Source organism: Oryx dammah, unplaced genomic scaffold (genome assembly GCF_014754425.2).
Source record: "Oryx dammah isolate SB20612 unplaced genomic scaffold, SCBI_Odam_1.1 HiC_scaffold_2, whole genome shotgun sequence".
NCBI classification, from domain to species: Eukaryota; Metazoa; Chordata; class Mammalia; order Artiodactyla; family Bovidae; genus Oryx; species Oryx dammah.
Window position 1 is genome coordinate 115,242,613 of NW_024070186.1, and position 288,358 is coordinate 115,530,970.

The window sequence follows — 288,358 nt, forward strand, 5'->3', positions numbered from 1 at the left end:
CTATCCTCCTATTCTTTGATGAAGCTCGGATATGATCTTTCCTTGGGTGGGATGCGTATGAATAGGGTTCCTTGGCTTAAGCTGAACTGCTAATTTTAGGCAGGAATTTAGTCATGAGTAATGAGAGGTGGCCCCACTAGCTGAATGTCTAATAGCCACCTAATACTGCGAAACTACTTACCAACCCCATCCCAAACATGCTCCCATCATGCTCCTATCAGTACTCCAAAATGGTCAGGGACCAGAAAAATCCTGCACTGACTGACGAGGGATTGTCCCTGCTCTGGCACATGAGCACACCTTCTGCTATCACATATTTAGATAATCTTTGGTGGGCACTGGATTCAATTAAAATTCATAAATATTCTATGAATATATGCATCTAATTGTAACTGACTGAATTATGGGAAGGTCACCCACGGTAGAGCCTCTTGTTACATAACTCCCAGCTGTCAAAGAATACTATCAATGACCTCCATGATTATGCAAACAACCTTGCCTTAAAAACTCTACACCCCAGCCATCCAGGGCCATTAGTTTCCTTGGCTGGGCCCACCTCTCTCTTGAGGTGTTCTCTGTTCTCTTTCTTTATTTTCATTAAACTCTCTTGCAACAGGTTAAGACATAAGATTTTTCTTTGCATCCTTACCAAGAACTGAGGCCAATGGGAGAGAAGTAGGTTTTTGTTGTTGTTGTTGTTTTCTTGGTTTTTAATAAAGAGATGGCAGAAGAGAAGGTGAATCTTGATCTCTATTTCCATTGATCCATCAAATGGGTCAAACTGAGCCTCAGAAAGCATCACTACGAACAAAGCCAGTGGAGGTGACTGAATTCCAGTTGAGCTACTTCGAATCCTAATAGATGATAGTGTTAAAGTGCTGCACTCAATATGCCAGCAAATATGGAAAACTCAGCAGTGGTCACAGGACTAGAAAAGGTCTGCTTTCATTCCAATCCCAAAGAAGGGCAATGCCAAAGAATGTTCAAACTGCTGCTAAATTGCATACATTTCACATGCTAGCAAGATCATGCTCAAAATCCTCCAAGGTAGCCTTCAACAGTATGTGAACTGAGAACTTCCAGATGTTCAAACTGGATTTAGAAAAAGCAGAGGAATCAGACATCAAATTTCCAACATCCATTGGATCATAGAAAAAGCAAGAGAATTCAAAAAATAATCTAATTCTGCTTCACTGATTTGCTATAACTTTTGACTGTGTGGATCACAACAAACTATGGAATATTCTTAAAGAGATGGGAATACCAGACCACCTTACATGCCTCCTGAGAAACCAGTATGTAGGACAAGAAGCAACCTTACATGGAACAACAGATTGGTTCCAATTTGGGAAAGGAGTACATCAAGGCTATATATTGTCACCTTGCTATTTTAACATATATGAAGAGTACATCAGGCAAAATGCTAGGCTGGATGAAGTACAAGTTGGAATCAAGATGGCTGGGAGAAATATCAATGACCTCAAATAGGCAGATGAGACCACATTAATGGCAGAAAGCAAAGAGGAACTAAAGAGTCAGTTGATGAAAGTGTAAGAGGAGAGTGAAAAAGCTGGCTTAGAACTCAACATTCAAAAAACTAAGATCATGACATGAAGTCCCATTACTTTATGGCAAATAGAAGGGGAAAAAGTGGAAACAGTGACAGATTTTCTTTACTTAGCCTCCAAAATCACTGCAAACGGTGACTACAGCCATGAAATGTAAAGACACTTGCATCTTGGAAGAAAAGCTATGATGAACCTAGACAGCGTATTAAAAAGCAGAGACATTACTTTGCCAACAAAGGTCCATATAGTCAAACTATGGTTTTTCCAGTAGTCGTGTATGGATGTGAGAATTGGAGCATAATGACGGCTGAGTGCTGAAGAATGGATACTTTCAAACTGTGCTGTTGGAGAAGACTCTTGAGAGTCTCGTGGGCAGCAAAGAGATCAAACCAGTCAATCCTAAAGGTGGTCAACCCTGAATATTCATTGGAAGGATTAGTGCTAAAGCAGAAGCTCCAATACTTTGGCCACCTGATGCAAGAGCTGACTCACTGCAAAAGACCCTAATACTGAGAAACATTGAAGGCAGGAGAAGGGGATGACAGAGAATGAGATGGTTGGATGGCATTGCCAATTCAAAGGACATTAATCTGAGAAAACTCTGGGAGCTGGTGAAGGACAGGGAAGCCTGATATGCTGCAATCCATAGGGTCAGAAAGAGTCGGGCACAACTGAGTGATTGAACAACAGCAATAGAGGAAACTACATAGACACCAAACAGGAGAAACTCGGGTACTGAGAGGCCAGGCACAGAGGGGACATCTAGAGTGAGTATCAGCTTTTAGAAGCAGCAATGACCAACAAACAGAAGGCTATGATCTTACTGACTCCTATGAGGAGAAATCTGTCCACTCTCGCCACCTTATAGAATAAGCTGACATCTAGAAGTAGGAAAGTAAAGAGGTATTTGGATGCCCACCCACACCCTAGTACTCTTGAAGCATAATATCTGTTAGCACAGATGGCAATGTGTAGAAAAGATTTGAGTGGAATTAGAGATTGACATTTTAAAATGATTAAGTAATAGAATAATAACACAAGTGTCTGAAAAGTTATGGCATCTGTCTAAGAAACAGTCAGAGAAGAATAGGCCCCCAAAAGGAAAAAAAAAAAAAAAAAAACCCTGCTGAAGTTCCATAAGAGCTGGGGGTAATTATTTAAAACAAGAAAAAAACAATATCTTATTTAATTAACAATTGATTGTAACTCTCCTATAAACCAATTACTTCATTCAGTGGTTTATTCAGAGTAATATTATTGTGCTTTATCTTTCTGGATATCAGCAGGGATCATGAATCTTAGTCGTGTAACACTAAGAAATGGCACCAAAAATGCATTGTTAAAGTGTGAGGCACATACAGAAATAACTATGCTTCACAAGCAAGAGCACTGGATGAATGCAGTAAAAAAAAATATTTTTGTTTCAATGCCTCAAAAGTGCCAAGCACAATTCTGGGTGTAACAATCTTGGAGGTGAATGAACAGAGTCAGAATATCCCTGGTTTTGTTAAGTTTCATTAAATACAGTTCAGTCGCTCAGTTGTGTCCAAATCTTTGCAACCCCATGGACTGCAGCACACCAGGCTTCCCTGTCTATCACCAACTCCCGAGGCTTGTTCAAACTCATGTCCATCAAGTCAGTGATGTGATCCAACCATCTCAGTCTCTATCATCCCCTTCTCTATTTGCCTTCAATCTTTCCCAGCATCAGGGTCTTTACCAATGAGTCAGTTCTTTGCATTAGGTGCCCAAAGTATTGGAGGTTCAGCTTCAGCATCAATTCTTTGAAAGAATATACAGGACTGATTTCCTTTAGGATGTACTGGTTTGATCTCCTTGTATTCCAAGGGACTCTTGAGTCTCCAACACCATAGTTCAAAAGCAGCAATTTTTTGGCGCTCAGCTTTCTTTATAGTCCAACTCTCACATGCATACATGTTCAGTTCAGTTCAGTCACTCAGTCATGTCCGACTCTTTGCAACCCCATGAATCGCAGCACCCCAGGCCTTCCTGTCCATCACCAGCTCCCGGAGTTCACTCAGACTCACGTCCATCGAATCAGTGATGCCATCCAGCCATCTCATCCTCGGTTGTCCCCTTCTCCTCCTGAACCCAATCCCTCCCAGCATCAGAGTCTTTTCCAATGAGTCAACTCTTTGCAAGAGGTGGCCAAAGTATTGGAGTTTCAGCTTTAGCATCATTCCTTCCAAAGAAATCCCAGGGCTGATCTCCTTCAGAATGGACTGGTTGGATCTCCTTGCAGTCCAAGGGACTCTCAAGAGTCTTCTCCAACACCACAGTTCAAAAGCATCAATTCTTCAGTGCTCAACTTTCTTTATAGTCCAACTCTCACATCCATACATGACCTCTGGAAAAACCATAGCCTTGACTAGATGGACCTTTGTTGGCAAAGTAATGTCTCTGCTTTTCAATATGCTATCTAGGTTGGTCATAACTTTTCTTCCAAGCAGTAAGCATCTTTTAATTTCATGGCTGCAGTCACCACCTGCAGTGATTTTGGAGCCCAATAAAATAAAGACTGACACTGTTTCCACTGTTACCCCATCTATTTTCCATGAAGTGATGGGACCAGATGCCATGATCTTCGTTTTCTGAATGTTGAGCTTTAAGCCAACTTTTTCACTCTCCTCTTTCACTTTCATCAAGAGGCTTTTTAGCTCCTCTTCACTTTCTGCCATAAGGGTGGTGTCATCTGCATATCTGAGGTTATTGATATTTCTCCCGGCAATCTTGATTCCAGCTTGTGCTTCTTCCAGTCCAGCATTTCTCATGATGTACTCTGCATATAAGTTAAATAAGCAGGGTGACAATAGACAGCCTTGACATACTCCTCTTCCTATTTGGAACCAGCCTGTTGTTCCATGTCCAGTTCTAACTGTTGCTTCCTGAACTGCATACAGATTTCTCAAGAGGCAGGTCAGGTGGTCTGGTATTCCCATCTCTTGAAGAATTTTCCACAGTTTATTGTGATCCACACAGTCAAAGGCTTTGGCATAGTCAATAAAACAAAAATAGATGTTTTTCTGGAACTCTCTTGCTTTTTTGATGATCCAGTGGATGTTGGCAATTTGATCTCTGGTTTCTCTGCCTTTTCTAAAACCAGCTTGAACATCTGGAAGTTCACGGTTCACACATTGCTGAAGCCTGCTTTGGAGAATTTTGAGCTTTACTTTACTAGAGTGTGAGATGAGTGCAATTATGCGATAGTTTGAGCATTCTTTGTCATTGCCTTTCTTTGGGATTGGGATGAAAACTGCCCTTTTCCAGTCCTGTGGCCACTGCTGAGTTTTCCAAATTTGCTGGCATATTGAGTGTAGCACTTTCACAGTATCAGCTTTCAGATTTGAAATAGCTCAACTGGAATTCTGTCACCTCCACTACCTTTGTTCGTAGTGATGCTTTCTAAGGCCTACTTGACTTCACATTCCAGAAGTCTGGCTCTAGGTGAGTGATCACACCATCGTGATTATCTGGGTCATGAAGATCTTTTTGTACAGTTCTTCTGTGTATTCTTGCCACCTCTTCTTAATATCTTTTGCTTCTATTAGGTCCATATAATTTATGTCCTTTATCGAGCCCATCTTTGCATGAAATGTTCCCTTTGTATCTCTAATTTTCTTGAAGAGATCTCTAGTCTTTCCCATTCTGTTCTTTTCCTCTATTTCTTTGCATTGATTGCTGAGGAAGGGTTTCTTATCTCTTCTTGCTGTTCTTTGGAATTCTGCATTCAGATGCCTATATCTTTTCTTTTCTCCTTTGCTTTTCACTTTCTTCTTTACACAGCTATTTGTAATGCCTCCTCAGATAGCCATTTGACTTTTTTGCATTTCTTTTCCATGGGGATGCTCTTGATCCCTGTCTCTTGTACAAGGTCATGAACCTCCATCCATAGTTCATCAGGCACTCTTATCTATCAGATCTAGTCCCTTAAACCTATTTCTCACTTCCACTGTATAATCATAAGGATTTGATTTAGGTCATACCTGAATGGTCTAGTGGCTTTCCCTACTTTCTTCAATTTAAGTCTGAATTTGGCAATAAGGAGTTCATGATCTGAGCAACAGTCAGCTCCTGGTCTTGTTTTTTTTTAATTGTATAGAGCTTCTCCATCCTTGGCTGCAAAGAATATAATCAATCTGATTTCGGTGTTGACCATCTGGTGATGTCCATGTGTAGAGTCTTCTCTTGTGTTGTTGGAGGAGGGTGTTTGCTAGGACCAGTGCATTTTCTTCGCAGAACTCTATTAGTCTTTGCCCTGCTTCATTCCGTTTTCCAAGGCCAAATTTGTCTGTTACTCCAGGTGTTTCTTGACTTCCTACTTTTGCATTCCAGTCCCCTATAATGAAAAGGACATCTTTTTTGGGTGTTAGTTCTAAAAGGTCTTGTAGGTCTTCATAGAACAGTTCAACTTCAGCTTTTTCAGCATTACTGGTTGGGGCATAGACTTGGATTACAGTGATATTGAATGGTTTGCCTTGGAAACCGACAGAGATCATTCTGTCATTTTGAGATTACATCCAAGTACTGCATTTTGGACTCTTTTGTTGACCATGATGGCTACTCCATTTCTTCTGAGGGATTCCTGCCTGCAGTAGTAGATATAATGGTCATCTGAGTTAAATTCACCCATTCCAGTCCATTTTAGTTTGCTGATTCCTAGAATGTTGATGTTCACTCTTGCCATCTCCTGTTTGACCACTTCTAATTTGCCTTGATTCATGGACCTGACGTTCCAGGTTCCTATGCAATATTGCTCTTTACAGCATTGGACCTTGCTTCTATCACCAGTCACATCCACAACTGGTTATTGTTTTTGCTTTGGCTCCATCCCTTCATTCTTTCTGGAGTTATTTCTCCACTGATCTCCAGTAGCATATGGGGCACCTACTGAACTGAGGAGTTCCTCTTTCAGTATCCTATCATTTTGCCTTTTCATACTGTTCATGTGGTTCTCAAGGCAAGAATACTGAAGTGGTTTGCCATTCCCTTCTCCAGTAGACCACATTCTGTCAGACCTCTCCACCAAGACCTGCCTGTCCTGGGTGGCCCCACGGGCATGGGTTAGTTTCATTGAGTTAGACAAGGCTGTGGTCCTAGTGTGATTAGACTGACTAGTTTTCTGTGAGTATGGTTTCAGTGTGTCTGCCCTCTGATGCTCTCTTGCAATACCTACCATCTTACTTGGGTTTCTCTTACCTTGGACATGGGGTATCACTTCACGGCTGCACCAGCAAAGTGCAGCCGCTGTTCCTTACCTTGGATTAGGGGTATCTCCTCACTGCTGCCCCTCCTGACCTTGAACGTGGAATAGCTCCATACATGACTACTGGAACAACCATAGCTTTGACTAGACAGACCTTTGTTAGCAAAGTTACATTACACTGGATATAAACTACAGTCTATGGGGAACTCTCTAGAGAAGCAATATTGCAAATAAGACCTGAATAATGAAAAGCCATCAGTCATGTGACATTCTAAGTGGTAGGGAAGGGAGAGAAAGTATTACTGAACAAATTATAGCCCTTCTCAATTCACAGGACAAACCCCTACCCCTCAGTGTGACTAAATTTGGAGACAGACTTTAAAGATTACAGAGTTTAAATGAGATCATAAGGGCATGGTGTCCTTATGAAAGAGAAGAGACACTAATAGTGTACATGTACAGAGGATGAGCCATCTGAGGACACAACAAGAATGTGGCCATCTGCAAGCCAGAAAATGTGTTCTCATGAGAAACCAACACTGCTGGCACCTTGATTTTGGACTTACAGCCTCAAGAACTGTGAGAAAATAATTTCTTATGGTTTAATTCACGAAGTATATCCTATTTTGTTATGACAACCTTAGCAGAATCATACATAAAGGGAGGTATTTATGTCAGTAAACAACTAATGCAAAGGTCCTATAGAAGGAAGATATTTATAGAGCTCTAAAAACTTAGGGATATAAGTAGGAATGCAGTCACATGAAGTTCTATAATGTAGGTGATAAAGTTGTAGAGACAGCAAGAGCTAGACCAAGAGGGAATTGGGGTGGTGGTGGTTACTGGGCCATGATTATGAACTGGGATTTTTATTTTAAAGCTAACATGAAACCAATGGAAGATAAAAACAAGACCAATCATTCCCAGAAGAATGGACTGCTGGAGATTAAACATGTCTATTTCAGTCTAGATTTGAACTATGAAATTAATAGTGATAAAGAGGAAGGAACAGATTTGGGTTGAATTTTGAAGCCTGGCCTATAGAATTTACTTATGAATTATGAGAAAACAGTGTCAGTTATGTAGCTATGCCCACTCTGGCTGCAAGCCTCTTTATTCTAATAGATAGAAAGGAATCACAAGATTAGAAATCTAGGCTGAAGGTTTTCTTTTTTTAAACATAAAATTTATGATTCATTAAAATGCAGTAAAAGCTTTGTCGCTTTGTTGACACATTTAAGCACAGACTTGAAAGGAGTTTATTCAAATTACATAAATAAAACTGAAAAAAAAAAAACCCAAACCCTAAAAGTAGATTTTAATACTTTCATCAGATCCCATTTTGCAGGTAACTTCTTAACTACATGCCTAGATGTTATGGTATTGGACCAGTGTTAAACTCTTCTTGTAAAACCTCTTCAGTGTACTGCTCAGAGCATTTACTCCATGAACCTATACTACAGAATATGCATTTCTTACTCTTTTCTTTAAAGGCTTTTCTGACGTGGACCATTTTTAAAGTCTTTACTGAATTTGTTATGATATTACTTCTATTTTATGTTTTAGTTGTTTGGCTACAAGCATGTGGGCTTCCTGACCAAGGACTGAATCCATACCCACTGCATTGGAAGGCAAAGTCTTAAACTCTGACTCAGCAGGGAAGTCCCTGCATTTCATAATGACACCTATAAGAGGATCATAATAATAGAATCCCTAGCTCTCTGTTCTTGTTGGTACTAACGGTTATAGCTTGGTCTCTCCATGCCACATATTCTTGACCCATCATCTATGGACTTAGGTATTGTCCATTTTAGTTTTTTATAAACTGAACTTACCTAGAAAAAATATATTTTTATAGCTTAGCCAGGGTTACAGGATGTGTCATCTTTTCATTTTGAGATAAAGACCAGGTTTATTAACTTTTTGTATGCATTATTTTGTTATTCTAAGTGGGTTCAGCTCTGCCTATATTTTTAATCTCCTGGTATTTATTCTGGTAACCCATGGACAGAGGAGCCTGACAGCCTAGAGCCCACGTGGTCGCAAAGGTTGGGACATGACTTAGCGACTAAACAACCACAACAAAATTTACTCTGGGAGTTTACCGAGGTCACCTGACCTAGAATAGATCTGGCTGGGCAACTCTGCTTCAGTTTATAGGTCTGGTTGGACTCAGTTCTTCATTACAGTCTGGGCTCAGTCTTCTCCATTGAATAATAATAAAGCTCTTCCCATCATGCTGGCAGAGATACAACAGAATAAACAAAAACAAAGCTAGGTCTCTTGAGAGGTAGGATCCAAATTTGCATTTAACTTAGGCTTTTATCCTACTGCCCAAATTAAGTCATAAAGTTGAGGCCAAAATTAGCAAGTCAGGAAAAACACTTGCCATTTACTGAAAAGAACTGAAAAGCTACAAGGGAAAGAGAATGAATACAAAAAGTGAAGAACTAGGGCAAATAATTCAATTTGCCAAACCTATATTCAAATGCCAAATCTATACTCACTCTTCTATAGTTATGCAGATTAAAACAAGTGTATAACTAATTATGATAGACATACACTTATTAGGAAAAATAAAAATAATAATAAGTAATAAGTGTGTGGGCTTCCCTGGTGGCTCAAGTGGTAAAAAATCTGCCTGCATTTCAGGAGACATAGGTTTGATCCCTGGGTTGGGAAGATTCCTTGGAGAAGTAAATGGCAACCTGCTCTGGTATTCTTGCCTGGAGATTCCATGCATAGAGGAGCCTGGTGGGCAACAGTCCTTGGGGTTGTACAGAGTCAGACACAACTGAGCATGCATGCCTGTAATAAGTATGTAATGTTTATGTATAATGTAATATACATATACACACATTTTACTGAGGAGGAGACTGAATAAAAAACTAGGATATTCTGAGATCTGTAACAGGCTGAGTACTTAGTTGAGTGACGATCAGCACATACGTGTTAGGGAAAGTCAGTGTCCAGGCAAAAATGACTTTACTAATGAATTCTATCAAACACAAAAAATAAATAACACCAATCCTGAACAAAAATTTTCAAAATATTGAAAAGTAGGAATTACTACTTATGAGGTCAGGATCACTTTGATACTGAAACCAGAAAGAAATACTAAAAGTAAATAAAATTGCAGGTCAACAGCTCTCACGTACAAAATGGGAAAACTATATTAAATTCTTCAGATTTATGAAACACAATCATATTAATAAAGAACACTGAGTCATTAAAAATGGATGGTTTATCCCAGGAATGTAACTAGCTTCATATTTAATGGTGAAAATTTGATTGCTATCATTTCAATATCAGGAACAAGGCAAAATGTTTGTTCTCATCATTTCTATTCACCATTATACTGGAGGATATATACAGTGAAACAAGGAAATAAAAAATCTAGTTTGGAAAGGAAGAAAACTTTCTTCATTGATAGATGAAATGAAAATATGAACTAAAAATGTTTATGGAATATATGAAAACATTCTAGAATGAGGATTGAATTTAGGAAGGCTACAAGATACAAGATCAATATACAGATATTATTTGTAATTCTACAACAAACAATTGGAAATCAAAATTAAAAGACAATATTTAAAATGGTACAAAAATATGAAGTACTTAGGGATAATAACAGGAAAAAGTCAAAATGCCCATCAATAAATGAATGGATAAACAACTTATATCTAAATAAAATTCTAGTACTTGACCAAAAAAGTAATAAAATATTGATACATGCAAGTGCATGAATGAATGTCAAAATAATTATGCTGCAATTAAAGAGGTCAGGTAGAAAAATATATAGTATATATTCCCTGAGATATAAAATTCTAAGTATATGAACTAAAACATAGAGACAAATGCGAAGAGCATTAGTGGTTGGTCACAGGAAGAACAAAATGAAAGAAATGATAAAGGTACATGAGGAAATATTGGGGGATGATGGATAGGCTCATTATCTTGATTATGATGATGGTTTCAAAGCCACATATATATCAATATTTAACAAACTGTACACTCTAAAGTACAACTTTTGTATGTTATTATACTTTATACTTCCCTGGTGGCTCAGAGGTTAAAGCGTCTGCCTCCAATGCGGGAGACCCAGGTTCGATCCCTGGGTCGGGAAGATCCCCTGGAGAATGAAATGGTAACCCACTCCAGTATTCTTGCCTGGAGAATCCCATGGACAGAGAAGCCTGGTAGGCTATAGTCCATGGGGTCACAAAGAGTCGGACACGACTGAGTGACTTCACTCACTCACTTATATTTTATAAAGTTGTAATATTTTATATTTGTCTCCTTATTTTTAACTAAATTTTATACATTTTATTCTAAAACAAACAAATATTTTTAAAATATAACTTTTCTGTTAGAACTTTTTCCTTTTCTGAAATGAGAATATTTACATTAGCTATAGGAGATAATATCTATAAAACAAAGTGTTTATCTCTGAAAACTCAGGTCATTCTTGATGGCAATACATTTTTAATGCATAAAAAAAAAAAAAATGGGAAGCCCAAAAAAGAGAAAAAAACCACTTCAAATGATCAAAACAAGAGACCTGAAGGGGAAGGCAATTTAAAAAATAGGTTCCTTTCAAAAACATTGATATTCAGAGAGATGGCTTTGCATAAAAATTGCTGGGTTTGGTTCCTGTTTGGAGAGAGCTGGAAAAAATAATTTTACATTTCTACCTTTGCACTAATATTTCCAGTTTAACATACTTTGTTTTTTTTCCCCCTTTTTTGCAATGTATATTTGTTCAACTAATAATCCTGTCTTTTACATCACATCTGATGTATAATGTTACTTTATTTTTAACTCCTAAACTTAACTCATAATTTTTTATGAAAAGGAGTGAAAATGTTTACCAACAGAAGTCAATGATTTATTACTTTTTCCATCAATAATAAAACTCATATCAATAATCTTCAGTTTAATTTACTTATCCTTGGAGGTTTCATTAGACCTACTAATAAACTGGGCATCATTTTAATTAGAATTAACACTTTCATCCTTCTCATGAATATATATATGAAGAACTTTGAAATGCTGGCCATCTGGGAAAAGTCAAGCTGTCACAGCAAAATTAAGACATTTCTCATGAAACAGTACTATTTTATGGCCACAAGACAGTAAATGAATAGACATTTATTGTTACTGCATCCAGGGAAATTCTCTCAAAAAAACATTGCTATCTCCTCTAGGAATTCTTAGATACTTTGATCGTCCCTTTGAAATAACATTTATTTAAAGACATTTCACATGCAATGCTAGACCCTCTCCAATGTTTCATTAGTAGGCATACGAGTTATATGATTTTTTTTTCCATTTAGCAGGCAGACCATTAAGTTGTGTAAGCAACACTACCATCTATGCTTCAAAGATCATAGCCTCTTCTTAAGGATACCTGGTATATACAAAAAAAGATTCTTTGTGAAAGTTTTCTTTTATATTGTATCATAGCTGATTGGCTCAGCAGTAACAAATCCACCTGCCAATGCAGGAGATGTGGGGTCAAACTCTGGGTCAGGAAGATCCCCTGGAGAAAGAAATGGCAATGTATTCCACTATTCTTGCCTGGGAAATCCCATGGACAGAGGAATCTGGCAGGCTACAGTCCATGGGCTCACAGAGTCAGACACAGCCCAGGGACTAAGCACACACACACAAAGTTAAGACTTGTGACTAAACAACAATAGTTGATTTACAACATTCTGTTAGTTTCAGGTATACAGCAAAGTGATTCAGTATAGATATAATGCATTATTCTTTTTCAAATTCTAAAAGAATATTAAAACAGAGGGAGGGAAGTAAGAAAGAAAGGTTGGAGGGAGAAAGGGAGGAAGGAAGGGAATGGGAGAACTCTTCTATTTAAAGAGCAAGATTATTTAAACAGTGACTACCATGAGCTAGACACTCTCCTTAGGAAGGAGATGATAATGCTCACATAAAATGCAGAAAATATATTTTAAATTAAATATCAAATGATTTTTTCTGAAGTGCTTCCCAGGGGGCACTAGTGTTAAAGAACCCATTCTTTCTTAGTTGTGATTAAGTGTAATGGCATCACTGACTATGGACATGAGTTTGAGCAAGTTCTGGGGGTTGGTGATGGAAAGGGAAGCCTGGCATGCTGCAGTCTATGAGGTCACAAAGAGTTGGGCATGACTGAGTGTCTGAATTGACTGAACTAAAGTGTAATGAATGACTTAAATATCTAGATGCATGAAAAGGCAATAATAAAAATGGCATCATATAATCACAATTCTATAGGAAAGTTTGATCAGTTAGTAAACAGTCTGCTGCTGCTGCTGCTAAGTCGCTTCAGTCCTGTCCGACTCTGTGTGACCCCATAGACAGCAGCCCACAAGACTCCCCGCCGTCCCTGGGATTCTCCAGGCAAGAACACAGGAGTGGGTTGCCATTTCCTTCTTCAGTGCATGAAGGTGAAAAGTGAAAGTGAAGTCACTCAGTCATGTTCAACTCTTAGTGATCGCATGGACCGCAGCCTACCAGGCTCTTCTGTCCAAGGGATTTTCCAGGCAAGAGTACTGGAGTGGGTTGCCATTGCCTTCTCCAAGTAAACAATCTAAGATACCTCAAATATAGATGAAAATAATAGGGGCTGGTGCACTGGGATGACCCAGAGGGATGGTACGGGGAGGGAGTTGAGAGGGGGGTTCAGGATGGGGAACACATGTACACCCGTGGAGGATTCAGGTTGAGGTATGGAAAAACCAATACGACAAAAGAAAAACATCCATACAGTATACTAACACATATATATGGAATTTAGAGAGATGGTAACGATAACCCTGTATGCGAGACAGCAAAAGAGACACAGATGTATAGAACAGTCTTTTGGACTCTGTGGGAGAGGGAGAGGGTGGGATGATTTGGGAGAATGGCATTGAAACATGTCTAATATCATATAAGAAACGAATTGCCAGTTTAGGTTGGATGCAGGATAAAGGATGCTTGGGGCTGGTGCACTGGGATGACCCAGAGGGATGGTATGGGGAGGGAGGTGGGACGGGGGTTCAGGATGGGGAACACATGTACACCCGTGGTGGATTCATGTTGATGTATGGCAAAACCAATACAATATTGTAAAGTAAAAAATTTAAAAATAAAATAAAATAAAACTACAATGTGATACCAAAAAAATGTAATTAGCCTCCAATTAAATAAATAAATTTAAATTAAAAAAAAAGATAAAATATTCACCATGCAGGTTAAGTTGATTTTTTTCAAAGGGTATAAAGAATAGAGATGGTAGAGGGAGCAACAAGAAAAAGAAATAGAAAAATAAATGAACAACAAATACAGCAATAATAAATTTGAAAGGGGGCTGTGAGACATAAAATACCTCCCCAAACTCCTATGCATGTATAGATCATTACACAATATATCTTCTATAATATGAAACCATTATTTTAACTGAAAATAAAGGTTTTTCAGTTCAGTTCAGTTCAGTCTCTCAGTCGTGTCTGACTATTTTCGACCCCATGAATCGCAGCACACGGGCCTCCCTGTCCATCACCAACTCCCGGAGTTCACTCAAACTCATGTCCATCGAGTTGGTGATGCAATCCAGCCATCTCATTCTCTGTCGTTCCCTTCTCCTCCTGCCCCCAATCCCTCCCAACATCAAGGTCTTTTCCAATGAGTCAACTCTTCACATGAGGTGGCCAAAGTACTGGAGTTTCAGCTTTAGCATCAGTCCTTCCAAGGAAATCCCAGGGTTGATCTCCTTCAGAATGGACTGGTTGGATCTCCTTGCAGTCCAAGGGACCCTCAAGAGTTTTCTCCAACACCACAGTTCAAAAGCATCAATTCTTCAGTGCTCAGCTTTCTTCACAGTCCAACTCTCACATCCATACATGACCACTGGAAAAACCATAGCCTTGACTAGACAGACCTTTGTTGGCAAAGTAATGTCTCTGCTTTTCAATATGCTATCTAGGTTGGTCATAACTTTTCTTCCAAGGAGTAAGCGTCTTTTAATTTCATGGCTGCAATCACCATCTGCAGTGATTTTGGAGCCCCCAAAAATAAAGTCTGACACTGTTTCCACTGTTTCCCCATCTATTTCCCATGAAGTGATGGGACCAGATACCGTGATCTTCATTTTCTGAATCTTGAGCTTTAAGCCAATTTTCACTCTGCTCTTTCACTTTAATCAAGAGGCTTTTTAGTTCCTCTTCACTTTCTGCCATAAGGGTGGTATCATCTGCATATCTGAGGTTATTGATATTTCTCTCAGCAATCTTGATTCCAGCTTGTGCTTCCTCCAGCCCAGCATTTCTCATGATGTACTCTGCATATAAGTTACATAAGCAAGGTGATAATATACAGCCTTGACGTACTCCATTTCCTATTTGGAACCAGTCTGTTTTTCCATGTCCAATTCTAAAATTTTTATTTATACCTTAAAAAGGTATAAAATAAGACAGTATAATATATGTCTTTTTTCGAAATACCTTTGTAAAAAGATTTTTGTCAAGATTATCAACAACTTGGAGAATCTTTTCAAAATGCCCATTCTAAGTATGCTTTATAACATACTGATTAAATTATATAAAAATTTAGGCTCTATGTGAATGTACATCCCTTCATAAAATCAAGAGCACAATTACTTAAATAATATTGTGTGGTAAGTCTTGTGTGTATTGCGTAGCAGGGGCCATGGTTGTTCATAGCAATTCAGCTATAGTTCCAGATTCAATAGGTATGCAATAAAATGTTTGTTAAGCCTATGACACACATTAATAAAAGCATATCTCACATTGCTGAAAGCGCAATATAACCTGAAAGTGGGCAGGGGAAAACATTGGGACCTATTGGAAACTGAGTATTTTGGTTCACATAAATATCTGTTTCCTTGTAATGTCTAAGTGACAATCTGAATTTTACTTATCATTTGCTCCTATATACAGCTTTCTACAAAGCCTATAAAGTATTAACTCAACAATTTTTAACAAATACATTTTCAGTGTCCAGCATGGCAACTAGTCAAGATGCTTCACAGTGAGAGAGTTAATAAAGACTATCCTTGAAAAGGCCTCATCAGCAAACAGCTAACACTTAAAAAAATTGCTCTAATAAAATACACACAAACACCCTACATTTATTACTAATGTTTGTTTCTCTCACATATTTTTATATTTGAATAAAAATAATTTCTTCCCAAAACAGATCAATATGAAATCCTCTATTGAACATTTCTGAAATCATATTTCTTAGCACAGATGCTTTAATAAATGAATTTAAAAAATAGGTAACTTGGGAGGAAAACAGCCACACTAGAATTTTTGTTCTGTTTCATTGTAGAAATGTTACACACTAATAACAGGCTTAAAATAACAAGCCTGATGATTTTATTTCTACTTTCCAGGTATATAGATACATTAATTTGCCTATAGGGAAGAAGTCTACCAAGAACATTATACCATACATAAAGGACTAGACAGTAAATATTGTACGTTTATGGGCCATAGAGTTTCTGAAGCAACTACTCAACTTTGCAACTGCACCTTGAAAGCAGTGATAGCCAGTACTTAAATGAATGGATTTTGCTGTGCTCTAAAAGATTTTATATATAAAAAGGGGCTAGAATGGCAACCAGGTTGTAGAATACCGATTCCAGGTACAGAGTGTTACACGATACTGACAAAAGTTCTCTCCTTGACCAAACTTTTAGTCAGGCTCTTCAGAACCCTCTGTTCAATCAGGCCTGACCTTGAACTCTTATCTCTGTTCCTGCAGCGTCCAGTTTTAGCAAGCTGCTGCTGCTGCTAAGTCACTTCAGTCGTGTCCAACTCTGTGCAACCCCATAGACGGAAGCCCACCAGGTTCCCCCATCCCTGGGATTCTCCAGGCAAGAACACTGGAGTGGGTTGCCATTTCCTTCTCCAATGCATAAAGTGAAAAGTGAAAGTGAAGTCGCCCAGTCATGTCCAACTCTTCGAGACCCCGTGGACTGCAGCCTTCCAGGCTCCTCCATCCATGGGATTTTCCAGGCAAGCGTACTGGAGTGGGGTGCCATTGCCTTCTCTGGTTTTAGCAAGAATCTTGCTCAATTAGAGAGAATCTGCCACACTGAATATCTGATCAATCTCTCATCTCCCGTCATGTGCCAGGTAGTATCTGGTCATCCTGGTCCGTCATTAAAAATAATCCTGTCAGGTTGGTTTAGCCAGAACCCCACCTTGTACAGCTGATGTTCTGACGTTCTACTCTTAGTAATTTTCCATCCATTGACCCACCCCATGTTCCATGGCTGCAAATCCCCAGGTTTAATAGCTAGCTGTATTCAAAATTAAGCTCAATTTCTCTCTGCTATTGTGAAATTCCATTGCAGTAGTACCTCTGAATAAAGTCTGCCTTAGATGAACAGACTAATTGTCTGCAACAGGAAGTGAAAGAGGAGAAAATAACCACAGCTCCTAGGGTGACTCCACAGACTCAGCTGCCCTCAAACAACTCAGTTCTTTAACAAGTTATCACAAGGATTTTTTTCTTTAATAATGTAAAAAATAACCTAGGATTTTCCTTTGATTTATCAAAATACATATTTAATACCTAAATGACACCTTATGTTCATCTTTCTCTTTTACTTTTCCTCTTTCAAAAATTATTGTTTCATCACATTTGTAACTTTTCATGAAAATCCTAATTTGCATTCTGCAAAACATTTTTTGTGTTAAAAGTTTGCCTTAGGCTTCATTTTCTGCAACAAAAAATTCTATGGGACTTTGGCCCCAAAATAGATCTCGAAAGTGAAGGTGAAACTAAGGTACAATTAGAGGCTAAATGCTCACATTCTAAAGAAAGATGGCCTCAGTGGTGAAGGTAACTCCTCTGGGACTTCTAAAATTATTGCTGCTCTCCCTCCCCAATCTTAATCCCTATAAAGCAAACACCATTGCATTAAATAATCCATTTATTCTTCCTATTAACAAGTGATCTCCACTTTACCATAGACTAAACTGTTTCATGTAATGTAGTCTTTATTTTCCCCTGTGTACTCGGTGCCCTTGATAAATATTTCTCTTTGGGAATTACTACACATTTTTAATATCTTTTCCTGAATATATTTTAATGCCTGCCAGGGCTCTTCCTCTCCTTTATTATCCTTTTTAAATAATCTCTATACAATTCCACTTACTGTTTTGAAACAGGAAACTGAGTGCTGTTCGTGGAGCTGAAGAATAAACTTTGCAAACAAGCAAACATTCACACGGGCAGAGTTTATTTTAATGGTGAAAGATAAAAAGCTCCCACCGTAGACACTCAGAGAGGGTCAAGTGACCCCAAAAGGCAGGGATTACATAGTTTTATATCTTTACTAGTATTTATCTGTATAGTCTTGGTTGGCTTGTAACTTTAATATATGTCATTTTTGATCAATCAATTTGAAGATTACACTACCTAATTTGACATTTTAATGGTTTTTATCCCCAGTTTCTAAGCTTTTTTAGACCTTGAGTCATCAGCCCATGATCCTTTTCCCTGAACCCAAGCAACTGTTTAAGGACCAGATGAATGTTTAAGAGTTAATGGTCCCTCTGGCATACTTGATAAGCTGGACAGCAGTTAATGCTTATCCCTTCTGGGTCTGAATGTTTTATGACTTACCAGACCAAGGAGGTATTCCTCTGAATGCCTGGAAATTGTAGCAAAGAGTTTAGCTTTAGGTTAAAGAAGTGAGATGCTTACCTGAGAAGAAAAAAATTGAAATTAAAAAAAGTAACTGAGGTCTCAGAGTCCTATACTGCCTAGAAATTTATGCCTCAATTTCATATAACATTTATAATCATTTTTGCTGAGTTCACAGTGGCAAAAGAATAAGAATTTTGAGAGTGACTTATTTATAATTCTAAATTAACATTTATATCTTACAAATATTTAAACATCTCAAGCAAGACTACAGTATATATATAGAATTATTCTACTCTTCCTTATATCACTCAAAACAAATTTGTAATTCACTGCATTACACAGAATATCCTCTTGTCAACTTTTAACAAATTAAAGTAAAAATACATAATTCAGTACTAGATAACTTTTTACTAGATAAGACCAGATAACTTTACTGAGTCAAAGATGGGTTATCTAAGGAAATACATTATCATAACATTTCACCTTTATCTATACAAAGAAATTTGGTGATCACCTCAATAGATGCCAGAGGACTTTTGAAAAAAAAAATAGTAATCATTGTGAATAAAAATACTTACCTAATTAATGCATTCCATTTATTGAATAGGATAATTTTTTAAATTACATAAGTATCATATTTTATATGCATGGAAAACTAATTCACATTTAGCAATCTATAACACACACATAGAATTAGTCTTTAAGTAGTATATGCTCTTAGTCATAATGCAATTTAGAAAAGCTCTCACATAAGCCATACTTATTGCCATTTCAAAATTTTACCAATTAAAGATTTTCTGGTTAATTTTATTTTTAATATCTAATTGATTACTATAGAGAAGAAGAATATAATTTTTCACCACGGTAGGCTGAAAAGTAAACCATCTTGAATAGTATTACTTAAGTTTAAAACAAGAATAGAAATAAGGATATAAGGCATTTTACGATAAAACAAAAACAAAAAAATATTGATACCATTTAAAGAATTCTATCCAAGTCAACAGTTGTTTATCTCTGTCCAAAAGAACAGGGCATGCATCTTTCAAGAGGTTTTCATGACTTTTTATAGCAGTCACTTTGATACTCTCAAATAATGGGAATAAATCATGCCTTTTCCTTGTCCACAGCTGAAGATAAAGCAGAGCTTGTTTTTATGCTCCCAAAGTTCCCATCAATTTTGGTACTGCATTCTACTTTATATGTTGATGGTCCTTGTATAGAGCAACTGGCAGCTGGAAAACTATCCCTTTAAATTTATCACCATTCTATAGTTCCCTGCAAAACAGAGACTACCATCTTCAGTAATAACTATATGCTTTCTTATTATAACTTATTATAAAAACAAATAGTTTAGCCTAAGCTCAGAATGAAAATATTAGTAACTAGTTATACAGAAAAATGATGGAGAAATAATTGTGCATTAAAATTTTTCATTGTACAATATTATATGCCAAAAGGGAAAAATTCAAGTACAAAAAGGAGAACTATTTACTTAAAAGGCCACATGCATGATCGAGGACCCCAGTAATTTATTTAATTCTCATTATAGGTTTTATTATGTCTCAGTCTCTGTGGGGTCTATCTCAGTGTCTGTTGGGGTCTCTGTGTCCTGGTGCACACACGGTTTCTCTGAGCCCTCTGAGCATTTCTGGCAGGTATGGGGTTTGATTTTAAATGTACCAAGGGAACATTTCATGCAAAAATGGGCACAATAAAGGACAGAAATGGTATGAACCTAACAGAAGCAGAAGATATTAAGAAGAGGTGACAAGAATATACAGAAGGACTATACAAAAATATCTTCATGACCCAGGTGATCACGATGGTGTGATCACTCACCTAGAGTCAGATCCTGGACTATGTAGTCAACTGGGCCTTAGGAAGCACCACTAAGAACAAAGCTAGTGGACGTGATAGAATTCTAGTTGAGCTATTTCAAATCCTAAAAGATGATGCTGTGAAAGTGCTGCACTTAATGTGCCAGCATATTTGGAAAACTCAGTAGTGGCCACAGGACTGGAAAATGTCAGTTTTCATTCCAATCCCAAAGAAAGACGATGCCAAACTACTGCAAAGAATGCTCAAACTACTGCACAATTGCACTCATCTCACATGCTAGTAAAGTAATGCTCAAAATTCTCCCAGCCAGGCTTCAAAAGTATGTGAACCAAGAACTTCCAGATGTTCAAGCTGGATTTAGAAAAGGCAGAGGAACCAGAGATCAAATTGCCAACATCCGTTGGATGACCAAAAAAGCAAGAGATTTTCAGAAAAACATCTACTTCTGCTTTATTGAATATGCCAAAGTCTTTGACTGTGTGGATCACAACAAACTCTGGAAAATTCTGTAAGAGATGAGATGGAAATACCAGACCACCTGACCTTCCCCCTGAGAAATCTGTTTGCAGATCAAGAATGAACACTATAACTGGACATGGAACAACAGACTGGTCCCAAATCAGGAAGGGAGTACATCAAGGCTATATATTATCACCCTATTTATTTAATTTATATGCAGAGTACATCACGCAAAATGCTGGGCTGGCTGAAGCACAAGCTGGAATCAAGACTGCTGGGAGAAATATCAATAACCTAAATATGCAGAGGATACTGCCCTTATAGCAGAAAGTGAAGAAGAACTAAAGAGCTTCTTGAAAGTGAAAGAGGAGAGTGAAAAAGCTGGCATAAAACTCAACATTCAAAAAAACTAAGATCATGGCATCCAATCCCATCATTTCATGGCAAATAGATGGGGAAACACTGGAAACAGTGGCAGACTTTATTTTTTGGAGTTCCAAAATCAATGCAGATGGTGACTGCAGCCGGTGACTGCAGCCATGAAATGAAAAGACACTTGTTCCTTGGAAGAAAAGCTATGACCAACCTAGACAGCATATTAAAAATCAGAGATATTACTTTGCCAACAAAGGTCCGTCTAGTCAAAGTTATGGATTTTCCAGTAATCATGTATGGATGTGAGAGCTGGTGTATAAAGAAAACAAAGCACCAAGAATTGATGGTTTTGAACTGTGCTGTTGGAGAAGACTCTTAAGAGCTCCCAGGACTGCAAGTAGATCCAACCAGGCAATTTTAAAGAAAATCAGTCCCGATATTCATTGGAAAGACTGATGCTGAAGCTGAAACTCCAATACTTTGGCCACCTGATGCAAAGAACTGTCTCACTGGAAAAGACCCTGATGCTGGCAAAGATTGAAGGCAGGAGGAGAAGGGGACAACAGAGGATGATTGGTTGCATGGCATCATAGACCTTATGGATATGAGTTTGAGTAAGCTCCAGGAGTTGGTGATGGATAAGGAAGCCTGGCATGCTGCAGTCCATGGAGTTGCAAAAATGGGACATGACTGACCAACTGAACTGATTGATAGGTCTTATTTCAAAGGACTCAAAAATATTAAGAATGACCCCCATAATAACATAATGCTTATCTGAGTTTATTACTTTCTAGGTAATTATAATAAGTGTTACTATAAGTAAAATTAAAAAATGTTTTTCTCACAAAAGATAAAACTCTATTTCAAACCAAATAAGCATTTTAGTATACTTATATCAGAGACACTATTCTTCAAACCTCTCATCCACTCCTTTTTTCTGTGTGAAGTTTTTCCTTTGATGCTTATTTTCCTTAGAACTATGTGGTCCTTTGAAATACACTTCCCTAGAGCTTAGATATGTAAATAATCTAAAAACACAAATTAGTACATTTTTGTTCATGTGGAGTATACAGTCAACTGTACCTTGTAGATTCAATGCTAGTTCTGAATATATAATGAAAAGAGTGTATAACATAAAATTATCCTCAGATTTTAATATGCATGATATAATTTACTATTTATAGCTGTTATGATACTTAGAATATGATCTAATCTGTATTCTATACAGATGTATTACAGTATTTTATTATTATGTTCTATTTATATAATGAAAAGTGTGAAATTTTTCTTCTCTAGTAAAATTCTGCCATTATACCTTCAATGTACTACATAATATCCCATTGGAAAGTTTATTCTGAAAGTCCCCTGTTGCTATTATGGTTACTTCATGGAAATGATCACCCCTTTCTCAAACAGTTTAATTCTATCTATTTCTGTGGAGAGAAAAAGAGGCCTAAATTTATAGAAATAACTTTTCTTATAATGTTTCATTTAGAATAGTTAGTTCAGTTAATATCTGGCTCGATGGAACATTAATACATAGCCTACTGCCTGTCTCTTGATCAAAAGAATCTTGATTATACTGGATTTAGCTTAATATTAAAGTTTACATAAAGAAGATTTTACTCTATTGATTATGTAATTTTTACAATTGGGCCACTTTGAGTAAAATGTATAAATCAGTTCTATGCCAAGGCTTTTAAGAAAACAATGTTCTAGAATTTGGAATTTTGTCTTCTCAACTTTTAAATACTACCCTAATTGAAGGGCATGTGTGTATGTGTATGTGTGTATGTGTACACAAAGAAAAAATGCCAGGTGTGGATTTTGTGTGTTGCTTCTGACACATAACAATTGACACACAGATTAAAAGGCGACTGTGACTTTTAGAGAATCCTACTGACAGCAAATCATGAGTCTGTTCTAAAGAAGCCTACAACTACGAAATAACTCTGGAGTACCCAACACAGATGATCATGAAACAGGTATGAAAGTCATTCAGCCACCCATAACTAATTCAAAATTGTAAGGATAAAAAGAAGTTCACAGGTTGTGTACTGAGGTCCATTGAAAGCATCTGTTCAACTACTGAGGTTCTTCACAATGCTGCCCATCACTGCTATGGAGCACTCACAGCTATCTTCTTCCCATTGTTCTCCTTTTTTAATGACAGTTTTATATTTATTTCAACCATTGTGTATCTTGTTATTTAATGTGTAGGTCACCAGCTGACAAGAGTTCATATTTGAACCTGATGGAAAAAACTTTGTATTGACAAATGTATTTGTATATATGAGGATGATTAAGTATACTCTGGGTGAAGTAGCAGACTACTGCAGAGATAAGAAAGTATCTACAAAAACTGCGCTTCTTCTTCTGTGATACAGAATTGTTGACAGAAAGTGACTACTGAGTGAGTTAGCATTAGAAAACATCCCATCCCTATTTGCAGCTAGGTCTGGCCACATAATTAGTTCCCACTGATAGTACACAAGAGTAATTAATGTGGTTCTTCAGATCTGAATAGATTTCCCTGGTGGCTGAGATGGTAAAGCGTCTGCCTACAACGCGGGAGACCTGGGTTCAATCCCTGGGTTGGGAAGAGCCTCTGGAGAAGGAAATGGCAACCCACTCCAGTACTCTTGCCTGGAAAATCCCATGGATGGAAGAGCCTGGTAGGCTACAGTCCGTGGGGTTGCAAAGAGTCAGACACGACTGAGTGACTTCACCTCACCTCAGATCTGAGTGGGTTAAGAAGCACATATACCTTCTCCAATCTCTTTTTACAACTTCTAAGCTGGACATGGATAACTATGAAGCTCCAGGAGATGGCTGGCCCACTAAATGCAAGAAGTCCTATATCCCTGAATCACTGCATGGAGTAGAATTTCTCTGAACCAGAATACTAACATGAAATCTAAGGTAAACTTTTTAGGGCTCTCAAATTTTTTAAGTCCTTTGGAAAGATTAGTGCAACTATAAACACTCTAAGTTAAAAAAAAAGACATAGAAAACAAGTTAGCATACAAGTTACAATTCAAAAGTACATGTTGACACTAATGCTTAGAAATAATATCTAGACCCAATTTCTTTCAAAATTTATTTGAATATAACTTTAAAATCTAAAAAGAAAAAAATAACATCCATAAAAATTATGAAACTAAACAGTCAAAAATAAAATAGTAATGAGTGAGAATGAAAATAAAAAACTAAATAGATGAAGTAATCTCTTAAGTAGATGTAGCCTAAGTGAAAATTCACAACCTGGGAATCAGCTAACAATGAAAAATTTTTAAAAAAGCATATCAGAGATAAATAAGATAATATTAAAAGTCTTCAACAAATATTTCACAGATATTCTAGAAATACAGAACAGAATAGAGTAACACACACATACCCGTGTTTTCATGTTAAAACAAAATGTGAAGTGAAGCAGGAAAAAAAAACAATTTATAACAATTATATAAATAATTGAGCTATTTCAAATCCTAAAAGATGATGTTGTGAAAGTGCTGCACGCAATATGCCAGCAAATTTAAAGAACTCAGCAGTGGCCACAGGACTGCAAAAGGTCAGTTTTCATTCCAATTCCAAAGAAAGGCAATGCCAAAGAATGCTCAAACTACCACACAATTGTCCTCATCTCACACAATAGTAAAGTAATGCTCAAAATTCTCCAAACCAGGCTTCTGCAATGTGTGAACTGTAAATTTTCAGATGTTCAAGCTGGTTTTAGAAAAAGCAGAGGAACCAGAGATTAAATTGCTAACATCTGCTGGATCATTGAAAAATCAAGAGAGTTCCAGAAACACATCTATTCCTGCTTTATTGACTATGCCAAAGCCTTTGACTGTGTGGATCACAATAAACTGTGGAAAATTCTTCAAGAGATGGGAATACCAGATCACCTGACCTGCCTCTTGAGAAACCTGTATACAGGTCAGGAAGCAATAGTTAGAACTGGACATGGAATAAAAGACTGGGGCCAAATAGGAAGAGGAGTACGTCAAGGCTGTATATTGTCAACATGCTAATTTAACTCATATGCAGAGTACATCATGAGAAATGCTGGGCTGGAGGAAGTAGAAGCCGGAATCAAGATTGGCGGGAGAAATATCAATAACCTCAGATATGCAGATGACACCACCCTAATGGCAGAAAGTGAAGAAGAACTAAAGACCCTCTTGATGAAAGTGAAATAGGAGACTGAAAAAGTTGGCTTAAAGCTCAACATTCAGAAAACTAACATCATGGCATCTGGTCCCATCACTTCATGGGAAATAGATGGGAAAACGTGGCTGACTTTATTTTTCTGGGCTCCAAAATCACTGCAGATGGTGACTGCAGCCATGAAATTAAAAGATGTTTACTCCTTGGAACGAAAGTTATGACCAACCTAGACAGCGCATTAAAAAGCAGAGACATTATTTTGCCAACAAAGGTCCGTCTAGTCAAGGTTATAGTTTTTCCAGAAGTCATGTATGGATGTGAGAGTTGGACTATAAAGAAAGCTGAGCACAGAAGAATTAGTGCTTTTGAACTGTGGTGTTGGGGAAGACTCTTGAGAGTCCCTTGGACTGCAAGGAGAGAGCCAACCAGTCCATCTTAAAGGAGATCAGTCCTGGGTGTTCATTGGAAGGACTGATGTTGAAGCTGAAACTCCAATAGTTTGGCCACCTGATGCGGAGAGCTGACTCATTTGAAAAGACCCTGATGCTGGGAAAGATTGAGGGCAGGAGGAGAAGGGGACGACAGAGGGTGAGATGGTTGGATGTCATCACTGACTCAATGGACATGGGTTTGGATGTACTCTGGGAGTTGGTGATGGACAGGGAGGCCTGGTGTGCTGCAGTTCATGGGGTTGCAGAGTCAGACAAGACTGAGCGACTGAACTGAACTGGGCTGAACATATATAATGTAGCTGAAGACCAAAAATATGGAAACTATAGATAACCTCCCAAAGAATGATGGTTAAGATTGTCAGAAGTTCACTGGCAACAATAGATTATTATGAATAAGGAAATAATACTCTGAGTATTGAGGTAAAGTAATAATGTGAAGTTGCTCAGTTGTGTCTGACTCTTTGCAACCCTATGGACTGCAGCCTACCAGGCTCCTCTGTTCATGGGATTTTTCAGGCAAGAATACTGGAGTGGGTTGCCATTTCCTTCTCCAGGGGATCTTCCTGACCCAGGGATTGAACCCAGGTCTCCCACATTGTAGGCAGACACTTTACTGTCTGATCCACAAGGGAAGTCCCAAAGGAAAGTAATAGTCACTTACTATTCTATACCTAAATAAACAAACAATGAAAGGGGAGGACAAAACAGATATCCATTAAATAAAGAGCTTCATATTATAGAACCTTGCCAAAAGATCTACGAAAGGATATACTTCACTAATAAAATAATGAACCCAGAAGAAAGGAGATGATAAATGAAAAAAATGAAAAAAAAATCTGTTAATATAGCTTGGTATATTTAAGTACTGACTTTATGAATCTATACATTTTGCTTCTTTAAAAGGCAAAACTGAACTCTAGACAATGTCCACAAGAAAGGTAGTAATTTCAGAGGGTGACATGAGTGTCATGTTTGGAAAGAAAACAGGGATATTGAATAATTTTATCACATCTTAAAGATATATGTGTTCAGAAAATTTTTTTAATTAAGCATAGCTTCTATAGAAATAGGATTTAAAGGTTGCAGATTGACAGAATAAATTAGAGACTAAAATTGAAGTTAAAATTTGGTCAAAATAGTTTATAAAGAATGATCAATTTCAAGACAGTCTATGTTTTAACCTATTTAAAAAACTGTGACAAAGAAGAAACTACAATATAGTTATTTAACTTTATTCTGTTTTGGTTGGAAATACATTCTATTTGTAGATGCCTTCAAGCCTCTTGATTTCATATTCTTCTCAAGCCATATGATAATCTGGAATTGCTTCATGCAATAAAGCAGCTTTATTTGGAATTGAAGGTTATATTGTAAGCGTTTATATTCAGGTTGTGATAACCTTTAGAAAGCGAAAATACTGTTTGGACCAATATGTTGTCCCCATTTTCAGATCCCAATCTCACCTTTCAGCTTTTCATCACATTCTCAAACCACCTTATTTAATGCCAGAAAATCCTTGTGTTTCAGAATTTCTTTATGCTCTCTGCTTCCACAATCATCTCTGATGACATAATTAGACAGAAAACACAGAGCATAAATGCTTCTGAACTGCAAGAGAGGACAGAGTCATGAAGCCTTAATAACATCACTCTTCAGATCAAATCAATAGCTATGTCACCAGAGGCCCTGCATATCCCATTCACCTCTGTAAACAATAATGCAATGGCCCAAGAACTGCCACCATCCTTGTCTCTAGAATTTTAAAGCAGCACTAGAGGGGAAATAAATAAAAGCATGTTTCTAGGAAAAGTTATAAGACACAATTTTTCAGAACTTTAATTTTTATAGTCAGATGCTAGTTTGTTAAATTAGCTCATGTGGTATTTAAAAGCTTAAAGAAGGTATCTTTGCAATAAATATACATATATATTCAAAACAGGTCTAAAGTACCAAACCCTAAACAATATCTGCAAGTACAAGTGCCATTACCTAAATGAGATTTATTCTAAATTAATATCGAAGAGGAGTTTATTAGGAATTCATGTCATTTTAGAACTCAACAAAAATTGTTCAATTTTGTACCCTAATTGTTTCCAATTTTCTTTCATAGTGTTAAGATATTCTTAGTTATATGAAATGAAAGACTATTTGATGTGAATCAATGCTGTATGAATCAATGCTACTTTTTATTCAAGCCCTTAGTGGAATAAATTAAGACAATTAAAAATTAAATCTGTAACATCAATATTTCCAAATATGACAATTTCAATTATGAACCTATGAAACAAAATAAAAAGTTATGAAAAATAGAGATATTGGAGTCAACTACAAAATACTACCTATAATGCAGAGTAATCCAAATTATTGTGCTTGGTTTTAAATTTTAGCCTATCTGCTTAATATAATGTTTATGTCTATTCAAACCTTATTGGAACACTGACAATCCTACATGCAGGGCAGCAAATGAGACACAGATGTAAAGAACAGACTTTTTGACTCAGTGGGAGAAGGCAAGGGTGGGATGATTTGAGAAAATAGCACTGAAACATGTGCATTACTATATGTAAAACAGATAATGAGCACAAGTTCTATGCAAGAAGCAGGGCACCCAAAGCTGGTGCTCTGGGACAACCTGGACGGATAGGGTGGAGAGGGAGGTGAGAGAGGTGCTCAGGATGGGAGGACACATGTATTCCTGTGGCCAACTCATGTAGACGTATGACAAAAAACACCACAATATTGTAAGGTAATTATCCTCCAAGTAAAATTAAGTAATTAATTTTTTAAAAAGTGCTTCTTTCTTTAGTGCTTCTAGAATTTGGATTTAGATAGATCTTAACAACTTTACAGGGAAAGGAATCATAGTTTGAAACACTTAGTAGTATAACTTTTAGGATAAAATGTATGCTTGTGGGCTAAGTTGCTTCAGTTGTGTGCCACTCGTTGTGACCCTATGGACTGTAGCCTGCCAGGTTCCTCTGTACCTTTGTTACATAGTAGGCCAAGATTTCTCAAATGTATTTAAGTAAGTAATGATTATTCCTAAAACCTCACTGTAATTTTTCCTGTTTATTATCTCTAACAACAAAGTTCCAGATAAATCTATATTTTCCCATCATTCTCAGCAGCGTGTAGACACTGTTCTAAATAGAGTCGACTATTAGACACTATCAGACTCCGTATCATACTCCACAAAACAACCAGAGCAAAAAGGGCCTAATTAATGATGAGTAACTAGGGCCTCCTCTGCACTGTGTGGCAGGCAGGAAAAGTTAAAGCATCATTGTAAGAGCCGAGTGCTTTGAATGAGGAAATGAAAGGAAGGGGAAGAGGGGAGGGAGGAGCTGAGGGGGAGAAAACACATGAAGACCAGACTGAGAATTGTCAAGTCTTTAGTCCCCCCAGGGAATAAAATTCTGTTCTCTATACTTTAGAATCATGATTCATAAAATGAGGGATACCTGTACTTTCAATGGCTTTCCATATCTAAAATACCACAGCCCTTCCTGAAGAAAAGTCTCCTGTCTCACAGAAATAAGAAGAAACAGCATGTTGTCAGTATACCAGTGACTTCTACCTTTAACTGTTCAGTACAACCTGGTTCTACTGATCATTGACATCAATAAATTTCTTACTCTTTATTACAGAAATGATTTTAAATATATCTCTTTTATTTGACAGGCCTGGTAAAACAGGCACATAAATAATTAGTACAAATTATAGCACAGATGACAGAGACATTAACTTTGTGAAGATCCAGATATATGAGATCTGTGCTAGACCTTGAAAGACAAATAAAAATCCACCACAGAAAAGGAAGAAGAAAGGGATGCAAGCAGCTAGGTAAAATATGAAAAACAGTGAGAGACAGGAAAAATACATAGATTATTCAAAAGTAACAAAAACAGAACAGGAGACAGAACTTGCCAAAGTCAGAAAATAATAGGATATGGCCAAATTGTGAAGCCCCTTGAAAGGCATGATGACCAACTACTTTCAATGAAAGTAAAAGTGAAATTGAAAGTGAAGTCGCTCAGTCATGTCCAACTCTTTGTGACCCCATGGACTGTAGCCTACCAGGCTCCTCTGTCCATGGAATTTTCTAGGCAATAGTACTGGAGTGGATTGCCATTTCATTCTCCAACTTTCAATGAAAGAGAAAGAAAAAACATAGAATATTTTCCTAAAATGAAATATATAAAACTGCTATCAGGATTTACACAATAAGTGACTTTATGGCATCCTAGATGAAGCATCAGACATGTGAATTAAGCCATTTTAACTGTGTGGCCTTCTTAAACCACAGTGAACCAGTGACTCCTACATCCCCTGCTTTTAGGAACATGAGAATCTTTTACAGTTTTTCTATTCCTGCCCCATGTATGTTGTATACATGAGGAACAATGGCGTCTTGTTTAATTTTTAGTTCTCCAGATCAAGGAGAACTTTAGCTGGGAAGCTTCATTCATATCCATAAGTGATTTCAATGAAGCTCTTCTGGACTTCAACACAATGTCTTAATGGAATAGATCTTTGGGAGGATGTGGGCCTTTGAGCATGAAAGAGGGGCATTAGTCATGAGAATTAAGAGAGAAGACTGTGGTATACTCTTACACTTGCAGCTTCCTATAAACATACTTCCAGGTATTCAGCCCTTTTGCAGTCCCCTTGTAAACTCACTTTATACCTAGTCATGTGAAAAACTCCCTCTTCAGTCAACCACTATACTCTAAAAATTTTTGAGTCAAATTCTTTAATGACATAAGGCCATATAGAGAGAGGCCCTGGAATATAAGGGATCATCTTAGACATTCCAATCCCTGTCACACTCCCAGCTGAATTCAGCTACATGAGTGACCTCTGTTTACAAGAAGTAAAAGAATTACCCACATATGAGACCTGAGAAATCATAAATCACTGTGGCTTTAAGTTATAAATTTTGGGTTATTTTACCTCAATAGCAATAGATCATTGAAACATACAACTCTACATTTATCTCTACTACAAATCAAAATTATTAACAGATCATCATATATTTAAAAATGTTAATAGCTAAGATAATGTTCTAACACAATAAGCCAGGACAAAAGAAAATGATAAAGAAATATTGTTCTTTCTTTTCCCATTATATATACATAAGCATATGGTCACATTATTATCTGATCTGTACTTTATTTATGTATATTCCAATATTCATGTATATTCCAAAAAACCTTAAATAATTTACCATCGAGAGTTATACTTTATTCATTTAGGTTATAGATAATTCTGAGATTTGGCTATGAGATAAGTTGTTTGCAGAGAGCAATGGAATAAATAAAAAATTATTATCAGAGGCTAGAAAGGGGCAATATGAAGCATCAAGAACACAAATAAATACTTTAAAATGGAAACTGGTGGTAGTATAATATACCTTCTCTAAAAATGAGGTCCCAACATCAACTTTGTACTTGTAAATAGCAATTCATTATATTCAATTGAAACCAGGGACATGTATTTTCATGTAATAGTTTTTCATATACTTTATCATTGATTATAACCACTAATTTATTTATGAACAAGGAAGTTAGTAAGCAACAGATTTAGAATCCAATCATAATATTCCAATTTCTTCCATTGCTACAAGAAGATGATGAGCATTTGTATTGCACCCAGCATTTGTACTGTACTCATTTCTGCAATCAAATAAAGTAGAATAAAGATTGTAAGCCATAAAAATGAATGAGTTAAGCAGTAGCTCTAGATAAGCCGATAATTATCACTCATCCAAAATCATCTTTGCTCAAAAGTGAAGGAATTTTAAAGCATGCAAGTAAGATTGAAATTTCATAGAGCAAACATATTAAGCAAAAAACATCTAGTCATCAATAACTGTCAATACTTTTAATTATGTGATCAACACCATAAAGTATACTTAATAATAATCATTTAAATCCATAGATAACTATTCTTTAAATAATTTAAAACTTTACTATTTTTACCAATACTCAGCTTCTACCTAAGACAAAGTATGATAACCTTATATGGTTAGTATATGCAATATGTTTTACCCTTGGCTATTATTGCCTTCTTAATCTCATTAAAAAATGATCCATACATGTGAATTTTTCTTTAGTGCATTTTCCAATGTAAAATTTTTTACGGTGCCTCTTAAAAGATTCATTTCCAACTAATTTTTGTTTCATTCTAAATCCTTGCTATATATGAAAAAAACTGAATTAATTATACATAAAGCTTCAATGAAATATATTTTAATGTTTAGATAGTGAAGAAAAGTAGGCTTATACTTTATAAAAATACACTACAGGCTTCGCATAAAAACATATTTTCAAATGACTTAACATAGTCATATATTGATGGCTTTAGTGAACTTTTCAGCATTTAAGAACTCAAGTGTTTTATAAATAGATAAAACATTAAAAAATTCACATATGTCCCTATATAGAAACAAATGTTTTTCTTATTTATTTTCATCCTTTTTAATGGGTAGGAACATAACATCACCAAAAAAGTCAGAAAATTGAATATGATTGAAGCTACAGAAAACAAAACAAAAATCCTTAAATAATTTACCATCGAAAGGAAAAATATCTTCTATGCTATTATTTACCAAACATTACTTTCATTTCTTTATTTGTATTTTGATTATGAGTCCTATATCCAAATGTAATGGATATGATTTATCTTTATCAGGCATTATGCACAAAATTTTAAGTGTGTATATATATATATTTATTAGATTAATAAGCCTTCATAAAGTGATTCACACAAAAAACTTTTCATGTTTAAAATTACAAATATGTCATTATCATAAAACATGAAAGGTATGGTTTTAAACTTAATAGCATTTCAGTGTGTTAGTACTTCCTAACAATTAGATTTTGCACAAATAGTGCTATCTAAACAAACAAACAAAAAATAATGTGTTATATGGTAGGAAATTATATTTAATAGTAGCAAAGGATAAATTAAGCTCTGATACACTCTGTACTCAATCACAAACATATAACATTCCTATAAACTATCTTGTATGTTGTAAAATGTATAATTATTCATATGCATACATATGAATTCCTCATTTATTTAAATATAATTTCAGCTTATCTGGGTACTACAATTATTACAGCTCAACAGGAAAGAATTTTTTTCAAACTGTCATATACTCTATGAACCACCAAAACATGAAAGTTAAGCAAATGCCTGCTTTGAATTCCTTTTGCTTTTTGTTGCTGCTATTGATGTTGTTTTCCTTTACAAAAATCAAGTGAATACAGCAATTCATACAGCAACTACTCTACTGAAGGCAGAATGGAAGAACATTTGTCATGGTATACAACTTATTTAACATTTCATACACTATTCCTAGGTGGGACAAAAATCAGAAATTATCTTACAGTTAATATGAGTTCATTTCCTGCACAATTAACTCTTTCAGGAATAATAATCCAAAATGTATTAACTGAAAATAAATATATTTATGCTGAAAAAAGCCATCATTTGAATGCATGAATAATTATTTAAATGTGTTTTTCTTACCATGGCAAGAACCTTCAATTTCTTCATATCCTGTACTGCAGATACATCTTCCAAGAGGAACCAGCCAATCTCCATCAGCTCCACAATAGAGCTTAGGAGTGTCACGCTCTTCTGCACTCTTCACACAGGAGCCCCTTACTTCAACCAAGGAGGAAGAATCAACCCTTGGGATAGTGTCTGGAAACACGGCCAGGTTACGAACAGTAAAGGGGCATTTTTTGTAGAAAACACGGACGGAAACTAGGGCAATGCATGCCCCGATGTCTTGAAAAGCCAGATAAAATCCTTTCCTTTCTATAGGCCCCAGCTCACGAATCTCAGTGTTGAGTTTGAGGATGCGATCACCCAAATCCATCTGGGTAAAACTTTCATCAGCAGCAATTGTGTCAATCTTTGTATACTGGCTTGGCTTGAATTTAATTCCATGGGACTCATCTGATTCCACATAATATAGATTAAACGTTTCTTTGCAAGTCCCCAAGACCCACGGGATGCTGTTACAATCCCTCAGTGTAAACTTCATCTCCACGTAAATTTTCTGAGCTGCATCACGAGAGATCCAGTTTGTACGAAGCCAGTTGTTTTGGTTTGGCTCCATCACGTTGCATACCTGGTATGTGTGAATGGGCCTGTTGTGTTCATCCATTTCAGTGATGGCATCCCACTGCAAAAAAGAAAAAAAGAAATGATTATAAAACCATAGTGGTTAAACATCTATGATTACCTCCAAAATTTTCTGTTTTACTGAAAGAAAAAAGAATAAAAAGGACACAAGTGAAGTAAAGCAACAGTGGTACAGGATTTTAACAAGGAGCCTTTCATTTCAGAGGGGGTTCTGAGCATACCAGCTGTCCTGGTATGAACCTTACCTTCTTACATGTTAGTTACAACATCAAGGGATACTTATTTATCCTCTAACTTATCTGGTGGCTCAGATGGTAAAGAATCTGCCTGTAATGCAGGAGATCCTAGTTTGAATCCTAGGTTGGAAAGATCCCCTGAAGAAGGGAATGGCCACCCACTCTAGTATTCTTGACTGGAGAGTTTCCATGGACAGAGGAGCATGGTAGGCTATAGTTCGTGGGGTCGCAAAGAGTCAGACATGACTGAGTTAGTGACTAACATTTTCATTTTCACTTTTCTCAACTACAAAATGAAGCTTATCATATAGTACCTGTTTCATAGGTTTGTTGTGAAGTACAAATTAATTAATATATGTAAAGAACTTTAAATGGTTTCTAGTACTCTATGCTCAGATGCTCACTCATATCCTATTCTTTGTGACCCCCGGACTGTAGCCCACCAGGCTCCTCTGTATGTGGGATACTTCAGACAAGAATACTGAAGTGGGTAACCATTTCCGTCTCTACTAGTACTCTATAACCAGCCTAAAATAGCATCTACTATGTGATCAAATAACTAGATCAATGATAAATGCACTCCAGTTAACCATTTGTCTTCATATCCAATTTGCCACAAATTGAAGTATATTTTTCACTGTTCAATTAAATATATACATGTCTATTTTGATAGAAAATGTGTACATAGACTTCTCAGGTAGTGCTGGTGATAAAGAACTGACTGTCAAATGAAGGAGACAAGAGACATGGGCTCAATCCTTGGGTGGGGAAGATCCCCTGGAGAAGGAAGTGGCAACCTACTCCAGTATCATTGCCTGGAGAATCCCATGGACAGAGGAGCCTTGTGGGCTATAGTCCATAGAGTCGCAAAGAGTCAGACATGACTGAAGTGACTTAGTAGCAGCAGCAGCATATATAGATAAGACTTATATTTATTCAAGAAATACTTAAGTATTATTCTGAATACTAGGATTGCAGTAGTGAACAAGCTGAATAAAAGCTCCCTGCCTTCAAGGATCTTATTTAGAGTGGGGAGAGGCGATAAAAATTGTAAATAACTCAACTGAACAATATGGTAGAAAGTACAATGGAAAAAAAATAAGACAGAGAGATGGGGGGAAGAGGCTTGCAATTTCAGTGTGGCCAGAGAAGGCCTTCCTGAGGTTCTGACATTTAAGTAACATCTTAGAGGTGAGATAGTGAAGAGGATATAGTAAGTACCAATCCCTGAGGTAGGAGTGTATAGATATGTTTTAGGAACAGGTTGAACGGCACTTAACAGAGAGGCAAACATGGTGCAAAAAAGCGTTTGTAAGAATTGGAAACACCTTGGTTTTTGCTCTGAGCTAGATGACTGAATTATCTTCACTTCTGTGTTTATATACAAGAATTCTGCCACTTATATGAATAAAAAAAATCTTGTTTATCCTTTTTTTAAGTTTCAGTAAAAATATTTGAGCACATTGAAATTAATTGGCATTGTCATTATTTATAAATCTAATATCACATATTTTTATATTACAATTTAGATTGTAAGTATATTTTGTTTGTTTAATGAAACAAAACAAATTTCAATAAAACAAAAACACATTTTGGTAACCTTACATTCTTTTTGGGAAAACATAATTTCTCATTTTTATTAAGGTACAATGGAAATGATAAGCTGTTTTCTATAGTGAATAAGTATTCTATTCTAGATATCATACATCAATGCTTTATAATAAGATTGTTTAACTCATCTAGTTTGCAGCTTCTTATTTTAGTTGGATGTAGATAGTTGTCTAACCAAGACTGGTGGAATTTCAATTAGTATAGTTTCTAAGAGAATAGACACTTTTCTCAGTCTACTGGATTGTTACATTATATAATTTCCACTTTAAAATTCCACAAATAAACAACTCATTTTATCAACTCCACAAACTTAAAAACAATTCTGTATCTAAAATTTCATTTGTAATTTTGCTTGCTTTAAATTCAGAAGGTATTTTCCAGAAACAATGAGTTCCTTTAGAAGCATGGATATAATTTTTGCAAAATACACCCATGGCTTATCAATGGTGATCCAGTATCTCAAAGAGGCACATGAAATTATTTATCTAAGTGTCTTTCATTCTAGCATATTACAGGTGTTATATGACTCTTACACTTAAATTTAAAGACAAACCAGTACTATTAAACCTCATTCAATATGGTAAGCTAACCATTAAGAATATAAATAGACAAGATACAAATAATAAAACCTGAGGAAAAACTATCAAAATAAGTGTTTGAAATTCTATACATTCTAACCATTGAGGAGCTTCTAAAGTACTTATTCAGATCATTCTTGTTTTAGATAAATCTCTAATCAAAATTGATTTTGTTTCACAGGGAATGTATGTAATTTGGCACAGTGGTAAAGAATCCTCCTGCCAATGCAGGAGGCACAAGAGACACAGGTTCAATCCCTAGGTGGGGAAGATCCTCTGGAGTAGGAAATGGCAACCCACACCAGTATTTCTGCATGGAGAATTCCAGTCCATGTGGTTGCAAAGAGTCAGAAATGACTGAGCACAAAGCATACACACTGCATCCTCCACTCTAAAAGTATAGAGATGGACAGTCAATAATTTCTGTTTGAATAACTATATTTTAACAACTTCAGACTATACCCCTTCCTATTAATAAAAAGTATTGACCATGCTCTTAATCAACTCTCCTAAAATAGGAGACTAACTAAAATGTGAAAAACTATATCTGTAACAAAAAATTCTGAAATCATCGGGCTTCCCAGGAGGGGCCAGTGGTAAAGAACCTGCCTACCAATGCAGGAGATGTAAGAGATGAGGACGCGATCTCTGGGTCAGGAAGATCCCCTGGAAGAGGGCATGGCAATCCACCCCAGTATTCATGCCTGGACAATCCCACAGACAGAGGAGCCTGGCGGGCTACAGTCCAAAGGATCATAAAGAGAAAACATTCTGAAATTATCACATATATTTATTTTAAAATACTTTGGGTTTGGAAAAAACGTTTAGATGGAAAGAAAGCTCAGGAATTAGAAGCAAAAGACATTCATACACTGAGTCAGAACTAATCTGAACCAGGAGATAAGGAAATAGCAAAATACATGTGAACACTGAGAAATGTGGTTCTTTTCAAAGCACTGCATGACAATGCTTAACACAATGGGACATAATTTTCTATGATAAATTTATGATGTCTGAGAAACAACAGTGAATTTTCTCTTTAATTAAAGAAAAAGAAATCAATTAAAAAGAAAGAAAAAGAGATTAGAATGAGATTCAGTTATCAAAACAGCCAAAACGGATCAACTGCTAAATTTCTTCTTACACAAGAATATTGAAAGTGATTTAAATTATATTTTTGAATTTCAATATGATCAAAATAAGAACATGAATAAACTCAAGATTGGTATAAGATCTAAAGTGCTAAAAAATTCATGAAAATATATTATCATTGGTGTATATATTTAAATGGTATCATATTCAAATCACAATGTATCTTTGGAAATACTGTATTACAAAAAGTGATGTTTCTATTTAGTTATATAACTGTCAGTTATAATTTCCAAGTATTAAAATAAATAGGGCCTCTAAAAGTGTAAGAACCAAGGAAAGAATGGTGGTATGAGGGCTCATATACCAAATAGCTAACAATTTTTAAATGATAATTCACTCTTTAAATAAGATCAAACTGTAAGCATGCTTGATTTGCCTACTTTAGAAAGATACTGGAAGGTTAGGTTTTTTTTTTTTCTTTTTTTAAAAATTTAATTTAATTTTATTTTTACTTTATTTTACTTTACAATACTGTATTGGTTTTGCCATACATTGACATGAATCCACCACGGGTGTGTACAAGCTCCCAATCCTGAATCCCCCTCCCACCTCCCACCCCATATCATCTCTCTGGATCATCCCCAAGGTTAGGTTTAAATTTAAAATATTTAGACTTCTCAGAATTTCAGGCTACATATGGAAGTCCATCCAGAGCCAACTCCTAGGTTTAGTCAACCCCATTTCTATTACCTTATCTAACTCCAGGTAAATCTCATATCATGAAGGGTTCACAGAAGTACATATATGAGTTATAATACTACTGTAAATTAATTCTACTTCAATTAATAAAAAGGTTAAAAAATCCCAATTTGGAGTAAAATGCACTGTAATTACTCTTTAACATAAAAGAGTTAAGTATAAAAACTTTTATGTTCTGTTCATTACTGGGTAGTTAATGTAAACATGTACCTCAACACTCTTCTGCCACATAAAGTTCTCCACGGAACCTACAGATCCTATGTTAATAAATTCAGTTCAGTTCAGTCACTCAGTCGTATCCAACTGTTTGTAACCCCATGGACTGCAGCATGCCAGGCCTCCCTGTTCACTCCCAGAGCTTACCCAAACTCATGTCCATTGAGTCGGTGATGCCATCCAACCATCTCATCTTCTGTCATCCCCTTCTCCTCATGCCTTCAATCTTTCCCAGCATCAAGGTCTTTCCAAAAGAGTCAGTTCTTTGCATCAGGTGGCCAAAGTACTGGAGTTTCAGTTTCAGCATCAGTCCTTCCAATGAATATTCAGGACTGATTTCTTTTAGGATGGACTGAATCTCTTTGCAGTCCAAGGGACTCTCCAGAGTCTTATCCAACACCACAGTTCAAAGGCATCAGTTATTCAATGTTCAGCTTTCGTTATAGTCCAACTCTTACATCCATACATGACTACTGGAAAAACCATAGCTTTGACTAGATGGACCTTTGTCAGCAAAGTAATGACTCTGCTTTTTAATATGCTGTCTAAGTTTGTTATAGTTTTTCTTCCAAGGAGCAAGCGTCTTTTAATTTCATGGCTGCAGTCACCATCTGCAGTGATTTTGGAGCACTCCCCCCCCCCCCCCCCGCCAAATAAAGTCTGTCACTGTTTCCATTGTTTCCCCATCTATTTGCAAAGAAGTGATGGGACAGGATGCCATGATCTTAGTTTTCTGAATGTTGAGTTTTAAGCCAACTTTTTCACTCTATTTCATTTTCATCAAGTGGCTCTTTAGTTCTTCTTCTCCTTATGCCATAAGGGTGGTGTATATTTGCATATCAGAGGTTATTGATATTTCTCCCGGCAATCTTGATTCCAGCTTGTGCTTCAGCCAGCCTGGCATGTTGCATGATGTACTCTGCATATAAGTTAAATAAGCGGGGTGACAATAGACAGCCTTGATATACTCCTCTTCCAATTTGGAACCAGCCTAGTGTTCCATGTCTGGCTCTAACTGTTGCTTCTTGACCTCCATACAGATTTCTAAGGAGGCAAGTAAGGTGGTCTGGTATTCCAGTCCCTTGAAGAATTTTCCAGTTTTTTGTGATCCACACAGTCAAAGGCTTTGGCATAGTCAATAAAGCAGAAATAGATGTTTTTCTGGAACTCTCTTGCTTTTTCGATGATCCAGCAGACATTGACAATTTGATGTCTGGTTCCTCTGCCTTTTCTAATTCCAGCTTGAATTTCTGGAAGTTCATGGTTCATGTACTGTTGTGGCCTGGATTGGAGAATTCTGAGCATTACTTTGCTAGTGTATGAGATGAGTGCAATTATGTGATAGTTTGACCATTCTTTGGCATTGCCTTTGACCTGCTTCATTTTGTACTCTAAGCCAAATTTGCCTGTTACTCCAGATACCTCTTGACCTCCTACTTTTGCATTCCAGTCCCCTATAATTAAAAGGAAATCTTTTTTGGGTTTTAGTTCTAGAAGGTCTTGTACATCTTCATAGAACCATTCAACTTTAGCTTCTTCAGCATTACTGGTTGTGGCATAGACTTGGATTACTGTGATACTGAATGGTTTGCCTTGGAAACAAACAGAGATCATTCTATCATTTTTGAGATTGCATCCAAGTATTGCATTTCAGACTCTTTTGTTGACTATGATGGCTACTCCATTTCTTCTAAGGGATTGTTGCTCACAGTAATAGATACAATTTTCATCTGAGTTAAATTCACCCATTCCACTCAATTTTAGTTTGCTGATTCCTAAAATGTTGATGTTTACTCTTGCCATCTCCTGTTTGACCACTTCCAACCTGCCTTGATTCACGGACCTAACATTCTAGGTTCCTATGCAATATTGCTCTTTACAGCATTGGACTTAAATTCCATCACTAGTCACATGCACAATTGGGTGTTGTTTTTGCTTTGGCTCTGTGTCTTCATTCTTTCTGGAGTTATGTCTCCACTGATCTCTAGTAGCAGACAAACCTGGGTAGTTCATCTTTCAGTGTGCTATCTTTCTGCCTTTTCATGCTGTTCATGGGGTTCTCAAGGCAAGAATACCGAAATGGTTTGCCATTCCCTTCTCCAGTGGACCTCGTTTTGTCAGAACTTTCCACCATGACCCATCCATCTTGGGTGGCCCTAGATGGCATGGCTCATAGTTTCATTGAGTTTGTCAAGGCTGTGATCAAATTGGTTAGTTTTCTGTGATTGTGGTTTTCAGTCTACCTGCCCTCTGCTGGAGAAGGATAAGAGGCTAATTAAAGCTTCCTGATGGGACAGACTGACTGAGGGGGAAACTGGGTCTTGTTCTGATGGGTAGGACCACGCTCAGTAAATCTTTAATCAAATTTTCTGTTGATGGGCAGGGCTGTGTTCCGTCCCTGTTATTTGACCTGAGGCCAAACTATGGTGGAGGTAATGAAGATAATGGTGACCTCCTTCAAAAGGTGCCATGCAAGCACTGCTACACTCAGTGAACCCAACCTTGCAGCAGGCCACCACCAATCCATGCCTCTGCAGGAGACTCCTAGACACTCACGGGGTCACTGGTCCTTTCTTCTGAGTCCTGGTGCATACAAGGTTTTGTCTGTACCCTCCTAGAGTCTGTTTCCCAATCCTGTGTAAGTTCTGGCGGCTCTATGGTAGGGTTGATGGCGACATCCTCCAAGAGGGCTTATGCCATACCTGGGTCTACTGCACCCAGAGCCCCTGCCCCTGAAGAACACAGTTTAGGCTCAGTCTCTGTGGGGTCTCTTGGTCCTGATGCACTAGGTTTGTTTGAGTCATCTAAGCATCTCTATTGGGTATAGGGTTTGATTCTCAATGTGATTTCACCCCTCCTACCATCTTGCTGGAGCTTCTCCTTTGCCATTGGATGTGGGGTATCTTTTTTTTGGGATCCAACATTCTCCTGTTGATGGCTGTTCAGCAGTGAGTTATAATTTTGGAGTTCTCATAGGAGAAGATGAGCGCACTTCCTTCTACTCTGCATTCTTGGAGTCAGTTTATAGTATATATTAAATTCCATAACATGAATGAAGAAATTAGATACAAGAACTGCTTGCTCTTACTGGACTTATAATATTTTAAGGTAACAAATTATGAAAATGTAATTGATAGCACAGAACTGAATATAAGAAATAAACCATATATATAGTAAATAGAATAAGTGTAGAAAGGACAGCAACACTTGTGAACAGGGGTGGCTTGGCAGATTTGGTCAAGACAGAGACTGGACTTTAAAGAATTACAGGATTCAGTAAAGCAGAGGGAGAAGAGTATATAAAAAATAATGTTTAACACTAATCTATAGCATATAATTTTTGGCAGCACAGTCCTATACTACTTATATTTAGTGAGTAAAAGTTTTTGCCCCTATTTAAAACAAAAACAAACATACATGTACTTATTCTCCAGCTGTGAAACATTTTGGAGTACAGGTTTCGGTTAAACAAGAATCAGTTGTAGACCAAAGTGTTCATTCTTTCATAAACTTCAAGGGCACATTGGATTCCTGAGGGCAACTATTTGTATCCTAAATTTATAATGTTAAAGCTTGCCCACAAATGTTAACATATTTCGTCCTCATCAATCTGATAAACTGACTGATACTTTCATGTTCATGTTACTGATACAGGATTCAATACCTAGGAATTGCATGGGCCATTGACTGGAACCAGGCCCTCTAACTTTATTTTCTGTTTTTCATGATGTTTTGCTGGTGTCTTATTGGCCTCTCCCAGGGCTAGCCAGTTTTTAGAGACAGCAAAAAGCTCTGGGCCTAGAGCATATCTTTCATAAGCAAATCAACCAAACCTGAGTCTATAGGTCCAACTAGCTTCTTATTTAACCCTCACACACCAAACCAGTATTTCTTCTATCTTAAATCATCCCAGGATCAGGTACCAGGCCACTAGAGACCAATCTCTAGCCCAAAGCCTGTAGGAAACTAGTCAATCCTTAATTGCTTACTCTGTTCTACCTTGCATTTCCCACAGAAACTCTAATAAAGGCTCTGGCTCAGGTTTTCCTATCATGCCTGTCTTCTGTCACTTGACCGAGACCCATTCCTTCACCTGTGGCCCTTTATGGCATTGACAACCTCCTTCCAAGAACCTGTGAGTATAATCAACTTCTTTCCAAGTGTAATTCTTGTTTCCTCCTATGACCACACTGACTTTACCATACCATTATCCAGCATGTACATTCCTAGAACAAACAGCTATATGGTTTATGACATATTTTTCCTGGTAACCCTTTGGAAGACAACTTGCTTAATTAAAAGCTTTTTTTGAGTAAGACATTCCAAGTTACAAAGTTTTTCTATTCATCACATGTAATCCTCTGCTCGATCCAAAGAAAGATTCATACGATGACTATTAGACAGAAGTTCTCTGTATCCAGCCACAAAAGCAGATACTGTTCGTAAGATATTCTACCCCTGGAAGCATGTATTAAAGTAATTAAACAAGGAAGCTATTAGACTGAAGTAGCTCATGCTTTGACAGTCTATCTGAGCAAATCCAAACCTAAGCTATAGTGAAAGAAAGTGAAAGTGTTAGTTGCTCAGTTGTATCCAATTCTTTTCGACCCCATGGACTATAGCCCACCAGGCTCCTCTGTCCATGGGATTCTCCAGGCAAAAATACTGGAGAGGGTTACCATTTCCTTCTCCAGGAATCTTCCAAACCCAGGGATCAAACCCAGGTCTCCCGCATTGTAGGCAGGTTCTTTATAATCCGAGCCACCAGGGAAGCCAAAGCTGTAGTAATTTCATATAAATGCACCAAGAAAATAAAATCAAAACCTAAGACCAACCAATCGCAAACAGCCAACCAGCCTCTCCCAAATAAGGTATTCACTTAAGTTATAGCCAATCAAATGATTCCCTTGCTTTGCTTCTATGTCTGCTATACATAGCTGCTGTTGGCAGAGTAAGCCTAAAAATTTTTCATTTGATGTTGTCTGATTCAAACTGAAATTAGTGATAGGGATAGAGTAGAATAATTTAGCATTAAGGGACTTTGGGAAACCACTGTAAGCTAAAGACAATGCAAGAAAAGAATCCAGTAACCTACTCAATGCAAGACCAGGTGCACACTCAAGTCACAAGTCTTGATAGTTAAAATACGAGACAATAGATATGGGGTCTGAATCTTGTTATATGAGGTCAAGGAGTTAATTGTCCTTGAAGAGGAGCTCTTCTACATGTATCCAAGACGGGAATATAGGTGAAAGTGGAAAGAAACTAGGTAAAAGGAAACACTACACCAAAATCTGAGATGAATTACTATTTTTTAGTATATGTTCTCACCTTACTGTTAATATACATATGATTTAAATAGGGCCATGGCAATCTCAGCTAAACCATATAGGGTCAAAGGTAGAACTACAATGTAAGCCTTGACATCTACCTAAGAATGATGAAGAAGGTAGTCTTCTTACCTCCTTACTTTTCTTTTGGTTATGAAAATGTAACCCTCTTTTCTCTTGGGGCTATGCTCCCTTGCTGCCCATCTGTATCTCTCACAAGCTTCCTATGCTAATAAACTCACTCTCTGTCTGTTATTTTGCTTCACTCAGAATTCTTTCTGGGAAGAGACAAAAGTACTGAAGCTTCACTAATTCCTGATACCAGGTGAGTGGCTGCAGTTAAAAGACAGTGCTTTCAAGTCACCTCCTAAGCTAGGGATCACGGGGATCAATCCGAGGTGTGGCGAGGTTCAAGTCGCATCCAAGAAGAAGTGCGGCTTCATTATTTCAAATAAATTCTTAGAAATTTTATTATGCCTCAGTGTATTTTTTTAATACATGTATATGTTGAGTTTTGTTTTACTGAGGTTTTTGCTATATTATATAATACTGAATTGTTTTATATATTGGTATTTTAAGTCATATGAAAATATGAAAAATTAAAATAAACAATATGAAATGGAGGAGTTAAAATATTTTGAATTTACTTCCTTTTTTTGTAAAAGCAAACTGCTGACAGAATTGACCAACTTAACAGAAGACCTAATGATAAGTTTAATTATGTCATCAACTTCTGTAATTACTAGATATATTTACACATTTCAAACTGGAGAGTAAGTTATATATGTGCTTGTCTTAAATAGAGGTAGGACTTTAACCCACTGGAAAACACTTGGTATATAGCTAAAGTTGCCAGAAATCTGTACAGGTAGCTTAGTCCCATACATCACCTAAGACTATTTCTCCACTGATAGATCTCTTGGGCAGTCTCATTTAAAATGAATCTTTGCCTGTTCAGGGGAAAATGGATACATGTATGCGTATGGCTGAGTCCCTTCACTGTTCATCTGAAACAATCACAGTATTGTTAATCAACTATATCCCAAAAGAAAATAAAATGTTTAAAACAAAATAAAATGAATCTTTGTTAGAAGTGATGCAAAATGCTTTGAATAGTCCTTTATTGATGCTTGAGGGTTTTCTAAAAATCCATTCCTATCTTCACAGGGTGAATTTTTGTTTCTATAGCAAGCTAAATAAATTAGACCAAAAGCTGGATTCCTTTTGGGTATAGAAAATCAAAACAAGGAAATTAATTCCTAAAGTGACCGGCAGTCACTGTGGAATCAGAATGCTTTTTTTTCCCCCTCAGAGAACAAAATAAGGCAATCAAATAGCCTTTCTAGGCAAGAATATTCAGATAATCAGACTGTGTTGGTAAACTGACTTAAACATCCAAAATTCTAACTTGAATCTCTCAAGTTTACACCTTCTTCCCTCTAAAATCTAGAATTCAAAGGGAATATAAATATATATTAAAAAAAAACTTCAAAAAATTGAAAATAAAAGCAGATAGTCTTTCTCAGCATATTACTCAGCACAGAACTGTTGGAAAAATAATACTATTCTTAAAAACCAGTGATAACTGTTTTTTTTAACAGTGATAATAAAAGTGATAACTTTCTCAAAGGGCATAGATCAAGAAAATTTTAACAAAGGAAAAGAGCAATAAACTTCACACTAAAATTCTTAACCTCTTTATCTATAGACAGGAAAGGGAGGGGAAAAAAATCACAGATTTTTTCCAGTGATTTCTAGATTCCTTAATGCCTTAATAATAAACAGTGCCAGGCCTGATCAATTTAAAAGAAAAATCAGTTAAAAAAAAATATATATGTATATATATCAGTGAAAACAAACAACATATAAATATGCTGATAGGAGGGCTTCCCTGGTAGCACAGATGGTAAAGAATCCACCTGCAATGTGGGAGACCTGGGTTCAATCCCTGGGCTGGGAGAGCCCCTGGAGAAGGGAATGGCAACTCACTCCAGTATTCTTACCTGGAGAATCTGCATGGACAAACGAGCCTGGCTAGTTACAGTCCATGGTGTAGCAAACAGTTGGACATGACTAAGCATCTAAGCACACAGGGACTAGGGAAGGAAGCATTCTAATAAAAGAAGAGATAGCTAAATATATATAGGCTTTTGCCTTTACCTGTGCTTCCTAAGGATTAAGTACTTCTTTATATGCATGTAGAACCAGTTTCCTCTCTTCCCTTTTCTCTGTCTGCTTTTTTAAAAACCACATGTACTCTAATATTAAAATTCAGTTCAGGTCAGTCACTCAGTCGTGTCCGACTCTTTGCGACCCCATGAATTGCAGCATGCTAGGACTCCCTGTCCATCACCAACTTCCACAGTTCACTCAAACTCACATCCATCGAGTCAGTGATGCCATCCAGCCACCTCATCCTCTGTCGTCCCCTTCTCCTCCTGCCCCCAATCCCTCCCAGCATCAGTCTTTTCCAGTGAGTCAACTCTTCGCATGAGATGGCCAAAGTACTGGAGTTTCAGCTTTAGCATCACTCCTTCTAAAGAAATCCCAGGACAGATCTCCTTTAGAATGGACTGGTTGGATGTCCTTGCAGTCCAAGGGACTCTCAAGAGTCTTCTCCAACACAGCAGTCCAAAAGCATCAATTCTTCAGCGCTCAGCTTTCTTCACAGTCCAACTCTCACATCCATACGTGACTACTGGAAAAACCATAGCCTTGACTAGACAAACCTTTGTTGGCAAAGTAATGTCTCTGCTTTTGAATATGCTATCTAGGTTGGTCATAACTTTTCTTCCAAGGAGTAAGCGTCTTTTAATTTCATGGCTGCAATCACCATCTGCAGTGAGTTTGGAGCCCCCAAAAATAAAGTCTGACACTGTTTCCACTGTTTCCCCACCTATTCACCATGAAGTGAGGGACCGGATGCCATGATCTTTGTTTTCTGAATGTTGAGCTTTAAGCCAACTTTTTCACTCTCCTCTTTCACTTTCATCAAGAGGCTTTTTAGTTCCTCTTCACTTTCTGCGATAAGGGTGGTGTCATCTGCACATCTGAGGTTATTGATACTTCTCCTGGCAATCTTGATTTCAGCTTGTGCTTCTTCGAGCCCAGCGTTTCTCATGATGTACTCTGCATATAAGTTAAATAAGCAGGGTGACAATATACAGCCTTGATGTACTCCTTTTCTTATTTGGAACCAATCTGTTGTTCCATGTCCAGTTCTAAGTATTGCTTCCTGACCTGCACATAGGTTTCTCAAGAGGCAGGTCAGGTGGTCTGGTATTCCCATCTCTTTCAGAATTTTCTACAGTTTGTTGTGATCCACACTGCAGATGTTGGCAATTTGATCTCTGGTTCCTCTGCCTTTTCTAAAACTAGCCTGAACATCTGGAAGTTCACCATTCACGTATTGCTGAAGCCTGGCTTGGAGAATTTTGAGCATTACTTTACTAGCGTGTGAGATGAGTGCAATTGTGTGGTAGTTTGAGCGTTCTTTGGCATTGCCTTTCTTTGGAATTGGATGAAAACTGACCTTTTGCAGTCCTGTGGCCACTGCTGAATTTTCCAAATTTGCTGGTACATTCAGTGCAGCACTTTGACAGCATCATCTTTCAGGATTTGAAATAGCTCAACTAGAATCCATCACCTCCACTACCTTTGTTCATAGTGATGCTTTCTAAGGCCCACTTGACTTCACATTCCAGGATGTCTGGCTCTAGGTGAGTGATCATACCATCGTGATTATCTGGGTCATGAAGATCTTTTTTGTGCAGTTCTTCTGTGTATTCTTGTCACCTATTAATATCTTCTGCTTCTGTTAGGTCCATACCATTTCTGTCCTTTATTAAGCCTGTCTTTGCATGAAATGTCCCCTTGGTATCTCTAATTTTCTTGAAGAGATCTCTAGTCTTTCCCATTCTGTTGTTTTCCTCTATTTTTCGCATTGATTGCTAAGGAAGGCTTTCTTATCTCTTCTTGCTATTCTTTGGAACTCTGCCTTCAGATGCTTATATCTTTCCTTTTCTCCTTTGCTTTTTGCTTCTCTTTTCACAGCTATTTGTAAGGCCTCCTCAGACAGCCACTTTGCTTTTTTGCATTTCTTTTCCATGGGGATGCTCTTGATCCCTGTCTCCTGTACAATGTCATGAACCTCCGTCCATAGTTCATCAGGCACTCTATCTATCAGATCTAGACCCTTAAATCTATTTCTCACTTCCACTGTATAATCATAAGGGATTTGATTTAGGTCATACCTGAATGGTCTAGTGGTTTTCCCTACTTTCTTCAATTTCAGTCTGAATTTGGCAATAAGGAGTTCATGATCTAAGCCACAGTCAGCTCCCAGTTTGTTTTTGCTGACTGTATAGAGCTTCTCCATCTTTGGCTGCAAAGAATATAATCAATCTGATTTCAGTGTTGACCATCTGGTGATGTCCATGTGTAGAGTCTTCTCTTGTGTTGTTTAAAGAGGGTGTTTGCTATGACCAGTTTGTTCTCTTGGCAAAACTCTATTAGTCTTTGCCCTGCTTCATTCTGTATTCCAAGGCGAAATTTGCCTGTTACTCCAGGTGTTTCTTACTTTCTACTTTTGCATTCCAGTCTCCTATAATGAAAAGGACATCTTTTTTGGGTGTTAGTTCTAAAAGGTCTTCTAGGTATTCATAGAACCATTCAACTTCAGCTTCTTCAGCGTTACTAGTTGGGGCATAGACTTGGATTACTGTGATATTGAATGGTTTGCCTTGGAAACGATCAGAGATCATTTTGTCGTTTTTGAGATTGCATCCAAGTACTGCATTTTGGACTCTTTTAATTTTTTAATTAGTAACTTTTAAATTTGTCTGTCTCCATTTGTAATAGATCCCAGCTATCATCTATATAGGAAATTAATATGTGGTAAAAAGATATTTTTAATTTATTTCTTCAAAATGTAGTTATAATAAATACATAAAGGGGAAATACAAAAAGGATTACAAAAGTTCATTTTCAAAGATATACAATCCAAAGACCAAATGACTTAAAATTAGCTAGCATTACATTGGTAGATGATTGATTAATAAAAAAAATGAAATAGTCCATCATTATCCGATATTTTTCCAAAAGTAAAATATAATCTAAAGGCAGATTTAAATGAAACAAAGAAACAACAAAATCATGATGAATCCATAATTCTTAACTTGAGTCCCTGTATAACTTGTTACCAAGGGTATAGTAGTATATGACTAGAACTAATTATTCCTCAAGATTAAATTTAATTTAAATGAGAAAGGGAGCAAAGGAGGGGGAAAAAGGTCTCTAACTTCATTTTAAGCATGATAAAAAATAGAAACGGTGAGAATGAAAAGAAGTCTTCACTTTTAATATGACATATGCCTGATTTGTTCCAAATATTCTAGCTCTTACCTTGCATAATCCAAATAAACTAAAGTGGTTAAATGTACATAGGCATCTCATTTTGCAACCTGTAGTGGCTTAATTTTTAAATCATAAGTATCTAATATTCTCTACCAAAGGAAAGTTTGTTAAACGGCCCTTCTTACTCTAATGTGATATTTTCCTGTGAAGCACTTAAATATTCACTTTGAGTCAATATTCTGACATAAACTTAGAAAATTAGTGCCCTAAATTCTGCTGTGAGGCATGTAGTTAATAACATAAATCTGTTTTGCAGGAGAAAAGTGAAGGCTCTGCATTTAAATGATAACTAGTTTCGGAGAATAAAACAAGAGGCAAAATGCATCATGTGCCGATACATTTCTATTTCACTTTGGGCAAACATAAAACTTTGTTATTAGCACTACAAAGATATTTAATAAAAAAACTAAGAACTCATTGCATATCTGGAAGACAACTACTAAGACTAAGTTTTACAAATAAATTTATTACTTTGGATGCATCCATCCTATTAATAAGACCAAAATGTTACAGCAAGGATAATTTCTATTAACTGGGAATGATGCTCCCCATAAAAAGTCACATATTCACAAAGGTTATTGTTTAGTTGCTAAGTCATGTTGAATTCTTTGCGACCCAATGGACTGTAGCCCACCAAAGTTATTAAAGAGGGTGCATCTTCTGAAAGTCTGCAACCCTTAAATGGTACACAAAGTTAAGATTTTCACTTAACCAATAAATAAAATGCCCCCCAAATCAACCATTAAAAAGCATTTCTACAATAAAGAAATGCTTTTTATAGATGATTTTGGGGGCGGATTCATGTTGATGTGTGGCAAAACAAAGTAAAATAAAAAAAAATAATAATAAAATAAAAATAAAACACCTATGTTAAAAAAAATTTCTACAATAAAGCTACATAAAATATTTACCTTGATTATTCTATGTTCAACATACATGAATTACTTGCTACTTTCTATAGGACTTCACAAATACAGAAAAGAAAGAAAGTGAAAGTGAAGTTGCTCAGTCGTGTCTGACTCTGCGACCCCATGGACTGTAGCCTACCAGGCTCCTCTATCCATGGGATTTTCCAGGCAATAGTCCTAGAGTGGATTGCCATTTCCTTCTCCAGGGGATCTTCCCAACCCAGGGATTGAACCCAAGTCTCCCACATTGTAGACACTTTACCATCAGAGCCACCAGGGAAATACAGAAAGCATGTGAATATAATCTCAAAATCATATTTAATTTCATTTTAATATGGTAGAGATAATAAAACATATTATCCTGGTTTCATGATGAGGAAATTGACTTAAAGGAGGGAGCTGACCTATCTGAGTTTTCAAAGCAATCAGAAGAAACATTATCACAAGTACCTAGGGGATCCTATTGGTCCATACGGAGATTTTAACCAAATACATTTAAGTAGAATATAATCTCTGTGAGAGCAGGGACTTTGTTTTGTTCATTATTATATTCCTAGCACCAGGGGAATACCATACCCTGATCACAGTAGTTTCTTAATATTTACCAACTAGAGAAATGAGTAACAGAGGTTGGAAATCTCATTAAACTCTGAATGTTTCCACTGATGGGAAACTACTGTTTCTCATAACAGGATTCTAAACCTCACACATTATTGAGAGATATACAAAAGTTGAGCTCTCTTCTTTCAAATAACTGTGGCACTGATTTCCAATTATTAGAAAAATATCTTAGAATACTAAATTAGTAGCATTTAGAGGGAAGTTTCATGCTGATAAGTTGGGAATTTTCCTCTACACCTCACTTTTAATATCACAAATTATTGATTACCAGGAGTATGGTTTGGATGTATTCTTTCTGTAAGACTGTTTAAAAGAACTGCATGGTTTTAAATAGGATCTGACACAATCATCAATGTGCAATAAGCCAGACAGTCTAATAAACTTACCCTGTTATTTCAAGCAAGCTTTAGAAAAAGTTTCATTAATTTTTTTTATTAGGGAAAAAAGCAAAATAATATTTGAACCTAATTAAATAAAAATACTTACCATTCATCTTGCAAAATTCAAGGAAAAAACTATCCCTGGATATTACATATTATATTCTACAGAATAATAAACTAAAATTGCTGTCAGCATAGTAATAAAAAAAACCTTTTGATATACCACATAGAATATTAATGTCATGTTGGGAACATAAATCTTTCAGTTCTAAAATATATGGGACCAATGACCTAGGGTACTTTTGTAATCAATATGTAGGTGTTTTGTAATAGGTAAAAATAATTAGATGCATGGTAAATATTATGCATACTTCTCATTAACTCAGTATTCTTGAAGTAGAAGAACAGAAAAAATATGATCAATAAATAGTATGAAATACTTTTCATATGAATATACTATCAAAATACATTGAAAAAATATTTCTGTGTTAATTATATTACATTTTTCTATGAAAGTTTACAATTCATGAATCCAATAAGCAAAACATTTTACACTTCTTAAGTATTTAAAATTAAAAGGACGAGGAATTAAGTGATACACATACTTACAGAAATATGGCTCCCAAAGTTTTAAAGATTACATTCAAAGTCAGGATCATCTCTTACATATACTTAAAAAGTCTAACATGTACTGCTTGTGGTGTTTAGTCACTAAATCATGTCCATCTCTTGAGACCCCATGGACTGTAGTCCGCCAAGCTCCTCTGTCCATGGGATTTCCCAGGCAAGAATACTGGAAGGGTTGCCACTAACTTCTCCATAACATATACTAAAAATAGTTAATATTTTAGATCAATGATTTAAGTAAAATGCAAGTTTATAAGTTAATATAAAATCAGTGAACACACACATCTGAGAAATTAGATATACAGTAAAATAGAATGTGGAAAACAATAAAAAAAATCTTAAGAGGAGTAAGATGAAAAATTGTATCAGTTCAGTTCAGTCGCTCAGTCGTGTACAACTCTTTGCGACCCCATGAAGCACGCCAGACCTCCCTGTCCATCACCAACTCCCGGAGTTCACTCAAACTCACGTCCATCAAGTGTGATGCCATCCAGCCATCTCATCCTCTGTCGTCCCCTTCTCCTCCTGCCCCCAATCCCTCCCAGCATCAGAGTCTTTTCCAATGAGTCAACTCTTCTCATGAGGTGGCCAAAGTACTGAAGTTTCAGCTTTAGCATCATTCCTTCCAAAGAAATCCCAGGGCTGATCTCCTTCAGAATGGACTGGTTGGATCTCCTTGCAGTCCGAGGGACTCTCAAGAGTCTTCTCCAACACCACAGTTCAAAAGCATCAATTCTTTGGCGTTCAGCCTTCTTCACAGTTCAACTCTCACATCCATACATGACTACTGGAAAAACCATAGCCTTGACTAGACGGACCTTAGTTGGCAAAGTAATGTCTCTGCTTTTGAATATACTATCCAGGTTGGTCATAACTTTTCTTCCAAGGAGTAAGCGTCTTTTAATTTCATGGCTGCCGTCACCATCTGCAGTGATTTTGGAGCCCCAAAAATAAAGTCTGACACTGTTTCCACTGTTTCCCCATCTGTTTCCTTGAAGTGATGGGACCGGATGCCATGATCTTTGTTTTCTGAATGTTGAGCTTCAAGCCAACTTTTTCACTCTCCTCTTTCACTTTATTTTTTTTATTTTTATTTTTTTCAACCTTTCAAATCCACTTTTATTTTTCTTTTTCCTCCTCACATACAGAACTTTTCCACACACTGAATTTCTTGTAGCTATAGTCACTTGATGTTGGTCAGGTACCATTTTATCCCTTAAAACTTTGCTGGCATCAAAATATGACAGTTAACCAGTGTTAAATCTATAAAATATTTACATAGCACAGCACATTAAGCTTTAGACACTTGGCAATTAAACCACATAAAAAACTGGACAAGACCCCCAACCTACATGTTCAGAATCAGGTGTCACAGTCCCTATCTGGTGACTGTACATGGTTCAAAAGGCAGCAGAAGCAACAGGCAGTTACTCCGAAGGACATGGACCACTATTGTCTGGAAGCACATTATGTTATCCCAGTGTCATGTACCACTCCACCTTTCTCCAAGGCGGTCTCATAATTCTGGAATGGCAGGTCCCGCTGATACAAAATGAAGACAGACGACACAATGTTTACTCTGTAGAGACATCCTAACTCCTACTATGCATGCATGGTGATCCTGAATGCAGCTCGTCCTAAAAACTTGTCACGGTCATTCTGGGTTTTTAGGTTGGGTGATCCATCGATCTTGCACTCAACCATTACTTCTTTTACGTCACCATCACTACCAAAGCTGACCTGGACGGCAACTAGTGGCTGCAGGTAGCTCCCATGCAGTTTTTTCCCATAATATGGAAAATGTTTTAAATCTATCGTTCCATTGGAAGGATAAGTTGATAGAAATGCTGTGCTTTCACTCTTTGCAATACAGTCTATCCTTGGTTCTCCTTGAGGCTTTAATCCAATTATTCTGTTCATTTTCACAAGAATACAAGGCTTTCCTCCTTGGTAGCCAAACGTGGGATCATCCACACCACTGCATGCTTCAAGTAAAGAAAGAGGAAACTGACACGCTGTGTATTCTGGACCCTTCTGCTCAAAAAAGGTTCCACTGGTACAATCTGTGAGATTCTTCTGTTCTTTTAAGCCATATGGCTTTAGAAATTTCTTAAGGTCATCAATGTACCCTTGATAGGACTCTGGATCAGACAGGTTGAATGAAAAATCCAATGCCGACACTGGTTTTGAAAAAACCATAAGTCCTGGACTAGGAATCTGGTCACCATATTTTGGAACCTCATCATTCAGAGTCTGAAGCATGGCCCACATTGTGAATGAAAAGAGTGCCGCCAAGAACCCATAAAAGACTAGGTAAGAGCAAGATCAAACCCCAGCTCTTGGCTGTGCGCCCCAGGAATTCTCCGGTTGTCCGGTTGTAGATGAAGAGCTTCCACTCGGCCAGGCTTTGGTTGAAGGACTTCGTGTCTGTCTCCGTCATGGTGTGTGTGCCAATGGCGAGAGGAGCGGCGGCTGCAGGGGTGGAAGCGGCGAGGAGCGCGGAGGCGGCGGGGGAAAGCGGGAGGCAGAGGCAACCTTCTCGCTGCGGTGAGCGCTCCTCCTCTTTCACTTTCATCAAGAGGCTTTTTAGTTCCTCTTCACTTTCTGCCATAAAGGTGGTGTCATCTGCATATCTGAGGTTATTGGTATTTCTCCTGGCAATCGTGATTCCAGCTTGTGTTTCTTCCAGTCCAGCATTTCTCATGATGTAATCTGTATATGAGTTAAATAAGCAGGGTGACAATATACAGCCTTGACGTACTCCTTTTCCTATTTGGAACCAGTCTGTTGTTCCATGTCCATTTCTAACTGTTGCTTCCTGACCTGCATACATATTTCTCAAGAGGCAGGTCAGGTGGTCTGGTAATCCCATCTCTCTCAGAATTTTCCACAGTTTACAAGCACATAAATAGGAAGCATAAAATATATCATGACAGAAGGCAAAATATAGATGTCAAATATATATTTCAAAACAGTAACTATTAAATATCAACAATAACTATTAAATATCCACTTTTAAAAGATAAAAATGCCAAGAGTTTCTAGTAAAATCCAACTGTTACCCACAAACTACTGAGCCCATGAGCCACAACTAGAGAGTTCATGCACAGCAACAAAAGACCTTGCATTAGGCAACTAAGATTTGAGGCAGTATATAAATAAAGAAAAAATTAAAAAAAAAAGATCTATGAAGGAAAAATATCTATACTACATAAGCAAATCTTATAAAGCAATAATAAAAAAACCCCACCAACCTGAATGCAAAAATAGTTAAGGATATAGGACAACACAAACAAGTATATGAAAATACTCAGAAACTCATTTAAACTTAAAGAAACTGAAATAGTACTGAATAAAATTTTAGACTCATTAAGACTGACAAAAATGAAAAAGCTCCATCTTTTTAAGTACTTTCCAGATAGAGGTAAGTAAGAAGTTTTATAAATTGTTGATGAGAGAATAGACTTAGAGCTATTAAGGAGGGCAATCTTATGGCACTTAAATTAAGTCTGCATATAGATTATGGCATGTACGTTTATACACACACTCACAAATATATAAACCCTAGGGAAATATTCTGCAGGCCTATAACTTGAAATGTCTGAGTACATTCAGATAGCACAATTTATTTTAACTAGAAGTTGGAGGTAATCGCTACAGATAAGTAAACTGTAGTAGAATCAAATAGCAAAAAACTACATTCACAGCCGTTAGTACTGGAAGAGTAAATGAATATCCAGCAACAAATACAGATTTTGAAACATACGGCTTATAAAAAAATATTGAGAATATAAATGAGATCTATAGCTTATGAAAACCAAAATAATATATTTACAAGATAAATTACATTGCCTAAAATCATATATAAAATAAAAGTGTTCTCTTCAAACACAATAGAATCACTGTCTACGGTAAAAGAAGAGGAATATGTGTAGGAAGTAGGATTTAAAAACATAAAGCAAGAGAGGACTTCACAGATTAATAGTGATAATGTGACAATGAACTAATAAGTAGCCAGAATTAAGAGGCAGACATGATTGGTTATTCCAGGCACTACAGGTACCTCTCTCCCAGAGAACGGAAAGACTCAATAGGTCTCACTGCTCACACATGAAATCACCCTAGAAACTCGGAGGTTTGGAGAGGACCATATCAATAACCTCAGATATGCAGATGACACCACCCTTATGGCAGAAAGTGAAGAGGAACTACAAAGCCTCTTGATGAAAGTGAAAGATGAGAGTGAAAAAGTTGGCTTAAAGCTCAACATTCAGAAAACAAAGATCATGGCATCCGTTCCCATCACTTCAAGGAAAGAGATGGGGAAACAGGGAAACACTGTCAGACTTTATTTTGGGGGGCTCCAAAATCACTGCAGATGGTGATTGCAGCCATGAAACTAAAAGATGCTTACTCCTTGGAAGGAAAGTTATGATCAACCTAGATAGCATATTCAAAAGCAGAGACATTACTTTGCCAACTAAGGTCCATCTAGTCAAGGCTATATTTCCAGTGGTCATGTATAGATGTGAAAGTTGGACTGTGAAGAAAGCTGAGCACAGAAGAATTGATGCTTTTGAACTGTGGTGTTGGAGAAGACTCCTGAGAATCCCTTGGACTGCAAGGAGATCCAACCAGTCCATTGTAAAGGAGATCACTCCTGGATGTTCTTTGGAAGGAATGATACTAAAGCTGAAACTCCAATACTTTGGCCACCTCATGTGAAGAGTTGACTCATTGGAAAAGACTCTGATGCTGGGAGGGATTGGGGTCAGGAGGAGAAGGGGATGACCGAGGATGAGATGGCTGGATGGCATCACGGACTCGATGGATGTGAGTTTGAGTGAACTCCGGGAGTTAGTGATGGACAGGTAAGCCTGGCATGCTGCAATTCATGGGGCCACAAAGAGTTGGACACGACTGAGTGACTGAACTGAACTGAACTGATAGAAGAGAGCCACATGAAAAGTGTGATTCCTTGTAATCTTGACAAATTTGGAAATGGGGTTGTGATATTTTGGAGATATGATGTTATTACTTTGCCCAAGCTAGACTTTTGTATAATATCTGATTATACAAAAGTTTTTTTTTTTAACTTTATATAGATAGATAACATATCTAGGGATTAAAAAAAAAAAAAAACAAGGGAAACTATAGAAAGAACAATACTACATGGCACATGATGAGTTCTCTGGGAATAAATTGTATCCATTGTGGATAAAGAAATACTCAAGCATGTCTAGGAAGCTACTGCACAATACAGAGGTCTTTCCACTGGATTTGGAAAGTTGTAACACTTGTAGAGAATACCTCCAAGAGAAAGAAGAAAGCCAAACTAAAGTTGCCCCAGTAACAAGGTCCTCCTCAACATGGGAAAGTTGGACAGTTTTGAGTATAAATCCCAGAAACAGTCAAAGTGGACAAGGTTTTGTAAGGGAAGAAAGTTTGTATGAGTGGGTGAGTTAGCCTAATTTGCCTGTTGGTGTTCTTTATGGAGATGACATATCAATGCACATACTACTAGTACAGTGATTAAGGTGTACAAACATCTCATTAGTTTTTACTCTTTTGTTTCTAAATGGGTTTCAAAATAGTCCAAAATGCACTCCCAATATGTTCTCCTTTATCACTTGTGTTTTTCATACACATATAGTTTCTGCTTCTTGTCTTTGGCATATCACTATTAGAAATGAAGAATTACAAAATGGATTCAAAGGGCACATGTAGGTGACTGAACAAGTCCAAGGGTCTAGGAAATGCAGGCATGGACTTTGCTGCTTCTCTCTACACATAGCTGTTTCTGTCAGAATAAAGGTAAAGTGCTTTAGGTAAAACAAGATACTTAAAATTCAAGGTGAAGAGGAAATTTTCTGTGAATCTTCACAATGGAATACAGAAAATTAATCTTAGGAACACTTGCCTACATTCATGCTAAATCCCCAGTTGTTTTAAGAACTGGATCTCTTTCGATCTGAAATCCTACTGTAGTACACTCAGAATGCTCTCCTATCTAGTGAATACTTCTAAAACTCGATTTAATACTAAGACTGGGAGCAGGTCCTAATCAGAGCGGGAAACAGAAGAAAGATCATGCGATAATCCACTTCCACTATACTACTCAATTCAGTCTCTGCTCCCCAGTTTATACAATAAGCCACTTCAGTGTAACTTTCTTAACAGAGAGATAATCAAATTTGAGTTCTTGCCTGAATGATATTCAACAAGCTCCGTGACCTGATATTCAGTCAGTTCAGTTGCTAAGTCAAGTCTGACTGTTTGAGACCCCATGGACTGCAGCACACCAGGCTTCCCTGTTCATCACCAACTCCCAGAGCTTGCTCAAACTCAAGTCCATTGAGTCTGTGATGCCATCCAACCATCTCATCCTCCATCATCCCCTTCACCTCCTGCCTTCAATCTTTTCCAGCATATGGATCTTTTCCAAGGAGTTAGTTTTTTGCATCAGGTGGTCAAAGTACTGGAGTCTCAGCTTCAGCATCAGTCCTTCCAATGAATATTCAGGGTTGATTTCCTTTAGGATGGACTGGTTGGATCTCCTTTCAGTCCAAGGGACTCTCAAGAGTCTTCTCCAACACCACAGTTCAAAGGCATCAGTTCTTCAGTGCTCAGTGATCAGCCTGTTTTTTTTTTTTTTTATAGTCCAACTCTCACATCCATATATGATTACTGGAAAAATGATAGCTTTGACTAAACGGAAGTTTGTTGGCAAAGTAATGTCTCTGATTTTCAATATGTTGTCTAGTTTGTTCATAGCTTTATTTCCAAGGAGCAGGCGTCTTTCAATTTCATGGCTGCAGTCAGCAACTGCACTGATTTTGGAGCCCAAGAAACTAAAGTCTCTCACTGTTTCTTTCCATTGTTTCCCCATTTATTTGCCATGAACTGATGGGACCGGATGACATGATCTTGGTTTTTTGAACGTTGCGTTTTAAGCCAGCTTTTTCACTCTCTTCTTTCACTTTCATCAAGAGGCTTTTTAGTTACTCTTCACTTTCTGCCATAAGGGTAGTGTCATCTGCATATCTCAGGCTATTGATATTTCTACCAGAAACCTTGGTTCTAGCTTGTGCTTCATTCAGCATCTTGCATGATGTACTCTGCCTATAAGTAAAATAAGCAGAGTGACAATATACAGCCTTGACGTACCCTTTCCCAATTTGGAACCACTCTGTTGTCCCATGTCCCATTCTAACTGCTGCTTCTTGACCTGCATACATATTTCTCAAGAGGCAGGTCAAGTGGTCTTGTATTCCCATCTCTTGAAGAATTTTCCATAGTTTTTTGTGATTTACACAAAGATATTGGCGTAGTCAATAAAGAAGTAGGTGTTTTTTTCTGGAATTCTCTTGCTCTTTCTATGATCCAATGGATATTGCTAATTTTATCTCTGATTCCTCTGCCTTTTCTAAATATAGCTTGAACATCTGGAAGTTCATGGTTTACAAACCGCAGAATCCTCCCTTGGAGAATTTTGAGCATCACTTCACTAGGGTGTGAGATGAGTGCAACTGTGAGATAGTTTGAATATTACTTAGCATTGCCCTTCCTTAGAAATGGAATAAAAACTGACCTTTTCCAGTTCTGTGGCCACTGATGAGTTTTCCAAATTTGCTGGAATATTGAGTGCAGCACTGTCATAGCATCATCTTTTACGATTTGAAATAGCTCAACTGGAATTCTATCACCTCCACTAGCTTTGTTTGTAGTGATGCTTCCTAAGGCCCACTTGACCTCACATACCAGGATGTCTCATTCTAGGTGAGTAATCACACCATTGTGGTTATCTGGTCATGAAGATCTTTTTTGTAGCACTCTTCTGTGTATTCTTGCCAGATCTTCTTAATATCTCCTGCTTCTGTTAGGTTCATACTATTTTTGCCCTTCATTGTGTTCATCTTTGCATGAAATGATCCCTTGGTACCTCTAATTTTCTTGAAGTGATCTCTAGTCTTTCCCATTCTATTGTTTTCCTCTATTTCCTTGCATTAATCACTGAGAAAGGCTTTCTTATATCTCCTTGCTATTCTTTGGAATTCTGCATTCAAATGGGTATATGTCTCCTTTTCTCCTCTGCCTTTAGCTTCTCTTCTTTTCTCAGCTATTTGTAGGGCCTCCGCAGGCAACCATTTTGCTTTTTTGCCTTTCTTTTTCTTGAAGATGGTCTGGATCACCGCCTCCTGTACAATGTCATGAAGTTCCAACCATAGTTCTTTAGGCACTCTGTATATCAGATCTAATCTCTTGAATATATTTCTCACTTCCACTGTATAATCATAAGGAATTTGATTTAGATTATACCTGAATGGTCTAGTGGTTTTCCCTAACCACTTCAATTTAAGTCTGAATTTGGCAATAAGGAATTCATGATCTGAGCCACAGTCAACTCCCAGTCTTGTTTTTGTTGACTATACCAAGCTTATCCCTCTTTGCCTGCAAGGAATATAATCAATCTGATTTCAGTATTGACCATCTGGTGATGTCCATGTGTAGAGTCTTCTCTTGTATTCTTGGAAGAGAGTGTTTGCTACAACCAGCGTGTTCTCTTGGCAAAACTCTGTTAGCCTTTGCCCTGCTTCATTTTGTACTTTAAGGCCAAATTTGCCTGTTACTTCAGGTACTTCTTGACTTCCTACTTTTGCATTCCAGTCCCCTATGCTGAAAAGGACATCTTTTTCTGTGGTATTAGTTCTGGAAGTTCTTGTAAGTCTTCATAGAACTGTTCAGTTTCTTTAGCATTAGTGATCAGGGCATATAGACTTAGATTACTGTGGTATTGAATGGTTTGTGTTGGAAACAAACAGAGATCATTCTGTCATTTTTGAGATTGCACCAAATTAACATTAATTTCACATCTTCCCTGCAGCAGATGCTGTCAGCAAGCTGCCCACTTCCTTGACCTTTCAGGTTTCTCTAAAAATTTTGCGCATGAGGGCTGTCATTTTATTCCTCAAAATTGCATAAGTGTCTGTGTGTACACAGGTCAGAACTGCTAAAGGATAAACATCCCTTGGGGAAAAGCCCTCTACAGATGAATCATGGAATTTAGTGTATGAGATGTAGTTTTATACCATTTCCCTGAACATCCCAATGGGATTAACCTCCAGTTATCCATGGTATTAACTAGCTTATTAAAGTACTTGTTATTCCTATCATCATTTTTTTCTGTATCAGTTTTCCCCTCTGACCAAGAAAAAAAAAATGCTGCCTGCATCAACCATTAAACTACCTGCATTCAAAGTCTTATCTCAGCATCTCAGCATCAGATCACAAGGGAACTGCCACTAAGTCAATTGGTGTCAAACAAAACAAAACAAAAAGAATTCTAGGAATCAAGTAGCCCTATAACTGGATTACTAACTAGCCAAATGGTAACAAGAATTCAGTGCTGTTGTGAGTGAGTAGTGATAATCCCCTGGCATTCTAAAGTATCTCAGTTACTAACATTCTTACCTGTGGTGAACAAGAATTTTATAAGTGTTGCATTCCTATAGGTAATTATAAGGACAACAGTTACTGTTAAATGCATCATAGCACTGAGGAAAGAAAAATGACATACTCAACTCAGCCAAGACAAATCGCCCACATAGTATGAAATCAAATATCATTTTAAAAATAATATCATTTAATAATATTATTTTTAAAATAATATCATTTACAGATACACAGGCTTCCCAGCTGGTGCTAGTGGTAAAGAACCCACCTGCCAATACAGGAGACATAAGAGATGTGGGTTCAATCCCTAGGTCGAGAAGATCCCCTGGAGGAGGGCATGGTAAGTCAATCCAATATTCTTGCCTGTGAAATTCTATGGACAGAGGAGTCTGGCAGACTACAGTCCATAGAGTTACAAAGAATTGGACACAGCTAAAGTGACTTAACATGCACAGAGACACTAGTCTCTTACAGCCAAAAGGTGTTAGAGATGCTAACCAGCTCAGGATCCGACTGTGCTAGGAACCAAACTTCAGAGAAGGATGAATTCACAGCCTTGTTGAATCTCTCACATAAAGTCAAGCATGGATAGGGAAAGATCTAAGACCTAGAACAGAGACAGATAAATATATTCGAGAACTTGAGTCCCCAGATTTCCCTAAAATCTGTGGGTCAATAGAAATGGCCTCACCTCAGGTAGATATCTAGCAAGACAAAGCCTTGTTGATGTTGTTGCTGTTCAGTCAGAAGAAAGTTGTGTCTGACTCTATAACCCTATGGACCACAGCATGCCAGGCTCCTCTGTCTTCCACTATCACCAGGAGTTTGCTAAAATTCATGTCCTACCCTCTTCAAAATCTCCCTCTCCACCTCTTTTAAGCTTATATGCTACAAATTAAGTAATTTCTTGATAAAATCCAACAATGAAAATATTCTCCTTTCATTTAGATAAAAGGGATTATTAATCAATAAAGGATAGAGTTAGGAGTCTGCTTATGAAATTGTTTACCTAGTTTCAATAAGAATGATGGGATTTTTGAATAGCAGAGGCCAGACAGTGACACTTAAATATAAGAGGAAGGCAGAAGTAATTGTTTTAAATGCAAAAATGGGTAACCAAACTTAAATGGCAGCTAAGAGGCACTGATACATCAGGATCTGTGGCACTAACAGAGCACATTGTCTCAGAAATGAGTGAGCGAGTGAAAGGCGCTCAGTCCTGTCGACTCTTTGTGACCCCAGAGACTATATAGTCCATGGAATTCTCCAGACTGGAATACTGGAGTAGGTAGCCTTTCCCTTCTCCAAGGTTCTTCCCAAACCAGGAATCGAACCTAGGTCTCCCGCATTGCGGGCGGGTTCTTTACTGCCGAGTCACAAGGGAAGCCCTCAGAAATGAGGCCGATTAGAAACCAATGGACCATAAATGCAGCCACGAAATGAAAAGATGCTTGCTCCTTGGAGGGAAAGCTATGACAAACCTAGACAGCGTATTAAAAAGCAGAGACATCATTTGCCAACAAAGGTCCATATAGTCAAAGCTATGGTTTTTCTAGTAGTCCTGTGCAGATGTGAAATTAAGCCCATAAAGAAGGCTGAGTGCTGAAAAATTTACACTTTCAAATTGTGGTGCTGGAGAAGACTCTTGAGATTTCCCTGGACAGCAAGGAAATCAAACCAGTTAGTTCTAAAGGAAATCAACCCTGAATATTCACTGGAAGGACTGATGCTGAAGTGGAAACTCCAATACTTTGGTCACCTGATGTGAAGACTCTAATGTTGGGAATGATTAACGGCAGGAGAAGGGAGTGACAGAGGATGAGATGGTTGGATGGCATCACTGACTCGATGCATATGAGTTTGAGCAAACTCTGGGAGATACTGAAGGAGAGGGAAGCCTGGCATGCTGCAGTTCATGGGGTCGCAAAGAGTTTGACACGACTTAGCAACTGAACAACAACAACAACAGATACCAGTGAGAAAACTGCTGAACAAAAAATGCTCAAACCAGAAGCCATTAAGGCTTATGTCAGCCCTGACAATGAAGCCATTATCCCAAACCTGTACTCCCCTATCCTATACTACACTTTCCTCCACTATAACAGTTCTCATACCCCAAATCCATCAACTTAAAAGCAAGCCAAATCACTTCGAGGATGATTCCAAAAATGATAGGCCAGAATACTGGAGTGGGTAGCCTTTCCCATCTCCAAAAATGATAGAGAAGGTCACAAACTCTGGTGAATCAACACAAAGGACTCTAGAGAACTGGTTTATAGACACAACAGCTCGTTTGCCTCCAGTGGCAAAGAATTCCAAGGAACCTACTCAAGACATCTGCACTTAAGCCTTTTTCTCTGGATTTATCTTTAGGTTTTGGGTTTCAGCAAACCATGATACAGCCAAAAAGAAATCATTATTTTAACTTTTTTGCTCCTTTCTCTCTTTCACCTATGTATAACATTCTCTTCCCTAGTACTCCTCTACCCATGAAATTCTATCCACACCTCAGGAAACTCTCAAATGCTACATATTAAAGAAAACTTCCCTAATTTCCCCAAGTTTTCTTTCCCATTTGCATTTATTACAGAAAAAAAACAGAATATTCAAGACAACTAGATACATGCAAAAGAACAAAGCTAGATCACTTTCTTCCACTGTACACAAATGTTAATACAAAATGATTCATAGAATTAAATATAAGAGCTAATGCCATGCAAATCTTAAAAGAAAACATAAGAGTAAATCTTTGTGACTTTGGACTAGTCAGTGGTTTCTTAAATATGAAATTGAAGGAACAAGCTACAAAAGAAAATAAGTAGATTACTTGGACTTCAAAATTAAAAACTTCTATGGTGTAACAAATACCATAAAGAAAGTAACAATCCACAGAATGTGAGGAACTATTTGTAAATTGTATACCTAACAAAGAATTTGTATCCAGTGTAAAGAACTCTTTCAACTAGACAACAAAAGAGACAATAAAATTAAAAATTGGGCACAGGATTTGAATAGAAAATTTCCCAAAGAAAATAGGAAAATTGCTAATAAGCATATGAAAGCCTCTCAAATCATTAACTATTAGGGAAACATAAATAAAAACCAAACTGTGAAACAGCTTAACACCCACTAGATATATTATATGGCTTTAAACAAAATGACAGACAATAATAAAAATTAAACATACTGCTATACAAAAACTTATAAATGAATGTTCACAGCAGCATTATTATACTAACCAAAAGTGAAAATAACCTAAATATCCACCAACATTTGAATGGATAAGCAAAATTCAGTGTGTGTATATATATATATCTCAAAAGGAATAAATAAATGCTAAATGAAAAAAAAAAACCCATGCTAAAACATAGATGAATCTTTACAACATTATGCTATTAATAAGTGAAATAAGCTAGTCAAAAAAACACTATATATAAGTATTATTCAACTTAGATGCAATGTCCAGAATAGGCAAATCTACTGGGCTTCCCTGGTGGCTTAGAGGTTAAAGCATCCGCCTGGAATGCGGGAGACCCGGGTTCGATCTCTGGGTCGGGAAGATCCTCCGGAGAAGGAAATGGCAACCCACTCCAGTACTCTTGCCTGGAGAATCCCATGGACGGAGGAGCCTGGTAGGCTACAGTCCATGGGGTCACAAAGAGTCGGACATGACTGAGCGACTTCACTCACTCACTCACTCACTCATAGAGGTAAAACGTACCTATGCTTACCTAGTGCTAGGGGCTGGGGTACGTTGAGGTGGGGAGCGTCTGAGAAGGACTGTTAATGAATACAGGGGTCTCTTTGAGAGGATGTTTGTACAATGCTGAACATACTGAAGTCTTGAATTGTATACTTCAAGTATGTGATTTTTATAGTATGTGAATTACATCTTTATTAATTATGCAACACATTAATAAGTATATTAAATAGTAATTTTCATGACTTTCTCCATTGTACATCATAGCTATATTAAGACAGTCCATCTGTAAGTTGAATAGTCTTAATTAAAAAACAGAATTTACTGATTTCTATAGTACCTCAGAAAAAGAAGGGATGGAGCTAGTCACAGGGAATAATGGTTTTCGTCTGCCTTACAGTACATGGAGTTTGTTCATGTAAACATGGTGACAAGCAATTTAGGCTTAAACTCTTATAACTTTTTCTTCTTAAATTTAGATTTTGAAGTTACGTAGGCTTGTCTGCAAATCCCAAATTCATACTTACAAACTACATGATCCAGGAGATTTATTTTTATTTTTAATTTACAATCAATGAAATAAAATTTAAACTGCCTTCATCATTGGTTATTTCAATCATTTATGAGATAAAACAAGTACAATGTATAGCATAATATCTAATATGGAGTATATACTGAAAATATTGGTTTCTAATCCATAGAAAAGTTACCTAGGTTAGTGAAGGGAGGTAAACCCTTATCTTAATGATTAGGAAATACAGGTCAATCAGATGTTCCATTTCAGAAATGCAAACTAACAGAAACATGGTGTGCAGGTAGGATGTAGATGGGAGGGCCAGTTAGCACTTGGAACTAAATCTGAAAGTTTATTATATAGTTACCAGAAAGACCATGAGAGCAATGCTGAAGCAAATCTTATAAAGGACTATTTTTTTTAAGTCTAGATTTTTCACTAGGTGATCTCAATCAGTCTGATGATTTAAAATATCATCTTCATATCAATAATTCCCAAATTTGTATTTAGTGCTCTGACTTCTTTAATGAACTCTGAACTCATATATACAACATTCTTTTTGACATATTTGCTCAGCTCTCTACTAGGCATCACAAAACATAGTTGCAATAAAAGTCTTGATTCTTGTTCTCTACACCTCTACTCTTCAGCCAGTCTTACCCATCTTAGTAACTGCAACCACAATCAACAATCTACCAGGCAGTCAAGGCAATACTCTTAACAGTGATCCTTTACTTATTTCCCCATCATATCTGAAAAATAATTCAATTGGTAATAATTGCAAAGCTTTACTTTGCAAACACATACAACACACATCATTTGTCTCCATCTGTGTTACCAACAACCTTGTTCAAATAGTAATTTACTATTACTAGTACTGTTGCAACTGCTTTACAACTAGTCTCCCTGATGCTTTTAATCCCGCCCCTTCATGATCCATTTAGCAATTATAATGGAGCAAAGGTGAGCCTTTGAAGATAAAAGTAAGATAATTATTGTTGGAGACTCACCAATATGACTATGAAGGCTGAATTTTAGCAACAGAAATAACAAATGAGCACTTCGTGTTAATGTCACATTATCAACCATCTCACCCTCCAACAAATATATACAGTAAAAGCGCCAGGCAAAAGCTCAGTACATGAACATCTAAATCAAAGAAATATCATTCAGTTCAGTTCAGTTCAGTCACTCAGTCGTGTCCGACTCTTTGCGACCCCATGAATCGCAGCATGCCAGGCCTCCCTGTCCATCACCATCTCCCGGAGTTCACTCAGACTCACGTCCATTGAGTCGGTGATGCCATCCAGCCATCTCATCCTCGGTCGTCCCCTTCTCCTCCTGCCCCCAATCCCTCCCAGCATCAGAGTCTTTCCAATGATTCAACTCTTTGCATGAGGTGGCCAAAGTACTGGAGCTTCAGCTTTAGCATCATTCCTTTCAAAGAAATCCCAGGGCTGATCTCCTTCAGAATGGACTGGTTGGATCTCCTTGCAGTCCAAGGGCTCTCAAGAGTCTTCTCCAACACCACAGTTCAAAAGCATCAATTCTTCGGTGCTCAGCCTTCTTCACAGTCCAACTCTCACATCCATATATGACCACAGGAAAAACCATAGCCTTGACCAGATGGACCTTAGTCGGCAAAATAATGTCTCTGCTTTTGAATATACTATCTAGGATGGTCATAACTTTTCTTCCAAGGAGTAAGCGTCTTTTAATTTCACGGCTGCAGTCACCATCTACAGTGATTTTGGAGCCCCCAAAAATAAAGTCTGACACCGTTTCCACTGTTTCTCCATCTATTTCCCATGAGGGACCGGATGCCATGATCTTCGTTTTCTGAATGTTGAGCTTTAAGCCAACTTTTTTGCTCTCCTCTTTCACTTTAATCAAGAGGCTTTTTAGCTCCTCTTCACTTTCTGCCATAAGGGTGGTGTCATCTGCATATCTGAGGTTATTGATATTTCTCCCGGCAATCTTGATTCCAGCTTGTGTTTCTTCCAGTCCAGCATTTCTCACCAATATTAAAGTATTGATCAATATTATTAATAGTACTTATTGAATGAGTATAACCACTGTGTTAACTGTGTTAAGACTTCACATGCAAACCACCTTCAGTCCTCACAAAAATCTATAAGGTATATAATATTTTCCACATTTTACATATAAGGATGACTAAATCTTACGGAAGTTGGGTCACCTTAAAAGTTATCCACTTCCCAAGTCAGAGAATCAGCAAACAGCAGAACTGAAAATTTCTTAGAGGAAACATGATAGTAGATAATGAAGAAAGAGCCCAATATTCAATGAGCACTTGAGTCACATTATTGGAAAACAACAGAATACAGACCCATAAATTCCCACTGCTGAGATTTCACACTCTCTTGAACCTGCTGCTATGAGGCATAGCTTTACTATTATCTCTACTTGTGATCTACTAGTTCAGTTTTGGGGGGAGATTCCAGTTAGATCATTATAGTTCTCCCTAAGTTAAATAAAAATTAAGAGAAATAAATTATTACTTTTTTCAGTCACCTTATTTTACTCAACCAATGAGAATTCTAATGTAACTTGGTTACTTACTCCCAAGAATTGCACTATTTTCACAATTCCATTCAGTGCTCTATTGACAGTAATTGTAAGTGATTGAAATTTAATAACTTCTATTATTGTTTGCAATTATAAGGTTCTCAAATATCTACTATATTCCCAATTACAAATTATTTACATTGTGAAATAGAAAAGTTTCATTAAAGGTAAGTAAAACATATTTCTGTATATATGAAATTTCCAGATATTTAGAGGCCCCATTTCAGATCTTAATTTGATTTATGTTTTCAAAATTAAATTGAGAACCTCTATAAAATACAATAATGTCCTTAGTCATCCAACATTGTCAAAAACTACTTTTTCTCCTTTATTCCAAATACTCTTCAACTTCATAAATTTCCCTTCAATTTGGGTTCTAAATTTTGACCCACCAATGCCATCATACTGCTCTTACACAGATTCCTTTCAAAGACTTCTTGTTATTTATCAAATCACTCTGAACATTATCCTTGCTCTGTTCAATATATAGAAGCTAAGTCCATAAATATTCTACTTCATTCAATTTTTATTTTTCTCATCACCATGAATCAAATTTTCTATACCTTCTAGTCTCTCTAAGTACTAGGTTTGTGGTAGTATCTGGACAACTCTCTTCCCCCTTTATTTTAATGCTTAATTTTCCTGACAAGTTGATTCATTCAGGTCTTTGTAAAATACATCTTCTAGCTTCCAGGAACCTTTCTCTTTTTTTTTTTAATATTTTTTTTAAATTTATTTATGGCCACATGGCTTGTGGAATCTTAGTTCCCCGACGCAGGATTGAACCCGTGCCCCGCTGCATTGGAAACACAGAGTCTTAACCACTGGACCACCAGGGAAGTCCCCAGGAACCTTTCTTTATGGAATTTAACCTCTGTAACCTGTTGTTTACTTCATATATCTTCACTTCATTCCATAGGCATGACATTCAACAGAAGAATGAAAATACCAACAGAGTCCATTAGATTTCCTCCCAGAACCTTAAAAGTGTTTTCCAGCTTTGGGTAAGCTTTTGCATCCATTTGAATTATGCTGGGTTAGGAACAGTCCAGTTAGTTCAGTGGGTCATAGCTATCTAGATATCCTTAAACTTTCTGATTCACTCATCAGGATTAGTTACTATCACCTATGTAACTCATTAGTTTCTCATTAACCTTTCTGGAAGGGGAGAATGCAAAGGAATAATATTTTTCTAATTACCAATCTGTAAACCACTTCTCTGTGTGAATAGCTTACAAAGACTCCTCTAAAGAGATTCATATGTACTGAATAATGTTCTAAATTTTTTTCATGTTATTTTTACAGCATGAAATGTTTTTCCATTTAGCAAACTTTTGACACTGACCTGTTGAAACATTTGTCCAGGAACACAGAGGGCATACTTATTACTGAATTTTCTGCTGAATCTTGATTGAAAGTGAAAGTGAAAGAAAGTGAAGTCACTCAGTCGTGTCCGACTCTTTGTGACCCCATGGACCATAGCCTACCAGGCTCCTCCCTCCATGGGATTCTCCAGGCAAGAGTACTGGAGTAGGTTGCCATTTCCTTCTCCAGGGGATCTTCCCAACCCAGGGATCGAACCCAGGTCTCCCAAATTCCAGGAAGATGCTTTAACCTCTGAGCCACCAGGGAAGCCCTGAATACTGATTAATGTAATATAAAAAGGCAATTGTTTTAAATATTTTTTATCCCTTACAGCTATCAGCAAAAGATTCTTCAGCTGACTTCTGCAAAGCATTCTTCATATCACACAAACCAGTTTATATTTGCTCTTACCTGTAATAATTTAAATCCGTCCTATTTTTTTTAATTAAAATACATTCATCTAAAAAGTAATTAGGGTAATGGGTGATAAGGTGGGAAATAACAGATCCACTGACATGGATAATAAAATGAGTGGTTTTCATTATATATCTTTTTCAATGATTGAATTCTGTCTTTGAAGGTTAAAATAAAGATCATTCAATAAAAAGCACAAACCTTGACCCTAATTTAAAAGTTTCTGTCTGCTTCTGTAGGTGCATCATCATAATAAATTTCAATTCATATACTCCTTTCTGACATTAATCTTGAAATTTACCAAAAATGAGCTCAAAAAAGACTGGAAATACTGTGACCTACTCTAACTTTCACAGCAATAGCGGAAATTCTTCATATACCTAAAGTGTTTTACTGCTGCTTCCTTGGAAAGTATGCATTACTGAATATCTTAAATGCTTTTTATATAGATATACAAATAAATATCAAGTCTATTCACATGTATGATTAAATTCATTATAATACATGAAGACCTGAATAAATGTAAGAGAGATAGCACTCCCATGTATAAAAACACGCAGTATTGGAAACATACAGATGATACAACTTTTTTAGGGTATCTTGCTGCTGCTGTTAAGTTGCTTCAGTCATGTCTGACTTTCTGTGACCCCATAGATGGCAGTCCACCAGGCTCCACCAACCCTGGGATTCTCTAGGCAAGAACACTGGAGTGGGTTGCCATTTCCTTCTCCAATGCATGAAGGTGAAAAGTGAAAGTGATGTCGCTCACTCGTGTCTGACTCTTCGATAACATATCAAATCGAAAATGTATTCTGGTTGATACAGTATTTGTTCTTTTAGAAACATGTCTACAGAGATATAGCACAAGAATGTTTACTAAGCAATTTTTCTAGTAGTGAAAAATTAGAGATACATGAAATATACTAAAGGAAATCAGTCCTGAATATCCACTAAAAGAACCGATGCTAAAGCTGAAACTCCAATATATTGGCCACCTGACACGAAGAACTGACTCGTTGAAAAAGACCCTGAGGCTGGGAAAGATTGAAGGCGGGAGGAGAAAGGGACAACAGATGATGAGATGGTTGAATGGCATCACCAACTCAATGGACATGGGTTTGGGTAGACTCTGGGAGGTGGTGATGGACAGGCAGGCCTGGTCTGCTTCAGTCCATGGGGTCACAAAGAGTCGGACATGAATGAGTGACTGAAATGAACTGAAATATCTACAATAGGTCAGTGGATAAATTAGAGCTGATCTATACTTTAGAATGTATTATACCTGTTAATGTAGGTCATTAATCATTCAAATTATTCAATAATTCATTCAACAAACATTTATTAAGAACCTGTTATGTGCCAGACTGTGTTCTGTTTAGGTACAAATGAGTGAAAATGTAAGACAAATTTTCTGTTTTCATGGAATGTTTATTAGCTGACAGCTTGTTTTAAAGAAAATGTTTTAAGAGAAATAAAATATCAGTGGTAAAAAGTGCTATAGAGAAAAATAAGATGAGATAAGGTAAGGGAGTTGTGAATGATTGAGGGACTTCTTTTATAGGAAATAATCAAGTGATATTTGAAACTTAACTGAGGGGGCAAGACAAGGATATGTCTGGGAGAAAAGCATTAAAAGAAGTATAAATATATCAAAGGGCATGAAGTGGGAGCAAGCACAGCTTATCTGAGAAACAGCAAGGGGCCAGTGTGTCTGGAGTTCAATGTGCAAGGGTGGGAGTGGTAAGAAATGAGTTCAAAAAGATAGCTAAGAAGCAAAGATCACTACGACTCAAGTAGCCGATACTGAGGAGTCTGGCTTTTACTCTTAGGACTTCAAATGACTGGAAGGTTTTGTGAGGAGTGACAATATCTGGCTTATATTTTAAGTGGGTCATTCTTGCCACTCTCTGGATAACAAGCTGCAAAAGGCAAGTGAGGAAAAATCATCAGTTAAGATGCTACTGAAACAGTCAAGTAAGAGGAGATAAATCCTGGAATAGGATAGCTGCAGTAAGTGTAATGATTCTAGATACATTTTCAGGTTGATCTGATAGGACTTGCTAAATTGGATATGGCATATAAAAGAGGAAATGGAAAGCATGAGATTGATCAACATGCTGATATACAAGGTTGTCCATGATATACTGTCAAATGTGATAAAAGAAATCTGCATAAAAATGTGTAGAATTGGATATTTCTATTAAAAAAAGGAATGCAAAGACAGATACAAAGTTTCAGTAGCAATTAACTCTAGAAAGGAAGCAGAGCTAGAAACTCACTTTTTACTGCATGGACTCTGGAATAATTCAAGTATTTTATTGCTAGTCTATATTATTTCTGTAATTTTATAGCAAGTTTAAAATGTCTTCCTCACTAAAAGAAAGAAGAGATGATAACATATGAGCATTTAAAAATAAATGTAGAATATAGTTCTGATAATTGACTTGTAATTTCAAATAACATAAATCACAAATGAACTTCCAAATATAATTTCTCAATAAATAATGATTTAATACTTAGAAATGTAAATCTTTCTTTTTCAATAATATAAATAATAAATTTAATTTCCAAACACTTTTTTTCATATAAAAATAGAATATTTGATTGGCATATAAGAAAGTATAGTAAACCTAAGTTACATGGTATGGTGGAATAATATAGGCTACAGAAAAATCCAGAAAATCCTGAATTCAAATACTGACCCTGAGCCTGAGCAATAGTAAGCTTAGAAAACATCTATTATGTGACAGTCACCATGATCACTGGCACTTATCATACCATTAAACAGACAGCTCAGAGGACAGCTAGCTCATCCTCTTGCCTGGATAGGTGTTTTGGGGGATGCCAAATAATGATCATTTAGTCCCAGTGCAGAGTGAAGCAATAAGACAAGTACCCAGCTTCAGTGATAAGAAAGAATCATGCTGCCCAAGAGCCCTGGCTGTCAGAATTAGGCCTACCCACCTTCCCTGCACTGAAATCAAACCAAGTAAACCACAGCTTCTAGGTTGCTGAGAAACAAAAGTAAGTAACTCTTCTCTCTAATTCCTATCTTTCTTCCTGCTAGAAACCATGCTACATTTACAACTATCCAAGGTCATAGACATCCCTTCTCTCTCTGAATTGTTCTAAATTGATGGACTATAATGCCAAGTTTGCATTTATAATGCACTGAGTGCATTATTTTCTGTCCAGTAAATAACATGTGAGATATAACCTGGAAAATTCAATCAAAAGATGTGATTTTTACCCCACTGCTTCAAAATGTTGATTTGAGTAAGTTAAAATTAGTTACTTAAACCTATCTCATCCTCAAGTCCTATATCTATAAAATAAAGAACATAAAACAAAGAACATCAGAGGCTAGATATGAGGATGTTATATCTCCATAAATGAAGTTTTTCATAAACTATAAAATATAATGTAAACAACTATGATAATTATGATGAGGTATAAAATATATACTCCCTTATATCATAATACTCAATTGTCATTATCCTATTAATTATGTCAACAAAGAATTATGTGCCTCTTTACTAAGAGAAATTAGAAATCAATACTTGAGTAGTTAGCTTCCAAGGTGGTGCAGCAGTAAAGAATCTGTCTGCTAATGTAGGAGTCAGTCACAGGTTCAAACACTGGGTCAGGGAGCTCACCTGGAGTAGGAAATGGCAGCCCCCTCCACTATTTTGCCTGGAAAATTCCATGGACAGAGGAGCCTGGTGGGCTACAGTCCATGGATTCACAAAGTCAGACACAACTGAGCATGCGTGCAGTTTATTAAAAAGTATTTTATAAATCTTCAGTAAAACAAAATCAAGCTAAAGTGTTTATTTTGATTTTTTTTATATTACTAATATGAGATAAGGCATAGAAGATCAAAGAATTAAATGAAGTGAGAGGTTAAAAGACAGATCATTTTCATGGGCTGAGAGCACTAACACAGACCACACTAACCAAGGCAATCTATAGATTCAATGCAATCTCTATCAAAATACCAAAGGCACTTTTCATAAAACTAGAAGAAATAATTTTAAAATGTGTATATATACCCAAAAGACCCTGAATAGCTAAAGCCATCTTGAGAAAGAAGAACTAACCTGGAGGAATCACACTCTCCGACTTCAGACTGTACTATAAAGCTACAGTAATCAAAAGACTATGGTAATTGTACAGAAACAAACACATAAATAGCCCAGAAATAAACCCACATACTTATGATAAGTTAATCAACAACAAAGCTGGCAAGAACATAAAATGGAGAAAAGACATTCTCCTCAATAACCTGTTCAGGAAAAACTGGATGGCTACATGTAAAAGAATGAAATTTGAACATTCTCTAGTATCATATACAAAAATAAACTCAAGATGAACTGAAACCAAACCCCCTACAGAAAAACATTGACATAAAAAATAGCAAAATGTTTTTGGATCTGTCTCCTAAAGCAAAAAGTAAAACCAAAAATAAATAAAGGGGACCAATTAAGTTGCAATGGTGTGGGAAGTAGGAGGGTGGCTCACAAGGTAGGGGGTATATGTACACCTATGGATGATGATAAATGGCAGAAATCAACACAATATTGTTAAGCAATTATCCTCCAACTGAAAATATATAAATTTAAATAAAAACAAAAGTTTAAAAAGGTTTTGCATAGCAAAGGAAACCATCAGCAAACAAACAAAAAAACAATCTACAAAATGGGAGAAAATGTTTGTAAATGATATAACTGATAAGAGGTTCAGATCAGTTCAGTTCAGTCAATCAGTCATGTCTGACTCTTTGCGACTCCATGGACTGCAGCATGCCAGGCTTCTCTGTCCATCACCAACTCTTGGAGCATACTCAATTCATGTCCATTGAGTTGGTGATGTCATCCAACCATCTGCTCCTCTGTTGTCCACTTTTTCTCCTGCCTTCAATCTTTTCAGCATCAGGGTCTTTTCAAATGAGTCAGCTCTTTGCATCATGTGGCCAAAGTATTAGAGTTTCAGCTTTAGCATCAGTCCTTCCAATTAATATTCAGGACTGATTTCATTTAGAATGGACTGGGTGGATCTCTTTGATGTCCAAGGGATTCTCAAGAGCCTCTTCGAACACCACAGTTCAAAAGCATCAATTCTTTGGCACTCAGCTTTCTTTATAGTCCAACTCTCATATCCATACATGACTACTGGAAAAACCATAGCTTTGACTAGATGGGCCTTTGTGGGCAAAGGAATGTCTCAGCTTTTCAATATGCTGTCTAGGTTGGCCATAACTTTTCTCTTTTTTTGTCATTTGATTTTTCTTTTTCTTTTTTTTTCAGATTTTATTTTATTTTATTTTACTTTACTTTACAATACTGTATTGGTTTTGCTATACATCAACATCAATCCACCATGGGTGTACATATGTTCCCCATCCTGAACCCCCCTCCCACCTCCCTCCCTATACCATCTCTCTGGGTCATCCCAGTGCACCAGCCCCAAGTATCCTGTATCCTGCATTGAACCTAGGCTGGTGATATGTTTCTTATATGATATTATACATGTTTCAATGCCATTCTCCCAAATCATAACACCCTCTCCCTCTCCCACAGAGTCCAAAAGACTGTTATATACATCTGTGTCTCTTTTGCTGTCTCGCATACAGGGTTATCATTATCATCTTTCTAAATTCCATATATATGTGTTAGTATACTGTATTGGTGTTTTTCTTTCTGGCTTACTTCACTCTGTGTAATCGGCTCCAGTTTCATCCACCTCATTAGAACTGATTCAAATGTATTCTTTTTAATTGTTGAGTAATACTCCAGTGTGTATATGTACCATGGCTTTCTTATCCATTCATCTGCTGATGGACATCTAGGTTGCTTCCATGTCCTGGCTATTATAAACAGCACTGTGATGAACACTGGGGTACATGTGTCTCTTTCAATTCTGGTTTCCTTGGTGTGTATGCCCAGCAGTGGGATTGCTGGGTCATAAGGCAGTTCTGTTTCCAGTTTTTTAAGGAATCTCCACACTGTTCTCCATAGTGGCTGTACTAGTTTGCATTCCCACCAACAGTGTAAGAGGGTTCCCTTTTCTCCACACCCTCTCCAGCATTTATTGCTTGTAGACTTTTGGATCGCAGCTATTCTGACTGGTGTGAAATGGTACCTCATTGTGGTTTTGATTTGCATTTCAAATGAGTGGTATTGAGCATCTTTTCATCTGTTTGTTAGCTATCTGTATGTCTTCTTTGGAGAAATGTCTATTTAGTTCTTTGGCCCATTTTTTGATTGAGTCATTTATTTTTCTGGAATTGAGCTGCAGGAGTTGCTTGTATATTTTTGAGATTAGTTGTTTGTCAGTTGCTTCATTTGCTATTATTCTCTCCCATTCGGAAGGCTGTCTTTTCACCTTGCTTATAGTTTCCTCTGTTGTGCAGAAGCTTTTAATTTTAATTAGATCCCATTTGTTTATTTTTGCTTTTATTTCCAGTATTCTTGGAGGTGGGTCATAGAGGATCCTGCTGTGGTTTATGTCGGAGAGTGTTTTGCCAATGTTCTCCTCTACGAGTTTTATAGTTTCTGGTCTTATGTTCAGATCTTTAATCCATTTTGAGTTTATTTTAGTGCATGGTGTTAGAAAGTGTTCTAGTTTCATTCTTTTACAAGTGGTTGACCAGTTTTCCCAGCATCACTCGTTAAAAAGATTGTCTTTAATCCATTGTATATGCTTGTCTCCTTTGTCAAAGATAAGGTGTCCATAGATGTGTGGATTTATCTCTGGGCTTTCTATTTTGTTCCATTGATTTATATTTCTGTCTTTGTGCCAGTACTATACTCTCTTGATGACTGTGGCTTTTATTTTTTTAATATAAATTTATTTATTTTAATTGGAGGTTAATTATTTTACAATATTCTATTGGTTTTACCATACATCAATATGAATCCGCCACAGGTATACACGTGTTCCCCATCCTGAACTTTTCTTCCAAGGAGCAAGTGTCTTTTAATTTCATGGCTGCAATCACCATCTGCAGTGATTTTGGAGCCCAAAAATATAAAGTCTGTCACTGTTTCCATGGTTTCCCCATCTATTTTCCATGAAGTGATGGGACCGGATGCTATGATCTTAGTTTCTGAATGTTGAGTTATGAATATTGATAAGAGGTTATTATTCAAAATATATGAACAGTTCATACAACTCAACATCACAAAAACAAAAAATCCAATTTACAAAAATGAGCAGAAGACCAGAAAAACATTTCTGCAAAGAGGACATGCAGATGTCCAACAAGCACATGAAAAGGTGCTCAACAGCATCAATCCTCAGAGAAATGCAAATTAATACTACAGTGAGATATGACCTCACACATGTCAGAATATCTATCATTAAAAATAAGGCAAATAACAATTGTTGGCAAGGATATGAGAAAAGGGAACCACTGTACACTGTTGGTGAGAATATAAATTAGTACAGCCGGTGTGGAAAACAGTACAGAGATTTCTCAAAAAACTAAACATAAAACTACCTTATAACTCAACAATTCTACTTCTGGGTAAGCTTCTAAAGAAGACAAAAACACTAATTCAAAAAGATACATGCATCCCAATGTTCCAAAAACATTATTTACAATTGCCAACCTGTGTTCATCTATAGTTGAATTGATAAAGAAAGGTGGCATATACACACAACGGAGGAGAAATTCAGGATAGGGGATTAAAGTATACAAAGTACTGTGTTTAAGATAAGCTATAAGGATGTATTTTACAACAAAAGGAATATAGCCAATATTTTGTACTAACCATAAATGAAGTTTAAACTTTAAAAATTGTTAATCAGTAAGTTGTACAACTGAGACAATGAGATTTGAAATACTAAAGCAATTAAAGAAAAAATAATTTTTTCAATGTCATAATGTCACTAACAAATCAGTGACTATCATTCTTAACAAAAAGAATGCCCAGGAAGTCAACATAAAATATATTTCATAACTAAGGAATAGTAAAAGAAGAAAAAATAAATGTGGGCTAAATCATAAGAAAATTATAATTAGGCATCACTACTTCTTTCAAAATACTAACTCCAATTCCAAATGTTTTAATGTTTAATAATGAAAGACTAGCTAGACATCATAGATACTGGTAGGAAATTAATATATAACCATGGAAAATGGAAATTATGATGTATATAGCAATATAGATATGTAAACTAATGAAAAGTGAATAAAGGTAAACTTGGACATATATATATACTAAAGCATTAATATTCAAAATTATTTCATAGAATCAGGAGACTTAAAAGTTGACGAATAATTAGTTATTAAGCAGTAAGAGTGTCTTTTGAAGATTATCTCTCTTGAAAAATGATGACTAGCTGTTTCCATTCAACTTCCATTGTACAGTTGTTTCAATTTTAAGAATCCAATTGGGGTTTCCCAGGTGGCACTAGTGGGAAAGAATCTGCTGGCCAATGACAAAGACATAGGAGGCTCAGGTTCGATACCTGGGTCCACAAGATCCTATGAAGGAGGGCATGGCAACCTCCTCCAGTATTCTTGCCTGGAGAATCCCATAGACAGAGGAGCTTGGCAGGCGAGAGTCCATAGATTCACAAAGAGTTGGACATGACTGATAACAATGATTAGCTGTTTCTGTTCAACTTCCATTGTTCAGTTGTTTCAGTTTTAGGAACCCAATTATACAGACCTTTTTCCATTAACTAATATATTCCAACTGAGAAAAAGCCTCAGACACCCTGTCTGAGGGCAAGGGCAGTAAAATTGTGCACAGGGTACCATGGGGTTCCAGGTTCAATAGCAACTACCTCTTTTCTAACATGTCCTAGGCTTCACATACTAGCCATAGTATCAGCATTTGGATTAGGGATTGAGCAGTTTGAGACAAACTAAGAAATAGAAAATAAAAGAATCTCTAGTAGGTAGGTAGGTCCTGCACTAATTGATTTATATAATTTTTTACTTAGCACTCAAAAAATCTATAAAGTAGATAGCATTATTATTTTACAGATGAGGAAACTATATCTATATCTCTCTATATAAGTGCTAACTGATCTGACTAAAGTCATACAGTGTACACTTTTACTTTGGGAGGCAAGGAATGAAAGTGAAAGTGAAAGTCACTCAGTTGCATCCGACTCTTTTCAACCCCATGGACTATATAGCATTCTCTAGGCCAGAATACTATAGTGGGTAGCCTTTCCCTTCTCCAAGGGATCTTCCCAACCCAGTGATGGAATCCAGGTCTCTGGCATTATAGGTGGATTTTTTAACAACTGAGCTTGAGTGTGTGTGTGTATGCATGTGTGTGTATACACACTCATATAGCATATATGTATTCATACATGAATATATACGTATTCATTCATACATCTTAAAAATATATTCAACTTTTTTTTGAATTCATTCATAAAGGTGTATGGAGAAGGAAGTGGCAACCTACTTCAGTACTCTTGCCTGGAGAATCCCATGAACAGAGGAGTCTGGTAGGCTACAGTTCACGGAGTTGCAAAGAGTTGGACACAACTGAGCGACTTCACTTAGTCACTTATAAAGGTGTATACTTTTATTTGGGGAGGCTAGGAATATGTGCTGGAGAAGGCAATGGCAACACACTCCAGTACTCCTGCCTGGAAAATCCCATGGACGGAGGACCTGGTAGGCTGCAGTCCATGGGGCCGCTAAGAGTTGGACACGACTGAGCGACTTCACTTTCACTTTTCACTTTTATGCATTGGAGAAGGCAATGGCAACCCACTCCAGTACTCTTGCCTGGAGAATCCCAGGGACGGGGGAGTCTGGTGGGCTGCCATCTATGGGGTCGCACAGAGTCGGACATGACTGAAGCGACTTAGCAGCAGCAGCAGCAGTAATATGTGCCACTTGGCTTCCCTGTGGCTCAGCTTGTAAAGAATCTACCTGCAATGCAGGACACCTGGATTCCATCCCTGGGTTGGGAAGATTCCCTGGAGGAGAAAACGGCTACCCACTCCTACCTTCTGGCCTGGAGAATTCCATGGACTGTATAGTCCATGGGGTCGCAAAGAGTCAGACATGACTGAGTGACTTTAATTCACTTCACCTCATAAGAATAATTTAGGAACCTGTCATAACTCCAATATCTGGCTTGTTGTTGTTCAGTCAGCCAGTTGTGTCCGACTCTTTGCGACCCCATGGATTGCAACACACCAGGTCTCCCTGTCCCTGTCCCTCATCATCTCCCAAAGTTTGCCCAGGTTCATCTTACACAAACTTTGTTAGCCTTGGTGATATATAAGTGAGTTAGCTGCTTGTTCAATTTGCCCATAGGTGTAATTCTGACATTGCAGCATGAGTGAAGATAACTTCATTTCAAGAAACCCATCAATTCTGCTGTAATATTACACATTACAGATCTAAAATGTTAAATAAGATACTGGGATGGATGGTAAGTATGGAATCAGAAAATCTAAGGAGGCTAGTATATTAATTGGGTAAAGATGGTGGTGTTACAGACCAGAGTGGTTACAAAAATAGTGTTAAAGATGATCAAATTTTGAATATATTTTTAAGGTAAAGCTACAGAAATTTGCTGTTTAAAGTTTGAGAAAAAGTGAAGTCAAATATAAATTCAATTTTTTGTCTAGAAATACTGGGATATTAGAGTTTCCCTTTTATTAGATGATGATGACTATCAAAGAAGTAAGCAGATAAGGATTTTAGATTTGGATGTATTATGTAAGATTTCTGACAGAACTCTAAGTTGAACAGGTATAATTCTGGATATATACAAGTCTGAGTTCAGAGAAGACCAGGCTGAAATACAAATTCAGGATTCATTAACATATTTAAAGTCCTGAGATTTTTAAAGTCCTGAGACTGAATAAGACTATATGGAGAATAAATGACAATATAAGCCAAATTTTTGATCCCTGGATGAGAACCAGAAAAAAAAAAATGGAAAAGAAAAAAATGTGATGTTATGGAAGCCAAATGATACAGTTATTTCCACAAAAAGTAGTTATATTCAGTAAGGGCATAAGTGTTGTTCATAAATCAAATAAGCTGAAGGTTTAAAACTGACTTCTAAATTTCATAATGTGTTACAGGTAATCTTGAGTTGCTCTAATGGAGCAGCTGGACCAAAGTCTAACTAGAGTGGTTTTGTGGGAAAAGATAGGGAGTAAAGACACTTCTTTCATGGAGAGTAAAGGGAGAAAATATACAGATAATATTTCAAAGAATTATATAGAAAAACATATAACAGTTGCATAGAGATTAACATACTGCAGCATATTTGATGATGTGTTGGAATAACATTCTTAATATCAGAAAATACAAACCAGGAGCAGGAAAACTCATCTTTCTTATATTTCAATCATAATTTCTAAAATCTTAAATAAATTTTCCTTATGTCTTTCAATTTTTAATAGTTTAATTTTTACAGTTTCTTCTCTAGGGAAATGAAGGAAGCTAGTTCATCTTTCAATTTTTAATATTATTATGTTTATGTACAGATATATGTATATATACACAGATATATATACACACAAATATCTGTTTAAGTGTATATACATATACATTCATAGAGATGTAAAAAAAGGATAGAATGGGAAAGGCTAGAGATAGCCTCAAGAAAATTGGAGATATCAAGGGAACATTTCATGCAAAGATGGGCACAATAAAGGACAGAAATTGTATGGACCTAACGGAAGAAGAAGATATTAAGAAGAGGTGGCAAGAATATACAGAACTATATAATATAAAAAAGATCTTCATGAGCCAGAAAATCATGATGGTGTGATTACTCACCTAAAGCCAGACATCCTGGAGTGTGAAGTCAAGTGAGCCTTCAGAACATCACTAAGAACAAAGATAGTGGAGGTGATGGAATTCCAGTTATTTCAAATTCTAAAGATGATGCTGTGAAAATATTGCACTCGATGCCAGCAAATGTGGAAAACTAAGCAGTGGCCACAGGAAAAGGTTAATCTTCACTCCAATCCCAAAAAAAGGCAATGCCAAAGAAGGTTCATGCTTCTCCACAAATGCACTCATCTCACACATTAGCAAAGTAATGCTCAAAATTCTCCAAGCCTGGCTTCAACAGTATGCGAACCGTGAACTTCCAGATGTTCAAGATGGATTTAGAAAAGCCAGAGGAATCAGAGATCAAATTGCCAACATCCATTGGATGATAGAAAAACCAAGATAGTTCCAGAAAAACATCTACTTCTGCTTCATTGACAATACCAAAGCCTTTGACTGTTGTGGATCACAATAAACTGTGGAAAATTCTTCAAGAGATGGGAATATCAGACCACCTGACCTGCCTCCTGAGAGATCTGTATGGAGGTCAAGAAGCAATAGTTAGAACTGGATATGGAACAACAGACTGGTTCTAAATTGGGAAAGGAGTACATCAAGGCTGTATATTGTCACCTGCTTATTTAACTTATATACAGAGCACATCATGCGAAATGCCAGGCTGGATGAAGCACAAGCTGGAATCAAGATTGCTGGGAGAAATACCAATAACCTCAGCTATGCAGATGACAACACCCTTAAAGCAGAAACTGAAGAGGAACTAAAGTGTCTCTTGATGGAAGTGAAAGAGAAGAGGGACAAAGCTGGCTTAAAACTCAACATTCAAAAAATGATCATGGCATCCAGTTCCATCACTTCATGGCAAGTAGATGGGGAAACAATGGAACAGTGAGAGACTTTATTTTCTTGGGCTCCAAAATCACCACAGTTGGTGACTGCAGCCATGAAATTGAAAGATGCTTACTCCTTGGAAGAAAAGCTATAACAAATCTAGACAGCATAGTGAAAAGCAGAGACATTACTTTGCTAACAAAGGTCCGTCTATTCAAAGCTATGGTTTTTCCATTAGTGATGTATGGATGTGAGATTTGGACCATAAAGAAAGCTGAGCACCAAATAATTGATGCTTTTGAATTGTGGTGTTGGAAAAGACTCTGGAGAGTCCCTTGGACTGCAAAGGGATCCAACCAATCCATCCTAAAGGAAATCAACACTGAATATTCTCTGGAAGGACTGATGCTGAAGCTGAAGCTCCAATACTTTTGGCTACCTGATGCAAAGAACTGACTCATTTGAAAAGACCCTGATGTTGGGAAAGACTGAAGATGGAAAGAGAAGGGGAGACAGAAGATGAGATGGTTGGATGGCATCACTGACTCAATGAACATGAGTTTGAGCAAGCTCTGGTAGTTGGTGATGGACAGGGAGGTATGGTGTGCTGCAGACCATGGGGTCACAAAGAGTCAGACACAAGTGAAGGATTGAACTGACTGACTGACTGACAGATGTAAATAATCTTCTTAGGGGACACATGAGAGGGTTGAACTAAATTAGCTCTTAATTGCCAGACTTTCTAAGGGACGGCAATTCTTTCTTACAACTTCTTTGGAGATCTACTTCATTCACTGGGAGCAGATATTTGTAGAATTATTGCTTGTCTTCATTTGTCACTATGAACTCCTAAAGCTGACCTATTTAAGACCCTTTCTTTTTCATTAAAATAATGTTTAGTACATTAATCAAGTTATATACTCATTAACCGGTTAATGCATTGGTTCTTCTATATCTCAACCTGTTTGAATTCTGTTCATTGGCCCATTTTCCCCTTAAATATTGCTGCCTTGTCTCTTTTCATTTTTGCTGCTTCATACTATATTCTACAGAACTTCAAACAGCCATATTCATCTCATAAATAACAAAGAATCCTAAATCATTGTTTATTTTTAAATAAGTATGATTACTGGAACTTCAGTTTCATTGAGTATATAGCCAATGAAGTATGGAAAGCTTAGAATTTTATAGTATGCTTTGGATCACCATCATAATTCTGTCCAAATCAGCATTGTCTTTGGCCAGTAAGAAGAGAGAGTAGACACATACATTTGCCAAAGTTACTTTACATTCTCTAGGCAGATGGACTCATAAATGGTTTTGAATTGGCAAAAAATGTTAGGAGCTGATGGCTTATTTTCACACAAGTCAATAAAGCACAATTTTTGGCCAAGTACTGTTATTAATGCCTGACTTTGTACACTTAGTTCTATCAACAAATTTTCTAAGAATTAAAATGTGAAAACATATTAGATCTCATAACAGACAGAAATCTAAATGGTATATTGAGACATAATCACTTCTCTCTAGGAGTTTTCACTAAAATGCTAGTGAAAGAAAAATAATAGCAAGAAAAATAAACTCTCTTGAAACAATAATTATAATACAAGGCAAGTGTCATAAAGGCTATAAATCATATATAGATCACTGATTTTTCTCTTAAAAGGTTAACAGTGATAAGCAATTAGAGCCAAAACTTCAGAAATTTCACAATATAATAGACATGTAGATAATATTTTTTTTAACACTAGCTCTTGTATACATGCAAAGATAATTCTTCCTTTTTGTGCACTTAATATTTCAGATTTAAAATGTCAGACTGTTGGTGGGAGGTAAATTGGGAAATCCATTGTACAGAACAGTATGGAGGTTCCATAAAACACAAAATATTGAGACAACATATGATCCAGCAATCTCATTCCTAAGCATACATCTGGAGAAAACCATAATTTGAAAAGATAAATGCACCAAAATAGTGTGTTGGTACTATTTACAATAACTAAGACATAGAAGTGACCTAAATGCCCATCGACAGAGGAACAGATCTAGAAGATGTGGTAAACACACACATGCAAACACCCAGACATACAGGAATAATACTCAGCCATAAAAAAGAATGAAATATGCTGTATGACTCAGGGAGCTCAAAGCGGGGCTCTATAACAACCTAGAGGGGTGGGATCGAAGGGAGGTGGGAGGGAGTTCCAAGAGGGAGGGGACATATATATACTCATGGCTGATTCATGCTGATATTTGGTAGAAACCAACACAATTCTGTAAAGAAATAATCCTTCAATTAAAAATAAATTTAAAATTAAAAATGAAAGAATGAAGTAAATCCATTTGCAGCAACATGGATGGACATAGAGGTTATTAAATTAAGTGATTCAAAGACAAAATTCCTACGATCTCACAAATGGAATCCTAAAAAATGATATAAATGGACTTATTTAGAAAACCGAAACACACTCACATATACAGAAAACAAATTTATCATTACCAAAGAGGAAAGGTAGGGTGGAGGGATATATTAGGATTGGGGATTAACATATATGCACCACTATATATAAAATAGATAATCAATAGGCCCTGCTGTATAATACAGGGAACTCTACTCACTATTCTGTGGCAACATATTTAGGAAAGAATTTGAAAAAGAATAGACATATGCATATGTATAACTGAAACACTTTGTTGTATACCTGAAACTAACAACATCATAATAAACTATATCCCAATATAAAATAAAAAATTTAAAAAAGACTTTAAAATGTCAGGAATATTAGCTATTGCTTTTCTTTGATATTTTTGTTTAAAATTAATTTATCAGTTCTTTAATTATAGCCATAATTTTTTTCATTCTTCATATTTATATATTTTGATCATATGCATGTCTGACTCCTTGCAACCCCATGAACTGTAGCCTTCCAGACTCTGTCCATGTAATTTTCGAGGCAAGTATACCGGAATGGGTTGCAATTTCTTTCTCCAGAGGATCTTTCTGACCCGGGGATCAACTAGACAAATATATCTTTTAAAATATTGACTATATTAAAAAATGCATTATTTAACTCATATTTATTTTGTGCAACCTCTAATCACAGAATTATTGTCACTTCTTTTTACTGCAAATCCTTGTGGCTCAGCTGGTAAAGAATCCGCCTACAGTGTGGGAGATCTGGGTTTGATCCCTGAGTTGGGAAGATCCAGGGAAAGGCTAACCACTCCACTGTTCTGGCCTGGAGAATTCCACGGGCTGTACAGTTCATGGAGTCACAAAGAGTTGAGCATGACCGAGCAACTTTCACTTCCACTGCAATATTCTGAGTGGAGATTCACTGCAATTTCAAAGTCTATAAAATCCAAAATATAGGTTTTGAGATTAGTCTTAGAAAGAAAAAAATGTCCTTTTAAAGTCACTTTGCTAACTCACTGACCTATCTCTGGAGTCTTTTCAGTAATAGATAATTAACAACATTATATAAATACTGCATATGTTTAAACTTTAATTTAAAAGCAAGAGCAATAATATGCTTTTCCTTGAGCCTGAGGTATAGGAAAAATCAGCATTATAGAAACTACCTACTACCTTTCATGTAGTATATGTAAAAATCTTGAAAAATTTGATACATAATTTTATAATAATTCAACTTCACACTCTATCGTTATAATGGATTGTTAACAGCTTGATTTTTAAAAATTTGCATAAAACGGAACCATGACATTTTCTAAATAGATTATTTTGCATGCTTTAGAACCATTATATTTTAAAAATACTTTTGAGAAGCCAGATGTTTTTCACTGATATTAAAAAAAAAACTAAACATACAGACTTTTTAATATATTAAATTCTGGTGTCTAAAAGACACGGTCTCATAGAAAAATAATGTTTCTACTTAAAAAAAGTTACTAATGAACATTTTGTTTTCCTAGAAACTTTTCCAACCTGGCACCTATGGAGCTGCAGCATGTACATCCAGAGGAGAAGTAACATCAGGGTCTGGTGAGGCGGCCTCTTCAGTGCTTTCTTGAATTTCCCCCCTTTTAGCAGTGTTGAAAATAGGTCTGGAAAAGCACAGGAAAGCTATATCAAATTTTCCTTAGGAGGTTTGTTCTGTACTGCTTTAGCAATTTTGCCTAGTGAAAGTGTTCTACGGTATGACATTACATATTCATCTTCACTAATGAGTCTTCCTATGCAAAATTAACAATATCCTCAGATAAAAATAATTATATTGCAGTAACTGAAATCAAGTTATATTTGAAAATATAAAACTATTTCTAGGGAAAGCTGAAATATTTAGTATCAAATCTTTAAACAAAATGAAACATGATGCTTCAAGACAATCTAACTTTGATATACTATCTTTATAAGCTATATTTCAAAGATATTTAAATATTGTATGGTCTTATACAGTCTTCAGTTCAGTTCAGTCACTCAGTAGTGTCCGACTCTTTGCGACCCCATAGACTGCAGTATGCCAGGCCTCCCTGTCCATCACCAACTCCCGGAGTCTACCCAAACTCATGTCCGTTGGGTCGGTGATGCCATCAACCATCTCATCCTCTGTCATCCCCTTCTCCTCCTGCCTTCAATCTTTCCCAACATCAGGGACTTTTCAAATGAGTCAGCTCTCCGAATCAGGTGGCCAAAATATTGGAGTTTCAGCTTCAATATCAGTCCTTCCAATGAAAACCCAGGACTCATTTCCTTTAGGATGGACTGGTTGGATCTTCTTGCAGTCCAAGGGACTCTCAAGAGTCTTCTCCAACACCACAGTTTAAAAGCATCAATTCCTCAGTGCTCAGCTTTTTTTATAGTCCAACTCTCACATCCATACATGACTACTGGAAAAACCATAGCCTTGACTATACAGACCTTTGTTGACAAAATAATGTCTCTATTTTTAATATGCTGGCTAGGTTGGTCATAACTTCCCTTTCAAGGAGTAAGCTTCTTTTAATTTCATGGCTGCAATCACCATCTGCAGTGATACTGGAGCCCAAAAACATAAAGTCTGCCACTGTTTCCACTATTTCCCCATCTATTTGCCATGAAGTGATGGGACCAGATGCCATGATCTCTCTTTAGTTCTTCTTCACTTTCTGCCATAAGGGTGGTGTCATCTACATATCTGAGGTTATTGTTATTTCTCCTGGCAATCTTGATTCCAGCTTGTGCTTCATCCAGTACAGCAATTTTCATGATGTACTCTGCAAATAAGTTAAATAAGCAGGGTGACAATATATAGCCTTGATGTACTCTTTCTGTTTGGAACCAGTCTGTTGTTCCATGTCCAGTTCTAACTATTGCTTCCTGATCTTCATACAGGTTTCTCAAGAAACAGGTCAGGTGGTCTGGTTTTCCCATCTCTTTCTGAATGTCCCACAGTTTATTGTGATCCACACAGTCAAAGGCTTTGGCATAGTCAAGAAAGCAGAAATAGATGTTTTTCTGGAACTCTCTTGCTTTTTTGATAATCCAGCGACTGTTGGCAATTTGATCTCTGGTTCCTCTGCCTTTTCTAAAACCAGCTTGAACATCTGGAAGGTCACACTTCACGTATTGCTGAAGCCTAGCTTGGAAAATTTTGAGCATTACTTTTACTAGCGTTTGAGATGAGTGCAATTGTGCAGTAGTTTGAGCATTCTTTGGCATTGCCTTTCTTTGGGATTGGAATGAAAACTGACCTTTTCCAGTCCTGTGGCCACTGATGAGTTTTCCACATTTGCTGGCATATTGAGTGCAGCACTTTCACAGCATCATCTTTCAGGATTTGAAATAGCTCTACTGGAATTCCATCACCTCCCCTAGCTTTGCTCATAGTGATGCTTTCTAAGGCCCACTTGACTTCACATTCCAGGATATCTGGCTCTAGGTGAGTGATCATACCATCGTGATTATCTGGGTCTTGAAGATCTTTTTTGTACAGTTCTTCTGTGTATTCTTGCCACCTCTTATTAATATCTTCTATTTCTGTTAGGTCCATACCATTTCTGTCCTTTATTGAGCCCATCTTTGTATGAAATGTTCCCTTGATATCTCAAATCTTCTTGAAGAGATCTCTAGTCTTTCCTATTCTATTGTTTTCCTCTATTTCTTTGATTTGATTGCTGAGGAAGGCTTTCTTATCTCTCCTTGCTATTCTTTGGAACTCTGCATTCAAATGGGTATATGTCTCCTTTTCTCCACTGCCTTTCACTTCTCTTTTCACACCTATTTGTAAGGCCTCCTCAGACACCTGTTTTGCTTATACAGTCTAGGAAATATTAAATGATCATTTAATAAGGATAAGTTACTTCCACATGTAATACATCGATTGTGTGTGTGTTAGTTGCTCAGTCATGACCGACTCTTTGTGACCCCATGGACTGTAGCCCTTCCAGGCTCTTTTGTTCATGGGATTTTCCAGGCAAGACTGCTGGAGTGGGTTGCCATTTTCTTCTCCATATACATGGATTAGTTTTATAAACATATGTTATATATAAAATATTAGGTATGTATTCGCCAAAATGATAATATCATTATTAACTTGAATTAAAATGATAGCAGGAATACATCACCCTAACTTTGTTCAAATGATCAGTGTAATTAGTTAAAATGTAAAAAGTATTTTTTATTTGATTTTTCCCCAATATTGACTGTCTGACACGTAGTAAAACTACTGACTATTTAGTTACAGCTATTTTCTAAAATCCGTAACAATGTTAACAAGAGTATTGCCTTCAGGTTTAGTGAAAATGAATAGAGTAAAAATACGTAAAAGGAGAGGGGTTGCTAAATCAGTATCCACTGATCTAAATGCTCTTATAGTTTTACTGCCTCTTTTAGACTTGTATAAGGCTTGGGTAGACATTAGAGAATCAGTATTATTCAAATTCCAGTATAATAACTGAAAGTGATAAACTATAAATGGTTTCATCATTCTTCACAGTGATAGCATATTAAAAACAAATAATTAAAAAGACATATTGCTAGGAGAAAAAATAATATTTAAGGCTATTATATTTGATGGACTTTTTTTCTAAGTCATGTTTTAATATTTAGGATTGACAATCGATTAGAAAAAGATATTTGAACCATGTGATTCTGTTATGGTACCTTAATACTTATTTCAGTCACATTTGCCTTCCTAATTGCCTCTTCTTAAATGAATAACTTTAAACTTCACTAATATTTGAAAAGATTGTAAAGTAATATAAATATTAGTTATAAATTAATTTTCATAAAAACTTTCTATACCCTCTTATGATATGCCATGACATGGTTAGGCTACAATTATAGTTACTCAATATGTAGCTCACTTAACAAAACATGAAATCACTAGAAATATCTATCTGCTTGACATATTTTTTCTTTTGATTATTTTAGAAATCTGTATTTGGTTATATCAAAGCCACAGTTAGAAATTAATAAGGTATGCTGAAAAAATTATTTTTAAAAATCAAATGATCAGTTTTGAAAATGAGAATTTACAACTAAGATTAGAAAACACAAATGTTTTAATATAATTCCTTTAATAATAATGGCAGAATAAGATAAAACCAAAATTAATCTTTAAACTTTAAAAACAATATTTGTTCATATGAAGACTCAAGTTGAACCAAAGGAAAATATGATAGAAATTAATACTGACCCCATGACATTTAAATTAAAAATCAAAATAGCCTAGTCAGTCAGAGTGAAGTATGCTATTTACAATCAGTGTTCTTTGTGGTGTAAATGTGTGGAAATTTACTTCCCCCAATGAGAAAAAAGCTCATTAAAACAGGAAAATACATTTTATAATTTGAAGGGGAAACTCTATTAGTAACACTGTAATGTGAACAATACAATATTGTAATGTGAACAATACAATATTGTGGGCAAGAAACCTATGGTTTAATGACAGAATATTATAAGGAAAGATGTTCATGATACTGTAGATCTTTAAATAAAATAATTTAATAATTAACAATCACAAAACCTGTTGGATTACAAGTTGCACAGAGACAAATGAAGTCCTTCCAACTTATTTAAAAAAAATAAAGTGTTCATAAGAGTTCATAAAAGATTGTGTTAAACATATCAATATATTTCTAATCTGAAGAGGTCAAAGTCGAAACACTAGCAACCAGAAAATCAATGTGATTCTCATAAATTTTGGGCCAATGGGTTGCTAACTTTATAGCAAGCCAAATTCAAAAGATTGAAAAGAATGCTTTGTGAAAGAAAAAAAACAAACAAACAGTAGAAGCAGGGAAAAGTTTGTTGCTGGGCACAAGGACAGACCAAGAGAAACCTTCCCAAAGTTATGACAAAAAAACTAGGTATAGTATATTGGTGAAATTAGTGAAAATTGAATTTTCCATGATTTAGTAATTAAATATGGGGTTCACAAATCACAGATGCTGTGACAGGAGAAAAATTGCAAATTCTTTTTCTCACTGGAAGTTTACAAAAATAGCTAGACATGACACACACGTGTACTAGCTGATGTTAGAAACATTTTAAGTGTTAAGTACCAAACTGTTTTAGGCAATTTAAGGCAGTATCTTATAAGAGATGGAGTACAAATTGTGAAAATTTCAAAGGCCACTGGATCCTCAAATACAAAGAGGAGTAGAGAAATGAAACAAGAGAATGAACATTATTAATTATAAAAATTATTATAGAATAAAATAAAGATTAATACAACTAGTTGGTTACTGAAGAGTTTTAACATTGCCAGATGTGTGTCTAGTCAGTCTAGTGGGCAAAAGAGAATCAATATAAGACAACTGTTAGGGTTCCATGGAGGGACTGAGGCCAATCTGAATTTAGGAGTGCCACACTGAACAATTCTCCACAGTAGCAGGTAGAAATGAGAAAACTACAATCACAATCACCAAAAAGGACTCCTTGGTAAAATAAATTTTGGAAAATCAAATTTAAATATTTTGTATATTTGTATTGCTTACTTCTCTAATTAAAATAAAAAATTTCAGTCTTTAAAAACCTTTTAATTTAGGACTACCTACTAACAGTGGTATGCTCTATGTCCCATTTCCAGTGAAACCATTATGGGGCATCTCTTTCCAGTATACACGCTAAATAACAATGGCCTATGAGTTAAATGGGCAATGGGAGAGACTTAGATTAAAAAATGGTAAAGGTTTCTGCTGAGTTGCTACTACAAACACTTAAAATCTCTCAATAGTTTCAGAATCTGACTGAACACAGTTAATTTTTCACTTATTTTTAAAAATTTAATTAGATAATTGCTTTACAGTGTTCTACTTGTTTCTGCTGTACAATGTAAATAAGCCATAAGTATACATACATCACTTTCCTCTTGAGCCTCCCTCCCACCCTAGTTTAAGTTTAATAATGGGTAAGAGCAAGAGATGATCAAAGTGCTTGCTAGTTCTGAAATACCTTCAGGGGTACAGAGAACTAGTCCTTAAGTCTTGGGCATAAAAGGGCACTAATCCATCTTCTCTGTTTTCACTTTTCACTTTCGTGCATTGGAGAAGGAAATGGCAACCCACTCCAGTGTTCTTGCTTGGAGGATCCCAGGGACAGGGGAGCCTGGAGGGCTGCCGTCTCTGGGGTCACACAGGGTCGGACACAACTGAAGTGACTTAGCAGGAGCAGCAGCAGCAGCAGCAGCAATACTCCTGGAACCCTGGGACTTTTCTACTCTGAACATTCCATCCTAGAGTGATGACTCCAGTGCACTCTTAGTGAACTAACTGCTTTTCTGACCTAAAAGTGAAAAAATTGTTTTAAGAATTAAACTTCATTTGATTATACAGCATAGTATTAAATATATTCAGAATTTTTTTTTCAAAAAGAAATTAAAGTATACTCCGCATACAATATTGGCAGAAGGTGAAAGACATAAAACCATGATAGGATGGCAACTAAGAGAAGGGAGAATACCTTGAAAGCATAGCCTCATAGAGTCACAAAATAAATCTTTAAAGATAAATAAAGTTTCATAGCCCTATGGTTTAAATATCTCCATGAAGTATTAGTTCTTTTAAAAGACTGTTGAAAAACTATTCTGGGATATTTTCAGGTTCTGATAAGGGTAAAAGTGCTTATGTTGGACTGTCTTTAGTTAAAAGAATAAACTCTAAAAATGATGGAGAATAAGTGAACTGGAAGAGACTTGAGGGAAGTAGAAACTAAAGGAGTTAAACTAAGATCCTTGAAAGAAAAGTATCACACTGGTGAAGGTCACACTCTAGATACTTCATACACCTTGAAGGCACAACTCAGTCTATAACTCAGGGAATGGGGTTTCTGGAAGGGGGTAGAAATAGCTCAAGCTGAAATGTGCAGTTTTACTGATCCCTTCCCCTATCTCTACACAACACCCAGCCACTCCACAGCCTCCTATACACACACACACACCTCCACTGAGGAATCAGAGGTTGGACTTTTTGGATTTTGGATGAGCTGGAAATTGGGGGTGAGGTATAGCTGTACAGAGACAGAGAAGGAGGACTCCAAAAACTGCATAGATTCACCCCTCAGATCTTAGCTAACTCAAACTGCTCTTGTTCTGGGCAAGACTAAAAGCAACTCTGAGGAAAAGAGCTGAAAGCCTGAAAGAGCTCAGTAGAGATTTTAGCAGCGGCCCACCACAAAGGAGGTAAGTTTGTAGCTCAAGTCCCAACAAATTCAGAGACTTTGTAAGCACCCTGCTGCTGCTGCTAAGTCACTTCAGTCACATCTGACTCTGTGCAACCCCATAGATGGCAGTGCACCAGGCTCCCCCGTCCCTGGGACTCTCCAGGCAAGAACACTGGAGTGGGTTGCCATGTCCTTCTCCAGTGCATGAAAGTGAAAAGTGAAAGTGAAGTCTCTTAGTCGTGTCCGACTTTGCGACCTCATGGACTGCAGCCTACCAGGCTCCTCCATCCATGGGATTTTCCAGGCAAGAGTACTGGAGTGGGTTGCCATTGCCTTCTCTATGTAAGCACCCTAGCTTTCCAGTAAATTACCAGAAAAGACATGCATTTGGAAAAAAGACCTTGTTTCCAGACTAAGGGACTGTCTCCATAATGAAGCACAAAATCATGACAGGGTGAAATATCCCTGACACAGCCTAAAACTAAACCTCCAAAAAATCATGGTGTCTGTGAGTCATTAAATTAAATAGAAGGAAATTTAAAAATTTTTAGAGGAAAATTACATTATGCAGAGTCTCTAAAATACAGTTGACTCTTGAACAACATGGGTTTGAACTGCATAGGTCCACTCATACACAAGGTATTTTTCAATAAATATACAAATGCATTGTACTATGCCATTTTACATTATAAGAAACTTCAGCATCTGTGGATGTTGGTGTACTTGAGGACTCCTGGAACCAATCCCCCAAGATATGAGGGATAAATAGGTATTATCCATAATGTCCAGTACACAATAAGAATTTACTAAATATGTAAAGAAATGGGAAAATATGATTCTGTATTAGGAGAAAACTCTGTCAGTTGAAATTAAATAGACAAATCAGATATCAAAATTAGTAAAGAAGATTTTAAATAATTTAAATAAATCTATTAAGGAAACTATAGAAAAGATGACTATAATGAATCAAGAGATATAAAAATTGCAAAAGAAAACAAGGCAAAGCAAAGCAACCAAGAAAACAAATCCTGGAATTGAACAATTCAACATTTCAAAAAAAAATCTATTGGATGAGATTAAATGAATATTGGACAAAACAGAAAAAAGGATCATTGAACCTGAAACACAGGTTAATAGAAATTATCCACACCGAAGTATACAGAGAATTAAAAAAAAAAAACATTTTTAAAAAGAAAAGAGAATAAAAGCTCAATGACCTGAGCAGCAGTATGAAATGGTTTGCATACATGTTTTTGAAGTCCCAGATACAAAGGGAAGAGAGATTGGGGCATAAATATTATTTTGAAAAAGGAAGATAACAAAAAAATTCTAAATTTCATCAGAGAGACTCATAGATTCAGGAAGCTTAGTAAATTCCAAGTAGGATAAATAAAAAAAGAAAATTGTAGCTTCTTTTTAAAATTATGAACTTGGGAGATTTTAATTATAGACATGATTTGTTTGGTCTGAAAACTAACACATGAATTATTTTATAAATGGTTAAAAAATAGTAAACTTGAAAGAGTAGTTTTTGCTCAATTAACAATAGCATTAAACTCTGAAATTTAAGAGATTTGAAGTACCTGAAAGTCTAGATCTCCAAGTTGAAAAAAATAATATATATAATAATGACCTTAAAGTACTTTTTGAAAAGTTTAATTTACCAAGTGATGAGGTGACCTCTGCTTCTTTGTGTATATTCTATATATACACTTTTAAAACATCACTGTTGACATTATACTATTTCTCTTCTAGGATTGGTTGTAGCCACTGCATTTTTTCCTTGGTATGGTAGAGTAGGATGAATATATGAAATCTGTCTCGTAGGATGGAATATTTAGGTAATGATAATGAAAACTGGATGAAGTATTGAAGTTCAAAGACATACATGGGAAATAGCTAAAAAGCAAGGGCTGTGAAGAAGTTCTGAGGACTAGTAAAATGCATGATCAAATAATTTACCAAAAAAAAAAAAAATTAGATCAATGGTCAATTCCAATAAGCGACCAGCAAGCAAAGTACTACAAATTGAAATATTTTTGGTGTATTGAACTGGCTAACAGTTAAAACCCAATATTAATGATAAACATTAACTTCCAAAAAAAAAAAACTGAATAAAATGTGGGTTTGCTTGGTGAAAAGGGTGAACTAGCTGCATAAATGGGGACTATTTGCCAATGTATAATATTCATATTTGTATTATTTTAAGCAATCTTGTCATTGGTTTCACAATATTAAAAAAAAAAAAAAAACTTACTAGCTTTGGTGAAGCAGATTCTTATATGTTGCTGATGGAAGTGCAATTACTAAATTTCTGTTCACTGTTTCCCAAGTCTAATTTTTGGGATAGTTGTGACCAAGCACATAAAAATCTCTGCCTTTGTAAAAATTACTTCTCATAAGCTTTATGATTGGTATCAAATTTCTAACATCATATGGATGTACATAAACTTTATTTTTCAGGCTTACTGAAGAAAATATTTTTAATTATTATCAAGCCTTATGTTGGAGTTTATGCTGTTGGCTGTAGAATCTTATTTTGCAAAAATTCTTTTCTTGAAAGTATCATTTGTATAAATTCTGCTAACTGCCTCAAGGAAGCAAAACTAGCAGACAAGAATGTGTTTGTGTTGAGTGTGTATATGGCTGTACAAGTGCATGTATGTTCAAATTGTGAAAGGAAAATGCCATAATATTCTGGCATTTGTACAAACAGTAGTAAGTAAATGGCAACCCACTCCACTATTCTTGCCTGGAGAATCCCATGGACAGAGGAGCTTGGCGCACTACAGTCCATGGGGTTTCAAAGAGCTGGACACAACTAAGTGACTAACACACTGTAAGCAAAGTTATTTTTAATGTAAGAAATCTTAACCTTGTTTTCTACATTAAAAATAATGCATCACCTCAACTCCAGAGCTTTTTTCATCATTTGTTTTTCATAATTTTTTGCCATAAAATAACAGAAATAAAGGTATTTCTTACAAATAATGACAACTGTTGTCTGGTCATTTCCTGTTCTGCATAAGATGATCATCACAGTACTTTTTTTATGGTAGTCCAAAACAGAAGCAACTATCTACACTGTCTCCCTTGTCCAACTCTTCAATCCACAGCTAGATGGTTGTTTCACATATTTAACTTTCCTCCAATTTCAATCTGAAATTTATAGTCACACACATACTCTGTATCCCTATAATTTCATACTAAATTCATTAAAAAAAATGTCATATATCCTAAGCTGCCTCTACTTTCAATGATCTGCGACCTGATCCTGATTCATTCCTGTTCAGAAGTGGGACCTTCTTGCCAGGTGCTAATAAAACTATGGCATTACAAGAGAATTCTGTTATACCATGACTAATTTCATCTGGAGAAATCTGAAAACAGAAGTAGATGTAGAAGAATCCTAAGAAGCTAGATGTCTGTCTGTGGCAAGGTGAACATTCTAAAAGTATAAAAAATACACTTTTTTTTTTTTGAATAAACATCTTTAATAGATGAGAAAATAAAGGTCTGCAACTTTGGAGACTTGGAGTTAAAACAATTAAATGTGTCCTTAATAAAAGGTATTCCCTAGTTACTCAGATGCTAAAGAAACTACCTGCAATGCGGGAGACCCACGTTCAGTTCCTGGGTGGGGAATATTCCCTGCAGAAGGGAATGGCTAACCACTCCAGTATTCTTACTTGGAGAATTCCATAGACAGAGGAGCTTGGTGGGCTACAGTGGGGTAACACTGTGGTTGGACAGGACTGAGCAACTAACGTATTTTAGTAGAAGGGAGATATATGCAGATTAATCGTATTGAACATTTATCATTTTTTGTCTTTATTTATAATTAATGTGATTTAAGTAATGTGGAAAATGTTAAATAGTAGAAGAAAAGTTCACTCTTTATAAGCTTTTGATAATAATAAAAAGCAAAAGATATACTGTGTAACTAAACTGTATTCACTAACAGTTTCTAAGCTATTTTGTTTCAAAAACTTTCTCCCCAAATAGAAAAAAACAAAAAACAGGAGGATATAAAGTTGGATGAACTGCATCACTTAAATTTAATAACAAGTACTATATTTTTTAACATTTTAACTTTTCAAAATAATATAACACTTTAATTATAACTACTTTTTGAAAAAATACAGTTTCCTATATAACCACGATATCACTATCATATCTATTAAAACTGACAGTAATTCTTTAATATTTAATATTCTTTAATTCTTTAGTATTTAATATAGTCATTTTTCAGATTTACTTTTATATCCAATCAAGGTCTATGTCTTGCATTTGCCTCTCCGTTTTTAACCTGAATAATTTTTTCGCCTAAATATTTCATCTAGTGACTTTAATAGTCTTTGACAGTCTTTTCTGAATTAATTATTCCATTAAGTTTTGAAAAATGGTGATTTTCTAATTCTATCATTTCTTCTTCATTTAGTAGGAGTAATTTTTTCTATAATGAAAAACTGTCCCTCATGAACTAACGCCATCTGGTTACCCAGCAACAGATCTACTGGAAAATGAATATAAATGCTTAATTTTTTCTTTAATTACAAATAATCTAAGTAAGGATTTGGTATAACAGGTATCATCAAATATAAGGCTCTTTTTTATGCTTTCTCTATCCCTCTCCCTCTTTCTCATAACAAGGTAGCCTGAAGGATATTAATATATTTAAATATGTCCATCAAGATATTTATGATACTCAAATTTTCATAATCTTGGCCAACAGAAGCTTCATCACACTGGCTTATATGTTATCACAAATATGCACAGAGTGCATTAAAATCTATGACTTTTAATGAATTTCAAAATCACTTCTGAAATTTATTTAGCACTCTTTAGTTATTCTATTTAAGAGCTAAATAAACACATTGAGAGATTAACCATTATGAATTTATGACAATCATGAATATTTTAACAATCTATACTAGGATAAAAACATCATAAAAGCGTATGATTTAAAAAATGGTATGCTTTATTTTCTGAATATTTCTAACATTTTTAATAAATTTAGCCAAACATAAATGTATTTGAAAAAGTAATATAAGAAATGCAAAAAGTAAATGATTTACATAGTTAATATGTTCCTGTATTTATGTATTACATGAAAAAGAACTACTTGCTAATTTTCAATTATCACATGATTTTAGCACCTTTAGAAAGTAACATGCTCTCACTGTAGTGCTAATCATAAAGAAAATTTAAATCACATATAAAAATATCTCAGTAAGAGTTTTTACTATGTATATTTTCTTAACTATTCTCCTGGATAACGTTCTATGCATATCCTTAGTCTTAAAGTAAAACACAATTAGTCTAAACAAAGACAGTACTATTCAGTATTCACTACTCTAATACTATCTGCATTAGAGTTAAGTCCTTTTCTATATACAGGTAATTAATGGCCTTAAAGAATTCTGGGCAGAAGTTGGCTTGAAGTTAACGTCTTTTTGCAAACCATAAAATTTTTATTACATAAAATTTCCTCTTACAGTCTACATAAAACTGTAACTCAAAAATACTATGCAAAAATGGAACAAATGTATATAAATTTTAATTATTTCAATTTTCATTGGAGAGAACAAAAATTTTATTAAGCTGAGCTATTTCATGAACTTATTTTTATAAATGGGGTGAGGTACATGCCCAAAACACAAAACAACACAAGCATTTTAATTTTATATAGAATGCATTATAGACACACATGCACACAGTCAAGTAGGTCTTAGGAAGCACTGCTATCAATAAAGCTAGTGGATGTGATGGAATTCCAGTAGAGCTATTTAAAACCCTAAACAATGATGCTATCAAAGTGCTGCACTCAATATTTTAGCAAATCTGGAAGACCCAGCAGAGGCCACAGGAGTGGAAAATTCCCAATTATTCAGTTATCCCAATTCCCAAGAAGTATAGTACTCAAGAAGTTCAAACCACCAGACAATTGGACTTATCTTCCACACTAGTAAGGTCATTTACAAAATCTTGCATGCTAGGCTTCAGCATTACGTGAACCAAGAACTTCCAGGCATCCAAGCTGGTTTCAGAAAAGGCAAAGGAACAAGAAATTAAATTACCAACATTTGCTGGATCATAGAGAAAGCAAGGGAATCCCAGAAAAATGTCTACCTCTGTTTCAACTACACTAAAGCCTTTGATTGTGTGGATCATAACAAACTGTGGAAAACTCTTAAAGAGATGGGAATATCAGATCATCTTACTTGTCTCCTGAGAAACCTGTATGCTGTCAAGAATCAACAGTTAGGACCTGTACGGAACAACTGATTGGTTCAGGATTGAGAAATGAGTACAACAAGACTGTTTGTTGTTATTCTGTTTGTTTAACTTACAGGCTGAGCACATCATGAGAAATGCTGGGCTGGATGAGTTACAAGCTAGAATAAAGATTGGCGGGAGAAACAGCAACAACCTCAGTTATGTAGAGAATATCACACTGATGGCAGAAAGTGAAGAGGAACTAAGGAACCTCTTGATGGGGGAAAATGAGGAGAATGAAAAAGCCGGCTTAAAATTAGTATTTAAAAAAATAAGACCATGGCATCCGGCCTCATCACTTCATGGCAAATGGATGGGGAAAAGGTGGAAGTGTGACAGATTTCCTGTTCTTGGGCTCTAAAATCAAGGCAGATGGTGACTGCAGCCATGAAATCAGAAGACAACTGCTTCTTGGCAGGAAAGCTATAACAAACCTAGACAGTGGGTTGAAAGGCAAAGACATCACTTTGCCAACTAAGGTCCATACAGGCAAGGCTATGGTCTTTCCAGTGGTCATGTACAGTTGTGAGAGCTGGACCGTAAAGAAGGCAGAGAGCTAAAGAATTGATGCCTTTGAACTGTGGTGCTAGAGTAAACTCTTGAGTGTCCCTTGGACAGAAAGGAAATCAAACTAGTCAATATTAAAGGAAATTAACCCTGAATAATCACTGGAAGGACTGATGCTGAAGCTGAAGCTCCAGTATTTTGGTCACCTGATAACAGCCAACTCATTGGAAAACTCTCTGATGCTCGCAAAGACTGAGGCCAGAAGGGGAAGAGAGCATCAGAGGATGAGATGGCTCGATGCATCACCAGTCCAATGGACATGAATTTGGGCAAACTCAGGGAGATGGTGAGGGACAGGGGAGCCTGATATGCTGCAGTCCATGGGGTCATGAAGAGTTGGACACAACTGGGCAACTGAACAACAACAATAAATATATACAACTATAAAGAAAACTATATGGGAAGTCCTCTCTAAAGGTTTCTGGGATAATGAAACTGAAAAAAAGATTCTGTTTGCTAACACAAGGATAGCTTATTTAAATGGAAACATGTTTACAGGTTTGTGTATTTTTGTAAATGGTACATAATTAATCAAGAGAAGTTTGACACTAGGTTTTAAAAACTCCTACAAAGCAGGTCTTAACACTACATAGACATTCAGTAAAAATACTGTGAATCAAATAAATAAAGGCATATTTTCATTGTGTTTAATGTTCTCTGCTACATTCTCTATACTCTAATATAATGACAGGAGATTTTCCTAATTCATCTAATAGGTAAATGAGAATTTTTAATTTAATTATTTGCGTTTTTCCCATCAGTTTAAAATCAACCTCTGTTGCCTTTTCCCTTATTTCTTAATTTGTAATGCAAGTATTTTGATAGAGCTTAGGATATTTTTGCCTTTTTGAGAAAATGTGTTCTCCTGTTGATTTTACTTCCTTATGATTTTAGCTTTTATACATGCTACAATTTAAATAAAAATAGTTACTTAATGACTACTTGAATCAAATGGCAGAGGAATTGGTAAAGGAGAACTTCACAAATTACAGATGTACTCAGAAATGTATTATGATCTGATGTTGTCCTTTTATTCTTCTATGAAGCAGGATAATCCTTGGACAAAACAGTTTGGAAGATAAGGAAAAAATATCAACACTCTACTTATTAGCATGAAGAGCTGGAAGCAATGCAACTTGTCAAGTGAAGAAATATTAAGAAAATCATTATTATAGATGGACACAAATTTCTACTTTGGCCAAAGGCATAAGATTTTAGATCTAGGAAACTTTAAATAGTATCCAATACCTAAAAGTTATTATAGTCAATTATAATCCCTGTCTCAGCAGACTGAAAAAAGATAGTTTCTCTTATTGAAACAGGCATATATAAAAAATTTTCCCTAAAGCTAAATTAAATGAAGTGCCTAGATGAGTCTTTTTTTCAGCAAGAGACAACATCCCTTTGTAGATAATATTAATGTATTTTTATGAATTTCTGTGAAATCTATTATACTGTCACAAACTTTAATTCTTCTTAAAACTTCTTTCATTATGTATTTTATTATAGCCATGTAAATTTACTCCTTGCTTTCACATCTGAATCTGGGAGAGTTTTTCATTCCAAAAAAGATTCTCTACTTTTGAAGTTCATTATACTCCCTCATACTTTCCCTAGTTTTCATATTAGTATTCTCTAGTTTACTAATTATTTATTACTGTTATTAATATAAAAATATACCATATCCTTAAGCCTTGCAAAAACTATGCATTTTTTCAATTAGACACTTAGCAAAAATAACTATATCCTATTGTTGCCTATATCTCATTTATGAATAATGTAGTATAATGAACAAGGAATAACTTAGATTTGGTTTTATGTTAACTATAAAATTTACCTGTATATACTAAGAAAATGTGACATGCATATTTCATTAAAGTAGTGTCTCCTTACTTAATTTACTTTAAGAACTAATTTAAGAATATATTAAATTCATTAAGTAGTGTTGTAGAAAAGAAACCCTTCTGTCCTGATAGAAACCTGCTTTCTAATCAGAAAATTAAGTACATAAGAATGTGACATAAATAATGAAGCAAAACTCACATTATGCTTTCAAATCACTACAATTAGTTTTTGGTTATCCCTGTGGTGTTGGAGAAGACTTTTGAGAGTCCCTTTGACTGCAAGGAGATCCAACCAGTCCATTCTAAAGGAGATCAGGCTTGGATGTTCACTGAAGGGACTGATGTTGAAGCTGAAACTCCAATACTTTGGCCACCTGATGCAAAGAGCTGACTCATTTGAAAAGACCCTGATGTTGGGAAAGATTAAGGGCAGGAGGAGAAGGGGACGGCAGAGGATGAGATGGTTGGATGGCATCATCGACTTGATGGACATGGGTTTGTATGAACACCAGGAGTGGTGATGGACAGGGAGGCCTGGTGTGCTGCAGCTCATAGGGTCACAGAGAGTCGGACACAACTGTGAGACTGAACTGAACTGAAATTATAAGCTGGAATCAAAACATTTTTCAATACAAATAAGTAAATATTACTAAGTACTACTTCAGTTCAGTTCAGTTCAGCCTCTCAGTCATGTCCGATTCCTTGTAACCCCATGAATCGCAGCACGCCAGGCCTCCCTATCCATCACCAACTCCCGGAGTTCACCCAGACTCATGTCCATCGAGTCAGTGATGCCATTCAGCCATCTCATCCTCTGTCGTCCCCTTCTCCTCCTGCCCCTGATCCCTCCCAGCATCAAAGTATTTTCCAATGAGTCAACTCTTCGCATGAGGTGGCCAAAGTACTGGAGTTTCAGCTTTAGCATCATTCCTTCCAAAGAAATCCCAGGGTTGATCTCCTTCAGAATGGACTGGTTGGATCTCCTTGCAGTCCAAGGGACTCTCAAGAGTCTTCTCCAACACCACAGTTCAAAAGCATCAATTCTTCAGCGCTCAGCCTTCTTCACAGTCCAACTGTCACATCCATACATGACCACAGGAAAAACCATAACCTTCACTAGACGGACCTTAGTCGGCAAAGTAATGTCTCTAATTTTGAATATGCTATCTAGGTTGCACATAACTTTTCTTCCAAAGAGTAAGCGTCTTTTAATTTCATGGCTGCAATCACCATCTGCAGTGAGTTTGGAGCCCCCAAACATAAAGTCTGACACTGTTTCCACTGTTTCCCCATCTATTTCGCATGAAGTGATGGGACCAGATGCCATGATCTTCATTTTCTGAATGTTGAGCTTTAAGCCAACTTTTTCACTCTCCACTTTCACTTTCATCAAGATGCTTTTTAGTTCCTCTTCACTTTCTGCCAAAAGGATGGTGTCATCTGCATATCTGAGGTTATTGATATTTCTCCCAGCAATCTTGATTCCAGCTTGTGTTTCTTCCAGTCCAGCGTTTCTCACGATGTACTCTGCATATAAGTTAAATAAGCAGGGTGACAATAGACAGCCTTGACGTAGTCCTTTTCCTATTTGGAACTAGTCTGTTGTTCCATGTCCAGTTCTAACTGTTGCTTCCTGGCCTGCATACAGATTTCTCAAGAGGCAGGTCAGGTGGTCTGGTAGTCCCATCTCTTTCAGAATTTTCCACAGTTTATTGTGATCCACACAGTCAAAGGCCTTGGCATAGTCAAGAAAGCAGAAATAGATGTTTTTCTGGAACTCTCTTGCTTTTGCCATGATCCAGCGGAAGTTGGCAATTTGATCTCTGGTTTCTCTGACTTTTCTAAAACCAGCTTGAACATCAGGAAGTTCACAGTTCACGTGAACTGGCTTGGAGAATTTTGAGCATTACTTTACTAGCGTTTGAGATGAGTGCAATTGTGCAGTAGTTTGAGCATTCTTTGGCATTGCCTTTCTCTGGGATTGGAATGAAAACTGACCTTTTCCAGTCCTGTGGCCACTGCTGAGTTTTCCAAATTTGTTGGCACATTGAGTGCAGCACGTTCACAGCATCATCTTTCAGGATTTGAAATAGCTCTACTGGAATTCCATCACCTCTACTAGCTTTGTTCATAGCGATGCTTTCTAAGGTCCACTTGACTTCACATTCCAGGATGTCTGGCTCTAGATGAGTGATCATACTATCGTCATTATCCAGGTCGTGAAGATCTTTTTTGTACAGTTCTTCTGTCTATTCTTGCTATCTCTTCTTAATATCTTCTGCTTCTGTTAGGTCCATACCATTTCTGTCCTTTATCAAGCCCTAAGTACTAAATACTATCAAATATTCTCTAGTATTCTTGCCTGGAGAATTCCATAAACAGTAGAGCCTGGCCAACTATTGTCCATAAAGTCACACAGAATAAGACACATCTGAAGTGACTTAGCAGGCACAACTGATCATATAACTAGAGTGAAAGTGAAAGTGAAGTTGTTCAGTCATGTCCAACTCTTTGTGACCCCATAGACTGTAGCCTAACAGGCTCCTCTGTCCATGGGATTTTCCAGGCAAGAATAACTAGAATAATGACTGGTAAAACAAACTGAGATAAATCAATCTCTGAAAATACTAAATGATTTTGAAAGTGTTATTTCATAAAATCAAGACAATTTCTGCTTAACCCTATAAAACGATCAATCATTTTTTTAAAAAAGAATTTTAGTTAACTGTCTACCATGGTACAGACAGCATAACATATTATAGTCTCAGTGATACAATAATAAGGAATTTAGAAGTTTCATATCCATAAATATTTTTTTCAGTAGGGTATAATGGAAATTGTATCATTTGGCCATTTGCTTTATAATGCATTTCCTATTTATATCATTGTTTATTGCACAGCTACCTTCCGGTACTGAAACATGAAGACATACTAGCCATCAGGCAGTATCTTCATATACTATTACTGACAGTATAATTTCTCATAATTTATTACAGCACAACTTTTGAAATCTTAAAGCTAAGGATTTAAAGGTATACTTCTTCATTTTTCATAACATTAGGCTACAGAAATTTATAATGAAAAATTTAAATGTGATTTTATCCAGTTGGAAGAGTAGAGCATAAGTTGCTTTATGCCTTCAAAACCTATTTTAACCTTCAGCATATTTATATATTTGGTAGCAATTATTAATCCATAAATCATAAGTTTTGGTGCTCCAATCTCTATGCACTGAAAATATTTTGAAAATATTAACCATGATTGTATCACAGGAAGACTAGCGGGTCTTGACTGCAGAGAAGTGGGACAGAGGGCAAGTGAGAGATATGGAGACAGGAGAAGGGAGAAAGAATAGGGAGAAGAGAAGACAGAAAAAGGTATAGGAAACAGTAAGGATACATGTCATTTTATGATATTCCAAATATGATTTGTGTGTGTACAATATAAAAATTGTTCTATCTATGCAGAAAATTTTCTTGGATTTCAAAATCACTGCAGATGATGACTGGAGCCATGAAATTAAAAGACGACTGCTCTTTGGAAAAAAGTTATGACAAACCTAGACAGCATGTTAAAAAGCAGAGACATTACTTTGTCAACAAAGGTCCATCTAGTCAAAGCTATGGTTTCTCCAGTAGTCATGTATGGATGTGAGAGTTGGACTATAAAGAAAATTGAGTGCTGAAGTATTGAGCTTTTGAACTGTGGTGTTGGAGGAGACACTTGAGAGTCCCTTGGACTGCAAGGAGATCCAATCAGTCCATCCTAAGGGAAATCAGTCCTGAATATTCATTGGAAGGATTGATGCTGAAACTGAGACTCCAATACTTTGGCCACCTGATGCGAAGAGCTGACTCATTGGAAAAGACCCTGATACTGGGAAAGACTGAAGGCAAGAGAGAGGGGATGACAGAGGATGAGATGGTTGGATGGAATCATCAACTCAATGGACATGAGTTTGAGCAGGCTCCAGGAATTGATGATGGACAGGGAAGCCTGGTGTGTTGCAGTCCATGGTGCTGCAAAGAGGTGGGCACAACTGAGCAAATGAACTAAATTGAACTGATGGGGGAAAAAAAAAACACAAAAAACTTTGAAAGAAACTATGTAAGAAAATTAGAGTATGTTAGGAAAACTGTCCTTTAACGCTGATCATAAAATTGAAGACAATTAATGGGTAGCAGCAGTGATGCACAAATACTAAATCTTTCACATTTTTGTAGATTACTAAGCATTAGATTACAGTCAGTTAATATACTGATTTTTCATTATGTACATTTTACTAACTTATCAAAATTGACTCTGCAATTTTGGGGCTTCTTGTATTTCTTAATAGTCCAGTTTTTGAACTTACTGATACTTGGCTCTGGAGGCCTAAATAATAATAATAATCTCTACACATAGAAATAAATCTTTTAATCAAAAGGACAGTCTTCATGTATTCTGACATATTAGACCAAATTTACTTCCCACCATTTGAGGACAGCTCTTTCACTCTCCTACCCTTTAGTCACTCCATACTGGAGTCCCTATTTCTTTTTTCCCATGGTTCATTGTTTTCCCTATGATTCCTTCAAACATTATATTTTATATATATTGTTTCCTAAGACCTTAAAAGATGCTTACTCCTTGGAAGGAAAGTTATGACCACCTAGATCTCTTCAGCTTGCTCAAACTCATGTCCATTGAGTCAGTGATGCCATCCAACCATCTCATCTTCTGTTGTCCCCTTCTCCTCCTGCCCTCAATCTTTCCCAGCATCAGGGACTTTTCAAATGAGTCAACTGTCCACATCAGGTAGCCAAAGTATTGGAGCTTCAGCTTCAACATCAGTCCCTCCAATGAACACCCAGGACTGATCTCCTTTAGGATGGACTGGTTGGATCTCTTTGCAGTCCAAGGGACTCAAGAGTCTTACTCAACACCATAGTTCAAAAGCATCAATTCTTCAGCACTCAGCTTTCTTTATGGTCCAACTCTCACATCCATACATGACTACTGGAAAAACCATAACCTTGACTAGACAGACCTTTGTTGGCAATGTCTCTGCTTTTTAATATGCTGTCTAGGTTGGTCATAACTTTCTTGCCAATAAGTAAGCATCTTTTAATTTAATGGCTGCAGTCACCATCTGCAGTGATTTTGGAGCTCAAAAAATTAAAGTCAGCCACTGTGTCCACTGTTTCTCCATCTATTTGCCATCAAGAGATGGGACCAAATGCCATGATCTTTGTTTTCTGAATGCCGAGATTCAAGCCAACTTTTTCACCCTCCACTTTCACTTTCATTAAGAGGCTCTTTAGTTCTTCTTCACTTTCTGCCATAAGGGTGGTGTCATCTGCATTTCTGAGGTTATTGATATTTCTCCCAGCAATCTTGATTCCAGCTTGTACTTCATCCAGCCCAGTGTTTCTCATGATTTACTCTTTTTTTTTTTTAAATTTATTTTTTATTTTACTTTACAATTCTGTATTGGTTTTGCCATACATTGACATGAATCCACCACGGGTGTACATGCGTTCCCAAACATGATCCCCCCTCCCACCCCCCTCCCCACAACATCTCTCTGGGTCATCTCCGCGTACCAGCCCCAAGCGTGCCATATCAAGTTAAATAAGTAGAGTGACAAAATACAGCCTTGGCGTACTCCTTTTCCTATTTGGAACCAGTCAGTTGTCCAATGGCCAGTTCTAACTGTTGCTTCCTGACCTGCATAAGATTTTTCAAGAGGCAGTTCAGGTGGTCTGGCATTCCCATCTCTTTCAGAATTTTCCACTGTTTATGGTGGTCCACACAAGTCAAAGAATTCGGCATAGTCAATAAAGCAGAAATAGATGTTTTCTAGAACTGTCTTCCTTTTTCCATGATCTAGCATTCTTTACACATTCACAAATATGAATAGTTCTATTCTCCATTGTCTCTTTTCTTTAGAACTTTTTAATATTACATAATTTTTCAGAACTCAATTAACAGTCATAAATTATTTAAAGGAAGACATATATTTAAAACTATATTGAAATACATAGTATCAATAATATTTAGTTTTTACTAAAGGTTTGCATTTCACCACTTGCATCATTAATATCCCATAAGCCTATATATACCCATACAAGGGTGGTTTCTTTATTTCCCAATCTCTTTTTCTCACCTACAAAACAAGGACAAAAGAGCACATATTTTATAGGGCTCTTTTTTTTGAATTAAATAAAATGAATGTATGTAAGTGCTAAGGACACTTCAAGCACAGTAAGTATGTGCAATTACTATTACTATTACTACTACTATAGCAACTGCTACCATCACCAACATCGTGTGAGGGCTACAGAAGTATAAAGGTAAGAATGTGTACTGAAGTAAGATACATTTTAATTTAAACTTGACTCCCTGAAAGAGAAATGCTGGTATTATCTAAAATATTTTCTTATACTTTATAAGCTTCATCTTATCTATAAAATGAATAATAATCTATAAAATAAATGGTAATAAATGACAGAATTTTTGTGAAAATTAAATTTTAAAATATAAGTAGAGTAGTAGGCAAACAGTAGCTGTTCATGGAATTTCTCCCTCTCATCTCCCATTCAACCTACATCTAACCATTCCTATGCATTATATAGTTACTTCATAGATTCCACCAGAAAACAATTGTTTTCTTTGAACATAGATGAACTGGAATAGCCAAAGTTACACTACATACCACTTACAAAAAATAAACATCCTATTAAATTCAAATTGATATAATTAATACACATGAAGAAAAGAATGCATAATTTAAAATAAGAAAAAAAAACAAGTATTCAAATTATTATATGTGGCATTTCTCTTATGTTAACTTTTAGCTGCCATGGGTCAACTTTTAACTTATTTTCCTTTAGAATATATATCTTATTTTTTCACAGTGCTTTTAGTTTTAAAAAGTCAATGTCTTGGGAATCCCCTGGTGATCCAAAGGTTAGGACTACATGCTCTTATTGCCAAGGGCCTAGGATCAATCCCTGGTCAGGAAATTAGGAGCCCACAAGCCAAACAGTGTGGCCAAAAAAACAACAAAAGCCAATGCTTTCATATGCCTATAATTTTAGAAACTTCAGAGTCCATTCACAGTACCAATGTTTAATATTTAAACACTACTGACAAAAATATTTAAAATATTTATCTAAAGTTTTTTTTCTTCTTTAACAATATTTTTTCACTAATTTGAATATGTAATTTTCCTATATTGAAAGTTTTTTTTTTAACCTTCCTCACAACTTTCTCCAAATGTCACACACAAAAAAATTAGGTTACCTTCTTCAACATTCTTCTATTTTCTATTTCAAAAGGAGAGTGTGAAAAAAAAATCAAACTAGGTAACTCTGTTCTGGAATATACATATATCTTCATTTTCCCTGGAAACAAGAAGATTCCCTCAACTTTCTTTTCTTTCTAGTTAATATATTTCATCCTTTGATAAGAGTTTCTCTAGTAAACTCTGCCATGTTTTCATTTAGTTGTGCCAAAGATCATGAAGTAGTTTCTTCATACACTGCATAAATTGACTGAGTTGGGTTCTCTGGAACTCTTGTTCTTTTAAAACCACGAATTATAACTTTAAGAGCTAAAATTAATTTTTTTCATAAACTTTTCAATGTCATATTCAGTTTGGAAGCCAGAAATCTAAGTAGATCTTTCTGAATTTAGATACTTTTATCAGAACATGTGTGGTTGCTGATCATAACTGGAATGGTTTTTTAAAAATATGACTGCTAACAGTATACAAAATCATATTTACTTTTCTAGTTAAAAACATTTTATCTTTACATAACTTAATACCTTCCTAGATGCAAAAGCACTCATTATTTATTGAGAAAATTAAGTAGGTTTTTATGAATAGCAAAAGCATTGCCATTTCCAATTCATCAATTTCTTCTAATATTTTAGGATAATTTGTTAATAAATTACTAGCAACCAGTCTGTAATTATACTTTAGAAGGAGGCTTGCTCTGGCAATCTTTTTCTGTACTGGTATACAAAAGTCATTTGAAAGCTGAAATGTAACCAGGAATACAAGAAACCCATAAAGGGTAAAACTTTTCCTTTAAGTTGTAATAATGTACAACAATAGCTACAAATTAATATTGCTGATTGTACTCTACAACATACCTTGCTTGAACTATAGCCATTAATCCTTAAAATATTAATATTTCTTCTTCACACAAAATCACTTGTATTCCTGAGTTTGTATCATAATATATAGGGAAGGGAATTCCTCAATTACTGTTTGTTAAAAACAGTCAGAGAGATAAGAATAAGGGGAAGAAAATGTTAAAATCAATACTGACTTTCAGTTTTTAGCTAAATTATTAGTTGATCTTGAAAGCTATTTTATTACTGACAATTTGCTCTCTTATAGAACATTCATTCAATACATACTTACTGAGCATCTACTATATAAAAGACACTGACACTGATGTTGAGGACACAGCAATAAATCAGACACTTGATCTCTTCTATTTCACAGATTATGATCCAGGAGGAGAATCAGACATTGAGTATTTAACCTTACAATTTGTTATAATTATAGCATGCACTCTGGAGGTGAAGTGTAAAGTGCTGAAAGAGGGATATGATCAGGTTTGGAAATTTATGGAATTATTTCCAAAAAAAATAAATTAAAAAAAAAATACATAGTTAGATGGAGCAGGGTCTGCAGCCACTGTGTAAATTGGACTCCTTCACTCCCTTTTAGAATAAAATTCACATTCTTAAATGTGGTATACGTTAGGCGTTTCAAAACTCCTCTTGGATACTCCTCTAGTTTCATCTTATACTGCTTTTCCCTTTCTCAAAATCCATGCCAGTAGCATATTGAATCAGGTTTCCTTTCTTTAAATCACGGTGTTCTCTCTTAAGGATTTGTGATTATTTCTGAAAAACTTTTGCCTTTCTATATTTTATCTGGCAAAGACCTATACAACCTTCAGGTCTCCAATTAGATGCTACTTCTCCTAAGCAGCTTTCAATAATCTCTGTGATTACAATAGATACTTCCTTACTATTTCATACCACCTGGTATTCTTATATCAATGTGTGAATTTCCTGTTTACTTTTCTCTATCTCCCGCTAGGCTATACATTTCATGAAGACAAATCTGCTGTGTTCACCATTGACTGACATTAGGTTCCTGACTTACCCAAAAGGCTCATTCCAATAACTTTATTCACTTCAACATGACAGGATTCTATTTTAGCATAAAAATGTATAACATTATAGAAGGGTTAAATTATGTATATTTAATGACTGAATGAAGGGGATAAGGAAAAAAAATGTAAAAAAAGAGAAGATTAATACCACTGACAGTAATGGTGAAGTTAAAAGGAACAGAAAGTTTTAGAAACTGAATCTTAATTTAGTTGTATTTCATTTATATATACTTCATCCCTATCTAAAATTTTTCAAATTTATTTAGGATAACTATATTTTTATATTTCTTGTGTTCTGGTTCCTAGGCATCTAAACTGAGACATCCTATACTCAGTAGAGGAAAAGTAATAGAAGGTAGAATTAGAAGAAATGCTATTAGAAGAAATAATGTAAAAAAAAAAAAAAAAAGAAAGAATGTGAAAAAGACATTTAAACCTATACAATAAAACAGGCGGACTAAAATCCTTTAGGAAGTCTAAAAACAAAAACTGTCCTGTCCTAGCTTTAACAGCAAACTAACGTTATACTAGAGCCAATGATTGCCAGATTATAGATTCATTTAAATGACACACTGAGAGCATTTTTCTTATTATGGTTTGGTTTTTTAAATTAAAAATATTTAAAACTTATAAAAAGTTATTACTAATAATATAAAGCAACAAGAATTTGCTAAGCATTACCTTTGAACAAATGTTAAACTCTTATTTTATTAATTCTGTATCTTTTGCTTAAAAATTTTTTTTTTTACAAATACCACTAAAGGTCACATTCTCTGTTCTCTTCTATGAGTATGCACAAAGGAAACTGCTATCTTAGAGTTGGTACACACTTTTTATATTTTACTACATATATCCATATTTTTATATTAAGATAAATGTTCTTAAGAAGTTAAAGCCCTTCACATAAAAAAAAAAAATGACCATATGTTTCATTAAAGCAAGATTAACTAGAAAAAGAATAACATGGGGCTTTAGCATCCCTGAATTGAAAATTTTAATTTGAATAAACAGAAATAGCATCCTCTTTCTGATTTATAATCACAAAATAAAAGTTGTAAGTATTTAACTCATTCCTGATATTTTCCTTTTAAATGGCTTCCCTGACCTATAATATACCCCTAAAAAATTGTACATTATTAGTATATTCTATTTGATGGGCCAGATATATGATGGTCTTATGCCCATTTAACCATCACCACAATCATGATACAGACACAAATATTTTAATTTTTATGATTACAATATATACTCAATTAGACTTAAAATTGTAGCTTGCTGCTGCTGCTGCTAAGTCACTTCAGTCGTGTCTGACTCTGTGCCACCCCACAGACAGCAGCCCACCAGGCTCCACCATCCCTGGGATTCTCCAGGCAAGAACACTGGAGTGGGTTGTCATTTCCTTCTCCAAAATTGTAGCTTAGTAAATAATATTTCTAATTATGTGCGTGGAATGTTCATAAAGCTAGCATGTTAATATAATAGCATCACCAATTTACCCCTAAATATAGCTTGATTTTCAGAAAAATGTTGAAGTGTCATGAACACATTTTAAGCAAATATATCACAGTAAAACAATTATGGCATTTAGAATCGCAAAACATAAAGGCAATGGAAATAAGACAGCATTTGAGAGAAAATGGTGTTTCAGTTAACAATGATTACTATGCTTCTTCTATGATTCAGGACTTTTGTATAGAAGGGTAAAAAAGATAGACTTGTAGCTTATATTGTTATGGGTAAACAGACAAGTGTTAGGGAGAAGAGGTGGTTGGATGGCATCACTGAATCAATGGACATGAGTTCAAGCAAACTCGGAGATGGTGAAGGACAGGGAAGCCAGGTGTGTTGCTGTCCATGGTGTCTTGAGGAATTAAACACGACTTAGTGAGATATCCCTCATGGCTCAGACAGTAAAGCATCTGTCCACAATGCCAGAGACCCTGGTTCGATCCCTGGGTCAGGAAGATCTCCTGGAGAAGGAAATGGCAGCCCCCTCCAGTACTATTGCCTGGAAAATCCCATGGACAGAGGAGCCTGGTAGGCTACAGTCCATGGGGTCGCAAAGAGTCGGACACGACTGAGCGACTCCACTTTCCACTTTCCACTTAGCGAATGAACAACAACAAAGGGAGAAGAGAATAGAATGTAAGGGGATAGAGAATAATGAATTCAGAAAGTTATTTTAGATAGGCTGGGTGATACTTGGTAGCAAACTGGCTAATGATGAGGGAAGGAGTCATGTGAAAACTTTACCAAGGAACATTTAAGAATGAGAAAAGAAAAACTTTAAAGGCAAGTTCAAGGAATAAGAAGAAGACCAGTATGGCTGGAGTAGAAAGAACAGTAGTGGGAGGGGTAAATGATCAGACAGGAGAGGTAGCCCAGTCTGTTCACATAGAGCCTTGCAGGACAAGATCCTCTAAATTTTGCTCTAAGAGTGAAAGGATCCTATTGAAGGTTTCCAGCGAAACAGTGACATAATTTTGAAGGATCATCGTGGGATTGTCAATAGAATAAGGTAAGAAGTAAAAAGAAGAGAGAGCAATTAGAGGGCTATAGCTAGATGGAGACTAAGATGGCAGTAGTGAAAAAGGAAATGTTAAAATTGAATTTATATTTTAATGGTAGAGAGAGATCAAGTCTGACTCTGCTGCCTGAGCAATTGGGTAGATTGTGGCTCCAATTTACTGAGACTGGGAAATTTCAGAAAGAGGATTTTGTTTTATTTTTGTTGTGTGAGAAAAATCAATAATTCCTTCTTGGATAGAGTGCTGAGAATTCCCTTTAGGCATCGAAGTGAGAACATGAGTCCCCTGCCTCCACAAGAAAAGAAAACGAAGACTAGCTACAAACTACAGAGAAAGTGAAGAAAGACTGAAACACGCATGCCCTGATGTCAAAGAAAAATGGTTTTAAGCATGGACGGTAGTACAGAACATCTGGGGAAAAGGATGATGCAGAGAAAATGGTATTTATAAAATCTAAGTTCTTGAGGATAAACAACTCTAAAGATTTTCTAATAGTAAATCTTAGCTACACAATTTAATTCCTTCCTTCTTTCCTTCCTCCACTCTATTTTTCCTTCTTTCCCTATGTACTTTCCCTCTTCCTTCCTTCCTAGAAAATGCAGCCATCAAAATGGATCAAGACTTTGTAAGGCATCTGTCAAGTTTCTGTGAGGTCCTTCTGTGCACAATGGAGACAAATTGGCTGAAGTGCAAGGACAATTAATTGATTACTATGAATTTAATGGCAACATCCAAAAGGTACTGATTTAAAAGTGGATTAACAGATATTTTTGTTTTTAAAAAAATGTGATCATAAAAAATACCCTATACAGTTTTGTATACCACTTTCATCAATAAGTTCTATGAATATACTAGGGCACACTTAGCACACTTATGAATAACACAAAACTCAGGAAGACATACTTTAACTCAGTATAAGAAAGACTTAACTAGCATTTAGAATTATCTAGAAATGGATCAGGCACCATCAGTAATTAACAAGTTATCTATTTATGTGAGTGTGCAAGCACAAATTAGTTATTCACAGACAGCAGATGGAATGATAGAAGCTTAAATTATATCTAGACCAACTCCTACATTGTATGATTGAAGAAATATACACCCAGAGACACATAGGACCCTGCTTAAGGTCAAGCATACAGCAGCAAAATCAATTTTCAGACTCCTATCTAGTTACCTGTTAAGAACTCTAATAGTTAAATAACTATTGACTGAGTTACAGAGTTCAGTGAGATTGGTCATACTGTTTGACCTCTTTTATTTATACAAAAAACATATATTATTCACCTTTAACATAAAAGGCACTGTGAAGGCATCTTAAGATGTAAAATTTACAATATATTAAAGTTATCTCATCTTTAGTTTCAATGTTATAAAGTAGTCAATGTAGAAAGCACAGTATTATGATCAGTTGCCTCACATCCTGTCCAGAGAGAAGTAAAATATAAATAAATTTAGTAAGCAAAACTCAAATATAAACTGTTACTTTTACTACAAACATACATGTGTTGTACAATCAGTTTAATATCTTACATGTGTATATTAGTCATTTCCAAATGACTAATAGAGAAAAAAATAAAATCCAAACAAATACTGAAATATATTTATGAAACAAAAGTCATATTATATTTTCCTTTATCCCTGACTTTTTCACAGGTACTTGATTTTGAAAACGAAGGCAAAGTTTATACATCTAGTGCACTAGCTTAAGTAATTTAAAAAAATTATCAGCTTTTTTCTTAATTATCTGAGAAGTGTACCCAAATAATCCTCATGCACACTAACTACATTGCTTAAAAACTAATTATTTCAGAAGTTAACATGATATATAGCTCTGTCCGGAAAAAGAATCTCTCCAAACTATTTACTTCTTTTAAAAGGTAACAACAGAACAAAATCAATCCGTTAACATGAAAATACGATATCTGCTATCAAAAGTCTGTCTACACCACTCTGTGTCTATTGTTAAAATCTTAGACTATATTGCTCCCTAACTGAATCAATATAAAGCAAAAGACCTTTGGCTCCTATTTATCTTTCCCAGCTGCTTCAATTACTTTACAAATCTCTGAAAACTTTATTTCAGGCTCATAGTAGATTAAGGCCAACAAAGCTATCCCCTTAAAACCAGATTAAGATGATCCTTTTATTTCACAGTGCCTCCAAATAAACTCAAATAGCTTTTTCTCTCAAAGTCATCAATGGTTTACAATAAGAACAGAGGAAAAAAAATGCTTTCTTGATTGTAAAACTTCAAAAAAATTCAAATACTTACTTATCCCTTTTTACAACAATCCTTTCATATCCAAACTCTCAATCCAATCTACCTCCATGGCCAGCTGCCCCCAGATTCCACTGAACTTCATGGACTCTCCATTAATAACAGATTGATACCTCAGAATATACAATGAAAATTGCTGAAATATGTATAGATAAAAATGAAGGAATACAATTTTATCCTACTTACTGAATAGCTATTCAAGTACAGAAAATATGAGAAATATGCAATATAAAACTGAATCATATAAAAATACATATAAATCAGTGAGTGTGTCACTTTGCCATATTCCATTGATAATAGGACATGAGAAATCTCTGGTGAAATATCTGAAACACTTTGAAAAATTCTGTAGTAATTAAATTTTATTCCTTTATTGATAATAAAAAATAGAAACTGTTAAATAAGACTAAACTGGCCTTTAGGGAAAAATTATACATAATATGAGATGGATTTATAAAAGAGAAAATTAAAAAAAAACTTAACCTATTTGAACGATATTGAACTTTGATATTTTTCCAAGGTTGTACAGATCTCAGTATATATTATAAATTATTTTGTTAAATTATACCAAATACATAATTTGAAGGAGAGTCTGCTGGATGTCTAAAATCAATAATAAAATAACCAAATAACCATTAATTTTAGAAAATCAGAAACATAAGGTATCCCTGAATCTCTTCCAAAATCTGACATAATGAAAATATGTCATTTTGAAAATAATGAGTGAAATGAAATGAAAATACTAAAATTAAGAGTATAAATGCAAACAAAAGATGTATACAAAAGACACAATATCAGTGCAAATAAAAGAAAAAAATAAAGCAATTATAAAACCTCCTGAGAGAAATATCAAAATAACATGTTTGCTTGTTATCAACAATAGATAAAAGTTTAGTAAATGTTTAGTAATAGCTGCAAGACCCCTGAAGCTAACAAATCTGGCTTTTAACTTTCCATCATCATAATTTACAGATAATCTGGATAATCAAATAAAAGTAAACATTTTTCAATGATGTATATAATAACATCTAAAATTGTCCTTTTAACATAATGGGTTAAACATAACATAAATGTAAAGAAGGTAAAATATTTCAATGATCAGTCTTAATATATTTGCATTCAAAGTGTCTATGGGAAAATGTTCTAATCATATTTCTAAAAGTGCTAAATACACCTTTCACGACATATTATCAAGAGTAGGACAAGTGGCAGGAAGTCATCTTTTATGAATCCAACTTAGAGGCCTACTTTTGTCCATGAGCGTCCCTTATTTCCTCAGTGACAAATTCCCTCCACCTCTGCTGCCTACCACTCCTAACAGGAAACTTAGACTGGTAATTTTATCCTTGCAGAACTTGTGTCCTTTCTCATAAATCTCCATCCTTTCCCACATCCTAATTTCTCCTATTTACTTCTGGTAGCCCGAATTCTAGACTGCCTTTCTGTACTATAAAGTTTATAGAGAAAAGAACAATGTCTTGAAAATTCTTAATTCCTAATTCATTGGTCGTCCTAAGCCAACTACTGTAGATATTTCTGCTGTTAGATAGCCATATGGACCACAAGAAGCAACATAGAAAATTAAAACAAAGAACGGATTATGTACCTGGAAATTATAGACAAAAGTGCAAAGACAAAAAGATATGCTTAAAAAAGGGTACAAGAGCACATGCCATGTCAGGATGCCTGAGGCGGAATAGCCATGATTGATACAAGTTCCTTCACTGGCAGAGTGTTCAAGATGCTCAATAGGCAAGTGCATGGCATAAGAAGGTTTTGATATAATGTGGAATAGGTGTGAAGCATGAAAATTAGGCTTGCAAGAGTAAAGAAACTGAGAATCAGGGAAGACAAAAGCCTGAACTTAAGTAAAACTTACCGAAGATGGCTGACACTTGAGCCACTTCACATACAGTGTTGGTCTCAGAACAGAGTGGAAATCTGAGACTGCAGGATCTGCAGAAATAAAAGTAAAAAGAAAAAGAGAGGGAGAGAGAGAGAGACAAAGTAGGGGAAATGGAAGTTATCTTGCCTGCCACCTATCTCTTGCAGCTATGCATAGAAATTTCCTGGTAAATTAATCTGGATAATTCATTAATTTTCAAAAGGAAAAGAAAGGAAAGAAAAATAATATTTTGGTAATTCAGTGGGTTTCCCAGTGATTTCTCAATATAATCTATAGTCATCAGACCTTACATATTCAGACTATATAAAATATATAATTTCAAGTTGTGAACTATACTAATCTTTGTATATAGATTAGGATAAATTTGTAAGACTTAAAAAATCAAAACATGAGATTCTATGATTTGTAGGTAATGTATGATAGAATCCATTACTTGTGTAGCCTAAAAATTTACTATTTAAAAATATCCATAGATATAGTAAATTAAAATCAACTTTTCTTCTTACGGATAATATGTACAGATTTAAAGTATCTATACAGATTGTCATTCCTGGTGATTCCTATAACATGAGAAAAACCTAATGAGCGTAACTAATAGTCTTCTTTCCTACATGCTATGAGTTTTTTGTTTTTTGTGTTTTTTTTTTTGCAAGTAACAAAACACACTGAGAGATTTCATTTCAAGAACATTTATCATTGTAGAACTCAGTGCCACAGAACTGTAAAATACCTAGTTTGGTTTAGATAACATTAATAACTTTAATTTTGTGCTTACTTTCTTTGCAGAAAGATATAATAATATTACATATGATTTTTAATCTGTTTTTCACACTTAATTTGATGAATTCAGGATTCTGGATGATTAAACCCAGTGCCATGGATTGAGTAACTGCATGCTCAGACTAATAATTCTGAACATTAAAAGCTACAATTAAAATTTAAAAAACTCAAACACAGGGTGAACACTCTATATCACATGTAAAATAATGTTCAATGAATTTTAAAACAAAATATTCCTATAAAATTATTCACAGAACAGGAAAGATCTGAAGACCTTGAAGTTTTTAATAGACCCAAGTCCCCATCAAACATCTATGATTTAATGAAACTCTATTTGCAATATCATAAATATTAATGTACTTTGAATTCTAAATCCATTTTTCTCTGTTCTCTTAGAAATGTTAAATAACTAGGCAATTAACATCTTCAAGCACATGTCACTTGTACTTTTTCCACTCCCTAGGCAAGACTCATATAAATGTTAAGACTAGAAAAGAATGTTGTTGGTATTATGGTTTGTGGTATGTATTTGTTTTTCAATATAGACAGTGCTATCAGCATGAACAAGAGCACTAGTTTTAATGCTCTTTTGCCAGTGTTATTATCTGTTCACAATGTGAATTTAACAAGTACAATATTTTCATTTCTAAAAGTGCTAATTTTATTTGGCAGAAGCTTCATGCATATCAGCATCTTGTACATCAAATTTAGAAGTATTATCACTGCTGGGATCCTGACAAGTAACTAAAAATTTCTGCTCTACCTTTTGAACAATCTCTAAAAGAAGGTTCCATAGAATATCTGAATCAAAGGAGTTAATTGTCATTAATGCAAAGGGAAAGAGAGACACTTCTATGTCCTGAATTCTTACAACTCTTACCCTTCCTCCTTTTGCACTAACCATGCTGGCTTTCATGTTTTTCCTCATACCTCTGCATAAGATGATGGTTCTCCCAAGAATACTCCTCTCTACAACTCATATGGATCATCCATCTTTTTTTTAAGGTTTGCTCAAATATTACTTTATCAATGAGATCTTGCCGAAATTCAGCACCATTTCACCACTAGTCTGTCTCTCTTTATTTCTTCTTAGTGCTTAACATCACTTTACATTATGGTGGTGGTGGTTTAGTCACCAAGTCGTATCTGACTCTTGCACTCTTGTGGACTGTAGCCTGTCAAGCTCCTCTGTCCATGGGATTTTCCAGGCAAGAATATTGGAGTGGGTTGCCATTTCCTTCTCCAGGGGATATTCCTGACCCAGGAATAGAACCCAGGTCTCCTGCACTGCCGGCAGATGATTTACCAACTGAGTTATGAGGGAAGCCCACTTTACATTATAGTAACGCATTTAATTATTTTATTTCACCCTCTGCTAAAATGTAAGCACCATGTTAAACAGAAGCTTTGTCTGTTATGTCCATGTCTGAGTCTCCAGTGTTTAAAATATACGTGGCACACACAGAGATTCAATATATACTTGTTGAATTAATGAACAGAATTAGAATTAGTACCTGTGGTAGTGATTTCTAATAATCTGTTGCAGCCCAACTTCCAGTTAGGTCCTATCAATGAGGCTGATCAGGCAGGACACGTTCAGAAGTCTCAGCCACACAGCCTCACTGACTCTGGCTCCAGGCAATGCAGAAGCAACAACTGAGTTGTGGATTCCAGTCATGGCATAGATAAGTCCAACAGCTGCAGCAATCCACTACAAGTAGTCCACTTGGGCTACAAGATCCCTTTAGATTTAGGAGGTGTGTGACTACTGGCTTGCTGAAAAATGGACAGTCAGTAGTTTCAATAGCAGAATTGGCTACAGCAGCACTCCAGCATGGGGCCCTGGATAATCATTTTATGTTTACCCCTCGGGCCCAAGGGATAATGGTAGTTTCTTGCAGATACTGGTATTTTCATATATTTACTTCACCCTTTTACTCTCTGGTCCTTCTAACACATTTGTAAACAGCTTGTTTTAATTCCTCTGTTTGAATTAACTAGGGAGGTTTTTGCTAAAGAATTCCAAGAGGTATCCACTACCTTTCATGGTCTTTTCTCATTTTTTATTCTCTTTCAACATAATACTCTGCTATGTTAAATTAGTAATATGTTTTATGACACTGGCATAATCATCCCACTTAATAGTAAAATGCAGTATCTTTAATTCCTTGTATTTTACTTATAAGCACAATAGGTAAAAAGTACTTTCCAGGGCAATTTCCAACTTTTCTTTTCACCAAAAGAAAAAGGTTACTATATACCCTCTATATTTAAGACATGGTTGGCAGAATCTGACACATAAATGCATATTAGTGAATATAACTGCATATTCAACTATTTTATAATTCTAATATTTACTATGACTTGTTGGAAATTGCTCAGTGGTCACTTCAAAATTCTTGAAAATTATAATTATACTTGTAGATTTGTAGCCAGAAAATGAAGCCTGTATCCTCATTTTTTTCCTTGGCAAGAAGAATTTTGTAGCACATCCCCTTCTACCTTTTTCACTCTAAGGATTAAGACACCAGTATTATCTACTTGGCAACACAGGAAAGCTATTGTTGTCCCTTCACTGTAAGTTTGGGCTTCCCTTGTGACCAATATGCTAGAGAGCATATTAAAAAGCAGAGACATTACTTTGTCAGCAAAGGTCCATCTAGTCAAGGCTATGGTTTTTCCAGTAGTCATGTATGGATGTGAGACTTGGACTATAAAGAAAGCTGAGCACCGAATAATTGATGCTTTTGAACTGTGGTATTGGAGAAGACTCTTGAGAGTCCCTTGGACTTCAAGAAGATCCAAGCAGTCCATCCTAAAGGAGATCAGTCCTGAGTGTTCATTGAAAGGATTGATGTTGAAGCTAAAACTCCAATACTTTGGCCACCTGATGCAAAGAGCTGACTCATTTGAAAAGACCCTGATGCTGGAAAAGATTGAGGGCAAGAGGAGAAGGGGACGACAGAGGATGAGATGGTTGGATGGCATCATCAACTCAATGGCCATAGGTTTGGGTAGACTCCGGTAGCTGGTGACGGACAGGGAGGCCTGGCGTGTGGCGGTTCATGGAGTCGCAAAGAGTCAGACTTGACTGAGAGACTGAACTGAACTGAACAGTGGTTCAGCTGGTAAAACTCTGCCTGCAATGTGGGAGACCTGGGTTTCATCTCCAGGTCAGGATGATCCCTTGGAGAAGGAAATGGCAACCCACTCCAGTATTCTTGCCTGGAGAATTCCATGGACAGAGAAGACGGACAGGCTGCAGTCCATGGGATCACAAAGAGTCAGACAGGACTGTGTCAATAACTTTCACTTTCACTTTCTTTTTGATGTAAGTTTAAGTTATAAATCATGTAGTTTTATTTTTATTGTTTTGACAACCAAAATTTTAATAATTCTGCCCCTTTTTAGAAGTCTAAGCATTTTCCTTACTTATTAAAAGGAAGGAAAATGAATGTGAATATCATCTATAATTCTACTTTTTAAATAAAAAGATATATAGTAAAAAATAAAATAAAAAATCATCTTTTCCCAGAGTCCTCTCAAACTAACCCTGCATTCAGTAAGTAATTGAATTACCACAATATAATAAGTTTGAGGTCACTCACCAAGTATTTTCTATCACTATATGTAAATTATCCATATATATACACATTTATGTATAGGTATATGTGTATGTATATATATATGACCAATGTGTGCTTCCCTGGTGGCTCAGATGGGAAAGAGTCTGCCTGCAATGCAGGAGACCCGGGTTTGATCCCTGGGTCGGGAAGATCCCCTGGAGAAGGAAATGGCAACCCAATCTAATATTCTTGCCTAGAAAATCCCATGGATAGAGGAGCCTGGCAGGCTACAGTCTATGGGGTCACAAAGAGTCAGACACAACTGAGTGACTTCACTTTCACTTTGTATGGCCAATAATTTTGGCAGGTATTATTTTAAGGTTAAAAAAGGTTATGTTATGCATGCAGTTCTGAAACATCTGCTTTTATTTACCTATATATAACCATCTTGACTGTCTATCAATCTATACACACACTCACATCAATTTTTTTTTCCCTTTAACAGCCAGTATATGCACTCTTACCTCATACTCAAGTATTTAGCATACTCAATTATTTAGGCCTGCTGCAAGTTCCATGAATATACTTTGGGTTTACCTAAGGAGCCCGTAGCAGAGCACTCCAATATCTCCAGGCTGATGGGAATCTCATGAATTGAGAAAACTGTATTGTCTTAGTGAAGGTTTCATTCTCCATGAGTTCTAGCCTCTCCTAACATGCTCCCTCTAGGCACAACATGGCACAATAGAAATGATACAATTCTTTTCTACTCCCAGCCAAATGTATAGTTAGAATCAATACTGATCACCATTTCCTATTTAGCTAGGCAGTCAAATTTATCATCAATCTGTGGCCTGATATATTAACACATTTTTCAGGCAAAGTCTCAGAACATGGAAATCCATGGATATTCTAGTTTTTCATTTTGTTCACACAACACTGTAGGTTTTGTATAACAGTTATAGGACTCTGTAATAATATCATTAATCAGCTGTTCTTTCAAATGCTTCCTTATGTCCTCCTGATCATAACCAGTAATTCTTTGAAATCAGTCTTTGAAGGGCCATGACTGACAGAGATGAATAGGATACTTAATCGCATTGGCACACACCAGAGCCTATTCATGTGGCAAAAATCCTCTTTGTAAAACTTCTAATACCATTAAATTCTACAGATAATAAAGAACGTCCAAAACCAAACATTTCTTTCCACGTTTGTGATCACAGCCATACAGATTACATCTCTGTACCTCAGAAGCCCCTTCTCTTTCCTTCCATATTTTCTATATTCTTATATACACTGTATTCACTTTCGTCTTTACTCCTCTATCTTGATTTCCTTTGCTTTGTCTTATAACTGAACACTGAAAATATACCCCTGAAACATATCTTTCCACATAGCATCTATGAGACTCAACAGATGCATTTATATAACTTAATTTGCAATTACTTTGAATTGAGGATCTTACAAGGAAAATTATATACTTTCCCTCTAAAACAGTTATCATCAAGATTGTTGTTGTTCAGTCACTCAGTCATGTACGACTTTTTGCAACCCTATGGACTGTAGCATGCCAGGCTTCCCTGTCTTCACAGTCTCACAGGGTTTGTTCAAACTCATGTCCGTTGAGACAGTAATGCCATCCAGCCATCTCATCCTCTATCACCTCCTTTTCCTCTTGTCCTCAATCTTTCCCAGCATCATGGTCTTTTCCAATGAGTTGGCTCTTCCCAACAGGTGAGCTTCAGCATCAGTCCTTTCAATGAATATTCAGGTTAATATACTTTAGGATTGGCTGGTTTGATCTCCCTGGTGTCCAAGTGACTCTCAAGAGTCTTCTCCAGCATCACAGTTTGAAAGCCTCAAATCTTTGGCACTTAGCCTTCTTTACGGTCCAATTCTCACATCTATACATGACTACTGGAAAAACCAGAGCTTTGACTGTAGGGTAAGGGAGTTAGAGAAGGCGAAGTTCAGAAAAAGAACGAGACTGGCACTTTAAAAGAACAGATTACCTTTAATGAGGCGAGAAGGTGTAGCAGTCAGATTAGTGAGCTGCTGCTGCACTAACCCAAGAAAAAAGTAAGTATATATGGAAATCTGCTGTCTTAAGGGGGCCTGTTCTTCTCCAAGGTTGTTCAGACTAGTTATCACTTATACAGCTGGGGCAAGGAATTCTGGAGATCAGCCAGAGGCTGGGACCAGCTGGGAGCTGGGTGTAATCAAACTTAATGTCCGTTTTTTTCTTCAGTGAGAGAGTTCTTTGTTTTGTCTAGAATGGTGAGGAGGACCCGGAAGGGAGTTTTAACTCCAGGCTATTTTGAGCCACGTAACTTTCTTTCATTGACTGTATGGATCTTTATTGGTAAAATGATATCTCCACTTTTTAATATGCTGTCTAGGTTTGTCATAGCTTTTCTTCCAAGGAGCAAGCATCTTTTAATTTCATGGCTGCAGTCACCATCTATAGTTATTTTGGAGCCCAAGAAAATAAAGTCTGTCACTATTTTCATTTTTTTCCCATATATTTGCCATGAAGGGTAATCATCAGGATTAGTGGAACTTTTTTTTTTAAAAGAACACGTAAGTCTCCTTTCAGAACATTTTCAATATTCTGATGATATTCAATACATTTAATATCATTTGTAGTAATCCAATCACTCAGGATTAAAGGGACATGTGTACAAGAATAATATTTAATTTGTTATATAAGAGGCTTTAACTTAAACAAATAATACCTTTTATATTTTCTTCTAAATTATATATGTAGTTTCTCCCCTCCATGGGATTATGCAAAACAGAACCCCAATTTACAGTCAACTCACTGGATTATTATCCTCCCCCTCCTTAACTCAGTGACTATGAAATACTAACTGTGAGTGAAAGAAGCTATGTCTGATCATTACTTTTATCTGTGCTGAGGCATGTGAGAGACACAGTTATTCCAATTACCAAGAAGATCAGTAAATTAATAAATAGCTAGAAGGATTTAATGCCCTGCTTATATTTATTATCCCAAAGTAATCATTAGTAATGCTCATCTCTTCTTCAAAAGGAATCATCTTGGATAATAATTTACTTTGTCATTGAGTTACAGTACAGGATAGAGCAAACCCTGACAGAGGGAAATACCCATAAGACCACAAAGAGTTAATAGAAAATGATTACATGTTTCCATCATTTCAGAAACATTTCAAGATCATCTATATAAGGCTGTTGAAGGCTATAGCAAAACTGTGAATTAAGATTACTTCCTAAACTTGGAGAAAGTATACAAATTTCCCAAATTCCTTTATTTCCATTATTCTCTGTGTGGAATTTAACAGCACATCTTTAAATTTTACTAAAGACAGGATTCTCTAGGACAATAGGACTACTGCTTATAATGAAATATTAAAAGATAGAAGACATGGAACAATTATTTTACCAGCATATAACTATCAAATATTTTTTACTAATGCATATGTGTTAACTCTCCTTAGCTTTTCAGCTACTTCTTGATGAGTACATACTTGATGATATACTTAGAACAACAGATATTGACCTTGAAGAAAGCAACAGACACTGAGAAACAATACTGACTTCGTATTGAATCAGCCCACATATTTTACTGTCATATTGCTCTACTTTAAATCATGAGTATACCTTTTATAGCACTACAAAAAATTAATATGCTGACATGCCCTGGGTTGAATAGTGACCCGCACAAACTTCACATTCATCTAGAACTTATAAAAATGTCTTTATCTGATATAGATATAATCAAGATAAGATCATAATGAATTAGGGCACCCCCTAAATCCAATGACTGGTGTCCATTTCAGGATACCCTGTGAAGACCCAAATATACACACAGAGAAGACAGCCATAGAAAGACGGAGGCAAAAATAGTAGTAGTTAGTTGCTCAATCGTGTCTGACTCTGTGACCCCATAGACTGTAGCTCACCAGGCTCCTCTGTCCATGGGAATCTCCAGGAAAGAACACTGGAGTGGATTGCCACTCCCTTCTCCAGAGGATCTTCCCAACCCAGAGATTGCACCTGGGTCTCCTGCACTGCAGTCAGATTCTTTACCATTTGAGCTAATGGAGTGACACAACTACAAGCCAAGGGGTGCCAAGGATTAATGGCCAACACCACAAGTTCGGAAGATGCAAAGAAGGACTCTTTCCTAGAGACTTCAGAGGGAGCTTGACATTGAGAATGCCTTGCTTTCAGACTTCTGGCCTCCAAAACTATGAGAGAATAAGCTGCTATTGTTTTAAGCCACCAACCTGTGAAAATTTATCACAGTAGCCTAGGAAACTAGTACATAATAAGCATAAACAAATATCATCACACAGTATATAGTATTATCTATAATATTATTGATTAGTTTGTCTTTTTACCTAGTGGGTTACTGAAATTACATTTCTTATAAGTATACATAAAGAAGCACTGGTTCTACAAATTAATTTATAAAAGGGAAAAAATGGGAATAAAAAAATCCCTTACAATTTTTAGTGATTACTCTGACTCCCCAAATTAGAGATACAATCATGAAAAGGAGGAGGAGATGCAGAAAGCAGGAAGGTATTGCTGAGGTTAAACTGTGTTCTCTATTGTTTATGCCATGGCAGGTTACTTCTATCAGCAATGGTTTTCCCATTCCAGTATTAATCTATGTCCTTCACATGGCTCACAATAAAATATTGATAATTTAATATTAAATAATTATATAGGCAGAGTTCACTGCTTTAAGAGGAGAAGGAAATGGCAGCCCATTCCAGTATTCTTGCTTGGAAAAATCCCATGGACGGAAGAGCCTGGTGGGCTGAAGTCCATGGGGTCACAAAGAGTCAGACACGACTGAGTGACTTCACTTCACTCATTTCACTAGCTTCATACTTTATCACTGGAGAAGGAAATGGCAACCCACTCCAGTATTCTTGCCTGGAGAATCCCATGGACGGAGGAGCCTGGTGGGCTATGGTCCATGGGATCGTAGAGAGTTGGACACGACTGAAGTGACTAAGCACACACACATTGCTTTAAGATTAAACACAGTTTGGACAATGATGGTAAAGCATTATCTAAAAGCAGCCTTCTGTCTCTAGGTTTTGTTCTAGTTAAGGTTAAATTTCAATTATGTATCATTTAGTAGACATTTCTTTCTTTAATATTACATCAAATATTAGTTTCAATAAATGTTTTGTTTCTTTAGTAAAATTTATTTCAAAACAGGTAACTGTAACAATATTAATTACTTAAAACTCCAGTAATATAAAATTTTTAGTATCAGTAGTTTTCCTTTTCATTCACTTTTATGTTGTGAAGTCGTCAGACTTTAGGATTAAGTTATGAATTGAGGGAAAAGACATTTTTGCCTTAAGAGCCTTCTGGCACTAACTGGCAGGATTGGCAAGTCCACCATTGAAAACAAAAATTAGTTTATTCCTCCACACTATACTTTGATTGGGCAAAGGTAGAAATTACCAAATCAGATAAATTTGAGGCCAAAAATTGCTATGGAGATTTCTATAACATCGTCCACATTATCAATCAGCACAGTCACAGAATATTTATGAATTCTGGAACCCATGTTTAAAAATTCTCACATAAAGGACATATGAACTACACTTTAATTAAAATTAGTTAGTACCTTCCTCCTCCCAGGTAGCTCAATGGTAAAGAATTGCCTGCCATTGTAGGAGATGCCAGAGATGGGTTCCGAAGATCCCCTTGAGGAGAAAATGGCAACCAACTCCAATATTTTTGCATGGAAAAATGCCATGGACAGAGGCTCTTGGTGGGCTACAGTCCATGGAGTTGCAAAGAATTGGACACAACTGAAATAGCACAACCCTGAATTTTGCTGTTCTAATATATGCAGCTACATTAGAATTCCTGATTATATTTGTTAACATCTTCTCAGAGACAAATAACACATTTCTTTTTATGTAGAAGGAAATGGGCTACAGAAAAACATAATTTGAAGACACTGGGTGCAGACTGCTTTTCTAAATGAAGAATGAGTCTAAAAATAGTCTTAGTCCACAGCTGAGACTACAGAAAGATGCCTTTAAGACTGAATAACATCCTCCTTGCTTCCTAGGTGTAAATCTAAAGAACCAGAGCAAATGATAGCTTGCCCTCTTTTTTATCCACTGTGGTCTGTTGCTAGAACCTACTAAGATTTGGCTTAAAGTAAATTAGATAATGAGGAAATAGCTGCATTGAGAAGAAATTTTGTCTGTTAATATACACAGCAAAATCACTACTCAGCATGAAGAGCCTCAGTAAACAGAGAGGGCCAGAGAGTGTGTATATGTGTGTGTGTAGGGGAGGTGTGGTACTGATCTGAAGCTCAGCATAAAACACATAAAATAAGTTCTACTGATTGCAACTGGTGCTGATACCAAAACTTTGTTATCAATGTACTGGTATGGGAATGATAATAAAATACATTGCTAAAAATCATACTACCTTTTTATTACAACAAAACTGTAACAACTGGTTTTATATGATTTTTTTCCTAAAATCATATACCATGAATTATATTGGGAGAAATAACTATTTTAATTTTGTGGTAGTGTTTTAATGACTAATAGGATAGAAGACAGACATATTAATCATACTTTTTAAAAAAATTGATAATCTTAAATGCCTTTTTGCAAAAGGTTGGTCATAACACTTTGAACAGATGATTTGCAGTTAAAATCATCAAAGTTAATAAATAAATAATAAATTTTACAAAAAACAACACATATATAAAAGGTCTTCTGTCGTAGCCTTTTAACAAATCATTGATGGATGGATGGATAGATAAGATTTAAAAAATTGATGACACTACTGAATAAATACTGACAATCCTTTCCTCTCTCAATCACAATTTTTATCATTTGAATTAAGGCAGTCTTTCTTATTTTTATGTCAATTATAAATAAAATCTCTTAGTATCTAATAAAATTCTGCATATTCTTCTTTCTAATCTCAGAAAACATACAATGATATTATACATGTTCCAATGCCATTCTCCCAAATCATCACATCCTCTCCCTCTCCCTCTGAGTCCAAAAGTCCGCTATACACATCTGTGTCTTTTTTGCTGTCCTGCATACAGGGTCATCATTGCCATCTTCCTAAATTCCATATATATGTGTTAGTATACTGTATTGGTGTTTTTCTTTCTGGCTCACTTCACTCTGTATAATTGGCTCCAGTTTCATCCATCTCATCAGAACTGATTCAAATGTATTCTTTTTAATGGCTGAGTAATACTCCATTGTGTATATGTACCACCGCTTTCTTATCCATTCATCTGCTGATGGACATCTAGGTTGTTTCCATGTCCTGGCTATTATAAACAGTGCTGCAATGAACATTGGGGTACATGTGTCTCTTTCAATTCTGGTTTCCTCTGTGTGTATGCCCAACAGTGGGATTGCTGGGTCATAAGGCATTTCTATTTGCAATTTTTTAAGGAATCTCCACACTGTTCTCCATAGTGGCTGTACTAGTTTGCATTCCCATCTGATGCAGGATATGACACGCTTGGGGCTGACGCGCGGGGATGACCCAGAGAGATGTTGTGGGGAGGGGGGTGGGAGGGGGGCTCATGTTTGGGAACGCATGTACACCTGTGGTGGATTCATGTCAATCTATGCCAAAACCAATACAGAATTGTAAAGTAAAAATTAAAAATTAATTAATTAATTAAAAAAAAGAAAAACAAAATTAAAAAACAAAAGGAAACATACAATGGTCTTTTAAGGTATATTTCTAAATATATTTAATCTATATTAATTTTATATATTAAGCCCTGAATTCCAGGGGTATCTTGAAATAATTTTCTACTAATATTTGATGTTTGGGAAAATTTCAACACAAAACCACTCTAAATCCTTTTAAAATTATACAGCAGTACAAATTAATAAAATATGTACTAGAACATAAACATTTACTAAATATCAATTTTAACATTACAAGGAATATCTCCTACTTTAGAGAACATTAAAAAATCTAAAATGTGGGAAAAAAAATCACCGTATTCTCATGACCTTTAGTCAAACAGTCTTACTAAGTGGTTTTATTTCCTTTCATGTTATTACAGCATACACATTTTATAAATAAAGATTAGAAATGTTTTGCTCTTTACCTCACTTAATGGACAGGGAGGCCTGGCATGCTGCGATTCATGGGGTCGCAAAGAGTCGGACACGACTGAGCAACTGAACTGAACTGAACTGAATATTATATAGGACAATATTCTAATGCTTTTGAAGTTAATACCACACATAAGTTTTAATGACTGTACAAAATGCAACTCTATCATCCTAGCATACAATCTTATCCTCAATTTCTCCTCAGGATTCAAGGTGTCTGCTGAAACTCTAAGACATTCTATCTGATTCTAGACAGCAAAAAGCTGACTCTATTTGACAGAGCTCATTTTAAGTAACTTTCCTGGGAATTCCACAAAACACCTCCATTTACATCTTATCGGCTAGAATAGTATTTTGGTCACAACTAATGATCTTCCCCTGGTGGCTCAGCTGTAAAGAGTCTGCCTACCAATGCAGAAGACTTGGGTAAGAAGATTCCCTGGAGAAGGAAATGGCAATTTGCTCCAGTATTCTCGCTTGGGAAATCCCATGGAGAGAAGAGCCTAGAGGGCTACAGCCCATGGGGTCACAAGAGTAGGACACGACTTAAGGACTAAACAACAATTGCAAAATACACTAGAAACTGAGGGTTTTTTAGTTGGATATAGTACTTCCTCAAAATTAAGGTTCTGTTAATGAGAGCTTAAAAAAAAAAAAAAAGGAGAATGAATATTGTCTCATGACTTTCAATTTAGTTTATTCACCTAAAGTCCATTTCCTCTTCTTCCCAGAATCACTTATATTTTCCACCTCCTAGCAGTTAGGTGTATTCATATGAATGTGTTGTGAAAGTGAAAGTCACTCAGTGTGCCCTACTCTTTGTGACCCAATGGACTACATAGTCCATGGAATTCTGCAGGCCAGAATACTGGAGTGGGAAGCTTTTCCCTTCTCCAGGGATCTTCCCAAAACAGGGATCAAACCCAGGTCTCCTGCATTGCAGGAGGATTCTTTACCAGCTGAGCCATAAGGGTTTCCCAAGGATACTGGAGTGGGTAGCCTATCCCATCTCCAGAGGATCTTCCCAACCCAGGAATCGAACCAGGGTCTCCTTCATTGCAGGTGGATTCTTTTATCAACTGAGTTATGAGGGAAGCCCACTGTTGTATATATTGCTATCTAATCAGGAAGGAGATGAAGACTAAGTTAAGCTAAGCATTACATTTATGAACACAACATTTTTTTGGTTTTGTTTTGTTTTCTTGTTAAAATAAAGTCAAGCCACTTTAAGAAGCTAATGTGCTTATTGTGGTACATTAGATAAAAAATACTAATTGCATGGAATATGGAGTACAGAACCTATTTAACATTTAACACTGACCTATGCTTTTTGAAAGCTCAACTGGTTAGTACAAATTCTCTAAAGTTTTCAGTCCATCTATCAACCATTAAAAATCCATATGGCTCAATTTCTATTTTCATCTTAATAACAAGGTACAGTACCAATAACCATCTGGGGTTAATATTTCCCAGATGTGATTCAGCTCATCAACTCTTCTAAACTGATCATTAATTCTTTGGAGGGGTATTATGTCTTGATTGGTGTTGCTTAAATAGCTTATAAGCTCTTTTATGGTCTTTTTATTTCATAGGTAAATATCTTTCCCACTCACCTTTCAATATCAATTTTAGTGAGAAAATGGATAGTAAGAAGATGAATGGATTGTGTGAAATATGAAAATGAGAGTAAAGGTATACAGTGTTTTACTTGCACTCAAAACTAGTCTTGAATAAGAGAGTTAAGTTTTCAAAATCATTTGGTCTTTTTGTCACATCTGATTATGCCCAAAGTCAATAACAAATTGTTCCAGCATCACTGAGAGCTGCATAATAAGCCTTTAACCAATATGTATGTTAAAAAAATTTATCACTTGTACATCTGTTTAGCTATTCAACCAACTTTTACTAAACATTTGTCATATGGCATTCACTAACTCAAAGTGACACACCCAATCCATTCTTCCAACAGTTAAAAATCTAGTAAGAGACAGATATTTCAATATCATGAGATAAACGCTGAGCCATAAGGGTATGGCTGTGAGTATGCACTGAGTCCCTGCTGTCTTCAGAAAAGTTTCTGGATTCAACCTTTAGCAGTATGAGAGTTCTCATAAAAGATAGAAAATCTGCTGTGTCTTAAAAAATATATATGTATGTATGTATATATACATAAATATATATGCATGATGTATAGTGTATCCATTTCATATATATATGAAAGCCAGAGAAGGTGGGAGTTGGCAAGAGTACTTTCCAGATAAATTCAACAGCACTGTCTTATATCCAGAGATAAGAGGAAACATTACACGAAAGAAACCATGAAAGTCTCACAAAAAAAGTAGAAGGTAGAGTGGTTGAAAATAAAACAGAGGAAATTATGAGCCATAGGTTAAATGATATAGGTAAGGGAAGCAGGGATTAGGCAGAATAGGGCCACGGTTAGGTCTTCACTTTAGGTGATCAATTCTGGCAACAAGATGAAGGATGGATTGGAAAGGGGCAGAGAAGACCCAAGTAAGTGGGCACTTTAAAACACAATCATGATAATTTGGGGAAGCCAAACTGATGCATTAGTGATAAAGACTGATTTGAAAGAGCTTTAGAAGGTAGAATCAAAAGAATTTGGTAGCTGGTCATGGAACTTCCCTTGGTAACTCAGTTAGAGAATCTGCCTGCAGTACAGGGAGACTAGAGCTCAATCCCAGGGTCAGTAAGATACCCTGGAGAAGAAAATGGCATCCAACTCCAGTATTCTTGCTGGGAAAATCCCATGGATAGAAGAGCCCGGTGGGCTACAGTGCATAATGTCGTAAGAGTCAGACACCACTTAGTAACTAAACCACGGTGACTCGTCATAGGTAATACAGTTAGTCAATCACTTAAAATATAACTAAACTTATAAAAACATGTAGCCTACTATGTTTCATCTAGTTTCACTTCACTTCAGTTCAGTCGCTCAGTCATTTCCGACTCTTGGCGACCCCATGAATCGCAGCACGCCAGGCCTCCCTGTCCATCACCAACTCCCGGAATTCACTCAGACTCACATCCATCAAGTCAGTGATGCCATCCAGCCATCTCATCCTCTGTTGCCCCCTTCTCCTCCTGTCCCCAATCCCTCCCAGCATCAGAGTCTTTTCCAATGAGTCAACTCTTCACATGAGGTGGCCAAAGTATTGGAGTTTCAGCTTTAGCATCATTCCTTCCAAAGAACATCCAGGAGTGATCTCCTTTAGAATGGACTGGTTGGATCTCCTTGCAGTCCAAGGGCTCTCAAGAGTCTTCTCCAACATCACAGTTCAAAAGCATCAATTCTTTGGTGCTCAGCCTTCTTCACAGTCCAACTCTCACATCCATACATGACCACAAGAAAAACCATAGCCTTGACTAGACGGACCTTTGTTGCCAAAGTAATATCTCTGCTTTTCAATATGCTATAGGTTGGTCATAACTTTTCTTCCAAGGAGTAAGTGTCTTTTAATTTCATGGCTGCAGTCACCATCTGCAGTGATTTTGGAGCCCCCCAAAATAAAGTCTGACACTGTTTCCACTGTTTCCCCATCTATTTCCCATGAAGTGATGGGACTGGATGCCATGATCTTCATTTTCTGAATGTTGAGCTTTAAGCCAACTTTTTAACTCTCCTCTTTCACTTTCAATAAGAGGCTTTTTAGTCCCTCTTCAGTTTCTGCCATCATCTAGTTTAGTATTTCATTAACAATACTTTAGGCTTTCATGAGAGAATTTAATTTTGCATTTGCTTGCTTTGGATTGAGACATAGACAATTGCACTTATAAATGAAATGATTTATAAATATCTGGAATGATCCTTTAGTTAAAACAATTAGAACTTACTGATAAAATCAGAACCTTCAGTTCAGTTCAGTCGCTCAGTCGTGTCTGAATCTTTGTGACCCCATGAATTGCAGCACCCCAGGCCTCCCTGTCCATCACCAACTCTCGGAGTTCACTCACACTCACGTCCATCGAGTCAGTGATGCCATCCAGTCATCTCATCCTCTGTTGTCCCCTTCTCCTCCTGCCCCCAATCCCTCCCAGCATCAAAGCCTTTTCCTATGAGTCAACTCTTTGCATGAGGTGGCCAAAGTACTGGAGTTTCAGCTTTAGCTTCATTCCTTCCAAAGAAATCCCAGGGTTGATCTCCTTCCTGACCTGCATACAGATTTTTCAAGAGGCAGGTTAGGTGATCTGGTATTCCCATTTCTCTCAGAATTTTCCACAGTTTATTGTGATCCACACAGTCAAAGGCTTTGGCATAGTCAATAAAGCAGGGGCAGATGTTTTTCTGGAACTCTCTTGCTTTTGCCATGATCCAGCGGGTGTTGGCAATTTGATCTCTGGTTCCTCTGCCTTTTCTAAAACCTGCTTGAACATCAGGAAGTTCACGGTTCACGTATTGTTGAAGCCCGGCCTGGAGAATTTTGAGCATTACTTTACTAGGATGTGAGATGAGTGCAATTGTGTGGTAGTTTGAGCATTCTTTGGCATTGCCTTTCTTTGGGATTGGAATGAAAACTGACCTTTTCCAGTCCTGTGGCCACTGCTGAGTTTTCCAAATTTGCTGGCATATTGAGTGCAGCACTTTCATAGCATCATCTTTCAGGATTTTAAATAGCTCAACTAGAATTCCATCACCTCCACTAGCTTTATTCATAGTGATGCTTTCTATGGCCCACTTGACTTCACATTCCAGGATGTCTGGCTCCTGATGAGTGATCACAGCACCGTGATTATCGGGTCATGAAGATCTTTTTTGTACAGTTCTTCTGTGTATTCGTGCCACCTCTTCTTAATATCTTCTGCTTCTGTTAGGTCCATACCATTTCTGTCCTTTATTGAGCCCATCTTTGCATGAAATGTCCCCTTGGTATCTCTAATTTTCTTGAAGAGATCTTTTGTCTTTCCCATTCTGTTGTTTTCCTCTATTTCTTTGCATTGATCGCTGAAGAAGGCTTTCTTATCTCTTCTTGCTATTCTTTGGAACTCTGCATTCAGATGCTTATATCTTTCCTTTTCTCCTTTGCTTTTCACTTCTCTTCTTTTCACAGCTATTTGTAAGGCCTCCCCAGACAGCCATTTTGCTTTTTTGCATTTCTTTTCCATGGTGGTGTTGCAAGAGGGCATCAGAGGGCAGACACACTGAAACCATACTCACAGAAAACTAGTCAATCTAATCACATTAGGACCACAGCCTTGTCTAAGTCAATGAAACTAACCCATGCCCGTGGGGCAACCCAAGACGGGCGGGTCATTTTGGAGAGGTCTGACAGAATGTGGTCCACTGGAGAAGGGAGTGGAAAACCACTTCAGTATTCTTGCCTTGAGAACCACATGAACAGTATGAAAAGGCAAAATAATAAGATAGTGAACGATGAACTCCCCAGGTCAGTAGATGCCCAATATGCTACTGGAGATCAGTGGAGAAATAACTCCAGAAACAATGAAGGGATGAAGCCAAAGCAAAAACAATACCCAGCTGTGGATGTGACTGGTGATAGAAATAAGGTCCAATGCCATAAAGAGCAATATTGCATAGGAACCTGGAATGTCAGGTCCATGAATCAAGGCAAATTGGAAGTGGTCAAACAGGAGATGGCAAGAGTGAACATCGACATTCTAGGAATCAGCAAACTAAAATGGACTGGAATGGGTGAATTTAACTCAGATGACCATTATATCTACTACTGCGGGCAGGAATCCCTCAGAAGAAATGGAGTAGCCATCATGGTCAACAAAAGAGTCCGAAATGCAGTACTTGGATGCAATCTCTAAAACGACAGAATGATCTGTGTTCGTTTCCAAGGCAAACCATTCAATATCACCATAATCCAAGTCTATGCCCCAACCAGTAAGCTGAAGAAGCTGAAGTTGAACAGTTCTATGAAGACCTACAAGACCTTGTAGAACTAACACCCAAAAAAGATGTCCTCTTCATTATAGGGGACTGGAATGCAAAAGTAGGAAGTCAAGAAACACCTGGAGTAACAGGCAAATTTGGACTTGGAATACGGAATGAAGCAGGGCAAAGACTAATAGAGTTTTGCCAAGAAAATGCACTGGTCATAGCAAACACCCTCTTCCAACAACACAAGAGAAGACTCTACACATGGACATCACTAGATGGTCAACACCAAAATCAGACTGATTATATTCTTTGCAGCCAAAGATGGAGAAGCTTTATACAGTCAGCAAAAACAAGACCAGGAGCTGACTGTGGCTCAGATCATGAACTCCTTATTGCCAAATTCAGACCAGAACCTTAGCTTGGATTATATAATTTAGGAATTCATTTTAAAAGGACAACTGGAAACTTCTCTTAGAAATAGCAAACTAAGTTAAAGTTTTATAAATAACAATGCAAAAATAAATAGAATAAAGAAAAGACTACATGATGTAAATCAAAGGTAGCTGGATTAAAGTAAACCATATCTTTTAAAACAGATATGTTTACAAGAAGACACCCTTGAGGCTACACATTAAAGAACAATGGAGATACTGGAAAATGAATAGCATATATACTTTTTTTTAGTTGCCCTGAGAATATGAAGCTAATTACAAATTCACAGATGTCAGAAAATAATTTCACATCTGATTTCTTAATTTTTTGTTACCTGCTTTTTCTCTTAGTTCCCCCCCGCCATGGAATTACTTTCATCACTACCCAATACACGTTCATTAAACTGGTGAAAAACAAGGCAGAAATCCATTTACTTACTTACTTGCAGGGATTGTTATATGGGAAGGAATATTCTGATAGTGCAGAGAAAAGTGTCACATCTCATGGTTACTCAAGTATTAAATATTTAAAAATATATGGACTCTAATGAATAATATTCATTCACCTGTTTCCCCAACTGCTTGCATGCAGGGGAGGTCATTTACCCACGCAAGAGTTGATAAAAGAAGGCCTATTGCTCTGGATGACTCATGTTCCTGTAATCTCCTCAAGGATCCCTAACTTCCATGGCTTTTCACATTTCTTGGTTGAATTTAATATACTGCTGTCTCCTATTTTTTCTCCTGTCATCATTGTAGTCATCATCATCATCAAGTTTACAATATGCCTTTACAATTTGGTAACTCATGCAAATACGATTTATTTTAAGAATATTAAAGAACTAGGCTTGGAGATTTAGCAGCAACCCAGTCAGCTCCAGGAGTACTGACTACCCCATTCTGTTATTTTCTCATGGTTTTTCTCTGCATGTGCTATGTTCTCCATGCTCTTCTTACTGCTGACTGGATCCCCTTTAACTGATGTTTTATTTTGTTTTCCACTCTCTTAGAACATTTACTTGCACATGACTTTGGTTTATCAGAACTCCTCTGCTCTACTTTTTCATGCATGAATCTTTAAGTGTATCTTTATGGCAGAAGTTTCTGATTGCAATTCTCTTCAGCTCTGAACTTAGAAACCCTAAATTCTTAAAAAACAATGTGATTGATTTAGCCATTTATGGAAAACATATGTGAGAGGTGACAGGTAGCTGATAAGCCATTAATTGGGCATCTTTTGATCAGGTGTCTACCTTTGTCTCATTAAGTTACAGTTGAGGGATTATGGCATCCAGGCACTAACCATAGTGGAGACTCCTCAATATGCCTCTTGGTTAATTTACTTAGAAGATGGCATGAGAAGGACAAACTCTAAAATTTCTCTGGGTTTCCTAGAGGGCTCAGTGGTAAAGAATCCACCTACCAATGCACGAGATGCAGGTTTGATCCCTGAGTGGGAAAGATCCTGTAGGGGAATGAAATGGCAACCCACTCCAGTATTCTTGCCTCAGAAATTACATGGAGGGAGAAGCCTGGTGGGCTACAGTCAACAGGGTTACAAAAGAGTCAAACAAGAATTAACAACTAAACAACATTTATCTAATTGTGTTATCTAATGCCTGTAACATTTCTAACATACTTATTTTGATAAGGGAGTTTGGGCTTGGGGTTGGACTACACTATATTTTATGGGCATCTGGCCCCATCAGTTCAGTTCAGTTCAGTTCAGTCACTCAGTCGTGTCTGACTCTTTGTGAGCCCATGAATCACAGCACACCGGGCCTTCTTGTCCATCACCAACTCCCGGAGTTCACTCAGACTCACGTCCATCGAGTCAGTGATGCCATCCAACCATCTCATCCTCTGTTGTCCCCTTCTCCTCCTGCCCCCAATCCCTCCCAGCACCAAAGTCTTTTCCAATGAGTCAACTCTTCTCATGAGGTGGCCAAAGTACTGGAGTTTCAGCTTTAGCATCATTCCTTCCAAAGTAATCTCAGGGCTGATCTCCTTCAGAATGGACTGGTTGGATCTCCTTGCAGTCCAAGGGGCTCTCAAGAGTCTTCTCCAACACCACAGTCACTTCATGGCAAATAGATGGGAAAACAATGGAAATAATGGCAGACTTTATTTTGAGGGGCTCCAAAATCACTGCAGATGGTGACTGCAACCATGAAATTAAAAGATGCTTGCTCCTTGGAAGACAGCATATTTAAAAGCAGAGACATTACTTTGCCAACAAAGGTCTGTCTAGCCAAAGCTATAGTTTTTCCAGTAGTCATGTAAGGATGTGAGGGTTGGACTATAAAGAAGCTGAGAACCAAAGAATCGATGCTTTTGAACTGTGGTGTTGGAGAAGACTCTTGAGAGTCCCTTGGACCGCAAGGAGATCTAACCAGTCAATTCTAAAGGGAATCAGTCCTGAATACTCATTGGAAAGACTGATGCTGAAGCTGAAACTCCAATACTTTGGCCACTTGATGCGAAGAACTGACTCACTGGAAAAAAATTCCTGATGCTGGGAAAGACTGAAGGCAGGAGGAGAAGGGGAGGACAAAGGATGAGATGGTTGGATGGCATCACTGACTTGATGGACATGAGTTTGAGCAAGCTCAGGGAGTTGGTGATGGATAAGGAAGCCTTGTGTGCTGCAGTCCATAGGGTTGCAAAGAGTTGGACACGACTGAGTGACTGAACTGAACTCTATATTCTACTCTTTAACTTACAGTCAATAACAAATACATGTAAGATGTAGTTATTAACAATGAAACATGAAAGAATAGTCTCCAAAGAAATATACTAGAGGAATATTTGTTTAGTTCTTTTCTAAGAGGAAAAAAATATGTAAATATAAACATGCACCAAATATTGTTATGCCACTGACTAAATGACTATACTCAATAATTAACCACTTTTAGCTTTGGGATATCCTTTGCCCTTCAAAGATGAGTTAATCTATGTTTTGCTGCTGCTGCCGCTAAGTTGCTTCAGTCGTGTTCAACTCTGTGCAACCCCATAGACGGCAGCCTACCAGGCTCCCCCATCCCTGGGATTCTCCAGGCAAAAACACTGGAGTGGGTTGCCATTTCCTTCTCCAACGCATGAAAGTGAAAAGTGAAAGGGAAGTCGCTCAGTCATGTCCGACTCTTAGCGATCCCATGGCAGCCTACCAGGCTCCTCCATCCATGGTATTTTAATTTTCCAGGCAAGAGTACTGGAGTGGGGTGCCATTGCCTTCTCTGAATCTATGTTTTAGCACTTTCCAATAACCACATATCTTTTGACACAAAATCTGTATCATTGTAATAACACTATAACTAGGTTAAGACTGTACTTGAGTAAATGTATAGATTATTTTACATTCTCCATAGCACCAATGAAAATGTTGAAAATCAATTCATGGTACACTGAATGGCTAACAATCCTGGCTTTGAGACTAAGTGACCCTGGTTTTAGTACCAGCTAAATGTCACTAGACACTTGGGCAGGTGATATAACTTTTCTCAGGTTCAGTTTTTTTCATTTGTAAAATGGTGCTAATAATACTTCATCACATAGATATTATTTGGATTAATGAAAAATATATAAATGCTTAAGTACAGTTCTTAGTGTGGACTCATGACAATAATTTCAATGTTTTGGGGGAGGATTTTATCTCCTGTGAAGGTCTCCTGTAAAGTCCAGATATGTGGAGTTAAATTTTGACAAGCTCTTGGGTGTGTCATGGTCTACTATTCAAACTGCATCATGAGAAACTCCGAAGTCCTGCTTTATTAACAGAATAACAGTAGTAATGTTATGCAATCAAAGGCATATAAGCTTGATTCATTTTTAGATTAAATGGAGTTAAAAATAAAAACATCTACTAACAGTAGTGATTGAAGTGATGAGAAAATGAAAAATTCAGAGAGTTCTTTGTATAAAACCAGAAGGCAGAGAATATTAAGCATAATCATAATTTGTGAAACTCTATAAACAAAGGTTTCAGCCACTTCTAACTATACAATATTGATAATAGTTGAAAATATAAATTAATCCCTTTGAAATATGCCAGATCATTTGGCTCTTCTTAACAAGGCCTGCCCTGAGGAGAAAGTACTTTACCAGGGCCCTAACTGCCTGCTGGGATCTGGCATTTTAACAGAGTCTAACCTACTCGAGGAAAGGAAAATATCCAGCTCCAACCAGTTCCAGACTTCTGTGTAGGGGAGGGAGAAACCCAACTTTAGCTCCCTCTAGCCATCCTGTCCACTTAATGAGGGAAAAGAAAATTGAGAAGCCTTGGTAAACTTCATAGTCCAGAGGTACAGGCTCACCAAAAGACTTAGACTTAATTATAGGACTATACTTTCCTTTTCCCCACACATTACCACTACTCTACTAAAGGCCTAGTTACCTTAATTCCCTTTACCCAGATATCATGTCCACCTTTTAATTAAAATTTAAAAGATGTACTGACAGAAAAAAATCACTGTTTAAAGAGAAGAAACATCAGAACCAGAGTAAGGCATGGCACGAATGTTCAAATTATCAGACCAGGAATTATTAAAATCTATGGTTAATATGCTAAGGGCTTTAGTGGTAACGTAGACAACAGGAAAGAAAAGAGGGATAATGTAATAAGCAAAGAGATGGAAATCCTAAGAACAAATCAAACAGTAATGGTAATGATCAAGAACAATATAATGGAAAATGAAGAATGCCTCTAAGTGGCTCATTAGCAGACTGGGAATAACTGAGGCAAGAATCTCTGAGTGCCAGGCTAGGACAATGGAAACTTTTGAAACTGAAAAGTAATTTCTTTCAAATGTGAAACAATATGATTGAAATTAGTTTGATAGACATTTAGAAAAGTACCATATACATTTTTTAAGTTTCTCAGAGAAAAAAACTATTTAGGTATCAGTTTTGAGAAGAGTAACTGCCATCCATTTTTAACATTAAATTATCACTAAGGCTTACATTCTCAGAATTCAAACACATACATGTAGTTTTGGATAATTTAGATGTAATATAAAATGTACAAAAAAATGCAGCACTAAAATCAGATACTATAATAAATTGGTTCTTCCTATATGAAATGCATAAATTAACTATTAGGTATTCTATTCTCTATTGCCAACACATTCTACTTTGATTTTTCAACTTAGGAACAATGATATTAGAAAATAATAGGATCTGATATATGGGATAAACTATCTTTCTACACAGTTTAATTGTAATATAAGCCTCTTTTATTATAAAAATCATTAATTTTTTTCAATATAAGAATCATTAGTAATTGAAATGCTAGGTTCACTCATAGCTTTCATCTAGGCATGAATGACTTATCCCTATTTTCCTATCTCAGAGTAAATGTAACAGATTTAACATATTTAACACTATATTTAACAGAAAAGAACACATATCTTCTATGGCCTTACATTATTCAAACCCTGATGATCATCTATGTCACACATGTATGAAATACATATAATATACATTTTAAACCAATGTTTGGCATCTGAGAACGTTTTCCAAACTCTGTCATAGTCAATATAAAATGCAGCTTGCTATCCAATAGCCCTTTTTCTTCCTACTAACATTCAGTTTTCTCTTAAAACTTTGTTAAAGCTTACTTTACTGTTGAAAGGAAAATTGGATTTTGAATACTGAAGTGCATAAATCTGTGTCCATTCAGCCTTGTAAACTAAATCTGATCTATATGCATACAGTAGTAACCAAAAGAGGAGAGTGGGGAAAAAAATCCAGAACAAGCAAATATTTCATTTCCTCACTAAAAATATTACTATAAATAAAAATAAATGGTGAAAATATTTCAGGTGAGTCAATAGAATGCTTAAAAATCTAATTTTTCCATCCACATTAAGTATATATAATTTTAGGCTTAAAATGTATACTATTTTATGGATTTATATTATAAAATACTATGCTTTAACTATCAGGTTTTATTAAGTATGTATACCTTTAATAACCATAATGTGGCTACCCCAAAATGTTACCTTTTCAATTACAGTATTAAAACAAAAAAGCCACATGGCTATTAAAGTTTGAAAAGTGAAGTCGCTCAGTTGGGTCGGACTCTTTGTGACCCCATGGACTGTAGCCCACCAGGCTCCTCCGTCCATGGGATTCTCCAGGCAAGAATACTGGAGTGGGTTGCCATTTCCTTCTCCAGGGGATCTTCCCAACCCAGGGATTGAACTTAGGTCTCCTGCATTGCAGGCAGACGCTTTAATCTCTGAGCCACTAGGGAAGCCCATTAAAGTTTAAGAAGTATCAAATATAACTACTAAGTCTCAAGGAAAACAATATAAGGTTTTAATCATGAAAGCCTTTTTATTTTTCTGGTTAATAGCAGTTACTTTTTATTAATGAGTTAATATTGAGACAAGATGCCTCAATATGACAAACTCCTACTCTTGTGTGGCACTGAACAGGGACTGATATATAAAGGGTATTAAGGATTTGAATGTCAAACTTAACTAAAATACCCTCTTATTGTATTCCTTTTCATCTATGGGTTTATTTGTTAAAAATAAATTGAGTAAATAAAAGCATCAAAGAAAAGGAGTAAACCTGAGAGTTAATGTGTCAAGAAAATTTATATAATTTTATTTCATACATTTTCAGATTATGAGAACTCAGATACATATTTTTTAATTGCTTATTTTGTACAAAGTTATTGCATGAGCTATGTCTTTTGTGTTTCTTTTCTCTCATTAGCATTTAAATAACATGAATTCTTAAAAACTATTTGTCTCCCTCTCAGGAGACTTTCAAAATTGAAATAGCTTCTTCAGTTTTGCACATAGTAAAATTTGGTATTAACCAGTTATTAGTTACTAATAGAAAGTAGAAACTCCAGGGCATCTGCCTATACTTAATATTTGTGAAAACACTTTGATTGTATTCAGGTAATTTCTATAGTGCTGCACAAAATTTTTTATTCATGTAGCATTCTTTCACTGATTATCATGGCACTCTATTTTACCACCTTACTGTAGTATACTGACAGACAAAGGATAGAAAGGACATTTACAGGATAAAATTATTAACAGATTTTAATTATGTAGATATAAAACACTTAACATCAGACAGTGAGAGCACAGTGTTAAGAATTATAACTACTGGTTCCCCAACTCACTGATGTATTCATTCTTTTCTAAAACCAAGCTCTATTCTCTATATAAGTTCAGTTCAGTTCAGTCGCTCAGTCGTGTCCAACTCTTTGCGACCCCATGAATTGCAGCACGCCAGGCCTCCCTGTCCATCACCAACTCTTGGAGTTCACTCAGATTCACGTCCATCGAGTCAGTGATGCCATCCAACCATCTCATTCTCTGTCGTCCCCTTCTTCTCTTGCCCCCAATCCCTCCCAGCATCAAAGTCTTCTCCAATGAGTCAACTCTTCTCATGAGGTGGCCAAAGTACTGGAGTTTCAGCTTTAGCATCGTTCCTTCCAAAGAAATCCCAGGGCTGATCTCCTTCAGAATGGACTGGTTGGATCTCCCTGCAGTCCAAGGGGCTCTCAAGAGTCTTCTCCAACACTACAGTTCAAAAGCATCAATTCTTTGGTGGTCAGCCTTCTTCACAGTCCAACTCTCGCATCCATACATGACCACAGGAAAAACCATAGCCTTGATTAGATGGACCTTAGTCAGCAAAGTAATGTCTCTGCTTTTGAATATGCTATCTAGGTTGGTCATAATTTTTCTTCCAAGGAGTAAGCGTCTTTTAATTTCATGGCTGCAGTCACCATCTGCAGTGATTTTGGAGCCCAAAAAGATAAGGTCTGACACTGTTTCCACTGTTTCCCCATCTATTTCCCATGAAGTGATGGGACCGGATGCCATGATCTTTGTTTTCTGAATGTTGAGCTTTAAGCCAACTTTTTCACTCTCCTCTTTCACTTTCATCAAGAGGCTTTTTAGCTCCTCTTCACTTTCTGCCATAAGGGTGGTGTCATCTGCATATCTGAGGTTATTGATATTTCTCCCGGCAATCTTGATTCCAGCTTGTGTTTCTTCCAGTCCAGCGTTTCTCATGATGTACTCTGCATAGAAGTTAAATAAGCTGGGTGACAATATACAGCCTTGACGTACTCCTTTTCCTATTTGGAACCAGTCTGTTGTTCCATGTCCAGTACGAACTGTTGCTTCCTGACCTGCATACAGATTTCTCAAGAGGCAGGTCAGGTGGTCTGGGATTCCCATCTCTCTCAGAATTTTCCAGTTTATTGTGATCCACACAGTCAAAGGCTTTGGCATAGTCAATAAAGCAGAAATAGATGTTTTTCTGGAACTCTCTTGCTTTTTCCATGATCCAGCGGATGTTGGCAATTTAATCTCTGGTTCCTCTGCCTTTTCTAAAACCAGCTTGAACATCTGGAAGTTTACGGTTCACGTATTGCTGAAGCCTGGCTTAGAGAATTTTGAGCATTACTTTACTAGCGTGTCAGATGAGTGCAATTGTGTGGTAGTTTGAGCCATCTTTGGCATTGCCTTTCTTTGGGATTGGAATGAAAACTGACCTTTTCCAGCCCTGTGGCCACGGCTGAGTTTTCCAAATTTGCTGGCATATTGATTGCAGCACTTTCACAGCATCATCTTTCAGGATTTGAAATAGCTCAACTGGAATTCCATCACCTCCTCTAGCTTTGTTCGTAGTGATGCTTTTTAAGGCCCACTTGACTTCACAGTCCAGGATGTCTGGCTCTAGATGAATGATCACACCATTGTGATTATCCGGGTCGTGAACATCTTTTTTTGTACAGTTCTTCTGTGTATTCTTGCCACCTCTTCTTAATATCTTCTGGTCTGTTAGGTCTATACCATTTCTGTCATTTATTGAGCCCATCTTTGCATGAAATGTTCTCCTGGTATCTCCAATTTTCTTGAAGGGATCTCTAGTCTTTCCCATTCTATCTAAGTACAATTATTCAATTTCACTCTGTTCTCAACATATCAATAAAGCCTATATTTTGAACATTATTTCCTGACAGTTTTTACTTCCAAGTATTCATATTATTGTCTTAAACAAAAGAAAGCTTAAATAATTTTTGACTGTTCAAGAGAATTCAGAAAGTTTCTACTTTTATTTCTACTTACTGGGGTTGAGATACACAATATAGAAATCAATTCAGACACTGAAAGTCAAAGTCTTCTACAATATAGCTAGATGGAAAGTACATTCTTGGGAAACATTTTTTACTGCTAATGATGGAGAGACTATTTAAATATACTTAAATACAGAAAATGTGGAAATACATTTAATAAGAACAGGACTCAATAAAGAAGTATGAAGATTACAGGTACTATATGTGAATTTAGGTTCCCAAATCCCTGATCCCAAACAGCCTGGGAGATGCTACTCTGATTTCACAGAATTACAAAGTACAAAAGTGGAAAGGATATTTAGGAGGGCCTGATTCACCCCCTTTCCTTTTGTCATGAGGCTTCTGATTTCAGAATTTGAGAGTATTCAGGATCACATGGTGCAAGATGGCAACTAGAACTTAGATCCCTTGGCTCCTAGCTGAATGAAGCTTATCCTGGTTGTAAATTAAAATGGTAATATTTCCACAGCATTACTAGAATTCTGGGGATTGCTTTCTAAGTCAGTTTATAAGTGACAGGGGAAACCTGTCACACTGCTTCATATTGTCACTTTATATTTTAGAAAGCTTATGTAAATGGCTTCCCTGGTAGCTCAGCTGGTAAAGAATCCACCTGCAATGCAGGAGACTCCTTTGGATCCCTGGGTCTGGAAGATCCCCTGGATAAGGGATAGGCAACTCACTCCAGTATTCTTGGGCTTTCCTTGTGGCTCAGCTGGTAGAGAGTCCACCCACAATGCGGGAGACCTGGGTTTGTTACCTGGGTTCAGAAGATGCCCTGGAGAAATGAACTACCCACTCCAGTATTCTGGCCTGGAGAATTCCATGGGCTGTATAGTCCATGGGGTGGCAAAAAGTCAGACAAGACTGAGTAGCTTTCACTCACTATCCACCACATCTCTTTCCTTCAGCCACACAAAATATTAACATTCCCAAAACCTAATGCACACATTTAAGAATAGTGTGCCTGTCTTCAAGTCATTCTCTTTTCCTAAAACGTGCTTCTACCATCTCTTCCAGCCCACCTATGATTCCTTCAATGTATAAGAAAGAGCTGATATGTTACTGATATGTTACTTCCTACAACCAATTTTTCTTGACCAGAATTCATTCCTCCCTTTATTGTTCTTTCACAAAACAATACTGAGAATCACCTGAAGATACTCTCATTGGCATTAAGACTGTGAAGACATTATTTCTAAACTTCAAAAGAGTACCTAACACCAAGAATGTAAAATAGCAACTTGTTAAATGGAATTCAGGACATGACTTTTTAAAAAGTATATTTCAATATTGGCAAAAATGAGTTGACAAGCATTTCAGAATAAATATATTTTCTTTTCATTTTTGAAAGCCTAACAAATCATTTGCTGGAGATTACTCATCTATTTTTCATATTTGCTGACCAATGGTGCTGAAGTTTTATTCAAATAACCTGAAATGGTTTTCTTTACAGGCACAAAATGAATGCCTACTATTGTAACTACATCAGTCAGTATGTTACTATGGGTAAAATGGGCATTTTAAGTTAAAAAAAAAAAGAATAAAAAATAAAACCAGTGTGAGATAATTTACTAAGTCACATATTTTATATGATTTATAATGTAAATCATGCATTACATGATTTCAAAAATATTTCTTAATATGAAGAAAATCTTATCAATTTAAAAGTTATTCCTAGGAAATACTTTATTCAGAAAAACACCAGATATGCTTTATGTCAAAAGATTGTCAAATACATCATCTAGTTGTCTTTACATATCTGTAAAACCAACTTAAGTAGTATCTCTGAGAAAAGGCAACTTTAGTTAAAATGGCCATTCAAATTACCATGGCTCAAAGTTTTTCCACCCTTTCTGCTTATCTCGTCACTTGTTTTAACCTATAAATAGCACCAAGTAAAGCTCTATTCATGCAGAATGCCCAGCTGGATGACACACAAGCTGGAATCAAGATTGCCAGGAGAAATATCAATAACCTCAGATACACAGGTGACAACACCCTAATGGCAGAAAGTGAAGAACTAAAGAGCCTCTTGATGAAAGTGAAAGAGTGAAAAAGTTGGCTTAAAACTCAACATTCAGAAAACTAATATCATGGTATCTGGTCCCATCACTTCGTGGCAAATGGATGGGGAAACAATGGAAACAGTCAGAAACTTTATTTTGGGGGGCTCCAATATCACTGCAGATGGTGACTGCAGCCATGAAATTAGGACATTTTTCCTTGGAGGAAAAGTTTTAACCAACCTAGACAGCATATTAAAAAGCAGATATATTACTTTGCCAACAAAGGCCCATCTAGTCAAAGCTATGGTTTTTCCAGTAGTCATGTATGTATGTGAGAGTTGGACTGTAAAGAAAGCTGAGTGCTGAAGAACTGATGCTTTTGAACTGTGGTGTTGGAGAAGACTCTTGAGAGTCCCTTGGACTGCACAGAGATCAAACCAGTCAGTCCTAAAGGAAATCGGTCCTGAATAGTCATTGGAAGACTGATGTTGAAGCTGAAACTCCAATATTTTGGCCACCTGATGTGAAGAACCAACTCACTGGAAAAGACCCTGATGCTGGGAAAGACTGAAGGCAGGAGGACAAGGGGCACCAGATGATGAGATGGTTGGATGGCATCACCAAAGTGATGGACATGAGTTTGAGCAAGCTCCAGGAGTTGGGGATGGACAAGGGAAGCCTGGCATGGGGTTGCAGAGAGTCGGACACGACTGATTGACTGAACTGAAAGCTCTATTCTTGTCAGTAAAAGAGAAACTTAAGTTGTGTATTCTTTAAAATTTACTAATGTCGTCTATCCATTTTACTATTTCCCTTGATTCACCTTTATTTTATCTAATTCATGAAGCTGCATCCATATCTCTTACAAAATATTTCCATGTGCTCCAATTTCCCAATGTCCTACCACTGACATTGTCTATATATGCATTATTATCTGGGTGATAATCTAAAAGTAATATAGACTATCCCATCAGTGATATCCCAAGGTAATTGAGTATTCAGGTTACTTTTTAATGTCTGAATCCTTGTATTACTTTCCCTCTGTAGTCTATATGTATTGGTCATTGCCCTTTATTTTTACTTGGCAGAATCTTAAATAAAAAGCACTGAGCTGTGAAATGACCACAGATACATGTGAAGATTAAAATATGTTTGGCTTAGAAATTTTGCTGAATTACTTCCTCGCGTTGTGATCATGTAGAAGTTATTTAAAGTACCTCAGGTTCACATCTTTCAATAGAGAAAATTTATGCTTGATTTCTAGGACTCATGTGAGTAAAGTGCTTTGAACAAAGCCTAGCATGTGGTAAATGCTCAATGAATTTTTAACCATCTTTTCCTTTGCTACCTTATTCTATCATATTTATTTTCTACTGTAGTTTCCTTTCCTTCTTTTTTCTCTCTTTTCCTGCTCATTCTTGCTTGGTGCCCAAAATGCACATTTCAGTTTAACAGTATGTTTATCAAGGGGATAAAAAAATCTGAATCAATTATGCAATTTGCACACATAAGTAACTGGCTTTTCATAGTTTCCAAATCCTCCTCTGTTTGCAGGGCCATCATAAGTATACAGGCACTAGAGTCGGAAATAATGCAGCATGTATTGAAGTACATCACTCACTACCTGGCCTATAAATTCTTGGTATCTTTTGTTCCTTCTTCTCCTTAATACTGGGTTTCTCCCACAGGGAAATGGAACTAAGACAAACTTCATAGGGCCATTGTGAAAAATAAAAGGATAAAATTCTCAGAGCAGTGTCTGGCAAATAGAAAACTATGAAATAAACATAATTTTTCAGACAACTCTGCCCTCTCTTTATATAATAAACCAGACATAGAAAAATTCCCAATTCATAACACCTAGGACAAAATCATTACAAGAATGATAGTAGTGAGTTTATTTGTAACTCTGTAAGTCCGTCCCTATGTCTCCTGGTTACCAGTTTGCATTAAGAAAGGCAGCCCTGTGATCAAGCCAAACACAATCACCAGAGCAGGGGCACACCTCCTACTGCTCCTTACACGATTCTTTGGCTATAATCACATAAAATCAGTGATAGTATGACAGCTAACATTGTCATTTCATTCAGAAAATGAAAAAGTGGGGCTTATAGACTACTTAATCATTTGTAAGTCTTTATAAGTTACTTCATCTACTGAGAAAAAGATATATATCTTGGAAAGATATTCTGGAAAAGAAGCTTTATTCACTTCAAAGTAACTGTGATTAATATGACATACTAACTACATTCAATGAATACTGATGTATATTCATTTTAATGAAAATAAGATAATGAAGGTACAAGCATAATCTTAGTTTAAAAGATACATTCTCAGAAATGGTTTGACAATAACTCTATTAAAACTTTAGAAACAACAAAATCACAGGCTATAAACAAACAAATCTAAAGAAACAAAAAACCTGTTAAACAAAGAAAGATCAAACTCTTACAGGAATTTTTATTTGAAAATAAAAATTTAATGAATGACTGTTGAATAACTCCTGACATAAAGGTCAAACTCAAATAGCATTATTCTAATGATTCTAAAAACAAAACAATTTTGGGTCAACTTCTCCTTTCAGATTTAAATTTGTAAATATAACAGAAAAAAGCAATGTAGAATAGTATCAGGGAGAATGTCATGAATGAGAAAAATACAGTTTCTAAGAAAAGGAAGAAAAGCTAATCCGAGTATATCTAGAAACAACTGACTGCCTCCATTGTTGCAAACAGACAAAATCAAGGTAAAAGGCATCACAGATCACCCTTTTATTTTAGCTTGCAATAAAAAATGTAGAAATAAACTGAATGTGAAAATGAGGCAAAATATATCAAAACATGTAAAAAGTCAAGTACAATCATAGCTAAAATGATGTCAATACCCGCAAAACTGTACTTAGTAAATTATACATCCTTATAAGCCTTTCAAAAGCAACTACACTCTGCTAACAAAAATCTAACCATAATGTATCTTTTTGAAAAGTTCAAAAGATATACACTACTTTAGAAGATTCATGTTTTCTAATGAACACCAAATGATATCTGTAAAATTGACTTATGGTATGATAATCTAAAGTTGTTTACATACAAATATTCAATGAGTTTACCAAATTTAACACATACACAGAAAACATTTATTTTTAAAGAAAATATTTATATGGGCACTATTCTAATACTACTATATATAAACAATATATTAAAGAACAATTACTAATTTAGAAGAAAGTATTTTTATATATCATTCCACTGATTACCAGTTCTAATTGTATTTTAATCTTTTCCATAGGATTTAAGTTTTATGCTAAAATTCATACTTAAAACATTGAACAATTTTAACTATTATAATACACCCTAAAAACCCAGCAGAATAACAATTTTGAAAGATATTTAAACTTACCCCATTTAATGGATATGTTTTCCATCCTAGCTCTCCCAGCACAGTTGTTGTATCAAGCAACACAACTGGAATCAAATAAACAACAAAAAAATTTCTTGCATGAACTTCTTAATTGATGTAAATAGAAACTAGTTATTTAAATCACTATCAACTACCTTTACTATTATTCCTTGAATTAGTTTTAATAAGTTGCATGACTTACATAAAATTATTTATAAATACTAAAGCTTAATATATAATAATATTGAAAGTGAAAGTCACTCAGTTGTGTCTGACTCTTTGCGACCCCAGGGACTATACAGTCCATGGAATTCTCCAGGCCAGAATACTGGAGTGGGTAGCTGTTCCCTTCTCCAGGGGATCTTCCCAACCCAGGGATCAAACCCAGGTCTCCCACATTGCTGGTGGATTCTTTACCAGATGAGCCACAAGGTAAATATAAAATGAATGTGGTAGTTACATATTAATTTAAAAATAAGAAACATGTGTTTAATAACACTAAATGAAATGGAATAACAGAACTAACACAGTCATCTTTAGTAAAAATGATAAATGTTGGAAGAGGTAAGCAAGAATACAACCACCAGATGACCCATAAGCAGGACCTTACCAATGGATGGGAGGCTCTTGAGCTCCTCGCCTGTCCTTAGAATGTACACTCTGCCTATCATTCCCACAGCAGTAGCTGTTCTAAGGGCAGAGCCTTGAGAGGGTAAGGTGCTGCTGAAACCATCTGTATTGTGCATATGACTAAACCCTGTTGAGACCTCTAGGACTCTGGTGGTCAAGTGCAGAGGCCTACTTGTTTGGCAGCTGTATAAGACAAGTCTTGTACATATAAGACTACTTATTAAACCTGTCACCTACCAATCTGGAGTGATCTGCTCCTTCCTTTGCTCTGTCCTTGCCCCATGTGAGTATGGGGCCACTTTGCAGACCAACAGTGAAATGACTACCTTTGCTTTCCCTCTCATTTATAAAAATAGTCCTTTTTTTTAACCATATTAAAGAAAGAAAAATTTTAAAGCAGGTCTGTATATTTTCTTTCTGTGTTTTCTTCTATATGATTGGCAACTCATTTTGAATAAACATATCTTTAAAGCATGGATTACATTTTTATTGTATGTGCTAGTATACTTACTGCTAAAGGAAGTAAAAGCCAAACAAAAAACATATACCTTTTTCCCTGACCAAAAGTAACTCATAATCTGGTTGGGAAGACATAAAAACAAATAATCAGGACATATTCTCTTAAATTCTAAAATTGTAGACTACACAATAGCTTAACAATTAAATTAGGCTAAGGCTAAATGGATATGAGAGTTGGGCCTTAAAGAAGGTTGAGCACCCAAGAATTGATGCTTTCAAACTATGGTGCTGGAGAAGACCCTTGAGAGTCACTTGGACTGCAAGGAGATCAAACCAATGAATCCCAAAGGGAGTCAACTCTGAATATTCATTGAAAGGACTGGTGCTAAAGCTGAAGCTCCAATACTTTGGCCACTGGATGCAAAGAACTGATTCACTGGAAAAGACACTGATGCTGGGAAAGAGTGAAGGCGGGAGGAGAAAGGGACAACCGAGGATGAGATGGTTGGAGGGCATCATCAATACAATAGATATGAGTTTGAGCAAACTCTGGGAGATAGTGAAGGACAGGGAAGCCTGGAATGCTGCACTCCATGGGGTTTCAGAGTCAGACATGACTTAGCAGCTGAATAACAACAACAAAAAGCCTGCATGGAGGTCTGAGATGATTTCATAAAGGAAATGCAATTTGGTCTGGGCTATGACGAAGGGGTCTTTAATCACATGTGCTGAGAAACAGATTTATTTTAGAATACCTTCTATAAAGTCACTGAGATATAACTAAATTAGTTCTCAGTTGCTGGAGTGGGAAGTAGGAGTGGAAAATATTTAGGGGAATTAAGAGGACAGAAATGAGTCTAGAAAGATAAATGGAGATCAACTGGGAAGTATCTTGGTAGTGTTTCTACCAAGTTAATGTGTTCAGTTCAGTAGCTCAGTTGTGTCCGACTCTTTGTGGCCCCATGGAGTACAGCACACCAGGCTTCCCTGTCCATCACCAACACTTGGAGCTTGCTTAAACTCATGTCCATCGAGTCAGTAATACCATCCAACCACCTCATCCTCTGTCATCCCCTTCTCCTCCTGCCTTCAGTCTTTCCCAGCATCAGGGTCTTTTCCAATGAGTCAGTTCTTCACATCAGGTGGCCAAAGTATTGGGAGTTTCAGCTTCACATACGACCCATATTTTTAACTTCTATCACCAAATCCCCAGTAAGGTCATGGACCAAACAGTAAGAAACAGTGCTTTGGTATCTCAAGTTTTATTTTATCTAGCTAAGAAAGTGGAGGGTTTTTAGTTGTTTAAAAAAGTGCCATTGGAAATGGGTTATTTGCTATCTGTTGTTTGGTGTTTATGGTAAGGATTCTGTGATTTTATTTTTTATTTGAATGACTGTATACTTTATTGATTTTTAGTATGAAACCCTGCTTAAAGTTCTGGGATAAACTCTGCATGCTCATTGAGGATATTCTTCCAATATATTCACTAAGCATATATTTGTAAAACAGCTGCAATCATTTAATTAATTTTAATTATGCAAAATTCTCAAATACTTTAAAATCTGGAGAAAACAGTACAATGAACTCTCATTGTATTAATTACCCTGCCTCAATTGTTAAAAAACCTATAGCCAATCTTATTTCATCTATACTTGCATACCTACTCTTACTGCAAGATTTCTTTGAAGCAAATTCTAGTAATCATCTAATTTCATCTGTAAAAATTTCAGTATGTATATCTAAGATAAAGATTCCTCTTAATATAACTATAGTATCTCAATTCATTACTATAAATAGTATGTATTAATTAATATCATCAAATATCCAGTCAGTGTTCAATATTCCTATGGTCCCAACTTATTTTAACAGAAAATCAAGATCTTTAGAAGTTGTCCATACATTACAATGAGGTCTTGTTCTCTTTATTTTTTTTTATTTTATAGGCCCCCACTTTTTCCTTTTTTTTAAAGTTAGGTTTACTGAGGTATGATTTACTTACAATAATATTCAGCCTATTTAAATGAGCATTTCTAGGAATTGTGACAAACTCCAATATCATATAACTACCACTACAATCAAGCTATAGAATATTTCCATCACCACCAAAATTTCCCATGTGATCCTTTATGGTAAATCCAGTCCCCTCAATAATTCCCAGAAACCATTAATCTGACCTCTTTCCCTTGATTTTCATTTTCCCAGAATGTTGAATGACTGAAATCATACATAGGATGAAATCATATGATGTGTTTTGAGCCTGCTTTCTTTCACTCAGCATAACACATTTGAGATTCATTTATGTCGCTGTGTGTATGAGTGTATACAGCTGAACACTCAGTCCCTTTTTATTGCTGAAAAGTATTATATAGAATGGAATTCCCTAGCTGATGAATTTTCATGTACAGATTGTTATACAAACCGAAGTTTTCATTTCTCCATTGTAAATATTAATTACTGAATTACATAAAGAATGTTTATTTTTAAAGAAACTGTCAAACTGGTTTCCAAAATGGCTGTGTAGTTTTATATTCCCTTTAGTAGAATGTATGATTTTCTGATTGTTCCACATCTTTACCAGAACTTGGTACTGTTCAGTTTTTTTTTTTTTTTTAAGGCATTCTAACAGATGTACAATAGTATCTCATTGCTGTTTTAACTAGCCAGTTATCTTTTTCACTACATGAAATAAAATTTACTAGAAAAAAATTTGACCCACAAAAGTAGTTTTATCACACATTCTAGATTTTCCCTTTTGTGAGAAATCACTGAACATACTTCCCCATTCTCTGTATTTTCTTTAAATTGGTAGATATATTAAGTGGCTTGACCAGATCAAGGTTCCATTCATTTTTTATGTTTTTTTAAATTAGTTCATTGGTGGTGTTTTATAGTCCTTACACCAAATCAACGAATATATCAGTGTTTACTAGGGGCATGTAAAAAGGACTCAAGAACCAACTGGCTTAAACTTCCACTGGCTAAAAATAGATAATTTGAACATACACAAGATTAATGACTATAAGGGACTGAAACACTTCAAATATGCTTAAATCCATGCATTCATAATGATAAAATATACCTATTAATATATTTTGCAGTGAACTAGGAAGCCATTGTTTTAAAAACTGTTAAAAAATCTGAAAAGCATAAAATACTTATTTTGTTTTTTATATATGAACTATTTATAAATAAATAAATAGTTAATGAAGGAACATTCATTGTATTGAAATATTTGAGTTAATAAATGAAGAAGGAATGACCAAATTAGGCTACAACATTTTCTGTCCTTAATGAATTAATATATTTAGCTAATGACTTCCAATGCTGCTAATATCATGTATAAAAAAAAAACACATAAAGGGCTAGAGCTTTTAAAAAGGCTTTCTTTATAGCTTCATTTACACCATATTAACATATAATTCTAACAAGCCTACAAGTAAAAGAAAGTACAAATGCATACACACACACACACACACACACACACATAAACACACACATGCAAATTCACAAAGTGGTACTTGATGGCACTTGGGTTCATTCAGTATAAAAATAATAATCTCACATATTAGAGAAAAAAGCTGATGTCATAATAAATATTCAAACTCCAAGCTTAAGTTATCAAACGAATATAATTTTATTTTTGGTATATACATGTTGCTGCTGCTGCTAAGTCGCTTCAGTCGTGTCTGACTCTGTGTGACCCCATAGATGGCAGCCCACCAGGACCCCCCATCCCTGGGATTCTCCAGGTAAGAACACTGGAGTGGGTTGCCATTTCCTTTTCCAAGTCAGTGGTAAAGAATCCACCTGACAATACAGGAGACGCAAGTTCAGTCCCTGGGTTGGGAAGATCCTCTGGAGAAGGAAATGGCAACCCACTCCTGTATTCTTGCCTGGGAAATTCCACGGACAGAGGAGACTAACAGACTAATCCGTGGGGTCACAAAAGAGTCACACACAATTTAGCGAATAAACAACAATATACTATAGAAAAGAACTCAGAAATGTGTAATAGCAGAATCTACTTTGGGGCACTCAATAATTTAATGTTACTCATTTAACACATTTATATTTTGGAATACATCATTCATGTCTAACTCTTTGTGACCCCATAGATTGGAACCTAGCAGGCTCCTCTGTCCATGGGATTTTCCAGGCAAGAATACTCGAGTGAGTTGCCATTTCTTACTCTAGGGGATCTTGCATGGATTGAACCTGTGTCTCGTCTCCTGTGTTGCAGCAGATTCTTTTTAATATAAATTTATTTATTTTAATTGGAGGTTAATTACTTTGCAATATTGTATTGGTTTTGCCATATATCAACATGTATCCACCACAGATATACACGCGTTCCCCATCCTGAACGCCCCTCCCGCCTCCCTCCCCATACCATCCCTCTGGGTCGTCTCAGTGCACCAGGCCCAAGCGTCCAGTATCATGCATTGAACCTGGACTGGTGACTCATTTCATATATGATAGTATACATGTTTCAATGCCATTCTCCCAAATCATCCCACCCTCTCCCTCCCCTACAGAGTCCAAAAGACTGTTCTATACATCTGTGTCTCTTTTGCTGTCTCGCATACAGGGTTATCATTACCATCTTTCTAAATTCCATATATATGCGTTAGTATACTGTATTGGTGTTTTTCTTTCTGGCTTACTTCACTCTGTATAATAGGCTCCAGTTTCATCCACCTCATTAGAACTGATTCAAATGTATTCTTTTTAATGGCTGAGTAATACTGCATTGTGTATATGTACCATGGTTTTCTTACCCATTCATCTGCTGATGGACATCTAGGTTGCTTCCATGTCCTGGCTATTATAAACAGTGCTGCAGTGAATATTGAGGTACATGTGTCTCTTTCAATTCTGGTTTCCTCTGTGTGTATGCCCAGCAGTGGGATTGCTGGGTCATAAGGCAGTTCTATTTCCAGTTTTACCACTAAGCCACTCGGAAGCTCATTCTTTCCCTGCTGCTGCTGCTGCTAAGTTGCTTCCATCGTGTCCGACTCTGTGCGACCCCATAGATGGCAGCCCACCAGGCTCCGCCATCCCTGGGATTTTCCAGGCAAGAGTATTGGAGTGGGGTGCCATCACCTTCTCCACATTTTTTCCCTAGCAGGCTGACTAAGTAATGATATTAAATCAGTCAGATAGGCTTCCCAGTTGGTGCTAGTGATAAAGAACCTGCCTCCTACTGCAGGAGACATAAGAGACATGGGTTTGATCCCTGGGTCAGGATGATCCTCTGGAGAACAGCATGGTAACCCACTCCAGTATTCTTGCCTCAAAAATCCCATGAACAGAAGAGCCTGGTAGGCTCCAGTCCATGGGGTCGCAAAGAGCTGGATATGGCTGAAGTGACATAGCACACATACATATAGGAAGGATGGTTTATATGTGTCCTTCTTCATGGAATCTCACACTGCCCTATATTTTCTTTTTTCTTTCTTTTTTTTTTTTAATGCTCAAGTTACAGGTGAGAAAACTAAGGCTCAGAGAGCTTACATATTTTCCCTAGGATCACAAAGTGATTCCAACCAAGAAAATTCAAGCTAGAATAAGGAAGTAAGAAAGTCACTCAGTTGTGTCCGTCTCTTTGCGACCCCATGGACTACACAGTCCATGGAATTCTCCAGGCCATAATACTGGAGTGGGTAGCCGTTCCCTTCTCCAGGGTATCTTCCCAGTGCAGGGATCAAACCCAAGTCTCCTGCATTGTGGGTGGATTCTTTACCAGCTGAGCCACAAGCGAAGCTCAAGGATACTGGAGTGGGTAGCCTATCCCTTCTCCAGCGGATCTTCCCCACCCAGGAATCAAACCAGGATCTCCTGCATTACAGGCAGATTCTTGACCAGACCAACTAAGCTATCAGGGAAGCCGATGCTAGACTACTCCTTTAAAAATTTATGATGTTTTCTTACTTCCTTTTAAGTTTGAATATAAAACTTCATTATTTGTTTTTCTCTTTTTATTTTTGGAGATGCAGAGAAAAATCACCATTTACTTTCCTGATTCCAAATCTAGATAAGTTTATATCCTACTTTTCTCATCAATGGGTTCTATAGAAGCTTTATTGGTATCATGACATTTAAATCAGGGAGTTTATTAGAGTACAGAGTATAAAACTCCCTAATATTGAAGTCTATCAATGAAGATTTCTTTTTCATAGACTGTCAAAATAATTAATCAATTAACTGAGGTAATTATTTTTTAAAATTTATTTGGGCTGCTCAATTCTTAAAATATTTATAATTTGTAAACTGAAATATAGTCATTTCAAAATAAACAACAACAAAAAAGAAAATCTATACATATCTACAACAGTGAAGATCCTTAAGAGCACCTTTTTTGTTTATTAGTAGCTTCATGAAACAAGATTTACATAACTGCTTTATCTTCCTCATTAAACTGCAATCATACCTTCTAAAAATTCATAAGAACAGCAAAATTTCAAATTTGCATTCCTGACAGGTGAAGGATGCATTAGTATCAAAATAAAACTAAGGATTTACTTTTATTTTTAACACCATTACATGTGACATATGTTTAAATTTTATCAGTTGCTTCATAGACAAAAACCCCACAAACTCAGATTTTTCAGGCATACTAATTACATTGGACCCAGCAAGGTGAGAGCTCCTCCTGCTGGCTTTAAATGAAAGAAAAACACCAATACAGTATACTAACACATATATGTGGAATTTAGAAAGATGGTAACGATAACCCTGTATGTGAGACAGCAAAAAAGACACAGATGTATAGAACAGACTTTGGACTCTGTGGGAGAGGGAGAGGGTGGGATGATTTGGGAGAATGGCATTGAAACATGTATAATATCATGTAAGAAATGAATCGCCAGTCTAGGTTGGATGCAGGATACAGGATGCTTGGGGCTGGTGCACTGGGATGAGCCAGAGAGATGGTATAGGGAGGGAGGTGGGAGGGGGGTTCAGGACTGGGAACTCATGTACACCTGTGGCGGATTCATGTTGATGTATGGCAAAACCAATATAGTATTGTAAAGTAAAATAAAGTTAAAAAAAAAAGTTATCTAGTCCCTGCTGCTGCTGCTGCTAAGTTGCTTCAGTCGTGTCTGACTCTGTGCGACCCCATAGACAGCAGCTCACTAGGCTCCACTGTCCCTGGAATTCTCCAGGCAAGAACACTGGAGTGGGTTGCCATTTCCTTCTCCAATGCATAAAAGTGAAATGAGAAAGTGAAGTCACTCAGTCAAAAGAGTCGTGTCCGGCTCTTCGCGAACCCATGGACTGCCCCCTACCAGGCTCTTCTGTCCATTGGATTTTCCAGGCAAGAGTACTGGAGTGGGTTGCCACTGCCTTCTCCAATCTAGTCCCTACTAGAGTACAAAAATACTGTAAACTGAGGGAGAAAAAGAACACCATCTCAATATTAATTTCAGTAAAACTCAATACTCTTATTATTTTTAATTATTAAGATTTTAAATATGGTAAGATTAACACCAGTGATTTGTTTAGGAGTTACACATGAAAATATAATTATTTATTCATATCATAATAAATGAGAAATTGGATAAACTAACAATACATAAAAGTAGTAGGTTTTGATGGTATCAAACTAAAGTTTTAAAATGTTTATATCATTTAATAAGCAACTTAATGCATAGAATAGGTTAAACTATGAACAATTTCCCTATCAACTTTCAGAAATAAATCTCTAGCATATCTTTCTCTGAAAATATCTCTTATTAGTGCTCCGTTTACTCATTCTTTGGAAGTTATAAGAAAATGTTATTGTAGTTAAAAGAAGATATCAAATGACAAAGACAAGGTTGATAGCACTGGATTACATGTGAGAGTAATAAGTACCCAACATTAAGAAGCTCAGTTAATTTCTTTCCATTGGATAATTTATTGAATCTTTATATTCCTTTCACTAAATTTAAGATATATTAATTTAAGAAAATTTAGAAAGATGGTAACGATGACCCTATATGCAAGACAGCAAAAGAGACACAGATGTAAAGAACAGTCCTTTGGACTCTGTGGGAAAAGGTATGGGTGGGATGATTTGAGAGAATAGCATTGAAACATGTATATTATCATATATGAAACAGATTGCCAGTCGAGGTTCGATGCATGATACAGGGTGCTCGGGGCTGGTGCACTGGGATGACCCTGAGGGATGGGATGAGGAGGGAGGTGGGAGGGGGGTTCAGGATGGGGAACACATGTACACCCATGGCTGAGTCATATCAATGTATGGCAAAAACCACTACAATATTGTAATTAGCCTCCAGTTAAAATAAATAAATTTTTAAAAGCTATTTTAAAAAAAACAATTAGCATATAGGTTTACAGTATATAATTGAAGATCATCTTCATTCCAACTGCACAATACAAAATGAAGAGATTTTATTTAATACAGTATTTTGAAAAAATTAAACAATAAGAGATCAATCAACCCACTAAGAAAGTAGTTATTCTTTTAGGATAGTTTTACTACAAAAATTCAAGTTAATGGCATGTGAATCGAGTCCAAAGATTTATCAGTGTTTTTAAACATTCAGACAGCTGTAAACACTGGTTTAGAATTTTCTCCAACAGACTTCTTACAAAGACCCAGAAATAAAGTCATTTAGTAACAAGTTAGTAGAGATTTTAGTTAGTTCCATGTTCCATTGACTGTAACATACTTACCACCTCCCATAACATAGGTAAAATAAGGGAACACTTCTGACATCATGACCAGATATAAAACAATCACAGAATAATTTGAATTATGGGCACAGATACATAAGCATGTAGGGATCTATATTTATTAATATCCACCTATCTATAAACAGCAGTAGTCTACTTCAATATCAACCTGCCTAAATCCTATTTTACACTGGCATTTAGGTTACCACATTAACTAATGTTTTGACATAACTGCATGTGTTTGATTGGCAAAAATTCCGTTTTAACTTTCAGATACTATGGGTTTTTACCCTCACAGAGAGTTAGAATCAATATTTAATTTCTAAAAATAAATCAAACACAGATTGCTTTAAGTAAACATAGGATTATTATGTTTACCCCTTAGTATCTCCCTCTGAATATTGACATTTTCCAAGGAGACTCATTCCTTTTTATATATTAATAACAAAGTACTTTTATCTAGAAACTGAGATCAATACTTGTTCATTAAGTAAACTTACAGCATTTTGTTTTGTCACAGCTTTACTATTTTTCTTGTTGCTTGTTTGTTTTTAATACAGTACAGGTGCTATTCATGGTTATTTTGTCTACCTTAGGTGAGAGTTTGGAAATTCTACTTGAAAGATAAGGTAATATGACCACAGAGACTTTAAATAGCTTTCTTAAGATTAGAGAATAAAATCAGTCTAGAACAAGTGAACTCACAACCTTCAGCTTTCTACTCTAGTAGAAAATAATTTTTTTTTTCTTTTTCAGAAAGCAGGTTCAAACGTTTGTCTCTGTCCCTTCTTGAAAACTAATCACTGTTTTTCAGTTCTGATGGAAAAATAAGCTATAATAATCAGAAACTACTTACTTTAACTATCACTTTAAATGCAGAAAAGCAGGGTGGGGGTAGGGCATGGAATTCAAGCTAGTTTGCTTTGTAGAAGGCAAGTTATACCAATGAGTAAGAACTGTCACTAAAAAACTTATCCAAATAATGAATGGTAAAAAGTTGATTAAAAATATAACAAGTAATGTCTATCCTCACCTCCACACCCTCCTAGTTTACTCAAAAGAACCTTATATGGTAATCCTGCTTGACATAGACTTATATGCTTCAGTCCCATAATCATCTCTAAAGTCTGCCATTAGACAGGAGGGCTTACCACAGAGACCAAAGGAGAACCAGGAGTGGATCTAAATCCATCACAAGGTCCCTGAGAGATATCGGTCTGTTCCCTCTGGGCTCCTGAACAAGGTCTTTAAGACTTATCAATGAGTCACCTCAAGTCATGCTTTCCCCATAAATTGTTCAAGTATCTACCAGCTTAAAGAAAAAAAAAGAAATTTTGCATGTTACAAATTAATAGCAATACATAATACTTTCATTTTGATATCTTCAACTCTTTGACCTATAAAGAAACTAAGTATTGAAAACTTCATTTAGTAGAAGTATTATTTTCATCTGCTTCAAAGTTTTAATAGGTAGAAGAGACTACTTGGCTTTAGTCTTACATTTTGTAATCTTATATTTCATAAACATGATCTTTTTCATTTCTCACAGAAACTCACAACATAAAGTCACTCAAAAACTCCACTTAGCTCAAACCACTGCACTTTCTCCCCATCACTTAAACAGCATCAGAGAGGCTTCTTGTGCTTCTGGTTCATTCCTTTCTCACACTTCTCACTTGTTTTCCATGGCACTGAACATTTTTTTTTTTTTAATTAAAGTCAATGTCTGAAAGGAGCTTAAATCTTTGTCTTTATAGCTCTGGTAAAAAAGATTATGACTACTTATTTGGAAGTCTCATCTACAATGTATTGTACATCTCAATATAATGGAAGAAAAATCTAAAAAAACATATTGAAACCCTTATCTTAAAACCAAAGTTTGGCTCTGCATTGAGAAGGAAAAAATGACTTTTACTGGACTATAAGAAAAGCTTATGAGTGAAAAAGAATCTTTTCTTTTTTCCTCCAAAAAATGGAAAGAAAAAAAATTTTTACTAGGTTGTTTTTTTCTTCCATTAAACTTACATAGACATGATAGAAAGTTTTTACTTCCTTCTTTAGGACATGATAGTCAAAATATTTTACTTGATTTTATATGAAGATATTTTAATATTATTTCAACAAACATTAATTGAGTTTCTGCAATATTTAGATTCTATATTAACAAATGGAGGGTATAGAAAGTTTATAAGATACAACATCTACCCTAAAGGAGTATCTGGTGTTATTTTTTAACTCCAGCTGTTAGATTTTTATGTCAACTTGCATGTCATAGTTTATTCAAACATGTAAATAGTAAAACAGATTAAAATGCCCTTGTTTAGAAGGTGCAAAAGAGGAAAGGCTGAAGCTATTTACTAGAATGTACAGAATTAAATTGCTTTTCTAAAAGGGTGGACACCAAATAGTACATCAACATCACCATCAAAACTGTCAGTAATTGGATCACTTATCTCAGTTTCTAAAGAAGTGTTAAGGAATGAACAGACTGTAGAAAAGAATCCCAGTAGACAACAGGAAGAGAAATAGCAATTTCCAACCTGAAGGGTACTCTTCTCCAAAGTAGTACTGAATACAGGAAACATCTGCTAAATTTGTCAGGAGAAACATAGTGTTTTACTTAGAGTGGGAGATTATAAAAGTTAAACATCAGAGTAAACATTTTCTAATCTAAGTTTTAATAATCAGAAATTTTAAAAAGTACCAGGTAAAAACAATAATTGTACTGTCAAGTTTTGAAATATAAACTTTAAAAGGATAGCATTCTCATTTTGTCCAATGAAATTATAGCCAAATAAAGAAGGCAATATCTAAGAAGATATTAAGAAGAGGTGGCAAGAATACACAGAAGAACTGTACAAAAAAGATCTTCACGACCAAGATAGTCATGATGGTGTAATCACTTCACCTAGAGCCAGACATCCTGGAATGTGAAGTCAAGAGGGCCTTAGGAAGCATCACTATGAACAAAGCTAGTTGGAGGTGATGGCATTCCAGTTGAGCTATTTAAAATCCTGAAAGATGATGCTATGAACGTGCTGCACTCAATATGCCAGCAAGTCTGGAAATCTCAGCAGTAGCCACAGGACTGGAAAAGATCAGTTTTCATTCCAATCCCAAAGAAAGGCAATGCCAAAGATGGCTCAAACTACCACACAATTGCACTCATCTCACGTGCTAGTAAAGTAATGCTCAAAATTCTCCAAGCCAGGCTTCAGTAATACATGAACCGTGAACTTCCAGATGTTCAAGCTGGTTTTAGAAAAGGCAGAGGAACCAGAGATCAAATTGCCAACATCCGCTGGATCATGGAAAAAGCAAGAGAGTTCCAGAAAAACATCTGCTTCTGCTTTATTGACTATGCCAAAGCCTTTGACTGTGTGGATCACAATAAACTGTGGAAAATTCTGAGAGATGGGACTACCAGACGACCTGATTTGCCTCTTGAGAATCCTATAGGCAGGTCAGGAAGCAACAGTTAGAACTGGACATTGGAAAACAGACTGGTTCCAAATAGGAAAAGGAGTACATCAAGGCCATATATTGTCACCCTGCTTATTTAACTTATATGCAGAGTACATCATGAAAAACGCTGGGCTGGAAGAAGCATAAGCTGGAATCAAGATTGCCGGGAGAAATATCAATAACCTCAGATAGGCAGATGACACCACCCTTATGGCAGAAAGCGAAGACGAACTAAAAAGCCTCTTGATAAAAGTGAAAGAGGAGAGTGAAAAAGTTGGCTTAAAGCTCAACATTCAGAAAACAAAGATCATGGCATCTGGTCCCATCACTTCATGGCAAATAGATGGGGAAACAGTGGAAACAGTGTCAGACTTTATTTTTTGGGGGGCTCCAAAATCACTGCAGATGGTGACTGCAGCCATGAAAATAAAAGACGCTTACTCCTGGAAGGAAAGTTATGACCAACCTTGACAGCATATTCAAAAGCAGAGAGATTACTTTACCAACAAAGGTCCGTCTAGTCAAGGCTATGGTTTTTCCAGTGGTCATGTATGGATGTGAGATTTGGACTGTGAAGAAAGCTGAGTGCTATAGAATTGATGCTTTTGAACTGTGTTGTTGGAGAAGACTCTTGAGAGTCCCTTGGACTGTAAGAAGATCCAACCAGTCCATTGTAAAGGAGATAAGTCCTAGGTGTTCTTTGGAAGGACTGATGCTGAAGCTGAAACTCCAATTCTTTGGCCACTTCATGCGAAAGTTGACTCATCGGAAAAGACTCTGATTCTGAGAGGGATTGGGGGCAGGAGGAGAAGGGGACGACAGAGGATGAGATGGCTGGATGGCATCACTGACTCGATGGACGTGAGTCTGAGTGAACTCCAGGAGTTGGTGATGGACAGGGAGGCCCAGCATGCTGCAATTAATGGGGTTGCAAAGAGTCAGACATGACCGAGCCATTTAACTGAGCTGAACTGAAAGAAGGCTTCCCTGTTTGCTCTGCTGGAAAAGGATCTGCCTGCAATGCAGTAGACGCTGGTTCAATTTCTGGGTTGGGAAGATCCCCTGGAGAAGGGAAGGGCTACCCACTCCAGTATTCTTGCCTGCAGAATTCCATGGACCGTATAGTTCACAGGGTTACAAAAAGTCAAACACGACTGATTGACTTTCACTAAAGTTATATTAATTTACAAGTTAGTTCTGCCCACATAACACAAGCTCCTTAAAGGAAGGGTTTGTGTATGCATGTGTATACATTTGTTGAATAAAATAAGTGAATGAATGAATGAACAAACAAATGAGTGTGGGCAAGAAACTCATATCCTGGGTAAAAATATTCTTAATTAAATACTGAAAAAGCAGTGCAGCACTAGTGGTAAGGTAGGCACTGCAGGAAATTTAACGGCTACTTAACCTCAGTTTGTATTGGGGAAGGTCAAAGGTTATCATATATGATTTTTCTCAGATGTGGTTAAGGGACAAAATGAGTAGGTGTTTATACGGAGCCCAGAATGGATTGTGAGAAGATGTTTTCTGTACTTTTTGGAGTCCCTGCTCTGCTCTACCTGGCCTCTATGTTTTCATCACAGAGTGCCCTCAGGCTGCACTCTGAATCCACACCCTTGCATCTATATCCATCTCTGACATTACAGTGTTCAAATCATCCTTCTCTATATGCTGCCCCACTGAAAGCATTTATCATAGTAAGAAAACACCTTAACACCAAAACAGCATATAGATGCGCTTGTGTTAGTTGCTCAGTCGTGTCCGACTCTTTGTGACCCCATGGACTGTAGCCCACCAGGGTTCTCTGTCCATGAGATTCTCCAGGCAAGAATACTGGAGTGGATTGTCATTCCTTTCTCCAGAGGAACTGCTCGACCTAAGGATTGGACCCTGGTCTCCTGCATTGCAGGCAGATTCTTTACCATTGGAGCTACAAGGAAGTCCTTATAGGTGCGCTTATGAATACTCATTTCCTCTTATCCCTTCCACCCTATTTATTTATTCAGCTTAAATTTGAACTGATTACAGCACCCATTGGTGAGAGTAACTTGGGTTTTTATTCATGGTATATCTAAAATCACACTACATAAGCAGCTCTTCAAAAAATATTCTGAAAGAGAATTCCTAAAACCCCAGTTTCTATCACTTCCAAAGATATTACTCTCTGTTTAGAATATATCTTCTATCTACTTCCTGGGTTCTATACCTGGCTCTACTATTGTGTACTTTTGTAAACTTAGGTAAGTAAAAATTCTTATTCTACCGATTGCTGGGAGTTACTCTGCCTTAAATCAAGCAATTCTCTAAGCCTTAGAATATGATTCTCAACACACTCTATAATCTTGTTAGCTACTCTACTAGCATGGAATATAAAAAAAGACAAAGTAAAACAAAAATTGGCTCATTGTTTCATGGGTGATGATTGTCTCTCCTTTGCCTTTTGAATTTAACTTATTAGTTGATCCACTGAAAGAGTATTCAAAAGGGATGTAAGACAATGATTTTTTCCTTAGGTTTCCCCAACCCTGTCTCCTGCTGATCCCCAAAATATTACTCTAGCTTCTTTTGTCTCTAAAAATGGCATGACTAAATTGTCAGTGTTGAAGGTTCCTGTCTAAATCAGCTAAATTGTTTATGAACAATAACATTTCACAGTCAGTTGCTTACAAAACATGGTTGTCAGGTCATGAAACTTGATAATCTGTTCATATGATGACATATATTCTGGGGATATGCTACAAAAGAATAATTTGAATAAAAATGCAATTTTAACTCTTTTATCATAATTTCAACATCCTTGACTGCCTAAAGAATGTATGTTGTCTTCTGAATCATAAATTAAACTGAACTGAGGATTTTGTTAAGTAACATTGCCTGAGGAACAGATTAGTCTAAAACAAGAGAAATAGTAAAAAGGTAAAGACAAAATATTAAGAAAACCAGTTGTCATATATTTACAAATTAAATAGCTATTTAGCATAATTATTTGATAAATAAAGTTATGAGAATTTTGTACGACAACTTCCTGCTAGAAACTATTGAGGAAATAACAGACCAAATGGGATGCCAGATTTAGAGGCTCATGAATGAACTGCAAGACAACTGATCTTCTGTGGCATATTTCTGTACTGCAGAGGAGTCAGAGTGAAGAATGGTTCATAAATGAAACATTTACAAATGTAACCCATGCCAAGAGCAGCATGGCTTCAGTATATAGAAAAGAATGACAGACGGAAGCTTTATTGTTAGCAGAAAAAAATAAAAGAAAAAAAAAACTGGCATTATAATCATTACCCTGTTGGGAGGCAAGTTATTAAGTGACATCGTTATAGTGTTTATCAACAGGATCCTGAGCAGTGAAGTAAATGCAATAGAAATGATAATGAAATTTTAACATTTAGGCAAATGGAGAATACTTTATTCAACAGAGGTTTTCCAAGTATAATTAAGCAAAAGAAAGCATGCTTTCATAAGACATCTATCAGTTTCAATTTATTGTTTACTTGACACAAACTAGGGTAAGAAATGTAAAATGTTAAGAAACTCTTAGTGAATTCATCAGAATTCAAGGACCATCTTCAGCATTCATGGCTGAGAAGCCCAATTTTTATTATTCTGAGTGATCATAGTTTTGAAGACTAAATCCTGCTAATCAGACATACAGGAGACTAATTTATAAATGAGATGGACTATTTATTCACTGATGATTTGTCTCCTCAGGGAATCTCTATCTCTGCAGGTAAGTATATCAAGAGACCAAATTATAAATCAAAGACTCCTTAGAAACTACTAAATTATCAGAAAAGAGTAACTCTGTTTTACTTTTTTAAATATGTTTATTTCAACTTAGAAAATAAAAAAAAAATCTACCCATTATAAAGCTCTTGAATGATGTTGAAAAACAAACAACAAAAAGTTTTCTACTTAGTTTTTCATATACAACAACTTTGGAATTTCAAACACTATGTACAAGGCATATACAGTTTCCATAGTTCAGTTCAGTTCAGTCGCTCAGTTGGGCCCAACACTTTGTGACCCCATGGACTGCAACATGCGAGGCTTCCCTGTCCATCACCAACTCCCAGAGCTCACTCAAACTCATGTCCATGGAGATGGTATGCCATCCAACCATCTCATTCTCTGTTGTCCCCTTCTTCTCTGGCCTCAATCTTGCCCAGCATCAGGGTCATTTCCAATGAGTCAGTTTTTTGCATCAGGTGGCCAAACTTTGGAGTTTCAGCTTAGGCATCAGTCCTTCCAAAGAATATTCAGGACAGATTTTCTTTAGGATTGACTGGTTTCATCTCCCTGAAGTCCAAAGGATGCTCAAGAGTCTTCTTCAACACCACAGTTCAAAACCATCATTTCTTCAGCATTCAACCTTCTTTATGGTTCAACTCTCACATCCATACATGACTACTGGAAAAACCATAACTTTGATTACACAGACCTTTGTTAGCAAAGTAATGTCTCTCCTTTTTAATATGCTGTCTAGGTTTGTCATAGCTTTTCTGCCAAGAAGCAAGTGTCTTTTAATTTCATGGCTACAGTCACCATCTGCAGTGATTTTGGAGCCCAAGAAACTAAAGTCTCTCACTGTTTCCATTGTTTCCCCATCTTTTAGGCATGAAGTCTTGAAACTGGATAACATGATCTTTGTTTTTTGAATGTTGAGTTTTAAGCCAGCTTTTTCACTCTCCTCTTTCACTTTCATCAAGAGACTCTTTAATTCCTCTTTGCTTTCTGTCATAAGAGTGGTGTCATCTGGATATCTGATGTTATTGATATTTCTTCCAGCTATCTTGATCCCAGCTTGAGCTTAATCTAGCCCATCATTTGGCATGATGTACTCTGCATGTAAGTTAAATAAACAGAGTGACAATATAAAGACTTGATATACTCTTCCCAATTTGGAGGCAGTTTGTTGTTCAATGTACAGTTCTAACTGTTGTTTCTTGACCTCCACACAGGTTTCTCAGGAGGCAGGTAAGGTACTGTGGTGTTCCCATCTCTTAAAGAATTTTCCACAGTTGGTTGTGATCCACACAGTCAAAGACTTTGGTGAAGTCAACAAAGTAGAAGTAGATATTTTTCTAGAGCTCTCTTGCTTCTTCTATGACCCAACAGATGACAGCAATTTGATCTTTGGTTCCTCTGCCTTTTCTAAATCCAGTTTAAACATCTGGAAGTTCATGTTTCATATACTGCTGAAGTCTGGCTTGGAGAATTTTGAGCATTACTTTGCTAGCACATGAGATGAGTGCAATTGTGCAGTAGTTTGAGCATTCTTTGGCATTGCATTTCTTTGAGATTGGAATGAAAACTGACTTTTCCAGTCTTGTGGCTACTGCTGAGTTTTCCAAATTTGCTGGCATACTGAGTGCAGCACTTTCACAGCATCATCTTTCAGGATTTGAAATAGCTCAACTGGAATGCCATCACCTCCACTAGCTTTGTTCACAGTGATGCTTTCTAAGGCCCACTTGACTTCACATTCCAGGATGTCTGGCTCTAGATGAGTGATCACACCATCGTGATTATCCGGGTCATGAACATCTTTTTTTGTACAGTTCTTCTGTGTATTCTTGCCACCTCTTCTTAATATCTTCTGCTTCTGTTAGGTCCATACCATTTCTGTCCTTTATTGTGCCCATCTTTGCATGAAATGTTCCCTTGGTATCTCTAATTTTCTTGAAGAGATCTCTAGTCTTTCCCATTCTATTGCTTCTATTTCTTTGCATTGATCACTGAAGAAGGCTTTCTTATATCTGTGCTATTATTTGGAACTCTGCATTTAGATGGATATATCTTTCCTTTTGTCTTTGCCTTTAGCTGCTCTTATCTCAGCTATTTGTAAGGCCTTTTCAGACAACCATTTTGCCTTTTTGCATTTCTTTTTCTTGGGAATGGTCTTGAACCCTGTCTCCCATATAATCTCACGAACCTCTATCCATAGTTTTTCAGGCACTCTGTCTTTCAGATCTAATCCCTTGAGTCTATTTGTCACTTCCACTATATAATCATTAGGGATTTGATTTAGGTCATACCTGAATGGTCTAGTGATTTCCATACTTTCTTCACTGAATTCTGAATTTTGCAATAAGGAGTTCATGATCCTAGGCACAGTCAACTAGTCTCAACAATACTTTACTCTTTCCAGGCTGCTTCTTTGGAACAAGTCTCTAGTGATAGAACTACATTCTAAGCACAGAGGAGGGGGTGAGGGGCCTCTCGTTGCCTGGATCCAGCTCACAGGTCAACTAGTATTCATATCTTCTCAATTACCTCCTTCAACACTCCTCAATCTTAGCATGACTGCACCTGAGCTCATTATCTTCCCACGACCAAGTACCACCTTCTGATTTCCTTCTTTCAGCTACTGGTATCCAGGATCTGCACAAGAGCACAAATTAGGCACCTGTATCTGATCCCTGATTCATTCTTCACTCCCCAGCTATCAGTTTGCACAACAGATATTACAGACAGAATAATGGTCCCGCAAAGTTGTTCATGTTCTAAGCCCAGAAACTTGTGGATATGCTATATTACATGGCAAAGGGAAATTAAGTGCCTAGTCATCTGATCTTAAAATAGGGGACTATCCTATCTCAGATTATCTGAGAAACCCACTGGAGTAACAAGGGTACTACTTTAAAGCAGAAGAGAGTCAAAGAAAGATGTGACTACAGAAGAAAGGAATGGAGACTTGCAACATTGCTGGCCTTAAGATGGAGGAAGGCAGCCATGAGTCAAGGAAAGTGAAAAGACCTCAGAAGCTGAAAAGGACAAGGAAATAGATTCTCCCCTAAATCCTCCAATGGACACAGTCCCACTGACACCTTGATTTTAACTCATGTCAGATTTCTAACCTACAAAACTTTAAGGATAAATTTGTGTGCTTTAAGCCACTATATCTATGGTAATTTGTTATAGAGCAACAGAAAACTAATACAAAATTTTTTAGATAATAATCAAATCTATCAGTGTTCTATTCCCAACCTCTTTTCTCTCTCAACTGGATAGAGTTCCTTGGTCTTGTTCTTTCCATTTAACTTCCACAATGCAGCGTGAGTGATCTGCCTGAATATAAAACCTGAGTTTTCCATTCTCTGTTCAAAATTCCTTAGTGGTTCTCCTTATCACTTAAAATTTTTCTCAAAATATTTTGTTCAAAGGTGTACTCATTTCTTCATACTGACCATTCTAACAGACTCTGAGTATAAAGGCAAATCAAAATAAACATAACCCCTGCCTTCAGGGTGATTATAATCTAATGCAAAAAAGAGAAAATAAGCAGAAACTACAAGACAAATATGTAACTATGCATTATACTAAACGCTATGAATCTAATTTGAATTTCAGGCTCATGGAAAGCCTCTAGAAAAGAAAATATGATTATACAGCCGAACTATTCCCTATATTTTTTAAGATTCATGATGCAAATTATGTCACAATGATCAGAAAAGACATTAAATAATGATTAACTAGTTTTAACGCAGTGCTTTCCTCATTTTTTGGCACTAGAACCTTTTTCCCATTAAATATATATTCACATTCTAAGGTAAATTTTTCAAGACAACATGGAATGAAAACTATTGCCTTACAAGTTACATATACGTTGACACTTCCTGGCCCTTACCCATGTTCCTGTCCTACTTCTTCTTGTCCCTCTGCGGTTAACGCAGCTTCACCCTACATTACTTTGATATAATGTTAATCCTTAAACTTACCTTATCCTCTCACCTCTCCAGATTTCATGTTATTCCTTCTTGCTTACAAATAGCTGAGAAAATAAGAGAAGCTAAGGAAAAGGAGAAAAGGAAAGATAAATCCATTTGAATGCAGAGTTCCAAAGAATGGCAAGGAGAGATAAGAAAGCCTTCCTCAGTGATCAATGCAAAGAAATAGAGGAAAACAATAGAGTGGGAAAGACTAGAGATATCTTCAAGAAAATTAGAGATACCAAGGGAACATTTCATGCAAAGATGTGCACAATAAAGGGCAGAAAAGGTATGGACCTAACAGAAGCAGAATATATTAAGAGCTGGCAAGAATACACAGAACCATACAAAAAAGACCTTCATGACCCAGATAACCATGATGGTGTCATCAATCACCTAGAGCCAGACATCCTGGAATGTGAAGTCAAGTGGGCCTTAAGAAGCATCGCTACGAACAAAGCTAGTGGAGGTGATGGAATGCCAGTTGAGCTATTTCAAATCCTAAATGATGCTGTGAAAGTGCTGCACTCAATATGCCAGCAAATTTAAGAAACACAGCAGTAGCCACAGGACTGGAAAAGGTCTGTTTTCATTCCAGTCCCAAAGAAAGGCAATTCCTAAGAATGTTCAAATTACTGCACAATTGCACTCATCTCACAACGCTAACAAGGTAATGCTCAAAATTCTCCAAGCCAGCCTCAACAGTATGTGAACTGTGAACTTCCAGATGTTCAGGTTGAATTTAGAAAAGTCAGAGAAACCAGAGATCAAATTGCCAACATCTGTTGGGTCATAGAAAAAGCAAAGGAGTCCCAGAAAAACAACTACTTCTGCTTCATTGGCTACACCAAAGTTTTTGACTGTGTGGATCATAACAAACTGTGGAAAATTCTTCAAGAGATTGGAATACCAGACCACCTTATCTTCCTACTGAGAAATCTATATACGCAGGTCAAGAATCAACAATTAGAAGTGAATATAGAAAAACAGACTGGTTCCAAATTGGGAAAGGAGTACATCAAGGCTGTATATTGTCACTCTGTTTATTTAACTTATATGCAGAGTACATCATGCAAAATGCTGGGATGGATGAAGCACAGGCTGGAATCAAGATTGTCAGGAGAAATATCAATAACTTCAGATATGCAGATGATACCACCCTTATGGCAGAAAGTGAAGAAAAACTAAAGAGCCTCTTGATGAAAGTAAAAGAGGAGAGTGAAAAAGCTGGCTTAAAATTCAGTATTCAAAAAACAAAGATTATAGCATCTGGTCCCATCACTCCACGGCAAACAGATGGAGAAACAGTGGAACAGTAAGATACTTTATTTTCTTGGGCTCCAAAATCACTGCAGATGGTAACTTTAGACATGAAATTAAAAGACGCTTGTTCCTTGGAAGAAAAGTTATGACCAGCCTAGACAGCATATTAAAAAGCAGAGATATTACTTTTTACTTTTTACATACTTTTTACATTGTTAACGCCAACAAATTCCTCTAGTTAAAGCTATGGTTTTTCCTGTAGTCATGTATGGATATGAGAGTTGGACTATAAAGAATGTTGAGTGCTGAAGAATTGATGGTTCTGAACTGTGGTGTTGGAGAAGCCTCTTGAGAGTCCCCTGGACTACAAGGAGATCAAACAAGTCAATCCTAAAGAAAATCAGTCCTGGATATTCATTGGAAGGACTGATGCTGAAGCTGAGACTCCAATACTTTGGCCACCTGATGCAAAGAACTGACTCATTTGAAAAGACCCTGATGTTGGGAAAGATTGAAGGCAGGAGAAGGGGACAACAGAGGAGGATATGGTAGGTTTCATCACTGACTCGATGGACATAAGTTTGAGCAAGCTCCGGGAGTTGGTGATAGACAGGGAAGCCTAGCGTGTTGCAGTCCATGGGGTCACAAAGAGTCTGACATGACTGAGTGACTAAAATGAACTGAACTGAACTTCCTGCTTGGAATACTCCTGTTCTTTTGGTCCCAGGAAATGATTCCTAGTCATCACTTACAGTTTAACCTAAATGTTATTTCTTCCATAATTTACCCCCATAAGATGAAGATGCTCTTTTTCCCATATTCTATTAAAATTTTCACATACTTCATCTACAGTAATTATCTTACTTTATTTTACCACACAGTATGTATTTCTTTGTATAACTGTTCTTCCATAGACTCTAAATTCCTTGAAGGCCAGAATTGTGTATTTTAATCTTCACAGTCTTCCTCAAAGTTACTTTTAAAAAAGAGAGCAACTGAATAGAACAAAATGAAAATGAACAGATGAGGAATTTAGAATAACTAAATAAAATGACTCTGCAGTTACTAAAGGCTCAAAATGTCAATAAAAATAGATAATTCAAAACATGCAAAAGATATAATAAACTTTCATTATCTGCAAAGTACTGAGAAGAGTACATTGAGGAGGAAGTAATTAAGGTCTGTGACTATAAATCCAGTGTTTCAAAAGCAATATGTAATTTAAAAAACTTTGCATTTTTTAAATCAAATTATGTCAAAAGAAATTACTAGAGCAGAGTCAAAACACTGGCAAAGCCACAATAATAATCCTTAAATTCTGATCATGTGGGGAAGAAGAAAACAATACTGAAATAAAATCATTACTGAAGCAAAAGAAATTTCAATGGAAACCTGGTAGGGGAGATTTCATAGGAATATCAAATATGTATTATTTATGCATACAATATTAAGTATATTTGAAGCAGTCAGGCATATTTTTTCAGATCTGAAAAAAATCACAAACATATGTACATATATATATATATACACACACACACATATGTACACAATCTGAAAGAATACACTTAAATATAAGAAAATATATATACCTATAAACAAGGAGAACCATCTACTCAAAATACATCCATTGGTGCTTTTGACAAAGGAAACAGTCCATGTATTATGGCCACGGAAGCTGGAGAATGGTTAAGGAAAGGAACATACAGAGGTGGTAACAACATCTCTAAAGTTAAATGCAGGGACCCTACTGATTGGTCACTTTTATCTTGAAGTGACCAGAATGATAGCTTTTATTGAGCCCTCTTTCGTTGGGTTTGCATAAATTTTCAAACTTTCAGCAAAGTTGCTTCATTAGGCACTATATATACTGAAACCTCAGAAAATATGAAAATATTAACAATTCTTCATGACTATTATTGCTCTGCTACCTAGCTATAGTTTTGATCATGTGCCTTTGTGCCTTAGAGGAGCAAACTGTGAATTGAGGTAAGTCTGGAAACCCATATATAATCAAGATTTCATACAGTTACTGGGGAAAAAGTCCTCTCTTTTCCATGCAGGGGAGCCGAACTGACAATAATCAGCAATATTTACGTTACTCTGACCATGAGGTCAGTGGTAACTGTCTCACATACCTTGTATTTATTATAAGGGCAATGATATCCTAGTCATTTTGTTAACAGAAAAATGTATGACATATTAAAAGAGTTTTTACTAAAGGATACCACAATACACCTATTAAATAATAGTTCTGTCTAAAGCCCCAATCCTAGTAAAGGAAGATACTGATATGAGATACACTGAGACACAGTCATTAGCCTCCTCTTCACCTTTGTCAACCCTCTATTTAGTACTTAGTAAACCTAAGAACTTCTTGAGACACTCAAGTCAATAAAGAACAGAGGGAAATAGGCTGACGGATAGCAAATTATTTGCATTAGGAAGTATAAGTTGAGATGAACAAGTAAATTTAAATTCTAAACTTCATAAAATCTTTAAAAATAGGATAGTTGAGAACTTTTAGGAAACTAACCCAAACTTGTGAAACTGGGTGACTCAAGGAGAGAATTTTTAATTCACCCTGTTCAGAAGCCTAAATTTCAATAAACAGTTTCTTGATACAGTATTGGACTCATGTTGCTAAGAAATGAAATTTCTGTTTTTTGCTAGAAGATTAATAATCCAACTGCTTTAAGCCAATTCCAGAAGTCACATATTATAATGAATTGCTCCTATCATAAGATCATCAATAATGAAACTAAGCTAAGCAACTGGTCAATTTGAAAACAAAACAAATGCATACTTGCTCACTAAGGCTTTCTTTACTTACTTACTTACTTCTCCTGAAGATGGTATTTACACTAGCATTACCTAAATTCAATAAAAATTCTTCCTTTCATATGACTGAATCAACCTGAAAGCATGACTCAGTTCTCAACCCCACTAATGATGGTGCATGGGTTATGAGAACACAGTGAAAAAAAAAAAACAAAAAACACAAAACTTTATTTCATGTTGCTTTTATTCCAAAAACTTGTTTTAAACTCAATTAATAATTTTGCAATCTTTAAGATTCCTAAACAAGAAAACAAAGAAATGTATATTCTTAGAGATTAATTTGAGAGCTGAGAAAATCTCAATTGAGAATTGAGATAAAAATAAGCATAGTCAGTGTTCTAGTACCTCCAGTGAGCAAGAAACTTTTATTCTAGACTAATACTTACTTTTTCCCAGTGTGTCCTATGCATTACATATTCATAAGAACACCCAGTAGTTTATATTAAAACAATAAGATAATGTTTAAATCACTATTATAACCAAATCAAATAATTGTAGTTTTATCAGTAAGTTTTTGGACTAGCAATGATTAGCTATCTCAATAAAAATTCTCAGCAACTCTCAAGACATCACCGTCAAACATCTGTGTCCCAACAGCATCATTCATGTCTCAAGACTTTCTTTTCAGCACTGCATCCCTTAAACTTAGGGCTCCAGGCATTATTTAATTTATTTCATGTCCTCTAAAATATCAAACTCTTTGGAGCTTCTCACAAACTAATTTCTTCTCATCTTGGTAACTACCTTCCCGTAGTCTCAGTTTATATCACAGCTCTTGTTGGAAGCCTCTTCTGGTATTTTTAATCCAATGGTAGGAATGTTTCACGTATGAATCTCCTTAGACTAATGCATGTCCCATAGCAAAGAAGCATTTTACTGAAACTATTCAATCATTTATCTGCCAGAGGAGGCTAAGTTTTCTATGTTTAGGGACCTTAGTCACCCTGTTCATCAACCTTTTTCTAGGACCTAGCACCATGATTTATCAGAAGACTATCAAAGAGTTCAGATGAGAAATGATGGTAGTGGTGACATAAAAAATTCTCCCAACTGATCAAAACCACAGTGAACTCTCCCTCCCTTAAATATGTTTAGTAGTCTAGCTAATTTTTGTTTCTCATTGAATACTTATCATATGTAAGTTTATATTATTTATAGATAACTTCATATTACAGATGAGGAATATGGGACCCAGAAAAATTGGAAGATTTATGAAAAACCACTCAGGTAGTGAGTGCTACCATTAGATTAGCATCCATGTCTCTCATCATGGATTTTATACCGTATCATAAAATTTCATTTCCATAACTAACATTCATTCTTCTAGGGGGCAGCAAGGTATATATCTCCTGTTACTAGGTCACTCCTGTTATTATGTCACATAGTAGTTAAGGAAGTATTTGATTATATTAAATAATTATTTTTTAACTGAAAGAATTAGACTTTCATTTTATTTATATTTTATATATTCATTCATTTGATTAATTTTATATATTTTAATTTAATTTAAATTGTCACTCTCCTTCAAAAGAAATATCTGTGAACTATTTTTGATTTATTTTTAATTGGAGGATAATTGCTTTACAACATTGTATTAGTTTCTGCCATACATCAACATGAATCAGCCATAGATATACATATGTCTCCTCCCTCTTGAACCTCCCTCCCACCTCTCACTCCATCCCATCCGTCTAGGTTGTTGGAAAGCACCAGGTTTGACTTCCCTGCATCATATAGCAAATTCTCACTGGTTATCTATTTTACATATGTTAATATACATGTTTCAATATTACTCTTTGAATTTGTCCCTCCCTCTCCTTCCCTCACTGTGCCCACAAGTCTGTTCTCTGTTTCTGCATCTCCATTCAGTTCAGTTCAGTTCAGTTCAGTTCAGTTGCTCAGTAATGTCCGACTCTTTGCAACCCCATGAATCACAGCAAGCCAGGCCTCCCTGTCCATCACCAACTCCCGGAGTTTACCCAAACTCATGTGCATCGAGTTGGTGACGCCATCCAGCCATCTCATCCTCTTTCGTCCCCTTCTCCTGCCCCCAGTACCTCACAGCATCAGAGTCTTTTCAATTGAGTCAACTCTTCGCATCAGGTGGCCAAAGTATTGGAGTTTCAGCTTTAGCATCAGTCCTTCCAATGAACACCCATTGCTGTCCTGCAAATAGGTTTAACAGTACCATCTTTTTATATTCCATATATATGCAATAATATATGATATTTGTTTTTCTCTTTCTGACTTACTTTATATAAAAGGCTTTAGGTTTGTCTACCTCATTGTAACTCACTCAAATGCATTCCTTTTTATGGTTACATCATATTCCATTGTATATATGTACTACAGCTTCTTTATCCATTTATCCATGAAAATCTAGGTTGCTTCCATTGTAAATAGTGTTGCAGTGAACACTAGGGTATATGTGTCTCTTTCAATTATGGTTTCCTCAGGATATATGCCCAGTAGTGGGATTGCTGGGTTATATGTTAGTTTTATTTCTAGTTTTTTAAGGACTCCCCATTCTGTGCTCTATAGTAGCTGCATCAATTTACATTTCCACCAACAATGCAAAAGGGTTCCCTTTTTTCCACAGCCTCTCTATTATTTACTGCTTGTAGATTTTTTGATGATGGCCATTCTGACCAGTGTAAGGTGATACCTCACTGTAGTTTTGACTTGAATTTCTCTAATAATGAGCAAGGCTAAGCATCTTTTCATGTGTTTATTAGCCATCTGTATGTCTTCTTTGGAGAAATGTTTGTTTAGGTCTATTGCCTACTTTTTGATTGGGTTGTTTTTCTGGTATTGGGCTGCATCAGCTGCTTGTATAATTTGGAGATTAATCCTTTGTCAGTTGTTTCACTTGCTATTATTTTCTCCCATTCTGAAGGTTGTCTCTTCACCTTTTTATAGTTTCCTTTGCTGTGCAAAAGCTTTTAAGTTTAATTAGGTCCCACTTGTTTATTTTCATTTTGCCATCCTCCAAAGAAATCTCGGGCAGGTACATTATTTGCCAGGTCTTCTCAGTCATAATGTTACATATTTCAAACATTTTAAGTGTTAAAGAAAATAACCAAAACTCAAAATTCATACAAGTTTGCACTTCTCCATTAATTTGATTTTGCTTAAGGCCTGGAAGCATGCAGTGTTGAAGGAATGTGTAGATTTAGATTCTCTTCATAATCCATCACTCACTAGCTATTATTTCTGACTCACAGAGTCAGGCTGAGGGATTAAGTAGAAATGGGTACAGTTTTTCATGACTAGTTTAGTCATGATCTGGCTTTGGAATTCTCTAGGACTGGAAGATGCTTAAAGATGTTACCTTATGTGATCACTTTAAGGAAATTATCCTGATGGTAAATTCCAATTCTGAAGAAAATAGTGTCTCTTCCAATTAATTATTTTCAACTTCCTCCTCAGCTGCTAGATTATGTCATCCCACTAGAAACCATTTAAAAATTTGAGGCAGCACTCTTTCTAAAGTTTTCCAGGACAATTCCTTTCTTAATGGTCCATGTTTAGGATATGGAACTGCATGTGTTTGACCCCTACACACTAGTTTATAGAGTTCCCTCCTAGTACAGTCCTGTATCTGCCTCTGCTCTCCTATCTCAGGCCACTTAGTCACTGATTCATTATAGCAAACACATATTAACATCAGAGTTGTCTGTTTAATGTCCCCTGCACTAAAGCATCCCTTTTACATACCGAAATGCCATTACTTCCAATTTCCCCAAACTTAATTACTTAAAAGAGTTGAAATTGATCATATCTAATGACAAAAAGATAGGTTTTTAATAATGTCTAAATATCAGCTGCAAATGGGATGGTTTGTCCATACCTCACTATAGTACAGATAGGTATTAGTAACTATGTATTGTTCTTGGCTTTGAAATTTCAACTGATTTTATGAGTCTCTTTAAAATTCTATATTATAATTCACTAATTTTATTTAACATTTGTTGATTGATTCTGATGAGTCAAACCCTTAGTTAAGCATGTTCTACATGCATTATCTTATTTGTCATTTATTCCACATCTTTTTAAAAGTTTTTATTATTACCTTCACTTGAAGAGTTAAGAAAGCAAAGTGCTGAAGAGGTAAAGAAACAAATGCACTCCAGGAAGGAAAGCTAATAAGTGGTACAAGCATTTGAATTCAATGCCAGCTGGTCTCATGTTAAAGCCCAAGTACCTAACATTATGCTAAGATCTATCTGATCTTGTGAAGGACAAGAGAACAGGAAAGTTTAAGAGAGAGGAAAATAGAGCAGCTTGTAGTACAAAAAGAGTGAAAGAGAAAAGATTTCTAAAATACGATAGGTATTTTATAGGTATATTTGAGAGGTATCCTGAAACTTTGTTTTTCTGATTAAAGGATTCTAATAAGCAGCTATAAAAAACAGCAAGACATAAAAGTTTATATTATTTTATATGGATTTTTTTCTAACATAAAACCAACAAAATAAGTGCCTTAATATATATTTAGAATCTTAGAAATAAAGTATCACAAAATTTGATTTTAAATTTAATTGATTTTTTATAAGAGTTCCATCTTCTGCCTAATCTCGCACAGTGTGAAATGAATAAATACTGAACCAGAGTCATCTGCATTTCTATTGTACAATAAAATATTTAAGCTGGTACTTTTAAAAATATTTATCTTTGAATTTTATAATACTTCTCACCTAATCTGAGTAACTGGACCATGTTAATGAAAAAATCTTATCAAAGAAGGCTACGGACATTTGCATTTGGCCAACAATTTCTGAATTTAAGCCTGCTGGGAAGCTAAACTTCACATATTATTTACTTTAGCTTTGAAGGCTGCTCAAGAACAGCTCTAATTTTTGATAAGCATATATTTCCCTCAGGAAAATTCCATTTTTTTTCAAATTGTCCTGGGAAAAGTAGTTACTGTCTATTGCGTATTCAGAAAGCAAAATTACCGCTATGTTGCTTAAGGATGTCTGAATTTCAATATTTTCATATTTGTCTAAACAGGATTAGTAATCTTGGAAATTCTTATAAGAATAACTATAAAGCGATTCATTTGTTTCAAAAACAAAAAAAATCTGGGTTAAAATAAACCTTATTTTATGGATATAAGCATGGCTGATTTATTTCATCTCAAGAAACTCTTAAACACTTATTTAAAGACCCCTTAAATATTATATAGCATGGCAAAGTACATCAAATGTTTAAATAAAGCTTTTAAAATATTAAATATTTTTATAACTTTATTTTGACATATGCTTAGGAAAAAAATGGACTTGGCCACATTTTTATTAAGGTAGAAACATTAAACACAATTTAAATCTTAATCTAGGATCATTATTACTGATTTAGAATTTAAATACACATTAGTAGAATTTCATTGGGGAAAAAGCATATTAAGACCCTACAGGAAAATCTGACTTGCAACACAAATTTAATGAAATATACATATACTACATATACCTAAGAATGTTTATCCATATACATGCAAACATAAAAGCATCTTGCAAAGTGAGAAATCCATGTGGAATTTATGAATACATTTCCTACTGCTAATTGGACTCTAAATGACTTTTTACGCTAAGTTCAGGAAAACTGGGAGCATTACAAAAAATATCTGAACAAAATTTCCCATCTTCTTAATACTCATTGGGTAGAGTGACTAGCTAATAAGCAATCAATAATGTGCACTGAAAGAATAAACAAGAATATTTTAACTATCACTTCAGTTCAGTTCAGTCGCTCAGTCGTGTCCAACTCTTTGCAACCCCATGAATCACAGCACGCCAGGCCTCCCTGTCCATCACCAACTCTTGGAGTTCACTCATATTCATGTCCATCGAGTCAGTGATGCCATCCAGCCATCTCATCCTCTGTCGTCCCCTTCTCCTCCTGCCCCCAATCCCTCCCAGCATCAGAGTCTTTTCCAATGAGTCAGCTCTTCTCATGAGGTGGCCAAAGTACTGGAGTTTCAGCTTTAGCATCATTCTTTCCAAAGAAATCCCAGGGCTGATCTCCTTCAGAATGGACTGGTTGGATCTCCTTGCAGTCCAAGGGACTCTCAAGAGTCTCCTCCAACACCACAGTTCAAAAGTATCAATTCTACAGTGCTCAGCTTTCTTCACAGTCCAACTCTCACATCCATACATGACCACTGGAAAAACCATAGCCTTGACTAGATGGACCATAGTAGACAAAGTAGTCTCTACTTTTGAATATGCTATCTAGGTTGGCCATAACTTTTCTTCCAAGGAGTAAGCATCTTTTAATTTCATGGCTGCGATCACCATCTGCAGTGATTTTGGAGCCCAAAAAATAAAGTCTGACACTGTTTCCACTGTTTCCCCATCTATTTCCCATGAAGTGATGGGACCGGATGCCATGATCTTTGTTTTCTGAATGTTGAGCTTTAAGCCAACTTTTTTACTCTCCTCTTTCACTTTCATCAAGAGGCTTTTTAGTTCCTCTTCACTTTCTGCAATAAGGGTGGTGTCATCTGCATATCTGAGGTTATTGATATTTCTCCCGGCAATCTTGATTCCAGCTTGTGTTTCTTCCAGTCCAGCGTTTCTCATGATGTACTCTGCATAGAAGTTAAATAAGCAGAGTGACAATATACAGCCTTGATGTACTCCTTTTCCTATTTGGAACCAGTCTGTTGTTCCATGTCCAGTTCGAACTGTTGCTTCCTGACCTGCATACAGATTTCTCAAGAGGCAGGTCAGATGGTCTGGGATTCCCATCTCTTTCAGAATTTTCCACAGTTTATTGTGATCCACACAGTCAAAGGCTTTGGCATAGTCAATAAAGCAGGGGCAGATGTTTTTCTGGAACTCTCTTGCTTTTTCCATGATCCAGCGGATGTAGGCAATTTGATCTCTGGTTCCTCTGCCTTTTCTAAAACCTGCCTGAACATCAGGAAGTTCATGGTTCATGTATTGCTGAAGCCTGACTTGGAGAATTTTGAGCATTACTTTACTAGCATGTGAGATGAGTGCCATTGTGTGGTAGTTTGAGCATTCTTTGGCATTGCCTTTCTTTGGAATTGGAAAGAAAACTGACATTTTCTAGTCCTGTGACCACTGCTGAGGTTTCCAAATTTGTTGGCATAGTGAGTGCAGCACTTTCACAGCATCATCTTTCAGGATTTGAAATAGCTCAACTGGAATTTCATCACCTCCCTAGCTTTGTTTGTAGTGATGCTCTCTAAGGCCCACTTGACTTCACATTCCAGGATGTCTGGCTCTAGAGGAGTGATCACACCATTTTGATTATCTGGGTCGTGAAGATCTTTTTTGTACAGTTCTTCTGTGTATTCTTGCCACCTCTTCTTAATATCTTCTGCTTCTGTTAGGTCCATACCATTTCTGTCCTTTATTGTGCCCATCTTTGCATGAAATGTTCCCTTGGTATCTCTAATTTTCTTGAAGAGATCTTTAGTCTTTCCCATCCTGTTGTTTTCCTCTATTTCTTTGCTACCTACTCCTATATTAATTGCCTAAGCCAAACTGTGAGTGATTTACAATGACTTCACTGTATATATCTTTGGGACAAAATTGTATTTTGGCTTCCCTTTATATTATACAGTTTCTAAATATCCAAAAATGAATATTTTGTTTTTTTCTTGTATTTTACCTCCAATCTACTTAGCAAAAATAATTCTTTGTATAATTTTCTTCTTAAAGACTATAATCAAATGTATCATCTCATGGATTATAATTCATACTCCTATATTTCAATCCCTGTGTTGGGAAGATCCCATGGAGAAGGGCATGGCAACCCACTCTAGTATTATTGCCTGGAGAATCCTCATGGACAGAGGAGCCCAGTGGGCTAAAGTCCATGGGGTCACAAAGAGTCAGACACGACTGAGTGACTAAGCACAGCACAGCGCATACTTGTATACTTAAGAATGATGTGTTCACTCAGTTCCAGAAAAGTAGGCTTCTTAAGAGAAGAATTACTCTATTTTGCACAACAGTAATGAAAAATATTAGAGTGTGCCTTGATTTCAGGGGACTCCTAAGGGTTCTCTTTTTGTCATTGTATTATTTTAGAAAAGAAAAAGCTGAAGTGTCGATCTATGTCTACATTTCATAAATGACCAAAATTATTTTATAATTATCTTCCTCCAGAAGCAAGGGTAAGAGGGGTCAGTAAATATAAAAAAATACTGACTATTTAGGATCAGTTTCTGATAATACTTTTAGTTAACAGTTCATCAAGAACCAGATCTAATTTTTGTTCATTAATAGGAACCAATCAGAACTATACATCTTTTTAAATTTATAGGCAGTATCAAACACTACTTATACAAGATAAAATCATTGCAGCAAAAATAAATAGACTCTCACTCAGCTGGTTGAGATTTGGGAAAAAGATGAGAGGTAAATCAGGATTCTGAGATGTACCAGTGAGCATACTCTGATGTACAGGAGCCTGAAGGAAGAGCATGCCCTAAGAGAGCTGCAGTGGAATCCAGGAAGAGCTTTTGCTACCAGATAGATGGCGCTTAAACCTTAGCACTCTCCCATGTACACTCCCACAACCGCAAGCCAAAAACCAAACATGAAGCCCCAGGAACAGTCTGGATATGGTCTAAAAATTAAGATTATGCCCTTTTCCAGCTACAGCTATGGTTGTGTGAGTGCTAAGTTGCTTCAGTCATGTCCCAACTCTTTGCAACCCAATGGACTGTGGCTCACCAAGCTCCTCTGTCCATGTGATTCTCCAGGCGATAATGCTGGAGTGGGCTGTCACGTCCTCCTACAGGCGGTCTTCCCGACCCAGGGATCAAGTCTGCACCTCTGATGTCTCCTGCATTGGAAGGTGGATGCTTGACCACTAGTGCCACCTGGGAAGCTACCATAAAAAACAACTGTCTTGCAGAAGGAGGTATGAAAGTGAAATTGAAAGTTGCTCAGTGGTGTCCCACTCTTTGTGAAACCATGGACTATACAGTCGATGGAATTCTCTAGGCCAGAATACTGGAGTGGGTAGCCATTCCCTTCTCCAGGGGATCTTCCCAACCCAGGAATCGAACTGGGGTCTCCTGCAATGCAGGTGGATTCTTTACCAACTTAGCTATCAGGGAAGCCCAGAAAGAGATATGGAATGGAGTAATGGGTGACGAAAACAAGCTTAGAAACAAACACATATTCTTGCTTGGTATATCATATCCAATAAAACAGAACTCTAATAGTGTACTTTGTCTTTTGGTTGAAGAAACTGAGATAGCTAGTTGCATTAGTTACAGTTAATTTCTCAAGCTACTAAAGGAGTTGCTGAACATCATCCTTCTACACATCAAGTACATAAAATTATTCAATGATTTAATACTGTTTCATTTTTCCCAATTATAAAAATCAGGATAGAGAATATTTTCTTTTACATCCACAGAAGAAAGTTCTAGGCTTTTCATCTCTTTCCTCTTTTTTTGCAAGAGCACCGATTTCAAAATGTGACATAAAGACTACCTACATTAGAGTCAACTGGGATGTTTGTTAATAAAACATATTCCTGGGCCTCAACTCAAATCTACTAGGAAGACTCTTATAGGGCAGACATAGGTAATCAGTATCTTTCCTTCCTTTTCTCTTTCTTTTTAAATTTATTTTTAGATAATCCTCTTGCAGAATTTTTCTGTGCCCTACATTCTGAGAATCACTGTTATGAGTCAGTGACTTTCAACTTTATTGACTACCCACATTCAATATATACTTTATAATAGGAATGAGTAAATATACAAATGAAGCAAAGTTTATAAAATAACACTTGCCTCTGACATAATTTTATATTTTCTATTCCCTTTATTTTAAAATGTATTTTATTTAATAACCTACTGGAACACAACACACAGTTTGAAAACTACTGTTAAACGGATGTAAGTTTTGTGATTTTATCTACAAGCATCCACTGAGCAGTAACTTTCTAACTCTATAATTTTAATCTCAAATATTAGGAAATCTTGTGGATTTATCACTCATATTTCAAATAGACACTTGAATAAATCATCACTGCTTATACCGAGTTTCACTTAACCATCCCTGGAATTCACAATATATCCTAGAATTGAAACTGCAAAGTTCTGTATCAGGGAAACAGAATAGACAGTAAGGATTTCAAATTCTTTAATCTATGACTTAGTAAGGGTTTACAGAAACATGTTGGGTTTCCCATTCCTAGTAACTCAAATCAAGTAAAAGCTGAGATGGCAGTCAGGAAGTTAGGACAGGCAAAACAAACAGGGAAATAAAACAAAAATATCTTTAGTAGTTTATTGAGAGCAATCACCAAGACATCTATCTGGACTGACATCAGCAGAAAGGGATTATCCATGTTACTGATGAGGAGTTTATTTTCATTTCCAGTCAGATACAAGTCTTTGTATTATAACACATGAGCTACACCGCTGAATGAAAGTTAATTGGGCACAGTATGAGACTAACCCTAACAAAACTGCTCAACAAATTAATGTTTCCTTTAAGACCCCATCTTGAATTCTTACAAATTAATTTTATTTGGAGAATTATCACTTACATGTTTTATATGCTGCCATTTAATTATACTGTCTAAAGTGGAGAAACCCATTAAGATCTGGAAATCAATTTCTTTCTTTGGTCATAAAATCCACTTTTTAAAAGCCTGTCCTTCCTCATTTTAAAAATTCCACTCATTAATTCAAAAATATTTGTCATATTCATTCATTAAATTTTTAGATTTCATATATAAATGAAAACAGTCTTTCTTTGACTTACTTCACTAAGCACAATACCCAAGTTCATCCAAAATATTAAAACAAAGGATTATAACAAAATAAACAGACTTAGAGATAAAGCACAAACTAGCGAGTTCCAGTAGGAAAAGGGTAGCGGGAGGGGCAAGGCAAGGGAAGAGGATTAAGAGGTACAAAATATTAGGTATAATATAAATAAGATACAAGGATATAATATTCAGCACAGGAAATATAGTCAATATTTTATAGTAAATTAAAATGGAGCATAAGCTATAAAAATATCAAATAACTATGTTACACACCTAAAACTAATGTAATATTTTAGATTCACTATACTTCAATTTAAAAAAGAAATTTTAAAAATTTGTCCTTTGTGCTATTTGCTGTGCAAGTGATGGAGAGTCAAAAATATAACAAATAAAAGCAACTTCAATGAATTTACAATATATTTTATTCATTTTACCTGCATATGTTTAAAGATGTCTTAATTATCATATGATTTATATCTCATTGAATTATTTGGTCTCACATAGACTGGCTAAATTGGAGATCAGCATCCCTTAGAATATAATTATGCCTGCTAGAATCATCATGGTTGACTTCTTATTTCAGCTGATGTTCTCCTTTGTTACTGCCTAACTTCATGTTTCTCATGGTCCATACCTCTTCTCTCCAAAGTATATTTGATATTTGTCTCTCAGTAAAATTATCATCAGACTTATCCCTCAATTGCTTATAGAAAATTTTCATTTATTCCTCATGGTAATATTTGACACTCAAATTTCATCACAAATTTACTGTTCTCTAGTAAGAATTGTGCCACAACTCGGAACTGGCTAATCACATCTCAGATATTACATAAATTTAACCTTAAAAAGTAAATAAACCCATAATAATAAAATAAATTTTAGTATAGAAATAATTCAAGGTTCACAAATAAAGTTACTTTATGATCACTCAGAGTCAGTACATTTAAGAAAATTAATCCCTTAAGTAAAAATTATTTTTCCAAAATCTCAATCTTCTTTTGGACACATTTTTATTATACCTATATAAACTCAATTTGTATCCGCCCGTAAATTGTTCATCATATTTGATAAACCAAAGACCAAATCTTTGGGAAGTAAAAACATTGAATGCCAGAGCATAATTAAAGAGTAGCATATATCCAGAGTCTAGTCTCAATTTACAAATGAATAACTGAGAAGGCTAAAGGAGTTATGTATGCCATTCATTTTGGTATCTGGTCACAGAGTCACTTTGGGTAAGCTTAACCACTGGTATGGAGGGTAGACCAAAAGCGCTGGTTGTCAATCAAGTTTACAGATACAATTAAAGGCTTAAGCTGTAGAGATTAGAATAAATATAGAAGATTAACCTAACACCAGAATCTTTGTGCAGTGTTAACAAATGATGAGAATTTTCAATTAAGTGAAGGTTATTCTTACCCTCCAGCCTACAAGGGAAGCATGTCAACATGTGGGATTCAAATGGGTCCAGGTTCATGCAAAGAAGAATTTAGTAGGAAAGAATGATACTGTCCCAAAATACTTTGTGTATTTTATATAAATATATTTAAATAAAGTACATCTATTGAGCAATACCATTTTCTTCTTTAAAAAATATGGAAATGTATAATTTAGAGAAGCAGAAAATAAAAGAAAGAAAATTTCTTATCATTTTAAGTACTGTTATTGTTAAAAACTTTTATCAAGGTGTCACAAAAACAAAGGATGTTCCAGGATATATTCAAAGTGATAATTCACGTGCCCTCAGAACAGCCTACATTTGGCTGGCTGTCAATCCAAGCAGTAAGCATCCTTTCTTCCTCACTCTAAGAATCCCTTTACTCTGGACACTCACACTCAAATTCCTGTTGCTAGAAAAAGGAGTTCATAATTTCTGCAGGCAAACACTCAACTTCATTACTACACTTTTTACCTGTTCACTGCCACCTTATTGATAGCTACCTGACAAACATTCTTCTCTTCATAATTAGTTAAACTAAACCTGACTTTGTTAAAGAAAGAGTTCTACAAATATTCCTAATCTATGATTTACAATTATTATTTTAATTAACATGAGTTTCAACAAACATATATCATTTAGATATTCACATCTTCCCATGCGTTCTAAATAAAATTCCAAAAGATTTTCATTAATGTTCATTTCTATATGATTATTAAGCTCTGAGTCTATATTATTACAAGATTAAAATTAGAAACCTCTAAGGCTTATAGGTAAAATAATAACAGTTTGCCCAAGAACATTTTGTCTAACTTCTCCACACTATATTTTCACTAATGAAGATATGAGATCAGTTGACAATTCTGAGTGCTGGCAGCTCTATGATGGTAAGTTGAAAATGACAGGATATATACTGACTAGCACAGAGGGAATCCTACACATAGACAGAGATGCTTAGTGGAAGTCATGAATTCTGGTATGATGAAAGAATTTTTATCTTTAATTGTGGTCCAAATGGAGAATAGATCACTTTAAATTTTCTGATTGCATCAAATTTTAAAGACATTGAGTAGAAAATCATAGCTGTGAAAAAACATGACACAGATATTTTAGAATACACATCTCGAGTAAACAGTTATCCCATGAAAATCATGCCACTCTTAACCAAATATACTAAATAAATAAAGATGTATGAGCTATTTCAATCTGGATGAAGTGATCCTGCTGGTTTTATTTTCTGGGGAATTCTCTAAAAGAGATTTTTTAAGAGAGAAAGTAAAATCAGTTAAGGTGCAGTAAGTCCTTAAAGGTTTTAATACCCATCACCATATGTAATGATTAATTACTGACATCATAAAGTTGAAGTTGCTGATATGTTTTAAAGGAATATGATAATACTCTAATCCTGTTATAAGTGCTAAATAAACGATTACAGGTTAGGGAGTAGAGTATAATTTGCAGGAATCCTAGCCTCTCAGACATAATCCAGAAAGCAGCTATATCACCTTTCATTTCTTCTCTCTGACCCTTCTCTTCCCATACCAATTACAGAACATAAAAGATGAGGAAATGGGCAGCCAAATACCTATTCTTGGTTTAGTAGACAAAAAACTTAATGCTGGTATAAACCTTACAAATTCATGCTGATGCCTGAGATGAAGTTGCCCATTTTCCAGTATGAGATTGATGGTACTTCTTGTTCTCTCATGCTAGAGGACGTTCAGAGATGATCTTTTCCTACCTATGACCTCAGATCTGGAATAGTAGCCTTTCCTCAACTGTATTTTCATTTTAAGGATAAAACTCAGGCTGGATAGAAGGTTGCCTCCGACCAGAGACTCTAAAGAAGGGCAGACATTTGTCTTCTTGGCAGCTATATCACAGGTGCCACAACCTAAGATTATTCACTGGAATGGTCCATCCCAGGAAGTTTAACCTGAAGTGAGTAATGGTAACAAGAATGGACAGAATTAATTTCATGGTGGTGGCAAAAGCAGCAGATCCAGGGTTCTACAACATTGCTGCCAGTATCTAATACTAAAGTTTCCTATAAAGAAATGCAAATTAATACACTGTCCAAATAACTTTTACCTCAAAATTAGAAATATCAAAAGGCTCCCAGTACACACTTTGGTTAGGTGTATCAAAATAGGCTAGGGATGTTGTAGAAAGAAAATTCCAGAAGCACAGTGGCCTCCACTCTGGTCTTGGAAGGAGACTCTGCTCATGGTGGTTACTCAGAAACAAAGTCCGAATGAGAAGCCACCAATATCACCACTGCATGTTGCCTCAGAAGAGAGAAAATGAGTCTCTAGAGAGTGTTACACTGGCACTTATGTAACATACACATCACTTCTGATCTATCATTAAACAGACCTATCCAGATGGCCTCCTCCAGTCCAAAGGTGGCTAGGAAATGCATTCTCACCAATGTGCTTAGAAAATAGAAAAATAGAAATATTGTACAAAGAGCATTAATTATAACAATTTGTTTTTATTTTTATAGCTCTAATATGTTTTCATGAAGCTTTGAAGCAAATATTGATTGGTTTTTAAAAATTCAATCCTATTGACTGACTTGATTGCCACAGTGAGACCAAGGGAAATACATCTCCTTTTTTCTCCTCTAAGTAGATACTCTAATTATTCAGCTTTAATAAAGTCAGATTTCTACCCCATCCCAAGGCAGTAACCAGGGGTCAATAATTCCTTTGCTTTGAGTTGGTAGTTTTCCCTGCCCTTTCCAGCATCTCTTCTGTACTCACAAGAAAGGGTCAAGTCTGAGTTAGGAGACAAATCACAGGGCCAGCCCATACATTGGCAACCATCAGCCAACAGGCAGTTCATGTCCCTGCTCCTTCCTCTACCATAATTCTCTCCTCATCTGGTCAGATCTGTGAAACATATCATTGATACAACAATGGGTCCAATGTCCAGAATAACTAAGGCATTTTAAACTTCCTGGAAGAGCAATTTGGACCACTGGCACACCTGTTAATAAAGGTGAAAATAACAGCAACTTCATGGTGTCTCCCTTGCTTATACAGTGCAAAAGGAAAGGAATAACTCTAAAAAGATCAAGACTAGAGAATAATAGATTTCTCCCTGACAAGGTGAGAGTATTTTGCCACCAAAAGGCAGACTAATTTGGGTATTTGGTTACCAGACAGGCAAACTAAGAAAGGCATTATTTCTGCTCACAAAATATCAATATATAGAGAGCTCCAACTTCAAGGCACAGGTTATGATTGCACTTTCTGTCCCCTTGTGGTTGGTACCAGACAAGACAAACTTGCCAATGAGTTATGAGCTAAGTCACACATTACTTCTGAACTGGAGGGCTCGATGGCTAGTGTAAGATCTTCTCAAGTCCAACCCAGTATTTCAAGATACATGGCACTGCACTGGTCCAAATCATCATAATTTTCCCCTTAATAATGGCAACAGTGTCCTAGCTGGTCTCCCATTACTAACTCTTGTTCATTTTGGGATAAAAATCATTTTTTAAAACAAATTGGATTATTTAATCCTCCTCTCCTTTAATACTTGCCAACAGTTTCATTACCGTGAAAAGAAATGCCTAGTAAGTACCTATAACATTAACAATGTACTGAATAATTAGGACCATGATACCAAATCTAAAGCTTACCAGATTCTTAGAAATGACTGCTTCCTCTTTCTTGGTCTATTGCAAATATTTTTTACTGACACCATTAACTTTATTCTCCATAATGGTTTGTCACTTCCAGAGACCATTTTAAAATATTAACTGCATTATGCAATTTTTATTTCTTAAAATCTATTAGTGATTTCTAATCAGTTATGGTTCCAAGTGTCTTCTAAAATTCTTAGAAGTATTTTGTGTACACATGAAAACTTTTAATTTTGGCTTTATAGTTTAAGTCAACAGATAAAATATTCAAAAATTTTGCCTTTAAAATAGAAGCCATACCAATACAGAATTGTAAAGTAAAATAAAAAATAAACAAACAAAAAAATAGAAGCCATAGGATGTGAACTATCAGCAGGTTATGGAGACAAAGCAAGTAGTCAGCCTTTCTCTCAGTCAGGCTACACTAGCTATGTTAAATTGCTCATTCTCAGTCACTAAGTACTAAATATATACCCATAAATGACCACCAATTAAATAATGAAAATATTGACATAGAGTTACACTAAAAAGATGAAATATAGTAAAGATTTTATGTAATTAATGATTTATTTGGGGTAGGTTTTCAACACACAAAATGTGTTATTTGCAGATAAGCACTTCAAACTGCAGTGACCTCTTATTTATTATATCAAGTTGCTCTCAAACAAGAACAGTGTTAAAATGAGCCATGGAGCACTTTAATGCAAATTTGATAAATTTCAAATATCAAAATTTAAGAGATTTTTATGACATATCAAATAGATGCATTTTAATTGGTATATCAAATATATGTTTGAATTACAGAAAATTCATAATTATCCCATAAATAATGTTGATATATATTAATAATCCAATAAAAAGATAAAATCCTGCTTTATATTTTGATTTAATTTTAAATTCATTTTATTTTACTTTTAATAATAAAGCAAAATGCCTTCATCTAAAGTTGCCATATTACATTAAAAACAATTAAATGAGCTATTATTATTAAAGACATTATGCCATAGTGTAAAAGGTACAAAAGTAAAGTATTACTAAAACATGCTAACCTGAAAAATAGTTCAGGATCACTTAACCTTTCAGTTTTCCCTCTATCTCCAATCCCTCTGCCTGTTCCCCAAAAGACTACTATCAAATTACTTGTTTTTGTTCTTTCACAGAAATGCCAAAATCTTTAGCTCTCTTTGTATCTGGAATGGTCTCTTCAATCATTTGGAAAAGCCCTTCGATATTGACTCCCTCATCATAAACAATGTCATTCAACACTCTACACATAAAAACAAACATAGAGATAAATGGGACAGAATAGGCAACCTGTATATAAACCTAAGCACATACAGTCAATTCATTTTCCACAAAGGTGCTATGAATACACAATAAGAAAGCTTAGTTGTTTCAGCAAACAGTCTTGAAAATACTGGATATCCACATGCAAAAGAATAAAATCAGGCCCCTTTCTTAAACCATATATAAATATCAACTCAATGATTAAAGACTTAACTGTAAGACCAGAAACGGTGAAACTACTAGAAGAAAACATAGGGGGGAACTCCTTGACATTGGTCTTGACAATGGTTTTTTTGGATATGACACCTAAAGCACAAGCAACAAACCAAATATAAACAAGTGAGATGATATCAAACTAAAACATTTTAGAAAGCAAAGGAAACCAACAAAATGAAAAGGCAGCAGACTACAGAATAGGAGAAAACATTTATAAATCATATATATATCCAATAGGGGTTAATATCCAAAGTATATAAGGAAATTCTTACAACTCAAGATCAAAAAAATCAAATTATATAATTAAAAAATAGGCAAAGGATCTGAATAGACATTTTTCCAAAGAAAACACACAAATGGCCAGCAGGCATAATAAATGATGCTCAATATCACCAATCATCAGGAAATAGGAATCAAAATCACAATGAACTATCACCTTACAACTGTTAGGATGACTATCACCAAAAAGTCAAAAGATATTAAGTGTTGGCAAGGATTTGTAGAAAATGGAACATTTGTATACCATTGATAGGAATGTAAATTGGTATAGCTACTACAGAAAACAGTTTGGAAGTTCTTGAAAAAAATTATAAAAGAATTACCATACTATACAGCTATTCCACTTCTAGATACATAACCCAAGGAAACAAAATCATTATTTATAAGATATACTGCACCCTCCCTTTTGTTCACTGCAGTATTATTCACAATAGCCAAGATATAGAATTGGCCTAAATGTCAGCTGATGGAGGAACTTGAAGGATATTATGCTAAGTGAAGAAATCCAGACTAGATCATTCATCTTGTCAGGAGAGACCAATGTACAACACACTATGCCTCAGGTAGGCTTACTTGTGCACAGGCACAACCACAGTAATACCTGGACACAACTAACTTAACCTGCTCTTCTTGTCTCTCACTTCCCTCTTTTGTTCTTTTTTCTCCTTGACTTGAGAGACAGGCAGAATAGTTCAGCTTTTTAATGCTAACATGAATCATAGTTTGTGGAGTTCAATTAATGTGTGTGTTCAATAGATCTAGAATGAATGACTAAAATGATCAACAATGATCAACAATGCTTAAAGGTGTTTCAGAAATGCCGAGGAACAGTGATGAAATAATGCAATTGTGGAGCCCTTCACAACTTTAAAAACATTTTGACAAACAACATTCTATAGCAACAATCCTGCAAAACAGAAACTTCATGGATTATCAGCACTTTACCAAGAAGAAAAGTGTGGTTCAAAGAGAATATTTGTGACATAAAGGCCACAAAAAGACTAATGTCAATCAGCTTACTTTCTTAAGTTTCTTCCTATGTTTTCAAATGATTTCAATAAATTAGCAAAATTTGTGTTAAATATTACTTACCTGAATGGTTTGCCTAATAGTTCTTCATGTACACAGAACCATGACTGAAGAAAGTAATTTTGGATTTTGAAAGAATGAGAGAAGAAATATAGGTCTGTGCAGTTTATGGAAAAAGTCAGAGATTAAAGCTATTTTCAAGTGTTCCATAGCTCACATAGTACAAACTGTTAAAATATATAGTCACCAGATTTTATTTGGGTTTCTTCATATAGAATTTAGTTCCGTCATATAGAACATAAGAGATTTTATGAACACTGTGAGAAATGATCACCATCAACACTTATTTTCTCTTAATGTGTTAAAATCTTGGCAATATTTTTATGAAATTTTCATTGCCAATATTTAGAACTGAAGCTTATGCCACTTGCTAGGAAAAATCACACTTCTTAGAAATCTCCATTTTATATTTTGCACAGAAGTTTCAGAGTGGTTTAGAGGTGCCAGTACTCCTTTTGCCAAAAATTACTAAGTGACTGTACTGTGGACAAGTCATTTAACATTTTTTGGTCTCATTTCACTCAAATCAAAATTATAGAGTTTTGCTAGTAATATCTGGCTTTCAATCTACTCTGATTCCCTATGTTAAACATCCAACTGACCAAACAAATCAATATAAATATTAATTATAAAAAGAAAGCACAGAATGACATTAATAAATCAAAACACCAGTTATTGCCATCTTCTAAGTATCAGAAAGTCCAATTTTTAAAAACATCACTTGAAAGTAAATAGGTTAAAGCATCATTACATTTTAATATTAAAACTGAAAATGCAAATAAAAACTTTCACTCATAAAGAAAAAAATTTATAATAAAAATATAAACTTTTCCCACATTTATATTATAGAAAATAAAATACAATTTCGGAAATAACATATAAATATAGCATATACTTTGGGATACAGAGATAGAAGATATGAAACTACAAAACTTGAATAAAATTAGTTTGTCATTGCTGCTGCTGCTGCTAAGTCGCTTCAGTCGTGTCCAACTCTGTGCGACCCTATAGACGGCAGCCCACCAGGCTCCTCAGTCCCTGGGATTCTCCAGGCAAGAATCCTGGAGTGGGTTGCTATTTCCTTCTCCAATGAATGAAAGTGAAAACGGAAAGTGAAGTCGCTTAGTCGTGCTGACTCTCAGCGACGCTATGGACTGCAGCCCGCCAGGCTACTCTGTCCATGGGATTTTCCAGGCAAGAGTACTGGAGTGGGGTGCCATTTAGGTCTGTCTAAGTTCGGTCAGAGAAGGCAATGGCACCCCACTCCAGTACTCTTGCCTGGAAAATCACATGGGCGGAGGAGCCTGGTAGGCTGCAGCCCATGGGGTCGCAAAGAGTCGGGAATGACCTAGCGACTTCACTTTCACTTTTCACTTTCATGCATTGGAGAAGGAAATGGCAACACACTCCAGTGTTCTTGCCTGGAGAATCCCAGGGACAGGGGAGGCTGGTGGGCTGCCATCTATGGGGTCGCACAGAGTCGGACATGACTGAAGAGACTTAGCAGTACAAAATTTGTGCTACAGTCAATAACTCTGCCTTCAGTATGTCTTTCCTTTATTTATTTGTTTATTTTTTCTCAGCTTTATTGGAGTATAGTGGACATAACTGTAAAATATTTAAAATGCACATCATGGTAATTCAATATATGTATAAACTCTCAAATCTTTTTTTTTTTTTTTTTGAGTGAAGATATCTAAATTCTACACTCTTAGCAAACTTCAATCACACAATTCACTGTTATCTATTACAGTCACCATGTTACACATTAGGTCCTCAGATCTAATTTCATATTATAGCTAACAGGTTGTATTCTTTTACCAATCTCTCCTTAATTCCCTCATCTTCCCCTTTATAGCAACCACTGTTCTTCACTCTAGGTTTGGCTTTTATTTAGATTCCCTATGTAAGTGATATTTTGCAGTTTTTGTCTTTCTCTGTCTGGCTTATTTCACTAAACATAATGGTCTCAAGATTCATCCACGTTGTCACAAATGGTAGTTCGTTATTTCTCATGGCTGAATAATATTCCATTATGTATATATACCACATCTTTTATTTATTCATCAGTAATGGACACCTACGTTGTTTCTACATCTTGGTTACTATAAATAATGCTGAAATGAACAAGGGAGTGCAGATATCATTAACATTTCTATTTTCATTCCCTTTGGGTTGAAAGGAAAGAAGTGGGGTTGCTAGATCATATGGTAGTTCTATTTTTAGTTTTTTGAGAAATCTCCCAAACTATTTTCCATAGTGACTGTGGCTATACCAACATACAAGAGAGTCCCCTTTAATCCCCATCTTTTTCCCATCTTTGTCAACATTTGTAATTTCTTGTCTTTTTGATGACAACAATTCTAACAAGTGTCATAGGATAGCTCACTGTGGTTTTGATTTACATTACCCTAATAATTATTGATGTCAAGTACATTTTCATATGCTTATTGGTCTTCTGTACATCTTCAGGAAAATGTCTATTCATTTCCTCTGCCCATTTTTAACTGGTTTGTCGTGCTTTTTGCTAATGAGTTATGTTGAGTTATGTTGAGTCGTGAACTCAAAGAGTCGGACACAACTGAGCGACTGAACTGAACTATGTTGAGTTTTATATTTTGGCTATCAACCCTCTATTAGATCTGTGATTTGAAAAGATTTTCTCCCATTCATAGGCTGCCTTTCCATTTGGTTGATGCTTTCCCTTGCCATGCAGCTTTTTTGTTTTGTACAGTTCTATTTGTTTGCTTTTTGTATCAAATCCAAAAAGTCATCACCAAGACTGATGTCAAGGAATTTTTCCCTGTTTTCTCCTAGAAGTTTTGTTATAGGTCTTATATTAATATAATTTGAAAACAGGAAGAGTGATGACTCTAGATTTGTCCTCTTTCTCAAGATTGCTTTAGCTATTCAGTCTTCTATGGTCCATACCAATTACAGGAATTTGTTTCTGTTTCTTTGACTTACTCTTTAAATTCACTAAGGTATTTTTATGCTCAAGGATCAAGTATATCTTTGTGAATGTTCCATGTGAACTTGAGAAGAATATGTATTCCGCTGTTATTGGAAGTAGTCTATACTAGATGTCATTTATATCAGTTGATTGATGGTTTGATGGTTTTATTAAGTTCAACTATGGACTTATTTTTTTCTGCTTGCTAGATATGCCCATTTCTAATAGAGGGGTTAAAGTCTCCAACTATGGTGGTGTATCTATGTTTTATCCCTGGGAGTTCCATTAGTCTTTGCCTTAAAAAGTATGTGCTATGTTGTTAGGCACATACACATTAATGATTGTAATTCTTCTTGGAGAACTGATCCTGTTATCATTTTATAATGTCCTGCTTTATCTCTAATAACTTGCCTTGCTGTGAAGTCTCTTCTGTCTGAAATTATTATAGCTATTCATGCGTTCTTTTGATTATTGTTAGGATGGTATAATTTCCTCTATCCGTTTACTTTTAATCTTTATATGTAAAAGGGGTTGTTTTAAAAGAACATATAGTTGGGTCTTTTTTTGGTTTATTCCACAAATCTCTATCTTTTATTTCATCCATTTAGATCACTGATATTCTATGTGATTACTAGTAATACTAGATAACATCTAACATAATCATTGCTTTTTATTTGTCATCCTAGATCTTTGTCCTTAAAACTTTCTCTTCATTCTTTTTCTTCTTTCTGTGAATTTAATTCCATTTAATTAAGTGGAATTTAATTTCATTTTCTCTTTTATTAGCAAATCATTTATACTTCTTTTTATCACTTTTCCAGTGGTTGTCCTTGAGTTTGCAATATACATTTACAATGAATGCCAGCCTGCTTACAAATAACACTATACTTCTATGTAGGTAGTGTACCTTATAAAACAAAATATTCCTAGTTCCTCTCTTTTCCTATGTATCACTGTTGTCATTCATTTCACTTATATACAACCATACATACATATACATGCATTTCTTTTCATTTTGTTTCATTCAGAGGGTTTCTATCTCTCTGCTTACATTGCCCATCTGTTCTTACAGACTGTCTAATTAATCCAGCAGAGTCCTTAGCATAGTAATCATAGTCATTTCAAATTCCCAGTCTAATAATTCCAACATCCCTGTCAGGTCTGGTTCTGATGCTAACTCTGTCTCTACAAATTGTGGTTTTTGCCTTTCGGTATACCTTGTTGATTTTTTTTCTCTTGATGGCTGCACATGATGTACCCAGGACTGGTCCTGTGGCTAGTTCTGCTTGTGAGGCTCTGCTCTGAGAAGCAGTAACTCCCTGTATTTGCACATCTTTCTCTCCAACCATGGGGACAAGCACTTTGCCCTGTGTCTTCCCTTCTTTTATGGGCCAAAGAAGAGTTGATTTTTCAGTCTCAGGTTTCTGCTTGTTGTTAGAACCAAGTGGTGACTCACAAGCTCCTTATATGTGAAACTGATTTTTTTTTTTAATGGCCAGATAAAATTTTTTAGATAGGTTTTATTCTTTTCTGCCTTTGAAGCACTAATGAAAAACTTAAATCTGCATGCAGCATTTTCTCTCTCTTTCTCTCTCTCACACACATACATTCCATGGTAATATACGCATTCTATATTAGAAGTTGAAACAAGGAAATAAATAGACTGTCAGTTTCAGGATCATGGAAAAACTTCTGCTAGTGTGCCTTATATTAATACTAACACAGTGCAAGTAGGGGAGGAACATGAGTTTTGGTGCTCACCAAAAAATGCACCCTTTGGCTATTTGTTAGTAAATCAATAATAAATATATCAGGATATAAAACTGATACTCTAGGTCATCTTTATCTTCATATTTCTAAATTCAATTAATATAACATCCTTATATAAATGTAACCTTTCATTAATGAAAATAATTCCCTCCACATCACTGACCAAAATAATTACAAATAATTCTGAAGTTGCTGAATCAGCTAACAAAATCTAACTACTAAGATCAATTAACTAGCATTTATTGAGGACCTACTATATGTTCAATAGTGTTAACAAGAGTAGAGAGAAAGACATTCAAAATTCATCACAAAAATGCATTTATAAAGGTATATTTGGATTGGACTCAAATATAGGTATATTTATCAAAAGCCCCCAATAAGATTTTGATGAACACCCAGGGTTAAAAACCTCTGGCCTTTAATAATAAAGTGCAAACTACTTTATACAGCTTGATCAAAACTCTTCCTGTCCCAACCCCTGTCTGCTTTTCATCCTTCATCTCCTGCCTCTCTCCTCCTTATAGTTTCTTTCTGTAACTATTTACCAGCACCCTACAAAACACTATTATATATTTTCATCATACTTTTGCCCTTGTTACTCACTCTGGAATGATTTATAACCATGAATCACCTCATTAATAGTACCTAGTATTTTAACATTATAGAAGTTCAACCTTCTCTTCCTATATAAAGTGTTTCTTAATGCCAAAAAGTAAGTGTAACCACATCTTCCTTCCTTCAAAACCACTAGTAACCTGGACATATTTCCAACACCATACCCACAGGAAGTTATCTCCACCCATTTGACTTTCTCTTCCTATTAGGTGATAAATTCATAAAGAACTAAATTTACTCATATTTGTATCCCTAATAAAGAGCCACTCGTAATATAGTTAAATGTGTTATTTCAAAGCTAGTGATTCAGACTTGATTCCAAAATTTATACATAACTTACTAGCTTATGACCTTGAGAAAATTCTTCAAACCTTCTATAAAGTAGTTATTGAATTCAGTTATCAATAATATGGAATTCAGTTGGAATAATATGACTTTATAATATGACTATAAAGAAAGCTGAGCACTGAAGTATTGATGCTTTTGAACTGTGGTGTTGGAGAAGACTCTTGAGTCCCCTGAACTGCAAGATCAAAGCAGTCAATCCTAAAGGAAATCAGTCCTGAGTACACATTGGAAGGACTGATGCTGAAGTTGAAACTCCAATACTTTGGCCACCTAGTGCACAGAACTGACTCACTGGAAAAGACCTGATGCTGGGAAACATTGAAAGCAGGAAGGGAAGGGGACAACAGAGGATAAGATGGTTGGATGGCATCACCAACTTGATGGGTGTGAATCTGAGCAAGCGTGTATGAATCCCATGACAGGGAAGCCTGGCATTCTGCAGTCCATGAGGTCACAAAGAGTCAGAGACAACTGAGCAACTGAGCTACCTAATATGACTTAACTTCCTAGTTCAAATGAATGAAGCAATACACAAAAGTCCTTAAAACACAGTAATCGCTAGATTAATGTTAACTGCTATATTATTGTGAATGTTGCTGTATGGCCAGGCACAGATAGACAGATAGATTCCATTATAAATTCTCAAAGTAAAACTGAATAGTGGCTCTTTAACAATTATAATAAGCAAGGTTAAGATAGTAGCCAATTTTCAAGAAATTCTTTCTTAATAAACCATCGGACTAGGACTAAGTCCCGGGCTTATTTGATTATGCAGCACTGAACAGAGTAAAATTAAAGAAATATAATGATATACAAATCAAACATCTCAGCAAACTTTAACAGGAAAATACATCTCCTTTATAGATCACCAATTCTTCCCTCTACGAAGTCCAAGCAGAAACCTCCCCTTAACTTATGTTTAATCTCTTCTTAGAACTGGAATGAAAACATTCAGGGTTTCTAGGCTTTTACCTGCCTAATTCTTGGCAGTTTAGAGCAACTTTGGCATCCCAAGGTTTTCATTATTGTCTCTAATGTTTCAGACCTAAAATATAAATATACATTTTAGGTACTTCCTATTTACTTCTTATTCAAAAACCCAAGATCACGGCATCTGGTCCTATCACTTCATAGCAAATAAGTGGGAAAAATGTGGAAACACTGCCAGATTTCATTTTCTTGGGCTGCAAAATTAATGTGGATGGTAACTGCAGCCATGAAATTAAAAGACTCTTGCTCCTTGGAAGAATAGCTATGCAAAAACCTAGACAGCACTTTAAAAAGCAGAGGCATCACTTTGCCAACAAAGGTGTATATAGTCAAAGCTGTGTTTTTTTCCCCAGTAGTGACATATGCATGTGAGAGCTGGACCATAAAGAAGGCTGCGTGCAGAAGAACTGATGCTTTCAAACTGTGATGCTGCAGAAGACTCCTGAGAGCCCTTTGGACAGCAAGGAGATCAAACCAGTCAATCCTTAAGGAAATCAACCCTGAATATTCACTGGAAGGACTGGTGCTGAAGCTGGAGCTCTAACACTTAGGCCACATAATGCGAAAAACTTGCTCATTGGAAAAGACGCTGATGCTGGGAAAGACTGAAGGCAACAGGAGAAAGAAGAGGAAGAGATGGTTGGATGGCATCACCAACTCAATGGACATGAATTTGAGCAAGCTCCAGGAGGTGGTGAAGGACAAGGAAGCCTGGCATGCTGCAGTCCATGGGATCGCAAACAGTCAGACATGACCAAGCAACTGAACAACAATAAGGTGATAGTGATGGACAGAGAAGCCTGGTGTACTGCAGTTCAAAGGGTTGCAAAGAGTTGGACAGGACTTAGCGACTGAGCAACAACAACTTACTTCTAACTCTCCTTTTGCTTTTCACCAGATTTATTTTTGAATAGAAGAAGCCTACTTTATGCATGACTTTTCCTTAATCCACAGCTGTTTGTTTTAATTAGAAAAAGCTTTGGGCAGAAGACCATGCAGATTCTCCGTTACAGTTTTTGTGTAATGTTGTTGTTCAGTCGCCAAGTTGTGTTCGACTCTTCATGACCCCACAGACTATAGCATGCCAGGCTTCCCTGTGTGGAATAGGAATCATTTTTCTGCATTTTTTTCCTCTTGAATTCACTAGTAGTCAAGACCTGGGTTGTAAAAATTATACTCTATATGAACTGAAACACACATAGTAATCGTCATCAAATAGTTGCTGCAGAGATGTTCCTTAAGATTTTCCATCTTTCTCTAGAGATTTATTAAAGGTAACACTTTTTGATAATCAAATAAAGTTAATTTATACTATTGTATAATTTGTGGTTAAATTCTCAGATCATGATTTTTTCCAAACATATTTAGTCATAGTTATTCTATTTCTATTTTGTTTCTGTCAGTTTTGAAGGAAAATAATACTGTAAGTACCTTTCTCCATGTCCTTACAAAGAGGCATATGAGGCTCTGGAAAAGTGTTACTAGCTCTATTAGTCTGGATTAGCTTTCCTAGTCTAGATCTATAATGTATTTATTCAATTATCTTATTTGTTGGAAAACAACACAGTGTGTTGTTTAAGAATGTAATGTTTGGAGCTATAATGTCTAAATCCAAATCCTAACCCTGTATGTTAGTTTTGTAGCATTGCCATAACAAAGTACCACAACTGGATGGCTTAGAGCAATAGAAGTTTACTCTTTTAGAGGCTTTGGGAACTAGAAATCTATAGAGAGGAAGCAGTCATCGTGGGTTGGTTCCTTCTAAGAACTGTGAGAGAGAATCTGTTTCGTGATTCTGTCCTATGTTAAGGTACTTTGCTGGCCATCTTTGGGTTCCTTGGCTTGTAGATGCACAACTTCAATATCTGCTTTCGTCTCACATGGCCTTCTCCCTGGGCTCATGTCTATCTCCAAATTTCCCCCTTTTAATCAGGACATCAGTCATGTTGGATTAGGGGCCCACCCTATTTCCTGGTGGCTCAGAGAGTACAGAACCTGGCTGCAGTGTAGAAAACCTGGTTCAATTTCCTGGGTCAGGAAGATCCCCTGGAGAAGGGAATGGCTATCCACACTAGTATTCCTGCCTGAAGAATTCCATGGACAGATGAGCCTGTTGGGCTATAGTCCACGGCGTTACAAAGAGTGAGCTACAACTGAGCGAAAAACACATTCACTTTCACTACTTCAGTAGGACTTAATCTTAACCAATTACATCTGCAACAATCTCATTTCTCAAAAAGTCATATTCTCAGGTACTAGGGACTAGGATTTAAACATAGTAATTTGTGGGGGAGGGAAGAGGGAACATAACTGAATCCATAGCATTCGTAGTCTTTAGCACTGTGCCAAGGTGCTTAACCTATTCTGTGTCCTGATACCCTCATCTACAAAATGGAGATGAAAATGATGTTAACTTTATGGACTGTAATGAAGATCACACAATTGAATACACTGAAGTACTTAGACTGGTGCCTAGAAAAGAGTAATCACTCAACTCAGAATATTTACGCTGCATTTGGACAGCTATTTCTGAGAACCTGACCAAAATAAATGTAATCACTTTACAATGAAATAATGGCAATCTTAAAATTCCAAGCCCATTAAAATGTAATTTACTATTTTATTTTTAAAATATAAGGTTTATTTAAAGTCATATCACATAGGTGGATCACAATAAACTGTGGAAAATTCTGAAAGAGACAGGAATACCAGACCACCTGACCTACCTCTTGAGAAACCTGTATGCAGGTCAGGAAGCAACAGTTAGAACTGGACATTGGACAACAGACTGGTTCCAAATAGGAAAAGAAAGAGGTACGTCAAGGTTGCATATTGTCACCCTGCTTATTTAACTTATATGCAGAGTTCATCATGAGAAATGCTGGGCTGGATGAAACACAAGCTGGGATCAAGATTGCTGGGAAAAATATCAATAACCTCAGATATGCAGATGACACCACCCTTAAGGCAGAAAGTGAAGAAGAACTAAAGAGCCTCTTGATGAAAGTGAAAGAGGAGAGTAAAAGTTGGCTTAAAGCTCAACATTCAGAAAACAAAGACCATGGCATTCGGTCCCATCACTTCATGGGAAATAAATGGGGAAACAGTAGCCGACTTTATTTTGGGGGGCTCCAAAATCACTGAAGATAGTGACTGCAGCCATGAAATTAAAAGATGCTTACTCTGTGGGAGAAAAGTCATGACCAACCTAGACAGTATATTAAAAATCAGGGACGTTACTTTGTCAACAAAGGTCTGTCTAGTCAAGGCTATGGTTTTTCCAGTAGTCATGTATGGATGTGAGAGTTGGACTATAAAGGAAGCTGAGTGCTGAAGAATTGATGTTTTTGAACTGTGGTGATAGAGAAGACTCTTGAGTCCCTTGGACTGCAAGGAGATCCAACTAGTCCATCGTAAAGGAAATCAGTCCTGAATATTCATTGGAAGGACTGATGTTGAAGCTGAAACTCCAATACTTTGGCCACCTGATGTGAAAAACTGACTCATTTGAAAAGATCCTGATGCTGGGAAAGATTGAGGGCAGGAGGAGAAGGGGTCAACGGAGGATGAGATGATTGGATGGCATCACTGACTCGATGGACATGAGTTTGAGTATACTCCGGGAGTTGGTGATGGACAGAGAGGCCTGGTGTGCCTCAGTCGATGGGGTGGCAAAGAGTCAGACATGACTGAGCAACTGAACTGAACTGAAGAGTCACATCAATTTTGTTTCTATAGTTTAGGAATTGGTTTATTTTTAAAAGCACAATAATTGTGTATGGAAGCTGGATCAGTATTGGGCACAGTATTTTGTGTCAGAAGTGTTTTCCTGTAAACCAGATACATGGTAATGACCAGAATATTGTACAATATTTTGAATGCACTGAAATTTTGGACATAGCTTAAGCCACTTGGTAAAAGTCAAATTTCTTGTAAATGAAAGGTTAGCTCAAGCCACCTATATTGCTTCCTTATCTTCTATACTGCAGGATAGATTTGTCATAACAAGGGATATTTCAAATTGTACTTAAGTAAAACCAAATATACACTATCCTTTCAAGAGATGAGCTTCATGATTCTATTATAATACATCTCCTAAATTTGTAATATTCTATTGAGGGTAGTAGTAAAATGATGCCTAACTCCCCTGGGCTGAACTAGGAGACTCTACAGACTCTAATTATACAGTTATATTCATTCCATAATTTAGCTCTTAGTTGAAGGGCTGAAATTATCAGTTATTTTGATGATTATATTACACTATCAGTGATTAGACATGTGTTAGGTTTTGGACAACCATTATCCATTCCACTAACTTTAGTGACAGCATTTTTAAGAAATTACTTGTCCCCGATAGTGTCCAGTCATGGTAAGGTTGTCAATCATGAGCTCCTACTCCTATGTTGCAGAGGTTCATAACTCAATCTAGGTCATTCAGACACACTCTTGCAGAACTGATATTTTTAGCTGAGTAATACAATTATAGGGGGAAAATGCTGAAATTAATTCAGCCCAACAAGACTGATGATTAATTCCTTCTGTCTAGATCCCAGATGCTGCCCTGATTCCTACTCTTTGTTAAAGTTGGTTCTGTAGAAGTCTCTTCAATTCTGTGGAATCATCTTATCCAATGTCTTTAAATTGAACATTTATATTGTAAATCCAATTTTTATTGATAAAATATCCAATTTCTTATAAACTTCTTTTGTTTACTTTAGCTAGCTTTCAATCCTATTTGCTGTAAACCAAGAACTAGAATGAATACAGATAGAGTTCCCTAAGTCAGAGTTTCTCAAACCATCTGCATATACGTTTAGTAGAGTGCTTATCTAAAATGGCAAGTCCTAAACACTATCTTCAATATACTAAATCCAACTCTTTGGCAGTGAGGCTCAGCAATTTGTCAATTTGAAAAAAATTCTCAGCAATTCTTATAGACACTAAGATGGGATAGTCGCTGTGTTTGATCTGAAATGAGGCTAAATCACAAGCAGCACAAAAGGAGGAGAGTTGGGCTAAAGACTCAAATTGTACAGCTTATCATTAAATACTAAAGTTGCCATTATTGCTCATTAACCAAGACTGCTTGTACAGTGCCTAACCAGCAGTTTAAACATATTCAGACAAATAAACAGACAATAAACATACAAGCAAAAGCACACAATAATGGGCCTTTAATTCAGTTCAGTTCAGTTCAGTTCAGTCGCTCAGTCGTGTCCTACTCTTTGCGACCCCATGAATTGCAGCACGCCAGGCCTCCCTGTCCATCACCAACTAATGGGCCTTACAACCACTAAAATAATTTATAAAGAAAATGAGAGTAAAATTGGTACTATCACTTAATGCCATAACTATTAAATCCTAATTTAGAAAGCATTATAATCCAGAGAAAGAAATTCTTTTTAAGAAATTTTTTCCCAAAAAAGTCTCCCATTCTTTTAAAAAACATTATAAATATTTAAAATAATAAGTATTTTGAAAAGTTTTTAAGACATTAATGTAGAGGAACAATATTTAAATTCAATATCTTTGAAATTTTAATAATCTAGGACTTGCCTGAAAGTCTCCTTCCATTTACAAAGTACACTGATTTAATAGGCTTAAGGTCCACTGTCTTTTTCCTTTGTGGTTACTAATTTGTTCTATCAGCTTTGCCAAGTAACTTAACTTCCATATAAATTCCATAAGTAAAATAAGTTCAGTAATTTATGCTGCTTACCTTGGAAAGGTGGAATAAAAAGATAAAGTGGTAGAATGAAATTAATATACACAGTTGAAAAGCATTTGGTCTTTTTCTTCATTTTTCTTACTATGTCAAATTCATCATCAACTAGAGATATAATACAAATCCTCCATCAACTGGAGATACAATACACTTTTATACGTGTATTAATGAGAGAGTCTGCTGAGTGCAAAACACGTTTGAGTTTTTCACAGAAATATCCTAAGAACAAAGATGCTATCCATTTATTTTGAACTTAAATGAGAGCTGATTTTCCTAAAAATTATAGCCTCAAGCAAGTTATATTTGAAATATTTAATGTAATATGACCCTAAATACTGTAGAAAAAAAATAAAATAGACACATACTTTAAATTTATAGTTTTCTTCATTATAGCACTAAAATGGAATACTTGGAATTATGTGAATCACTACACAATAGTGGAGAAAAAAATTACAGAGCAAATAGCATAGTGTTTCAGACTGCATGTGTATGTGTGTGTGTTTGTATAGAGAGGTAATAAGCACTAGGTCAGAGTGGAAATAATTGCTAAAAGACTGTAAGAACCATAGTAATAGCTAAGTAAGCTATTTTAATCTTTTAATAAAATACAACTCAAGCTTAATATACAGTATTTATGTCAAATATATTCCACGTCATTTGTAAGCATTTAATAGAAAGATTTTAGTCATCAAATCGGAATGTTGAAAAGCACAAGAGGACAGGAAGCAGATGCCACCTCTATTTCCCCATGAGATTGGAAGATGAATCTCATACCCCCATGGACTGCCATATACTTAGTTTCAAGAATAAATACACATTAATTTTTTAATATCAAAATGTTTTAAAAATATCAACATTTCTCCAGCATAGAAGAGAAAGCAAATGACCTCACCTATTTTCTTTTGATTACTTTTGAAAAGCAAACTCCTAATCCAGCTACTTCTAGTATGATTTTATTGGAAAAGGAACATTATACAGTGGTTGAAAGCACAGATTATGACAAGAATTAAACTCCCTGAAGTAAAAGATGATGACTGTATTTCATTATATTTCTTCCTCTTTGTATTAAGTGAACTTATTTTTCCCCATCATAAATTTGCCAAATATGAAATGGCTTATCCCACCCCTTCCACTGATATTTTTATAACTTTAAAGCAAAAGTATTTTTAATTAACAGATAACACTTTTTAGTCCAAAATAAAGTGGGCTGTGTCCCACAGTATGCCCTCTTTTATAATCTTTATAGCATTGGACAGTGATAGCTTCCAATCTCTAAAACACAGCCAGTAAATATAAACTGAGTCTGAAGCTTTGCTTATGAGAAGATGTCCTGACCCTAGTGACCTCAACCAGTTTGTATGAGTGACCATTATTTTTAGCAGTTTTTCCAAATCTGAAAATGTTGCCATTCATAATAGACCCCCACTGGAGATTCATTTGTCAGTAATAGCATATGACCAAAATTAATCCTCTGGTTGCTAAATATCAGGGATGGTGTAAATTCAGCTCTTAGCTGGGTATCAGGCTGCAAGGAGAGTCTAGGATTGGTAGCTGTCACTTAATGTATTGGAAAGTGCAGCATGATTGAGCTATGGAGGTGCTGGGGAATGAGGCAGTGTGTGTCATCCAGGAAAAAGGAGAGGGAGGCAGACAGAGTCCTGCTCTTTCACTTTTACTAAAACAGTCTCCCAATTTCATCTTGGCTGGAAACTATGACCAAATCCCTGACTTCAGAACTCACTGCCATGAGTAAAACACAGCTATTCTGCTGCTGCTGCTAAGTTGCTTCAGTCGTGTCCTACTCTGTGCGACCCCATAGATGGCAGCCCACCAGGCTCCGCCATCCCTGGGATTCTCCAGGCAAGAACACTGGAGTGGGTTGCCATTTCCTTCTCGAATGCATGAAAGTGAAAAGTGAAAGTGAAGTCACTGAGTCGTGCCTCCGTCCATAGGATTTTCCAGGCAAGAGTACTGGAGTGGGGTGCCACTGCCTTCTCCTATAGCTATTCTAGGCATTCATAAAAATGAAAATGAAGCTAGTACATTTAGAGTATATGAAACAAGATTCCATATTGCTAAAATTACCCCTTTCCCTTTTGTATCTCTAAAATCCATCCCTTTGACTTGTGCTCCTGATAAAAGAAACAGAATACACAGTGGACACATTGGTAGTTTTTCTTTTCTTTTTCTTTTCTAATTATTTACCATCTGTAAATTTTACATGGGAATGGCATTATGTTAGAAGATCAATGTTGCTTCCACTGAAGGGATCAGAAACTCATTTTAGGACCAGATGAGAGGCAAATTCCCAACCTAGCTGCAGTTCTGAACAGCCTACAAGACAAAGCAAAGATTCTGCAGAACCCTACATAGATAAATAGCTAAACTCTGAGAAATCTGATCTTTTCAGGATTTTGTTGTTGTTGTGGGGCTCAACTGGTCTTTACTCAGAGAATTTTTATTCATATTTTCTATTCTTGTTTTTCTGGAGATTAACAGACCTGATAAAATGTTGGACATAAAGATGGAGGAAATGGTTAACATTTCAGTCATGCAAACAATTTCAAATAGAACAGACCATCATTTTTAAACCATCCTTTTGGGCATTCCAAATTAATCCTGGAATCTCCATCAGACTGTTCCTACTGCAAAGCCTTCTTTCCTTGTTCTCCTAACATCTCTCTTATGTTTTGTCTCAGTAACAGATATTTCCACCATTTCACATAGAGAGATTTGGGACTCCTGTTGATACACATGCCCTCATGCAAATAAAGAAGTTATGTCTCAGTGAAGATGTTCCTACTGGGGGGCATTGACTTTGATGCCAACTCTTCAGTTTTATAAATAAGGCCAAGATGAAAATCCCTATATAAATTCTGGCCTATCTTTACCCATGCATTCCCCTAGAATTTAAACTCATAAAAGTAGAATTAATAGATCTAAGTCTGTGAATATTTTTTCAACATTCTGTTTAATTGCTTTCTAGAACACTTTACATCTTCAAAAGAAATGTTTGTTGTCATAATACCCTAAGGCATCATATATTAACGTGAAGCAGTAACACATCTAGAAAATATAGTTAAATAAGATGTGCAAAGATTCTTTACCCATTAAAAACCTAAAAATTAACTAAGAAAAAGAATAATAGACATCATTCCACAAAATTATGGACTTCTCCAAAAATATTAAGTGTTGAGAAATGAGAACTGGAGAAGGAAAGTTCCTTGATTGCAGCTAGATATTCAGCCTAAATTCTTAAATTCTCAACCCCCTTTCAACTGTTTTTGAGCTTTCAACTCAAGGAATTTTTCCAGGTTAGACAAGATCAGAAGATTCTGTATGTGTGTGGATCCAAGGTAAAGTCATACCTGCCATAGAGTCTTAGGCAATCACCTTTTTTGTCATTCTCATTGCATAATAAATGATGTAAATATCCCTATACCTCGAGCCTATCTTTTCCTCTCCCTCTTCTACCTACCTATAACTAGGCAGACAACAGCCACTCTTGTTCCTGTGAAGAAGTAGATTTTGGAGGAATTACATTTAAATTGGAAGGTAAGAAAATCCCACTTCAACATAAGTTCCATAGCTGTAATTTTATAACTGACATCTTGGCAGGGACTTATCACTGGTATGTAAAGCACTATTACAATGATTGGTAAATGGGTACTTGCTTCCCAACTGCCTACTGTTCAATGTATGAATGTTATCAGAAGCGAATATTAGGGGGGAAAAACGATAAGTGGAAAAATTTGGAAGTTGAAGCCAGTCTTGATATCAAAGAAGTAATAAAAAAAAATCACTGCAGATGGTGACTGCAACCATGAAATTAAAAGACACTTGCTCCTTGGAAGAAAAGCTGTGACCAAACTAGACAGTATATTAAAAAGCAGAGACGTTAGTTTGCCGACAAACATCCATCTAGTCAAAGCTATGGGTTTTTCCAGTAGTCATGTATGGATGTGAGAGTTGGACCATAAAGAAGGCTGAGTGATGAAGAATTGACACTTTTGAACTGTGGTGGTGGAGAAGACTTCTGAGAGTCCCTTTGACGGCAAGATCAAACGAAGGACAGGGAAGTGGGTACTGCAGGCCATGGGGCCACAAAGAGTCGGACACAAATGAACAACAACAAAAAAAGGTAACTTGGGGGAAAATACTTGAAATTAACATGACACACAAAAACAGTATATAAAGAACTTACACATAAAATAAAATTATTATCATACCTATTTAAGACTAACTAAAGGAGGTAAGTGAAAAAGTTGGCTTAAAGCTCAACATTCAGAATATGAAGATCATGGCATCCGGTCCCATCACTTCATGGCAAATAGATGGGGAAACAGTGGAAACTGTCAGACTTTATCTTTTGGGGCTCCAAAATCACTGCAGATGGTGACTGCAGCCATGAAATTAAAAGATGCTTCCTCCTTGGAAGAAAAGTTATGACCAACCTAGATAGCATATTCAAAAGCAGAGACATTACTTTGCCGACTAAGGCCCGTCTAGTTAAGGCTATGGTTTTTCCAGTGGTCATGTATGGATGTGAGAGTTGGACTGTGAAGAAGGCTGAGCGCCGAAGAATTGATGCTTTTGAACTGTGGTGTTGGAGAAGACTCCTGAGAGTCCCTCGGCCTGCAAGGAGATCCAACCAGTCCATTCTGAGGGAGATCAGCCCTGGGATTTCTTTGAGCGAATGATGCTAAAGCTGAAACTCCAGTACTTTGGCCACCTCATGCGAAGAGCTGACTTATTGGAAAATACTCTGATGCTGGGAGGGATTAGGGGCAGGAGGAGAAGGGGACGACAGAGGATGAGATGGCTGGATGGCATCACTGACTCGATGGACGTGAATCTGAGTGAACTCTGGGAGTTGGTGATGGACAGGGAAGCCTGGCGTGCTGCGATTCATGGGGTCGCAAAGAGTCAGACACAACTGAGCGACTGAACTGAACTGAAAGGAGGTAAATTAAAAATAGTCTATTTGCATGAAATATTCCATAATTTTTCACTGAAAGAAAATTAAGTCCAAATTTTTATATCAGTAGTTGAGAGCAACTGAATAAACAGGATAATCTTAGACTTGAACAATTGTGTATATTAAAAAGAACATATGCGGCTTTTTCCTTAGCTTTAGAGATACTTTTTAAGCTTCCCCTATTCAGATGCACATTAGAAGCAGAGCTTCCAAGCAAGCAAGGTTGCCCATTTAGAAAATAGCAGCTATACCATAATAAATGTGGCTTACGTCTGGTAGTGCATATTTGAAATCATAATCTTTTACAATTAAGATACCAAACCTCAAAAAATATCATCACCGTAGTATAGCCTGACAACAACTCAGATTATCACAGCTTAGACAAATCACCTTCCGTGGAAGAAAATACTTTAAAGACTTATGATATACTCTGGCACAGATTAAAATAATTTTCATGATATAGCATTACAACACCATATTTCAGGTATTTTATACTGATTAAAAGAGGGGATACATTAATCCAATCATAATATACCTTTATAAAGACACTTATTTCATGAGTTAGAAATAATGCCAGCACTAAGGTATTATACTAACAATCATAGCAACAACAAACCTAGAGGCACACAAAGATATGAATAATTCATTGAGTTTCCACAGATCTGTAGTTTTTCAGCTAACCAATTATTAAAAGTTTGTCAAAAGATCTTCAATTATTTCAACTTATTTTAAATATATCTCTATGTTGAAGGAAGGATAAGAATCATAAAATTTTGGATTTGAAAATAATATTATAATTTAGACACTAAATTGATAGTTTTCAGTGCTTTTTGACATTCTAAATGTACAAATTTAAATGTCAACAGCTAATCATGGATAATCTGCTACTGATTTTTTTCTGTTTAAAAATACCCAGTTGTGGCAGAAATTTCTATCCCTATTCCTCTCCAGGCACGTTTATCAAATATAAAATACAGATCAATCAAACAGTAATTTAATTTCTTAAGAAAAACATCAAAGAATATTACCAATTTCCAGGTTATGAACACCTCTAAAAGCCAATATTTAATAGAGGTAGGGATGAGACAATCACAATAAAACAAGAACTTCAGATGACAGGAAACTAAAGAAATATTTTTCATCTTTAAATCGCATATAATATAAATCATACAGGATTTACAATTTTACCATTATCTAAAGATAAAATAATCAGCAGACAAAACCATATGTAATTCACAAAACCATAAGATTTTGTGTTGTTATAGTTTTTATGCTGTTTATCTTTAAAAGAATGGGAAAGAGATCTCTTCAAGAAATTTTGAGATATCAATGGAACATTTCATGCAAAGATGGGCTCAATAAAGGACAGAAATAGTAGGGACCTAACACAAGCAGAAGATATTAAGAGGTGGCAAGAATACACAGAAGAACTGTACAAAAGAGATCTTCACGACCCAGATAATCACGATGGTGTGATTACTCATCTAGAGTCAGACATGCTGGAATGTGAAGTCAAGTGGGCCTTAGGAAGCATCACTACAAACAAAGCTAGTAGAGGTGATGGGATTCCAGTTGAGCTATTTCAAATCCTGAAAAATGATGCTGTGAAAGTGCTGCACTCAACATACCAGCTCATTTGGAAAACTCAGCAGTGGCCTCAGGACTGGAAAAGGTCAGTTTTCATTCCAATCCCAAAGAAAGGCAATGACAAAGAATGCTCAAACTACCGCACAATTGCACTCATCTCACATGCTAGTAAAGTAATGCTTAAAATTCTCCAAGCCAGGCTTTAGCAATATGTGAACCGTGCACTTCCAGATGTTCAAGCTGGTTTTAGAAAAGGCAGAGGAACCAGAGATCAAATTGCCAACATCCAATGGATCATCGAAAAGGCAAGAGACTTTCAGAAAAACATCTATTTCTGCTTTATTGACTATGCCAAAGCCTTTGACTGTGTGGATCACAATAAACTGTGGAGAATTCTGAAAGATATGGGAATACCAGACCACCTGACCTGCCTCTTGAGAAACCTGTATGCAGGTCAGGAAGCAACAGTTAGAACTGGACACGGAACAACAGACTGGTTCCAAATAGGAAAAGGAGTACATCAAGGCTGTATATTGTCACCCTGCTTATTTAACTTCTATGCAGAGTACATCATGAGAAACCCTGGGCTGAAGGAAGCACAAGCTGGAATCAAGATTGCTGGGAAAAATAATAACCTCAGGTATGCAGATGACACCACCCTTATGGCAGAAAGTGAAGAAGAACTAAAAAGCCTCTTGATGAAAGTGAAAGAAGAGAGTGAAGAAGTTGGCTTAAGCTCAACATTCAGAAAACTAAGATCATGGCATCTGGTCCCATCATTTCATGCCTCATCCATTATATTCACCTGACCTTTTGCCAACCGACTACCACTTCAAATATCTCGACAACTTTTTGCAGAGAAAGTACTTCCACAACTAGCAGGAGATAGAAAATACTTTCCAAGAGTTCTTGGAATCCTGAAGCACAGACTTTTACACTATAAGAATAAACTTATTTCTCATTGGCAAAAATGTGTTGACTGTACTGGTTCCTATTTTGATTAATAAGATGTGTTTGAGCTTGGTTGTAATGATTTAAAATTCATGGTCTGAAACTGCAATTACTTTTTCATCAACCTAGTATTTTACTGTCAACTTTACAGCTTTGTCCTCAATGTAAGGGGACAGATCTTACTTCATTTCTAGTAGTCACACAAAGCCAGGGCCAATATATTGTCATGGTCAATATGCACACACACATGCTAAGCTACTTCAGCCATGTGGCTCTTTGTAAACCTATGGACTATAGCTCACCAAGCTCCTGTCCACAGGATTCTCTAGGCAAGAATACCAGAGAGGGTTTTTATTCCCTCCTCTGGGGGATCTTCTCGATCCAGGGATTGAACCCATGTCTCCTACGGCTCGTACTTTCATATTTTTATCTCTGTAAACAATAGTTCATAGATGTGAACTTACCTATGGAACAGCTAAATCCATATTACTTTGTCAAATATTCACTAACATATAAATAGCCTCATTAATTAAATCTTTTGCTCTCAGAAGTTCAAGGCAAAGTGACCCACCTTTATGTTTCCTGTTCCCAGCACAATGAAAAAACATAGTAGGCTCAATACATTTCATTTAAAATTTGGGTGAATATATATTTAATCTGAAATAAATTAAGAATTATAGGAAAATATATACAAATAAACCATACAGATTGAGAACTGAAGTTTGTGTACATGAGTAATAAAAATAAGAATGAACAAACAAAAACCCAAAGATAACTACATCTATATTACAACAGAAAAGCATTTTAGAACTTTATAAAAAAAAAATCAGGCAAACAATTTCATCTGATTTTTAAGGCTTCATAACTTTAGGGGATATTTTTCATTTAGCTTTAACAAGTATTTAAAACTCTAGAATGTTAAACTTTAAAATAAATTATTACATTTTAATTCTTCTTTATTAGGGTATAAAGGTCTTGAAAAGCCTAAAAAATAGTGCATATACATATACATGGATTTCTGGCCATAAACTAGTGAATATTATAAAGGTTCTTACACATGTAATTGTAAGTAAACAAACTACCTATAATTTTAATAACCAGGGTGAACTATAGTTCTCTATAAAATAAAGTTATTTTACTATAGCATTTTAAGACAGTAAGTTAATATAGGTGCAATTTTTCCTCATGTATATCATAAAAATAACAATAAATTTGGAACACGTTATTTTTCATTTATTTTTAAACCATGCTAAGTAATATGCTATACCAACAATATACACTCCTGAAATTGTTCTTTTTCAGATAAAAATTAGGATCTCTTTCTGAATGTTCCCTCATTAAATAAAGAATATAAAACAGCCAAGGTAATAGTGTACTTTCCTCATTAAATGTTGTACTGTTATAAAATTGTTCTGGCTATTACAGTCTTGGGGTTTTGTTATTGTTGTTGTTCAGGCGTTATAACTTTAACCAGTGGACTAATGCATAGATTTTATTCACTTTTAGAAATTGACTAAAGTCTTATGATTTTGTACAATGCTATCTATTAGTTTGCTGAGTTCTTTCCTGTCACATATAATGACAACTACAAATTATTTTCACTTGTATTCACAATTTAAATGTTGTCTAAGTATATTTTAAATCTAGGAGAGTGAAAGGAAATTCTCAGGATTTTTTAAAAAGAGTTTTAGCTAACATTGTCTGAAATCAGGACACTTCTGTACTTGCAGAGATTAAGGATCTAACGCACGGTATAATCGGATATATGTAACAAGAGAAACTGCTTGACCAATTAGGTTCATTTTAAAAACAGTACCATAATTCAGTTTTTTTCTGTTCCTATCTTACTTTCATTTTGAATGTTTATAGCTAGTCCATGGGGTCGCTAAGAGTTGGACAGGACTGAGCGACTTCACTTTCACTTTTCACTTTCATGCATTGGAGAAGGAAATGGCAACCCACTCCAGTGTTCTTGCCTGGAGAATCCCAGGGACAGTGGAGCCTGGTGGGCTGCCATCTATGGGGTCGCACAGAGTCGGACATGACTGAAGTAACTTAGCAGTAGCAGCAGCACTGTACTATATAATAAACTTCAGTTGCTTGAGGTTTCAATTTTATCATAACATGTGGGGCCCTACCTGGGAAACCTTAAAAAGAAAAAAAAAGGGGGAGGGGCTAGCTTTTGCGGTTGGAAACTAAGATGGTGTCTGGCGGAAGAGATAGGGGCGTGGTCTATGTTAAAGTTTTTGATTGGCTCTCTTGACTTCCGTACACATGGACAGTGCGTGATCACCATAGACTCTTGTTACAATGAAGCCCTTGATTACTTGACCTTTAACGTGATTGGTGCAACTCTGTGCATATTATAATTTGACCTTTAATGTGATTGGTGCACCTCTGTGCATATTATAATTTGACCTTTAACATGATTGGTGCAACTATGGCATAGTATAATTTGACCTTTAACGTGATTGGTGCAACTATGGCATATTATAATTTGACCTTTAACGTGATTGTGCAACTATGGGAGGTCCCTCGCAGAACCCCCCTGCTTGCCTATATAAACCAAGAGTTTGTGGCAATAAAGCGGAACTGCTCAGGCAGAACCCCTGTCGAGTCTGATTGTCTCTCTCTCACCAAGGGGCTGGGTTGGCGGACAGCAGGCTCACCTCTCCTCGGGACCCCTTGGCTTTGCTGAGGGAAGTTCCACTGCCTCTCTCTTTCTGCGGAGCGCCCCCCGCAATAACATTTATTGGCCATTACACAATTTTTCTAATTAAACATTAAATTTAAATTATTTTATAATATTAATGTGCCAGCAACATATGGAACACATTTGTGTCTTTTAAAGTAAAAACTAAGGTGATACTGAGATATACTTCAACTCATATTTGGAGGCAATCATTTCAATTAATTCTAGATAATTCTTATTTGGAATATAGATTAATATAATACATTATTTCCTAATATAGAAAATATTTCCTGCTTTATTAACTTGCTTAAAATGTATCTAATTATAATCATAAGTAAGAAAATTTTCATATATTGATTTTTAATTATGTGTAAGTGATTTTACTTATTCTTGATATTATACTCTATATACTATTTCAAGAATGCGTTTCCCCAGGGAGCTCAACCTGGTGCTCTGTGACAACTAGAGTGGTGGAATGAGGGATGGAAGGAGGTTAAAGAGGGAGAGGACATATGTATACTTATGATTGATTTATGCTGTATGGTAGAAACCAACACAACATTGTAAAGCAATTATCCAATTAAAAATAAATTTTAAGAAAAAGTGATGACTCAGAGAGATGGTATGGGGAGGGAGGAGGGAGGGGGGCTCAGGATGGGGAACATGTGTATACCTGTGGCAGATTCATGTTGATATATGGCAAAACCAATACAATATTGTAAAGTAATTAACCTCCAATTAAAATAAATAAATTTATATTAAAAAAAGAAAAAGTGTTCCTCTTTGCAATGCTCATATACCACAAATATTACAGCAATCAACCTAAAATAATACATAATCATTCTGTCATATTAGTAAGTTAACATTAGTAAATAAGTTATATATAAATATCCCATATATCCAGATACCAAACATCACAAGAATTAAATAACACATAACTAATTCTAACTCTTGAACATTGTTTCTAAAGAGATGTTATAACTTCTGTGGTCAGATAAGTGTAACATTACAACATAAGTTATAAAATGAAACAGGAGGAAGAGTGGTGATTTTTCATTTATATCCAGTCAGTTTAGATCATCAAACAGGCCAATAGCTAGAGGACACAGCAGTATTCTGGGAAAGTAACTGAATGCATTTTTCAGGACATGGACTGAAAATACATGCTTTCATCCCAGTTCTTGCTCCACAACTCAGTTAAGATGCATGTTTGCTGCTGTCTGAAACTGGAAACTAGCTTCTTCACCATGAATCACAGTTTTTAATAATAAATCCACCTTAAATAACCACACTAGAAAAAGCTAGTCTAAAGCATGAAAGTGAAAAGTGAAAGTGAAGTCGAGTCCGACTCTTTGCAACCCCATGGACTGCAGCCTATCCATAGGGTTTTCCAGCCAAGAGTACTGGAGTGGGTTGTCATTGCCTTCTCCAAATATCATTTAAACAAAACCTGCCTCCACATGTCAGTTCATGGAAGTCATTAAAGATTTAAAATATTTATATTTTCTATGAATGGTTGTGTTTATTCAATGCATATTTATGTTTTTCATGCAATGAAATAAAATATATGCCTACCCATAAACTAATATTAGAAGATCCCTATGAAGAAATTTTACAAATAAAAACACATAAAAGTGTTAGTAGTACTACTTTACACCCTTCCTTCTTTCCCTCATATCATTTACTGTAAAATTCATCTTATAAAAATCATCAAGTAATTAAGGATTAATTATCAATTACTCAAGGATATATCAAAAGAGATGGTTGATTTTCTAAAGAATAGAGACTGTATGATAATCACTGTTGTAAAATCCAGCTTAGAATCTGTTGTAGAATTCTATCTTAGAATCTAGCATAATGCCTGACACAGGGAGATACTTTAAGATGTGGCTGCTGAGTGACTTATTTTCTTAACTTTGAGATAAACTTTAATGAAATAAGATATTACTTGCAGATAATCAATACATAAATATGAGAGCTGAACATCAGTACTCTTACATGTTATCATATGACAAATGTACTTTAAGTGTTTTTCTAATTATAAAAAAATAATTAATTTTGGATCTAATTTTAAGAAAACAGAAAATTTTCCTACTAGACTTGGTAAGAGACTAGAAACTCTTCACTAAACTATATTAATATATTTTTTAATATAAATTTAATTGGAGGCTAACTACTTTACAATATTGTATTGGTTTTGCCATACATTGACATATATTCTTAAAGGAAAACTTCTTGAATTCTTACATATAGTAAGTACCCTACCTATCAGTGTGTATATGTATGCCAAGTCTCTATAGTCATGTCTGACTCTGCAACCCCATGGACTGTAGCCCGTCAGGATCCTGTGTTCATGGGATTCTCTAGCCAAGAATACTGGAGTGGGCTGCCATTTCCTCCGCCAGGGGATCTTCCTGATCCATGGGTCCAACACCTGTCTGTTAAGTCTCCTGCATTGGCAGGGGCATTCTTTACCGCTAGCGCCACCTGGGAAGCCCAAATAGTAGGCTCTGATAAACACCTTTTTAAAGTACAAACATTATCTCTCAGTTCTAGAATATTTATCATTGAAAATCAAAACTGTATATCTCATAAGAATTCATGTTTACTGAAAGGAAATCACTATAAAACAGTATTCTCCAGAACATTCTAAAGTATAAGATTTACTATGTTTGAATATATACATTTAAGAATATTTACAAGTGTTTAAATGAAACATTTCCAGCGTATCGATTTTCCAAATATATACAAGGTATTTAGGACTGTTAAATTAAGATTTTTATGCTTCTATATATTTAAAAATTGCTGTCATATATTAGTAGTAGTAGGCAATTCACAGTGATGAACAATAACTGGTCAGGGAAAGTTTCTAAGTTACATGCAATTTACTGTTGTTGAGTGGAGAGCCTAATACTTTCTTCCCTCATCTTAAGATCTAATTTCCTGGGTCTTTTACATGCTTACTGAATATGGATTTGTTTCTCTTTAACAAAATGCAGGGAAGAAAGAAGGTTAATAGAAAATATGTGAAAACATGCCTATTTTATATCTAGTATCACTGCTATTTTTCTTTTCAGTAACAGTAGTCTAATAATAACAAAGATGAATAAAACTGGTTCATAAGCCAAACTTTGAGATATTGTTCTCTCTTTTAATAGATTCTGTTGGATCACCATATTGCTTTGTTAAGATATCTCCACCCACCTGTGCCATTATCCACTCTGACAAAAAAACAACTATATACGTAAAGTTATTGTGTCAAAAATGCTTTAACAAATTTCATGTATTGATAAAATATGAGTGTACAGTGCTATGCACAATGGTTTGAAATAATAAAACTGTATTATTAATATTATGCTTTAAATCATAGTTTCAGCAGCATAAAGTAGAGAATGGACCTCTCACCCCATCCTTCCTATCTGCTGTCAATAATCAACTACTACAAGCAAGATCATTTTTACGGGGATTAATGAAAAATTTTTTCAGGTCCCTTGGAAAAAGTAACAAAATACAGAATATCTACATTTATTTTTCTGTAATTATAAGATAATCCCATAATCCTACTTCCAAAAGGTATCTGAAATCCATCTTCTTATCCCCATCTCAGTATTACCATGCTAGCCAGGCCACCAATCCCTTCCCTATGTCCCTAAAAACTGCAATAGACTCCTAACACTACTCTTTTCATTTTCCAGTCATCTCTTCTACTTGCTAGCCATAATGCTCTAAAAATGAAAAATGGTTGAAATCTCATTAGCTTCCCATTTTACCAAGGAAAATGTTAAAAGCTAATTCCTTTCCATGGTTTGTTTTTCTTCTCTGTGAATCCGGTTTCTCATTCTCTTTCAAACCTCACTATAGGCTACTCTCTTCCTTGCCCAGTAAACTCCAGTTCCATATTGGACTTATTTCTTCAAAGGTGACAAGCTCATCTCCCTTCAAGGTCACTGACCAGAAAGTTCCCTTTACCTAGAATGCACTTCTTCCTGTTCTGTACATTTAGCTGTTTCTCATCCTTGAGAATGTCATTTATGTGTCACTTCCCAGATAGGCCTCTCCAACCATCACATTTAAAATAGTGGGTCCCTCCTATTATTTGCTCAGGGCCTTTATTGTCTCTTCCATAGTATATAGTTTCACTTACTTCCATTTTTTTTGTCAGTCTCCCTTGCTAGAAAATAAATTCCATGAGGGCATTTATGAAGTCTGGCTTACTTACTCTTTTTTCTCTTCATCATATAAATATTAAATTCAAAAACAGAATACTCAATAAAAATAAGGCAAATTAGAGGTAATATAATACCTGTTTTTTAAAGAATGCCAGTCCTAAAGAAACTGCAAGTTGATTAGAACACTACAGACATAGTATATCAAATTATGTCACACAACTTAAATGTATATATATATATATACACACAATTTTTTTTTAAAGTTAACACTGTGGATGTATAAACAATTTAATCCTTCTGTTTAAGTTTAGTTTGATTACATGATTAACAAAGTACACTGAACAAAGTTAATTCATGTTTATTATTAAACTACACGTACTGATCTCTACTGTATTTATAGTCCCAAGAAATGGTGAGTCAAGAAGGCAAGAAACTTCTATAACTTTAGGGATCTGTTTGACTGATGGACAGTGTAAGATAACGTCTACTCTCTCACCATTAAGGACAAAAGAAATACATAGTCAGAAGTGCTCCTGTGTGTAAAAGAAGAAAGAGAGTGATTGAGACATGGTATCTGTCACAGCGGAAAAGAATTAGTAGAAAGAAATACAAGAAATCATTGATGCCTTTTGCTACTTATTTATACTAGCAATGATTACTGAAGAAGAAATTTTCAACTCTTGGATTTTTATTAATATTTAATTTTGTAACATAAGAATAATACAAACTCCATATGGAAAAGTTTGAAAGTATTTTAAAAATGTAAAATGATGTTATTTAATCATTAATTTAAAAATATATATAATTTTTCCCCTTGAGAAAATCTATATTAAAACTGCTTTATTCATGTTATTTCTAGTTTGAAGACAGGATCCTTAAAGAATGTTGTATAATTTTTGTGTAAGAAAAAAATTTTAGATATAGTCTTATCCCAAACTCAGAACAAAAATATTTAAATGACCAGTGCATATCAATGACATGTTATATTCTATTTTAAATACTAATCATAATGGCTAATTCCACAATGGCTCACTTCAGTTTTTTAATGTATAAAAAATTACCTTCTAGGTTGTTTTCATACTTATAGAAAACAAGAAAGGCATGTGATTTCAACCTCTTGCACTTTTACAATCATAGTTTATCCCTCAAATTTTATATGAGTGAAAGGTCTTTTAGCAATATTCTTTATAAATCAGTTTTCCTTATTGAACCCAATTTTCAATATTTTCAGTAAAGTTCACTCTTCAACTTTCTAAAAATATTTCAATTCCCCCCTTTCTGTAAATATAAGAACAACATTCAGTCTCACAGTTTACGTCAGTTCAACTAATTTGGGACTATAAATTTAAATAAGCAGGTATTTTTCTGATCAGCTATATTCACCTGTATTTACACACAACTTGGTGGACTTTAGACTTAATTCATTCAACTTAATAAATTTAATGAAACGAATGACTCAAACTATTGTTTTCCTTGTGTATTTCATTTTTCACTGAAATCCCTGAGTGGAGGAGAAAAATCAATTAACACAATCTCGGTAGTAAAATGAACTCACCAAACTCTCATATTCAAACCATATTTTGATTTAATGAATTACTTGAGTATTGATTATTTTTGGAAACATGAGTAACACCCTGAGAGATGCATCAACTCTTTTACACTAAAGCAGAGAAATCTTTGAATTAAGGGATCCCTGGTGGCTACTAATCACTGAGATTGATGTACGTCTTTACTGACATATGAAACAAGATTGTATTTTATATTCTCCTAACTATCCTTTTAGTACAAAAATAAATTTTTCATATCTTAAAAGAGTAAAAACTGTTACTTTTAAAGTTACCAACATGAAATAAATACTGTGGTTTTAAACAGAGGGAAAATTAATGGAATAAGGGAAATTTGAGTACAAATCATGTTTTATTTTCTTAATCAGATGAAGTGATCTAGAAAGCAGCTTTACTTTTTGATCAATTCAAGGAGGTTTCAGTAATAGGGAGAGAGTCAAACTGATTTATTTTGTCTATGGTGCAGAGATTCATAGCCAGTTAAAAAACAAGAGAAGAGATGCTTCCTTTATTCAAGTTACTCTTAGCACTGTGTTAAAAATGAAATAGTTCACTTTTTTGATCCTTTTATTCTATCTATGTATGCAAAACGGGGAATGAGGAAGAGGATGATGCCTTCATTCAACCATGAAATATTTTATATAATTTGGTAAAAATAAATCACATTAAAGAGTTTACTTTTTGATTACTCTTAATGAGAAGGCAAATTATATTAAAATGAAAATTTACCCTCTATAACAAATTTTAAAAATAAAACAAGAATTCCATTAGCTCTTAGGACAAAAAGTTGCTAGAAAAATGAATACATATGCTTAAAATTAAATATTAAGCCTATTATCAATGCTTATTATGTACATAGATAAAATTTGTATTTTGCACTAATATTTCTATACTGTACATGTACTTCAGTAATTCTACAATACCTCATATTTTCAATGTTTACAAATTGGCAAGCTGTTTTGATTCATGTCATCTATTTTTGAAACTACAAATAAGAAAATATCCTCCAATTGTTCACAAAAATAACATTTTGAAGTTCCACATTTTATCAACTATAAGCATAACTTTCAGCATTCAAAAATTATCTCAAGATATTATAAGGCATAATTTCCAACCACTGTAACTTTAAGTCATAAAAAGCATTTTAAAAGCAATTATTAGTGTCTGATGAAAAAAAAAATCTGAGCATATTTTTTCCATAATATTCTGTTGAAAAACTCTAAATTTTACCCAACTTACCCTTTAGGTACGATATTATTCAAGTGTAACACATAGCTTGTGGTTTTAGACTATTAGCACAAATGCAAATTAATAGTTTTTGGAGACTATCTTTAATGATCCTATTTATTAGGTAAGTTGAGTAATATTCACTAAGTTAAGCTAATTTATAAAACACACACAAATTAGATATAATTGGTAAATCTTTTAGTTAAAATGTCTTGTAAAAGTATGAGAAAGCTATTAAAATAGATAAATAAAAATTACTGCAAGAGTTGACAAACAACTCCCCTACACCCTTAAATTTAATATGAATATCTGAAAGGTCATACTTTAATACTTGAGACACTTTGGTAGAATGGCTCTTTACTCATTTGAAGAGTCTAACGTGTTTTATTTTTGGTAGTATCCTCAAGGCCTACAATGGTTACTGGAACTTTGAAAATATAAATGTTGATTTAGGGACATGATTTAAAGAATATAACAGTTAAAATATTCCTAGCCAACTTGACTTTAAGTGTATACCTCTTTAGAAGCCCTAGAGACAGTATAACATAAATGTCTGATTTTCCAATTACTAAAAATTGTTTCTCCTTTCAATAAAAAGGTCAAGTAATTACATGTTATTTTAAACAATGTTCAATTTTCAGAGGTAAATTAAGTAACTATTCCCTTTGATATTTAATGGCAATAGTCCTTGAAACCAAATAAGGGATGTGTGTGAAGGTATACACCTCCATAGGAGAGCATGGCACTATAGGTGGTACTTATAGAATACATTTTCAAAGGCAAGATGGTTGTGTATGGTTTTCAAGCTGACATATGCATTTGTGATTGCAATCTGGAGGTGAAAAAAAAAAAGGACAAAGAATTAGAAAGCATGTCAAAAGTATCAGTTACATAAATGAGAACTGAATATTGATTCTGAATTATTCTATTTCTAACAAATTGGCTGTATATGTTTATGACAAAAAAAGAAGGCTGTGTTGCTCTAATTTCCTTCTCTCTTAACCTTCTCACCCTCGCAAAGAAAGCCCACATTTTCATGCCATCTGACCTCTATTTATATACCTGCAAATTATTTCAAGACCTTGTATGTTGAATGGTAACTCTAAGTTAGTGGCTGGATGGCATCACCAACTCGATGGAGGTGAGTCTGAGTGAACTCTGGGAGTTGGTGATGGACAGGGAGGCCTGGCGTGCTGCAGTTCATGGGGTCACAAAGAGTCAGACACGACTGAGCGACTGAACTGAACTGAATTGAAAAGTGTGACGTAACAGGTGACACCGGCGGTCATCACAGTGCCAGTGAGAGCATCCAGCCAGGTACATGCTGGAAAACTTTTATGGCTGTTCCTCTCAGTCTAGGAGGATTGAAATTATGGAGGTGATTTTTTAATATAGATCTTTAAATATTCACAGCAGAAATCCAATGAGTATGTCTCATAAAGATTGTTGGCTAGAAAGCAAAAAAAAAAAAAAAGTCAAAAATTCTCAGTGCTTTCCATTCGGTAAACCTTTCACTTTCACAGGCTATTCATCTTCACTTTACCACTTTACCTGACTTTAGGCATAAAATATTCACAACTTCTTAATTCATGCCTAATAACCGCCACCCCCCACCCCCGCCCCTTCCGGCATCTGGGCTGGAAACAATTCGGAATAATTTCTAAATGTCTACTACATTCGGTCGGGATGGGGTAAAGGGGTTGCAGCTGGGCGAGGGTTTGGTTTATCGAAGGCACGTGGCTGGTTATTTGGCCAGGGGCTACAGCGAGAACGATCTGCTTTCTTGCAGGCGTGCGGGAGAACCTACACGTTACCGTGCAGTGAGGGACCGCAAAGAGCCAGAAGTCTCCATTAAGCCTCTACCACAGAGCCTGACCTCCCGTGGAGACCGCGCAGGGGGAGCGGTCCCGCGGCCGCCAGTAGTGGGACCCAACTGCTGCTGATGCTCACGCATCCGTGTAGACATTTGGAAGCAGAAGAGACCGCGCAGCTCGTGAGGTCTCCGGTCCCGGGAACTGTGGACAGGCGCTCTGGTGAGGAGACATCCTCGACCCCCTCGTGTGGAGAGCCCGGAGAAGCCCACCCCGAGACGAAGTTACCTGCCACGAGGCGACCAACGCACCGGTCCTCGGAGCACCCACCTCCTCCCGCCCCATCTTGCTACTCCACCGGTCCCTTTACCTTGGTTGTTGGAGACGTGACTGCAGTCGCCCGGCCAAGCTGTCAGCAAAGGCAAGAAGAAACCAAATTGCAAAAGAAATTCCCGGACTTCGCTGCCCCCCATGGTTCTCCCCGGCTCTCTTCTCCTCCCCCTTAAAGAGAAGTGGCTGCAGCGCAGCCAGGTGTTCAGCGTCGGGTCCGAGTCCACGTCTTCTTCCTCCTCCTCTTCCTCCTCCACCCGGCCCACAGAGGGTGTCCCGGGGCGACCCCCGCGCGAGGCCCCGGGGGCAGGGCACGAAGGTCCAGGCTGCCCAGGTGCAGGCGCAGCTGCTTCGGAGGAGGACGCTGCCTGCGGCGCCAGGGAGCTCCTGGCGGCTGTAGACGAGCGGAATTGCATCCACCGCCGTGTCCCGCTCGCGCGAGGACTATTCACTTGGGCCTGGGAGAGCGCGCGCGCAGGAGCGAGCTCGGGCTGTGGTTTGGGGGAGGGGAGCGCAGGGGCGGGGGAGGGCGCCTCACGGCGAGAATGGGGGGAGGGACGGCCAGGTGCGGCGGTGGCTCGGGCAGCTCTGCCGGTCTGAGCGCCTCTCCGAACTCAGAGTGGGCACTAGCAGAGCCAAAAGCAGGGCGGGCGCCGCAGCTGTGAGCGGGCGGGGGCCGTGGGAACTTTCCTTCGGCCAGTGCAGCGAGAGCCGAGCGACTGAGAAGGCTCCGCGGGGCCGCAAGCGGTCCGAGCAAGCCACAAGCTGCGCCCTCAGCCCCTAGCCTAGGTGGCGACGGCAGCGGCCCGCAGAGCGGACCCCTCCAACTCGGCCGCGTCTGCGCCGCGCTTCGGCCTTGGCAGCCTTTTCCCCGGCCTGTCTGAGGCCGCACTTAGTCGCCTAAGCACTTTCCTTCCCATTTCGCAGCAGCAGCGTCCAGCGTTTTAGGGCTACTCTGCACCCTGAAGGGCTACCCTCGACTTCACATTTCCGCCGCCGGAGGGGGCGAGTTCTGTGGCGGAGCGCTCCGAGTCCGGGTTGAGCTTGACGGCGGCGGACCAGCCTACGGCTCCTCAGCCTGGGTCGCCTAAACTTGCCCGGTAGGGCGAGAGCCTCAGCTTGGCGGCCGCCTCCGCAGCTAGTCCTAGGAGAGCGAAGGAAGGCAGCGAGCTTCAGAGGAGAGTCACCTCAGGCTGGAGAGGGGCGGGTGCCTGGCACCAGGTCTCACTGAGGTCTTGTCGTCACCGTGCGGCCGCGACTTCACAGTGGAGGTCAAGAGCATGGTCGCAGCCGCAGGCGCCGGGATTTCGGGCGGCCCGGGACGCCTGCAGCGTGACCGCGTCGGACCGCAGACTCGGAGAAGCCCACGGGCGGAGCTGTGCGTGGCCGCCTCCACAGACGCGCCGACTGCCTGCGAGCTGACAGCTATCCCCGCGGAAGCCGCCCCCTCGCGGCACCCACTCCCTCCCAGCGCTCCACGGCGCCGGCTGCCTGGTGGGACCACTCGGCCCTCGCCTCCAGCGTTGGGAGTTCGGAAAGGGGGCAACACAGGTGCTAACAAAGAGGGAGTCTCAGGGCGCCTAGTCCTGACGCCCTCGCCCCGCGGCCGAGGCCGACGTGGAGGGTAGGGCACGAGCCGCAAGCGCCTCCCAGCTCCGCCAAGCCCGGCGCTGGCCCGCCTGGCGGCCGCCGCTCGGGTGCCGCGAGTTCGGCGCTAGAGGGGGTTAGTAGACAACAAAAAAAACATGCCTCCACTGCTCGCAGGTGGAAGAGGCTGGTCACGCTAGGAACCTCAGGAAGGAAGAGGAATGCGCCCAGGCTAAACTTAACACGTTTGTGAAGGGCGCGCCAAGGAATCTGTGCCACTAGTGTGAGGGTTCCTTAATAGTTTATTCTGTTATTATGATAATCATCATTTTAATTGAACGGATTTAGGGTTTTACAATCTAGTGAGGTCGAAAATCCCACCTCAAAATTCATGAGAATATTAAAAAAATATATTTATGTCAGGGAAGAAAATATTAAACCCAGAAGAAAAAAAACGATATTATGAAAGATATTTTTCTTTAGGGCAGAGGGAAGGAAATGGTACAGTGGCGGGATTTGGGAAAGTGGTAAATGGAAGAGCAAAGGATCTGCGTTCGATGCTTACAAAATTCTGGAGGAGAAAACAGCCTTCCATTCGACGCGTTTCAGCGCTGCTATGTTTGTGTCACACACAGTTGAAGTGCTTCCAGTTACTGCATTATAGTCAGTGGGAAGCAAAGAGAAAGACAGCAAAAAGATGCCCCACGTCCAAGTCAGCTGCAAGGAGAGAAATATGAAAGGCACATGATTTTGAGGATGTGAGGAAGGTTTCCGATTGGTGACTGTACTTCCACTTTCTTTCGGAATTCAAACACTGCCTCTCTTTAAAGGTGTCCAAGCTAATTTAAATGTATGCAGAAAACTTCTGTGAAGATAACCAAGTATAGAGTTTATGTGTTAGTACTCAAAGGAATAAAATCTGATTTTGCTACTGATGCTACCACTCTTACTGATAGACTGTCAGTATCATTTGCAATATGCATTTGCAAACTCAGTTTACAATTTATAAACTGTAAAATTAAAAGATTACATTATAATATAAATCATTATGCTTAAATGTTCATAAAAGCATTAGATGATTCAATAATTTATGTTTTGATTTAAAATAATCTTTATATTTACTATCGAAGAATATAGCTTCATGACCTTTTTATAATTAAATTTGAATTCCTTATGTTTAAATGTTTAAAATCATTTACAGTAAATAGTTTTATAGATGTCATTAACAACTCACTAAGAGAATAATTTTATCCAAAGACACTCATTTAAAATGGCTGTGTGCTCAGTTGCCTTAGTCGTTTCAGACTCTTTGAGACTTTTTGGACTGTATGTAGCCCACCAGTCTCCTCTGTCCCTGGTATTCTTCATGCAAGAAGACTGGAGTGGGTTGCCATTTCCTCCTCCAGGGGATCTCATCTACCCCGGGATCTGAACCTCCTCTGCCAGCGCTTCCTGCGCTGCAGGCGGATTCTTTACCTACTGAGCCACCTGGGCAGCCTTTCATTTTCTACTTTCTCTGTTCCCTCTCCCCTTCCTTCTTTCCTTCCATTCATTAGAGCCACTTCCTTCTAATTTGAAAAGAATGTTATTGGTGTTATGTTTACAATATAGTCTCTAAAATGTAATATTCAAGCTAAATATAAAAATTTAAGTTAAAACTTTGATATTAAGATATTTTTACTCCGGGTTTTGGGAGGAGACAACTTCTTTTTAGTGATATTCTATTTTTCTAGTTTTCTGATAAACTGAAGGGTACAATATGATTTATTAACTTAGAGATGCAAATTATGTCAATATCTAAACTTGTAGTTTTTAAATTAACTAGACTTGCAAGATTTTCAAAATAGAATACCACTAAAAAGAAGTTGTCTCCCCCCGAAACCCTAGAGTAAAAGTATTTTAATATCAAAGTTTTAACTTAAATTTTGATATTTTACTTGAATATTACATTTTAGAGACTATTTTGTAAACAGAACACCAATAACATTCTTTTCAAATTAGAAGAAAGTGGCTCTAATGAATGGAAGGAAGGGTAGAGGGAAAAGAAAAAGTAAAAAAAGAAAAGCTGATTCATTTCTACAATTTACACTTATTTCCAAATCAAGGCACAATATTTCCAATTAGGGTACAATTTCCAAATTATAGTACAATATCATGATACAAATGCTGTTATTTATTTCAGAGTAATCATCAACTCAGTGAACATGAGTTTGAGTAAACTCCAGGAGTTGGTGATGGACAGGGAGGCCTGGCATGCTGCAGTTCATGGGGTCACAAAGAGTCTGACACTACTGAGCAACTGAACTGAACAATAAGAGCTGATAAACTTGGATTTCTATCTTCATCCCTACCTAAAAATTCACCTACAGTTCACATTTTTTGTTTGTTTAAATAAATCATAGTCAAGCATGACATAATATATTACTTACATGGCCAGATAGTTGAAAATCATATTCTGATTTTGGTCTTTAAGAAACCAAATAATTTTAATTTTTTTCTAAATATTAAAATACAATATGTTTCATGTGTTTAGACACTGCTTATTACATATCTAAAATATAATGGTATCTTAAAAATTCACCTCAAGAATTGAAATATAATTTTCTTGACCTTTGACTAGAGTAAGATTCCATGGGTTTGATGTAATTATCAATGCCAAGGACTTTTCAGATGGTAAAGAACTTGTCTGCAATGCAGAAGACCCAGGTTCAATCCTTGGGTTGGGAAGATCCCCTGGAGAAGGAAATGGCAACCCACTCCAGTATTCTTGCCTGGAGAATTCCATGGACAGAAGAGCCTGTTGGGCTAGAGTCCATAGGATCACAAAGAGTCAGACATGACTGAAGAGACTGAGCACACACAGTGATAAAGAACCCAGCTGCTGATGCAGGAGACATATAAGAGACCTGGGTTTGATCACTGGGTTGGGTGGATTCTTTGGAGAAGGGTATGGTAACCCACTTCAGTATTCTTGCCTGGAGAATCTCAAGGAGAGAGGACCCTGGAGGGACTACAGTTCATAGAGTTGCAAAGAGTCAAACGCCACTGAAGAGCCTTAGACTGCATACACCTGCACACATATTGGCACACACAATGTGTACATGTGTATTCATTCTAAAATATTTGTTGAGCTCTTTTAAATGTTCAGTTCTCTTCATTCAGAAGAGTTAATGGTGATGTGAGTAAAAGAATTTATTCTTTAAAAGTAACTTTTTATTTAAAATATAACCATGGTCATCTTATGTGAGTTAGAAACAATTGCAATTACCAAAATGTACTTCCTTTTTTATTTTTTAGCAGTGTTGATATATTTGCTGACATTTGAGTTTCAAAGTTATAAGCCACTCAGTGAACCAGATGCAATATTCATGTAGATTTATTTGCACTTGTCTGTTTGAATCATACTTATATTCAGAAAAGCATTGATGTCTCATTTTTCAGTACTATATTGTTCGTATGCTCTCAGACCATTGTGCTTCATGATAAATGTGGTCTAGATTCAGGTATGAATGATTAACTTTTTATAAAATAAGGAATATATGACACTAAAACTAGTCTAAGCTTTCATTTGTAGTAGAAATAATTGTAATCACAAATACTACTTGCTTTTACTTATTTTTATTTATTTTTTTAATTTAAATTTATTTATTTTAATTGGAGGCTAATTACTTTATTGTATTGGTTCAGGATTGGAAACTACTTGCTTTTTAAATGATGAGACTTAAACTGCAATTAATTTATTTGGAAAAAAGAAGAAGGATTCTAATGTTTAATACTAAGCATGTTTAAAGGCTTGAGATAGTCTTAACTGTTTTATTTTGGTAAAACAGTAAATTAATCCATTTATATCTATAATTCACATTCTCTAAGTTTCAAGATAGAAGCAACAAGAATATAAAGGATATTGATCCATGAGTATGTCAAAACATCAGGTCTAAACTTTTATTTAATTTAGTACTTTGAATAAGTACCATTATCTAAGTCACATTTTTGTTAATATAAAATTCAGAAATGTTCTATAAACAGTATTGTTTTCATTTCATCAGCTTTAAAATATAAATTAAATGATTGAATTTTATGTTTTGCCATGCATACAACTAAAGTAAAAAGAAAAATCCACAAAGTCAAATACGTATAGTTAATTTGAAGCTCTTTCCTTTAAGAAGCTGTGTAATCAGGGAAAAGCACATACACTATTTATTTTGGAAATTTTTCTTTGATTTTAGAATGTAGTTAATATTTTTCTGGAAGATATTCAAAATAGTTCTAGGTACTTTACTGTTAACATATCAAATCTTTAAAACTTCACAGAAAGGAAAAGCAACTTGAAGCTACACAAAATATACTTTGGCTTTTTCTGCTGTCATATTGCATTTTCTTCTTGTATGGTATATTTATAGTAAAAGAAAAATATGTGTATATAGCATATGTTATGTACATATCACAGATATGTAATAGATATTGCAAGTATATATGCTTTTAATTCAATGAAAACTTTCTAGTAGTTTTCTAATTCAGGAACCAAAAATTTACTAAGCAAGGATTTTGTGTGCATTTGTGCTGAGCATTGTGAGGAAGGTACAATGATTATTTGGATTTGGTTCCTAACCATCAGAAGTTTATATTGTATTGAAAGGTACAGACATGTGAATTACTCCAGTACAAACACTTTATGCTACCTCATAATGGAGTCCAAACTGTTACAATTATGAAAGAGGAGAGGAATCTTACTCTCACCCTCGGAGGCATGAATCTCTACAGTTACTACTTTGGCTCTACAGTTAAACCTAGTACTGGTATGGATTGATTCTGAAAGCTAGTGATGAACTTTTACTTATATCAAATGTAATACTAGAGGTTATATACAATGGCCGAATAATGCTATTAGACTCAAGTAACTTACAGTTTTTAAGTGAAACGTGCTTAACAGTCTTAACGTGGCATCTGCGGCTGCTGCTAAGTCGCTTCAGTCGTGTCCGACTCTGTGCGACCCCATAGATGGTAGCCCACCAGGCTCCCCCGTCCCTGGGATTCTCCAGGCAAGAATACTGGACATCAGGTACCCACAAAAAATAATTTTAACTAAATTATGTAGAGATTTCTTAATGCTATATTTAAATTTATTTTATTTTTACTGGTAATGTATTATTATTTGTCTTTCATGCCCCAGAATAACCAGCCTTGTCAAAATAACTGTTTTCATGTAATTAGAATAAATACCTTTGAATATTGACATAGATGTTTGACATTTATTCAAACAGGGAACAACTAATGAAAGAAGGAAAACTATCTTTAAAAAATCTTTTGTATATTGAAATATGCGTGATTATTCCATCATAATAAATAAAATAACATCACAGGACTATTGTTATTATTTTCCATTCAAATATTCAAATTAGCCTATCAAAATAGACTTGCTATTTTGTCTTGCATTATACCTGCACTAAGATGCTTTTCGCCCTGCTTCTGGAAATGACAAAGTTAAGTTTTACAGTAAAAATATTTTGGTATGTCAAATAGTTGAATGTTAAATTTATAAATAATATTGTGGTTTGGTTGCTCAGTCGTGCCAGACTCTTTGCGACCCCATGAACTGTAGCCCACCAGGCTCCTCTGTCCATGGGATTCTCCAGGGAAGAATCCTGTACTGGGTTGCCATTTCTTTCTCCAAAAAATAATATTATCCATATTAATAACCAATTTCATTTAAAACATTTTATTTTTATATGAATAATACAAAATATTGTTTTAGTACAGTCAAATTGGAGGTAGATTAAAAGTGTCAGATAAAGAGAAGTGATTCCCTAATCTTTAAGTAAAGGTAATTTTCTTTTTATAGAAGTGTTTCCTATAATATTTCAGTTTATTTTGAAATTAGGTAGCAGGCTTCCATTTTTGAAGTTCTCTTTTTTTTTTTTTTTTGATGGGGGTGTATATTAAACTTGATTAAAAAATAAAAGAGCAAGTCTTGAGTAACATAGCATTTTATTTCCAAGTGAGTTTTAACAATCCAATATTAATAAAAACAATATGCCTAACAGTTGCTTTTTAGTTCAGGTTCTAAACCATTTTAATTAAACTGTGTTTCTTTACTATGGCTGTTAACATGTATGCATGGAATATAAACATTTCTCAATATACCCTTATATTTTTCTGATGATTAAAAATTCTATATAACTCACTTACACCCATCATTTGACAATTAGCATATGGTTTTTCATATCCTTTCCTAACTTTGATACAGATTCCAAATTCCCTAAGGACCTCAAAAAATATAAAGAGAAGAAAATGTTTCTGTCACATCTCTAAAAAGTATATGTGATAAATAATTTGTATTTAAATACTAATAATATTTATCTTTTTCATTAAATTTACCATCTTTATTAACTTTCTTCATAAAAGATAATCTATTTTTCAACAGTATAAATGTATATAGTTGCCCTTTTCTTATTTATTAAAAATTATTAAGTACTCGAGTCATTTTTAACTTTATAAAGTATAATATATGAGTAATAATTATTACACATATGTGGTGCCTATTGTGAGTTGTTGGGAAAATCATCTTTTCTCCTTGGGGAACTAAATCCTACTATAGAGTCCATTTGAGACGTCTCTAGTATTTCAGAATTAAATTCCATCATGGTTCATTGTATTAGAAGTATACTGAGGCTGATAGTGTTTAGAATTCTATTGTATTATATGTTATATTGTGGTTTGGTTGTATTATATTTTGTTATATTTTATTATATTATATTTTGTATTATATTTTTATAGATAAAAAGTAAATATTTTAAATTAGTGGCAGAAAAAGCAAACATAAACATTAGCTTAGCTTAGATTAGCTTTGATATGTAGTCAAAGACTTTTCTTGATTTGCTTGCTCCTGACTTATTTTGCAGCATAATTTGAAATATATAAGAAAAGGGAAGAATATTCATACTTGTCTTTGATTATTTTCATCTAATGAAAAAATTAGTAAAGTTATTTTCTTATGGAAAGTATGTACAATTGTAAAATAAATATTAAGCTTATATGTTATTTATCTAAAGCAAAGTTCTGTTAATACTGCCTTACAGAATTTGCAAAACTAAAAATGTTGTATTTCTTTGCTGTTCAATACAAATGCCACTAACCATATTCAACATGTAGCTTTTGAGTGTTTGTGCTTAGTGTGACTGGAAAACTGAATTTTTTGTTATTTATTCAATTTAAAATTAAATAGCCATGTGTGGCATTAGCTAATACATGTGTGTGTGTGTTTGTGTGTGTGTGTGTGTGTGTGTATTCAATTCTGGTTATTTTCAATACTTCCACTTCCATGTTGATAATGGGAGAAAATAAGAAAGGAATTTGAAAAGCATGTGGACACACAGTACAACGTTCTACAAGAGGAGCTCACTTTTACTAGAAAGATTCTGTTACGAACAGTCATGTTTATCATCAACAAAAATGAAGTTCACCTTGAACAATAACTTTGCTACTGCATGTGTTTACAGTCTTCAAAGCTAGCCTATGATGTGCCTTTTTATAATGCATTGAGTTAGTTAGAAGGCATTAAAAGTAATCACTCTGATAAAAACTTTATTAAAAATTATTTCAATTCTGAGTAGAATTATTGCCTAACATGCCTAATCATGGATACTAAAACTTTTTAGATGATTCAGGATCTACCATCACCCTGCTATGACCACTATGTCTGTTACACCTCCCAAGGTTCCACAAAGATCACAGTGGCCTCAAAGACTCAACAGCATCAGTGGAAGTTCCAAATGCAATGTCCCTACCTGGAGATTTGTCAAAGAAGCACCAAGATGTTTACATCTAGATGCTAGTGTTTGTATTTGTTTTTTGTTTTGCTTTTGAATTTTCAGTTTACATGTAAAAACACTGTCAGGATCTCATTTTTATTTTAGTAGATTTTTTAAAACATGAGGTTTCACAGGCAAGTTAGAGAATCTGTTTACCACTGTTTTATTAATATTGCCCTAACGTTTGTCACTTGATGATATCCTTTCTAACTTTAATTTGTCATAAGCATCAAAGTTAAAAAAAAAAAAACAGAAAAAAATTCAATAAAAAGCCATTTCCTAAAGAAATCTTAAAATATGATAAAATAGAGTATTAAGTTTTATATTACTTAGCAACCAGTTATATAGTATTTACAAAGTGCCAGACACTGTTCCAAGTCCAGATATTCATTTCAGATAATTTAAAATAGATAATTAGTGGGAAGTTGCTATAAAACACAGGGAGCTCAATCTGATGCTCTATAATAACATATAAGAGTGAGGTAGCAGATGGATGAGAGGGAGGCTCATTAGGTAGAGGATGTAGGTATACTTATAACTGATTCACGTTGTTGTACAGCAGAAACCAACATGATATTGTAAAGTAATTATTCTCCAGTCAAAAATAAAAATATTTTTTAAATTTCAAATACTAATTATAACCAAGAATTTAATTACTTCTCAAAAACAACATTCTGAAGTATTTGCTGTTGTTATCATTATCTTACGGATTAGAAAGCTGAAACACAGAACTCGCCCAAAGCCACCAGGACAGGAAGTGATGGAGCAGAGATGTGAACCCATCTCTGTGCCTTTCATTACTATGCTGCCTCTCCTGTATCTCGGACTGTTGACCCAAATATACACAAGCATGAGCATACACATACACCTGTGTATCTATGAAAACTTGTCCAATTCTGTGTAATTAATCCTAGGTCATGGAATCCTTTTAGTGAATCTTCTTCCCAACTGTGACTAAGTTCCCAAATGACCTCATTCTGCATTCCCATGGCCCAACATTTGTTACTCTTGCCTGCAGCCTACAAATTGGCACTTTCTGTCTGCCTCAACAAGGATTAAATTATGAACTGCTGCAGCTGCTGACCTTCAACACTCCCTGTAAAGAGTTCAGGGTGGATATTAGAAATGAGGCACTCTGTGCTCTGGGAAAAATTGGCAGACCGGGTCTTCAGAAAGTTAGATGTTTTCAGAAGATTTTATGAGCCCAATTCTTGCATGTCCTTATCTAGAAAAGCACTAAAATCCTTCATGGCGATGTCTGCTCCTGGGGACTAACAGTAACCTTCACAAGACTAGCAGAAACCATCTGTAAAAACATATGTGCTTGATTGCATGTACATCCACTTCACCAAAATCACACATACTGACCTTCCTTTCTACCTCTTGGGAGTAGATTCTCAGAGCTATTTGCAATGCTGTCTCCCAGGCTATAGTCCTCATTTTGCCCCAAATACAACTTGAGTCAGAATTCTCACTTTGTGCATTTTTTTTCAGTTGACACACTGAATACTTTTTCTCTCTTCTCTTAAAGTTGTTCTCCTAAATGACACCTGTCTCCCAATACTACTAGCTCACATTTATTCAGCAATTTTGCTATGCATTGTATGTGGAGGACCATTTCAGGGCACTAAGGATTAAAGTGATGAACAAAACAGACAAAAGTGTGCTTACATATAACTCACATCCTAGAGTTCATATGTCTAAAATGCTTATCATGTGTCTCACTGTTCTAAGTGCATCATGCATGCTAAGTCATTTAATATTCACATTCCTACAAAGTAGATACTCTTATTATACCCATTTTACAAATGATGAAACCAAAATATACAGAATATACACTAATTAGAGGCAGATTAGTGATTCTTGCATTAGAGTGTTCTGTCTGCTCTTTGTAGTTCAGGCAAGAATATAAGCAGAGTAAAGAAATGGGAGGCTTGGTCAATAATTCTAGAGTGAGTTAGTAGTGGTTTGTCCTAGGGTGTGGACAGGAAGGGAAAAGTGAATGGATTTTCTATATATTTTTAAGGTGGAATGGATAGGACTTCCTCATGATTTGGATGGTGTTTCCTGCTATTTTATATGTGTTGTATGTATATATATATATATATATATACAATATATACAATAATACAATATATAAATACAAATACATATTTGTGTGTATATATATATATATATAACTAATTTACATTTGAAAAAAAGCCCATTCAAGCCATAAATTGAGCTATTGAAGGAGACTTTAAAAAAGTTTCATTTTGTGCATTGTTGGGAGTCTCATGGACTGCAAGGAGATCCAACCAGTCCATTCTGAAGATCAGCCCTGGGATCTCTTTGGAAGGAATGATGCTAAAGCCGAAACTCCTGTACTTTGGCCACCTCATGCAAAGAGTTGACTCATTGGAAAAGACTCTGATGCTGGGAGGGAATGGGGGCAGGAGGAGAAGGGGACGACAGAGGATGAGATGGCTGGATGGCATCACTGACTCAATGGACGTGATTCTGAGTGAGCTCCGGGAGTTGGTGATGGACAGGGAGGCCTTGCATGCTGCGATTCATGGGGTCGCAAACAGTTGGACACGACTGAGCAACTGAACTGAACTGAACAGTACCCGTGGAATAGAAATGCAAAAAAGAAAAATGGCTGTCTGGGGAGGCCTTACAAGTAGCTGTGAAAAGAAGAAAAGTGAAAAGGAAAGGAGAAAAGGAAAGATATAAGAATCTGAATGCAGAGTTCCAAAGAATAGCAAGGAGAGATAAGAAAGCCTTCCTCAGTGATCAATGCAAAGAAATAGGGGAAAACAACAGAATGGGAAAGACTAGAGATCTCTTCAAGAAAATTAGAGATACCAAGGAAACATTTCATGCAAAGATGGGCTCGATAAAGGACAGAAATGATATGGACCTAATAGAAGCAGAAGAAATTAAGAAGAAGTGGCAAGAATACACAGAAGAACTGTACAAAAAGAGCTTCACAACTCAGATAATCATGATGGTGTCATCACTCACCAGAGCCAGACATCCTGGAATGTGAAGTCAAGTGGGCCTTAGAAAACATCACTATGAACAAAGACAGTGGAAGTGATGAAATTCCAGTTGAGCTATTTCAAATTCTAAAGGTGATGCTGTGAAAGTGCTGCACTCAATATGCCAGCAAATTTGGGAAACTCAGCAGTGGCCACAGGACTGGAAAAGGTCAGTTTTCACTCCAATACCAATGAAAGGCAATACCAAAGAAAGCTCAACTACGGTACAATTGCACTCATCTCACACGCTAGTAAAAGGAATGCTTAAAATTCTCCAAGCCAGTCTTCTGTTATATGTGAACCATGAACTTCCAGATGGTCAAGCTGGATTTAGAAAAGTCAGAGGAACCAGAGATCAAAATGCCAACATCTGCTGGATCATTGAAAAAGCAAGAGATTTCCAGATAAACATCTGTTTCTGCTTTATTGACTATGCCAAAGCCTTTGACTGTGTGGATCACAATAAACTGTGGAACATTCTGATAAAGATGGGAATCCCAGACCCCCGGACCTGCCTCTTGAGAAATCTGTATGCAGGTCAGGAAGCAACCGTTAGGACTGGACATGGAACAACAGACTGGTTCCAAATAGGAAAAGGAGTACATCAAGACTGTAGATTGTCACCATGCTTATTTATCTTATATGCAGAGTGAATCATGAGAAACGCTGGACTGGAAGAAGCACAAGCTGGAATCAAATTGCTGGGAGAAATATCAATAACCTCAGATATGCAGATGATACCACCCTTATGGCAGGAAGTGAAGAAGAACTAAAAAGCCTCTTGATGAAAGAGAAAGAGGAGAGTGAAAAAGTTGGCTTAAAGCTCAACATTCAGAAAATGAAGATCATGGCATCTGGTCCCATCACTTCATGGGAAATAGATGGGGAAACAGTGGAAACAGTGTCAGACTTTATCTTTTTGGGCTCCAAAATCACTGCAGATGGTGATTGCAGCCATGAAATTAAAAGACATTTACTCCTTGGAAGAAAAGTTATGACCAACCTAGATAGCATATTCAAAAGCAGAGATATTACTTTGCCAACAAATGTCCATCTAGTCAAGGCTATCGTTTTTCCAGTAGTCATGTATGGATGTGAGAGTTGGACTGTTAACAAAGCTAAGGACCGAAGAATTGATGCTTTTGAACTGTGGTGTTGGAGAAGACCCTTGAGAGTCCCTTGGACTGCAAGGAGATCCAACCAGTCCATTGTAAAGGAGATAAGTCCCGGGTGTTCTTTGGAAGGACTGATGTTGAAGCTGAAACTCCAATATTTTGGCCACCTCATATGAAGAGTTGACTCATTGGAAAAGACCCTGATGCTGGGAGGGATTGGGGCAGGAAGCCAAGGGGACCACAGAGGATGAGATGGCTGGATGGCATCACTGATTCGATGGACATGAGTTTGAGTGAACTCCGGGAGATGGTGATGGATGAGGAGGTGTGGCGTGCTGTGATTCATGGGGTTGCAAAGTGTCGGACACGACTCAGAGACTAAACTGAACTGAACGGTACCTAGATCCTGCCCTCATTCTTCTAGAAAATAGTAATAGCAATGTATCAATATTGGTTCATCTACAGTAATAAATGCACCATATTTTGATGTGCTAATGCAAAATGCTAATAATAAGAGAATTTACTTCCCAGAACCCAAAGATAATAGGACCTTTATTTTATGTTCATTTTTTTCTGTGAACCTAACACTACTCTGAAAAATAAAGTTTGTTTTTAAAAATGACATTCTTATTCATCTGTGAGAATTATTTTTCTATTATTTATATTCAGTCTAATATTTATTTATTTTATATCTCCAGTACAGTATATTATTATATAGAACTGGACCTTCTGATGTGATTTTTTTCCAAGTTAATTTTTCCTTTTTCTATGTGGTCAAATTTTGATGAACTTGTTGGCTCTAATTAATATTATTTGAAAATTTTAATAATATTAAATTTCCAAAACTCTTTTTGAATGTTTGATTGCCCTATTTCAATTACAGTTCAGTTTTTGTTGTTTTGTTGTATACAGCAATATTTTCTTTGCTTTATGATTAATCTGAGTCAGACTTCTTCAATTTCAAATGACAGAAACCCTATTTCAAACTAGATAATGAGAAGACATTCATTGGTATTAATAGTTCAACTCTGACCAATGGACAGATTTAACAAATCATGATTGCCAGAAGGATATACAATTCTCTTTGTTTGTGACTTTTTCATATATCTACTCCAATACCGTGGGATAGGTTAAACACTATGTAAGTGAAAGTGTTAGTCACTCAGTTGTTTCCAACTCCTTGGGAACCCATGGACTGTAACCTGTCAGGCTCCTCTGTCATGGGATTCTCCAGGCAAGAATACTGGAGTGGGTAGCCATTCCCTTCTCCAGGGGATCTTCTAAACCTAGAGATCAAACTGGGATCTCCCGCATTGCAGGCAGATTTTACCTTCTGCATCACTTTACCTTCTGAACCACTAGGTATGCCCCTAAACACTAGGAGATCTATGCAGGTTAAAACTAGTAGACGGTGGTTTTTGAAGAAGAAAAACAATGGATGCTGGTCAGACAAAAAGTTTATCAGAAGGAAAAATATTATACTATTTTAAAATATATCTGTTTTCCAAGGTCAGCTGTTTTATTTGTTTAAATAATTTATTCTTTGTTGGATGTGGAGAGAGTAAGGGGGCAGAGTGTAGAAGTGGAGATTTACTTTCTTTAAAGAAACTAGTTATGTTTGCTTCTCCTTATATTTCTAAATAAAGGACTGATTAATTAGTAAAATTAGCTAGTTTGGATCTTCTCTTTATATCACAATTTTATTTGCAGATTTGGCCTCTCTTCTGCCTTGAAAGATTCATTGGAAGTTTACTTCCATTGCCTTGGCAGGAAACTATCAGGCTACTTAGACTCCAACCCATCCTCTTATCAGAATAATTAATTCTTCATTAATTTCTTCACATAAAACAAAACCCATTTTAGGAACACTTTTCCACTCCTGAAATTCAATTCTATTTCTCTAGAAAAATAGGCCTTTGAATTTGTCCTGGGTCATATATTATTGTCATCGGTCAGCTCTTGGTATAGTGTAAAGTCTGTTGCTGGAGCCCCAAGGGAAGAACACCTCTTATCTCTGCTCCAAAATACTATGGATGCTTTATACTGTGTGTAACAAATAGTGAAATAGATGTTTTGACAGTAAGCTGATACCAAGATACAGCAAAGCCAGATTATTATGTGTATTTACAAAGGAACTTTACATGACTCCACTCCATGTCACCTGGACACATCTGTTAGAAAAAGGATTAGGAATTAAAGGAGAAGGATTTTGAAAAAACTTCTGTGAAAAAACAAAAACAAAAACGTTGTCTTACTGCAAAAATAAAATGGTGGTTGAGAGAGATTCATCAGACCACTTCAAGCTCAAAATATGTTTGTTGCATATGGAAGACATAGGGGGCTGATGCATAATTCACTCATGATATTTCATATTTTTACTGCTTGTACCTTAGTAGCATAAAAATTTTATTATATCCAAGACTCAGTGGGGCAGGAATTCAAGCAGGGTGCAACTTGGAGCAAGACTCATCTCTATTTCACAAGGCCCAAGGCCTCAGCACAGAAGACTCAATGGCTGTGGATGATGCAAGGCACCTTTCCTAACTTGTCAGGTAGTCGTTACTGGCTGGTACCTCAGCTGGGACTGTCAATCAGGATTTCTATACTCAATACCTGTCCATCTGGTCTAGGCCTCTTCAGAGAACAAAAGCCCTACATCTCAAATGTAGACATATGAATATCACATTGTAAGAAAAACGTGTGTGCTGGAAAATCTTGTTGTGGTCGTTTTACAAAGACATTAAGATAGGGATGCAATCAGAGCAGCCCAAACCTCTATTTGTTGGACAAAGAATGAGTGGGACTTATGAGAGTGAATATTCCATCCGCTCATATTGAATTCAGCTTCATAGGGAGTAAAAGATTGAGGAACTCCAGTAGTAAAACCAGAAACTATGTCATCAGGAAAATGCAAATTAAAAAACATCAAAGAGATACTATCACTCACCTATTAGAATGGCCAGAATCTAGAATACCAATGACACTAACTACTGGTGAGGATGTGGAGCAACAGGAACTCTGATTCACTGCTGGTGGAAATGCAAAATAGTACATTTTGGAAGATGGTTTGGTGGTTTCCTACAAATATAAGCATAATTTTACCATACAAGTCAGTGCTCCTTGATATTTATTCAAAGGAGTTGAACTTTTATCCACACAAAACCCCACATATTGATGTTTGTACCATCTTTATTCATAATTGCCAAAACTGAGAAACAACCAAGGTTTATTTTAGGTAGATGAATGGATAAACTGTGGTACATTCAGGTAATGGATTATTATGCAATGCTACACAGAATTGGACTATTAAATCATGAAAAAAATGGATAAACTTTAAATGAACATTACTAAGTGAAAGAAGCCAATCTGAAAAGGCTACATACTATATGATTCCAACTATATGACATTCTGAAAAAGGTGAGACTTTTTATATGATATGCTGGAAAGGAGACAATAAAAAGCTCAGCGGTTGTCAGGAATTAGGAAATGAGGTGGGTGAATAGATGGGGCACAGAGAATTTTTAGGGCAGTAAAAAAACTCTATATAACACTATAATGATGGATCCATACTGTTATACACTTATCGAAACCTATAGACCACACAACACCAAGATTGAACCACAATGTAAACTATGGACTTTGGAGGATAATGATTGTCAATGTAGGCCCATCAGTTGTAACAAATGTACCATTTTGGTGAGGGACATGGATAGTGGGGGAGGCTGCCTGTTTGAAGACAGAGGGTACATAGGAAATTTCTGTACTTGCCTCTCAATTTTGTTGTGAACCTAAAACCGCTCTTAAAAAAGTCTTTATTTTTTAAAGACTATTAAAAACAGAAGATAAATACTGGGTTTATAAAAGAATGTGAAATGAGTCATAAGGGTCCAACTGGAATAGAAATGCACCCTCTCAGTTCAAAGGAATGAAAATATCAGTCACAGAAAAAAATCTGGAAATTTTACAATAGCAGCTCATGAGAAAGAAAAAGAAAGTTGGTATAAAACCCTTGTCAGCAGCAGAAAGAGAGAAGCCACCAATTTCACATAAAATTCTTCCTATTCTCTTGTATCTTTTTCCTTCCCTGGTGGAATAAATCATTGCTAGAGTGGAAAGCCTTGACTGAAGAGAGAGCAGAGATCAATTATATCACTGAACATGAAAGTAGGTAGGTTAAAATAGAAGTAGAGTTAGAGGAAAGAACTGTGTTAAGAAACCATACTCCTGAGTTAGTGTTTAATTAGTATTTTAAGAGATACTCTATTCTAAATCAAGTCCATGATTATGAGGTTAAGTGGTTGTCCACTGCCTGAAATAGAAAACTCATGGAATATGTCCAAATTTATATTCAAGGGTGGGGAAGACTTCTTTCCCCATTGAAAGAAAATGTTAAGGAACAGGAGGAAACCAAAATAGGCATTCAAATAGATGACATTCTATGAGCTATATATTTAACACACTGATTGCATGCAGCTTACTTTGATCAGGTCTTTCATCTTCCAGCTATACACACATATTTCTATCTAGTTAATGGTCTGCTAATAGTACTTCTATGAAATTGCCCATTTTTATTCTTTACTACATGCAGGGACAGAAAACATGCGTCCCCAGATGAACCTCAATCCCAAAGTAAAATACCCAGAGTCAGACTAGTAGAGAATATTGAATGTCAGGCTTGCCAATTAATTTTGTTTCAAGTTGTAACTTCAGTTTTCAGAAATGGTATTTCTGCTCTCATCTTGCTAATCTTCTACTGAAATACTTGCCACACACACAGTCTCCTTCCAGATTAGGTAACTTGTAGAACAATACTGACTTATTCCAGGTGATAACTGATTCACATGTATACATAATTTTATGTATAACATAAAATGTACAGAGTTGGTTTAAGAAACATGATATGGACCCTGATAAGTCCCTGATACTGTGACTGATTTTATATAACCTATACAGTGTTGTTCATAGTTACAGGTACACAGGTGTGATATTATTCTGTTGAAGAACTTGCACAATATGCCTCAAGTGGTCACTTGATAACAGCAGAAGCATTAGAAGACTACCTAGAGGAATTTAAAAGTTACTGCTTCTGACGTTTCACTCAACTACTTTGCAAAATGAAATTTCTTAACTGCTAAAATGAGTCATTTGGCATTTGTGGGAATTTTTTCAGTTTCAGTAGAAAAGCACTCTATTAGTGTTATACCAATAAAATCATAAGGTAAAATATTAACTAAACAGTCCTATTAGTTCATAGTCACTGCAATACTAATTTGAACTTTAAGGGAAGATATATTTGTTGATAATTACAAAGAGGGAAAATATTAGCATAAATAATAATATCTGTAGGTGTATGAAATGGTGAGAGTGTTGAAAATACTTCTAAAGGAGAATTCTAATAGGGTTGCTTATCAAAAAACACGTTCTTGTAGAGAAACTTGCTGTTCTTAGTAATGACTGATAAGACCCTTGAACCCAAATAATGTGAACCGTAAGATATTGTGATTTTCCTTCAACATTTAGAAGATAAATACATTAATTTGGACGGCAGATCTTTAAGATGACTAGGTAAAGGCAGTATTGATGTGACTGAAGGTATTATTGCTTGCTGGAAGCTATGTAAAATATAATGCAGTTTTTCTTAAAATACTGAGGTAACAAAAGCTCTCTGGGATATACAACACAATTACACTTCATGTTATTTCCAGCTTTATATCAGAGAAGGCATTCAGATAAATTTGGCAGACTATGGTAAATAAAAACCTTATGTGCATAAAGGGATGTTTATCTATCTGATTTTAATATATGCATGTATGGAAGATATGCTTAATATCACTTTTAAATCACAGTTTTAGGTCCACTAATAATTATCTTAAAAATCTTGTTGGAATTGAAAATACCTGATCAATAGTGAAAATGTGAAATTAAGAAAAATATGACAACAATGAAAAAAGTTATGATTAATTGATTTCTGTTTCATTTCTGTTATATATATATATAAAGTAATATTCAGGTTCTTTAAATTGAAAGTCAACAGAATGTAACAATTTATTTTTAAGATATAAAGGATAAATTCACATTTATTGGGTACTTTAGAATGAAATTTGTGGATGGGGGCATCTAAATAATTTACACACTTGAACAGATTTAAAATTATTTATTGACAAATGTTTCGTTGTGATGTGTTTCCTCTGTAGAATTCCCATTCAGTCATGAGATGAGTTTTAATCCATGTGAAAATACTGGTGGAAATTCTTTTGATATATAATGTCCAAAGATAGCTGCTATCAATTTATTCCTCTTGAGTGAAATACACATATTCTTCCACACATCAAAAGGTAGAATTTAATTTCCTATTCTCTTGAATCTGGACTAACTGTAGTAACTTGTTTGAACCGCTAGAGGGCAGTGAAAGTGGTATCTTAGAACACCTGAGGCTAGGTCGTAAGTCTCACTTGTTGCCTGAGCATCTTGGAATGCTTAGGATTCTGAATCTTGGAAGGAGACGGACCATGCTCTCAGAAACCCGAGCCCCGTGGAGTGGCCATTGCAGATGTATTAATTGGAAGCAAAGGATGCTTCAATTCGACGATGAGCATTTAGTTGGAAGTAGACGATCCTGCTTTCCTCATTTACAAATCACAGGCACAAACAAAAAAAATACATTTTTCAGCTTATAAACATTTTAGGAAGAAATTAAAATTATGTTAATTAATAGGTTGTTTCTCTTCATGAATCAGGAACCCATTTCTGAGGTAGAAATTAGTCAGGTTGCTGGTGTGGAGGGCTGAACTGTAAGCATTCAGGCCTTCAACTCCAATCTATTGTAGAAAACATAGCCAAAGAGTGATACTCATTGTTTTCCAAGCATCTAGATGAATAGACCGGAGAAGGCAATGGCACCCCACACCGGTACTCTTGCCTGGAAAATCCCATGGATGGAGGAGCCTGGTGGGCTGCTGACTATGGGGTCGCACAGAGTCGGACTCAACTGAAGCGACTTAGCAGCAGCAGCAGCAGATGAATAGAGTCGTTCACCCCTACAACTTAAAACATGCCTTCATCAATAATCCTGAAGAAAGATACATGCTCTTCTGCATTTTAAAGATTTTATTTGAATTGGGGGCTATTTTTATTTATATCAGAAAAATTGCCAACAGAATATTTTCACCTTATGGTGAGATTTCTGACAGTTGTATTTTAAAGATTTGTTTTAAATTTTGAGAAAACTAAATTTGAAACCCTTCTAAATTTGTTACCTTTTTTCCTTTCCTTTCTTTGTTTTCTTCTCTTCCTTTCTTCCTACATTCCTCATTGTCTGACTTGTCACCATTTATCTACATTTTACCTTTTAGAACAATAGCATAAAAAAGGACTAGGATTTGGGTGAATTGATTTCTAAACTAAATTTTTCAAGTAACTAGATATGTAAACTTGGTTAAATCACTTATAATCTGGAGGCCTAAATTAATCTCTTTGAAACTTTAGGGAACTAAAATAGATTTCATTCTAACCCTGTTTTAAAATAACACAATTCAAAAATGTTTAAAACAAGGCAAATAAACATCAGATGCATATTTGGAAAAGAGAAAAAAATGTATCAAGTACTTAGTGTGAGTGACTTACTGGAATGAATTAAAATCAGAATGAAAAGGCAAATTGCTTTAGGCTATTTATTTTTATAAAATAATAAAACAGTATACAATTTCTCTCTGGAAGGAAATAAACTTCTCATCTTTGACTTCTAGGAGAAATAAACATGATTCTCATGTATAAGGGCTATTGGATAACATAATCAGATCTGTATTAAGGGATCCATCTTTGTAATCCCATAGGCCACAGATATACTGCATCTCATGCATAAACTAATTTGTGTAGTTGTATATTTTAATAATTTATGTGTTAATTTGTCTAATTAAGCTGAAATTTCTTAGGGATATCTGACCTTAACTTGTTCAATTTTTATTCCCATCCCCTACACAGTACATGGGGCATCCAACTGGTTCTAAATAAATTTTTTGTAGAGGAAAGAGGTACAGAATTTATCAAGTGGATATTTCTTGAATCATAACATGCTGTGCTTAGTTGTTCAGTCGTTTCTGACTCTTTGCAATCCCATGGACTGCAGCCTGCTAGGCTCCTCTGTACACGAGGATTCTCCAAGCAAGAATACTGGAGTTGGTTGTCATGCCCTCCTCCAGGGAATCTTAACAACCCAGGTCTCCCGCGTTGCAGGTGGATTATTTACCGACTAAACCACCAGGGAAGCCTGTATCATCACATAAAATATGTCAAAACCATATAATGAAATTGTAATTAAGAAAGGCATGTCTGTATAACTCTGACAATACTTTCATGTAAGCATCTTAGTGTTGGCGTAACAATATATTTGAGATTACCCTGTAGCTCAGTCAGTAAAGAATCTGCCTGCAGTGCAGTAAACTGGGGTTCGATTCCTGGGTGGGAAATATCCTCTGCAGAAGCAAATGGCAACCCACTCAAGTATTCTTGCCTGGAGAATTCCAAGGACATAGGGGCCTGGAGGGCTACAGACCACGGGGATCGCAAGAGTCAGACATGACTTAGCGACCAAACCACCACCAAACACTATGTTTATAAAGATCTTAGCACACTCCAAGTAAAAAAAAAAAAAAAAAGCCCCTTAAAAAGCATTTTCCTAATAATGAATATTCCATGGGAGTTTATAAGTACTTTTGGTCGATCCAGTGTTATAAGTTGATACTAGTAATAAGAGTGCCAAATTTTACTGTATTCACTCTAAATATGTTTCAAAATAAGATTCAGGTGGTAAAGGTAACATCTTACAACGTCAAATTAGGAGTCTGATATATTCTCTCTCAAGTAGAGGTCTGTCCTATTCCTTTATCAGTTTATATCTGAAGGATTCTTAAACAGAGTTTTACCCAGATAGTAGTTTAAAGCATTCCCATGCACTTGAAATAATGGATTAAAGTAAGTTTGGATCAGGTGCAGAAAGTTAAAAGTAAATATCATCAGTTGGCCACAGTTTGTTTAACTGTGACTTCCAACGAAAGCCTAATGATGGTAAGGCTTTGCAAAGGTGTAAACTATAATTGTTCCTCTCTGTCTCTTTCACCTTCAGTCACTGAAAGAGCTGTTGTGCAGGTAGAATTAATCACTATTTAAATCTAAAAATGTTGGTTAAACTTAAAGGTTTTAAGTATGATATTGATAATGCTGTATGAATGTTTCACATGGTGCTTAACAAATACTTTCAGCTGCTTTTTAGGGCGGGATACAGTATAGCAATTCAATTTCCCAGTTCCAGATTTCCTATGGATGTAGCATTGGCAGAATTCTGACATTTAAGTTTCTAAACTTTGTTCCAGCTATTGGGTTCTTGGGATATGGCTATAAAGTTTAGAACTGCCAAATTGGTTCTAGACATCTGCTGGCTCCCTGTACTAGTTAGTGGAGTAAACAACCCTCTTATACATAAAGGGTATATTATATATATCCAGGGAGACTTGTCAGCAGGTCTCTTCAGCCTTGCGAATAATATGTTCTTGTTATTTAAAATAAGTATTTCAGAATTTGACTTTTATAACAACTGAAATTAGTATCAGTCCAGGTCAGTTCAGTTCATTTCAGTGGCTCAGTCATGTCCAACTATTTGTAACCCTGTGGACTACAGCACACAGGCCTAACTGTCCTGGAGTTTACTCAAACTCATGTCCATAGAGTCAGTGATGCCATCCAACCATCTCCTGCTCTGTTGTCCTCTTCTCCTCCCACATTCAATCTTTCACAGCATCAAGGTCTTTTCCAATGAGTCAGCTCTTCATATCAGGTGGCCAAAGTATTGGAGCTTCAGCTTCAGCATCAGTCCTTCCAATGAATATGCAGGACTGATTTCCTTTACGATGGACTAGTTGGATCTTCTTGCTGTCCAAGGGACTCTCAAGAGTCTTCTCCAACAAACTAGCATAATCCCTTTATTCTTGTTCCTGATTGCTCAAATATTGGATATAAATAAGATTAACATTACATATAGAAAAACTCATGTTATAAAGCCTAATTATTGTAGACAGAACTTGAAAAATCCTAAATAGAAGTTTAGAAGGTCAGATTTTACTTTGGGTTTGTTAGAATAGCCCTCTAAAAATTTGGGCTATTCTTTACTGGCAAACCTTCTTACAAGAAATTCTGAAGGAAATTCTTTAGTCTGAAAGATGGGGACATCAGACACAATTTGAATTCATACATACACACACACGAAGTACCTTGAAAAGTAATTAAATAATTAGAAAATAAAATATTAATACAATTAGCAATTATCTAAAATATATAATTGAATCTGTAACACATAAAAATGTAGTAAATTCAACAATAATCGGAGAAAGGAGGCAGGCCAAGCTGTATTAGAGTAAGAAGGTGATACCAGATTTTAATTTGAACCCACAGGAACAAATGAAGATGTCTAAAAGTAAGTGAGGAGATTAAATTGGTAAACACTGTAAATATATATTTATTTTCCTATCTTCCCTTGGTTTATCTGAAAACATAAAATAATATAATGATTATGACAATACATTATTAGACATAACCTACATTCATATATGTATGTTATGAAACATACATTACTTTCTTTTTTTTCAAGATCTTAGTTTTTATTTTTTTAATTTAAATTTATTTATTTTAATTGGAGGCTAATTACTTTACAAAATTGTATTGGTTTTGCCATACATCAACATGAATCTGCCACAGGTATACACGTGTTCCCCATTCTGAACCCCCCTTCCACCTCCCTCCCCATACCATCCCTCTGGGTCATCCCAGTGCACCAGCCCCAGGCATCCTGTATCATGCATCGAACCTGGACTGGCAATTTGTTTCACATATGATATTAGACATGTTTCAATGCCATTCTCCCAAATCATCCCACCCTTTCCCTCTCCCACAGAGTCCAAAAGACTATTCTATGCATCTGTGTCTCTTTTGCTGTCTTGCATTCAGGGTTATTGTTACCATCTTTCTAAATTCCATATATATGAGTTATTATACTGTATTGGCGGAGAAGGCAATGGCAGCCCACTCCAGTACTCTTGCCTGGAAAATCCCATGGACAGAGGAGCCTGGTAGGCTGCAGTCCATGGGGTTGCTAAGAGTCGACACGACTGAGTGACTTCAGTTTCACTTTTCACTTTCATGCGCTGGAGAAGGAAATGGCAACCCACTCCAGCATTCTTGCCTGGAGAATCCCAGGGATGGGGGAGCCTGGTGGGCTGTCATCTATGGGGTCGCACAGAGTTGGACATGACTGAAGTGACTTAGCAGCAGCATACTGTATTGGTGTTTTCTTTCTGACTTACTTCACTCTGTATAATAGGCTCCAGTTTCATCCACCTCATTAGAACTGATTCAAATGTATTCTTTTTAAAGGCTGAGTAATGCTCCATTGTGTATATGTACCACAGCTTTCTTATCCATTCATCTGCTGATGGACATCTAGGTTGCTTCCATGTCCTGGCTATTATAAACAGTCCTGTGATGAACATTGGGGTACATGTGTCTCTTTCAATTCTGGTTTCCTCGGTGTGTATGCCCAGCAGTGGGATTGCTGGGTCGTATGGCAGTTCTATTTCCAGTTTTTTAAGGAATCTCCACACTGTTCTCCATAGTGGCTGAACTAGTTTGCATTCCCACCAACAGTGTAAGAGGGTTTCCTTTTCTCCACACCCTCTCCAGCATTTATTGCTTATAGACTTTTGGATCACAGCCATTCTGACTGGCATGAGATGGTACCTCATTGTGGTTTTGATTTGCATTTCTCTGATAATGAGTGATGTTGAGCATCTTTTCATGTGTTTGTTAGCTATTTGTATGTCTTCTTTGGAGAAATGTCTGTTTAGTTCTTTGGCCCATTTTTTGATTGGGTGATTTATTTTTCTGGAATTGAGCTGCAGGAGTTGCTTGTATATTTTTGAGATTCATTGTCAGTTGCTTCATTTGCTATTTTCTCCCATTCTGAAGGTTGCCTTTTGCCTTGCTTATAGTTTCCTTTGTTGTACAGAAGCTTTTGATTTTAATTAGGTCCCATTTGTTTATTTTTGCTTTTATTTCCAATATTCTGGGAGGTGGGTCATAGAGGATCCTGCTGTGATTTATGTCGGAGAGTGTTTTGCCTATGTTCTTCACTAGGAGTTTTATGGTTTCCGGTCTTATGTTTAGATCTTTAATCCATTTTGAGTTTATTTTTGTGAATGGTGTTAGAAAGTGTTCTAGTTTCATTCTTTTACAAGTAGTTGACCAGTTTTCCCAGCACCACTTCTTAAAGAGATTGTCTTTTCTTTTCTCCATTGTATATTCTTGCCTCTTTTGTCAAAGATAAGGTGTCCATAGGTGCATGGATTTATCTCTGGGCTTTCTATTTTGTTCCATTGATCTATATTTCTGTCTTTGTGCCAGTACCATACTGTCTTGATGACTGTGGCTTTGTAGTAGAGCTTGAAGTCAGGCGGGTTGATTCTTCCAGTTCCATTCTTCTTTCTCAAGATTGCTTTGGCTATTCGAGTTTTTTTGTATTTCCATACAAATTGTGAAATTATTTGTTCTAGCTCTTTTGGGGGAGAAAGTGGTCTCCCTGTCCTATTCCTCTGCCATCTTAGGACCACCCCTACATTACTTTCTTGATGAAAGTGAAAGAGGAGAGTGAAAAAGTTGGCTTAAAAATCAAAATTCAGAAAATTAAGATCATGGCATCCAGTCCCTTCACTTCATGACAAATAAATGGGGAAACAGTGGAAACGGAGAGGTTTTATTTTTTGGGGGGTTCCAAAATCTCTGTAGATGGGGACTGCAGCCATGAAATTAAAAGACGCTTGCTTCCTGGAGGAAAAGCAATGATCAACCTAGACAGCATATTAAAAAGCAGAGACATTACTTTGTCAACAAAGTTCCATCTAGTCAAAGCTATGGTTTGATTACAGTTTATGATTTTTTCAGTAGTCACGTATGGATGTGAGAGTTGGACTCTAAAGAAAGCTGAGTGCCAAAGAATTGATGCTTTTGAACTGTGATGTTTGAGAAGACTCTTGAGAGTGCCTTGGACTGTAAGGAAATCCAACCAGTCCATCCTAAAGGAAAGCAGTCCTGAATATTCATTGGAAAGACTGATGCTGAAACTGAAGTTCCAATACTTTGACCACCTGATGTGAAGAACTGACTCACTGGAAAAGACCCTGATGCTGGGAAAGATTGAAGGAGGGATGAGAAGGGGACAACAGAGGATGAGATGGTTGGATGGCATCACTGACCCAATGGACATGTGTTTTGAGTAAGCTCTGGAAGTTGGTGATGGACAGGTAGGCCTGATGTGCTGCAGTCCATGGGGTTGCATAGAGTCAGACAGGACTGAGTGACTGAAATGAACTGACTGATATAGATATAATATGTATAGAAACAGAAGTACAAAAAAGAGGAAATTGAGCATATGGGGATAATAATATTCTGTAAAGACTAGTCCAAGTTTACTAATCAGAAAATGTCTTTATGTTACCTTCATTTTTTGAAAGATAAACTTGCAAAATGAATGTGAGATCTGGTTATATAGTGATTTTTTTTTCTTTTTGCATTTTAAATATGTCATAGCACTGACTCTGACATCTGTGGGTTGTTGTAAGAAGTCAACTGCTAATTTTATTAGGGTTATCTATATGTATTAATAAACCATTCTCTCTTCTTTCAAACTTTTCTTTATGTCATCTTCTTCTAACATTTTTGCTATATGCAATCTCTTTGCTTATCTAACTTCGATTTTGAACTTGGAGTATATTGAACTTTAGTATATCCAGCTTGGAGTATATTGAACTTCTTGGTTATGTAGATTTTTAAATTGAATTTGAGATAAGTTAGTGATTATTTAATTATTTACTGCTCTTTTTCTCTGGTATTTCCATTAGAGCTTTCTTGGGGAACTTAATAGTGTCCTATACTTTTCTATGGCTTAGTTCATTTTCCTTCATTCTTTTTTATCCTGTTCTTATCTTTATTAATCTAGTTCCATGTTTGTTAATTCCTATCCAAAGAGTTAAAATCTAGTTTTGACCTTTCTAGTACATTTTAAAATTTAAATTATTTTAACTCTAGAATTCTCAGTTCTTATTTTATATTTCTATCTTTTTTAATGTTATTCTCTATTTAACAAGACAATGTCATCATATCCCACTTTACTTTTCAAAGTATGATTTCCTCTAATTCTTTGAACATAATTGTAAGACTGCTTTAAGTTTTTGTCTCCTAACTCCAATATCTTGTTCCTTATCTAGGCAATCTCTATTGTGTGCTTTTTTCTTTGTATATGGGCCATTTTTCTCTATCTTTGTTTGTCTCATAATTTTTGGTTGACAACTAGACATTTTATATAGTATGTCTTCTACTGTGGGGCTCTGCTTATTTTTTCAGTAGCTTGACCCAGACCTGTTATAATGGAGTTTATTTTCTCTTCAGTTTAAGGGTGTTGATATTACTCCTCAGAGGACACATCCTTGGGCATACATCTAGTCACCCTGATATAACAATGGATTTAGCAGAGCTCTCATTAGCCTTTTCCCTGATCTCTCTGTTAAGCAATTTGCCTCATTTGGTATTACAACCAGATGTTAGGCTGTACTATTATTGCTGATTGACTTATTATTTTCAACAATGTCCTATAGTAGATACTGTTTTATAGTGTGATGCAGTTATGAATAGACCATTTTGCCAGAGTAGTTATAGAAACAAATCTTTGAGGTGTCTGCTGATACCAAGAAGAATTGTTTTGTTTCTTTCTCTGGTTCTTTCTGGTAAACTAGCTGACCTACTGTTTGGCTTGGTTCTCTCCTGAAGCTACTAATCTCCCCTTAGATACTAACCACCAAAATATACATTGATTTTAGACTTCCCCACACACTATTCCCTGGTGGCCCAGATGGTAAAGAATCTGCCCTGAAATGCAGGAGACACAGATTCAATCCTTGGGTCAGGAAGATCCCCTGGAGAAGGGAGTAGCTAAACACTCCAGGATTCTTGCTGGGAAAATCCTACAGATAGAGGATCCTGGCAGGCTACAGTCCATGAGATGGCAAAGAACTGGACACAACTGAGTGACTACACACACACACACAGTATTTCAAATAAAGTCAGTTCCCTTGGAGAGAGATTTAAACGCTGTTCTTATGGCCTGCCTTTCCCACTGGGCAAATCCCTATTCCACTGCTCTGAAGTTTTGGAAAGGGACAGTGGCCCATTTCTAAAAGAGGAACTTTAAGACCCCCTATAAATCAAAAGAATGTGATATAAACACAAATATAAACAGAGATCAATGGAATAATTTATAGAGTTCAGAATTAGACCCAAAAACCCACTAAATTTTGACAAAGATACTAATATAATTCAATGGGAAAAGATAGTTTTATTATTTCCCAAGAAAAGTGCTTGAACAACTGAATACTTATACGGGAATAAATAAATCTTTGCTGAATATAAATAACATTAGTTCTTAATATGTTATGAACATAAAAGTAAAATTTAAACCTATAATACTTCTAAATGACAGAGATTTGATGACTAGGGATAGGTTTGAAAAGGTAAAGAATTTTATACAGGACACAACAAGAATTTATAAAAAAAGAAAATTTGGACATCATCCAAAAAAAATTCTACTTTTTGAAAATCATCCCTAAGGAATGAATAAAAAGGCAAACCACAAGCCATGAAAATATTTACAAGCATATGTAAGGTGTTGGAACTAAATCCAGGATATATGAAGGATTTAGGATAAAAAGATAATTCAAAAATAAAATATGAATGAACATTTGAACAAATACTTCTGAGAAGATATATAAATGAATAATAAACCCAGAATGATTCTCAAGATCTTTTAAATTCATCTGAAGTTAAAGTATCCTTTATGTCTCAGTGTGGCCTCATTTAAACTGAAGACTGGTACTCTTTCTCATCTTTTGCATTTAAACCTTTTAAATTAATTCTTATTGGGGTATAGTTACTTCCCAGGTGGCTCAGTGGTAAAGAATCTGTCAGCAATGCAGGAGGTGTAGGCTTGAATCCTAGGTCAGGAAGATCCCCTGGAGAAGGGAATGGCAACCCACTCCAGTATTCTTGCCTGGGAAATCCCACAGACAGAAAAGCTGAGTGGGCTACAGTCTATGGGATCACAAAAGAGTCAGACACGCTTTAGTAACTAAACAATAATCTAGTTACATTACAATGTTGTGTTATTTTCTACTATACAGTAAAATGAATCAGCCTCACTTTTCAGTTTCATGCATTGGAGAAGGAAATGGCAACCCACTCCAGTATTCTTGCCTAGAGAATCCCAGGGATGGGGGAGCCTGGTGAGCTGCCGTCTATGGGATCACAGAGTCAGACACAACTGAAGCGACTTAGCAGCAGCAGCAGCAGCATACGTATACATATGCGCCCTCCCTTTTGGACTTCCTTCTCATTCAGGTCACCACAGTTCCTTACATAGAGATCTCTGTGCTATACTGTATGTTCTCTTTAATTATCTATTTTATACATAGTATCAGTAGTGTAAAGAAGATGTGGTACATGTATACAATGGAATATTACTCAGTCACAACAATAAACAAAATTAGGTAATTTGTAGAGATGTGAATGGACCTAGAGAGTGTCATACAGAGAGAAGTAAGTCAGAAAGAGAAAATAGTATCATATTAACACATATATGTGAAATCTAGAAGCATGGTATAGACAATCTTATTTGAAAGCAGAAATAGAGACAAACACCTAGAGAAAAAAATATGTGGATACCAAGGGGGAAAGGGAAGGAGGGGGAAGAATTGGGAAATTGGGATTGAAAGCTGATGGTCTTAATTTTCCAGTTTACATATCACCTGGCTATCACCAGCCAACACAATAGTGGCTTTTAACACATACAGTTCGGGGAAGATAAAGGGAAAAAAAGTAAGGGACAGGCGGTTGTCATCACTCTATCTGCCCAGGGTATACTTCCCCCTCCCTTTCAAGCAAATGAGAACGGGCTTCAAAAAGAGAGATCTGTCTTGCTGGAAACAGTAGTCTGGTGTCTGAAAATTGAGAGGCTTGCTGAAGCACCCAGGGTCAGAAGAGTAAAGGTTGAGTTTGGAAAATTTCTGCACTCCCACGTAGCAAGCTAAATGTACGCTTATTTCATGGATCAAATGCAGCCCAAAGGAGAAAAAAAAAAAACTGATTTTTTTTTTCGCCTTAGATCATGTCTGACATGACAACTTGGATGGTCTGGGAGATGATTGCTGAAAGAGATTGGAGTTACAATACTGAAACCCCAGCGGAGAAAGTGGGAATTATCTGTAAACAGCCAGAGAAGATTTACATGACATCAGATACACTTTAAGGGAAGGTCCCCAGCAATGTAGCATCTCTGTATCCAAGAAAACGCCCTCAGGAAAAGTCACTTTTAAATATTTATCTTATCCAGGGACAATCTCCATTAGCTCTTTTCAGGCACATGAGAATGTTTCTGTGAATAACACTTAACTCTTGAACTTGTTTGAGATTCCATTCCCAGCACGGAGCACAATGGTAAACTTCAGTTCAGTTCAGTCGCTCAGTCGTGTCCGACTCTTTGCGACCCCATGAATCGCAGCACGCCAGGCCTCCCTGTCCATCACCATCTTCCGGAGTTCACTCAGACTCACATCCATCGAGTCCGTGATGCCATCCAGCCATCTCATCCTCCATTGTCCTCTTTTCCTCCCGCCCCCAATCCCTCCCAGCATCAGACTCTTTTCCAATGAGTCAACTCTTCACATGAGGTGGCCAAAGTACTGGAGTTTCAGCTTTAGCATCATTCCTTCCAAAGAACACCCAGGGCTGATCTCCTTCAGAATGGACTGGTTGGATCTCCTTGCAGTCCAAGGGACTCTCAAGAGTCCTCTCCAACACCACAGTTCAAAAGCATCAATTCTTTGGCACTCAGCTTTCTTCACAGTCCAACTCTTGCATCCATACAGGACCACCTGAAAAACCGTAGCCTTGACTATACAGACTTTTGCTGGAAAAGTAGTCTTGGCTTTTCAATATGCTATCTAGGTTGGTCATAACTTTTCTTCCAAGGAGGAAGCGTCTTTTAATTTCATGGCTGCAGTCACCATCTGCAGTGATTTTAGAGCCCAGAAAAATAAAGTCTGACACTGTTTCCACTGTTTCCCCATCTATTTCCCATGAAGTGATGGGACCGGATGCCATGATCTTCGTTTTCTAACGTTGAGCTTTAAGCTAAATTTTTCACTCTCCTCTTTCACTCTCATCAAGAGACTTTTTAGTTCCTCTTCACTTTCTGCCATAAGGGTGGTGTCATCTGCATATCTGAGGTTATTGATATTTCTCCCAGCAATCTTGATTCCAGCTTGTGCTTCTTCAAGCCCAGCATTTCTCATGATGTACTCTGCATAGAAGTTAAATAAGCAGGGTGACAATACACAGCCTTGACGTACTCCTTTTCCTACTTGGAACCAGTCTGTTTTTCCATGTCCAGTTTTAACTGTTGCTTCCTGACCTATGTACAGGTTTCTTGAGAGGCAAGTCAGATCGTCTGGTATTCCCATTTCTTTCAGAATTTTCCACATTTTATTGTAATCCACACAGTCAAAAGCTTTCACATAGTCAATAAAGCAGAAATAGATGTTTTTTCTGGAACTCTCTTGCTTTTTCCATGATCCAGCGGATGTTGGTAATTTGATCTCTGGTTCCTCTGCCTTTTCTAAAACCAGCTTGAACATCAGAAGTTCACAGTTCATGTATTGCTGAAGCCTAGCTTGGAGAATTTTGAGCATTATTTTACTAGCATGTGAGATGAGTGCAATTGTACAGTACTTTGAGCATTCTTTGGCATTGCCTTTCTTTGGGATTGGAATGAAAACTGACCTTTTCCAGTCCTGTGGCCACTGCTGAGTTCTCCAAATTTGCTGGCATATTGAGTGCAGCACATTCACAGCATCATCTTTCAGGATTTGAAATAGCTCAACTGGAATTTTATCACCTCCACTAGCTTTGTTTGTAGTTATGCTTTCAAAGGCACACTTGACTTCACATTCCTGGATGTCTGGCTCTAATTGAGTGATCACACCATTTTGATTATCTGGGTCGTGAAGATCTTTTTTGTACAGTTCTTCTGTGTATTCTTGCCACCTCTTCTTAATATCTTCTGCTTCTGTTAGGTCCATACCATTTCTGTCCTTTATTGAGCCCATCTTTGCATGAAATGTTCCCTTGGTATCTCTAATTTTCCTGAAGAGATATCTAATCTTTCCCATTCTGTTGTTTTCCTCTATTTCTTTGCATTGATCGCTGAGGACGGCTTTCTTATCTCTCCTTGCTATTCTTTGGAACTCTGCATTCAGATGCTTATATCTTTCCTTTTCTCTTTTGCTTTATGTTTCTCTTCTTTTCACAGCTATTTGTAAGGCCTCCCCAGACAGCCATTTTGCTTTTTGGCATTTCTTTTCCATGGAGATGATCTTGATCCCTGTCTCCTGTACAATGTCACGAACCTCAGTCCATAGTTCATCAGGCACTCTACCTATCAGATCTAGTCCCTTAAATCTATTTCTCACTTCCACTGTATAATCGTAAGGGATTTGATTTAGGTCATACCTGAATGGTCTAATGGTTTTCCCTACTTTTTCAATATAAGTCTGAATTTGGCAATAAGGAGCTCATGATCTGAGCCACAGTCAGCTCCTGGTCTTGTTTTTGCTGACTGTATAGAGCTTCTCCATCTTTGGCTGCAAAGAATATAATCAATCTGATTTCAGTGTTGACCATCTGGTGATGTCCACGTGTAGAGTCTTCTCTTGTGTTGTTGGAAGAGGGTCTTTGCTATGACCAGTGCATTTTCTTGGCAAAATTCTATTAGCCTTTGCCACGCTTCATTCCATATTCGAAGACCAAATTTGCCTGTTACTCCAGGTGTTTCTTAACTTCCTACTTTTGTATTCCAGTCCCCTATAATGAAAACGACATATTTTGGGGGCATTATTTCTAAAAGGTCTTTTAGATCTTCATAGAACTGTTCAACTTCACCTTCTTCAGCATTACTGGTTGGGGCATGGACTTGGATTACTGTGATATTGAATGGTTTGCTTTGGAAACGAAGAGAGATCATGCTGTCGTTTTTGAGATTGCATCCAAGTACTACATTTTAGACTCTTTTGTTGATCATGATGGCTACTCCATTTCTTCTAAGGTATTCCTGCCCACAGTAGTAGATATAATGGTCATCTGAATTAAATTCACCCATTCCAGTCCATTTTAGTTTGCTGATTCCTAGAACGTCAACATTTACTCTTGCCATTTCCTGTTTGACCACTTCCAATTTGCCTTGATTCACGGACTTGACATTCCAGGTTCCTCTGCAATACTGCTCTTTACAGCATCAAACCTTGCTTCTATCACCAGCCACATCCACAGCTGGATATTGTTTTTGCTTTGGCTCCATCCCTTCATTCTTTCTGGAGCTATTCTCCACTGATCTCCAGTAGCATATTGGGCACCTACTGACCTGGGGAGTTCCTTGTTCAGTATCCTATGATTTTGCCTTTTCATACTGTTCATGGAGTTCTCAAAGCAAGAATACTGAAGTGGTTTGCCATTCCCTTCTCCAGTGGACCACATTCTGTCAGACCTCTCCACCATTACCTGCCCATCTTGGGTGGCCCCAAAGGGCATGGCTTAGTTTCATTGAGTTAGACAAGGCTGTGTTCCATGTGATTAGATGGACTAGTTTTCTGTGATTGTGGTTTTGGTGTGTCTGCCCTCTGATGCCCTCTTGAAACACCTACCATCTTTCTTGGGTTGGTAATAATATGTACATACTAGAGATTTTTTTCTTGAAAGGAGTGCCAGTTTGGGGGAATATTGTTATCAATTGGTTATGGAAAAATACTGAATTCACTTTTATAAGAATACAATATTAAAATATTAACCAGATGTAGAAAAAAATCTACTAAAAGAAAGCATGTTTGTAACTCAGATAACACTTTAATTAAAATAGAATAAAATAGGACTGTCAACAATTTTATATTTTGTAGTTTTTTCCTACAGAAATTGAGAGAAATTCTAAAATGGCTTTCCCCTATTTTTCCCATGAAACTATGCTTCTTTAGTAGGCTTCTTAGACTAAAAATCAAGATTATGGTAAGAAGCATCCTATTATATAAATTTTGTATATTTTATTTTCTATCCTGACATGGTCCAACATTGCTTAGTGTGAGGTATCCCTTACATAATTTCAATAGAATTCAAGTTGTGAATAATCATAAATACAAAAAGTTAAATGGTCAAATCTTAAACTTCATTTAAAAATGAAGCAATATACATATTAATTCACCTTTCAGTGAGACATTATCTGGTTAAAAAGTGGGAAAATGAACCAATTTAATTATATCAGAATTTTAGATTTAAAAACCTCTTTTTGACCCATTCACCTTCTTGCAGCTTAGTATTACCCTTCTACTTGTCAATTTAGAATTAACTGTCAAGTTTTTCTAGTTACATGTCAGTCTTTCTCTTCATTTTTAAACAGTTTTATTTTAAGAGGGATGTATAGTAAAAAGTGCCTTAGATAAACCCCTTGCTCTAGCAATGGTAAGAGATGTGACATTATTTTTTGAGTTTTACATTTTTAAGTGAAAAATGATACTATTCTATAAACTCATTGTTAATTAAATTATATGAATAAATGGGTAAAATACTTAGCATGAATTTGATGTTCAATAAATATATTTTCTCTGCCCCATATGGAACTATCCCTTTGAATTTTGAAAATGTGATAGTTTTATCAATTTTAATATTAATTTGACAAAATTCATATAAGAAAATCAAAGGATAAATATATATCAGAATGAGTCAATATTGCAACAAATAAATGACTGATAGTTCCATTATTTCTAAATATAGATTTTATTAATAATTTTTAAATATTTTACTGTATTCTCTAAGCACTGAGAAAAATAACAACTTTTATTTTTATTACAAATTTTACATTAGATACCACTAGAGGGACTTGTATTATTAGAAGTGTCTTTCAGAAGCATCAGTAGAAAATATAAGAGGAAAATGTACTAAAATGAAAATGCCAGGTAATAATTTCTAAATTTAGAATTTCAACATTTTATGAAATATAAAAACTTTTTTCTTTCATTGATTCATCTTGCCTTTATAGTCTGTCTCACTGTAATGGGCATTTAGTGTACTATTAAGAATTACTATGTCTCACACTTAATTTTAAGTAATTAAAAACAATGTATTAAATAATTCTTTAATAGTTTAATAGGTCTTAGTTGTAAGACTTATTGTTTTAAAAAGAACTCTTTAAAGGTGTTACTCTGCCTTATTTTACATTTGGAGGCATAATATTGTCAAAATAAATTCTTCACATATTTCTACAGCTGATTAAGACTAAATCAGAAGTTCCCTTAAAATTATATTTTATGCATAGAATTTTCAGTAATATGTTCACCTCAAGGTGATATCCAATACAAATCATTTCCCATTTATGAAGCATCCTCTACGTTAAAGGATCTCCACCTGAATGGATACAAAGATGAAGAGAATCACAAGGCATGTTCTACATTACTTACGTGAATTATAATTTCCTGTGTGTCATTTAGCATATAAAGAAGAAAGAGCTATCGTATTTAAATTAGGATAAGTGTAGGTTTAGCTTAAAAGGCTTCTTTTCAAAAAGTGGTCTGCCAATTATTGGGGAAGCTTAGGAAGATTAAGCCAAGACTGCAGTGAGGAAGGGAGGAGGCACTTACAGGAGAGAGAGTCCTATGGAGGAGACTCTCTGGAGAGGAGCGGTGATCGTAGGTCAAGAACATAGCCAACCATAGAGGAAACAAGGAGGATAAATATCTCTCCTCTCTTTTTTTGTTCTCTTCATATCTGCCAGGGATGCTCCCTCTGCAGCTCATGAATAGAACAGACTCCAGGGCAGAGCTCAGGGTAGACAAGAGTTAAGAAGGTATCTACAGAGACAAAGAGAAAGTATTGAGCAAAAGAATCAAGACTAAACTGCTGTAAGAAATAGCATGTTGAATTCTAAGTATAAGTAACTTTCTATGGGAACTTACAGAAAAAGTGATTAACTGTGTACTTGAGACATCCAGGAACACTGAAGGAAGGAGATGACGTGGAATGTGAGAGAGCTGAATAGTAAATTGTAAACTGTTAAAAATAAACAGAAGTGAAGCAAAAAGTGTAGTTTGAACAGAAGTTATGCAAAAACTGTAGTTTGCTTGGCTAGAAGACAGTTTTCTGTGGTAACAAAGGTTTAACACATTTTTATTAAGGTGTATGTGATATACAGTTCAGTTCAGTTGCTCAGTCGTGTCCGACTCTTTGCGACCCCATGAATCGCAGCACGCCAGGCCTCCCTGTCCATCACCAACTCCCGGGGTTCACTCAGACTCACGTCCATCGAGTCAGTGATGCCATCCAGCCATCTCATCCTCGGTCGTCCCCTTCTCCTCCTGCCTCCAATCCCTCCCAGCATCAGAGTCTTTTCCAATGAGTCAATTCTTCCCATGAGGTGGCCAAAGTACTGGAGCTTCAGCTTTACCATCATTCCTTCCAAAGAAATCCCAGGGTTGATCTCCTTCAGAATGGACTGGTTGGATCTCCTTGCAGTCCAAGGGACTCTCAAGAGTCTTCTCCAACACCACAGTTCAAACGCATCAATTCTTTGGCGCTCAGCCTTCTTCACAGTCCAACTCGCACATCCATTGTGATATACAGTATTATATTAGTTTGGGGTATATAGCATAGTAATTTCCTTACAGATTATAAACCATTAAAAGTTATTTCAAGATAATGGCTGTAATTCTCTGTGCTATACAATGTATCCTTATTTCTTATTTTATGCATAGTAATTTGTATGTATTTTCTAATCAGACACCCCTAAATTGTCCCTTTTCTCTTTCCCTGCTTATAACCACACATTTGCTATGTCTGCGAGTCTGTTTCACATATATGTTCTTTTGAATTCTTTTTTATATTTCTCATGTAAATTATATGAGAGAGTATTTGTCTTTCTTTGTCTGACTTATTTCACTAACCATGACATTATCTAAGTCCATCCATGTTGCTTCTAATGACACCATGACATTCCTTTTTAAGACTGAGTGATAGTCCACTGTGTGTATGTGTGTGTGTATGTGTACATATATTTATATACATACTACAATTTTTTAATCCATTTGTCTTATCCATCCTTCTGTTGATGAATGCTTGTGTTGCCTCAATATCTTCACTGCTATAAATAGTCCTATGAAGACTGGGGTTTATATACCTTTTCTAATCAATGTTTTTAGTTTCTTCTGGATATAAACCAGGAGTGGAATTGCTGAATCACACAGTAGTTCTATTTTTAGGTTTTTGAGGAAACTTCATATCATTTTTCATAGTTACTGAACCACTTAACCTTCCCACAAAGAGTGTACTAGGGTTCTTATTGTCATTTTATTTGCATTTCTTTAAAAACTAACAATATTGAGCATCTTTTCTTGTCCCTATTAGCCCTTTGTATGTCTTTGTAAAAATGTCTATCGAGGTCTTCTGACCATATTTGGATTGAGTTATTTGTTTCTTGATATTGAGTAGAAAAATATTTTGAATTATAAAAATAATTTGGTTCATCTACATGGTTTTCTTAAAAATTTTCTGTATGGGTGTGCTCTTTTTCCAATGTAGTTGAACATAGACAAATTAAAATAATTTTACCTATGTGAACCTGACATTTCCCATGATTTCTTTTTAAGTTCATGTTTTTCAGTAGCCAGTTAAATAGAAAAAAAGATATTGAAATAAGACACAGAACTCACATGAGAGTATATTTTCCTTTAAAAAATTATTCTGTATTAATTTTAGATTTATCTAGCATGAAATATCAAATGCTATTAACTGCTGTCAACTAAAACAACACTAAAAAACAAACAGTAGTTGCTAATAGAGTAGATTTTTTTTTTTGTTTTCATCACAAGAAAAAAATTGTAACCATGTATGGTAATGTATATTAGGTAGGCGTTATAGTGATAATTCTCAATGTACACAAGTATCAAATCATTGTTTGCAGTCAAATTACTAAGAAACTAAAATATTTAGCATATAACATTATATTTCAATTTTTAGAACACCTTGAAAATTACATCAGAAAGTTTCATAAGTTGAGGCTTTTTTTTTTTGCTATGAATTTGAGTTTGACTTTAATATTAAAGTACAAAATAAACTCATAATTTTTTTTTAAAAATTGAAAAAAAATTTTTCTATTCCCCAGGTTCATGGATAGCCTTGGGGTGTCATCCTTACTTGAACCACTATTCAGGGTACTCTCAGAAGAGAATACTCTGTTAAGTTTGTATATTTAAACATAAACAATGATCTTATCCCTTGCCCAGTGAAAGTTTTCCTAAAGTTTTTTTAAAACTCCCAAAGATCTGGTTCCCTTATTATTTCCCTAGGTTTTACTCTTCATTAAATCAAAATAGTTTCTTAGAACACGGGTTTTCAGCTGTTCTGGGAGAATGCAACTATTTCATCCTCTCACTCCCCAAACAAACAAACAGCAACAAACAGTAATTCTCTGGACACCCTCCCCTACCATATCCCATCCCCTGGAGGAGAATCTGCATCTTTCTATTTTCAGTTGACAATAATTGATCAAATCCCTTCAAATCAACTGGAAGTGCCATTCTTTTTAATAGCTTCATAACATTATAACATATTTACATGATGTTACATCTCACTTGTCTTAGATATACCATCATTTATTTAACAATTATCTTACTGGGACATTCACTTGGTAATTTTTTAACACTATGACAAATGCTACAGTATATATTTTTGTACATATATACTTATGTGCTGCTGATTTTGTATCTCTAAGATACAGTTCCTGGACTGCACCATCATTAAATTTTGGTAAGATGTTGGTAAGATGTTTACCTGTTGCTTAGGTTTTTATTTCATATATCTCTGATACAATCAAGTGTCATTTTGGGACAATTAGTATAATCATATATTTTGTCTCCTATTCTGAATGAAATGAATCTACTGATACATAGTTGGCAATTTTAACATACTTGAGTTACTGTTATAAACTGCTGTGTCAGTCATAATTCTCCCTTGCAAATAGTAATTTTAAATAATTTAGTTGCTGTTGTTTAGTTTTTAATCCATGTCCTACTCTTTGCAACTCCATGTACTATTGCCCTGCAGGTCAGGCAAGAACACTGGACTGACTTGCCATTTCCTTCTCCAGGGGATTTTCCCCACCCAGGGATCACAACCTGTATCTCTTGAGTTACAGGTGGATTCTTTACTGTTGAGGCATCAGGGAAGCCCAAAGTTCTAAATACTTTAATTAGAAAATGAATTTATTGTAGTATATCAGCAATTCAGAAAATCTCCAGTAGAATCAGAGCTTTTCAGACTGAGAAATGCACAAATCTCTTCAACATACTGCTGCAAGGTGCAAGTACCATGCACAGACGTGGAAGAAAAAAAGGCTCTGATAACACTGAACAAAGAAACCTAACTGCTAGGACTACAGCCAGTTTAGGCTCCACACTTGCAATCTTTCTCCTTCCCCAAGCAAAATGGACTCTATACGCTGATTCCTTATCTTATGAATCAAGAAGCAGGTCGGGTGGTCTGGTGTTCCTGTCTCTTTCAGAATTTTCCACAGTTTTTTGTGAACCACACAGTCAAAGGCTTTGGCAGTCAATAAAGCAGAAATAGATGGTTTTTTGAAACTCTCTTGCTTTTTCAATGACCCAGAGAATGTTGGCAATTTGATCTCTGGTTCCTCTGCTTTTTCTAAAACCAGCTTGAACATCTGGAAGTTCACAGATCACTTATTGCTGAAGAATTGCTTGGAGAATTTTGACCATTACTTTACTAGCATGTGAGATGAGTGCAATTGTGTGGTAGTTTGAACGTTCTTTGGCATTGACTTTCTTTGGGATTGGAATGAAAACTGAACTTTTCCAGTCCTGTGGCCACTGCTGAGTTTTCCAAATTTGCTGACATAATGAGTGCAGCACTTTCACAGTATCATCTTTTAGGATTTGATATAGCTCAACTGGAATTCCATCACCTCCACTAGTTTTGTTCATAGTAATGCTTCCTAAGGCCCGCTTAACTTCACATTCCAGGATGTCTGGTTCTAGGTGATTGTGAGTGATCACACAGTCGTGATTATCTGGGTTGTGAAGACTTTTTTTGTACAGTTCTTCTGTGTATTCTTGCCACCTCTTCTTATATCTTCTGCTTCTGTTAGGTCCATACCATTTCTGTCCTTTATCGAGCCCATCTTTGCATGAAATGTTCCCTTGGTAGCTCTAATTTTCTTGAAGAGATGTCTAGTATTTTCCATTCTATTGTTTTCCTCTATTTCTTTGCACTGATCACTGAGGAAAGTTTTCTTATCTCCCCTTGCTATTCTTTGAAACTCTGCATTCACATAGGTATATCTTTCCTTTTCTCCTTTGCTTTTGACTTCTCTTCTTTTCACAGCTATTTGTAAGGACTCCTCAGACAGCTATTTTGCCTTTTTGCATTTCTTTTTCTTGCGGATGGTCTTGACTTTTGTCTCCTGTTCAATGTCACTAACCTCAGTCCATAGTTCATCAGGCACTCTGTCTATCAGATCTAGTTCCTTAAATCTATTTCTCACTTCCACTGTATAGTCATAAGGTATTTGATTTAGGTCATACCTGAATGGTATAGTGGTTTTCCCCACTTTCTTCAATTTAAGTCTGAATTTGGCAACAGTGGAAACAGTGGCTGACTTTATTTTGGGGGGCTTCAAAATCACTGCAGATGGTGATTGCAGCCATGAAATTAAAAGATGCTTACTCCTTGGAAGGAAAGTTATGACCAACGTAGACAGCATATTAAAAAGCAGAGACATTACTTGGCCAACAAAGGTCCATCTTGTCAAGACTATGGTTTTTCCTGTAGTCATGTATGGATGCGAGAGTTGGACTATAAAGAAGCTGAGCGCTGAAGAATTGATGCTTTTGAACTGTGGTGTTGGAGAAGACTCTTGAGAGTCCCTTGGACTACAAGGAGATCCAACCAGTCCATCCTAAAGGAGATCAGGCCTGGGTGTTCATTGGAAGGACTGATGTTGAAGCTGAAGCTCCAATACTTTGGCCGCGTGATGCAAAGAGCTGACTCATTGGAAAAAAACTCTGATGCTGGGAAAGATTGAGGGCAGGAGGAGAAGGGGACAACAGAGGATGAGATGTTTGGATGGCATTAGTGAGTCAATGGAGATGGGTTTGTGTAGAGTCTGGCAGTTGGTGATGTACAGGGAGGCATGGTGTGCTGCGGATCATAGGGTCGCAAAGAGTCAGACATGACTGAGCGACTGAAATGAACTGAACTGAACTATCTTATGAATCAAAGACTCTTACCAGTGAAAGTTGGGGAGTCTGATAGCTAAGTTCTGCCTTCTGAATGAAGACTATGGATATGTGATATGAGAAATTACTAGAATACAAGATACATGTTCCAAAGATGCTGACTGCTGTTAATTTGACAACTCTCTGCAAAGGTCTTAGAATAGTATTCTTTCAACAAACTGCTGTATATAATTTTCTTATGTTTTACTTAACTTTTGTATGTTTACTAGGGAGATAGGTAGTTTTATTTTTGTACTATTTTAATTTGGTTTTGAATTTAAAGTTATATTGGCTTCTTAAAACTTATTTGCTATAGAAGATTAGGGAGATATGATTGATTAAAACTATATTTAAAAAAGAAACTGTAAATTCTTTCGTGCATATTATATTTAAAATTTCTTAGGAGTTATGATCACTTTTTTGAAATTCTTTCTGCAACAGTATGATTTTATTGTAGATATATTCTCATAATTCAAGTTGTTTTATTTTCTTTTCTTTTAATGTTGAAACTTCTCATCATGGTGTTCTCTTGAACTTTTAATTCTATTTTTCTATCAGTGTTTTAGGCTAAACTTTTCAGCATAATGTCTTAATTTAAGACATCAATTTAGACAGCTGTGGGTACTTCAAATCTTTCAACCTTCAGAGAAATTTTTTTCTTAGATACTGCCACGTTAGAACATTTAAACTGTTTTAAAGCACCATGTTTTTCCATCAACATATAATTTTGCAAAGATATTTCCATAGTTATATAAGTTTTGTACCACTCATCAAAATTTCATTTCTTTTTCCTGATATCTGCTCTGTAGAGCAAATTCTATAATGATGCAGATTTTTGAATGGCCTTTAACAAAAATAAGTGTTATCACTTAAGCACTAACTTAAGCAGATTCAGTGGGATGTCATTGTGTATTTATTTATGCTGTGATTCCAACAGGAGTACCAGTGTATTATAACAAGAGTTTGTATCTATTCTCATGAGTTATTTAGATGTAGTAAAAGTGAAAATTGCTCAGTCCTGTCAGACTCTTTGAGGCTCCATGGACTGTAGCCTGCCAGATTACTAGGTCCATGGAATTCTCCAGGCCTGAATACTGGAGGGAGTAGCCATTCCCTTCTCTAGAGGGTCTTCCCGACCTAGGGATCGAACCCAGGTCTCCCACATTATAGGCAGATTCTTTACCATCTGATTCACCAGGGAGATCCAAGAATACTGGAGTGGGCTGCCCATCTCATCTCCAGTGGATATTCCAGACCCAGGAATTGAACTGGGGTCTCCTGAACTAGACGGGTTCTTTACCAGCTGAGCTACCTGCTAAGCCCTATTAGATGTAACTTATATTTCTTCAGCAGAAATGGTAAAAGTTACAAGTGAATCATTTGCCTACAGACTATCTAAACTTTCCTGATTTTTGTATGAAGAATGTTTTAGTACAAAATACATTTGAGATTTAATTGGTAGAATCTTAAAGACTGGATCATTACAGAGTAGTTCCACCAGTACTTCCAAGAATAATAGAGTATGTCTGCTCCTGTAAAGTTTAATATTCTAAAAGGAAGGAGTAAAGATTAAAAATTTAAAAAATAAATCTATTATAATATTAGTTAAAACTATTAAACATGGACTCTCATAACTAATGGAGAAGGCAATGGCAACCCACTCCAGTACTCTTGCCTGGAAAATCCCATGGATGGAGGAGCCTCGTAGGCTGCAGTCAATGGGGTCGCGAAGAATCAGACACAACTGAGTGACTTCACTTTCACTTTTCACTTTCGTGCATCGGAGAAGGAAATGGCAACCCACTCCAGTGTTCTTGTCTGGAGAATCCCAGCGATGGTGGAGCCTGATGGGCTGCAGTCAATGGGGTCACACAGAGTCAAACACGACTGGAGCGACTTAGCAGCGGTCATAACTAACAGAAATCTAAAAAGACAGAAATGTAGTGTGGCATCCTGGATGTAATCCTAGAATTTTAAAAGAAGAAATGAGGTAAAAACTAATAAAATCTGATTAATGTATAGATATTACTTGACAATAATACATCAATACTTTTTAGCTATAATAAATGTGTCATGTTAATGTAAGATGTTAATAATAGGGACAAGTGATGCAGCATATATGATAACTATCAATATTTTCTTCAACTTTTCTAAAACTGTTCTAAAATAAAGTAGTTGGTAAATGTTCACCTTCTATGATTCAATATATAAATTTTCCCCAACACTTACTGTGACCTTAAATTAAGAGCTTTTGAAAATTGAACCCACTCTTTCAGGGTTTAGAATCATTCAAGATCAATTGATGTTATAATTTCAATATATAGACTTTTACCAAATCTAAGAACTCTAATTGAGATAAGTTCATTTTTACACTGCCTTTTTACAAGGGAATCAATGCCAATGATTTAAATCATTCATATATTTTTGTTTTGGGAGGCATTCTTATGAGAGTAATAACACAACACATTTATAGAAATAAATTTCAATTTGAAGAGATTTCCTTGGAAAACAAATTGAATACAGAAATCCCTTTATAGTATTAAAGCTCTCAATGAGGAAAATATGAAGGGATTTTCTATAAATTTATTCCTATTTTGTTTTTAGTTCATTATAAAATATTATAAGGAAAAGACAACTTGTTCACTTAAAAAGTTGCAATAGTACAATAAAGTAAACATTTGTCTATAAATTTAAAAAAAAATTGTATTTCATCAAGGAATGCTGAGTTGCTTATGCTATTTATATGTTTGGTAGAGCATCCCTAAGAAACAGCATAGCCTGTTTGGACAAAGAACAACTCTATTTATTTGTGCATGAATCATCTATGTGTAGGTTTGCATATGTTAATTCATTATTTTAATTGGTTATATTTGTCATATCATTACACTGACTAACGAAATTTCAAATATCTAGTAACCTCAGGAAACACACAAACAGCTAAATCCATTCTTAAAAAGAAAAACATTAAAAATAAAAATTTAATTATACATTATCTATCATATATTCTCTAATGTAAAACTACTTAATATAGTTAATATAAGATATGATATGAAGTGAATGTTGCTCAGTCTTTCTAACTCTTTGTGACCCCATGGACTATACAGTCCATGGAATTCTCCAGGCCAGAATGCTGGAGTGGGTAGCCTTTCCCTTCTCCAGAGGATCTTCACAACCCAACGATTGAACCCAGGTCTCCTGCATTGCAGGTGTGCTCTTTACCAACTGTGCTATCAGGGAAGCCCTATGATGCTAAATGCTTTATAATTATGACTTATTTAATCTTCAACACTCCCCATGAAATAGTGACTGTTTTTTTTTTTTTCCCAGCACAACAACTTTATTAGAAGGCTGTTTTAAATGACAACTTCTGATTCTTTCTTAATTTGTTTTGTCACCAATTCCACTTACAACTTTATTTATATATAACAGTAACTTTTGCATTGATCTTTGCATCCTATTTGAATTGTCCTCATCAGGCCATTCGGGTGAACGGACGTGTAACCGTGCCTTTGCATGGTGGTCAGCATTATTGAGCAGGGGAAGCGGGTGGGTGGGGGTGTGGTGGCTGGGACGGAGGGAGCCTGCTTCACAGAGGGTGGTGGGGGAAGCTGGTGGCCCTCTCCTATGGCCCTCACCCCCAAACTCACAGTGATTGGTACCTCACTGCCCTATCCTTCAAAAATGTGAGGAATAAAGAAATCCCTCCCCAGTCCAAGAAATGATTTGGACTTCCATCTTCCATGGGGTGGGAATTTCCCTCCCTCTTCCATCTTTGATCAACCTTCAGCTCCTAAGGCTTCCTGGGTGCTGGCCCCCGCCCTCCAGTGACTGTTATTTATTCCATTTAGACATAAGGAAATCTACAGCTTTTGGTTGTCACAGTATTGAGGAGTTATTGACTAAAGGAAAGAGGTCATAAAGCTGGGTGGGCTAGATCCACACTCCTCAGATCATTAATTTTATAAGAAGTATAATTGCTTCTGAGCTTATTGCAGGAATGTATTTTGACAAATACATTCCAGTGTACGTCATTGACATATATTGCTGTATCTACAGTTAGTTTATTCAATGTATTATACACTGCATCTGTGAAATGAGAGTTTTCAACATCTGCACTGAATTACAAATGAATAAATTGATGCTTTTGAACTGTGGTGTTGGAGAAGACTCCTGAGAGTCCCTTAGACTGCAAGGAGATCCAACCAGTCCATTCTGAAAGAGATCAGCCCTGGGTTTTCTTTGGAAGGAATGATGCTAAAGCTGAAGCTCCAGTACTTTGGCCACCTCATGTGAAGAGTTGACTCACTGGAAAAGACACTGATGCTGAGAGGGATTGAGGGCAGGAGGAAAAGGGAACAACAGAGGATGAGATGGCTGGATGGCATCACTGACTCGATGGATATGAGTTTGAGTGAACTCCAGGAGTTGGTGATGGACAGGGAGGCCTGAGGTGCTGTGATTCATGGGGTCACAAAGAGTTGGACACGACTGAGTGACTGAACTGAACTGAACTGAAGTGTAATATTCATTTGTAACTAAATAAGTAAATATAAGATTTGCTAAAAAGCAGTATATACATATATATATATATATGACTTAATAGAAACTGATTTGCTTTTGTTGACACAATGCTAGTGTCATTATTTGAAAAGTAAATGATCAATTAACTTATCTAAGCCTACAATCAGTGAATTTCACTCTGATCATCTATTCTTCCTTTTCCTCTCCCCAGCCTCCCTCCCTTTCTCCTCCTTTTCCTTATTCTTCCTCTTCACAAAATGGTTCCATTGTTTGATTGTTACATTATGTTGGCTGAGTCTCAGCATGTATTTACCTTCAACTTCAACAGTATGAGATTATGTAATTCATTTTTTAAACTTGTAAAAGCTTCTGTATTATAAAAATTAACATGATCATATAGGCTTATTAAAAGAATAGGCTTCAGAAAAATGATTTAAATTTCAGCATTAAAATTAATGCAATAATATATCTTTCAGACCATTTCTGTATCATATAACAAAGGGAAAATTTTTCTTTTTCCTAGTTGGGTCATATGATACCATAGACTGAGGTAGTTACTTAACTGACAAATTTAATTCACATAGATTTTTTTTTTTGTATGGAATTTATTTCCATGAAAACATCTTTTTAATATCTCGAGCTGTTTGGACTACATCAAACAACATAGCCAATAAAATTCACACATGTATACAATCAATTAAAATATTCATTGATTTTGGTGGATAATGTATTTGTGGGGGCTTGAAATTTTGTAAAGTATTCACATGCTTTCATTTGCACAAATGTATTTTTATGTTATTTTAAAAATTCTTTTCCATCATGGTTTATCATAGGATATTGAATATAATAGTTCCCTGTGCTATACAGTAAGAACTTATTTTTTATTTACTCTATATAAAGAGTTTGCCTTACACAAAATATTATAACCAACTTTATATTATTTAATTTAGAATTAATCAGATTCTACCTTTCAGTTATATGTATTGAATGTATATATTTTGATATTCTCTAGAAAAATACTAACATAATGATAAATGCACCCATTATGAGAATATTTAATTTACAGCAATTATCTTCCAGTTGATTTCAGATTATTTCAAAAGCATTTCTTTCATTGTAAAAGTTTACATTTGTATTTTGCCTTGGTGAATATAACTTCCTTTTTAAAAAAAATGGAAACATAGTTTATTTACAATATTGTGTTAGTTTCAGGTGTACAGAATAGTGACTCAGTATTTTTACATATTATATTCTGCTCAGAAGGTAAAGGGTCTGCCTGCAATGCTGGAGACCTGGATTCGACCCCTGGGTTGGGAAGATTCCCTAGAGAAGGAGATGGAAACCCATTCTAGTATTCTTGCCTGGAGAAGCCCATGGATGGAGGAGCCTGGCAGACTACAGTCCATAGGGTCGCAAAGAGTTGAAGATAACTAAGCAACTTCACTTTCACTTTCATAGGTTTTTGCAAGATAATTGGTATAATCCCTGCGCTAAATAGTATGTTCTTGTTCCTTGTCTATTTCATATACTGAAGTTTGTATCTGTTTATTCCATATCCGTAATGTGTCCCGCCTTCCACCAATCTTTCTCCTTTGATAACCACAATTTGGTTTTCAATACCTGTGAATATGAGAAACAACTTAATCTTCAAATAAGACATCTCATTAAGTATAAGAAATTAATAAAACAATTGCTATATGTTACGTATGGGTGAAATATTTGATCATGGGTAATAAAGCATCTGAATGCAGAGTTCCAAAGAATAGCAAGAAGAGATAAGAAAGCTTTCTTCAGCGATCAATGCAAAGAAATAGAGGAAAACAACAGAATGGTAAAGACTAGAGATCTCTTCAAGAAAATTTGAGATACCAAGGGAACATTTCATGCAAAGATGGGCTCGATAAAGGACAGAAATGGATGGACCTAACAGAAGCAGAAGATACTAAGAAGAGGTGGCAAGAATACACAGAAGAACTGTACAAAAAAGATCTTCACGACTCGGATAATCACGATGGTGTGATCACTCATCTAGAGCCAGACATCCTGGAATGTGAAGTCAAGTGGGCCATAGAAAGCATCACTACAAACAAAGCTAGTGGAGGTGATGGAATTCCAGTTGAGCTATTTCAAATCCTGAAAGATGATGCTGTGAACGTGCTGCACTCAATATGCCAGCAAGTTTGGAAAACTCAGCAGTGGCCACAGGACTGGAAAAATTCAGTTTTCATTCCAATCCAAAGAAAGGCAATGCCAAAGAATGCTCAAACTACTGCACAATTGCACTCTCTCACACACTAGTAAAGTAATGCTTAAAATTCTCCAAGCCAGGCTTCAACAATATGTGAACCGTGAACTTCCAGATGTTCAAGCTGGTTTTAGAAAAGACAGAGGAACCAGAGATCAAATTGCCAACATCCGCTGGATCATGGCAAAAGCAAGAGAGTTCCAAAGAAACATCTACTTCTGCTTTATTGACTATGTCAAAGACTTTGACTGTGTGAATCACAATAAACTGTGGAAAATTCTGAGAAAGATGGGAAGCCCAGACCACCTGACCTGCCTCTTGAGAAATCTGTATGCAGGTCAGGAAGCAAAAGTTAGAACTGGACATGGAACAACAGACTGGTTCCAAAGAGGAAAAGGAGTACGTCAAGGCTGTATATTGTCACCCTGCTTATTTAACTTCTATGCAGACTACATCATGAGAAATGCTGGGCTGGAAGAAGCACAAGCTGGAATCAATATTGCCAGGAGAAATCTCAATAACCTCAGATATGCAGATGACACCACCCTTATGGCATAAAGTGAAGAAGAACTAAAAAGCCTCTTGATGAAAGTGAAAGAGGAGAATGAAAAATTTGGCTTAAAGCTCAACATTCAGAAAACGAAGATCATGGCATCCGGTCCCATCACTTCATGGGAAATAGATGGGGAAACAGTGGAAACAGTGTCAGACTTTATTTTTCTGGGCTCCAAAATCACTGCAGATGGTGACTGCAGCCATGAAATTAAAAGACGCTTACTCCTTGGAAGAAAAGTTATGACCAACCTAGATAGCATATTCAAAAGGAGAGATATTACTTTGCCGAATAAAGTCTGTCTAGTCAAGGCTATGGTTTTTCCAGTGGTCATGTATGGATGTGAGAGTTGGACTGTGAAGAAGGCTGAGCACCGAAGAATTGATGCATTTAAACTGTGGTGTTGGAGAAGACTCTTGAGAGTCCCTTGGACTGCAAGGAGATCCAACCAGTCCATTCTGAAGGAGATCAGCCCTGGGAATTCTAGGAGGGAATGATGCTGAGGCTGAAACTCCAGTACTTTGGCCACCTCATGCGAAGAGTTGACTCATTGGAAAAGAGTCTGATGCTGGGAGGGATTAGGGGCAGGAGGAGAAGGGGACGACCGAGGATGAGATGGCTGGATGGCATCACTGACTCGATGGACGTTAGTCTGAGTGAACTCCGGGAGTTGGTGATGGACAGGGAGGCCTGGTGTGCTGCGATTCATGGGGTCGCAAAGAGTCAGACACGACTGAGTGACTGAACTGGATAGTTGTCTAAATCCATGTTGACTGTCCAGACAAATGCAGTATTTAACTTAATGTTGAAAAGTTACATATTGAACCCTTTTGGGGGTTATGTATGTAGTTTAAAATTTTTGTCATGTATAATTATTTTTAATGATATTATAAGTCACCATTGTAGAATTTAATGCTATTTAGCATATAAGACTTATTTTGAACTAGGAAATGATCAGATAAGCTTACCACTATAGCATTTTTTAAGACATAATCACTACTAGATAAGATTAAATATCTCTTGAAGAAACAGTCTTGAATAAAACAATTCCATAAACAAATCCCCCAGATACATAAATAACATTAATGTGTTGCAATGGGAAATTATGATTTGTTCAAAAAAGAAAATGTCTGCATTATATGAGTTCTCTGTAATAATCTGAGATCTTCTCTGACACTAATTAGTGATCTGACCTTGAATAAATCACCAAATTCTTGTATGCTTCATTTTGCTGATTTGCAAAATGAATACATTTACGTGAATAATTGCCAGCTTTTTTTCCAAGAACCAAATTCTCATATCTATGTACTATATTTGCCTATAGAAGATATCAATAAAAGAATCATAAGCAAGTATTTGATGAAATAATTTCTCTCTCATTTTATTAAAACATCATATAATTTACCTTAAATTTTACAACAGTTGATTATGGTTTTGAGTTTTGGGGTTTACCAAACTGCAGATGACACCACCCTTATGGCATAAAGTGAAGAACTAAAAAGCCTCTTGATGAAAGTGAAAGAGGAGAATGAAAAATTTGGCTTAAAGCTCAACATTCAGAAAACGAAGATCATGGCATCCGGTCCCATCACTTCATGGGAAATAGATGGGGAAACAGTGGAAACAGTGTCAGACTTTACCAAACTGCAAGCAGGCTTCATTGCTAACCAAGACTTCCTGGGATTCTGGACAGTTGACATCTGCTGGGAGGGTCACAGCCCGAGATCAGCTCCTCAGAAGAGACACACGGCACATCTGAGAAGGCGCAATCATTGTACACCCAGAAAACTGAGCGGCAGGGACGGGGGAGACAAGTCGCAGCGACAGCACTCACCAAGCACCTGGTCATTCGAGCTGCTCAGACCTGGGAAGGGCACAAAATGCAGGCACAACTGAGTCTGTGCTTCTGTGGAGTACCTGAGAACCTGAACCTGAGTGACTTAGACCTGGAACGTGCACACCACCCAGGGCCCACCTCAAACAGTTCCCGGCCGAGCAACCTAGAGCTTGAGAAATGTAGACCATGAAAGCACACACGCCATGAGTGGCGGGCAAACCCGGTGCATCTGGAACACTGCGAGCACTCCCCACACACGCCAGTGACATTTGTTTACAGTGTTCCTTCCTCCTGACAGCACGACTGAACAAGTGAGCCTAAAAAAGTGACCACCACCGCCCCCTTGTGTCAGGGCAGAAATTAGACACTGAAGAGACCAGCAAACAGAAGCTAAAATAAACAGAGGGAATGGATTTGGAAGTGACAGGTGCAGTACATTAAAACCCTGTAGATAGCAATGACTACATAGGAAGGGGCCTATAGATCTTGAGAAGTATAAGCTGGATCAAGGAACTATCTGAAAATGAACTCACCCCACACAGTCCACAACAGCTCCAGAGAAAATCCTAGATATATCTTTACTGTTATCATTTTTTTAATTTAAAATTAAAAAAATTTTAAGTCCTCTATTACTCCTTTAATTTTCATTTGTATAACCTACTATTACCTTGCAAAAAAAAGACCCTATTTTAAAAGCAAACTTCATATATATTTTATAATTTTTGTGAGTTTGTTTTGTTTTATTAATATTGTATTTTTGAGAATCTAACCTCTACTTTAGATTTTTAATCTTTGCTTTTTGGTATTTGTTATCAATTTTGTACCTTTAAAAACCCAATTTTCAGTACCCATTTTTACTTGGGAGTGAGATTACTGGCTTGATTGCTCTCTCCCCCTTTTGACTCTTTTCTCCACCAGGTTGCCTCTATTCCCTCCCTCCCCCTTCTCTCTCTTCCCAACTCTGTGAATATCTTTGTGTGTTCCAGACTGTGGAGAACACTTAGGGAACTGATTACCTGGATCTTTCTCCTTTGGATTCCCCCTTTTATACACCTGGCCACCTCTCTCTCCTTCCTCCCTCTTCTCTTCTCTGTGTAACTCTGTGAACATCTCAGGGGTCCAGACTGGACAGCACATAGGGAAGTGATTACTGGCTAGCTTGCTCTCTCCCCTTTTGATTCTCCCTCTTTTCCTCCTGGTCACCTCTATCTCCCTCCTCCCTCTTCTCTTCTCCATGTAACACTGTACTTCTCTGGGTATCTCTCACTGTGGAGAGACGTTTCATCATTAACCTAGATGTTTTATCATCACTGGTGTATAGATGTAAGTCTTGAGGCTACTGTAAGAATATGAACTGGGAGGCTTAAGTCCAAAATCTGAGAACACCAGAGAACTCCTGACTCCAGGAAACATAAATCAATAAGGGCTCATCAAAAGCCTCCATACCTACATTGAAACTAAGCACCACCCAAGAGCCAACAAGTTCCAGAGCAGACATAACACACAAATTCTCTAGCAACACAGGAACATAGCCCTGAGCTTCAAAATACAGGCTGCCTAAAGTCACACCAAACCCACTGACATGTCAAAACTCATTACTGGACACTTCATTGCACTCCAGAGAGAAGAAATCCAGCTCCAACCACCCGAACACTGACACAAGCTTCCTTAACCAGGAAACCTTGACAAACAACCTGTCCAACCCCACTCACAGCAAGGAAATTCCACAATAAAGAGGAACCACAAACTGCCAAAATACAGAAAGGCCACCACAAATACAGCAATATAAACAAGATGAAAAGGCAGAGAAATACTCAGAAGGTAAAGGAACAGGATAAATGCCCACCAAACCAAAGAGGAAGAGATAGAGAAACTACCTGATCAGTTCAGTTCAGTCGCTCAGTTGTGTCCAACTCTTTGTGACTCCATGGATCACAGCACGCCAGGCCTCCCTGTCCATCACCAACTCCTGGAGTTCACACAGACTCATGTCCATCGAGTCAATGATGCCATCCAGCCATCTCATCCTCTGTCATCCCCTTCTCCTCCTGCCCCCAATCCCTCCCAGCATCAGACTCTTTTCGAGTGAGTCAACTCTTCGCATGAGGTGGCCAAAGTACTGGAGTTTCAGCTTTAGCATCATTCCTTCCAAAGGAATCCTAGGGCTGATCTCCTTCAGAATGGACTAGTTGGATCTCCTTGCAGTCCAAGAGACTCTCAAGAGTCTTCTCCAGCACCACAGTTCAAATGCATCAATTCTATGGTTCTCAGCTTTCTTCACAGTGCAACTCTCACATCCATACATGACTACTGGAAAAACCATAGCCTTGACTAGACGGACCTTTGTTGACAAAGTAATGTCTCTGCTTTTCAATATGCTGTCGAGGTTGGTCATAAATTTTCTTCCAAGGAATAAGCATCTTTTAATTTCATGGCAGCAGTTTCCATCTGCAGTGATTTTGGAGCCCCCAAAATATCTAACACTGTTTCCACTGTTTCCTCATCTATTTCCCATGAAGTGATGGGACCAGATGCCATGATCTTCATTTTCTGAATGTTGAGCTTTAAGCCAACTTTTTCACTCTCCACTTTCATTTTCATCAAGAGGCTTTTTAGTTCCTCTTTACTTTATGCCATAAGGGTGGTGTTATCTGCATATCTGAGGTTATTGATATTTCTCCTGGCAATCTTGATTCCAGCTTGTGTTTCTTCCAGTCCAGCATTTCTCATGAGGTACTCTGCATATAAGTTAAATAAGCAGGGTGACAATATACAGCCTTGACATACTCCTTTTCCTATTTGGAACCAGTCTGATGTTCCATGTTCAGTTCTAACTGTTGCTTCTTGACCTGCATACAAATTTCTCAAGAGGATGACAAAGAATTCCAAATAATGATAGTGAAAATGATGCAAAATCTGGAAAACAAAATGGAGTTACAGATAAATAGTCTGGAGACAAGGATTGAGAATATGCAATAAATATTTAACAAGGACCTAGAAGAAATAAAAAAGAGTCAATATATAATGAATAATGCAATAAATGAGATAAAAAACACTCTGGAGGGAACCAACAGCAGAATAATGGAGGCAGAAGATAGCATAAGTGAGGTAGAAGATAGAATGGTAGAAATAAATGAAGCAGAGAGGAAAAAAGAAAAAAGAATTAAAAGAAATGAGGACAACTTCAGAGACCTCTGGGACAATGTTAAATCCCCCAACATTCAAATCATAGGAGTCCCAGAAGAAGACAAAAAGAAAGACCATGGGAAAATACTTGAGGAGATAATAGTTGAAAAATTCCCTAAAATGGGGAAGGAAATAGTTATTCAAGTCCAAGACACCCGGAGAGTCCCAAACAGGAAAAACCCAAGGTGAAACACCCCAAGACACATATTAATTAAATTAACAAAGGTTAAAGACAAAGAACAAATATTAAAAGCAGCAAGGGAAAAACAACAAATAACACACAAGGGGATTCCCATAAGGATAACAGCTGATCTTTAAATAGAAACTCTTCAGGACAGAAGGGAATGGCAGGACGTACTTAAAGTGATGAAAGAGGAAAACCTACAGCCCAGATTACTGTACCCAGCAAGGATCTCATTCAAATATGAAGGAAAAATCAAAAGCTTACAGACATGCAAAAGCTTAGAGAATTCAGCACCACAAAACCAGCTCTCCAACAAATGCTAAAGGATTTTCTCTAGACAGGAAACACAGAAAAGGTGTATAAACTCAAACTGAAAACAACAATGAAATGGCAATGGGACTATACTTATCAATAATTGCCTTAAATATAAATGGGTTGAATGCCCCATCCAAAAGACAAAGACTGGCTGAATGGATACAAAAACAAGACCCATATATGTGTTGTCTACAGGAGACTGACCTCAAAACAAGGGACACATACAGACTGAAAGTGAAGGTCTGGAAAAAGATATTCTACACAAATAGAGACCAAAAGAAAGCAGGAGTAGCAATACTCATGTTAGATAAAATAGACTTTGAAATAAAGGCTGTGAAAAGAGACAAAGAAGGACACTACATAATGATCAAAGAATTAATCCAAGAAGAAGATATAACAATTATAAATATATATGCACCCAACATAGGAGCACCACAATATGTAAGGCAAATGCTAACAAATGTGAATGGGGAAATTAACAATAACACAATAATAGTGGGAGACTTTAATACCCCACTCACACCTATGGATCAATCAACTAAACAGAAAATTAACAAGGAAACACAAACTTTAAGTGATACAATAGACCAGCTAGACCTAATTGATATCTATAGGACATTTCACCCCAAAACAATGAATTTCACCTTTTTCTCATGTGCATAGGGAACCTTCTCCAGGATAGATCACATCCTAGGCCATAAATCTAGCCTTGGTAAATTCAAAAAAATTGAAATCATTTCAATCATCTTTTCTGACCACAATGCAGTAAGATTAGATGTCAATTACAGGAGACAAACTATTAAAAATTCCAACATATGGAGGCTAAACAACACGCTTCTGAATAACCAGCAAATCACAGAAGAAATCAAAAAAGAAATTGAAATATACATAGAAATGAATGAAAATGAAAACAGAACATCTGAAACCTATGGGACACTGTAAAAGCAGTGCTAAGGGGAAGGTGCATAGCAATACAGGCTTACCTCAAGAAACAAGAACAAAGTCAAATAACTAACTAACTCTACACCTAAAGCAACTAGAAAAGGAAGAAATGAAGAACCCCAGGATTAGTAGAAAGAAATAAATCTTAAAAATTAGGGCAGAGCTATATGCAAAAGAAACAAAAGAGACCATAGCAAAAATCAACAAAGCCAAAAGCTGGTTCTTTGAGAAGATAAATAAAATTGATAAACCATTAGCCAGACTCCTCAAGAAACAAAGGGAGAAGAACCAAATCAACAAAATTAGAAATGAAAATGGAGAGATCACAGCACACAACACAGATATACAAAGGATCATAAGAGACTACTACCAGCAATTATATGCCAATAAAATAGACAACTTGGAAGAAATGGACAAATTATTAGAAAAGTACGACTTTCCAAAACTGAACCAAGAAGAAATAGAAAATCTTAACAGACCCATCACAAGCATGGAAATTGAAACTATAACCAGAAATCTTCCAGCAAACAAAAGCCCAGGACCAGATGGCTTCACAGCTGAATTCTACCAAAAATTTAGAGAACAGCTAACATCTATCCTACTCAAACTCTTCCAGAAAATTGCAGAGGAAGGTAAACTTCCAAACTCATTCTATGAGGCCACCCTTATGCTAATACTAAAACCAGACAAAGATGCCACAGAAAAAGAATACTACAAGCCAATATCACTGATGAACTTAGATGCAACAATCACTAATAAAATTCTAGCAAACAGAATCCAACAACACATTTAAAGGATCATACATCATGACCAAGTGGGATTTATCCCAGGGATGCAAGGATTTTTCCATATCTGCGAATCAATCAACATAATACACCACATCAACAAACTGAAAGATAAAAAAAAAAAACATATGATTATCTCAATAGATACAGAGAAAGCCTTTGACAAAATTCAACATCCATTTATGATAAAAAAAAAAACCTTCCAAAATGCAGGAATAGAAGGAACATACCTCAACATAATAAAAACTATATATGACAAACCCACAGCAAACATTATCCTCAAAGGTGAAATATTGAAAGCATTTCCTCTAAAGTCAGAAATAAGACAAGGGTACTCACTCTCACCACTACTATTCAACATAGTTTTGGAAGTTTTGGCCACAGCAATCAGAGCAGGAAAAGAAATAAAAGGAATCCAGATTGGAAAATAAGAACTAAAACTCTCACTGTTTGCAGATGATATGATCCTCTACATAGAAAACCCTAAAGATTGCACCAGAAAATTACTAGAGCTAATCAATGAATATAGTAAACTTGGAAGATATAGAATCAACACACAGAAATCCCTTGCATTCCCATATACTAACAACGAGAAAACAGAAAGAGAACTTAAGGAAACAATCCCATTCACCATTGCAACAAAAAGAATAAAATACTTAGGCATATATCTATCTAAAGAAACAAAAAGACCTATATATAGAAAACTATAAAACACTGGTGAAAGAAATCAAAGAGGACACAGATAGATGGAGAAATATACCTTGTTCATGGATTGGAAGAATCAACATAGTGCAAATGAGTATACTACCCAAAGCAATCCATAGATTCAATGCAATCCGTATCAAGCTCCCAATGATATTTTTCACAGAACTAGATCAAATAATTTCACAATTTGTATGGAAATACAAAAACAAACAAACAAACAAACCTTGAATAGCCAAAGCAATCTTGAGAAAGAAGAATGGAACCGGAGGAATCAACCTGCCTGACTTCAGGCTCTACTACAAAGCTATGGTCATCAAGACAGTATGGTACTGGCACAAAGACAGAAATATAGATCAATGGAACAAAATAGAAAGCCCAGAGATAAATCCATGCACGTATGGACCCCTTATCTTCGACAAAAGAGGCAAGAATATACAATGGAGAAAAGACAATCTCTTTAACAAGTGGTGCTGGGAAAACTGGGCAACCACCTGTAAAAGAATGAAACTAGAACACTTTCTAACACCATACTCAAAAAAAACTCAAAATGGATTAAAGATCTAAACGTAAGACCAGAAACTATAGAACTCCTAGAGGAAAACACAGGGAAAACACTCTCCGACATAAATCACAGCAGGATCCTCTATGACCCACCTCCCAGAATATTGGAAATAAAAGCAAAAATAAACTAATGGTACCTAATTAAACTTAAAAGCTTTTGCACAACAAAGGAAACTATAAGCAAGGCAAAAGGCAGCCTTCAGAATGGGAAAAAATAACAGAAGAGCAACTAACAAAGAATTAATCTCAAAAATATACAAGCAATGCCTGCAGCTCAATTCCAGAAAAATAAATAACCCAATCAAAAAATGGGCCAAAGAACTAAACAGACATTTCTCCAAAGAAGACAGATGACTAACAAACACATGAAAAAATGCTCAACATCACTCATTATCAGAGGAATGCAAATAAAAACCACAATGAGCTACCATTTCATGCCAGTCAGAATGGCTGCTATCCAAAAGTCTACAAGCAATAAATGCTGGAGAAAAGGATGTGGAGAAAAGAAAACCCTCTTACACAGTTTTTGGAAATGCAAAGTAGTACAGCCACTATGGAGAACAGTGTAGAGATTCCTTAAAAACCTGGAAATAGAACTGCCATATAACCCAGCAATCCCACTGCTGGGCATGCACACCGAGGAAGCCAGAATTGAAAGACACATGTGTCTTCAATCACAGCACTGTTTATAATAGCCAGGATATGGAAGCAACCTAGATGTCCATCAGCAGATAAATGGATAAGAAAGCCGTGGTACATATATACAGTGGAGTATTACTCAGCCATTAAAAAGAATACATTTGAGTCCGTTCTAATGAGGTGGATGAAACTGGAGCCTATTATACAGAGTGAAGTAAGCCAGAAAGAAAAAGACCAATAAAGTATACTAATGCATATATATAGAATTTAGAAAGATGGTAATGATAACCCTGTATGCGAGACAGCAAAAGAGACACAGATGTATAGAACAGTATTTTGGACTCTATGGGAGAGGGCAAGGGTGGGATGATTTGGGAAAATGGCATTGAAACATGTATATTATCATATATGAAATGGATCCTCAGTCCAGGTTTGATGTATGAGACATGGGGCTTGGGGCTGGTGCACTAGGATGACCCTGAGGGATGGATGGGGAAGGAGGAGGGAGGGGGGTTCAGGATGGGGAACACTTGTACACCCATGGTGGATTCATGTTAATGTATGGCAGAACCACTACAATATTGTAAAGTAATTAGCCTCCAACTAAAATAAATAAATTTATGTTAAAAATAAATATCTATTTGTTTAAGTTTACTCTAATTGTAACTAATGATAACCATTACAAATTTCACTTGAGGTTTTAGGCAAAGATTATCTTTTCCTCTTCATAAAATCTTACCTACATTTAAAATTATGTGCTTTATAATATTTTCAAAAATTATTATCATACTGAGACATAATTAACACAATTAAAGTAACTTTCTGTGTTGGAGCATCACTTCAATGAAGGGTGGAGATTCATATTTCTTTTACCTGTTTACTAGTTTTTTTTTCTTATTATATGCAATTAATCAGAAAATATTCTGAATTAGTTCCTTTTCCTCTTCATTTTTTGAATTATTTGTATAATATATTAGGTTTCTTAAATATTGCTTTTAGAATGACCTTTATTTTTTTTCTTTAGAGCTAAAAACATCATAACTCTACATCCTGACTTCACTTGTAGCTTGAGTCTGTAATGTTGACATTACATATTTTCCCACCATTTAGTAGGAAAAATTAGATTTACTAATACTGCAGTGTTCTTGCCTGGAGAATCCCAGGGACAGAGGAGCCTGGTGGGCTTCCATCTATGGAATCACACAGAGTCAGACACGACTGAAGTGACTTAGAAGCAGCAGTTATGGAATGAGGTTTGTGACATTGTACAGGAGACAGGGATCAAGACCATCCCCATGGAAAAGAAATGCAAAAAAGCAAAATGGCTGTCTGTGGAGGCTTTACAGATAGCTGTGAAAAGAAGAGAAGCAAAAAGCAAAGGAGAAAAGGAAAGATATAAGCATATGAATGCAGAGTTCCAAAGAATAGCAAGAAGAGATAAGAAAGCTTTCTTCAGCGATCAATGCAAAGAAATAGAGAAAAACAACAGAATGGGAAAGACTAGAGATCTCTTCAAGAAAATTAGAGATACCAAGGGAACATTTCATGCAAAGATGGGTTCAAAAAAGGACAGAAATGGTATGGACCTAACAGAAGCAGAAGATATTAAGAAGAGGTGGCAAGAATACACAGAACTGTACAAAAAAGATCTTCATGACCTGGATAATCATGATGTTGCGATCACTCATCTAGAGCCAGACATCCTGGAATGTGAAGTCAAGTGGGCCTCAGAAAGCATCACTACAAACAAAGCTAGTGGAGGTGATGAAAATCCAGTTGAGCTATTTCAAATCCTGAAAGATGATGCTTTGAAAGTGCTACACTCAATATGCCAGCAAATTGGGAAAACTCAGCAGTGGCCACAGGACTGGAAAAATTCAGTTTTCATTCCAATCCCAAAGAAAGGCAATGCCAAAGAATGCTCAAACTACCACACAATTGCACTCATCTCACATGCTAGTAAAGTAATGCTCAAAATTCTCGAAGCCAGGCTTCAGCAATATGTGAACCGTGAACTTCCTGATGTTCAAGCTGGTTTTAGAAAAGTCAGAGGAACCAGAGATCAAATTGCCTACATCCTCTGGATCATGGCAAAAGCAAGAGAGTTCCAGAAAAACATCTATTCCTGCTTTATTGACTATGCCAAAGCCTTTGACTGTGTGGATCACAATAAACTGCGGAAAATTCTGAGAGAGATGAGATTCCCAGACCACCTGACCTGCTTCTTGAGTAATCTGTATGCCGGTCAGGAAGCAACAGTTAGAACTGGACATGGAACAACAGACTGGTTCCAAATAGGAAAAAGAGTGCGTCAAGCCTGTATATTGTCACCCTGCTTATTTAACTTATATGCAGAATACATCATGAGAAATGCTGGCCTGGAAGAAACACAAGCTGGAATCAAGATTGCCAGGAGAAATATCAATAACCTCAGATATGCAGATGACACCACCCTTATGGCAGAAGGTGAGAAGGAACTAAAAAGCCTCTTGATGAAAGTGAAAGAGGAGAGTGAAAATTTGGCTTAAAGCTCAACATTCAGAAAACGAAGATCATGGCATCCGGTCCCACCACTTCATGGGAAATAGATGGGGAAACAGTGGAAACAGTGGCAGACTTTATTTTTCTGGGCTCCAAAATCACTGCAGATGGTGACTGCAGTCATGAAATTAAAAGACGCTTACTCCTTGGAAGAAAAGCTATGATCAACCTAGATAGCATATTCAAAAGTAGAGACTACTTTGTCGACTATGGTCCGTCTAGTCAAGGCTATGGTTTTTCCAGTGGTCATGTATGGATGTGAGAGTTGGACTGTGAAGAAGGCTGAGTGTCAAAGAATTGATGCTTTTGATCTGTGGTGTTGGAGAAGACTCTTGAGAGTCCCTTGGACTGCAAGGAGATCCAACCAGTCCATTCTGAAGGTCAGCCCTGGGATATCTTTAGAAGGAATGATACTAAAGGTGAAACTCCAGTACTTTGGCCACCTCATGCAAAGAGTTGACTCGTTGGAAAAGACTCTGATGCTGGGAGGGATTGGGGACAGGAGGAGAAGGGGACGACTGAGGATGAGATGGCGGGATGGAATCACTGACTCGATGGACGTGAGTCTGAGTGAACTCCAGGAGTTGGTGATGGACAGGGAGGCCTGGCGTGCTGCGATTCATGGGGTCGCAATGAGTCGGACACGACTGAGCGACTGAACTGAACTGAACACAATACTAGGAGAAGCAACTGGCAACCTACTCCAGTATTCTTGCCTAGAGAATCCCGTGGACAGAGGAGCCTGATGGGCTACTGTCCATAGTGTCACATAGAGTCGAACACGACTAAAGTGACTTAGCAGCAGCAGCAACATGCACTGGAGAAGGAAATGGCAATCCACTCCAGGATTCTTGCCTGGAGACTCCCAAGGACAGAGGAGCCTGTTGGGCTGCCATCAATGGGGTCGCACACTGAAGTGACTTAGCAGCAGCAGCAACACAATACTACAAACTACTTTTCTCTTTCTGTAAATAATTCATATT

The 288,358-nt window shown here is 36.3% G+C and overlaps 2 protein-coding genes and 1 non-coding gene across 3 annotated transcripts; 1 reads left to right on the forward strand and 2 right to left on the reverse strand.

The window, feature by feature from the left end:
- Positions 1-10,846: 10,846 nt before the first annotated feature.
- Positions 10,847-10,918, forward strand: TRNAW-CCA. The gene has a single exon. It is a non-coding gene; the product is annotated as a tRNA-Trp (tRNA).
- A 21,408-nt stretch (positions 10,919-32,326) lies between these two features.
- On the reverse strand, positions 32,327-226,772 carry LOC120853068 (ephrin type-A receptor 6-like). Its single transcript, XM_040226681.1, has 3 exons — positions 226,397-226,772; positions 150,848-150,912; positions 32,327-33,954 (listed from the first exon to the last, which is right to left on the reverse strand). The coding sequence occupies exons 1-3, from the start codon at positions 226,770-226,772 to the stop codon at positions 33,268-33,270; spliced, it is 1,128 nt and encodes a 375-aa protein (XP_040082615.1). The 3' UTR covers positions 32,327-33,267.
- LOC120853069 (sodium/potassium-transporting ATPase subunit beta-3-like) lies at positions 52,789-54,127 on the reverse strand. Its single transcript, XM_040226695.1, is given in 2 exon segments — positions 52,789-54,004; positions 54,006-54,127. Coding segments are annotated over 2 exon segments (837 nt in total). The 3' UTR covers positions 52,789-53,289.
- Positions 226,773-288,358: the final 61,586 nt, after the last annotated feature.

Bases quoted from the DNA above. Each gene is read 5' to 3' on its own strand.
- LOC120853068 (XM_040226681.1), bottom strand. From the start codon at position 226,772: ATGCAATTCCGCTCGTCTACAGCCGCCAGGAGCTCCCTGGCGCCGCAG. The intron at 150,913-226,396 runs GTAAAGGGACCG...ATTTGATTCCAG, and splicing joins TCACGTCTCCAACAACCAAG to TTGTGTTGCTTGATACAACA. The intron at 33,955-150,847 runs GTAAGTTTAAAT...TCTTTTTTGCAG, and splicing joins AAACATATCCATTAAATGGG to TGGGATGCCATCACTGAAAT.